The 288,358-nt window shown below is 37.8% G+C and overlaps 1 long non-coding RNA gene across 1 annotated transcript; it reads left to right on the top strand.

Moving 5' to 3' along the window:
* Nucleotides 1-48,089: 48,089 nt before the first annotated feature.
* Nucleotides 48,090-272,565, top strand: LOC113967382. Its single transcript, XR_003534149.1, has 3 exons — nucleotides 48,090-48,140; nucleotides 191,201-191,275; nucleotides 272,494-272,565. It is a non-coding gene; the product is annotated as an uncharacterized LOC113967382 (long non-coding RNA).
* Nucleotides 272,566-288,358: the final 15,793 nt, after the last annotated feature.

Raw genomic sequence — 288,358 nt, 5'->3', positions numbered from 1 at the left:
ATTACTTCATTCGGGACAGCTACATTTTGTCTGATACTTGTTGTCAGCTTTCAGTGGGAGATGAGGAACTAAGAAATAGATTTCATCAAGTTCTGAGATGGGAGGAAATGAAATCTTAGCAAAGAAAACAAGTTATGCCTCCAAAATGGATTGTAGAAGTGAAAAGATCTATCAGGTGAAAACTGAATGTTAAAATAATTTGCCAAAAGATGACTTAGACAGTGCTGGGGAGTTAGAAAAAGGTGGAGGGCCCTAACATTGCCAGTTTATCAAAGGCTCATTGAAGATGTCTAGGCTTGCTACTTGTCAGTTGTTGTTGTTCTGTTATGGTTTTGGTTTGGTTTTAATTCCCTATAGATATTTTCTGATGCTACACTTGTGTAAAACTCAAATGAGTTGCCAGTTCACTTCTCCCATCAATCTATAACATAAATTTAATGACTGTGCAGTAAATACCCAGCTTTGCATGTGGTTTCCCATCTGATGATCTCTTTTTTTTTCCCCAGAAGATCATTTCCTGTGTTACTAAGAAATAGAATTTTCAAATCTTTGTCTTGGCAGACCAATAGTTTGGATGTAGTATTGAGGTGTAGTCTTTTCCCCTGATTAATTTTTGGCTGTGGAAAAACAGAAAAATGGACAGGTCTCTGCTGTTTTGGCCTGAAAAGTATCCAAATAAGTCAGTTTACAAAAGCTTTCTCTTTACCTTCCTGTCACTGTTTTTGCTCCTAGTATTAATTTCCATTATTTCAGCCACAGGACTAGTCAAATATAATGAAACAAAAAACCTAAATGGATTTATTAAGTCTAAAAAATTCTTGCAAGTGCACAGTATGAGGTTAGTTTTCATTTTGCTGTCTCAGTTCACCACTTCTTGATAAAGTATTTTTGGCTCTCCACTGACCTCTGAAAGATGGAGCAAAATGGAGACTGGGACTTGATTCAGAGAATTTGGCAATGAATTATCCCAGTTCAACAAATACCAAATCTGTTAATAAAATGTAGCACTTGTACAATTGAGGCCCTCTTTTTTTTTAAGGGTAGGCTGTGAAGTATATTCTGCAAGGCAAAGGCAGAGTTAAGAACTTCCAAAGAAGTCAATGTTGGTGCATTTGACAAAATGTGTCACTCTAATACTCAGTAAACAATAAATATTTTTCTTTGAATGTTGTAGTTCCTTCTCCCAATCACACTCTGTGAAACAATTGAACACAACTGTTACTGTTGTATGGTTTGTTGGTTTGTTTTTCCACCAGGTGTGAAGTTTGTGCTTTGGGGGGGAAAGGAGGCCTGATAAGAGGTGTAGATTGGAGTTATTCATTCGGTGTGAATTAGAGTTCAGGTTTTGTTTCGTTTCTTGAGTTCTGAAGATAAAGCCCAAACGATAAGAAATACTTATCATTCTGCTGCTTTTAAGATTTTACTTTGTTAAAAGTGGGCTTGGGACCACATGAGTTATTTTCTGCTCAAATGCTATTGCACTTACAGAAAATGCACATACTCAGGAAGTTCATTTTTCTCTCTGCTGAAACAGGATCAGATTCTTTGAGTGACCCTGGTGTTTCCAGTCAGATAGTTACAGAGGGATAAAAGCATGGATAACTTTAGCTGTTGTACTGTTTACTGACTATTCTCTTCCCTGAAGAGAACTGGTACTTCTGGCTGAAATGTCAGAGTGGAAGTGAGTGGTTAAAATCGCTGTTCTGAGTTTTACTTGTAAACAATTTTCAGGTTTTACTGCTCATCAAGACAGAAGTAACTTTGATTTATTTGTAGGCTAAGTAAAGCAAATAAGGCTTGGCATTAAGAATGTCAGGTAGTAAAAAATAAAGTAAAAATAGAAGTTATAGCATATTTTGCATTTCTTAATAAGTTTAACATACCACTGCAGAAAGATATGATTCAAGTCACCATGTAAAATATGGGAAAAAAATATCAGAGAAACTGTCTTGTATTAATTTTGGGTTTTTAAATAATAGAGAGTTAAAGTAAGTCTGAAGAAATGTGGCCTCTGTTTGCTGTTAATATTGTCCAGAGATGACATAGCAAGAAGAAAGTAAGTTTCAAAACTTGTTAATACAAGAAGGAAAGAAAGAAAAATGAAAAAAGGGGGGGAAGTAATAATTGTAGATTGTGGCTGATGAGTACCCTCCAACTTATTCTGTTTGTCAAAATACATAAAGCTTCTTTCTTACCACCACATTAACTGGGATTTACAGTATTGTCCTCTGTTTGCTTATTTTCTCATCTCAAGTTTGTTGAAGTAAAATATTCAGGTGATGATGATATTTAGGAATGTAACATTAGCTTGATTTAGATAGTGCAAACATTTAATAGTGGCTGAACATGGATTATATGTGGTATTTGGGTAAATGTATAATTCTGACATGAAAGAGAAGGCTACAGCAATGGAAGAGTGTGAAGGATTTCTTTTATTTTTCACTAGTTCTTTTAAAATCTGCAACCCTGCTGAGTAGCTCTTTGTTTTCAGTGCTTGACTGTGTTAGTGCCAGATCTTCTCATGCACATTGGAACTCCAGTTTTCCTTTTTCAGTGGTAACATGGTCATTCTTACGGGGTATTATCACAGCAACTTAAGGATTTCAAGCACCTCTTTGAGATGTTTAGAATTATTTCTTAAATGTGCTTTACATATGCAGGTGTTCTTATTAACCATTGTTGAGGCTGCAATATTGATTTTATGATGAGTTACATGTGCTGTATGCAGGAGCATCCCTACCCTCTTACACTGGGTATCCAAACCCTCTGTTGCGCACAGCTTTGCTAGTTCTAAGACTGCAGTCAGGTAATGTTATGAAAATACAGATTTTCAGAAAAGGTAAAAAACACTGCTGAAAAATCCAGCTTGTTTTAGGAAGACCTGCAGAGTATTTGAGGTTATTGGTCATGTTGTAATGAGACATTGATCCTTATTGCATCTGAAAACATTGATCTTCAGAGGAGGCTGGCTGAGTGTAGCCTGTGGAAGAAGCAATTTCTCTTTGTCATAGTTGGCTGTGTCTGCCCATTAGGGCACAAAAAATATCTAAGTGTAAACTGAGAGCCTTGGACTCACTGTCCTGTGATTTCTGTGGTTCATGAAGATTGTTCTGGTTTACTGTGTTGTTTTACATGTTGTTTCTTGGGTAATTCAGGGGTTGAGTGGGTTTTTTGTTATTTCTGTGGTAAGAATTCTGTTGTGCTGACTACATAGGTAGGTACATTGACCTCCTGTCACTTTGTAAGTGTTTCATTATTTAATCTTCACTGTCTTTTCACACTTCCAACACCTGTCAGACACACCTTGTAATATGAAGGAATAGTGTAAAGGCTATGCTTAAATCTGCACTTGTTTGGCCCCCTGCTTGTGCCCTGTCACTGACTCACAATTATACCTGTGCAGCTGCTCCAATATCCCCTGGGCATAAAATCTGAATGAACTGTGGCTTTTCTTACTCTTTATAAATATACCAAATACTCTTACCATAGAAATTTGCACAAGTGGCAGGGTCAATGGAACATGCCAAAGAGCTAAGATTGGGAGGCAGTCAACAGAGAAGGATGTGAACTGGTGGTTCTAGTTCTGCTTCTCTGAACTCTACATACCCCAAACAGAGAATGCAAGACAATGCAAAGAGAAACATTGCTGCTTACTGCAAAAATTGTGATACCTGAGAAACTGCAGAAAGCATTCCTTCATTCAGCCTTGAGAATGTTGGTAATGATGGAGTGGATAAAAAACATTTTCTTTTCAAAGCTACTGTGGAGTACATTGTTGATAAATTTAACCATTAGCAGATGATATCTATAAAATCTGATGGGGCAGTATCCATCCCCAGTTTCCAGATACTCAGGAAAACTGGGCTGAAACCCACCCAACTCAGGAAAACCAAGGGAAAGGGATTCTGATACTTGTCAAGTGAGGTGAATGCCAAGTGAAATTCAGTCAGGGCTGAATGAATTGCAGATTTGGAAACTGAAATGTTGAGTAGCTCAAATGTTTGAAATGAGTCAGAAAACTTGGTGTTTTTATAACACTTATGGAAGAGACCTCCTAATTTATGTAGTTACACTGAACTACTCTTGTAACTCAAGCTAACACACAGATACAGTGTAGAATTTCTGTGTTGCATATGTATCGTTTGTCCATATCACCCATACTACAATTCTGAATGAGAATTGAAGTGTTGCTCTGCATGTCTGTGTAACAAGGCCCTTGCAGGCCCTTGTATTTAAAGGCAGAATTATTATTTTAAGCCAGTCTGTGGAAGATTGAAATCCGTAAAAGCCATTAGACTGATTATCATCCTGTAACACTGTCAAAAATGATGTTAATTGGTGAATGTAAGCCATCCTCTGCTAACAGCTTTTCTCTTTAATTGAATTTTTGCCAAATCGGTGTCATTGAGATTCTATAAAGGACATTTTTGCTCCTAGGGTGCTTTTTGCTTAGATGTGATGCTGGGGGAGTAGGACAGCGTTACATTGTGGCTACTTGAGAAGGACTGAAAGTTCTCAAGTGATTAGCATGGTTGGTGGTAGCAATTGAGAAACTGATACCCAGAAATTTGTTATGAATGGTGTTACCAGTCCAATGGCAATATCTGTTAGTGTCTTGATGTTTTGTGTTGTTTCACCAGCACAGGTTTCTTCCCATTTACTTTATTATTTTTTTTTTTATTTTGTGTTTTGTGGCAGAGATGGGTGAAGAAGGTAATCGGACTCAGAGCTCTGCCTCTCTCCTGATTGCAGCTAAGGAAGGTGCTACTCAGGCAAATACTACAGGGTCTTTAGGCCAAATTTGCTGCCTCTCCAGCTGCTGGGTTTTATTTGCTTGGGGTTTTGTGTGTGATTTTTTTTTTGTTATTTTTTTCTTTGTTTGTGTGGTTTTTGGTTTGGGTGGTTTTTTTGTTGTTGTTCTTTAAGTTGGTTATCCTGCCAGCTGCTTTAATCTGAACCTTTTGCGGACAGGTCTCAAAGGCAAAGCCTTTGGAATAGCTGGAGCTCTTCCTGTTGCAACTTTCAAGTTACCAAGTTCCTATTTTCCCCTGTATTCCAAGGATTTTTGGCCAAACTTTTGAGAACTGATTTACTTTGTGGCCCGTTTGTGCAATGGTCTGGGTGTACAGCATCTCCCTGTCCACAGATTCATACACTTGGATGGAAATACTACTTCTTGCTTCTAAAATGAACCAAATAAGGAAGATCTCTGTGGAATATTTTCTATTTTCCTTCATTTCAGGTAGATTTTCATAAAAGCCCCTTGAAATCATGGCTTTCACTGAATGGATTTAATGTGTAGATCAATCACAATGTCCCAATGGATACAGAAGGTCTGTTTTCACTTGCCAGGTAGCTCTTGCATTTGTTTGTTGGTTCACTCATAAATTCCAGGAGTGGGAATTGGTTACCCCTTCAGGGCAAATTACACATGAATGTGGAGAGACAATTAATGGTTGTAATGGTAAATGTCTGCCGTTTTAACTTCAACACTTGCAAGAAAGCCTCTAATATCTAGACATGTATGATCTGGAGAAGAATATGCTCTCACATGAAGATAGGAAAATTGTTTATGGTGCTATTTTAGTCCCTTGCTTGAAGTAGATACAGAGAAAGAAGTACACAGACTTTCAGGGAATAAAACCTGAAATTTATTTTGCTTTGGTTTTGCAGGATATGTAGCTATCTAATTTTCATAATTGTGAATTAGGATAGAGTTAGATAGTAATTATTTTGTCAAATTCTATAAGTTTTCCTCTTCTGATACATGCCAACACCTTTAACTGTAGACTTTTGAGCTAGAAGTAGTATTATGTGGCTTATTGTAGTACATCCTGCATGTCTCTTAAATTAGGGATCTTTTTAAACATGATCAGGCCAATTTAACTAACATTCATTTTACTATCTGTCACTTGGTTTAATTATAGTGAAACTCAGCTCCATGGTCTTGCTGATTGGCCCTCATCAGAGCCTCTATAAATTAGATTTGGAATTTTTTATATTCTTCTTTTAGTTTTTATATCTGTGATTTATTTTCTTTTACCAACAGAAGCTGTACAGATAGAGGCTTTCTGAAACTAAAAAAAAAATTACAACTTTGGAAAGTTTCTGAAGAAAAAAAGCTTATTTGATTCCTGTTGAAATAAATAAATAACACCATATGGATTTTATTAAAGCACTCTTTGTTCTGTGATGCATTCATCATGCAGGTGTTCTCTCTTGAAAAAGGTGTTGATTCGTCCTCTTTGTTGCTTTTGTTAAGGTGATAACCTGCTAAATGCTACAAACCTTCCTTAGCTGATAACAATGCTTGTCTGCAGGGAGTGTTTAGTAGAATGTAAAATCTGTTTTATTCACTGCTGGTACCATCTTTATGATAACCTGACATTTGTAGGAGGGATGCCCTTTGCACTGCAAATATGAACATGCTTATAAATGTGAAATAAGGTGGTTGGATTCCTTTGGTTGAGGAAATGTGTATGTTTACTGTATATAAAAAATGTGTTGCAATGCAAACATTATAATTTTTTCCTGTTGCTGAGTACTGCAGGATGAAAAAATTACACCTTGTTGTAGTAAACTGTATATTCACTTGGGATATAAAATACTTACATAGAAAACATTTGACTTAATTAAGGGGCTGTGCAGCTGCTGCTTTGAAATGCCTTTTTAGACCCGGTATTTTTTTTCTTAAAGTGTTTTTAAGACTTTAAAAAAGTATCTTCAACTATTCAAGCTTATGTAATACAAACTTTTAGACGTTTTGGGGATTTTATTTTGTGCAAACTAAATGATGAATAACTCCTCAGAAGAATAAAACTAGCTTCTACCCTTTCATTTTTAGTTGAGGCTGAGAGTGAATGGAGTGAACCAGTGGTCTCTATGTCACATAGGAAAACAAACAAAAATAAACTGTTGGTCTATCATGTTACTTTCCAATTTTGTTATAATTATATAGTCAAGCAATGATGTTCCCTATCACGTTGAATAAAATATGAATATTGTAAGTTCTATTAACCGTACTACACATATAATTTTGATGTGTGACAAGCTGGTACTACATAAGGAGGAAAATTTTGTGCTTATTGTAGTACATAACACCTCCAAACAGCGAGTGAGCTGTGCTGTGCTGGTGAAAGTTGCACCATTGTCACTTAAACTATACTGAAGGAACTGTGAACTAGTCTGGATCTTCAGAGTGGCTGCTTCACAAAAGTGCTCCGAGTCACTGCCCTCCTGCCACACACTGTGCTCTCACTCACCGCAGCTGGTGAAATAGGTGTCAAACACAACACTTAAACCGTAGGGGGTACAACTGGTGACAGATCCAAAGAGCACTGATGGAATAGTATCACTTGTTGTCCACAACTGTCTGTTGCTTCAGTTACTTTTACATATGTTAAATATTCTTTTTTTTTTCTTCTTTGTAACTTCTAAATCACTCTTGTCAAACCCCAGATGTGCATTTCTTTGACTGACTGTTGGTGAGGTGTTTGTAGCCGTGGAGCCTCCAGTGCCAGGGTTGTGCCCCATCTTCTGACTCTGTGCCTGTGCTCCTCTGCCACATCCCTTGACTTCACTTCTCTAGACCTCAGCCATCGTGCCAGGCTTGTGTTTCTCACCTTCTAGTTCGAGTATTACAGTCTGGAATGGACACACTTAGGGACTGTGTTTCTTGCAGACTGTAAAGATCCTTTCCAAGGTGTTAGACCTGCTCCTGAGAGATGTTTGCCTGCAGGCAGGTCAGGTCTAAAGACTCTTCCATCTATGCTCTATCACACAGGGAATTCACCCTGGTAGAGGAATTTGTCTGTGTCTTTGAGTATCCATTTGCATAACTTCCAGTTTCTGTGGAAATCAGGTCTGAGATGCTGATGTGTGTGAGGTAAAACCACAGACAATGCTCTGTAATCACAGATACCCTTGTAGAGGCAAAGAAATAAGTTGCTTCCTGTAGTAATGATATTACTAATCATAGAGAAGATATATTTTCATGTCTTAAAGTTGTGTGCTTAGAACTTTTTTACCAGTCTCTTAACCACCATAACACGAATGATGTATTTAAAAACCTGCAGCCAAATTGGGAACTTTCCAAAGTTCTGGGAACTTTCTAGCAGTTCTGAGTGTCCCTCAACTTTTATCAGTACAACAGGTTTGCAAGTCTATTGACAATTTAAAAAAAAAATCTTTTTTGGAATGCACCTACTATTGGCAGGCTTCTGACTGTTTTGCAAAATAAGTGTTTTTTGTGAATGCCTCCATAACCCTTCTATTAAGCAACTAGCTGTGCTCAGTAGGAAAAGAGATTTTAAGTGTTTCACAGCAGGTGAAGTGATTGACCCAGAGCAGAGCAATTGTTTTCCTTAAAAAGGGCACACACCTTTCCTATGGACATTTTGCCAAGTAAAATGATGGCTGTTAAAGTGTAAATGAAGTATTTTCTTTTTTAAACAAAATTACGTTCCTGAAGTATTCACCATACGGAATGAAAAGATTATTTTCAGCCTAATAACTCAAACCCCTGTGTATATGTCATCTGGAGTAAATGGCATCACGCTCAAGAAAAAGGCAAATCTGAATGAATATGGTTGTAGCTTTTTTTTCTTCTGGTCAACCCCATACTGTCGAACATCTGATGAAGTGTTAGTTGTTGGAGTAGGAAGTTCTCCTCCAAGTCCTTTTATATAATAACTGCACTGCCTTGCTTGCTGCTGCTCTCCCTCCATCTACCAGAGCGCCTTGAAGCAATTCCTTGCATGTACCTGAACATTTTCTTCTTGCACGCAAAGCCAAACAAGAAGTAGCACTGAAGTCTGTAAGTATTTATGGGAACATTTGTCAACAGAGCCAACCTGGATGGTGACAAAAGTTTTAACTGCAGCCTGTTGGGAAATTACCCAAGCTGGGCAAAGCCTAACTTGGCCAGGATTTCAGCAAAGTTCAGGAAAAGCATTGTAGACATGCAGTTCTGGACTGTTTGCTTGTGACTGAGTTCAGCTAAAAGCCTTTTTTTTTTTTCCTTCTTCTTGGAATTAGCTTTTCCCAAATTAAATTTCTCTCCTGGCTTTCTTTGACCACTTCTACTGTTCTTGATGCCTGTGCCTGAGACACTGGAGAGAAGTGTCATATGTGCTGGGTTTTTTTTTCTGAAGCTGAACCACCATAACTTAGAAATCAGTAAGTGAAAGGTGAATGAAATAAAAGTATGGACAGTAAAGAATACAGTATATTGGAAGATGTCATACTCACATCTACCAGCTCTCCTTCTGCGACCCTTCAGCTGGTAAATGTCACAAACATAGCATCACTTGCAAGAGGAAGAACACAGATTTCATCTTTTATACATAATTCTGAGTCTAATAATGTAGTTATGAATATCTGAAAAGGGAGATAATTTTCTAGTACTAGTGATTTTTTCAATCAGTATAGGAGAAGGAAAAAAGTCTTGAATGTATTTTTGCATGTTTTTTCATGCTTTGTTGTAAGTCCTGCATTCTGCTCACCTGGATATACCTGCAGACCTATTATTTGTAGTTGTTCCAAAGACTGTGCAGCATCTCATTTGTCAAAATCATACTCACATTTTCCACCTTTTTTTCCACCTGCATGTTTCAAGTGTTTTGGGGTTTGGCATAACTGAGACTGAACAGTTTTTCCCCTCTGATACCTGCCTTTCGAGTCATGGTGCGTTACAGCTTTAAAGGTTAATGTAAAAGTCTGACATGTCTTGATGGAATTTGTGGAATTTTATAACTTTACTGAGCACCTGCCAGCAACTTAAGCTTTAGATGTCTCTTTCAAATGTATTGGATATATATCTGATGACTTTCAAACAATTCAAAAATGATAACAAGAGTTTTCAATGAAATAGTGATAAGCAAGTGGGAGCAGAAAATCCCAAATGCATTTCAAAAAAATCTAAGGAATCTTACTATACCTAGGATACAATACAGACAAGGAGGGGGGAAGTACTTTCACAAAGGATGACTGTAGTTCATGAGTTATCTTCATAATTCAGCAGAACAGTTATCCTCCCAGCATCCAGAAAACTGTCACTTCTGCTGTTTTCCACCTTGCAATATCAAATAAGTGTAGATTCAGAAAGTACAAACGATTCATAGTTGTGCAAATACTTGTAGGGTTTTTTCAGAGTAACATGAAAACTAAAAACATTAAAATTGTGAGGAGTTTTTTAAATGAAATATGAAAATATTAAGGCAATATTTCTTAGGCTAAGAAGCTTCTTTTAACCTGACTTACCTGTCGGAAAGTAACCCCCTCTGTGAGCTGATTTGTTCAGGCAGGTTTTAAAGTGTGCAGAGAGACCAAGCAGGAAAGGTACACTGGAGTACAAAATGGTTATTTAATCTGAGAGGTGGCATAAGAAGGTAATATTGGCAGCTGGTAGGGTGAGGATTGTATGATCACATGTGTGAAAGGATTGTCCTCTGCTGCTCCTTAGAACAGAAGAATGTCAATGTTGTTCAGTTGCTCTTTTCCAGTTCTCTGGTGTTCTTCCCTAAGAGTTTTATACTATTCCTTGTGAACAGTTTTCTTGAGCAGCTAAATGCCATGTTCTTGGTAGCTGCACTTTTCTGGTTGGTTTTAGTGCTCTTATCTTGCCTTTCCTTGTTTGGCAAAACTGCTTAGCTGTCTGGAGTTCTTTTCATACAAAATTTGATCTTTTAAAAATTTACCTTCCTCCATGGCTTCTTTTGACCAGTTTTTATCCTGACCAGCCATCAAAGTGATTGTTTTTTCTAACCTTTATAGCTAACAATAGAAAAATGTTTTCATAGTTGCTGGTTAATAGTTATTGCCCTTGAAATATCATTTCAAATATTTACCAAATCCTAAATAATGAACAGGGGTTTTAGGGTTCTTTTGTTCCTGTAGAAGATTAAAAAAAAATATTTGTGGAATCTGTATGAAAGTCACACCTTTTTAGTCTGGAGATATTTTTCTAGTTAGATTTGCCTGAGTCTCATTTTAATCTGCATGTCTTCAGCTGCATGAATGTGGGTTTTTTGATAATTGCTTTGTTAGTCCTCTGACACTGAGTGACAGTGCTTTTCAGTGCCTGACAGCCAAATCCATTGGCATACGACAGTCCTCATACACACTGAGGTGTTTTCTTTCTGCCTGGTGACAGTAAGAGCTTTCAAGTTGACAGAGGGGGGCTAAGACATCCTTACAAGTGAGAAGAAAGCTGAGAGAGGATGAGGAGGTTCTCTGTCAAAATAAAAGCATTCATTTAGTTCATCCTTCCAGCATAATGAAATAAACAGAAGATCTGATAGCTACATGTTAAAACATAATTTTATTTATGTGTTGCTTATGGAGAAATGTATCACTTAGCTTACTATCAGGGTCCTCATGACTTGAAGATTTTTGCAGTAAATGTAACAAATAGTTTTTTTTTCAGTGAGGTGATGAGCGGTTTGATGTAGCAAGGGAACATTTACATGTGAAGAGTATTTCAGTACCCTCTGAGATTTGATCTGTTCATTATTTTTTCTCAATAAATAATTAGCATAGAATTTATTTATTTATTTAGGAGGTGTTGTATATATTCATTTTGTTTTACAGTTAAATATGAGTTTGAGAGCTTTATATGGTTTACAGTATCTCAAGTGATTTGTTGCTTCCATTTCATGCTTTGGACACTTTCCCACTAGAAAATAATGGTTTCATTTGTCAAAATTTCTGTAACAAATTCAAGACATTCTGAGAAATTGGGTAGACAGAAGCCAGAAGGATGTCTGCCCTTATGCAGTGCTTCTGTATCCATGAGGACAAGAGTATTACCTGGTAATATTAACTTGCTGTCTTTGGGGGAAGAGGGGGAACCAAACAACAAAATCCCAAACAAACCTCTTGCTGAGCTTATTTAATTGGCAGTTAATTAATTATCCATCAGGAATAACTGTTCAGAGTCAGATGAGTGGTTAATGTGATGGAAGGGTGTAGGTTATTGTGGATGACTGTAGTTGATTACTGGCTATTTGTCTGTTCCTGGATGTTCTGCGTGGATATTCATGAGAATGTCTCTACTAATATGTCTTTGTAACTGGATTCCACTACATCAATAGTGAAATTTGTCCCTTTCATTCATGGTAGTTCTCTCTTCCTGCCAAAATGCAAGAATTTAGATGTGTTTGGGAGATTGCAGCTCCAGTTATTGGTGGACTCCAAGACCCAAGAATACTTCTCAAATACTGTGTGTATGTGGTGGTACAAAGCTGCACTTAGCAACGTGCCTTTCATCAAGTAGTTCTGGTACAGGTACCCTTAGAACTACCCCAAATTATATGGCAGTGATCCCTTCTGTCCCAGCATTGACTAAGGAAGTCCTGGTTAGAGAGGACAGGAACAAATTACAAGACCACTTCACCCACAATAGTTGGTGGACAACTTAGTGCCCTTTTACTTCTAATGAAGATGCTCCAGAAAAAAAACCTGTATATTTTTAGCCTGTGTAATAAATCAGTTTTGCAACATTCTGGTATTGCAAATGAACACTTTTCTGGAATTTGTTTCATAATATATCTATGTGTGTTCTTTTGATAAAGCCTGATAACATTGAATTTTTCCTGTCTGACTTGAGTGCTGTTTTTCTCACAGGCACCTAGTCTGCAAAAAATTTCAGTGTTATCAACCTTCCTGGCATTTTGCAGCTCTGAATTTAATCCTGCAGTTCTTAATATACCTACATCAAGTATGTAAGAAATGTGGTTTTTTTGTGGGAAGTTTTAAGTCAGGCTTTTCTTTTTCATCATTTTATGAAACCTGTTTTGGCTTAGTTAATACCAACTCAGTTGGTATTGAGTTAAATTCAAAAACCTGGTCCATTCCAAGAAAGAAACAAGTGATTTGAAAACTGAAATTTAGAAGATACAGTTCTGCGTGTGCTTAGTTCTCTACTGTTTTGAAACAGTTGAAAACTTTGAAGAGTACATGGACTTCAAATAAAAATGTGCTGCTATTTGTTATGCCACATCCAGCTTAAATATTTGTTTTTCACAGTTATCCTCATTTTGTTGCCTCTCAACCCATGGCTTCTGCTTTTTCTTTTGTTTCCCATTTTATTTCAAGTTTAGTTCAAGTGTCACAGGTTTCTTTGTCAGTTATTTTCAATAACAATGTAGTTGAAAAAATAGTGGAAATATTAATTGCTAAATGATATCAGAACATGGACTAGGACTTTAAACGAATCAGATTCCAGAGAACCTAAACCAGCTTGTAGTGATTCAAAAGGTAAAAATAACACATTTTAGAGACTGTCACAGTGATAGCTTCATTAAATGTACAATCTTTCTTCGCTGCTTTAATAAAGAAAATCTTTGTATGCTGTTAGCACACAAGTTTAAAACAGGCTTAATTTTTCGTGGCTCTTAATTATGTAATTAAATCTTCAGATTGAATCATTATAAATAGGCTTTTTTTTTTTTGGTGATTTAATCTTCTGTATCTTTTCTGTTCTCAAGATCTTCGCTTGAAACATAACATCTCAGAAGACTGTGAATGAAAATCCCTTAGAATGGTGTAATCTTTCCAGGGGATGTGCTCAGGGCTTTCTGAAAACACTCACTTAGTTGACTAGTGGGTTTTGAAACTGCTGTTGAGCAAGTTGGTTATTCTTAAAGTTCTTAGGCTTACTCTGGTTACATACAAGAATGAGGGATTCTGTGGAAAATGTGTGATTTTTGTCTGTGCTGCTCAAAAGAAATCAGCTTTTTCTTTTGTTTTCGTTAACCACGTAACACTGACATAAAGATTTGGAGCCTCGAAATGTCCAACATATTCTGTCTTTGACAGTGTGGTTTATTTTTAATTGCATTTTAAGAAAAGTGGCCCTAAAGCATCTTGCATTATGCATTATATCAATTATCTCGGTGAAATAAACACATAAAGTACATTTAATTATAGGTTATAACCCAGCAAATCATAAAAATGCTGTTTCGAAGTAAATTGTTGCCACTAATTAGCTTTCTTGTTTGTCAGTACTAGAATAAATTCAATTCATGTCTTGCTGATATTAGTTATTTTCAGTGAATCCAAAAGGCATAAAATACTGATGTGTCCAGTCACTAAGTAGTTTTCTAATATTAAAGAATATATAAATGGAAATCTACATTCCATGGCTTTAAATACAGTATGCTGAGGTCACTTGTATTGTACTTTAAGTTGAATTAATGTTTAACCTCACTTAAAATCCAGCAAGGAATGTGCTATTTCAAGTTTTGGGTTTGACTTTTTGTTGTTTTTGGGGTTTTTTTGTTTTTGTTTTTTTTTTTCATTAAAAGTATTTCCAAGAAGCTTACATGCTGCTCTGGGAGTTCATGACTAGCAAAACTTAATGTTTAATCAAGGAATGGAAGTGCTAAGGCAGTGTTCATAACTGGGTGCAAGACCTTTGACATATTAAATCACAAGGGTTCAAAGCACAAAAGATTAACTAAATCTGCACTGCATATCGGGGACAGTGGTTTGGCAGTGTGGGGAAAATCCTGACCACTGTCTGTGGTGCTTTGCTTACCTTGAGTCTTTTTTTTTCTGCAGAGCAACTTTTGGAAGTGCTGAACTGGTTTACTACCTAGATACTACCTAATTTACATCAAACTACGAGATTATGTAGGAGTTTATTGCTGTTTTAGTTAGCAAACAAGAGAAGATAGTTTAGAGGAACATTATCATATTAATAATCACTATATAATTAAAAAAAAAAATCACAAATCAGTCCTGCTTTGCTCACCCCTTCCTTTATGTCAAATAATAATCAGAATTTAGGGAGGTATAATTTTTCTGGACTTTCTGATACTATGTTGTTAAGGGTTAGAAACACAAAACAGCATGAAAAGTTGAATCAATTGCTGTTGTGAAGTAAAATACAGCACACAGTCATCCCAAAGGTAAATGTATGCAACATTTCAGGCCAGGCAATAGGTAACATGACTTTCTTTAAATAGAAAAAGCATTTTAAGTAGACCAAATGGGAAATGTGATTTGTCATAGCACAAGACAGGGCTGTGAGCAGAGGCAATGGGACTGAATTAATAGTTATGCAGAAAGTTCTGTCACATCTGTTGAGTCACAGAACACCCTTTTCAAATTCATGTATATCCTTTAAAGAGCACTAGTGTATATCCTGTAGTACACTCTTGATCTCTTCTTTCCCAAGGGCTGTTCGAGCTGTAAGCTCTGTGAATCAGCTCAGCAACTTGTATAACAGAAATAAAGTAGCTCCCGAAATCAGTACATAATAAAATCAAGTCCAGTGTAGCCTGAGGTACAATGATAACGTTATATCAGGTGCAGTTCACAGATATGAGAAAATATCTTTAGCCTATTAAAACATGAAATCATAACTAATCCCTTCCAATATCTGAGTGGCAGTAAATACTTCACATCAGTTTCTCATGATGCACTTTTTAGTTTTCATTGGTGTTGCTGCAGATTCACGTGGATTTATTTCAGATTTTTCTATTTTGGGCCTGCTCTGTAAGTTCAGTAAGATCAGATGAAACCATCTCATGTATTGAGGCCTCTGTGCAGTTAGATGGTGACATGAGAAGAGGCAAAAAGTCCCGTTAGAATTTGTGAATGAAAGTGTGAGAGGACGGGCAAAAAAATAAAAAAATTCCACCTGAAACAAGATCTCATGTAAAATATTTGTAATAAAAATGAATTTTAAATGCAGGTTTACTTCAGCAGTCCATGATTACCATCCAGATTTGCTCCTCAGCAGTGTTGGCTCTCTGTGCAGTTCACAAGGCCACATCTAATGATGGTGTGGAATATTTTATTAAACTGTTTTTAAAAATTACTCAAAGCAGCCCAACTGCAGTCTTCCTGAAGCTGAAAGTTTTATAAAAGATGTGACGTGGCTCAGTTTGCTGGTGCCGAGTGCTTTTATAAGATGACTTGATCATGCTGTAGGCTGGGTTTGGAAGTAATCCCGGTTTTGTTCCTGAACTTTATTTTAGGATTTACCCTCAGGGATAACCTTTGGTTACCAGTCAGTGTGCACTCAGTGTTCTGAACTGTCCTGCAAATCCACACTGGGCTTTTGTCCACAGATAAAACTATTTGAAGACCTGCATTTGAATGTGGTTTGTGTGTGTGTGTACACGCATAGGGGTGGTTTTGGTTTTGTTTGGGTTTTTTTTTTTCTTCCTTTTTTTTTTTTTAATATTTGACCTGAGCATCTCTGACATTTCATACTGTTTTCTTAAAGCTGCAGAATTCACTGTTCTCAAATAAGCTCCAGGTAAGACGTAGTCCTCTTGCTATGACAGAAAGCACAGCAAAGTCCATTGTAGTGTCTTCCAGAGACATTTGGAATACTCAAGGGAAAATCTTCATCTACCAGCACTCTGGAAGGGACAAAGAGAAGCTTTAATGTGGATTAAAAACTGGAGACATGATTAGTCTTCTTCAAGTAACTTTGGGGATTTGATGTCCAGAAATTATTGTCATCTTGAAGAAAATAAATTTGTGGATAAAATAGTTGATCCACAAACTTAATGCAAAATTTCTGAGATTTCCAAAATAACATGAGGGTGGTACTCTATGAAGTCTTTCTCATGTGGTTTTCCTTCCTATAGAAAAGGTAAACAGCCCTTTACCCTGGATACAACCTGCTGGCAACTACAGTAAAATAGTTTCATATTCCCAGGTCTTTGGAGAAAAAGACCAGTCTCCTAAAATGCTGAAGTTATTTGGTGGAGTCTTATGGGGGAAAAGTCACATGTAAATATATCAGTTATTTTATTCACAGTCAAAACAGATAAAACTACTGAAAAAATACTATCATGTGGTGGGTTGGTTTTTTTTTTTCCCTTTCTGAAGTGAATGAAAATGAATTAAGGGTTTATTTAAGATAGGACTTAAAATCTCTCAAAATAAGGAAGGGAACATATATTCAGAGACCATCTCAGTAACATACTCTAGGTGGAAATCAGTAAATTATTTAAGGAAAATATTATTTAAAAGGAAAAGGAGAAAAGTACAGTCTTATTCTATATGAACATTTAGTGCTGATGGTTGAATGTTAGTAATGGTATACTGCCAGACTAAAATTTGCTAGGCCTGAGTAGGTAAGTATTTTAGGATGTTGTGAAAGTAGGAGTGGAGTGTCCTTCAGGGAAGGCAAGTTTTAGAGCAAAAACCAAGTACAACTTGAATCAAAACAGAAAAAGCATTAATGTTTTACAGAAATCTTTGAATGGTTACTTAATGGTGATAACTGAGTTTCCAGCCCATAATCCAGGCTATTTAATGTATTGAAGATTTTCTGAGTTCTCTAAATGTGTTATTTGTTACTATTTATCCTCAGATTGATATCCAGTGTGGGCTGCAGAAAATCAGTCAATTAGTAGTGGTAGGTGGGTAGATGTCTCGGGGATTAAGGCACTCACATATCTATTTGTTAATCACACAAATAAATAAGGAAAGGCAGATGCCAGGATCTGTTGTTACCTGGATACCAGGGACTGTGACTCAGAGGTCTTTGATCTTTTATCACTCCATAGAAGTTTTTCTTGAGTCTGAAAATAACTACTTTTCACTTTTAGTACTTTATTGTGTTTGTTGTTTGTTTTTTTCTGGTAAGAATTAAAGAAAATAGTAGTTTTTAATATTTGTACTTGTATGTGAACACTCTGATCATATTATTAAGGCTGATTTTTTGGTGAATTTCCCAGGCTTTAGATTATTTTTTTAATCCCTGCTTGAAATAGGTTTTTTGCCCAACAAGAATAATCTTTGTGTATATATGCAATATAATATTGTTAATCTTTTGGTTCTCCCCATTAAAATAGCACTGTAACCTATCTAGCAAGAAGCTGTGATCATTGCAGATGAAGAACAAGGACAAAAATTTATGAGGCAAACTTAGAAGGTAGAGCCCTATTTTCTGCTGTAATTTTCTTCTCACTGACTGTAAAGAAGACAAGAAAGATGAAGTACAAAAGGGAGCAAAAATTGCAAAAATATGCTGGAAGATAATAAATACTGAAATTAAAATGATTTATGTACCTTGAGTTAGGTTGTGTTCTAAAAATGGCGTGTACTTTTTCTCTTAAATATTCAAATCAAGTTTTAGCTGCTTGTCCCAAAATGTACACTTATAGCCAGATTTATTTATATACAAGCATTAAGGAGAACAGCATGACTGAGTTACATTGTTTGTTATCAGCTTAGCTGTAGTTGTACATCCTAACAAGACTTTCCTTTTCTGAGCTACCTGGTACCTTGTTTTGACATCCTGTATGGCTGAAACCTTTAGACCCTGTCAGTGCCCTGTTTCGGGTGTTGAATGTCATCAGAGTGCTGTACAATTGCACATCCTAATGGTGCTTCTCATATTTTATAGATTTGTCTCTTTATATAATTGTTCTATTAACATTCTTTGTGCTGCTACTTCCATGCAGGACTCCAGGAGACCACTGACAGTAATAGTTAACCCACTCATAATGGGAATTGTCTCTAACATGAAAGCTATTTCTGGATTGCCAGGCAATAGGAATTTCTTCTTCTATTTATAGTGGCATTTTGTATCAGGTTTACCTCCTCCACAGGGCAAAACAAAAGGGTAGTGCAAAAAAGGAAGTAATTGTAGCATAATTAAACTGATTTATGTATTAGGAAGGAACTGCATTTCAAATGTAAGAATAGCTTTAAAAACAATAGAGTGAAGTTAGCTGGAGAGTCTCTTGAACTAATTGTCTCTGAAAGCTGCAACAATTAAGTACTTTTGGATCAAAATACTGTTTGCAAAATATTACCAAATTACCTACACTTACCAGCATATTCTTCACTTAAGTATTGTGAACTGTGCATATGTTTACTTTAGTAAACACTGTTTGATCATTCAGATTAACTAAGGGCAAATCCAGAAACTTTTTCTCTTCTTTCATTGAGCAGAATTTATAGATAACACTTGTAAGATGGTCAAGCATGGGGTCTTTTTACATTCTGAGAAGGTAAATTTTATGAAAAGGCTGACAAGACTGGTTGGACTTTTCAACCAGCTTGGTTGTGAGTCTTTTATGTTAAATCCCAGAGAAGTATTTTGGAAGTTGCTGATTGTGCGTTTCAGTCAATGTCACAAAATTTCACTTTGAAGACTGTAACCACGTGATTCTTCTGCTGTGGGGAAAAATGCAGAATACTCCAGTGAACCCTCAGCTTGTATGTCTCTTAATTGTTATATATGTCTGTTAATAGTGCCTTGTCAAATTCTACCTGCAGGAGTGTGCCAAACATCATTTAGTTGCTAATTATGGAGCATTCATGTCAAACTGTTTTTCGTATTTCAACCTTTTATTTCTTTTGGCATCCGTGGGCCTTTTTGATTTGACATCTGATTTATTGTCAGTTGTTCTGTGTGGTGTGTGTGTACTTTAATATGGGATGACTGTGTTAAGTTAGACCTCCTGTTAACTTTAGCCCTAAGCACCACTTTGCTATAGTGTGTCATATCTCACAGCCTTTTGTAATGTTTATTTGGAGAACAGAGTATTTATAGAAATCTATGACTGATCTTTCCAATTTCAAAAGTCCATAATCTTCAAGCTACTACTTTCCTTCCAGGCATGTATTTATTGCCTGGAAAGAGAGAGTGGTTTGCAGGAGGAGTGGATAGGAATGGGCCTGGTTGTCTGCAGTGTTCCATGGCCTTATTTACTCCAGTCACCAATCTACTCCACATGTTCAGAATTATCAGGTAAATATAAAAGCACCATACAGTGATATTACACAATAAATGTCTCAGCTATGTGGCTTTTCATACAGAATTAAGGTGGGGAAAAAGGTTTTGTACTTCCTGAATTACATTTCATAAAGAAGTCGTGATCTTGTACTCCCTGCTGGGGGGTACAAGAATTATGCCTGAATTATGAATAAGAAGCCTGGCCTCAATGGGATGCACTGGGAAGTGGTTACAGACATTAAAAATGTCTTACTATGTAGCATAAGCTGAGAAACACTCCATAATTACTGACAGGTGATCTAGAATAGGACACTGAAATTTCCTATGTAATTGTAGATTGATGATATTTTATGTGTATCCAGTTTGATTTTTATATCAAGTCACCACATAATTATATATAAAGAGACTTTGCAAGATACCTGTTATTTCCTGAGGATCCATTACAGTCCATCAGACAAAATATCAGTTTGGGTTTTTAAACTACATATTATAATATAAGAATTTCAAAATAAGGGTTGTTTACCCAATAGACTGTCAGGATATTTTTGGAACCACTGTAAATAGAAATTCTGCTCCTAGTTAGGGAGTTCTGAGGTAGCATAGTGGGAATTGCAATGGGTTGTTTCTATGTAACAAAAATGCAGTGTCTTTGGGGTAGAGGGAAGTTCAGTTTACACAGAATTTACCTAGATTTATATCAATAAATTAAAATACAGAGCACCTGCAGCCATCTGCTTGTGGAGAATTTCACCAAATGCAGGGAAGTGTGAATCACCCTGAAATTTGAGTGACGAAAGACCAGGGTGACAATCAAAATAAATGTCAAGTGAAGAAGTTTTTCAAGTATTTGTGGGAAATCTAAGAATAACTGACCAAAGATTGGTGTTGAAGTCACAGAACATGATATTACCAGATATGGCATCTCCTTTTATATGTGGTAATTTTATTCCTTGAGTGATTTGGGAAAGACTGTGTTTTAACTTTAATGAGTCAGTATGAAGTTGAAATTACTTGCCAACACATTCATGCGTTTCGGTTGTTTTTTACACTGCATTTTACATGAGGGGAAATTGCAAATAGTAAATGTCAAGGATTCACTCGGGGCATTACAATTTCAGAGGCATGAAGCTAATACATATTTGTCTCATTACTGTCACCAGTTTGAAGTTAGTCCATGGATGGCAAAGGCTCATAACTCATAGGTGACATAGTTACAAATGACCTGTGGGAGGTCACAGATATCACAACTTCCTCAGTTCATGTTACAAACGTGGTGTTAATAAGAAATGAGGTACACGTTGTTCATCATCTTTCACAAAGCTGGTTTTCACTGAAAAAGAGGTGAAAGGTTGTTTGTGGGTTTTTTTGTTTTGTTTTTTGTGGGTTTTTTGTTTGTTTATTTGTTTGTTTTTTCATTTCCAGTCTCAATTGATCTTGTCCTTGTAGATTATAGTGTATGGGACTAGGAAGGCAATGCCATCCTTCTGGTTACTTAAGTCATCTGTGATCTTGCTGTATTAATATGACTGACCCACTGTACTATATCATTGACCTGCTGATATTTTGCTAAAGTATCACTAGAACACTGAGGGGCAATGAGCAATGTATGGGGACTTTTAAATATGATGTGCATGCAGAGGGTTTTTACCCTTTTCCTTGATTTCACTCCCATTGAAGCAAAAACCAACATAGAACTCACTGTAGTAGTCCACAGTGGGTGCATCTCAGCAACACAAGGTGTTGCTACTAGGTTATGTTAATCAAGTTAGCACAGAGAGACTGAAAAGCCTTTTTAAGGTGTAGTTGTGTGTCTGGGTATAACTTCAACTGAATTCACCCAGTCTTTCCATAGTTGTTAAATGAAGTTAAATGCTTTGTGTGTTTAGAATAGCCAATCACATGTAGGCTGGTATAACCCAGCCACATTTGCCTGTTCAAACTATGTGAGTTGATTTTTGTTATGGTGGACTTGATTTTTGTTATGGTGGAGTAATCTGTGCTCTGGATTAAACATCCTTGAGCAGGTGATTAAGTTACAATTTAGTGTGTACATCTGCACACCGTAACTGGTTGCCTGCCTATTGAATGGGAAGAGCTGCAGTTAATGTATTAAATCATTTGTCTGACAACTACATTGTCTTTCTCTGTAATTCTGGGTGCAATTGCAGGTGTCAGCTTTGATTCATAAAGCCACACATGGTTTGATTCATAAAGCCATAGAGGAGTGTCTGATAGACTGCTTCTCTCCCTGTTTGTAAGAAAGGGTGACACCGGGTTTTGATTCATCTCTTTGGTCACTTGGCATTCAAAGGCCAATTTGGTGGGAGGGTGTGTAATAAGCATACCTACAAATAAATAAATAGTATTCACTCTCAGGTATCAGGCAGGTATTGTAACTCATTAGTTGAAAATATTCTTTTTATGTGTGTCTGACCAAAGTGAATCTCAGCAGCTCAAGGAAACACAGAGATTACTAAATGACAAACTGTCAAGGACTGAAAAACACTTTCTGCACTCTTTTCACAGAATGTTTTCTCCTCTCTGATAATATAGTCCAAAAGCATGTCTTCAATGTCAGGTGTTTATACAAGCAGTAACAATGATTAGAAAGATTTGGGAGTGAAGTTTATAGTTCTGTAAAGAAGTTGTTAAAAACAAAGCCCTGGAGATATTTCATTGCATACAGAGATTTGCTCCAGACATGGTACTGAAATACTTGAAGTGGCATTTCTGTCTGCTTACCAGGTTTTCAGCAAATGATGAAAAAGGAGAGGGAGCATGGAAAAAAGCATCACTGAAAATTGGCAAGTACAGACTGAATGAAAAATCTTGAGAGAAAACTAAGAATATATGCTTTCTGAGTACTAACTGGTTTCTGAGCTCGTAGGGTGTCAAGTTATGCAAACAGATTAGTTTGCTTAAAATAGGATTTTTAGGTTGTTTTACATATGTTATTTGTTATTATTGTAATTCTTGATGGCAGGAAGCCTTTGGTGTTTGGGGTGGGTTCCTAATAACTGGGGGAAAAAAAAAGAAAACATTTCCCTTTTCAAAAAGACCAAGAGGTATCAGCCACCAGTCTAGCAAGGCCTAATTGTGCCTGATCAACCTGGCAGCTTTCTGAGGTTACTTGTTGTGATATGTTCCTGATTTCATAGGGACTTTTGACCAGGTGTATCCTCCTAGCCAAGGTGTTTGGGTATGGTTTGCATTAAAGACTGTAAGGTATGTGGAAAATTGGCAGGACTTGTGGATAAAAAGTTGGCAGCTCCTTACTAATTACTCTCAGCGTCTTGAAACAGAAGGGCCAGTTCTGGTAAAAATCTTTATTAACAGCTTGAATGATGGGAATGAACAGGGAGTGCTCTCTGCAAGTTTGTGAGTGATACCAAATCCAGGGTAATGGTTTCACTACAAAGCGGTGCTGCTACTCTTAAGCTGGAGACATGGTGTGAAAGAAACCTCATGAAATTCAGAAACAGCCAATGCATCTGTGGTGGAGTAACACCACGCAAGAGCTGGGGCTGGCAGCCAACGGGCTCCAGAGCAGCTTTGCAGGAAAGGACACGCGGGGGTGTCCTGTCGGGACAGGGAGTGGAACATGACTCAACAGTCTGCCTTTGTGGGAAAGGCTGCAACGGTATTCTGGGCTGTATTAACATGGAGTATAAACAACAGGGAAGGGAAAGGGACCTGTGACTACATTTGGGGTACTCTGTCCAGTTTGGGATTCCTCAGAACAATGGATGTTTTTAACTGAGGTGAAATTTAGAGAAATGGATGTGGTGGAGTAAGTCTGGCAGGGGGCCTGGGAACCACTGAAATGTGGGCTGGAGCTCATCATTTGTTAGGAAAGGCTGTGCGCTGAGTCCAATGATTTACACAGAGGGGGACCCCTTTTGTTCAAAAAAAACCCCTGAAACAAACCATGAAAACCAAAACCCTGCAGAAATACAAAAAACACACAACCAACACCCTCACAATGAAGCAAACAAACGAACCCTCCCACAAAACCCAAAACACACTCCACCCTCCCTCCCCAGACACTTCTGATTCCTCGGTCTCATGACTAAAGCTTGGAATACTGACAGAGGAAAGTATGCCCCTTACAAAAGTTCTCAACATAATTTGGATCTTTTTAAACTAGAGCAGTTCCTTCCTTACAGATGGGAAAGAAAACCTTTAAAACAGGCTTTATTGCTATGATACCATATTGTATCTCTTTGAGCTTACATTACAGTCAGGGGATTTTGTAGATTATAACATTCTTTTAGTCACTTCATTTTTATGAATTGGTTAGCTTTTGAAATGAAGCCTGAGCTATATCGGTGGGTAACTCTTCCAGGTTTAAATGTCTTGATGTTTGGGGTTTTTTTTGTTTGGTTGGTGGTTTGGTTTTGGTTGGGTTTTTTTCAGCCAAGGAAATAGGAGCTCTTCACTATGTCTAATGACCTAACCATTTTGTATAAAGAAAAAGTTGAGATTTATGTAAACTGCGAGAATTAATTCCATGTGCCTTAAAAAACCAAACAAACTCACCCCAAGAAGTAGTGAAGTATTCCTGTATGGCAGACACCTGGAACAAGACAACACTATAAAAACTGTATTTCCAGGCCTGTGTTAAATGTATTTGATGGCAAAGTGGGTTGGCTCTTTTAGAGCTTCAGGTTTGGTCTTTTGCAGTAGAAGGAATAAACAGCTTAAAATTCCTTAAATTAGCTGGGGAAAAAATTATTTTATAAAATAACAGATCAAAAGACCCATGTAAATTTGCTACATTTTCCAACCTTGGGGGTGATGATAATCTGTGAAATACTGTGGTAAAGAGATGTGTTCCATGGACAGAAAATTAGTCCAGCACTTTCCCCTTTCCTGTTATCTGTGTGCTGAGAAGGTACCAACACATTGGAGACACGGTGGCCAATTTCCTAATTTGGGTGCACAGCTAAAAACAGTTTTCTTATCTGGTTATTTTGGTAAGTAAAAACCAGTTGTTCATTAATTTGGATATTTTTGAGTGATATGCAAATGATCCCTATGACACTTTTTATGCAATAGTCTTCCTACCTTCCAGACAATTCCTGTCTATCACATGTAGGTATCACACACTGTACTTCTTTTGCCAGTTCTGCATATCACTTGAGAACTCTTGAGTATGTTTATTGCTATTTTATTGACTCTTTTTGTTATAAGAGTAATCTCAGACTGATGAGTCACTATTCATTTCATTTGAAGCTTTGCATGTATGTATTTTTTTACTGTTTTATCTGTCAGGCTGAAAATAACTCTTGCAGAAATGACAGAACAAATTTTATGAGGAAATAATAAAATCTACTGCTGTGAACATGTCACTTGAGGCAAAAACAGTTGCTTATGCTGGCTGGAATGTTACTCTGATGTCTTTAAATAACTTCATTAGTCAATAAGATATGGTTTAATTATTTAAGTGACAAAAAAAAGATGAGCTTTTGGTACTTACATGTACCCACTGTTTACTCTTTTTAGAGTATTCTTTATATAAGAGCTGCAAGCACTTGCAAAACCCCATTTGGCTGGCAAAATGTCGTTTTGTTTACGAAACCAGAAGCTTTTAGCCACTGCACGTTTTTGAACGTTTCCTGCTGGGATCCCAAGCTAACATTTTTTTGCCAGCAGGCAGCACTTTTAGCTCAGGGGAACCTGCTGTCACCAAAAGAGATTTTTCCTCAGGTGTCTTTACTTTTTATTGCAGCATCTGAGGAGACTGATCCTTAGGAGAACCCCACTTTTTTTATCTCTCTGAAAAGCAGTCTGGTATTCACTGTGCACATTTTCTGCTTGAACTGGCATCTCTCAGTCATAGAATCATAGAGTTGTTTAGGTGGGAAAAGACCTTTGAGACCACTGAGTCCAGCTGTTAACCCAGCACTGCCAAGTCACTGCTAAACCCATATCCCCAAGCACCACATCTACACCTTTTTTAAATATCTCCAGGGATGGTGACTCCACCATTTCCCTGGACAGCGTGTTCCAATGTTCTACGATCCTTTTGGTAGTGAAATTTTTCCTAATGTCCAACCTAACCCTCCCCTGGTGCCACTTGAGTCTGGTTCCTCTTGTCCTGTCTTTCGTTGATTTTTTTTTTTTTAATCTGGTTATACTGACCTGTCAATACATGATATTGCTGGTCCAGTCTTCCTGATAGAAGACAGATTCTGGTCCCCTTAGATTCATCCCTTGGCTAGATTCCACTGTCCCAGCTTTCTTTAGACTGAAAAGCAGGAACTTGCACAGTTCCTGAAGATTTAAAAACCATTATGGTAATTCATCCTCTTTGTCGCTGTGAGACGTGGAATCATTACAAGGAAGCTTTTCTTCCATACTGCACATTGAGAAGCTTGAACCAATTCCTTGTAGTTCTATTTCTCTCTTTACAAAGCTGTGGCAAGAGGAATCATGATTTCATCTTCTGATTCTCTGTGGTCATCCCTATGAGATTAAAAGGGCATTGCATACTAAAGTAACTGCAATAGAGCTGTTTCTCTTCTTTTTTTGCTTCTGCTTTGAATAAGCTGGTACTTCAAAGGATACACCATCTGCCTCATTTCAGAGATACTTGCTTCAAAGCTAGGTACATTTAACAAAAAGGCAGGTAGTAAAGACCCTCTAACACCCCTTTCAGTTCTAAAAAGGGAGGAAAAAGCCCAACAACAATCTCTGTTTGAGTAGATTCTTTAGTGGAATCATGAAGTATGTGGTACAGTGATACTTTTTAATAATATATCAGAAAAAAAGATATGCAGTTTCATCTTCTTGTCCAACAGATCATTTCTTTGATCAGTTCTCTAGGCAAATTCTTTGTCTAAAAACAAAGCATTATCAAGGAAAAGGTTTCATCCTAGAGACTACAGAAGGTGTTTAACTGTGTGTTAACTTCAGACTTTCCTTCCCAGTCCACAAACTGCACTTAATAGAACTGTGTGTGGTTTTATGCCAAGCTCAAAAGAGTTGAGGTTCATGATTGCCATTTTCTCACTGATAGAAATCAAACCTGATACTTTGTATGGCACGTGACAAAGGCAAGAGTCACCTCGGCTCAGGAGACTTGTTTTCTGCAGCTGGATTTTAAGTCACTAAACCAAACTACTGATGAATTATCCACAAAGTAAATTGTGTATGGGAGATGCACTGTGCTTTTGTGAAGGTGTCAATACATCTGATTGACATAGTCTTAAATGTATCTTCCCTTACTCATGACAGTGAGTAATCACATATTACAGTGGTTTGTACTTGAAATCTAGATCATGTGCAATGCTGAGAATACAGCTTTATTGTTGGGTTGGGTATTTTTCCTCCCAGCAGATTTGGCATAATGCTATTTACCCAGTGGCTCTAATGTTTAGCTTATTCTTGTCTGGCTTTTTTGTTATTTGTAGTGCATTTTTCCATATTTTCAAGATTTACAGAGGAGAGTTTTCTACTTTCTGTGTAGTCCAAGTGCTGCTATCGAGGATAAATCAGCTTATTTACAGACTTCTCATGCAGTGTAATGTCATGCTATCAACCTGATCCTGCTAGTATAAAATGTTATCACCGCACATGAAGAAAATTTGATAATTGACTGGCACTCCTAAGATTGAGTTTTACTTGGATAAGAGAATTAAGAATTACATCAATTCATGGTAAAGATTCCCAGCATGTTTCCAAGTCTTGTGAGATTACTGTATTTATTAGCATTTAGGATAAACTATGGTGTTTAATTTTGAGGTTCCTTTAATTGATTAATACACCTTGCAAGTGGCAAACACTCTTTACTCTCACTGGGAACTGTGATTTTAGAAAATTGGTCCTTTATGTTTATTTTCATTTTATCATCAGATTTGCACTAACTTGGAAGAGGGACCTGCAATTTGTAACCATTTACAGGATTTAGTTTGCATCTCACTTTAATTTTTTTCAGATTTCCACCAATAGTTTCCACAGATATGAAAAAGGCTTGAGACAGAGTGAAGAAGTTGGACTAGGAGTAAATAATAAAAATGTGTCTTTCAGAAAGTGTTTTCATCACTTCTTCTAAATTTGCTATTTTGGCAATGATGTCAAAAATCCTGAAAAACAAATACTGTCGTTCTTCACATTCTCTGTTGGTGGTGTTTCCTCATGACTTTGCTATGCAATTCAGTATTGTTTCATTATTCCTTTGGCTTGAAAGTTCTTGGTAGTGTTTAACTGGGATCTTTTTGCTATAATTGAAGACAGGTCATAATTACCAGGACATGGATAAATGTGCCTGATGGTTATCCAATTGGTTTTTCCCCAATCCTACAGGGATTTCAAATAACTCGTTTTTTTCAGCTTGTGCAAGACAATCTGGCTAGATAGTGTCAAGGGGTTTACTGAAGTCAGGATATGACATTTCCTACTTTCCTCTTTGCTACCAGGTTTGTGTTAAAGGAATTTAGATTGAGCTGTCAAACAGCTGATTTGCTCTCAAGAAGCCTGTGTTGGTGGCTATTCATCTCATGGTTAATCTCCAAGTGCTTATAAATAGTCAGTTTAATGTATTTGTTCCAGAAGTTTGCCCAGAGCTGAAGCAAAAGTGAGTGGTCTGTAATTGCTCTGTAATTCTAACTTGTCTTTCCTTTCCCAATCTTCCTGCACAAACCCTAATCTCTTTAGAGACAGAAAACGTCTTAAAAACCAAAATGGTTTTTTTTTAGAGAAGGTCCCTAAAAACACATTAGCTATATGATTTCTGCCAGGAATAAAAGCTTAGAGGGTGTCCTCTGAACAAAGATAAATGTCCAGCAGCATTAGTTTCCCAGTTGCATTTGCCACTTCAGAAATGCTTGTGTATTGGCATGGAAAAGTTTTTTTCTGAACACATCATTCAATAAAAAGTGTGTTTTCCTCAAGAGGATGTTAAAGACTGTAGAATGCTGAGGAGAAGTTCTAGAAGGTCAGTGAAGACAGTCCAACCTGCAAGTTTCTGCAGCTATTATGTAACTCCCTAAATGTTCTTATTAATGGGAGTATGCCCATACTGAGAAGAATTACTGTGTACAACTGTTGTGTTCCAGGTAGAGAATTGACTTGTCAATAAAACACTGCAGGTTCTGACATTGTCTTAGCTCAAGCAAACTAAATATCTCCTTCACTTAGTTTCAGTGAAGTTAAAGCAGATAAAAATTCAGGCTACCTTAGTGTACTGATGTGTTCCTATACTTTCATCCTTCAGAGGTTTTTCCATATTGTACAAGACTTAAAATATAGGAGCAAGAAACATAATATACTTAAATGCAATAAATAATACTGTTCTGAATGACTTCTTGTGTAGTTCATCTTCAGCAGTATTATCTAGGCAGAGGGAGGTATGTCCATGTTTTCTCTCTGATGAGTCTGTTTTTGAAATCTAATGTGTGTGTGAAAGAAGGGCCAACTAACACAAATGCTAAGCAAGGGCAGATTGTGCCCAATACCTGTTCTGAGATTACAAAGGATGCTTCAGTTTAACAGGAATATGAAAAATATAAAAACTTAAGAACTTGGGATCTTTCCACTCATCAGTCAAGAATATTGGCCATTTGTGTTTTGCTTTATTGTAGGTGGTTTTGTATATTTGATTTACTTCTGTGTGTTCAAATTCTGTGGTCTCTCCCCTGTGGAACTGATGACATGAAGTTCCTTCCCTTGAGGATGTTCTCTGATTTTCTTAAATGAAATCATATTAAAGCTGAAGTAAAGTCCACACCAAAGAGACTAAAATTGATAGGGGGAAGAAGGCCATAAGGAAGGAAAATGTGACAAACACCTGGAAATTAAATATCTTTGTTATTTTTTGAAAAGTTGCAGTTACGCAGTGAAATGAAAGTTGCTGAATTTTTAGTAATAATAATATTAAGGGAATTTAAACAAGGTTGTCTTTGCACTGATATCCATCTGATACTGAAAGTCCCTTCTGTTTCATCTGAGAATCAATTCTGTGCTTTATCAGTGCAAGCACAGCTTTTCAAAGCAAACCAAGTTTAACAGTTTACATTAGTTGATCACAACACACAGTATTGATTACTAAAAACCTGATATTTCCAAATTCCAGAAAAGCTACAAAGCATATAATTTTCTTGCTTTCAGACTCAGATGTGTGAAAGAGACAGAGCGAGGAGATAAGTGCAGTTGTTTTCAGCTCAGCTGTCCTTTGGCTGTGGAAACTTTGGGAGTTTTGAAGCAGAACTACTCTTTTTATCTAATAAGAGAAGATTCTTCTCTTTGGACATTGATTACTGGTGCTTTTTATATCTAAATAAGGTTAATGGAAACGGTATATCAGTAATGACAACGAACAGGTTATGGGGGGATACTCCCAGTTTATTGCAAGGAATATCCCTGTGGTGTGTTATTTCGAGCAGATACATTGTTTTGAGAGAAAGAAACACTGTTACTGTTTTTGAACAACACCGAGTCTTTCAAACCCTAAAGAGAAATGTGTAATAAAAAATCCAAACTTGGAAGGGAACTGTCCTTTCCTGGGTCAGCAATATCTCCTAGTGAAGGAATGGTTGAAGTGGGATTAATTTGTCCCTTTGGGGTTTATACTTCTGGTCTAGAAATCTTTCGACTAAATCAGGTGGTCACACATCTGTAATACCTGCAAGCCTTGTACAGATGCAGAAGTTGTGTTCAGCTCACTGGACATTCTGGAGTGAATTCTGGAGTTGTTTAACTGGCAGAAAGTAGTAGGGGCCATCTCTTTGTTTTTATACTGTGTTTATCTCCAGGCAATTTAAAGGTGCTGTAGAACGTGAATTCTTCTTTGACATAAGAGACAGGATAAAAGAAACATCCTCCACCTCCATTAAAAGTTTCAGTAACTTCCATATAACTCTTTCTAGTTATATTCATGGAGTGAACTGAAGCCAGTAATGCACCGGATAACTGGATTTTTTTTTATTATTGGTTTTGGTGTTAAACTGGCTGTAGGTGGTTATAAAAAATACCACACCCATGTTATAACTGCACAAGAATTTTAATGGCAGCTGTCTGCTGTGTTATGGGAATTAGTGCAAAGACCCTATACAACTTCAGGGTCTTGAATCTCCCTAATATATTCACAACTCACTTATTGTTATTTTGCCTGTAAAATAGCTCAGGTGGTGTAGTATTTTAGGCAGTGATTTCCCCAAATCTTGGTTCTTTTCCAAATGATGATGCCAACAGGCTATACTGTTTTCCTGTTGTTTTGTCTCCTGTGTAGTACATTTATATGCTGAACCTAAAAATAAGGGCCTCAAACTGTACCTGGTTTGACCTTAAGATGTTAAGATTTGTTTATTATTGCTGCCATTAGGGATACATTTTCAGCAGAAAAACAAAACCTGCTAGTGAAAACTGTTTTATAAAAACAAATTAATATAATTCAGCTGTCCACTTATTAGGATTGGTCTTCAATTTTTTTGGAGTGTTGAGCTGATTTATTCCAGCATATGTGGCCATCCTACCACAGAAATATAAAAGAAAAACCTAAAAGCCATGAATTTCCTCTCTGGGTATCACATAGATTCAGTGTAATACCCTGTGAACTATTTCAGAATGCTCCCTGCAAAATCCTAGTGTGACAAAGTGTCAGTTTTGACAGATCAGTGGTGGAGATTGCACAGACTTGAATTAATAAAGGTCAGAATCGTCAACAGGACAAGATGCCTGGTGGCTTGTCAGCAAGCACTCATACATAGTGTGAAAGAGCTTGGGGAAGGGTTGGGCCTTCTGAAATTTTATAGGTATCTCCAAAACTTGTGAGTTCTAATAGTTTAGATAAAGCAAAAGCAAGGCAGGTGTCTTGACACTTGAAAAAGCTGGGTCTTTTTCTGAGTCAAATGTATTTCTCCTTTCCCCCCATCTGCCATGAAAAAAAACCATGTTCATCTGGTGGGTGAACAAGGATATAGAACTTCATTTTATTTTGGAAATAAGTAAGGTAAACCAGTGATTAAGTGATGGATAAGCTGAACTTCCAGTGAACATTCAGAATGTAACTTTTACAAACTGACAAGTTCAAAAGTGGTTGTCATAAGAATTTTTTTAAGATAACTTTCACAAAATTATTAAGTGAGGAATTATTGTGATAACTTCCAAGCAGTTCCTACAACATTTGCAATATAAAACTTAGCCACTGAACATATCATTGTTTGAACTAATTTCTACACAATTTCCTATAAGGAGGTTTGTGTATCCAGGGGAGTTGGTATGACGTGGGGTCTGCTCTGACTGAATGTGTTGTGGATTCTCGGCAGATTTCGTTCTCTGAATACTCTTTAGTGGGAAGAAAAGTATGTCTTGTAATAGCTGTGAGGAAAGCACGGTTTTCATGTCCAGCTGCTCTCCACACTGATGAGACTTGCCAGAACCAGAGTGTCTTAAGTACTGCAAATGTGTGGTAAAATCTTTGAGACTTTCAAAAATTAATAACGTGGTGCATGCCAAAATTGTTTCTAACCTTTCAGTGTATAACAAACCACAAGGATTTTAAAGTGTTCTCTTTCTTTATCCAATAGGTAAAAATGGCAGATTAAGTGCTTTAATTTAAATGTAGAATAAAGACATAGTAGGTTTTCCTGCTTACGTAGAGGAATTTTATATTGGAAGCAATGTTCTTGAAATAAATAAATGGCAATTTATTTGGAATGGAAGATTATCTCCACTCTGCATTTAACACAGAGTTGTTAGCTACTTAAGCTGAGAAGTGGAAGTGAATATACATAGCAACTACTCTATTATATGATTGGAAATGTTTATGGAATCAGTTTGTCCTACTGTGAGGGAACTACCTCTGTTTGTGTGCAAACCATGTTAATCATGCTGTGTTATTAATCTAGAAACACAGCACTAGGGACACTGATCACATGTTGCTTTGTCTCCAGCTATACACAAAACCCCTGAATACTTGCAATGGCTTGTAACTGTATTCACTATGATCATGGGCCTTCCACCTTCCAAATTATCTTTAAGATGATTTAGAAAGGAAACTGAATTTGAGAATTCAGAGAGCCTGAATTTACTGATTACACGGGGGGGTTGTGTGTGTGGTGTTTGTTGCTTTTGGTTTGTAAATTAAACCTTAACAGAGTTGTGACTGTTTTCGTTCCCCTTGGCTATTCAAGGCTTCTGTGTGCTGGGCACTTGAGCTAATGAAAAAATGTCTCCTTCAGTTGTTATTTTGTCCACCTGGCCTTTCAGCAGAACAGAAAAGTGGTGAAACAGTTTAATTCAGATGTAGACGAGGAGAGTAGCTGAGAGGAGCAGGAGATTGAATGAGGTATGTGCTAAGGGAACTGGGGCAAGGAGTTCAGAAAAGAGGAATGAGGGGTAATTGGAAAGGGGAATACAGATAGAAAAGCACAGACTGATTTTGCTTTTTAGGCTTTGGGGTTCTTACAAGACCAGCTCATTTATTAGGAATGTTTTTTGTGTTTTCTAAACCACTGGTTTCAGCTGAGCAGTGCATTTTGTATTGTATTTCCCTCTTAATTCACACCAAGAGGGAAGAAAGCAGATGGTTGAAATGTTGTTTCTCAGGCTGGTTTGTTCATTCTCTGCTGATGAACTAAGTAATTATCAATATCATTCTGTAGAGAATTATTTTTACTTGGAGATATGCCTGTATTAAATGCTAGGGCAGAGAGTGGTGTATTAAAAAAAGACTGATTTAAAAGAACATAGAGATCATTAAGATTCTAGTGTCAGATATCCAGAGGATTCTTTCTTATAGCTATGCATTAAAAACAGTTTTTTAACATTTTTTGCCCTTATCCTCTTTCATTAGTGGATGACGTGAGTGACAGACTGTATTTCTAATTTATTTTTCCAATATTACCAGATTAAGATCCCAAATCACCTTTAAACTCCTTTTGGTGTTTGATCTTAGAATTTGCATCTTTAAACTGTCTCCTTTATTTTCCCAGTCAGAGAGTGTCAGAACCAGGCAGTGCAGGTGACTGTGCCTTTACCTTTAGATTGTCCTTCTGGTCATTACAAGGAGAGTTGAAGCCTATTCCTTAAGTGCTTCTCAATATGGGAAAGAAGAAAGATTTACAAAATAGTTACATGGATGAACAGTGTGGAACTCGAGTTTTACACAAAAAGGGGACAGAAAAATTGTCTTTTAATGAAAATTAGGTCATTTCCTGGGGGAAATGGAGGTTTCTATTTCTCTAATCAAACTGTTATGCTCTGTTAAAGATGCATTATAAATATAACCATCTTTCAGTCTCCATCAATGTATATTACCAGTGACTAGAGTAATTTATTCTTTCTTACTGACTTTGTGTTACAGCCACAGTTTTGGTGCCAGGTGAATTGCTAAGAAATGCCAGCCTCTCCATATAGAAACTCTCCTTTCTTTCTTTTTTGTATATTCTCCCATTCTTCCTTTAACCAGAGCAAAAAAACTACTTCCAGTCCAGGAGAAAAGTCACGGAATTAATTTCTCCGTCTGTGAACATACTGTTTATACTTTCATCCCAACATTGGAATGATTCCAGTAATTTTACAATGTATTTTAAAGGCATATAATATCACTTTGGTAGCTGTAACAAGTAGATAGAAACTATCCTAGGTGTTCTATTTTATTCTTTCCCTAAATCCTCACCAACCTGAATATAGCCTCTTTAAAGAAATAAAGTTAAAGTAAAAAGAAATTGTATTTAGATAAGATCCATTTTATCTCTTATTTAATTTGTCTTACACATCACAGTAAATGGTAATTTTATGCATTAATACTTCTGAAGAATAACACCAGACTACAGCTTTACTCTCGTTCCTCTGTAGAATTCAGAAGCAAGGAATGCTACAGGCTGGAAACAAAGCAAAACAGTTTCTAAGGATTTCCCTTTTTATAAACATTGCTCAGTGGACAGTCCTCTGCACAGACTAGTTGCAAGGGCAGTAGATATTTTCCAGAATATGTGTTTAACCAGTTCTCAAAAACAAGGTTTTAAAATATTCACTTTTACTGTATAGTTATGCTGCTAAATGAGCAACGCATTCAAGTGTAAGCTGCAGGGGAGGAAAACAGGCAAACACAATTTCCAAAGGGTTTCTACTTCATAGGTCACCATCTCCTTTTCTTTTTAAGATCATTGCTGGCCCTGTGCAGGAACTGACAGTCCTCCCCCAGTTTGGGGATGCTGTTCCATAAGCAGCTTTGGCACAGATTACTGATGCAGCACTGGACAGCAAAGCAGCAGAGGATTTGTGAGAAGCTGCTTTTCCACAACCGTTCAGAGTTTGAGAGAGAGAATCAAGATAGGAGAGAGCCCACAGATTTTAAAAGATACATTGAGCCTTGGAGAGGTGTTTTCAAAGAGGTCAGGTGTATGGATCCAGTAGGATGCTTAAATCCAAGAAGTGTATTATTAGGGAATGAAGGCTTTCAGGTGAGACAGGTTCATGCAGACTAGAAAGTATGTGGGGGTTTTGTCTCTTTTCTTTTCTCCATATTCTGTTTCTAATGGGGAAGGTGATGGTGTGGGCTCAAAAGAGGTGGTGCTCTGAATGTATGTTTTCTGTCTCAGCATTTTAGGAGTGCAGGACTTCATTTGTGTGGATCTGAGGAACACTTATAGATGGCAGTGTTTCCAGCGCAGAGTTCAGATCCAGGGAGAGAATTGCAGAACACTTTCTCCTTTTTCTCTCCTCATTATGGGTTCTAAGACTGGCTTAAGACAGTCTGAAAATTGTGAGGAGCTCTTCCTCATAAGGAAAGGGAGGGCCAGCAACATGGACTATATTTTTTTTATGGTCATCTGTTTACAGAAAGCACATCTCCACTTTTCCTGATACTCATATAGTCGAACTACATGATTTTATACTTTTTTGGACAACTCTAATAATAAAAACAAAAAGAGAGCGAGAGATAAGTAGTATTTCCTTTAGATTCCAGGCTGCAGTAACCAATTCTGTTGAAGAGCCTTTAAACCACTTGAATATATCACTTTTTTTAGTGATAACATTAAAATGTTATTGTAAGAAAATACACTACCAATGCAGATGTAACTCCATTGCTGGGTACATATTTAGATGTACATTGCTGGGTACATATTTAGTATTGGGATATTATTCCATTGTTCAGTTGTACCCAGATATGTGATGGTTGATGGAGTGTCTCTAGCAACATGTCTGTAGCTGGGACACAGAGAAATTATGCAAATATTCAGGAAAATAAAAGAAGGCAGAACTTGCACAAAATAATTTTGACTCTTTTTTTCTAAACACTAACAATCTGTCACATCTCAAAATATTTTTGTTACATTAAATTTGAATTAAGTTTCTGATTATTTTACTTACTACTGTCAGGTTTTATTTTTTTCTTTGACAGTTGTGGTTGTAGGTAAAACTGCATTAGAACAACCTCCATTTTGGGAGACCTGGACAGGGGAAAAGCAAAGAATTCGAATGCTGGGAGGTTAATGGTAGGAGTAGAAGAAATCTGAGCTAATTTAAAGTATGTGTGCGAACTTCGAAGTTGTACAACTGAAGAAGGCACTCCTTGTCGAGGAGGAATGCAGTGATATTTCTGTGTTATATAGTTATGCTATTTGAGAAATAATTTTCATATTTCAGCTGAGGGATTTAGAGTCTTAAACTGTCACTCACTGCCAGTGTGTTGATCTGCTGTCTTATAGCTCTTTCAAGCTCTCGAATTCCTTCTCTTGTTTAAATGATAAAAGGAGTTGGGCAATAATTGAGTTTATTAGAAAGGGAATTGAAATCAAATGTATGATACCTGCCCAAAGTACAACTATAGAGGATGGAGGAAAAATAGCCTGAACATTTTAATGGTTTAAAAGGCTACCAAGGATTAATTCCCAACTAGGTATTCTGATAGCAAAAAAAAATAAAGAGAAATGAGTGGAGTCAGGCAACCCCTGGGGCAATGCTTTTTACTTTTAAAGAGATACTGAGTTAATGTTTTGTCATCTCCTCAGCCCTTGGAACACCTGTGCCTGGTATTACATCATTTAGCCAGCTTGCACAGAAGGCCTTCCCACAAAACTTCCATACTGAATAGGTCATCCTCATTACTCTTGGCTGTCCATTTGCACCAGCTAATGCAGCCATTGTGTTATAATAAAGCAAAATAAAAACCCCCTGCACTCCATCCAAAATGGCAGTGCTATTAAAGCTGTGCCATATGCCATTATTATTTTGAATCACAAATCATAGTCACTGCACAATGTTTAAACAGAAGACTGTAAAATTATCTTGGGATATTGAGCAAGGCTGGCTGGCAAAGCTCTCTGACCCATCTGGAGTGCTGCAGGCTCACACAAGGCTGGAGCCCACTGCTCCAATGAAAAACAGGAAGCGGGGGGTCTGGGAGTGAGGTGTGGGGAACAATGCCTTCCTGAGAATACAAAGGCAAGATATATGAAATATAGCATAAGTTAGTTACACAAGCAAGAAAACTTTCTGAGGGTAAAGCTTTCTGTAGGTTCAGAAACTTCTTTGGACTTCTAAAAGCTTCTTTTAGTTCTTTTTCCCTCTTTGGGATAGATTCTCCTTTAAGGAGGGACTATTTTTATTCTTTAAACAGATGCCTTCTGCTGTTATCTTTAGGCTTGCCACACTTAAGAGTATTGACTGATTTTTATTTTATTGTTTTTTCTCCTAGGCAAGAACTTTGTCTCTAAGCTGGTAAATTGGAAGTATGAGGTATTTTATCTTAAGACAAAAGAAGTTAGAGCTTTTCTTCAGCTCATGGTGCCGTGGGTTAGAAGTAGGCAACATCGAGTCCACCTGGGTGTGGGGTTTTTTTCTTGGTTTCCAGCCAAGTATCATCACAGTATTTTTCAGCTACATCTTATTTCTGTCATGACAGTCCAGGATACACTGGACTGCTTCCTATCTTCAGATAGGTAATCCAAAAACCTCGCTCTTGTGAGAAACAATCTTAATCTACCATAGATTAACTACCATAGGAGTGTTTGGGGAACTCCTCCTTGTCTGGCACTGTCCTGTGTGGGTTACAACATGGCATTTCCTTACTCTGTTGAGATTCCAGAGTGTAGGATGTCCTTCTCAAAGTAGGCACCTAACAGTCTCATCACACCAGCTGGTGTGTTCTGCATTGCATTTCTGCATTTTGTTTTCTGGTTTTATTCTAAAATGTGAACAGGTTGTTCAATCTTTGAAAAGGTCTCTCTTGCGTGTGGTTGGGGGCACAGAGTATGAAACCTTCAGAGAAGCTTCACTGGCACCTCAGAGGTGTTGATACCCACCCTCTTGAAACTTTGAACTTTTAGAAAAAGTTGTCAAGGGCTGAAAGATAATCCTGTACTTTATTTAAGAAGAGATTTGAGAAGGGGAAGATCTAAGATTCCATTCTCAAATGGTGCTAAGTAAACCAACCAGTGAGTTTTGCTCCTTTTTTTATTTTTCTGTTGCACAAGAGGAAGGTGATGTTCATTAACAGTAGGCCTGGATCTGCTAAAGAAAAGGACCTGTGGGAAGAATATACGGATGGGTGTATTCTGGTCTTGTTGGGATGTGTGGAGTTGGACACTGATGCACAGCTTCAGTCCTTCAGTGTTGTAAACTGGCTTTACACATGCAGTCTGTTTGATCTGAGCATTCTGACTGACCCACAGGGCTCTTCCTTGATGTTTATAGATTTTGCACTTGACTTGAGCTATATAGATGGCAAAATCAGTATAATGGTACTCTGTCTACACCTTGTTCCACTTCCCATGTGTTTCATTACTGTTGGAAAAGCTTCCCATTTAGGCTGCTTGTCACACACTTGCTGGCAATGTTTGTCTGATCTTGTACATTAATTAGTACTGGCAGGAATAAGGAGGGTGCAGGAGAGGAGACATGACCCAAAAATATGTTGAAGTCGTGTTCTCTCCTGAGATGCCTGTTTTGCAAAGTATATCTTAATACCATCTGTGTCTAATGCCATGGCTTATCCACAGAGTCAGTGGGTTCAAGCAGGAGGATTAATAATGATTATTTCACCACTGTACTGGGACATTCTGGTTACTTAACAGCTTTTACTTCCTATATTAACTTTCTACTTTAGTATCTTTTTGGTTCATTAGAAATCTCCCTTAAAACCATGAATGCTGTGGCCATAACCATCATTTTGTCAGTGCTTTTGAAAAAGCAGGTTTATTCTGTCTGCTACTCTCTGCTTAAACTCTTGAGTAGTTGATGGCCTGAAAATATGAGCATCACTGATACTGCACCTAAAAGAAACAAAAAAAATTTTAAAAGTATTTTTCTCTGTGTTTATAATTGCTTCTATGCCTGGCCATGGACAAGTGGTCACATACAGATTGGCTGGTCAGTCCAAATAAAAGAAACCCCTTGGAATTTAATCACAAGCCTTAAATTTTTCAGAAGGTACTTTCTTCTCTTGCAGATAGTTTGCATTTCTTGAATCAGAAGCTGAAATAACTAAACACCCCCAATAAAGGCTCAATAGTGAACAGACATTAGCTGTAGAAAGGCATCAGGGATTCCACAGAGCAGTATATTATCATGAGGTGTAAAAAAAAAAGCAATTAAATATAGTACAAAACAGCTTTTTATAAAGCTTTTACTATTGTTTCGATTGTAGTGTAGCTTCTCCAAAACTACACAGAGCAATCCTAACACATGGAAAAGATCAATATTGTGCAAAAGCTATTTCTGTCCTCATCAGAACAAAAATCATTTCCACAGCCTTTGCTGAATGAATATCTAAGGGATTCCATATTAGAAATGATTCTACTCATATGCCATCTCTGTAACAAAACCTCCTGTACTATTGTAAGGTCTCTTAGACAAAGCTGGAGACTATATGGCTTCAGCCTTGGGGGTTTGGTAAGTTAAAAATCATTTGTGGCATTTCACTTTTGAGATGAGAAGCATTTTTATATCTGTTAGTTAGACTTTCAGTCCTGTTTTCCTTTTTTTTTTTCCTAAAATCCTTTTTTTTGTCTTAGCTGTGCTACATGAAAGAATTGATGTAGGTAATAAACCTGACCTAGTTCTAATCTTAAAAACTGCAACTGACAGTAACTTTTTAGGGAGTTTGATCTCCTGTGAACTAATCAAGGCTTAGGTGGTAGCCTCTATGGGAAGTAGGTGGTATCATAAAAATTCCTCAACAGGTAACTTTATAAATTGGAATGAAAAGTCATAAGAAAAATGTCAGCAGAAATGCTTTCTTAGATCGCAGGAAAGTGATGGCTTTCTGACACACACAAAGACACACCGTGGAAATACATCAGAGGCAGAGATATCTTTCTGTTTCTTAGTGAAAAACAGAAATAATTATCAGCTTCAAATTATCACTGATCCAGAAGGGAATGTATAGGTGTTAGTCTTGCAGTTCTGACTGAGCAGGAGAGGGGGAGATTGCAGCACACAACATACTCAATGACTAAAGCTCACATCAAGAATGAAGATAATATAATTGGCAAGTTTCAACACCTGACACATCCTTTCTAAAGCAGGAAGAGCTGCTGCAGTGAAAGCACTTCTGTCATTTATAAGGAGTTCACCTGCTAACTATATTGACCAGTGAACTAAGAAGCTCACTGTCTTGTCTGTTGAGTTATGATTAAAAGTGAAACATAAAACTCCAGAGATAAAAAGCAATATGTAATATTGACATTGGAGATGCACATCAGTTACTTAGTGCTGTACATAGAACTGCAGTCAAACAGTGCAACCCGGAGCAGTTATTAAAGGAATACAGCAAGTATTTGCATGTTTGGGGACTAAGAGAGTTGTGATGTGCTGTACCATGATGCTGACCCTGCTAATGCTGTTATGCACAGATGACTTGCAGTGCTGTAGCAGCCTTACTCAAATAGGCATATCACAGTTTGGGAGGGTGGAGGCATAATGCTGATGGCCATTGGGCTGAGGCCTTGTCTGAAACAGGCTTCTGGAAAAGGCTGCACGTATTCCAAATAGTCAGAAAAGGGCTTGGCTGTGGGGGTACAAAGGAAGTTGTTTCTGCTTCTCTGCCTTCCTGAGCATACAGGGAGTGGAGAGGATACAGTGCCTGTGTTTTGCATGCCTGGGTGGATAAAGATGCATTTCTGTGTCATCTCACATCCACTTTGCCCAGTGAACATGCTGGATATGAGCAAAGCAGCGGTTGCAGGGCTGTGGCAGATTTCTTCCACTATGAAGGAGAAGAACTGTAGAGTCATTATGTCTAATTAAAGAAAAAAATGAAATTAATCTCTGCAGTCTGAGCCTATTCATGCTTTCCCTGGGCTACTGATGAGCAGGGGCCAACTCCAACTTAGCTGCTATCTCACGTTTTATGTATGGTTTAGTTTGAACATCAAGTTCGTATAGTTTTGGCCAAAATTATAATGGTATGAATATCTGAACTTTGAAGTTTATTGGTGGAAAAAGTACATTTAGATGTTTCCCTCCTGAAATTTCTGAATGGTGTAATGAGGATCTATATGTGTACCACACGTGGGCCTTATCTGAAGCTCACTGTACTCACAGAACATATTACCATTGGCTCCAGCACTCTTGAAGCAGGCCTGGTGTGGTCAGTGGGCAATAGCACAGTTTCCACGGTACTGCATTTCTTCTCCTTTTTGGAGAAGTTAGAACTAATGTGTCATAAAGTACTAAACCTTTGCTTAGTTTATATTCCACAAACCAGAAGAAAATAAAGGATAAATAAACCAAATTTTGTAATGAAGACTTTTGTCTTATCGAGACTCGTGACCTTTTTCTGCCCTGAAATACATGCCAGATAAAAAGTTATAGTGAATACATTCATTCTCTCTATGGCATTTATTTATGCAATAATGCAACAAAGCAACCTTTACTATCACTGTATAGGATATCAAGTTATCTTTAATTATCACTACAGAATGGTTGCAAAATCAAATACTGTTGGCAATCAACATTCATTATACAATAGCATGATTGCATCTGTTCATATTACCAGATAAGCAGGGAAAATCAAAACAGTGTCTGATACATCCACTAAAACTGGCTGAGCAAAATATTGTATCTAACTCTCTTAATACCTCTCAGTGACTTTCATCTGATTAAGGTCCAAAGATACATAACCACAGATGTAAATTTTCTAGTGCCTCAAAAATTTAATACTGTTATATTTCAACAGACTGGATGGTTGGAACCATACTCCAGCTGACGTGATTACAGGCACAACATAAACTTATGACAGAGAGCTGTCTAAATCTGAGGCCGCAGGTGCAGGATTACAGTAAAACCCCATTGAAACGCAGAACATTCTGCCTAAATGCACGAGTACGAAATTAATTAAGCAGTTGATCACATAATAAAAGTATGATGGATAATCTAATGGAAACTACCAGCTCAAAGTCAATAACAAACTTTATTCTTTTATTAGATGCAGCTGATTTTCAATTCCCCTATTTACAGGATTTTGTGCTTAATAAAACACTTAAAAACAAGAGGGTTTTTTTTCAAATGAGAACTCTGTATTTATCTCCATTGGAAACTATAACATGTAAGCAATGTAGAATTTATAGATAGACATATCTGCAAGTAAATCTCTAAGATACTTGGCTGAAAAGCACATCAAAGCACAGTGAAATAATGAGACAGGCTCCAGCTGTTGGATTCCAACAGCTTTTGATTTGTGCTCTAGTAGAAGCTCCAGGTTTTGATTCTCTGTTGATTATTTCCATGGTACTGGAGATGATTTGTGCATTATTTAAAAAATAGGCAGTAGATAGCAAACAAGGGTGAGTTTGCAAACTGCACCTGAAAGGACATTTTGCCTCCTGATATGAGTTATTGCTTTCTATTCCTATGCTCTCTATAACCAGCTGCCCTGGTTAAAAAAGACCTTTTAAAATACGTATGTAAAAGATTTTATGAAAATAATAGCTAAGGTTATCAGAAAATGTTGTGAGCAAAAAATCCAGGGATGTCTGTTCAGGCAGCTTTGCTACTTTCTGTGTAGAGAGGCTTTTGTGGAAATTCAGAGCCTTTTCAGGGCATGTCTTACTGAGGCTGATACTGTCAAGGAATTATTACCAGTAAAAAGCAAGTGCCTTTAAAGAACTTTGGAAGCCTTATGGAGGGACATGAGTTTAGAGTCAAATACATTCATCATATTGCTTTATGAATGTACTGATGGCACTGTGCAGATAAACTGCTTGCTCTGGAAGGAATTCCAAAAAATCTGGTTCTGAACCGCAGTCTTCCTGATTTTATGTTAGAATGACAGTAAAAATTAGGAAACTTCAGGGAAAGTGCTGTATCTCAGTTTGTTCCTCAATTAACGTTTACATCTGTTTACACTTCGAATTTTAGAGGTAGTGTATAATTTGGTGATGCATTACAGGAAGATTGTTGCTTGTTACCAGAATGACAAAATTCAACCAGCTATACTGGAAAATGTTTGTGTAATAACTTACCATGTTTTTTTTCAAGTTTTCTCTTTTTCTGGTGCAGATCAGAACGTTAACTGGATAGCTAAAGGTATAAGTACTTAGATATTCCTCTTCAGTTTAGCCAAAGCCTGCAGTCTCAAAAAGGTATTAAAAGAAGAAACAAATCCTTTGTTTTTAATGTAACCTGGTGTTTTTGTTGAAATGGATTTCTTATTAGACCAGGTTTTCTCATAGGTTTTAAACTTTGCTTCCAAGATGATATCACAGCAGGCAAACTACAAATGCTATTTAACGTGGCTATATTTGCCATGCCTGCCTCCAGTGTTCCCCTCAGAACAAGTCCATTATCATTTCAGTAGGAGATGTCAAAGCAGTCCAAGGAGTGGAAGTGAAAGCACATGTCTTACTGAATCTTACATTACCTACAGCAGTCTGGAATGCCTTTCATTTCAAGGGTTGAAGGTGTTCACCATCACCTTTGTGTTCATTCTCTGGGAGCAGTTTGATATCTGGAGTTTGAATCTGCTCGGTCTAAATGAACTATTTAGTCCAGGCATTCCATGCCCTGTGTCTGTGTGCCAGTTGCTCACTGGGCTGGATTATTCTCTGGGTGTTCTCTGGCTGTGCGTTAAAAACAGTTGACTGCTAAAGCATTTGGTGTGGAGCTCTGATTGAAGCCTATGTGGAAGGTAAATATTTCATTGATCCTCCAAGAAGTCTTGGATGGACAAATCCTTCATTTCTGCTGGGTGTAGACCTGCACAAGATTTTGAGACCTGCCCAAAGCTCAAGAATGAGTGACACAAAAGTATGTGCTTAAAACCCTGGGAAAACTTGAAAATAAAAAATGCATGGAGATGAGAGCTAAGGAGGTGTTTTCAAGGCTGGTAGATCAAAGTTGGAACATACATCTGTTACAGATGTCTCTCTGCTTTGAGATGTGTTTAATCAATGTGTTGTAAATATGTTAATCATATTAAAGAGAAGATGAAATTTATACCTTGCAATCTTGATATTCCTTAGTTTCCATGCATGATGATTATTTATTATTACATTTGCTTCTAAATGTCTGACTTAAGTATCCTATAAAGAAGCTTTCATTTACTAGTAGGGCTTGTCTGTTTGCAATTTCGTTTATTTTTCTTTTTATCTTTGTAACATTACCATTTCCCTCTCAAATGTAAATTGTGGTGAGGCTAAGAAGGTGATGAAGTCACATTTTAAGCCATTTACTCAGGTTTAGAAAGTCATCCTGAATTTACCTGATATGATGTGCTGCTCAGTAAGACTGAAGAGTAAACTTTTACTTGCATACTTACGAATTCTTCTGGCAATTTTAAGAAACCGATTTCTAAATATTTAAAAGAACATTCCTATGGCAGTGTGGACAAGTGGGATGACAAGAAATAGAAGGCTTGGGTTAGATTTTACAGATCTTGGGGTTGTTCTGTGACACTGGCATGTCCTGCTTGCTCTGGTGTTTTTCCTTTTTCCCCATTGTAAAACCAAAGTGTTTCCTGGCTACCATTACCGAGTACAAGTACTTGTTTAGTTTAGGTAACAGCCAGTACTTCCCTCTTTCACCTGAGTTAACAGTGTGGATGAGAAGAATCTTGTCATTGCATACAGTTGCATCATTTTGTTACATACAAGTCTGGAAAGAAAGATCCTTCCAAAGAGATGGTCAGCAGTGTTATGAATAAAAACATAGCCACTGAGAAGTATAACAAACTTATCCCCCTGTGTCATTATTTGGTCACTTGAAACCCATAATCCAGGGCACCAGAAGCCATTGACAGCATTCAAATAGTCAGCACAGTCTTCATGCCAACGATGAGGACCTGTCGGAACAACTTAAAGACACAAGTGTTTCTTTAAACTAGCAGTCAAGAAATTGAATTTCAGGTTTAAATTCCCATTTTTAAGGGTTAAAACTGATCTTCTATGCACTTGTAATTCAATTTTGCTTGAAAGAAACGGATCACCTCTAAATTGCACTGACAGCTTGTGCAGGAAGCAGCAAAATACCCTGCATGCTTGTAAATAGTTGTGTGCTAAGCCCATTTTGGCACCAACACTCATCAGAATGGATTTCTGAGCATCATCAAATTGCACTGAATATGAAGATTCAAATAATGAATATGCTATTGGGATATTCTGCTGAACACTTTGAAGGCTAAGCTAGGTATACGTTTTTTGTTTTCCTAAACTAATCTTTGGTTTGATATTTGCAGATGTAGTTTGTCACTCCCACATACTGTGCTAAAATGTAGTACCTATGATAAAAGTAACTAAAACATTAAGGTTCATGATGCCATCTCAGAATACAGTAAATGAAATGTGAAGCAACGAACACATAGTCAAACATCAGTGTAGTAACAGAATGTCATTTTCAAGATCGAGGTATTTATCAGGAGAAATCAAAACAAAACACATGACTGTGCTAGTTAAACAGGAAAACAATAAACTACTGTTTATTAAAAAAGCTGAATTAATCAGATTTATGCTTTCTCTTTAATAATTGAAAGCAACAAGTCTGAGAAGTCTTGTGTTCTCAAAGTGGTTAACTAGTCAGTAACGTGAGCTATAATACTCCCATTTTAAAAATGAACTTTTCAAGATGCTCTATAAAATTAAATTTTAATGAGTGGTAATAAACAATGATACTTTTCATAGGAGCAGATGCAGTACTAGCATGAAGCTTTTGCTGTGTGCCATCAGCTTCAGTACTGTGCTATGTGTTGTCTTTCGTTGTCTTCAGGTATGAAAAGTATGATGATACTACAACACTTTAAAGAAAGGAAAATACATATAATAGTATCCTTAGTATACTAGCTATTTCTTGGCTGGATAATGGTGTTCCTGTTGCTTTCACAATGCTTTTTCTGAGAAGTACTTATGGGTTTTTTTTAAATAGGACATTATGCCCTTTCAAAGTCCTTACATTTCCCTATTCAATTTTTACATTGAATAAGAGTTGGCTAGCTGAAGAATAATTTTGGATGAGCAGTATCAAAACATAGGTATGTACCTTTGAATTGTAGTGGCCTTTCCAAAAGAAAAAACTTATAAGATAGTGACCCTTCAAGGATTTAAACAAAAAAAATTGTTTCCTGAGGGACATGAAGAGAGAAGGGGGAAGCAAAGAGAGGGGAGGAGAAAGGAGTGGCAACTTGCATCATTAAACTGGTAAATGGTACTAGAATATCAGCCTCCCTACTATCAGCAATGATTGGAATGAATCCAGGAATTCAGAATGGGTCTGTAAATGTGTCTTCAATTGTAGCCTTTGGCATAGATTTATATTCTCAGTCCCTTGGGCACTGAATTTCATTTCCCCATTTGCTAAATGAGAACAATTTATCCTAAATCAACGATAATCAGAGTAAACACTATTATTAATTTATTGTTTCCAGACTAGAAAAAAACCAGTAAAATGAAGCTCTCTTCTTTTATCAGAGCTTTCCCTACCCCTTTTGCCCTGAGGATCCTATTAGCAGAAAGCTGAGCAACTCTGTTTCATCAGAAATAAATTATGCCTCACTTTTTTAATGTAACTACTGAAGGGTTGTAAAGATTAGACATACGTTTGAACCCACTATCACTTGATGTTATTTTCCTTGATGTTCTGAGCTTCTTTAGGGGAATGAAACAACATGTTCTTCTGAAAGCCAAGAGTAGAGTTTCTTTAAAAGAACACCACCACAGATTTTGGTTGATGTACAAAATAACTCAGGATCTGTACAGCAATATTTAAAGTAATGTATAGGCAGTCTGAAAGAGAGCTGTCATAATTCCTGGCATGTGCGAGAGGCAGAATGTTTGCAGGGCAAATAGGTGGCAGAACTAGTCACCCTCGTTTTTTAAATGATTAGAAAACTGTAATTCCCCAGAAACAGTAGGCTAATTCTCACTTTCTTCACAAAGGAGCTAAGGATGAAAAAACACCTTTAATTAATAAACACTGCTGGCACTACTTTGGTAACAAGCTGCTGTAAATGAAACTCTTAATTGCCTCAGAACAAAGTATTGTATACAAATTCGTGTTACTCTTTAAGTGCTGTTCTTTGTTGTTGCTGTTTGACATTTCTGTAGGAAATAGAAGTAGCTTTACCAACCTACTTGTCGCTGAAAGCAGTTCTTGTCAGATCTCCATTTGTGGGCATCACTGAGGTTAAAAAGTAACCCAAAACATTCCCTCATCATAGCTAGAATAGACAGCTCTCAGTGCAGTCTATATACAAGATAAATTAAGCTGTGTATGAAGCTTCTGTTAATGAAGTTTAAATTCTGCAATGAAATTGCATGATGAAAAAAAAATTTAAAAATAATAGCTTCTAAAATAAATATACTTTTAAAATGTATATGTATATTTAACATTTTGGCATAAACAATGAAAAAATATTTTGGGCTCCTCTATAAAGCTATGTAAATGCTTTTTCCCCCCCTGTGTTCAGACATTTTATGTTTTTTTTTATTTAATCTTCAAATTGACTTCTTTTAGTTGTAACTGTCAAAGACTCTGAGTTAGGCAGGAGCTGCATCTTCTACATTGGTGAAGAAAACACCAGAGAAAAATAACTGATATAAGAGTATTTTGAACAGCTACAGTCCTGATCCTTTGGTTTTTGAATTCCTTGAACTCTAATTTCCATTATTAGGAGGAGTAAAACCTGCAGATTGCATTAATTTGTGGAGCATTCCCTGCACTTTCCATAAGGAAAGACACAGGTCAATCTGTGCTTACGGACTGGAGAGACAATAAAGGGGATGGGAGAACAATTTTCTCACAGAGACCAGTTCAAATCTATTGCAGTGATTTAGGTTATGGGAAAACTTTTAGCAAGCTGTAGAACATTTTTCAGCATTTTTTCTTTTTACTATACCATCTCTAAATGCTTGTGAAAAGTGCTAAATTTGGGATACTTGCATCAACTTACACCTGACAGTGGCACCTAAAATAAGCATTTCTGCCTTCTTCTTTTTTAGAATTACTGAATGAGTGAATAGTCACCAGTTTTGAAGAGAGCAGAAGACTGGTAAGTAGTAACAGATGTCTTTTTTTAATCTAAAGTGCAGAATTGTGAAGGAAAAGATGTTTGAAATTGTTGTACTTGCTTGGTTTGATGGTCTAAACAGTTCATAAAAATTATTTTTGCTGCTTAGCATAATGCCTTCAGGGTGCACTCAGTGCACACACAGACATGAGGATTCTTGGTGTATTTTGTTGGGGGCTTTTTCAATCTGGAGATTGGTTTTAGGTGCAAAATGGATTATGAAGTTCAGCCTTTGCAGAAAGAGGCATTTACACTTGGTAATAACAGACTGATGCATCATTTTATAAGGGGATCAACAAGTATAAAGATGTAACACTATTGATTTTGTCCTAACTATTGGGTTGAAACTTGATTAAAAAAGAGAATAGAGCTTAAAGACACTTTCAGTTTAAATTTATTGGCTGAGATTATGAATGTTCTTCTGGCAGAGAAGACATCCTTGCCAGCCAAGAGATCCAGTAGCTCCTTGTTTGTGGATGTCACCCATTAACAGTATTTCCCAGTAATAGAACTTGATAGTGGAGATCTGGGATCCCAGGCAAATACCTCCCTTTAGGTGCTGTCTAATTGCTCTGAAGTCAGCACACAGATTCAAGGAGTACTGCTCATTTCTGTTCCAAATGAAGTGCTTTGTACAAAGTAGAGCAGATGTAGCCACTCTGAATTCCCACAACAGATGGAATAAGGAGCTCTATTGCAGAATATTCTGGAATGATTGAGTTATGACAGATTTGGCTTTAAATCCCTACTTTCAGGTAGGCAGAAAGAAGCTTAAAAATTCATTCTCCAATCGTCTAGAAGTAGCTTTCTGACCCTCAGTGTTACAAGGTGAGATGAGTGCACCCTAGTGTTGGATAGATTGCTGTTTGTACAAAATATGTAATATTTTCTAATAAGGAGAAAATAAATGACTGTGACTCTTCACACTCTGATGGTTAGAACACAAACCTTTGGAATATGAGAAAATAGATGAAAAACCATTGAGGTCAGAATATCATGACCTTTCTTTGCCTGTGGAAAACAGCTTGTTTGAAACACCAAGTGTGGGAACGTCCTTTCTTATGTTTATTATTCTATACCCAACCTTTGAAGTTCATATTTTTGTTCTTTTTTTTTTCCTAAAGCTTCTAAAACTTAATATGGTAGCGTGATAGCTCTTGGAAGCATGATCTGTCATATCCAAAAATTAATTAAAAGGAAAAGCCACACAAATGGATATCGAAAAGAACACATGAATATCTTATCAGAGATATCTTGGGTGCAATTTCAAGGTCAGCACAGACCATTGTGAGTCTGTGCTGCAGCCAGAATGGCAGCTTTGATTTCCTCACCTCTGACCCCATATTCCTTCTCCCTCCTTATCCTGGCAATTGCAAGGGAGCAGCAGCACAGTCAGAGGAAGAAAACACCACCAAAACCCCCAAATGGCTCCCCACACCCTTCCCAAGACAACTCTGGCATTCAGAAACCATAGGAACAATTTTTCTTTTCAGAGCAGGTTTGAGTGGGATGTTTCTGTGCAGTTTTGTGGTCAGTGCAGGGGGGAGCAGCAGATCCAACAGGAGTTTTTGGTACTCTGAGAGCAACTGGAGTCCACTGTGGAATTGCTTCTGAAATTGCTCTGAAGGAAAAAAAATCCAGAGAACTTCTCCATGAGTTAGAATAAATTTTGTATTATGGTATGTGTCAGTTCACAGAGTGATTCAGCTTCCTATAAGATACAATTGGAGTTTTCTCTTTAATCAGCAGTACGTACAACTGGTATAAACTGGGATCTCTCTTTGAGTGGCCCTTAGTAAGTACTGCAGATATCATTAGGTGCAATTTCACCCAATCAGTCATCTCTTAAGGTAAATTAATGTCATAAAAGTGGATTGAGGTTTCTAGTAATCCTCACACTGTTTGCAAGCAGAATTTAAAAAGGTACAGTTCAGATACTTTATTGACATTGAATTTGACTTGCACTTTGGACATTTGTTTGTCTGATACTTATGTTTAGGTACATTTACATAAAGTAAATTTAGTATTGTGATATTAATACAAATGCTTTTTCTGAACAAGTCCAGAAGCAGCACAAAACTCCAAGAACTGGGTATTTAAAAATAAATACTCAAGGTGATGATTACAAACTGCACACTGGTGCCTAGCAGGGAAAAGTTTGCAATCCAGAAAATGTGCAGAACCATTTATGTTATTCAAGGTCATCACAGTAAAGATAGCAAGTAAATTTGAGAGTTATCTTTAAGATTATTAGGAGTGCTGGAAAATCAAGCCCTGACATTATCTATATAAGGAATAAATATGGTTAAATGTGAGCCTAGACAGGTCTGTGATAGATAGCTCTTATTTAAGATAGTTTTTCGTTAAATAACTCTTCTGTTGATCCATGAATCAAAGATAAACTGAGAAAAAAAAAAAATATATATGTATATTACAGAATATTTACCATGAAAAGTAGAAATCTAAAAAAGAAGCATTCTGGGAACGATTAAAAGAAACATTCCAGGAATTATCTGCCTTACAAATTACTATGGTCTAAAGAAGTAGTTAAAGAATTCAGTCAAAATTAAAGGAAGAAAAAGGAAATATAATAATTTGTAAAGAAAACCCTTATTTTGTGAACACGTCTCTTATTGTGATATTTTTTTCCCAGTATAGTTACTGCCAGTATGCATATTTACCAACACACTATTTATTTATTTATTTTAATAATTAGTTGGCAAGATCCATTAAACTCCTGAGGAGTTTTGTCATCAAGAATTTTTAAATATAGGAGCCACAGCTGTTTACAGCTGAATCATTCACAATGTATATCAATCAAGTTTCAGTAAAATGGTGCTGATAAAATTGTAAACTGAAAGAATATTTCAGCTTAAAGAATGTGTTGGAGTAACTGAAACAAGGTGTAAAACAGGTAACACCTGTGATGAGTGTAAGTAGAATGGTTTCATTGTGTGCTGTTATGCATGACAGTAATAAATGCATGGAAAATAGTCCTTTTAAAGAACTGTGGCTGATAGTGCTTTTAATAGAGAGCATAAATGAAAAGTGATTAATAAAATATCCTTCAGTACAATTACAAATAAAAATAAGAGATGCGCTAAAAAACACAAAAAGAACATTGTCTGGAAGTCACAGACCGTACAGGAATGTCTTCCCACTCAATTTCTGAAAAGAGGGTTTCCATTAGTTATAGGATGTTAAATATCCAACAGAAGTGGTGCACTGTCCTTCTGCTGAAGAAGTTTCCCTGGAATAGGAAATGGATTTACAGTTTCAAAGAGAGGATGGGGTGTAGTGTGCATTTTTATGAGGTGCAGCCATTTAGATTTCCATAACCTCAGTTTGGAGATGTCACACTTTTTTGGTTCAAGTTGGGCAGCTGTTGGAATGCAAGTGCAAATGCAAGTTGAAGGGAAATCAGTATGTACCAGACAGAACAAATAAAGAATATTGGTAAAAAGAGGATGAAAACATGAGAATATATGGGTTTGGTTTTCAGTCCTTGCTCCTCAAAGTAATTTAAGGGAAATTTTAAGATAACCTGTGAATAAAGAATTCTTATTGTTGCCATGGCACCATTTCAGCAACAGTGTAGGAACTGCTGCTTGCTTCCTGAATGATACAACCAAAGTTATTTAGTGGAATATACGCAGAAAAAAAATTTCTATCCACAAGAATTTAATCTGTGTACAGACTACAGCTTTTATTGTTACCATACTGTGGAAAGTTTTGGAGTTGCATGGCTTATATGTGCCATGAAATGGTCTTAATGTTTTGGATTCTCCATCTTTAAGTAATGATCAAGCTTATATACTTCAGATTTAGAGGCTTTAAATACACAGGAATATTTTATAATGCTAAGGTAATTGAAACAACTTATTATTCACTCTTGATGTTGAAAAAAAAAAATTCTGTCATATCAAGAATTCTTTCCCACTAGCTGTTTTCATGCAAACTGGTTACTTCTAGTAGTTGATTTTTTTTTTTTTCTGTGTAAAAGCCAGAGTGGGGAATGGAGGACAGAAAGGAAAATGGGCTTTAAGGAAAAAGGATTGTATCCTTGCCAACTGCATCATGCATGACAAGGGCATGATAGCTCATCATGACAAGGAGTCAGAGAAAAGTGGAGTAATTTAATGTAATCATATGTTTAGAGAAATATAATAAGTAAAAGGACTAATGAATTCAGGTAACACAGATTTGTCTCCTGTGCTTGTCAGGGCCCTGGAACTGAATAAGCATCATTTTGCTGTGTGATAATAATACATCTTCTCCTTTATGCTTTCTGTCTTAACTATTTTAAACTCCACATTCATCAGGTCAAAAGCTAATGCATATTGTGTGTGTGAACAGTAACCTATTACAATGAGTGTATTTATCTTAGTTGCTTAAATAGCTCCAGTGCCATACACTCCTCATCATTGCTGGTGACTTCTGGCACTTGCAGTGTAACCACTACATAATAACAGCCAGAGAATTTGGTGTATATATAACCTAAATATGTCTTCTGTGTATCTGATAGCTGAGATTAATAGCGTGCTTTCCTTGGAAATAGTTTTGCTGAAACTATGCTATCATTTGAACACCATATTTGCATTCATATTATTTTCCATAATCTAAACATTTTCTACGGAAAGAGGGTGTGGGGAAGCTTTTTGTCAGTAACATTGAGTAGCATTGTTGAGAAATTCTCTTCCTATCCCAACTTCTCAGTAGAAAATAACTTTTTACATTGGGTCTAACGTTTTCAAAAATTCTCATAAAATTCAGTATTAAATATCAGAAAACTCAATCTGCCAGCTAAACAAGCTGTATAGCAGCTTAAAAATGTAAAGGTTACTTTAGAGTTTGGAGTATCAGCACAAGATCCAGATTCTTCAGTTAAGGACACAGTTTCTCTCAAAAGAATTCTCTCAAAACCTGTTTTTCAGAACAGTTCTAATACTTTGTCTGACAAGCAATGTAATGAGCAACCAAGTTGTACTTAAAATTTTCTCCTCTAAACGTGAACAAAACAAAGGAAGTATAGTCAAATGGAACTGAATTTTTTGAGCTTTTTCCTAGTTCTGTTAGTGCAAGCTCAGAATATTTGAGAATACAAACATGTGTCATCTCCAGTTTCATTCAATCTGTTTTCACTTCCTTGACAATTCAATATGGATATTTGAGATTTTTTTTTACTTCAGCTCTTCTTTCCTTTTTAACTCTCCCTTTCTATCCAACTGTGCTCACTTATTTTATATATATATCATTTCACACTCATATTTTTCACCTTCTCTGCTGGGGAAAATAGGCTACTAAGGCTGATGTTCACTTTCTGAAAGTTGTTTTTCTTTCAGCTCTGTTTCCCTAAAGGGGCTAAAAGAAGGGAAATATAGAATGCTGAACTGGAAAATTTAGAATTTTTACTACTACATAACAAAATGCTTGGCTTGGGTAGGGAGAAATCCATGTTCCATTTTTCTGGAAAAGGGAAAGTTGTCTCCAAATCTCTATTTTGGAAAAAAAAATTGTTTGTTTCTTTCTTAGAAGAGAATGTTTAGTAGTCAGAATTGTTTGTCTCCATGATCTCAGGGTGTAAGAAGTGGTTGGAATAATGTTTTGATTGTTTTAGTGTGAAAAATCAGCTCTTAAAACTGAGTTTATACCTCTGCATTTAAACCAAGTCCATTATGATTCTGCACTGCAGCCTTCGAGGTAACAAAGGCCACAGCTACTAGTTCATGTTGGATGGAATTAATCTTCACACTGTTAATGTCTTTTTTTACCTTTATTATGTAAATGTGTTTATATCTCATTGAATAAATTTGGCAATATAAATGCGAAAACTTAAACCAGGATTATTCTTTGCCAAATATATTGGTATATACACAGTAATTGTTGTCACAAATAAATTATTTCTGTGGGTTTTCAAGTTGAAGAAGAAAAAGGGTTTCAGATTAAGGAGAAAACATACTGTACAAGTCCTGCTGTGATATCCTTTGTCCTTTGTGTGAAGTCTTCCCTAGTTTAATCAGAAAAGATCTTACTAAGCATCCTGTGCATACAAAGTACCACCTTCTATGAAAAAAAGAGTGGAAGCAAAACCTCCTCCTTGTTCTACTTCCCATGCCTGTTGCTGTTATCTCTTGACCTTTCCTCAGTGCTTTGTCTCCATATCCTTTCTCTGGTGTTTTCTAGCACTGTAGCCAGCAGCGATTTTGATTTCCATTCCAAATCAGAGGAAAGCAGTAGAGGAAGGCAGAGCAGAGTTATCTTTGTGAAGCTGTTTTAGGGTGAGAGCAGGGACCACCAGCAGTAGCAGTGTCTGTGTGCAGTGTCCTGCTCGCCCATTACCAGCCCCAGAGTCATGAACAGTTTTTTTGGTTGTAGTCAGCACATCTGTCTAACTAAAGTATTAGTTGTTGAAACCAAATGTACTGCAGAACTTCTGCAGCTTCACTGGAGTACAGCACCCAGGTATCATATGGAATTACATAAGCTTAAAAGTGTAGGATTTTGTAGTAGTTTATCAAAGGGAGTCCCTGTCTGTTGCTTGTGATCAATCCACAGGTTTGTTGTACTCCTGCACAGGTACTGATTTGCACTCCTGGACATTATCTATGAAATGCAGATACTTACTGAACGTTACCCAACGTAGTTGATTCAAAATGGTTGTCAGCAGTTCTAAGGGTTTGCTCTGAAAATTAAACCCAGACTGGTACTTAGGGCTTGGTGACTTAAGAGGTGTTGACATGCAGTTGTGTACTGAATGCTTCCAGCAGAGAGGGGATTTGAAACAAACACTTCTACAGCAAACTTCAGGCTGTTTGGTTAATCACTGCTGGTGGTGATTTCAGGATTTACAGCAGGCATGACTAACTCACTGAGATGTTCTCTCAGTGACAAAGACAATAGCACCTGATCCAGTACCTGTGCATTGGCAGATATGTCATTTCAGACACACACGGTAGCAGATGGGATCATGGGGGAATGGCAAACCACCTACCTTTCAGGCAGGCCTGTCTCTGAGGCCATTTCACAATCCCCAAAGTTTTATTTCATATTTATTTAATGCCAGCATACAACTATTTACATGCAGTCCCCCCCACTTTGGTTTATTCCCTCTAATCAGCTTACTCCAGCATACACATAATTTCTCTAGACAATGTATTACCTCCTCTAGGCTGTCTCACATTCTGTCTGATTGCAGCTCTTTCTGGTGCACACGCTGTGTTCCTGGTCCTTACCATCCATAATACATTGTAACCATAGATACCATGCACAGTTCAAACAGGAATCTTCAGGGCTCCACACTTTCTTTTGTAAATATTTTGATGAAAAGAGTGATTATATTTCAGATCAAGGCTTCAACAGAATACTAGTTAAAAACATTGATTAAGAAAATTAACACTATGTGCTCAGCTGTGCGTATCCCTAAGGTGAAGTTGAAACTGAGATTCACAACTACCGCACATCAGCATGAAGTGCTACTGAAAGGTAGTTTATTTTTGTGTTAGTAATCTTTCAAGGCTTGATCCAAAGTCACTTGCAAGGAAGGTAAGACTTTCCATTGATTTTAATTTGCCTTGGAGCATAGATATTTTATAGTTTTAATTGATATCTTCAAAATTGTGCATTATGCACTTTGTAAAGTGGTGAGGATTAATTCAAATGTAAAATATTGTTGTGATATTCCATTCTGGTCTTAGGCAGCATCCACATCAACTACTATGTGGATATTCAACTGTAGAAGTAGTTGAACTGATTTTTTTGAAGGGAAAAAAAAAAAATCCCATGCCTATAATGACAATATTTTTGATTTAATATTGTCCTTAACCTCATTAGGGAAATTTTTTACAAGCTTTTTTTTTTAAAGCCGAAGTTCTGTCTCTGTATATGGCTATTAAAATCATTATACATTTTTAGGAGTAAATAAATTTAGGAGAACAGAAATGCATAATGCAGCACCCTTTTATCAAGGGCATATACCACGCACCAGATGGAAAACAAACTGTGTTTACAACATTACCACTATCGCCACTGACACTACTAGATCTACAATATGTTATAGCAGCAGCTCCATTAACCTTGCTAGTTCTGTTGGAGTTGCCTGGTACTTTGCCCAATCTGTGTTTGTTGTCAGCAAATGGATCAAATTAGGAGATTTTCATTCTGTTTATTGACCTTTTTCCTCCTTCCTCAATTTAGGCCATAGTTCATTCAAAATTGTTCTACTATTGCTCTCTAAAATACTGTGAATAGATGGCTCTGGATCTGTCTGCTACTGCACATGGAAATTATACTGTCTTACCTCAGAGGTGAAACTTCAGGACAACCATTGACAGCAAATGTGCTGTAAAAACACCAGTTTCTCCCTAGTTGGTGGCCGTGGTTGGTGATGTGCTCTCTGAGGCTGTTGACCTTTACCTGCATTAGGACACACTGCTGTTTTTCAAGGCAGATTTGCCCACGAGATCTTTAACTTTTCAAATAAGAGCAATCCTCACCACTCCAATTTATGTTTTTAACATAGCCATATGTATTTGCTTGATGATTTGGGGACCGGGTGAGAATGTTTTATTTTTTTAAATGAGTTAACTAGAGGAGTGATTTTGTGGCCCTTCCTTTGATGCCTTCACTCCAGACTAGTTGAAAGGATGTTTAGTTTCTAACCTGTGACCTGTCTCGACTTCACGCCATCATTCCATTATCAGTTCAGTTCAGCAGGAACCACTGCAGTCCCCCATGTCCCCACCCTGTGTTTATGCCACAGGAATTCACAGGCAGCCATGTGGCAACCCAAGTCTGTGAACTGATCCAGCCCAAACAGAACATTTTGCTGCTGCTGTGATTTTTGGCTGGATACATTTCCCACCTCACTGTGTGACTGTAAGAGCACTTCCACCTCAAGGGAGAACAGAGCCAAGTCCTGTGGGTGAGGAGAAGAGCACAGTCGCTCCCCTCCCTAATGATGCTTACCAGATTAAACTGATTGTGGACAAAGATATGTTAGCCAGACAATTAGAAAGCCTTAGGAAACCATTTTCAATTAAATTATTATTTGGAATGAGGTGGTGTCTTCCATGTACCTACTGGCAGACACCTAAGCCATTTCTTGGCATTCTGTAGTTATTTTTTTTTTCCCTTGCCAGTTCATTCATTAACATTATAAAGGAAACAAAGCTGTAGGGGTAAGAAAATTATTTCAAAGACTGAGACAGAAGTAACCTGATGCTGGCTTTGTGCAACCTCCCTTCCACTTCTTCCTGTTGTGTGAGTAGCGCTGAGCAGGCAACTGTGATTTAGATCAACACTACTTGCCACAGCAAGCTGAATAACCCCCTGACCTTCAGTTCTATTGTGATACACAGGTTTCATTTTCTCTGAGCTGAAAGCAACTTATACTGAAGGGAAAATAAGGCCTGCTTCTCAATTTAGACAGGATTCAAGACATTGCATCAGCAGTCAGGCAGACTGAAACAGTAGGGTTTTTTCTACTGTATAAAATATGGCAAATTTAAAAGTTGAGTGTTTTCTTGGTACCCTTACGTTCACCTACAACTTGCATGGGAAAAACAAAAAAAAAAACCAGTAAGTTTAGGCTGGTGAATGAGAAATAATGAATGTATAATAAAAATTTAGGAATTCAAAATTTTCTGCATTGCATCTTTGCAATATCCTCATTCTGCATAAAGCATGTCTGTGTAAGGACAGCCAGAGCAACTATAATTCCAAACATTTACCCCCAATTAATTCTTTCAAACTTAAATATTGTATAAAACAGTTTGAGTCCAACAGTCTTTATAGCAGTGATAGGTAGGGGTTGCATAGGCTAAAGCCATTTGGTTTATTCCTTCTTAATCTATCATAACTATTTACAGAAATATGGTTTTACCTGAAAATATTGTCATGGGCACAGTGTATGTGCTGTCTATGAGGTTTCTCTTGTGTTTTCTGCTGGAATTGGCTTCTCTGCAGAGCTGTCAAAGTGGATGAAGCCAAACAGTCACGGAACAGTTGTGGAGGCCTCCATGTGATCTGTCATATTGAACAGACTGCAGCATGAGGCTGAAATGTGGGATCTCCTGTCACAACAGAGTTGAAGCAGTGCTTTTCTGGGTACCTGATAATAGAAGAGGTCACTTTTTAGAGCAACTTACCTCATAGTAAGTGGTGTAAGAGAAGCACTGGTGAGCCATCATTCATTCGAGCCTGCTGTAGACAGTTCTTTGTCTCTAATAAGGCAACAGGGAAGCCCAAATTGATAGCTGAGTCCTGCTGATATCACTTGTGTATTCATTCCTTCATGTACTTTGCCTGCAGTGTTTCTGAAAGATAAAATAGTGCTTAGGTTGATGAGAGGGAGCGGATAGGAGGAACTGTTTGGACATAATGAGAAATAAGATATCTTAAAGTAGGATCTATTTGTTTCTCTTTTTCACTAACACTCCTGACACGATATTCTTTTAGAGGCTTCATTATGAGCACAGTTTTATCTATACTGCATGTGGGCAGATACGTAAAGGAGCAACAGAAGGGAAGGAATAAAAAAGGAGAGGGAAACTAACAGCCACAGAGCAGATACCAAGCTTCTGTGAAAGCATCGGTCAGGATAGGAAATGATAATCTTTCCTTAACAATGAAAAAAAAGTCTGAATAGGAGTGCCCATGATCAAATAAAGAGTGACCCTGGTTGCTCCAGTACAGTTTGGTATTTTATCTTTGTAAGCCTCCTGCTCTTTCGGTCATTCATTAGTACAGTAAGTTTCTGTGGACAGTGTTTTACTCGGATGTTGTTGCAGTTCTGCTTGTGGGCATAGATCCAGAATCAAGCAAAAAAGGCAACAGTGTATGGACTTTATAGTTGTCCTCTGATAGACTGCAGCAGGAATAGAAGTTGCAATGTTAAATAAGCAGGGAAATGCATTATGCATGGTACCCTAATATCTGCAGCCATTTTTCTGTACCATGCACTGAGATCTCGCCCTTGTTCTTTATGCTTTTATAACATCTTCATTCCATTGTTGGAATTCTATCTTTAGAGACATGCCATTTTAATCTATTCACTTCTTAGTGGCCTTTGCAATAAAGAATAAGTTCTTCAAAAGATTCCTTGGCCCCCAGTGTTATGTTTACACTATTGCTTTACAGCTCAGGGTGGTTTGGGCCTCAGGGGACACTAATTTCTGCCAGATTTGTTACAACTTGTTATTCAATATCTTCACCAATCATCTGAGTCTTTTAATTGCTAATCAAGGTTGCAGTTAGCAGTAGTGAATAGCAACAGGGGTTAATAAAGACATGGACACAAAACTGCAGTTTTATCCAAATATATAATCCTTAAATTAAAATCTGTATCCTCTTCATTGGAGTACTCACTCATCTCTCACTGAAGCCCCTAGTAATCATGACTCCTCATAAACCATAGATCAAAGGTATTTTAAGAGGTAAATTCTATAGGGCACTCTTAATTCTATTGAATTGTGTTGTTTTGCAGCTGAAAATTTATAGAAATCTGTGCAAGGCATTACCTATCTGAAATACAAAGCTCTGCACAGAGAAATCTAACCTGTCCTTAGTGGTTCTATGCACTTCCTCAAAATAAATAATGAGAATTAATAGATATCTGTATTGTTTCTTAAGTTCAGTCTTAAATTTTATACAGAAAAAAGTATTTAGTCTTACTAAAATACAACTAGAGAGGTACAACTGTACTTACAGGACCTGGCTAATGACAGCAATGGCTTTTTGTGACATCTGTTTGGTAGGCTTCAGACTGACCTTGTCAAAGTTAAAAGCTCATAACATTCATATTTTGTTTTTATAGCATTATGATTCTGCATAACAGTGCTAAACACAAAACCACAGTATAATTATCCTGTCAATCAACCTGCCAGAAAAGGCATTTTCCACCAGCTTTGCACCTACTAAACTGTAAATAATTTATAAAATTAAAAGTCAAAACTAAGTGGAGGCATTTTGGGGCTAGTTAAGCACTTGTCAGAGCTCTGTAGTTTAAGTGACCCCACACACTGAGCTCTGGTTGCTTCTATCCTGGGAGTGTGAAAATGGTCATTTGTCTTTGTATTGCTGTGCTTGCACCTAATAAAAATATCAAGCTGTTAATAGAGCTCTGAACAGGTGTACAGTGTATGTTGTAATGATGTTTTATTCATTTGAATTTCCACCCCATTTAGTCTCATCCAACGAACAACAAAAATATTTTCTTCATTATCTCCAATTAATGTAAATGTCAAATGTTTGAATATGTTATCACACCGATAATTCAGTACGTTCATTGATTTGTGGAGTATTTGCGTTAAAGTGACAATCAAAACAAGGGGAAAAGTAATCCAGATTGCATGTTCTTATCTGTTGTCATGCTTTTACAGAGCTGTTGGACTTGCTTCTGTGAGATCCCCTTTCGACTCTGCTAAACAAGTTGTCTAAAGCCTTTGAGTTTACCATTGTTTCTGGCTGGTCTTTTAAAAATTCAATAGTTGATTTGTATTCATTTTAAAACAAGGTTTATTGGCTGTCCATTGAATGTTCTGTTGCTGTATGTAATATGTTGGCTTGATTTTTGGCTGGGATAGAGTTAATTTTCTTCCTAGTAGCTGGTACAGTGCTGTGTTTTGGATTTAATTATGAGGGTCATGCTGGTAACACAGGGATATTTGAGCTGTTACTGAGCAGGACTTGCACAGTCATGGACTTGGCTTCTCATGCTGCCCTGCCAGCAAGTAGGCTTGGGGTGCCCAGGATGCTGGGGGGGACACAGATAACCTCAAATGACCCAAGGGATATTCCCAGCACATTCCATAGTGTCATGCTGAGCAATAAAACTGGGGGGGAGTTGGCCAAGGGGCTGATGACCCACTGCTCAAGGGCTGGCTGGGCGTTGCTCAGCAGGTGGGGAGAAGTTGCATTGTGCATCACTGGGTTTGTATATTCTTTTATCATCATTATTATTATTTTCCCATCCTTTTCTGTCCTATTAAACTGCCCTATATTTCAACCCCCAAGTTTTACCTTTTTTTCTGATTGTTTGCCCCATCCCACTGATTTGGAGGGAGTGAATAACTGTGGTGCTTAACTGCCTGCCAGGTTAAACCACTACACGTGCTAAAATTGAGTTGACAGATACTAATCTCTCATAACAGACCTGTTCAGAGGGCAGAACACTGTTTTATGGGTATATAAAAACAAGTGGGTTCTGATAGGATAGAGCCAATAAAATAATTCTCAAGGGTTTACCTTTCCTTGTGCTTATTTGTAACTTAGTCTTGTGCCTGACCACTCAATTATAGTGAGGAAATGAGTACTTCTCACCTATTTCTCAGTGCTGTCTTTCCAGCTCAATTAAATAGTTTTAGAGTAAGTGGGACTGAAACTCTTAAGAAGCATAAAGTATTTCAAAGGCCTGAAACACATCATAAAAGTCAATCATACCTAAAATTGGGCTTCTTAATCTCAATTGAAATATTTGAATAGGAATTGCTTCTGTAGATGTCAATATCCTATAGTTGTCACTCAAAGTAATGACCAAACTATTTCTGCTTGTTTGTTTTCTTTTATCATGTGGTATTTTATTCTTTAGCACATGTGGTTTTTGGTCCTGTTGCAGTGTCATGCTGGGGCAGTGGTCTGTGTGTCCCACTGCAGCACTGCCCAAGGAAGGTAATTTCATCATGTTCTCTAGATATCTAGAGAGCACACTTTGGATGTTACAAACAAAAAAAAATTATTACAGTCACATGCTAATTACTTAGCACCTCTAAAACTGCTCTTACTTGGTTCTATTTGTAGATCACTTGGTTAGATCCCTACCAATATTTGACACCTATTTTCTTTATAACTTTTTCAGATTTTTTTTTTTCTGTTTGAGAGTTAAATTTTATATAAACTTTATAAATGCAGATAATAATTTTCAAATGGCCCTTTCTCACATGGAGAAAATATGAAGCAAAACCAACCTGTGAATCCACCGAAACTACATCTCATCATCACGCACTCTACATGGAAGGAGTCATGTGGTGGAGTCATTACACTTTTCCTCCAGGTTTTGTATATGATGAAAATCCACTGTGCTGAGGATATTGGTCATGTTTAGTTTGTTATTATTAACACTTGTGCAAGTTTCCATGGAAAGCCATTTGGTATTGGTGAAGAACTACAGAAATATTCAATTGCATTCCCCATCCATCCTTCCTTCCCTCCACTTGTAAGAACTAAACATTGGTGGTGTTTTACTAAAAAAGGACTTTCCCTCCACACTGCTCAGCTTTGGTTTTAGTAGAATTTTAGTTGAATTTTGGTAGAATCAGTGCCTGTGTGTAAGTATAGCATATCAAAATTGGGGTGTGCAATCCCACCCATTTCTGTTTCATGTAGAGTAGGCCTGTCTAGGAATTTAGTTGTGGGAATGGGAGACAGGAACACAATGGTGGTTGTGGGAAAGGCATGACTTTGCTATTGTGTAGTAATATATTTATGAACATACCACATGCTGAGATTCTGTACCTTTTTAGATTGCTGAAGAATTAAAGAGCTGCAAGTAGGATATGCTGCTTGTGTTTTTCTCCCTTACAAATAAACCAGAATTACTTACTTATCATTTTACAGTGACTGGAATTCCAAATTTTGCAAAAAGTGTCAGCCTCTTACCTGCCTACTCTTGTTTCTGGTGATCCTCCTCTAATGCTGGGCTGCACACTCTCCTCTGAGATTGTCATGTTAGGGTTTTAGAAACAATGAAATTTTACACTTCTCCAGCATCATAGGAGGAAAATAATTAGGGAAGGTGAGAGACTTGCAGGAGAACTGGATGGTCTGGAGTGCAGTGGATTTTGCAAGAGCATCTGGACTGTAGTTAGTTTAGCTCTTAATGAATGAAATGAGAGGGAAATTAGTGGCATAAATTCTATCTGTTGGATTCAGCAGATGGCAAAAGTTGTTTAGTACTTCTGATTTAAAAGATAAAACTGAAATACTAGATATGGGGAAACAGTGATAGAAATGTAGATAGGAAAATATTTAGACTTTTGATGTAGACTTTACATACTTCATGCATGAGTTACCTGAGTGCTGTGAGAGGTTCATGTTGCTCATTTTCTAAAGAAACTCCTCATCTCTGTGATCTGACTTTAAAGCTGCTTTTGTTATGCCTACAGTGGTTCAAATCAAATTCCTGAATTTTTAGATGTTGCTTTGATTTTTTTTTTTTCTCTGTTACCTTTGCAACATCATCAACATTCAGGGAACCAAATAATGATCCAGCAAGGTGTAAAGTAGTTGGCATTATTAATAAAAGTAACAGAGGAGGGACCTGAAGGGGAGCAGAGAGGGAGTATTCCTACGAAGAACTTGCTTAAAGTTATTCCATTTCTGTAGCTGAGGTCGCAGGGGATTGTCTTGTGTGGTAAAGCTTTCATGCTTCATGATCACACAGAAAATTTAATCCCACTCTGGTTAAAAATGCCAGCTTCATGCCACTGCAGAGAAAAACATACAGCTTATGAGTGTGTAGAATAAATACAAGAAGAAAATATTGCAAAATATGTTCATGCAGGCTGAAATGTTTTCAGTATAAGTTCATAATAAAATCTTGATAGGAGCTGAAATGTACTGTGTGAAACTATGCAAATTAAGAAATGGGTACAAGGTGGGAGAAGATGAAGCAACCTATTGTATAACTTATAGACCAGTTCTCATTGAAAGATGGCTTTATACAATCCTACACAGCCCCATTATGGGTGTAATATATGGAAGACAATATACTCTGGTTGACTGGGAAATAAATTTAGATGCAGTAGGCAAAATCAGGGGTAGCATAAACTGGAAATAATAAATGGATCTGTACATGTGAGCAAGGCTTTGTGGGACAAAGTCTTTGAAGTTACAGAGAAGATACTTTCTCTAACAGCTTCCTCTAATTTTATATCATGGTAAATTAAAAGTATAATGAATCTTAATTTTCTATCTGCAGACTTTCCTGAATTACAAAGGAGGGAAGGAAAGCAGAAAAAAACCCACAACCCTTTCTTTAATTCTTCAGGATGTTTTTGTGGGTTTGGGTTTTTTGGATTTTTGGGGGGGGGGGGGGGCTCTTTTTTTTTTTTAACTTGGAAGATTCACTTAATTGCTTCCAGTTTTTGCTGAAGTCTTGGCATTTTATAACTCATAAAGTCCCCCCTGTGTGTGGCACTGCCACAGCCTGTGCAGGCCTTCACTGCTGGGGAGGTGGGGGCAGAAATCCGTGTAAGCCTGCTGCCCTGCTACCCTTTCCTGTCACCATCTCTTGAGGTGCTTTATGAAATAAGAGTTATTTTATGACAGGAAAAGCAAAAATGCTTCCATTTCATGGTTGTTTTGAGTCAGTCTTTTTATGTTCAATCCCTTTTATCCACGCTGTTCTGTGTCACTATCTTGGCAGTTGTTCGGCTTTGGGTCAGGCAAGTGTCTCAGGAGAATACAGTTCAAGTGTGCCCAAAAAGGGAAAGAAAGTGGGTCTTTTTAATATGAGTTAAAACCCTTTTTTTTTTTTTCTTTTTGCCTAACTTAATATAAACTTTAAATCCAGGACATTACATGATTCAATTTTAAGTTTCAGTGGGAGGGTTTTTTTCCCCTCCAGACAAATTAATTGACCTACCCCTAGTTGAAAGTTATTTGTTATTCCCAAATTCTCTATTGGTTCTAAAAGTCCAGATGATTTTCTTAGATTTCTTGGCAGTTAGGGATATGTGTAAATAATTGGTAATAAAAAGGAAAAGATTGCAGTGGGTAAAGGGAATTACATATCTTCCCATTTCATTCAGGGAATATATCATAAAGAATATGTTTAACCAGAGCTTTTAGAGTGCTCTTACATACACCAAACAAGTTAATCTAATTTCCCTGCAGTCATTATAACCAACTTTTATCAATTACTTGAGTGATTAGCCAAGACTACATCATAGCTGACAGAGTCTTTCCATGCACAATAATGTAAACTCTGGGAATTCATGGCTCAGATTTCACTTTGTATAACTCAAATCTGATGAGCAACAAAAACTCAAAACATAGTAATTTGTCGTAATTATGGACTATCATTTAAATCACATTTTTACATCTAATCAATGCATCGGGTCAGTTATTTCTGATCACTTGAAAAACACAGTGATACTGATAAAGGAAAAATGAAGAAAGTACTGGAAAATAATCTAACAAACCGTTACTGTTCAGATTTTAATTTACCAGTGAGTATCCAAAAAATATCCAAACTCTGTACAGGAAAAAGCAAAGATGCTTTACAAATATCTTTCACTTTGTAGTTTCCCTAAAAGAAATAGCAAGGAGTGTTCAACTCCAGTGTATTTTAAGTAATTGATGAAGAACAATTTTCCTGGCAATTACTTTTAATGTCTATATCTCAAAGGATAATAATATTTGAGCCTCGGGCTGTGCAGTCGTATCTTCTGCTGTGTGCATTAGAAATAATGCTTAGATTCATGTGCTTAATTCTATAGTCCTTGCTGTCTTTGTAGCACTCTGCATCATAGCAAAATATATTTGAATAAGTGTGTTCTATTTTTTCTAAAGTTATTTTAGAGTAACTATGCCTTAGTATGTGTAGGGAGATAAACTAATCATAACGTTGTGTGTGGTGCTAAAGGGCACCAGAAGTGAGCCTGAGTGGAGACAGATAAGCTTGTGCAGCTTTGAGAATTTTTAAAGCCACCATGTTTTGGGCTTTTTTAAAAAATGTTAGAAAATTATTTCCGGCCTGCCCCTGAAAATGCTGCATTAATGAGATCACATGCAGCAGGAAGCTCAGATCTGAGTTGAGAAGCAAAAAGATATTGTGATTTGCTCAAAATTCCTTTAACATCTTTTTTCACAGTAATGATTGAATGACTTCTGAGAGAAAGGAGCCTCGATGGTGTATTTCTGCAGCTCTGTGCTCAATAGCAAGGCCAACTAGCAGTGCATTCAGTGATCCCTGTGAATTAGGGCTGCTTTAGGGATGTGACGTGTCCCAGTGGGCACCCCAGCAGATGAGAGCAGTCGGGAAGTAATAAGCCTCTACCATTCAGGATCAGTGATTTATGACCCCAGAAATAATGCCAAGGGTAAGTCAAATCCGCCTTTTTAGATACCATAACTAGAACAAAGTGGACACTTTGCTCCAGTGTCTGATTTCTGCAGTACCTTCCAGGAGATGTAAGCCCAGGTTTACACACAGACAATCATCAGCCTCTCACTTTTTGAGTTTGTGTTTCTGAAGCAGAATTTCCTTTCTCAATTTGCACAGCTGAGGCAGTTGCAGGCACACATGATTATCCACATAGATGTGGGTAATGTTGGTAGGCGTGCACTTCTCTGCTTGGAAAAAGTCTGTAACCAGGGTTGTGTTTACAAAGCTGATAAAACATTGCAAAGTAAAAAAAATGTGTACCATGTACCACTGGTGTGTTGCAGGAGGTTCACCTATAGCACTGTATGTGCACTCACACCAAAAAAAAAACTTCATGCCTTAACAGAGCCAGCAGTGTTTAGGTTCATCTGGGTTTTTTGGTGCTTTGGGAAGATTATAAATGAAGAGTTAATTGAACAACAACAAAATACGTATCAAGACAATCCCACGACCTATTTTTTGATAATTGTTTCTTCTCTTAAGAGAACATTACCTCTCTCACAGATGGTCAGAGTGATGCATTTGGGGAAATCAACCAAACTTGGCTTTTTTCCTGGTCTCTCTGCTTAGTAACTGCAGCATTTAACCCCAGAAGTATTATTTAACTTTGCTCCAGATACCATTTTAATCAACAGTACTACACTTCACAGTTGGAAAACTCCTTTTAAGGTGTCTGAACACAATTTTTTTTTTTTTAGTGTTTTGGACTTAAAGAAACAAATTCTGCCCAAGTAAAGTTTGCTTACTTTCAAATCACTTGAGAAGGGATTCCTATAGTATAACTTGTAAAAAGGTTAATGAATCAGGTATAGGTTGTATTAGTAAGAGTTGATCTTCCAGTAGTGAAATCAGTTGTGTGAAAGAAAATATATTTATTCCCCTCAATTGTAGGAAGATTAAACAGTTGGAATACTCATGTAGGAGCTGGGTGATTTGACTGTTAGGTTGAGTTCCTACTCTGGGACTAAAATCCAGGACTTAGTCTCTCTTTGTTATAGCACCTTATGCTTATAGTAGTATTTTCTAGTGACTTTGGTGTAAATTTGAACATACGAAAATGATGAGGTGCTCAAGCACAGGTAGGGTGGGATTGCATAAGGAGAGCTTAACACTTCATACCTGTCTGTGTGGTTGCCATGGGCAGATGAAGCTGTACATGATGCAGAGAACCTGTTCCTCTCAAGTAGAGGGGGACACAGTCAGAAGCATCCTGGTGGTCAAAGGTGAAGAGAAGGGAGACACCCATCTTGTCCACAGCAAGCTGTGAGTCAGGAAAAAGAAAGGAGTTGGATGTCTCACCTGTGCCTTTTCTTGTCTCTAATATTTGTGAAGGCTCAGAACTTCCACAAAAGTTGTACAAATAGCATTTTTAGAGTAGTATGAAACTGCAACTGAAATGATGATGTTTGGCCGTGACAGCTCATTTGGTACAAGCTGAGCTCTTGTAAGAGGTATGGGAAATCATCCTGTCCTTGCTCTTGGAAAGAGCTTCTATGATATTTCAGATGACCTGTAGTTTTGGTTTTTTACCCCAGTGCTGTTCTGCAGCTTGAAGGCAGAGTTTCTTCACAGAGAAGTTTGATTTTTTTTTTTTTTCTCCAGTTGCTGCTTTTGTGGAGATTATTCCCCTTCTCAGTGTTTCTAGGTGAGCTGGGCTTCCATGCTGCTGCAGGATGCTTTGGGTTTGGCTCCAAGCCCAGAATCTCAGCACATTCCTCTTAATGGACTTGATTTGATTTTTTTTTTTTGTATCTGCCTGCTTTTCTCTTTGCTGTCTGTTGTTTAGTCCAAGCAAAATTTTATTTGAATGATAAGCATGAGCAGGCCAGCCCTCCCGTTGCACGGCCAGAAATTTCATTTATTTCCAACTCTGCATTGCTTCCCCTCCATGGAGCTGAGATGAAGCTGGTTCTGATACTGTTTCACTGCAACATAGGCAGGGGTAGGGAGCCTAGAAAGGCAGAAAACATTTCAGCAATAATTGAGCCAGAAATTATTTTTTATATAATATTTTATTCAGATAAAATGATATTTACTTTTTTTTGGAAACATTTATAAAGATTATTTTTAGGATGCTAAAAAATCAGCTGTTTAAGAAATCTGTTAACTCTTCAAGTACCTTAGAACACACCCATCATTTTTGCAGAAAATGAAAAATTCTCTTTCCTCACAGAACTGTGTTCCTTTCTGAACACTTCAAACTGTGGACAGGTCTCCTTTACCAGAATAGGCTGCAGCAACCTTTCCCACATACCACATGTTATCACTCTCTGACAGTTGACAGCAGAGCTTTTCATGTTTGGTCTCCTTAATCTATTCGAGTAAAAAGATCTGGTTTAGTGCAAGTGAGCTCTTTTTAAACTGCTTAAAATAACCTGTGTGTTACAGATTAAGAGGTTATGGAACACCCAGACGAGCAGTTCCCTGGCAAATGTGAGGGAGTGTTACTCTGATCTGGAGTGGCAAGGCAAGTGTCTGTCCCTCTGGAAAAGCCACGTGCATGGCTGCTCATCTCTTAACACCTCTGCTGGCAATTATCCAGGACTTACTGGGGGAAGAGGCTGTTTGTTTATTTAGTGTTATAACTAAGATCCTAGAAAGGATCTTAGGTATAACTGTCCAGCAGCTGAAGCAATTAAATTCATTTGGATATGCTACAGAGGATGTTTCTGCAGAATGCAAATGTAAATATTGGTAAGGCAACCCAATATTAAAAAGAAAGAACCTGCTTTAATGGATTAAAAATAAATGCCTCATTGTAGAAATGTTCCTTAATGTTGTTTCATAGTTTATTTCAAAGTTGCTGTAATATATTAAAGCAGAATAATTTGTGATTTGTTCATAATGAACAATTCCATTTGCTTCTAATTTTCAGATCTCTAAAAACAAAAAAGAACACAGGAAGAAACAAAACAATTCTATTAAGTAATTGCTTTTATTCCATTCCAATTATTTTAATAATAGTGTTTAATGCCAGCTTCCTAAAGACCAGTATGAGTTAGTCATTACCTATTTAGAGTACTCGCTCAGCTATTTATTGTTTGATATTAAGCACAAATGGTGTCTGTTTGAACAATAAAGATTATTTCTTTCCCTTTACATGTGAACATCACTCTGTAAAGAGCTCTGTATCCCATGGAGATGTTAAGAGTTTGGTCCAAAACAGTGATGTGCTGGAGTGTAAGTACTGTTAATAGGCAAATGTAGCCCTGCCTTAAAATGGGAATTGTGTGTCCCTGTGGCCTGTCATGGGGAGTTAAAGCCCTCAGACTTGGGACAGAGTGTTGTGAATGGCAGTGGGTACCTTGTTCTAAGTAAATGATTGAGTTACTGGGGGTAGCTCCTGTCAGCCTTCTGTGTCCCTGCAGGAAAGGGGATTGTGGAAGTGCTAACCAGGAGCTGGGGGTACCAAACCCATTCCTGAACTTGGAATCAAAATGGTGTGTCCAGTTGGTATTGGCATCCTGCTGTGTTTTAGTGACTATTTAGTGACTAGTGGATAATTTCTTTGAGGAACATCCAGGAATAGGTAGGATGGTGAGTGATCCAGCCCTGTTGATCTGTGCATGGACACAGACCTCCATTCCTCTGTGTTTTCACAGCAGTTTGTTGTGTGGCCTCTCTTACATCTTTCCCAAATGTAACTCTCCCATTTTGCCTCTATATCACTCATAGTCTTTGGACCTTGGGAGTATTTCAGGCTCCTGCCATGAGCAATACCTTCTTCTACTTCCAGTCTCTAGTTCTTCTAAAAGACAAGAAGCAACTCTGATTTTTTTCCTGGTGTAAACTGGAAAAACTTGGACTTCCATAATCAGAAAAAAACTTGTTTGGCTAAAAGCTTTAAAAAAACCCCTCACTGAGTTAACAAAGCTCAAGACAGGCAGCTCTGTAAGAATCCTTTTTTTATTGTGATTTTTTTCCTCTTAGTAGAATGACTGACTCAAATAGTTTTGTCACATCAGATTGACTTGTTGCTTCAATAGGTCTTTAGAAGTTTATTTGTGCCCTTTGATAGCTTTACTGTAGAAAACACATTTGTTTGCCAAAGGAAAAAAAACTAATAAAAAATACTAATTATCAATACTGTGTATACAGTTTTCAGTTAGGAATCATCTTCATTTTCAAATTAGGGACAGGTGAGCTCTCTTACACTGAAACCATAATTTTTCATAGAAACTAAGGAAGCTCTTGTGTTCTCTCAAGGTTGAACATGGAGAATAAAAAAAGCGATTTTTGCAATTCTCATGCCTTTTTGACATATTTTCTTTTTTTAACAAAAATAATAGAAAATTCATAAATAAATCCACTCTCCAGAAGCTGCATAGCAAAGCAATTTGGCCTGAATATAAGAACAAAAGTATGGGGAAATCTCCTTTTTGCAAACACACATTTTTAATAGAAACAAGGTCTGCTTCAGAGCCAGACTATTATTTTCAGGTCTGCACCCGACCAAGAGTTTTAATTGGTCTAGAAAAACCAAGAGCCTGATGTGACTTCTTGGCATTAAAGAGGAGTGGGTGGAAAGGCAGGGGGAATAGTCAGATACATAGAAAGTATTTTTTTGGCAACTAGGGGAATACAATTAATCATTTGTCAGATAGTGTACATACACTGCTCTTCAGGGCATTAACTAGCTGTTCCTACGTTAAAAATATTTTCTCATATAAATTATGAATAAAAGGAACAGGGTTTTTTTCTCCTTTGGTTCTCTTTCTAATTCTCCTACTATCATAGTTTATTCAGTTGTGTTCTTACACGTGTGTGCTGGAGCCTGTTCACTTTGAAAATTTGTACTCTACCTTCATTATGTGTCTTTTGCCATCTACCATAGTTTTATATTTTACTTCTTAATCTTCTTCTGCTTGTCTCCTTTTTACCTCTCTACATCTCTCCCCTTTTGTCTTACTCTCTTTTTTCTACTTTCAATCATTTCATTTAATTCAATTCATATTGTTTGCTAGCAAGTCTGTATGGAGTGGTTCTGACAATATACATGCTCAGCTTTTTGTTTTCCTGTCACAGTTACATCACATCAATTTCACCATAGTCTCAATTTCTTTTAACTGCAGTTGCAAGGGTTTGCAAATTTTCCTAAAGTCACTGGACACTTAATTATTTCAAGACTATTTGAGTGGTTTCCGACACTGATAAAAACTTGCATAGACAATAAGAAAACTGGTGTAATTTCTTAATAGATAACTATGCAACCTGCTCGTGACTCTGCTTTAGCAGGGCACTTGGACTAGGCATCTCCCTTGCAACCCCAACTGCTCTGTGATTCTGTGATCTATTTTGTGGACTGTTTATGCCAGATTTTGGCAGATTGATGTCACTAATAACATTAATTTCCCATGCCATGTAACATACTTTGTTTACTATTTCATGTCTTAGGAAAAAAATTGTTATGTGGTTCTATTTTCTTTAGTAGCTGTCAGAAAATAGTAACTGGAGTGAGTTTGTAAGCAGTCCTCATTGGGAGGCTGTAGCTGAACGCTGGAGTGGTCCGTATGTCTTGGGGATTTTTAGGTTGCAGTTTTCTCCATTAATTGCTGCTCAGCTTTAAAAGCATAGCACAGCTCTAATATAGAATAAAAATTAGTGTGTTGGTGAAGTCATTTTTGCACAGTACTGCTTTTTCTTGTGGGTTTGTTTTGGGTTTTTTAAGTTTGTTTTTAAACATGATGGTTAACATTTTAATTCAGTGTGGGTACAGGATGCCTTTCATTGTGGTGCATATTGAACTTGGAAAGTGGGAGTTGCCTGCTCATTCTTTTAGAAAAGAATAGAAACCTCTGTTTGCAAACATAAGCCTTTTTCTTCTGCATCTGTTCAATATATTCCTTCCCACCAGCATGAGAAAACCTCCCCCCTAATGCCTCTGATTACCAGGCTAATGGAGCTGTTCTCCAGTTCTTTTCAATGCAATGTCAGCCAGGGCAGCTTAAGAGTTTTCCTCATCATTTGAAGCTGAAGTGTCTCATTTGATTGATGAAGATGACTGATGTTGCACTCGCATCTTTGGTTCTGCTGGATAGCAGCAGTAATGTCTGGCAGAAGTGAGATAGCAAGGACAATACCTGCTGCAACACCTTCAGCTTCTCCTGACATTGGAAATGGAATGTTTCTTTCCTGTGCTCCAGTTTATCCAGTGTGTTGAGAGTATTATATCTTTGTCCTGACACCAACAGAGTACAAATTATTGGAGAGGAGAAATCTGCTAAATATAGTTTACAGACCCAAAGTCAGCTAAGTCCTCCCTCATCACCATTGAAAATATAGAAGTTCAACATATGATTTTGTTTTTTTTTTTAGGTAGGAATCAAGGAGCCACACCCTTACATGCTCACGTCCTATAGGATTTCAGAGTTTTATTCTACACCTTTTTACTTTAAAAGGTGCAGAATTCATGTAAAGTCACAGAGTTAGCTAACATCTCTGTAGCTTGCAGTCAGAGGTCAAATAATTGACTTTTCTTAACAAATATCAGTAATTTTAATTACAGACTTCAAAGAGCAAAGCATTCTCCAGAGGGGTTTACCCAGTATAGAGTAGAATGTAGGGTGAAGTGTTGAAAATAGTTAAAATTCTTTGGTTACTGTATGTGTGATGAGAAATGAAGAGAACCAGCCTCCTAATTTGTATATGCAAGGAAAGGCATAAATATATTTGCTCCATGTTTACAACATGGTGGTTTTGAAATAGACCCAGAAATGGCATCTATATGTTTATATAGGACAGATTCAGAATAAAAGAGGAAGTTTTATTTGTCTCTGGAAAAGGATGACTTAAATAATTTATCACATTTTGCTTCTTGGAAGTGCCAATAATTGCATATCTGTTGTCTTAGGTATATGTATGTATGACTGCAATCTGAAATGCTGCAACCTCAAAGAACAAAAGAAGATAAAGAAGAAAAACTGTGCTTATTTTCTATAAATAAGCTAAAACCATTTGTCCTGTTAACCACATACCTTACACTGTTTTTTTTCTGCGAACCTTTTACAATGTATGTTTTATGTGAGAACATTCAAGGGGCAGCTCCTCAGCAAAGCCACATCATTTTACATCTGACCCTGAAAAGTAATGAATTACGACATTAAGGTTGGCACATTTTTGTCCTGTGGACTGACCCAGGGAAGAGGGTTTTAACATGTCACACAAAACCAGCATTTCTCCTTAGCTCTTGCTGCTAAATGAAGTTAGAAATGTAATGCAGGCCAGGTAATCGGTTTGCAGGCCAGAAGAGGTAGGAAGGCTGTAAGTGGCCGCAGTGGTTGACCTTCCTTTTTGCTGATCCAAACCTATGATAGCTGAGAACTTAAAACTTCTCAGAGAAAGCTTTGTGCCACCTCACAGCTCAGTTGCAGAGTGCAGTGCCCTGAGGGGCAGCACTGGGTGTCCCGTTGTACCCAGGGTCTGCTTGGGTGTGCTCACGGGGAGGAGCAGCACGTGCTTTACATTTGCATCTTGGCACTGATGCTACAGCAAAACCTATTCAGTAATTGTATTTTTACTGGAAGCCACTCCATAAATTGTAGTAGACTGCTTGTCTTGTCTCAATTCCTTTGGCAGTATTTTCCTCTCTACACATCTATCTAGTTGTGTTTAAGAACTAGCTGCTACTTTATCTCCATTTGGTCCAGGATGACAAACTATTAATTCACTGGATAAGCTGCTATTTGGTGCAAAGAAATTGCTGCCAGTTCTTCATGTGCATTGTGCCACAGGATTCTCATGCTGTGGAAGGAATCCCAGAGTTTCCTACGTACGAGGGCTCTGGGATTACCAACAATTTCTCCATTATGTCCAAAATTATGTGATGAGATTGCCCAGTTAATTCAGTGTGTGAACAGCTGACTGAGAGAGGCTGTGCTGCTGCACAGAGAGGCTGCAGCTCCCTTCCAGAGGCTCTTTATTCCCTACTGCCCTGCCAGGGAAGGGAGTTTGGGCTTGGGGCAAGTGAGCTGTCAGAGGTGATAGAAGCTTTTGAGATGATGGTGACTGGCGTCCTTACTGGTGGTGAACTTCCAGTGTGTCTGATCTGGTCAGACTGAGGCAGTGAAATGTGTGGAGCCAGTTGGACACAATTATTGTAGGCAGGTTTTAATGTTGATTCTCTCTTGTAGCACCATACTTGAATTACAAATACTTGGTAGGAGCAAGGTGTACAAAGAGACAAGAAATTCTGCCAGCTTTAGGCACCGGAACCAAACTATACTATACAGATGTAGGAACTGTCTGTAAATACCATCAGATACAATTAACTTTCTGTGCAAGGAGCTAATATAGCTGTTATTTAGGTTTAAGCATTCATGAAAGAGGTCTGTGCAGTTCTGAAAATAAGGACTAGCATTTTCAACAAAATATCTGATAGGGTTTTTTGGCAGCTCCCTGTAATCTTTCATTCTAAAGATGAAGTATCAATAACAAAGCTCCCTCACATCACACCAGAGACAGTGTCATTTAAGAAATCTGTAATTTGGAGACACCCTGTCACAAAGATGAAAACATCCTCAACTATGACTTTCATGTTATTTCCCAGTTATATTAAGACTTGTAAAAGTCACGTAGCCCTGACATTGCTACTTAGAACTATCATAAGGTGACTAAACAGTATTTCTCTATTGAGAGAATATTGAAAATACTCTATTGAGAGTATTTCATAACAAAACTTCTGTTTGCCAGATCTTGCCTCAGCCGTGTTAGTATTTTCACCCTGGTTTAGTATATTTTTTTCTTTCTCCCACTGTTCTTTGGTTGATGTGTCTCTCTGCACCTTTAAGTCAGTAAGGTAAAGCACACTGGCATTTAACTGTTCTCCTGTTTGCTGGATATACTCTGCTCTGAAGGGAGAGCACTGATGCCAACTGCCTTGGCAGGCATCTCTCTGCCAGGTGTGATTCCGTGTGGATGTACATTTTCTTTACTTTCTGGAAGAATGTACCTGACCAGTATTAAATTGGTGTAGGAGGTACTAAATCATATGGAAAATTTCAGCCGCTTCTATTTTGAAACATTTGTGTGCAAGATAAGAATAAAATACCTTTGACAGAAACAATAACTACTCTGCTTTAAAATTCAATTACCTTTCCAAATATAAGTAAAAGGGAATATACCTTTGGGAAACAAGCTAGTATGCATGACTATTATACCACTACCTCCTTCCTTTTTTATTATACCTGGCTCCCAAAGTGTAAGATTTTGATTTTTAAATGAACTCACCAGATATACATGCAAGACAGGCAACTCCTATGTAAATTATCATTTCATATGAATCCTTATCCCATCTGCTGCCCGTTTCCTTACAGCTGTTCTTTGTTTCATGCAATTCCTGTCACGGAGTCCTGGAACCCACTGTTCAGACAGTCCTTACTCATCTGAGTAATCCACTTGGGGGCTTAGATATATTTTTGAAGGATTTAGTTTTTAAATCTTGACTGCTGTGGAGAACAGCTTTTGGGGTTTGCTTTTTTTTCAGTTTTGTCTAATGAATATAGTTTGCCAGATATTAAGAGCGGTGCATAAAGGATTGTTCTGGATAAGGCTTTTTTACTTCAAGCATGTTCTCTTTGTGCTCTTTCACATAAGTTATAAGGATTACCTTTGTCTCCTCTCTTTTTGTAGCACATAGTGGGATTAAGGACTCAGTACAAATAAAGAGGTGGTGGCATGTTTTGGAATTTATTGCATTTATTAAAGTATTCCAAACTCAAACTTTTCAATATAGTGATATCAATTTCAGATATTTAAGGGGATAAGTACCTATTGAGGATTTAGGGTAGGGTTGATTGAGGAAGTAAATCTACTTTCCAAACGTCTACAAAGAGAAATCAAACGAGAAATTCAGTATCAAAAACATCAAAGACAATAATGCAATTGCTTTCATCTCCAGTGTGTGCTTGCACTTCAAAGAAAAGCAAAATGTTCACCCTTCCGCCAGTGCCCCCAAAGGAGGATGAGCCTATAGTTGAAGATAAGTCTCCATCACTTTGAGAGAACAGGGGAAATATAAGTAAAATTTTGCACAGGGAAAAGAAAACAAACAACCAAACAGCTTTACGCTGTTTCTTTCACTGTGATGGTTGTGTCATAAGACATTTCCCGTACTCAAGGATCCTCTTGTTTCATTAAGATGTGCAAGGAATGATGTACCCCTCAAACCCTTCTCTTCACTCAAAGATTTTGTTTCCTTTGTTTATCTCTCAAATCTAAGAATAAGGGTATTTTCTGAGGTGATGTTCTCCATCCTAATTATCACTTCTGCCAAATGTGCTGATTGCACACAACCGAACATGTGTATTTGCTCACTTACATCCTCCCATACTTTTTATCTTGGAATTGATATTAGATTTAATTCTGAAAAGTCATTTTATATTAACAATTGTGTGAGGGACATTTTCAGTTACTCTGGCACTGTGAGGAGAGGAAGAGAGGTAATTCAACCTGTAACGCCTGTCTAAACAGTTTGCTGTGAAACCAGCAAATTTTAGGGCTGACCATGCTATAGAAATTCATGCATGTAATGATTCCCTAAATTCAGGTATGTGATTCAGCACTCTTGATTGTCAGTGCAAATGTGGTCCCAAAACAACCCCAGAAATTAACAGGGAAAAAAATCAGGACATTTTCCTTCTGTACTTGCTTTGGAGATTTTTACTTTTTAGGCAAAGGTTATTGCTAAAGATATGCAGTAAACTGAAACTTATTTCTTTGAGTGAGAACAGGTTTAAAATGGTTGTTGAAATGAGACTAAATCCAGTTTTGCTTTTTTCTCCATGCTGCTTTAGCTCAGTTTCAAAGCTATCACTGATCAGGAAGCTTGACAGGCGCAGTGTTTGCAAATCCTCACCAATGAGCAGTAACGAGATTTAAAAGTGAAACCTCTGAAGAGAGCCAGTTTGCTCAGTCAGCTTTATAAATTGAGTTATTTAACCATCTGCAAGCTAGACTTATTTTATATTTGTCTATCAGATATAAATCCTACACAAATAAAAGCATCAGAGCCTAGTGAATATCATCACATAAAATAATTGTCCATACATTTAGAGTTCATTTCATAACATACCAATCAGCTGAAAAGGGATTCATAACACAGTAAACTGAACAGGTTTGCTTTTAAAGGAGGGTCCAGAGGAATAGAAATATTTGGAAATCACTTTGATAGGGAAATGTATCTACTGCCTGTTTTCCTTGTCCTTCTGTGGCAATTAATAGAAATTTTATCGTTATTGATTTGATCAAAATTGATCATTTGATCACTCTTCTTGCAGAAGTACATGGCCTGAACTGAAACCTTGTAGTCTGGTTGCCAAATCAGTGAGTCAAGCCACAAATAAGGTGGCAATTTTCAAGACTTAATTATGGTAATAAACAGGGTTTTAAAGCACAATGGGCCTCCTGTGTTCTATTTGTCACTGTTAGATTTTAGTATTTTTGCCAATTAAGAGGATAAGTGAGGCGGGGTGGGGGGTTCCCCCAGAGATCATTCCTCGGTTAGAGATGGAGGAAACTTTCTACCATTTTCAAGTATCGTTCCCCTCCCTAAATGTGGTGCCATTTGTGGAAAAAGGAAGAGGGGAATACAGAGCAGAACTGATACAAACTCTTATATGGTGCTGCTGTGTTTTTTTGGGCACTCTTGCAGTCGTGTGAATGCACAGATACGTAGATGTATTTAATAATAATCAACATTTCTCACCAACTATCATGGTGGCATCATTTCAGGCAGCAGCTTGAAATGTTATTTATGTGACTGTTTGGAGCTGTTCATTTTGCAGGAGAGAAGGAACCTGTTGATTCCTTTTCTACAAACTTGCTGCTTATGGGCATTTGGGTTGTGAATTTTTCTAGTCTCTACTGCACAGGTGAGATTGTGGAATGGCTTAGTTTGGATACTGTGGCTTTATATTATTGCAATTTAGAATACATTCTGGTTGGGCTGATACAGGGTTATACAGCACCAGTCCATATGGTTATCAGTTGTAATTAGCTGGGGAATTACCATAAGAGTGAGGTATTTGTAAACAGCAAGGTCATCAATAATGACTTTGAATGATGAGCAGAAAGAGAAATTTAATGACACTTGATAAACTGCTGTAACCTGTTCAAATGTGAACTTTTAACAGTAGATTTCTCTGAAGTTGCTATACTGTTGGGTTGTTTGCCTGAGATTTTCTGGTGTCGACTTATGGATTTCTGAGTGTATTAAAAGCAAGAACATTTATGTTCTTACACAATGGTCTGTATTTTTTTCACATCCTATGAACTAGTTCTTTGTAAGATTTATATTGATAGGAACTTAGAATTTCTGTGCTTTAAAAATGACCTTTTAAATCAAGTCTCTGATCTCATTGCTGTTCTCTTATTTATACATATATGTGTGTGTGTAGGAAAATACCTCTCTATATGTATATTAGCTATGTATATATCCAAGTATTCTATACGTGTATAATTAAATATCCTTATAGGTATATGAATATATTGTAGCTTATAACAAGGGTGCTTATATTGCTTAGACTTGGAGCCTGCTGTGAGGGTAAGCAAAATAAATGAGTTTTTCCTTAGAGATCTCTTTCTTCCTCTGTAAAATGAACGTATTTTTTGGATGTGCTTTCAGAAACATAATGACATAGTTATGGCATGCTTCCTTCATGTCTGGAGCAAATTGGTGACAGTCTGTCAAGTCTATCTTCAGTATTTTAAACTTCCCAAAACTGAAGGGGTTTTTTTTGTTTGGTTTTTTCTGGGGTTGTTTTTTTTCCTTTTTTTTTTTTTTTTGGAGACAGAGGAATGCAAAATCAATCTCATCCATCAGAAATCTTTTTTTTTTCAAGAACAGTCATAACGTGATGATTTTCTCTTCAAAAGGAAGACAAGAAATTTTGACACATGTAATCCTGTGTGCTCAGTGACTACATAAGTGTGTTTGTAAAATGTGTGTGTGCCATGCAAAGCTCTGCTCTTTACTAGAAAAGATGAAGTAGCTTATACATTCTGACCAGAAGCAGGGACATCTCAGCCAGTCCAAAACAGATAATAAAGACTTGGTAGAGAAAGACACAAGTGGGTGTAGAATGGGTGTCTGGACCCACTGTCTTCAAAAATCCCAGGTCCCTTGGCAGCTGTTCCAAAACCCTCTGGATCTCTGCAAAGTGTAGGTCCTAAATTCTGTTCAACTCCTTCAGCTGTGTTGAATATCTGGTTAGAGAAGAAAACAGATTAAACAGAGAAACCTTTGGAGAACTGGTGCAGTGATGAAAGAGATGAAACATAAATGCTTGTAATTCTATTTTCTGAAAACACAATTCCACGTAAAATTTATATTTGTTTTAGTTAAAATAAAACTGTCCCTACTACCAACCCATGAAGCATTTTTCTTTCCTGAATATCTCAAGAACTACATCTAGAAAATACGATTAAAGAGGCAATGTTAAAGATGTTAGATTTCCCATTTTTATTTGCTGTTAAAACACTTTTGAGGAACATGATGTTTTGTAGCTTATCTGTGTATCAGTGTGCAAAAGAAACTACTACAGTTCAAATATAAATTTATTGCTTTTCACTGAGCAGTTTGTGAAGGCAGTGAGTAAAAAAAAAATCTAGTAGATATCTTTACAGAATGCACAAATCTTTCCATTGTAGTTTTGAAAGCAAAAGTAGTTTTGAAAGCAAATGTAAAATCTAACTCAGTATCACAATCATCACGTTATTTAAACATTTTATTTTTGTCTGTGAATATAGAGTTGCTCTGGCAATTTAGTAATGCAAAACAGATGAAACCCTTTAAGGGTTGCTGGCTGGCACAAAAGCTTTTATTATTTAAAAAAAAAAGTTAATCTCTTGAAAATGTTATACTATTGACAAAGTTGCTTGCAGTAATTAAGAAATTTAAATGGGTCCCTCACAGAGCTGTAACAATTGGGTATTATGGTTTCACAGGAAATAAGAGTTTCAGATATTAAATGTTCACGTTGTGGCATGAAAAAAATGCTTTGGGTCTTAGGAGTAGCTTATCTTCCAGTGGAATTAGCTCAAAACAAGACTCCGATTCCTGGTTCCTCATTATTATTCAGAGATAGAAGTCACTGGGGCTTTGTGCCCTGGCTGAGACAGAGCCTGTGCCAAATCTTTGAGACAATCAGGTCCCTTGGCCTGATGAGGTATTTCTTTTTGCTCTGCAGCGAATAGAGTCTCCAGACTATTTCAGAAGCATTAGTGACTTTTCTTTGAAATATTGGGCACTAAAAGCCAAGTCCATGTCTAAAATAAATAAAGACAAAAAGGCCTGTTAATTCCATCTATGCTTGATCATTACGTTGCTTCCATTTTAGGGATTTTTCTGTTGCTCTCACAGAAACCAGTGATAGTCTCTCAGCAGTTTTGCCCCATGATTAAGTCAAAAGGTTTAAACTATTACGACTTCATTATGTGTATTTACATAAATGTTTCTGATTACTTGAAATAGGAGGGTAAGTTCAGAAAAAAATTACAGTGGCTTACCTTCTTTGGTTTTGGTGTTTGGGTTTTTTTCTTCAGGAAAATCCATTATCATTGATTAATCTTTTTTTCTGTCTTATCTCCCACTTTTGTTACATGTAGTACCCATGATATGAGCCATGGTGTGTGCTGTAACAAATGGGCCTATGGAGCATGAGATTAAATTGAATTCTTCTTGTGCTTATGTTTTTTGTGAGACTAATCACGTGGGTCATGGTTTTCCTTGGTCAGGGACCTCCAGCTAAGAATGTCTTTCTTCTGAGCCCTTTGAAGTGCCCAATGCACATCCCTTCAGTCTTTATTAATGTTGCCTTGAAGCAATGCCTTGCAATACAGCAGATAGTCAGTCTTGGCCAAGCTCTGTCTCAGAAAATAACTTGTCTTTTTGACAGAAAAGGTTGGTTATTAGTTACAAGGAAAGTTTGAGAATGTTTTTTTTAATATTGGCATAACAGGATTAGGGATTAAGAAAATACATTATGTTCCAATACAGGCAGGTGCAGCACTTTAAGAATTTTACACAGTTGTATCTTGAAAGAGCAAGTATTTTCCAGCTCATGTGCTACAAAATAAGAAGGGAAACTAAACAAATGTAGTTTAGAATTAACTGTATTAGATTTTCTACAAAAATTTGAAAGGTGCTCTGCTATGGGCAGATTAAATTTGCAATGTTAAATTTGAAATTATTTGCCTTCTGGATATACATGTACTATAGCTATAAAACCCAGTATGAAAATGTATTACATATGTACCCTTGATTAAGTCAAGTTGTCCTTTGCAGAGGGACAGCAAATGTTTTATTTGATTGTCTCTAAAACCGTATTCCTTCCTGTTTAAATAATCCCCTGTCTCTGCATGAATGCCTGCACATTAATGTTTAAATGTGTTTAAATGTCAGTTATCTGGCATTAGAAAAAACATCATTAATGCCAGATATTAAGCAATTATCATGGCAGGGGAACTAGGGTTTACAAACACATTTCTGCATTCATTTGTGATTTACTTGCAGTGGAGATTTTGCATGTATTAAAGCATGAATTAAAATAGTTGACAAATACCCTGAATATCAGTGTTAAAGGACAGAGCAAATATACCTACCACTTTTATTTTTAAAATATATAATTAGAGTGACTGACATGATTCTTAGGAAACTGAGAGAGTAATAGTTTGATTCTGATCTAGAGCTGACTTATCCTCTTGGACCTGAGATTTCTTGTCTGCACTGCAGCTCTCCATTGGATATTCTGCCCTCATCCTGTGATCCCAGCAAATGGAGCTAATAGATATGATGTGGATGGACTAAGCAAGAGGTGTATATGCTGTGGCTCAGAGCACTGCTGCACAGAGCTGTTCTCTCTGGTGCTGACAGACCTGGGGAGAGATTTACCATGGTGCCCTGAAAGTACTTTTGTCCTGGACCGTACATCATTTTTGCTGCTCATGTTTCAGGCTTTTGGAGAGTACAGGCTTTGGGCACAGTAAAATAGTGATGTGAATAAACATGGGCTTAGGAGAACGTAAAACTAATCTACATTTTTTACATTAGCTAGAATTTGAAGCTGATTTGCTGTCATATTGGAAGATGGCAAACTAAGAGTTGGATAAAAAGCAGTGATGCCATTAACGTCCCTTTTTACTTTCGGTTACTCAAATGACACAACAGATTTTAACATGCCCGGGAAGGTTTTTCAGTTGCTGGTAGCCAAGGACTTCAGCTCCCACTGAAGCCATTTGTTTTGGTGCCTGAATGAGAACTAAAGACTTTGAGAAATTTGAGCCTTAACTTCTTTGTGTGCCAAGCAGTTGCACTGTGGCTGCATCCCACTGTGGGGCAGGCAGAGGCACAGCCATGCTTTCCATCTCAAGTCCTCAAAGTGCTTTACAAAAGGGATCAAGTCTCAATCCCAAGGGAGCAAGGGGAGTCTCTAATTGTGCAGGCAGCCGAGCCAATCTAATTAATCACTGCTGCCTAACGTGGGAGCTTGTGCTCCCAACCCTCTTCTAGCCCCTGCTTCCTTGTGCCAGGTTTAACAGGAGGAGCAGGAAATTGCCCTTTTGATATTGGAGTGAAGTGAGTTGACTCCAGCCTATGGAACACCAGGGAACACACAGCACTGGGGGCTGGGGAAGGGAGGTGGGAAAAGCTGCAGTATGGAGCCCACAGAGTTTAACATCAGTAAAATGCCTAGAGCTTACATAATAAGACTGAGTAATCTAAAATTTCCAGTAGCCATTTCAAGGTTAAAGTTTGCACACCCATACAATAGCTAAATTTTGTAGTTATTTATCACCTGGGATTATTTTAGTAAGAAACAATCTTATTTAGAAATAATAAATAAGAAATCAATTCTTATTTAGAAATGGTGTATTTCTTTGCAATTTCTGCATGTCTTAGGAGTTAAAATCATTGGTAAAGTTTGTTCATTCTTTATACAGATACAGTAGAAACAAGTCATACAAGAAAACCGCTAAGCACAAAAAGCCTCTATTTCTGATATTCCCAGATACTTTTAGTAAGTTTGCCTTAGCTGAGGTTTTAATTTAACATTAACAAAGGATTTTGTGATGTTTTATATGCTGTAATCTAGTATTCAGCCTGTGATTTCATTCAGAACTACTATACATTTAAATCTCAGTTTGGAAGCTAGAATACCACAGGAGAATAGTCCTGGAAAAATCTAAATTATCGGTTATGAGCTGATCTAAAACTTACAGTATTGAAACATCTTTTGAAATATACATTAGAGAATCTTTAAAGAGATCATACAAAATTCATCAAAACCCACTTTTCAGAAGCAGCTACTTTTTCATCAGGGTTTTACATGTCACTGATTGTAGTTCCAAATTTTTCAGGCATTTACATATAAACAAAATTCTGTATATGCACACACACACAGAGGAGGAGATGAGAGCTCACCTCTTACTAAGTTTTATGTTAGAAAAGAGAAAGCAGCTGTGCTACTCTTCAGGTTTGGGAAACTGGGTAACAGATCTAAACTAGTAATGTCTGGAGTTTGGGGATTGTACAGGAAACAATTTCTGCAATACCTACCCAATGTTTCATTTGCAGATGGGTAAATGCAGCAAAGACCTTTGCTAATGGTCATCCATACTCAATAGGTACAAATGTACCTTCCTGTCTTCTGTGTATTTTTATTTTTTTTTTAATTATTCCCTTGGCTGGGACTCCTGTGCAAGAGCAGGCTGCTTCTTCAGTCAGAGCCTTGAGTATGTAACAGCATCTGACCTTACCCGTGTTGTTTACAATTTTGGAGCATTTGTGCATCTATTTTGCTCATTCTTGTATTTACTTGTGTTGGCTCCATAGCTCTCTGTCTAGCAATAACTGGAGACCTTGCAGAATTCCATCTCTCAGCTGCTCCCATGTCCTCAGTTTGCCTGTGACAGAACTACAGCTTTGCCTCTCTGTGTTCTGTGCTGAATGGTCCTTCCCTCTGCTGTCAATTTTGGAGACTGCACAGAGGAACAGAGACCCAGGCTGACAGACAAGTTGGTAAGGGCTAATCAGGAAGTTTCCTGTGAAACAGGATCTCCTGAAAGCTGTTATTCATACTGGGAATAGGCTACCCACGGATAGAGGGAGAAGCAAAAATGAGTGAAATGTTGCTTTGCTGTCTCCATGTTTCCCTAAATTTCACCAATCGTTTCTTACTTGGGAATTCCCACCTGCTGAGAACAAGTTACTTCTTCATGTTCCCCGCCTGTGTCCCTTCAGCTGTGCATATGGAATAAATCCCACATCTGCTTTAAAAAGAAGACCAGAGAGGGAAGTATGGTAGAAAAGTAAATCCTAAAGTCTCTTGTAAACCTCACTTTGCAAATTATGTGCTAGTTATACATTGCTAACTAACATGAAATATCAAAAGTTTAGCTGCAAAAAACTTGACAGTCGTGTACTTGTCCAGGAGCCAGAGTGACCAGATATATATTAACTTAAGCATCTATCAGGACATAAACACCCCCAACTAATTCATTCTCTCAAAGCAACCTGTGCTGCAGCCACACCAAACAGATGTACCTTGCAGCATACCTTGAAGGGAAATAGGAAAGGAAAAACTTGACCAGCTACTTTCTTCCAAATCATTGTAAAACTGCTTTGACTCTTCTTCCTCCCTAAGGCATTTAAATAACTCTCCAGTTAGTAATTATTCTATTTAATGTAATAAACTCCTCTCTCCATGTAGATTTGGATTTCTTTGCACAGCATGTGATTTCTAGGTGATTCATATCTTTTGAGAGCACCATGTTTAGCTTAGAATTAAAGGAAGAGTTTCATCTAGGGTCATTTCTGTACAGTATCAAGCACAGACAGCTGGTATTCAAAACTAGCAAACCAGGAAGATGCCCAAAAAAAATCCTCAGTCTTGGTTTGATAAAATCTCTGTGGATTCATTTGTGTTGCCCTTTTCCTGAGGCAATAAAGAGAGAGGGTATTTTCAGACAGTGGATCTTAGTTAACACAAACACTCTATGGATGCTGGAGAGAGTTGATTGCCACCTTCCTGACTTTGCCTTAGGAAGGATAAGTGATTATTTTAGCACTGGCATCATTCTGAAGGACTGCAACATATTTTACTTTGTTAACCTTTCTCGTTCCATTGGATTATTTGGTCAGAGTCAAGAGACTTAAACTGGTGGTTTTCACTTCTATGATTTGCCAGCCCTTGTAACTGGTGTAGTGCCAGGTTCACTCTGAGCTGTCACTGGGCAAGACTGTTCCAGCTACATCCACCTGTTTGTGCTCTGGTTGCCAGGAGAGTGATTGGCTGTCAATTTGGCATCTTTGCCAGCACTAAATTCTTTTTTTTTCTTCTTCTTTTGTCCTGTAGGGGGACAGTAATTGGCACTGGTAGCCTCAAACTGTGTATTATGACTTTTCACAGACATTAGGACAGACACACTTAATACAATGGCTTGCTGAATTATCTTTTCCAGCATGTTTTAGTGAACACGTGGGTGTTTTAGGTGGTACCTGTAACTGCAAAGGCAGCATATCACAGCTGAAGACACTGTCTTGTGTTGACTGGCTAAAGCTGTTAAAGGTAATCAATTCCTGTCTTCAGTTTGTTTTAATCTATGCCAGTGCTTAGCTCACCACATAAACATTTGATCACATGCAGAAGTTTTTTGTTGTTTTGTTTTACCCCAACAACCGTGTTAACAGAAAGCAATAAAATCAGTAGCTGATCAAGACAAGTTTGTCTGCCACCCTTGTCATTAATGAATTGATATGAAGTGAGTGAAGTGATGGGTTTTTTCCTTGACTGTGTAAACCTGAGAGAGGATAAACTCAATGGAATAAAAAGCTTCATCTAAGACATATCAGTCTACCCCTGTGTCTGCTTTAGCAATGTGATTTGATGAGAGCTGCCTTAGTACTGGTTCTGCTTGGATTTTCTATTTTAAAAAACTTGATGGCCCTGTCAAGTTACTTTTCAGATAGTTGTGGATTATCTCTATGGCCAGTTCCTGGGGAGTTTCACCTGTCACAAATACACTTAACACTAGAAAGCAAAAAAATTACACTGTCTGCAAGTTGTAGGTCTTGATAATGGGTAACACAATGAATTTCCCTGGCACAGTACACTTATGTGCTCTTCCATCACAAGTGAAGTCAGGAAGCACACAGGGCAGGGGCCTTTTCTTCTATCTTTGTGTTATTAGTGCTGGGAGAGGGAAAAAACAGAAGGGAACAAAGTGTGGGAATCATCTTAAAACAAACTGAATTTTCAGTACATACATGTTCTTCAAATGCACAGCTGTTCTTTAGCATACAGTTCATTAGATCAGATTTTCATGAAATAGGCAGTTAATTTCTTCTTCTAATTATGATTCTGAAGACATTTTCCTTTCTGCAGGCTGCCCTAAACATCCTACTGTAGTCCCTTTCCAAACAAGGAGGATTCAGTAAAGAGCACTGAGACTAAGCAATGGATATGTCCTCATTCTCAGGAGACATATTTCCCCAATGAGCAGCAAAATGTGTGTGTTATTTACTATACTGTATAACCCAAACTATAAATTTAGGCAAGCCTTGTAACTTGAGACTGTTCTGATACAAGGTAACAGATATAACTAAACAAAACAATTTCTATTTCAATCTTTAAGATATTTTTCCTCATAGCTGGTACTCACCAGCTTTGATGCAAAGTGAGAAGTTCTGAACAATTCGTTGACATACTTTTTTTTTTTTCAACTAGTAGATAAACCTCTCAAAAGTTGCAGATTTTTCATAATTAACCAAAACAGAGGGCAAAGTGAAGGGCTGTAGTAAATGTTATCCCATGGCTAAGATGTGGAGTGAAGCAGTGCTGTAAGGCAGTTGAAAGATGTTGCACCTCTCAGCATCTCATTCTAAATAATTATCTTCAAACAAACTCTGGGATTTTACTCATAAATTCTCCATCAGAAAGGAGGAGTTCTAGTTGTTGCTCTCAATACCTGCCAGTGTTTTTAATAGCAAAAGAAGAAATAACTTGTGTCCTTTCCAGCAATACATTGGCTAATTTCAGGGAACGAGTCCTCTGGGACAGCCCTGGAACTTGCTGGGCAACTTAGGTTGGGCCAAAGGAAGAAATAGGGAAAGGGCTTTTATGGGATGTTTTTTCACTAAGACTTTTTTATGTTCATGATCTCCCTCTGCTGCCTTTACATTCTGAATTTGTCATTCCACTCCTTACCAGTGCTGGGTGGGTCTGTGGCACCCGAGGTGTGCTGTGGATGGTGTCTGAGGGCTCCCAGTCAACAGGGAGTGACACAGTTCTGAGCACACCACTCGTTACCTCCTCTCTCTCAAACCATGGAGGTGCAAGGCAAGCTTGCAGCAGAGGGAAAACACTAATGCAGGTGCAGCACTGAGACCCTGTGGTGTTAAACCTGGCCTCTATATTGCCTCTATGTGAATACCTGGAGGGAAATGTGTTGCTGTGATGTGAGGCCAGAAGGCCTAGGCAGTCTCCTAAGGCATTTGACTTGCATGCTTTCAAGTGTAGGCAAGTATTAAATTTTCATTGCAATGATACTGTTTTCAGCTAGAATGCTTTTTGAGCGCTTCAAAAAAAGGACAGGCTGCCATGATTCAAGGCCAGAAGTGGTAGTTGGGCAAGAGAAGGGAGGGCTAGCAATGCTACATCTGCTCAGAGCAACAGCATCCAACTTCTTATCTGAATAAAATAAACATCATGTTCAATTTGTAATATGTTATAATTATTACTACCAAGAAAACAACCTATTGAGCTGGGAGATAAGTGCCAGAAAGAAGCAGTGCCCAGTGACCTTAGAGCAGAAGGAGGGGTATACAAGTCTGCACACGTTGGTTCTAGAGAGATGCAAAGCCCAGTGAGATGGCAGGTAGGGAACTGGGGGAAAACACCACATATTACAGATGTGCCCAAATGGGCATATTAATTTAGTGCACTATTAATTTACTATATTTTGAAATAATAGTATAAAACAAATATAATTTCATCCTGTACTTGAACTCTGAATTATGTTGTGTGGGTCATTCCAAAGGACAGAAGTGATCTTAGTCTGAACTACAACCATTAAATCCTGTAAATATGCCTAAATGTCTGGTGTAATTACCACACTGTTATTTCTCTTCTCTGCTGAAGTCAGATTTGTCCTTAAGGTTTTGCACAGCCAATTATGAAAATAAAATGGGAAGTTGAATAAAGTAACAGTGGAAAACTGCAAATAAAATAATAGTAAGAATCCAGACCAGTCCATATGGGGTCATTGTATGGATAGTGAACAGTGCAGCATGATCTTGCCGCATGAGCACTATTGTCTACATTACACTGCTTGCTCAAATACTTGGAATTCATGGTGGCAACACTTGAAATTAGGAAGGCTAATGACTAACTGATTAACAGCAGACAAGGCATTTGCCACAAGTGAGTTATAGCCATTGTTACAGTAAAGCCTCAGGAAAATGTTTTAAATCATCACAGAATTATTTCCTGAAAAGGTGCCTGGACTGTATCTGAAGGAGATCTGTCATGATGCTTCACCTTAAGGAGCCTTTGAAAATGGATCCAGATGAATGGGCTTGAAAGATGTTGAACTGGTCACTTTATACAAGCATCTGAGCAGCAGTGGCTTTGAGTGAACACTGATGGTGCAATTTGAGTCGTATTTGGCTGCCACCTTTGAAAGCTGAATGATCTGCTGCTTTATTTACTTACTCTTGGACACAAAAATGTAAAGTCAAAGTTTGATCCATTAACTTCCTGCAAACTACATCTTGGCAGCTGTTACTTATGAGCAGGAAATATGAAAATAGGGAAAAATGCTCAGGCTGAGCTGAAAAATACACATTTGTAGATGCGAAATATGTTTTACTAAGGTAAGTTTACCTCTGCCTGGAGGCAGCTAAACCCTTTTTAGTGGTCGTAGTAGGATTTGTTGCTTTTCCATCTGGATGCATTGACCTGCTATATTTTTTAATTTATTCTTAACTGTAATTATTACCTATGAAATGAAGAAAAAAAGAAAAATCTCCAGAATTGTCAGCCTTTGTTTTCTGTCTTCTCAGTTCTTGTATGTGGGATCGCTGTCACAGGTCTCAAAACCTGTTTATTAATTTATCCTTAGATATATTAAAAATCCATTCATCCACATGATTTAGTTAGTTCAAAAAAAAAAGTGAAGACAAATATCTGGCTGTAGATATCAAGTAACATTTAAATTGCTTGTAGCCTATTTGTTCATAATGAGTAAGAAAAGTATTAACAACTGAACTAGTGTTTATTCTCCTATTCCTGATTTATCAGATGCATGGAATTAGGAGCACCACTCTTTCCAAAGGATTTTAAATAATTTGCAAGTTGTAAATTCAACCTCAAATTTAAAAAAATCTTTGGAGCAACAGTGGTTTGGTTGATACTACAGCAGATGTTTTGTGGGATTTTCTAAAATAACACCCATTTGGAGAGAATGTATTGGAAACTTATTTTCAAAAACGTACTTTGGAGAATTGTGGTTTCATATTATTATATTTAATCCATATAACATAACTGTCATTATACAGCTGGAGTCCCTTCACTGTAGAACTGAAGTTCAGTGTAGAAGCAGTTGTTAAAAGAGCAGCCAATTTTATAACCAGGTGTAGAAGCTCTGGAGTGCTCTGCTCCCTCTCCTGGCTCTCCTGTCTCCCCGGATCTGTGCTGCCCAGGCTGTGTCCCGTTGGCTGCACCTCCTCTGCCACATTCTCTACCTTTTTTACTTATTTTTCCTGCCTAGTTCTAGTTGCTGTTTATTTAGCAGAGCACTTGGATAGGAGCTGTCTCTGGTTCTGACTTCATTAGTGTGTTAGTTCAGAACAGTTGCAGGTTTTGGGTGAAACCCTGACTGCTTTCACTTGTGCCGTGTTGGCCCCACTTGCTGCTCCACATCCATAAAGCATTTAGAAGTGTAAAGTAGATTTCTTTCAAAGGAGACAAATTCTGGAACTTCTTTCCGTGGGGCACAAAATGCATTCCAGCCCATGAAAGAAGTGTCCAAGCAAATAACTGGCTCCTTGTGTACTTTTCAGATATTTATTTAGGGATGGTAGCAGGGTACAAGGCTGAATGTATTCCAAAATAAGACATGGGAAGAACATACTGCACACATGTAGGAACCTCAGCTACTAGCTGGTGCAATATTGATTGCACCAAATGACTTGCTAATAGAGATTAAAGCCTTAGTTGCTCACACTGGTGGACATTTAAAAATCCATCATTCCAAATCACATTGATGGCTGAGCACCGTTTGCCTTGCAGAGCTGGGTTAAGGATGTTAACACTCAATTACAGCAGTAGAGAAGGGAAAGTCTGGCTGTCTGCAATGGCTTTTCACTGGTTGGTTGTAGAACAAATAATGGCTTCCTCAGATAAAAGATATTTTCTTCTGCTCTTCTAGATACAATTATTACAATAATTCTAAATTGGAAGTAGAAATAAAGAGATACGTTTTATTATTTATATTATTTTGTAACATAGAGACTTTCCCTCATTCTCAGTCCATCTGTTGTGCACATATATAAGAAGATGAGAGTTTTCCTTCACCAGATATTAAAGACTGTCCCCATTTTCTGATTCCTTGCTCCATCCTTGTGACAACTGGACAAAGTTGTTCTGATTCTTACTACTGTGAGTCTGGAGATGTGCTGGACAACAGTGAAGCTTTGCCAGCATATACAGACCATTAACAAAAACTCCAGAAAAGAGCTCAGTTCAAAGTCTGAGTCTGAGAAATTTCATGTGCATGAATCCAAGTACTATTTTCACATAGAAATACAATGAATATGCATGAGAGAGAGAAAAATTTTACTCACTTCAGAAATCTGGCTAAGATATTATTCCCACCAGGACATATGATCACTGAAAGAAAATGGAAAAGCATGGAAGCACCAGCTGTTTGTGAATGAATCAGATTTGGCCTGGTTAACATCAGAGATGAATCAAATATGGTTTTGTCAGGATGATAAAGGCTGATGAATTGAAAAAGGTTTAGAAACCCTCTAAGGAATTGTCTGAAGACAGTGTCTGGCTTGTAAAAGTACCTATGCTGTTAAATAAATATGAAATGGTTTTTGGGTTATTTACTTGTTCACCTTTCCTTATCAGTTTCCTGCTGGCATCATCCTACAGTATCCTAACAAAATCAAAGACCTTTGAGCCTCCCTGTGTCAGACAGGACAGTGCCAGTCTGTGTGTGAATGTGAGTCCTTGTCTGATGTCTTCATATGACATAGGATGTATTTACTCAAGTAACTTCTCTGCTGGTTTGTTCAACTTAGTTTTCAAGAGAAATTTTAATATTTTAAGTATGTGTTATACAAACTCAAAAAGCATTTTTGTAGGAGAAGGGTGCTTCACTGACATTAGAGCTAGGATTAGAGTGAGATTGTGTAAACTGATTTGTTTGAATTTTCCAAGTAAATATTTATGATTTGTTTTAAAACGGGGAAGAATGTCCAGTTTATAACTATAAATGCTACTGTAACATGCTGTTTGTAGCACTGGATTCACAGAAGCACCTGATTGCTGATGAGAAAAGTAGTTGGGATATTCTGTGTTTGTATGTCAGCTGCAGAATGTTCAAGTAAAGAACAAAGATCCTGTAATGAGTGACTTCTAAAGTTTACAAACAGATGAACAAAAACCCTGTTTTTTAAAACTGAAAAATATTATCAACCGCTAAATGAATGGTTTAAGGTATATTTGGCCCAGATTCTTATTTACATGGGTGCATATTAACAAATACAGGTAAATATCTATGCATATATTTAAGAAAGTCATGGGACTAGGATATGATGTGCTTTGCAGTACCACTGACACTTGACATTTGCTGTTTTCAGCAAAATTGCTCCTTGTGTTCCAAACATTTGAAGGAATTCTGGCAGTGGGGAAATGCTGTCGTTCTCAATGATTTTCATTTCATACATTCAAAAGAGAATTACCCAAAAGCTCAAAAGCAGAATCTTACACTTAACAAAAACCAAACTAATAGGAAACTTTTAAAGAGACTTTCTGAGGGCGTCCACTCCATGTTATACCTGTAGCTCAAAGTAAAATTGCACTTGGATTCACTTTCTGCAAATCAAAGATGCCTTCTATTTAATTTTATTCAAATGTTTAGCTATGTTTCATTGTTACCACATTAGACGGCAAACACAAATCCAATAAAATGTAAACCTTGCTTTCATTAAGCTGAAAGCAACTTGCTTGTTCAAAGTCTTTGAGATTGACTCTTTTAGAAAATAGTTTATTCTCAAAGGTAAGCAACCTTGGTCAACTTGAAGCTCTGCTTAATCCTGTGAGAGTGATTGATTTATTTTTTTTTTGCTTAGTCCACTGTCATGCAAATCATGAATTTACTTCATTCTGGGTTTGTTTATTTCGATAGAGTAAAAAAAATGGTTGCTACTAGCAATTCTCTGTTTTCAAGGATTAAAAAAAATCTACCAGGATATCACCTAATATTGCAACGTTATTCTTTTTATGTTAATTGATGCTTTTAGATAACAGTGATTGATAGATTGTGTTCTTCCATGTATATACTCCCTCTGAAAACTGCCAATGTCATTTGAGAAGCAAGGCAGTGTAGGTGACAACATCTCATACCAGCATGTTTAGGTAAATTTATCTCTTTCAAAATATTAAGGGCAAGGTTGAGAGTGACATTTACTCTAATGCAGGCCTGGAAGAGTCATTTGATCATTGTCAGAATTCTTTCCAGTGACAAAATACCGTGTTTTTATTTAATGAGGGAGGTTGTTAGAGTAGCGGGAGGGGGGTTTCGTCTGTCTGTGGTGATCTAAGCAGCATTTCTCTAGTCCTAAGGCACTCCAAAAATCTGTTGACTTTGACACAATAAACCATTCCAGGAGTGCTTCTGAACTTGGTCAGGTGTCTCAGATCTTTGCTGTGCAGCACTGAAGGGACCAAGGACCAAAGTATGTCGGGTGTGGGGTGGATAAGCCAAGGATTCCTGGTACAGCCGAGTGTTTACAGGCTTTGCCTGTAATCTACTGCTTTTATCTGATCTTTTAGAGATCTGGGCAGGCCAGGATTTTGAGCATCTTGTCTGTTGAGTTTACAGAACTGTGTTTAGCATTTGTCTTAGTGTTACCTTCACATGGTCACAGGGTAGAGAATACAGTGAAGTCTTTCCTCAGTCTGGTCAGAATGGCAGAGCTGTCACTGTCATAACTGATACAGTCTGATGTATTTTAAAGTCTTTTTCCTGGTAACCATAAGAGTTTTATTTCCATGTTCCTCCAAATATTAACACATTTAGCTTTCCTTGTTCAAAGCAAGTTCAATAGTTTTATTTGCATTTAATAGGCAAAATTAAGCAAGAACATAAGCTATGCTCTGTTGGCCTGGGGGAGCCTTGTGAAACCCTAGAGAATTGACAAAAGGTGATTGAGAATGGCAAGTTATTTACATCTCTAACCTCTCTCTCTCTGAGCCTGTATCTATGACGGAAACTTTTAGTATCCATAAAATTGAAAGATTAACTCATCCAGGCCAAAAATGACATATCGGTTACAGGTTGCACATGCACAAAGAATTGATCAGGAGTAAAACCTTTGTGGTATGTTCTGTACATGTGTTTGGAGGAATAGGGAACAGGAAAAAGTTGAAACATATATATATATGAGTGTGTGTATATATATATGCAGCAAAACAAAATGGGCAAAATGTTTTGGTCAAGTGGGCTTTGTCTGATTTTTTTTTTTTTTCAGAATTCTGTTGTGAAGATGGCTAAACTTTGCTTTAGCCTGTAGAGGAAGAAGGTTTTGCCTTCAAGCTTTTCAACTGTCCTCACAGAAAAGGCACTTTTTCCAGGGTTCAGAAATAACTAAAATTAGGAACTAAAATCTTTTACTATCAGGTTAATCATGCCTTTTTGACTGTAACATTAAAAACATGATTTTTGGTCTACCAGTCATTCATAATAATCTTTTATTAGATTCACTAGAAGAGTTCTATCTTTTTTTTGTCTTTCTGAAAAATGGGTATACACTCTGGTATAAATCAAAATCTTTTTGCTACTGCTTTCCAAATGGATTATTTCAAATACTCTTGATGTAATAGAAAGCATTTTAGCAAATGTGACTCATGTAATTTACAATGGTAAGCACAAGAAAATAAAAGGGTAACGTCAACTGATGGAGTTTTTATTACCAATTTTTATTATGTTTTTGAGTTATTAATGGAAAATATGGTTACTGATTAGTGTTTTATAATAAATGCTTACTAGAGTAATTTTAATGAAAGAATACACAGCTCTGTTTAGCAATATGGAAAAAATACACATAGTAATTATTGAATTGAATTGAAAGATTTTTTTTTTTAAGTGAAAGCCCTGAAAGATTATAATTTTTAGGTTGGCTGAAATGTTTTAACTGGTATGAACTGGCTTGAACTGTCTCAAACAATAATAAATGACATTGCTAGAAGGCAACCACGGCAAATTGTTTGCTGCACTGCTGTGCAGGTTACTGTTCTTTCCCCCCCCCCTTGATCTCCATACTAATGACACTAAGGGAATAAATGAAGCAATTTCTCCAGAGTATGTCTAACTATGTTGGATTTTATGTCCAGGAAAATTAAGATATAACAGTACGTCAGCAGAACTGAATCTGATACCCCAAAGACAGTTTTGTTAGTATTGATCTCAGGCTTGTTTGCAGCAAATTGGGGTGAAGGCACAAATTGAATGAGCAAGTCCAGATTAGCACTGCTTAGCACCTTGCATTTATTAGAGTGGGGAACCACTGGAGTTGTAATTACTGCTCTGCATTACAAATCACATCATTTTTACTCCTCGGAACTTGCACGTTTCAGTGAGAAGTCTGGGAAATGATATTTTAATGTGCTTGTTAGCACAGCTGTCTGAATCCTTTGCTTACATTAATGGTGACATCAGTGAGATTGTGCTCCTATACTGTAGTGTTGGGCAGTCTATTTACAACAGGTGAACTCCGTTCTCCTGGTGACTCAGGGGATGCCTTTGAGAACATGTCTGTACTTCACTTGAATCTTCCTTCCTTGCCTCCTGTAATTCTGAGAAAGTTCCAAATTTATTCTTAACCATCCTCGTACTTCCAGGGAACTAGAAGTCAGTGGGATTCACTGTCCTTCATGCACTGATAACTTCTATTTCAAAAGCATTTATGTAAAACCAGTAGAGATAAATTTCAGAACCCAGAATCCAGCAATGCTGCATCAAAAAACAGGATGATAACTGACAGCTTCAGAAACTGTCTAAATTTAGATGTCTGAAAGTTGTAACATAATCTTTTTTTTTTTTCACCTATGACAACCCAGTATTAAAGTGCCCAGTATTAAACTTGCAGCCCCACCTACCAGTCAGTTCTCACCTCCAGGAGGCTTCCTGCAAGCAGGTTCCTCTGACATTCAGAGTTTTGAACCACACTACTGTTTTAAAAGCAGCATTGGCCAGTTTCTTCATGCATTTCTATGTTTTCTCATTTTCTCATTCCTTATGCTACTGCTGTAGAATAATTTTTTTCACAGAGGATTTGTTCGTAGTAAAAAAATAAGATTTCTTGTGACACCAATCATCTTTCAGTGTGTTTCAATTCAGCCTAGGAATAGGGTCATATGGTTATGTTCTGTGGCTCTGAAGAACAGAAGATGCTTACTAAAAGAACATTCTTGTGACGAAGTAGCAGAAACTGTGACTAGCACAATGCTTGGTTGTATTTCTTTAACTATTATTTAGAGACAAGAACAGCACACTCATGCCTGCAGACGTGCACACCTCACCAGCATTCAGGGGTTTGATTCCTTTTATCTGAAGCAGAAGCCCTGCTCCCTTTCCACGTTGTAATGTAAGATGCCTGTTAGTTTCCTGCAGTGTAAGAGCAGTTGACTTCCTTATGTTTGGCTTGTAAGATCTTTGGAACCATATTTTATTTTGTGTGTGAGCATGACAATAAAGTGCTAAGTTTTTCTTATTATACGAGCGGAGCTCAGATAGGGAGAAAAGGGGAATATTGTGTTTCTGTGCACTATTCCCTTAATTAGGGCTTCAACTCAAGTTGAAGTCAGCAGAGGTCATTCTATTAGTTTCACTTTCCCAAGTTTTTTCATACAATTAGATGGGTGAAGAATTACTTCTTAAGGAAGAATGAAATCCAAGATGCTCAAAACTAAGGGGTAGGTTCTGATAGCAGTCAGAAAAGCTACTCCATCCAAATCCTGTCTTAAGCCTTGCCTCCTTCAGAATTCAGGACATTTCAAAATACCTGCAGAAACTTTTAAACAGTCTGTGTAATGTCAACTGCTTCTTAATCAGGACAAAATGACTGAATTTTTAGTAAGTTAAGAAGCAAACCAAAAATTCTTACCTAATGTTTTGTTTTTCAGAGCTATGGAGAAGTTTGAAGTTGTTTTCTCTGATACCAGAACTCATAGAATCTTGGATCCCCTCAGGCTGGAAAGTCCTTGTGGGACCTCTAGTCCAGTGTTCTTCTCAAAGCAATGTCAGTGCTGAATACAGACCAGGTTCTTGGGCCTCTGTCAAGTTTACAATCCCTTCAGGGATGGTGATTCCACAGCCTTGCTGTTAAACCTGTTCCAGTACTTTATTACCCTCCTAGTGAGCACTTTTATTGTGTCCTGTGGGAATCTCCCCTCGTTCAGATTGTAGCTGTTGTCTCACACTGTGCAGCTCCACACAGAGCCTGGCTCAGGCTTCACTGTGACCTCCCTGTGGGGCTGGCAGACTGCTCTCCAGTCTTCCCAAATCCTTCTCTTCTCCTGGGTAAACCAACCCCATTCCCTCAACCTCTAGCCCTAGGTCACGTGGTCCTGCTCTCTCAAAAAAAATCGAGATATTATTTTTGGCCGTGAAAGTTTCTAAATTGCAGAAACTCCCAGCAGCTCTATTTGCAGAAGGTTTGCAATCAGTTACTTCAGAAAGAAACTACACAAAATAAAGATGATCTTTTCCTTGTAAGTCGTTGGAAATCTCCCAGCTGGGTCACCCTGCCAGAGCGGGATGATAAGTTGTGGTGTTAAAACAGAAGTGGAGCAGAAAGCTTAGGCAGTGGTACAGCTGCATCTTCCCTGCCACACTCCCATGGAGGTGCACTGCCAGCTATCCAGGCCTGATGGAGTACTCTGGGTTTTTAAAACTATTTTCCTTTTGCTGTTCAGGACAGAGAATGAAAAAAGGGAACAGAGAACTCTGAAAACACATTTCCAATTCAGTCATTTGCTTGGAAGATTTGGAGCAGGCCCTGGAGCTTGGCATTCCCTATATGCTCTGAGGGTCCTGCTGCTGGTACTCTGTCTGTATCTCTCTCTCTCTATGTACAGAATCAAAACTTCACTTTCATTCAAGTATGAACTAAGGAAGGGGTAAGTGTAGGACAGAAAAAATGTTTAAGGATTATGAAATTCAAAAGAAAATTCTTGGGGAAGAAGAAGTATTTTTAAGACTTTAGGTCTTTATCAAAGAGAGTTCTGTTTCCTCTAAATCTTACTTTACAGTGTATACATAATACAGAACAATTGAATAATGATTGAATCAAAAATAAATAAAAACCTCAATATTTTTTAAGGTAGTGGAAGATTTGTTTGTATTTACCATCCTGTTATGACGAAATTAAATGATCTCACAATATGTCTTTATTTTGATGGAACTAGATTTTTCAGTGGAAATTTTTGTCATTTTTCTGACAGGAGAACAATTCAAATAAAAATCTATTGTTTTCATTGTAATTCATACCGAATTTCTAATAGGTCAGTAATACATTGCAAAATTATTGCCACGTAATCTCTTAGAAATCAGGCAAGCAATATTCCTCCAGGTACAGCACTTCATAGGCAGGTTGTCAACGACTGAAAAATAACGAGTTGACAACAGTTTGGAAAAGAATACCAAGCTAATGGAGCAGTGGCAAAAAATTTGGGTTGTTAAAAGCATGATATATGAGGGAAGGAAAGAATGGCCAGAACAGTGTAACATGAAAAATGAATGGGCATTTCATTATAGAGGACTTCCCTCTTGTTTTCGAACACATTGCTGCTTGCAGAACCCTGTGTGAATACTGCAAGTGCTTTGCTGGCAGCAGACAGCCATATCAGGTGCTTATACCTCTTCTTAGCAAGAAATTTGTATTGATGTGTCTTCGGGAAATTTTCAGATTGCAGAGCCACACTAAATAAAATGTCATTTTCTGAATAAATTAGGATTTTATGCTATCATGTGAATTACTAGTGGCATCCCGTGTAATATATTGTTTATGCTTCTCCTGAGGCAGCCTCTTCAATTTTGCTTACACCTGTGGCTTAATATAGGACAGAAGGTCTTCCAAAGACCGATGCTCCCAGTGGAACACTGCTGATTTTCAAGAAAAGGCTTGAAAATCATTTTAGTGTTTCTAGGTAAACCTCCAGGTCTTGTAGTTTCTAATTTGAACAGGCTTTTTGACGTGCAGGTATCAGTTACCACTGGGAGCAGCTTTTGTTTTATAGCTCATACTCTTCAGCTTGTAACCTCACATAAGACAACTAAAATTGGATTAATTTTCTTTCTTTGACTTGCATGACTGCTCCAGTGTTCACAAGGGGTTTAATGTATAGTTATCTATCCCCTCTGTTGTTAGAATAAGTTCAATATCATATAGTGATCAATGGAATATAGAAATATTATAATGAATGAGTTGATAAAATAGTTGCAAAAGAGCTTTTTAAGGGTTGAAGATGTATTTTACATCCGATGTATTTCATCTCACCAAAGTTAGTATATTTATATGGAACTTGATCAGATCTATTCAGAATTTAGTTTCTTTTTCTTTTTTAAATTATCTGTCTCCACTTTTCCCCTCCACATAAAGTAAATGAATAGATAATGAATATATGGTGTAATGTCATAAGCCAATCTATAGGTGAAACAGCACTAAGGATGTGTAGAGAGAGTAATCCTTCACTGGAGTAGTTTTTTAATTTAAGCCTTATTGGATCCACCATGAATTCTAGCACTTGTGCTGGAGAAATGAGCAATCAGTCTCCATGACACATTCATGGCCAATAACTGTGGGAAGTCTGCAAGGGGCAGCAGAGCCCTTTGCTGGGCATTTCCCAACCTGCTGGTTCCAAAGGTTCACTGCACCTCTTGAGCAGGAGCTCACAGCCTGTCCTGAGGGTATTTTGTGCTGATCGCTTTTTCTTCAACTCTCCCTCTAAAGCAGCTGCTTTCATGGGAATGCTTTGGCTTCCAAAATAGATTCCCAGTGTTGAAAATGGCAGTCTTCCCTCCCCCATGGACAGCTTCAGGAAGGCTGATGAGTCCAGCTGAAGCGCTGGCATCTCCCAGGCATCTTGTGAGAGAAGGGTGTGACTGTTGCCTGAACGTTCAGGCAGTTTCCGTGCACAAATCTGAGCACACATCTGAGAAAACGTTGTCACACCTTTGATACAAGGCTCTCAAGTTAAGAAATCCTTCCCTTCCCCAAATGGGAGCTTTGTGAAATCTCAAATTCTTAATTTCAGCCTGACATAATTAATAATTTCAAAGGATATTTTTAAAGACAGTTGCCTAACAGCTACAGAGAATGGATATTCCCTGGGGTCCTAACTCTCTGTTTATGTCTAAAAATACATGAAATGCAGCAGTCAACTGGTGTGCAAAACAATTAGTTTAAGCAAATGGCTAATAATTATTCATTAAACTTCAGTGCTCAGAATTAAACCTCACTTAAACATCCTGCAGTTCTATTTTAAACCAGGGAAAAGCTGAACAGTGACACAGAAGAATGGAAAACATTGACACACTGATTGTGTGCTTAAAGCTGCAGATTTTCACAGAAACATTAATCTCTCAATAAATTAAGAAATACACTAAATATTAACACAGATTAATCATGCTGGAGATCAAAGCCTTGCATTTCATGGAATGAATTTAAGAGTAGAAGTTTCTCTGAGAAAAGCAGTGAAGGTAAAATTCTGAGGAAGTCTTCATTACCTAAAAAAAAAAATTAATCAAAACTGAGTTGAATTTTCCAAGGTGTATGCTACTTGCCCAAAAGGTAAAGTTATTCAGGTTCTCCATGACAATAGAGGATGGGTTATACATAGTGTATTGCATTTTTTTTTACCTGGAAAATGGAACATAAAACTCTCTGCAAAAGCAAGACTTAATTTGGACATTTTCTAGATTAAAACTTGCAGTTTTTCGTTACCAGACCTTTCTTTTTCTTCCTAAACTATAACATTTAATCTTTTAAAGGATGAAAACTTTGACAATGAAAGCATTTCATCTGGAATTAAGGTAGCCACCCCTTACCAAAGCAAAATACTTTCATGTTCGCTTTGCTGAGCAGAAATGTGGGGGAAAGGATTACAGTTTTATACATGATAAAAAACCCAAGCAAACAAAAAACCCCTCACTTTTTACAGAACCTTGAAAAAGTCCTATTTGCAGAACTCTTGGGGTGATGAGAAGTGTGGGCATTTCGGAGGAAGGCAGGGTAATGCAGTGAAGCTGGGCAGGCAATCACTCTGAGAACAGGTTGGATTTTAAAGCTCACGGAGTTAATGCCTACAGACCAAGGTAAATCCTGTTTATCCTCTCAGGTGACGGAGTTAGATCAGACAGATTGTATATAGAGATCTTCCCTGAGTCCTGCATTTAACTGGCTGGCAAAAATTGCCTTCTTGGAAAGACTCATGGTAATTGTAGGAGTTCTGAAACAAAGCAAAATGAAGTGATTAGAAAAACATTTAAGAATGAGGTGATGATTGAAATTAAGGTCAGGCAGAAAATCTTCACAGTAATGTAGTTGTGTGCTTTGAATTGTTATTTAATCAAATATATTTAATATTGTATATTAGAGCTGATTTCTACTGGTAAGTTGTGTCAGTATTATCAGCTTTTTTGTTTGGGGTTTTTTAATGTGGAAATATTGGCCATATGAATGAGCATTTATAAGCACGTGTGTTCCAAGAAATCCACGTACTGCTTTAAGACCATGAAGAATGCAGGTAGTTTTATTTGATGCTCAGTATTGCACCCAATACAAACTGTGTCATCCTAGTCCTTGCCTAGCAGCCTTTCCTGGGAATGCTGTTGAGTGAATCAGATGCAGTTCAAAGGTGTCTGTGGTTGGTATCATTGGGAACAGGGGCTATTCTGGATAAAATATGGTTGAACATGTAGATCACCTCGTTTTGGTTCCATTACCTGGGCACTCTCTTCACCTGGGTCTCCATGTTCTGAGACAGGAATGCTGATATTTGTTATGTGCTTTGAGATTTAGAGCTAGAAAATGCTACCCCAGAGGAAGGTAGTCTTCAAAGATTGATAAATTTGATGGGTTTTTTTTGTCTCCACTGCATAGTTGGACACTGATAGTGGCATTAGAGAAGTGAAGTCAGAGTAAAAACATTTGTATCAACATTCTGATTAGCTTCATGTTGCATTAAGGAGTTTAGTTGATTTCTAAATTTACGATGTGCTTATTTCTAAAAGATTTTGACAAAATGAAATGTTTATCTACTTGCATCTTTTTTTATCCACATCTCAGGCCAACTCAAATATCTTGCAAAAATGGGGATAAAAATATTATGTGCTGAAGCTTCCATTCACACAATTTTTAGGATTTAAAAAAAATTTACTACAAAGACCAGCTTAAATTAGAAAAGTGGCAGCTGTGAGAGTAAACATTTCCTCACTTTTTTCAGCAAGCTCTAAAAACTTAGATATGCTGATAAGTCTGTTGAAAAAACAGTCATTTGGGAAAGGATCACTGCTTACAGTTGTCATAAGTCACAAGGTTGCTATTTTGATTATATGTGAAAACAGTCTATGTTGTCTTTCTAAGAGTTGTCCCATTCCTTTTGCTTTCACCTGAAGACTTTCTCTTTTTGTTGGCTCTTCACATTTAGTTTCTGCAAGTATTAAAAAAAAAAAAGTTAGTGAGATGTCGCCATATCTTTTAATGAAAGCTGTTAAAGAGTTTTTTACAGAGTTTCATCTCTTGGACAGTTTTGAGAACATCCTTCTCTAAACCTTTCCTCTTGCAAAGGCCTTGAAAACTTACTGGGATTTGGAGTCATTATCAAATGATTGTATATAAATGTCACTGTTCTCAGACACTTGATCCAAGAGAAGAAAACTTTCTCATTACCAAAACGAAGATTTCCTTGTAAACTACACTGAGGGAATAGTTGTGTTACCTTTTTTGTTGTTTGCTTTTTACCATAACTAGACCCTATTCTGCCTCTCACTAAAGGATTGGTCTCAGGAGCTAATATATTAAAAAATGGCATTCACTTACATATTATAAAAAAACTATTCATTTCACAATTGAAATGTAATTTACGCTCTGTTTTTTTCCTCAGAATTATTAGAAGTCTTGATAAAACTCTTAATTACCTAATCATGATGCCCAATTCTGTACATCTTGTTTTCTTTCACAGATCTTTTATTTTTAACAGCATAGCCCTGAGGACTTTTGATTATAAGATCTTCTGACTACAACTTATGAGCTTAATAGCCATCACTCTGTATTTATGATCCTGTATCACACTTCAGGGAAAGCTTCTGTAGCTTGTTTGTTGGCTTTGTTTGCAGCAGTCAAAGCCCTGGAGACGTCAGCATTTAGCTGTGCTTTGGAATTGCTGAAGCGTGTTGTTCCACCAGACTGGGTGGCCTACACAGCAACTCTAATAACAAATGTCTCTGGGTTTTTTGTGGGGAAGGAACTGCACAGGCATTGTGTTAAGGTTGCCTTCTGACTATTAGGCAGTAATTTCTGAAGAAAAGAGCCTGCTGTTCTCTCACTTCTGAAATGAAACATGAGTATAACCTGGAATGAACCCGTGTCTTATGTTTTTATTCATTGTTTGTTGACCCTGTGGTCAACCCTCTGTCACTATGATTAATCATTCAGACTCCAGTTGTCCAAAAAGACAATTCAAGCCTTTTCTGCAAGAGAAAATGGGGAGTGGAAGGAAATAAAACAAAGTATTAATGAAAGAAAATGGGTTAATCTTTGACATGATAATTTATACTTGGCCTAGCAAACCAACAGGAGTGCTCTTGTATGTGAATGATTAATAGCTGCAATGGCTGCATCTGTGACAAGTGATTAATAAAGTTTGTGATTAAAAAAAGTACTTCCTTTTCTTTTCCTTAACTGTGCAAATCTTGGAACTCCACTTCTGTCTTCACAGTGGTTCAATTACAAAGCAGACCTATTTGTAATTCAGATGTCACTCACCATTACTCATGCAAAGGTCTTCAAAATAGAGTTCCCTTGATCTGTTAAGTACTGAAGGACTGGGAAATCCAGTGTGTCCCCAGAAGAATTCCTAGCCTATGGAGAAAAAAATGTCTGAGGTGCAGCAGTTTGTTCGTGTACCCTATAAACATGGAATTTGTTACATATAAAAATAGCATTTTATTACTGTAGAAACTAGTTACTAGATGCAAATTGAAGCTGTTGAATTGACCCTGTACTTCACAGTTAGAGCAATAACTTTCATTAAATTTCACTCCTACCCAGATGCAGCTAATTTTTTTTTTCTATAAGTTAGATCATGCTATGAAGAGGTGTATAAACTGAATGGAAATCATTCCCAGAGCTGTAAACATGACAGTTTCAAACAAGTGCTTCTTATTAAATCCATACTTTCCCTTCTCCAGAAGTTTACGATATTAGATGGAATTTGGCAAAAATTTGTTTACAACACCCCCTGATGTCTTTCAGAGCTCATTTGCAAATACATCACATGCCAGGCCCTAGACTGCTCATATTGTGCTAGAATAATTAAATGGGTGTGTTGGGATGTAATTATGTAGGGAGGTAAGAGTGGCAGCAGTGACTCAGACTAAAGGTGCAGTTTGCTCTGCAGCCACTCTCCCAGCAGTGGGTGGATGGGACCAGATGCCTGGGGAAACAAGAATGAGGAGGGAATGGTACTTTCCACGTTACACTTCACCAATTCCTGGTAATCTGCAGCTTCCAGAGCTGGAATTTGAATTCACACCATCACGCTTGATAGCTATCAATATATCATGAAGTCATGTAAGCACTTCTTTAACCCACTTCTATTTTGTCCTCTCTGACAATCTGTGGCAGTTCCCTTTACAGTTTCAAATATGAATTGCATGTTTTACCATTTTAAACTTGCTGTGTGAGCATTTCTTTGCCTTCCCTTCTAGTTGCTATTTCATAAGGAATGGTGAATAACTTTTCTTTATGTTCTGTTTACTGTGCATGATTTTGTAGACCTGTTTCATATTTCCCTTAGGTCACCTATTTCAAGATGAAAACTTTCAGTCACTTCATCTTTTCTCCCATGAAGTCTGTGGAACAGATTCTAATTACCTTATTTATGGTGGGGGATCAGTATCTGAGATAGATCCATCATGGATTTACACAACAATGTAATGCTGTCTTTAGGGTTCATTCCAAATTAGTTTCTTAATAATTCCAGACATTCTTTTTGGCTGCCCCCAAGCTCAAAAGTGGCATTTTCAAAGCAGCATCTACAATGATTGTAAATCAATTTAGCAGTAATAGCAAGTTACACATAATCTGAGAGATTGCCTTGTTGCTTTTTGTGTGTAATTTTTAATGCTTTGTACTTATTTAAAAATTTCTAGCATTAAATTTCATCTTCTGGTATTTTACACAAATGTCAGTAAAAGGGGTTTAATAATTTTATGCTTCCCTACTTATGGGTAGTATACTGATTTTTCTCCTCTAAAGATATACATTGCTTATCAGAAAAAAAGAACATTTAATCTAAGGCTCCTCACAGTGCCCTCTTTGGCTTGTGTAATCTGCAATTTAGAGCTGCAGATTTACAGGCTTTACAGTTTTCTAGAAGTCTACTAAGGTTGGACTGATGGATTGGCACAGAATCCACATTAAAGGCCCTTTTCTGGAAATACCACCTCAGCTGATCGTAATTTGTTGCAGTGACACGAAGTGAGATTTGTCTTTCGTGCTCTTACAGATTAAAGTGCATAGAGAAAGCAACACTTACTCTAAGTGACAAAGTGTTGTTGAGAAATTTGTATAAAAGCTACCAAATTATTTCTTCCTTTGTAGGCATTAATGTAATATGTGAGAAGAGAGCATTGTCTCCCTGATTTATGGTAATGTAATTACTAGTTTCAGGTAGAAGTTTTTTGAACAAGGTTTGTTTTATTTGTTTGTAAATGTGTTTTTGTTGCCCTGAAACATTTCTTTATTTTTTGACCAGTCAGCAAAAATTACCTTTGGTAAGACAGGACACTTCAGCTGACATGAAAACACAACATTTTGGTTTGTTTTTTGTAATTTCAGAAGTGTGAATTTGGAAATTATTAAACTGAGAAAGTAAACCCTAAGAAGAGGAGGAGGTGGGCATTGTTCTCAGTGTTCCCTGCTGGTTCAGGTCATTGTTTCTCTAGGGAAGTGAATGGCAGTCTGTAATTTGAAATATCTATTAAAAAAAAGGGAAGGATACAAGTTGGAGTCACTATTCCAGTATGTAGCTATTAAATTAAATATGAGCTTCAGTAAAGGCGTCTGAGAGAAGCACATGCTATAATAGTTGAGAGCAGTGTATGCTTACTTGGTATTTCATCAATAAATTAACCTTCTAATATTAGACTCTGTTTTCCTTTTCATCTCCAGACCAGTTTCTCTCCTAAAACAACATGATTTCTGGAACACAACCTCACTTGCTTTGCAGAATGAAGTAGAAGTTTTTGATGCCTTGACCATTAAAATATTATTTAATCTTTCTTCTTCAATGTCCTGCTAAGCTCGGGAGAAAAGGTTCGGTACTCAGCCAGAGAAAATGCAGATTCAAGTGGGCCTTTGATTTGCATGTTGAAAAGTCCACAAATGTTGATCCCATCATGTCTCGTTCAGACTCCACTTCTGCCAGGAGCAGCCTGCCTCATTATTTTTTCAGAAAGGTATCTTCAAACAAGCTGTGAAGTGGTATTAAACCCTGTACGAGTCTGTGTGTCCGTGGGCTCTTTAAGATGTGCAACCACTGACAGTGATTACTGGAGAAACAGAGAAGGGTCCCTTCCTTTCCCCGTAGTAGCTTTGTTTGATTTACAGCATTTCTTTAAAACAGGAAAATGCTGGGAGTATTTCTTTCTAAACAAACTTGTGCCAGTGTGCTTGCAGAGACCGTAGTATTTACATTTAGCTGTTGATATTTTAATTAACAATTTAAACGTGTTGTTTGCCCTGCAAGTTCAGTGGGAAAAACTCCACAAATAAACAGCAGCTCCCTCTTGGACAATCACTCTGTAAATTAGCTTACTTTGTCAATAAAGCGCATGCCTATCAGCCCCTTCACGGCAGCAGGGGGCAAGGATGTTCATTTACTTAAGCAGTAGGTTATACTATTAGTGTGTGTGATTGCTGTTAATTAGAATATGTGTAGATGTCTCAGTGCTGCTCAGTTTGTAATATAAAACCTTTAAGCATTAAGGCTATTAATGAAGTCAATAAATGGTTCTATTAGGAGACCTTTTTTAGGTTGTTTTTATTGCTTCCTCTCTGTTTTGCTGTTATTTATTATAATAACAGTACAGCAGTCAAAATATAACCAAGGGCTGTACAGAAAAAAGTAAAGCAGAATTTTTACCTTGGAAGAGGCTGCAGGGGAAGGGACTGTATGTACCAATGTTTATCCTGGAAGTCTGAAACAGGAATGCATGTCTAGTCCAGCAATGAATTATAAGTGACTTCCATCATTTCCATTTGATATTCAGTTCAGTGTTTAAATATGCTTTTCATGTCCCTGTGACTTGAAAATAATCTAAGCATTTGCTTAGTTTTTTAAATCCATCATAAATGTTCTCACTTGCACTTCCTTCTAAACAAGGTTATGTCAGCATATATATTTCAAAGACCAGGCTGTATGAATATGCATTTCTAATTTTAATTTAAAAACCAAATGTCTGTAGCAAATCCTGAATTAATGTCTGGGCTGTGCTGTGCTATTAGCCACATATAACCTCTCTCTGACATCAGTAGCAGGGTCAATTCAAACCCTTGTCACAGGGAGCATGTTTTTCAAATATGTAATCTAAAAGCATGTTCCTGTTTACATGGAAAAGACCAGTTGAGGGGAAATAATGTTCTACAAAGATAAATATTAGAGTATTATATGAAAATTCACCCACTACCTGAAAATAAAGTTCTCTATGTGCATAGCTTCTGGGAGGATCTGTTCCATGATCTCCCCAGACACAGAGGTGAGGCTGACAGGTCAGTAGTTCCCAGGGTCCTCCTTTCTACCCTTTTTAAAGATGGGTACAATGTTTCCCCTTTTCCAGTCACCTGGGACTTCACCTGGTTTCCATGACTTTTCAAATATCATGGAGATGGCTTGGCAACTACATCAGCCAATTCCCTCAGGACTCCAGGATGCATCTTATCATGTCCCATGGTCGAGCCCTGTGCAGCGGGAGGGATTTTGCTCCACCAGTCTTGTGCTCCAGCCCTTCCAGAGGTGTGGGAAGAGAGGCAGCCAGTGAAGAAAGGAAAAATGTTGATGGCTACCTCAGCCTTCTCCTCATCTGTTGTTACCAGTTGGCCAGCCTTGCTTATCAAAGGGGTTACTCTTTCTTTGACCTTCCTTTTCTGGCTGACATACCCGTAGAGGCCCTTCTTGGTATTTGTGTCCCTTCCCAAGCTCCAGCTGCGCCTCGATCTTCCTCACCCCATCCCTTAGCAACCAAACAGCATCTTTAAACCCTTTCCAAGATACCCGTCCCTGCTCCCACTGCCTGTGCATTTGCTTCTTGCCCTTTAGCTTGACCAGCAGGTCCCTACTCAGCCATGCTGCTCTCTTGCCTTCCTTGCACAATTCCTGGGTACTGAGAGCTCTTGTGCTCTGTGGAAAGTGTCCTTAAAGATCTGCCAGCTCAGTTCTTCTTCCCCCTGAAGGCAGTCTCTGAAGGGGTCCTGGAATTTTGCTTCCCTAAAATTCAGGACCCTGACTTAATTCTTTGCCTGGTCTATAACCCTCAGGATTTCAGACTCTTGCAGTGTGTGATCACTGTGGCTCAGGCCACCTTCAGTGGTGGATCTGGCAGTGCTGGGGTAATAGTTGAATTCAATAATCTTAAAGGTCTTTTCCAACCTAAATGATTTTCTGAAATGTCTCCTAGAAGTTGCCAGGCATCAGTCTTACCAGAGTTCTTTGGAAATGTTCAGCCAGTGCCAGGCGCAGCAGCAGATGTGTTTGTAGAGGAAGTTCTCCAGCCATCAGCAGATTTGATGAGCTTGTACTTTGGCTGAGCTGCTGGAAAAAATGCTGGGCAGAGCTTCAAAGCCATATTGTGGAATTCACAAGACAAACAGGGACGTTTTGAGCTCAGTAAGGACAACTAAATTTAAGAGGACCACAATGATCGTTAAAGATTCCCACAGCTACAGTCAGAACTCCCTCCCTCAGACCTTGTCTTGAGACAGTGCTCAGAAACTGAAACAACATGACCAAAGAAAATGGATAGAAGTACTGTGAGCCATCGGTACCCTGGAAGGACTTTTTTTTTTTATCTATGCTGATGGCCATTTAATTTCAACAAAAACAAAATTATGTGTTTTGAAGCCTGTATTCTGAAACAATATTCACTCATGTTTTGATATACTCTTTTCACACGTAATTTAGTTAAATTAAACTTCACATTTGGAGCTGAATTTTTGCAGAGTGGCAAAAATTAGGTAATTTCTGAAAATACTTTTCATTATACATATTTTGCCTAATAATCTTGTCTTAGGTTGGATAAACAAATGCTGCTGTATTGAGTCAATATGACCTATAAAGAAGGATTTAGATTATGCATGGTAGCTAGTCCAGCTATATCTGTGCACATCATTATAGCATTGATCATGATCTCTTAAGAAGAAATGGGTTTATACTTTCTAGGGTGAGGAGAGAAATGATTTTTGCACGGATCAGTGAAGACCTCAATAACTGCCATAAGGCTCCCTCTGCTTTATGCAGAAGACTGTTCTGACAACATGAGAAAAAAGTGATTATTTGGAACTGTTGTAGCAAACCTTCTAAGAACAAATTTCCTATTACGTTTTCTTTGTCAAGAAATCTGAACACATGGAAAATGATACAGAGACTGCAGAAATTTGGCACAAAAGTCTACTGTAGTCTTACCTGGTAGAACATTTACAGATTACTTGATGACAACAGCAAGTAAAATAGTATTTTGTGTTTTTCAAGGTATTATTGACAGTTAAAAATCATAAAGTCCATAGGAAAAGCAGCTTTGTGTGTTTGCACAATAAATTAATTCTGCTTTAAATTGGAGATGAGAAAGATACTCTCTTCTAAAAGTAATTCTTTTGGTGTGGTTTCTCTGTGAGCATCCGTGCTCCATGAGCAGTGGTTCCATGGAAACAGGGATGTGCATGGAGAAACCATCAAAAAAAAAAGGAGGCTGTGAAATACCCCTCCCAATACTCATACAGCTCTATTAAATGGATGAGAAATGGTCCATTGTCTACTTAATTATTTTCAATCCAGCAATGTAACTCTATTAGAAATGTTTGTACTAAACACAAATTGGTTGAACTTTGACAGTGTACTAGCAGCTTATAATTTTATCTTTGAAAAACTGCCATCTGTATGCAAATATAGGGAAAATGAGAACACTTGCTCCTACCCCTGGTATTGTAACTCAGTTCATACATTTTCCAAGGAAGTATGCTATAGATGAGGGAGCTTTCAAGACCAAATGCTATGTAGCCAAGTTTTCAATCACTTGCTGGCAGAACAGTTTCAGAACTACAGAAGACTCTTGATTTTATCAATCCTGAATGTGTGGAAATGTTGAAGCAAGTCCTCACAGAATGGATATATGTGTATTCTTCAGCTGAAATGTTTTCCTAATGCAGGAAATTACTTTTTTGACAACTGACCTATTGCACATTTAGTATATTTTCATGTGAAGCTTTTTTATTTTCCTCTTTATCCTTTGAGTAATGTGTGCTGCTTTTTCTTCTTGGAAGTCGGACGAAATGTATAGATAGAACTGATGTAAAAGTCTGGAGGAATAAGACTGAGCTGAAGGTTGTTAGAGTTGACTCAGCTGATGTAGACTTGGTAGACAGATGAACACATAGGGAGGTGGATGCAGTTGAATATTCCTGCAGAACTTCAAGGCCACAATTTGTCTTTCATTAAACACTGGGAAATGAGGAACTGTTGACTGTCATGTAAAAAATCACTCAGAAAGGGCAAAAGGAGCTTCTGAATAATTACACAGATGAAAACACAGACTGATTCTGTTTTCTCATGACCAGGAAACAGGAGCAACTTTACAGGTTCCAGGAACCTGTTCTCTATGTTTTGAGCTCCTAAAGGAGTCTAGTTCTGGATTTCTCATCCAAATTGTTGCAGGTGCACCCAAGATACAGAAGCAAACTGTGTTCCTGGAAACACTGACCAAACCCATAACAACTTACTGACAATAATGGAAAAACGTATTATAGGATTCTGTTGGATCACTCAGATCCTACTTCATACACACCCTCCTATGTGGCTCTTATAAAATGTTACAATATTGTAACACTTGTGGCTGTCCCATCCCTGGAAGTGTTCCAGGACAGTTTGGACAGGACCTGGTCTAGTGGAAGGTGTCCCTGCCCATGGCAGGGAGGTTGGAACGAGATGATCTTTAAGGTCCCTTCCAACCCAAACCATTCTGTGATTCTGTAATATTTAAGTTTCTTCCACAGACATCCATGACTTCAGTTTTCAGAGTCATTTTTCCTTTACTATTGCATGCCATCGAAGCAGAGGAAGTTAACTTTACATTATCAAAGAAATATGATTTGCCAAAGCAGATCAAGCCATAAAATCCATTGACTTAGATTTTTTTCTTTAACAGACCAGTGGCTGTTGATTCAGATGCATTTGAACTATGTGTGATGCTTGGTTAGGCTTTAGGTCAGCAAGTTACCTTTGGTCAACATCCAGCCTTAGAAGTCTTTGAGAATTCTGTGCTTTATATGACCTTAGCTAGCTTTTCACTTTCATATTTTGCTCTAAAATTGAGTCATGCTTTAAAGCAATTTTGATTTACTCTTCTGTAATTTGTACTGTAATAATGGTTAATCAGAAAGTTAAGCAAAAGAAATTAAGAAGCCAGAGAAAGAAGTAAACTATTGCTCTGTACATTGATAAAAATATTTTATAGACCTGTTATTACCAAAAGGGATTGCCATTTACTGGCAGCAGAGGTTTGAAGTCAGTAAATGGAAATACTTTATAGCTAACTTCTGAAATATGAGAAGCACCTGCTAATCTTCAAATGAAAAATCACATTTTTCATGTCTCCTCTAGCATTTGTGGTATGGAATTACTGACTTCATTTTCTGACCTTAAATAGGACGGCCTGACACATGGGCATCTTGTGACAGTGATTAATTAGCATTAATGTCCTTGTTCGGTGTTCTGTCAAGAGTGACTGGGTATGGACTGTTAAACTTGTGATCTCCTGCCTTCACACAGCCCAGAGCTCAGGGGGCAAAAAGGAACACAGGGAAAAGGATTTGTAGGTTTGTTTTGCTACACATTAAATGAGGAACTGAGTAAGGGCTGTCAAACTATTTTTAGTTCCATTGGATTTCTGTGTTGGGTCTTCATTGAACATAAATAATACAAATAGTATATAAATCTAATTAGTTCTGCTTTGTCAGTACAGGAACAACATTGTAGGAGTTGAAGATCAGTCCAGAATAGTCAGTAAATCTAAATTACGTTTATTTGTTGCTTTTTACATCAACTCTCCTCCAAAGTTGAGAGTTCTGATTTTTCAGTCCTCTTTCTCTCTCATTTTTTGTGGGGTTTGTTTGGATGGTTGGTTGATTGAGTTTGTTTCTTTGTTGGGGGTTTTTTAGTAGTAACATGGAAGAAAATCAGAGGAATAGGGTTTGGAGTATCTATAGTTAATTTCTAGCTTTTTGATAAACCTGTTGCAAGACTTTACATCAATTATTTTTACCTTATAGTAAAACTGCTGCTTATAAAGGGCTTACAGTCACAGATATTATTATTTATTTTTACATTACCTTTTATCTAAGTTTGTTCAGCGGGCCTATCCGTGTTGTGCCTATGCATTTCTGTGTATGAGCACTAAGTAGGTTGTTATTATTCTGAGGCATGTAAACACACAATACGGATTTACTTTCAAGATATTTTGTAAACAAGGACGTGAAAGTCCTTGAGATATAATATTTCACAAAATCAACAAAAGGGTTTATAATGGTTTTAATCAGTGTAGTATATGGCACTAATGTAACACAATTTTGTATCATATTAAAGCATATTTTTCTCTCCTTTAACTTTGTTATCAAAATCCTCTTGTAATGGTTGTCAGCTTTCTCTATGTTGGTTATTGTGCAATGTTAACTCCAGGGGGATAAAATCAGTTCTGAAAGACCCATTAAGTTTCTCTGATAGTGATCACTGCACTCTTTTCTAATGTAAAATGTTGCTTTGGTTTTGCAATGCTAAAAGTATCCTCAATTCCCTTTTCCTTAAAAGAGCTCAGTGCTGGGGGAGGGCCAACAAAATCTTCCCATCCTATTCCACTACTGTCTGCATCAAAAGTATAATAAAATCCCTGAAGTAGTGATATTGCAGCTAAATTGTAGACTACATAAATAAAGTTTATATTTGTCACAGTCAAGAGAATGTAGAGATTTGGGGTTGGTGATTAAAATGATGTAACAAAGCTGATTTTCATGAAGTACTGAGTACCTTCCCTCTGTAAATCATGCTTATTTAGGCCGGTTCAAGATTGGTACCTGAATTCTAAAGCAATGTCACTGCTTAAATTTCTGTCCATAACACATGAAAATAGCAGTGATATGTTCCAAGCCTGTTTCAGATGGACACAACAACCTTGAGGTAAAGTTATTTGTGATTCTCACTAAGTTTTAATGAGTGAATTAGTCACCAGATAAACTTGCTTCTGTCTGTAGCCTCCAACTTTGAAGCTCACTGCTGTTCCTTTGTGATAGTCACAGGAAAATTCTAGATCAGATATTCTTGTACCTTGTAAGCAACTGCCTTTGGGTGAGATGAGCTAAGTCATACAAATCACAACTGCTGTGGTGTAATACCAGGCCCTCTTTGTTCCTAATGCACCCTGCAGACGTAAACCCCTGTATTACATTTCTCTTAAAAGCACTTACTTTTGGCATCACCAGTTCAGAAAAGGATTAAAAAGAGTACAACATGTAATTCGTAGTTGGTTTTGATAGATTTTTGCATAGAGGAGGTAACAGATACTTCAGAATTGTCAGGCCTATCAAACTAGGGAGAAATTAATTCTGGGGAAAAGGTTTCTTAAAAGCATGGAGCAACTTATCCATGGAGATTGATTTGTAGAGCTTGCAGGCCTGCTTTACTTCAGCTCCATTGAACTATCTCCAGCTATGACATTTTACTGTTCTTGACAGAGAAATAAGTGCTGATGGGAATGTAAATATCTTGGAAGAAATAGAAGTTGTAACAATTAGTTTGACAGAGTAGACTTTAGAGGGGGAATTGTCCTCTGTGTTTAGACAGGAAACTGTGCTGCAGAGGGGAAACACTCCAGGATTGCTGTTTTCCTGGTGCCTCTCATTTCACTAAAGCATGTAAATGGAAATAAGCAAGTAAGACTTAGTGTCAGCATCTCAAAGTTTAGTTATGAGCAGCTACCTCATCATGAAAAATGTCTGTTTGGATTTCAGAAATGGTCTTGATACTGTTTAGCATCTTCTCACACTGCATACAATGTGTCATGCAGGTTTTTAGTGTTCTGATTTCAGCCACGTGGAAGTGCTAAAGTTAAAAACAGAGTACAGCCCCAAAGATTAGTTACTTTTCCATCCCCTAGTAAGAATTATGCTTAATATAATCTCTTTCCAATGTCTGTGTAAAACTAAGTGTCGACATGAATAAAATTCTTAAGAGTAACTGAAGTCTTCTTGAGGGCTGTTAATGAAAAAAAAAAAGATTTCTCATTGGAAATGTCAAGTGGAGAAATTGGATCATTTCTTAAGGTAGATCTGGTAACCAGACACAGACTTATTTCTCACATAGTATAGAAGATTGTTGTGTATCAAAAGAAAAATCATGAAAAAGAGGCGGTGATGGCAGGGGTGACTGTTACAGGAGTTATCATGTTCTGACTTAGAAGGTTGATTTTATTTTTACCATATTGTGCAGTCTCCTCTATCTGGTCTGTAACATCAGAAGAGAAGTTTCTCTCTTCTTCCTCATTGATCATCCCTGATACATGGTTGAACACCTTATTCCTGTAAATCCTTCTGAAGTGTTCCACATTGGCTTCACCCCATTGTTAGGAAGCTGGCGTGGTGCCTTTGAGTTGGGATCTAAAACTTATCAAGAATGTGCTCCCCTTGGATCCTTTAATGCACATTGTGAGGGGCCCTTTTTATGGTATCTAATGAGCTGTCCCATAAATGTGCTGAACGTTGTCATCAATCACTTCAAGGTGCTCCTTATTCACTTTTCCTTTCCCTCTAAGAGGCAGTTAAGTGAGAATATTTGAGTCCAACAAGAAAAGTGCTCCCTGTGTAAGCAGCCTTTTTCAAAGCTGTGAGAAGGATGGGTGTGAATTCTCTGAGACATCAGGAGGTCTTGCTTATGCAAAGCATAGTCTTCATGATCACCCTCCCTTATTGAAGATTTTATTATCTTTGAAAATTTCAGACAGGCACTCTAGCACCAAGACAGAGAGCACAGAATTTCCCTTCTTGTGTCCCCAGATGTTGTATCTATGTTACAGCCTGTCAGGATGATACAGGAATTTCAAAGATGTCTTGGTCTGTAGGAGGTTGAAACCAAAAAATTGTTTTGATTCTTGAAGCTGTGTTGAACACATGACATGTTAAATATTGGCAATACATAAAACATAAAAACTCACCAGTGGGCAGCAGCATTGCTGGAACAATCCCATTTTTCTCCCAAAATTAAAGATAAAAAAGCTAAGTATTTCCAGTTAATGCAGAGAGAGTTAAAAGTTTCAGTGCTAATTCTTCCATCAAGATTTTGTTGTTTGGACCAAAAGATGTCGTTTATTCAGTTTCATCTTTTTCTTTAAAAGGAGGATAATAGCTGCACTGTAGGGTATTAAAGGAATGTTTGCTTCTGTAAAGTTACAAGCTGTAGTAGCAAGAAGAGTAAAGGGACTTCCAGGCATCAGCTGCTGTGTGCATAGTTTCTTCTACCTCTTGGCCAGGGCAGTCAAAAAAGTGATATTTAAGATCAGGTTATGGTAAAGTCTCTAAATTTGTACAATTTTTTGTTCAAATCAAATCTTGTTTGGCAGACTGGGTAGTGACTGAACATGATACAGAACATGATAGTGGCAGCTGTAACAGTGGCACTGCCAGCAGACCCACAGTCCATTAGCAAGGCCAGTTGTTGGGATTTTCCCCAATTATAGGTGAGTTGCAGGTCAGTTCTCTTGCTGGAGCAGCCCCTTTTTCACATCTTTATCATTTAAACACTTTTGAAGTTGCTAATGCAAATTATTTGGATGGGTGATACCACACCTGTGCAATCAAGCACGGGTTAAGTTTGTTACAATTAAAGTGGTGAAAGTACAAAATTTCTTCTAATATAAAAAATAATCTACAGATATTTCCCTAATTCAGATTGCTGAATTTTTTATTATTTTGTCATAGGAGTGATAACAGCTGAATTGAAGTCAGTGAGTTCAAACATTATAAATGTTGTTTCTTTCTAAGTATTAGATAGATAAATGGATCAGCTAACAAAAGATTGAAGTGTGGGTTTGGATGTCAGTCTACATATTGAGGTGTGCAGCTTGGTCAACAACAACAACGACAAAGAAAATAATAAAAGATAAAAAAGGAAGGGCTTTACCCCTTAGGCAAAGGCTAATGTTGATGCTAATTAATTCAGTGGACCTTGGATTAAGCCCATTTTCCTCAGGGAGGTATTTGTCCTCATTCTTCACTCCTGGAGTTTGTATTCAAACTACTGTATCTTTCTGTCACTATGAACAAAGTTACCTTTAAAAAGTCACCTATGAATATCATCATGGTGGCTGACTTTTATCTTAACCCTGTAGGTCAACAGTATAAAAAATAAGACCATTCAGAATCAGGTCTCTTTGACCTTTTCAGACTCCATGAATCTGCTTAATTTTTTTACAGCTGAAAAATCATTTTACAGGAGAAAAATACCCCAATTATTGCAGAATAGGTCTATTAATACAATGTGATTGTTGAAAATGGGAATATCACCCTTTAATTGCCATTGTCAGAAGAAGATTATTTAGCATTATCTACCTGTGCTTTTTTCACAATACTGTTAACACCATTGTGATTTGTTGACAAAATATTACAGGGAAACTAACCTGGCAGGAGATGCTCTGGGGGATTAATGTGTTGCCTACTGCTGGTGGTTCTGACTGTCTACACGCTTCTGCAGTAGATGCTCAGATCTGCCTTTTTTCCTCCCTTCCCTGTTGCACTTGGAATTGTGCTGTAGCTCACAGCCGTTTCCTGTTCATTTGTATTCCACTAGATGATACAATTAGCTGGTTGGTGCACCCTTGTTAGCCAGATAGATTATTTCCATTTGGATTCTATGATCCTACTGAAAACTCATGAAAATGCAGATTGAGAAGCTTAGCAGCTGAAATAAATAAATGGAAGCAAGGATATGTAGCTTATCCATCGGGCACCTCGGACTGGCCTTGCAGCTTCTTCTGAGGCTGCTGTCCCAGCATGAGAAGACTCTCAGTCAGTTTTAGTTACATCTTGTCACAGACACAGCCAATCCTTGGGCAATCCAGTTCTGCTTAGTGTTTCATAGTCTGGAAAAAAGCCCTGGAGTACCAAAGGGAACTGTGTGCATTGTTAGAAGTTGATTTTGTGTCTCTAAATGCTAAAGCTGCTGCACAACAGTGTAATTACCTAGCCAGGTATACTTGATAGTATAATCTAATATTTTCTTAAGGCTCTCATGAAGGATTTTGTTCTGTTAGCTAATTGACTGTGCACATTCATACCATGATTATCACAGAAGTAGCTAGTACACATCTCCCACATTGCATTAGGTTTCAACAGGGACTGGGGGAGGCTCATTTCTTTTCTGAAAAGAACCTCAAAAGAAAAACGTCTGAAACTATTTTAATAAGTGACTTCGGGTCTCCCAAGTATTGTTCCATTCCTTTTGCTGTCCCTTGATTTCTCTGCAGCTCATTCAACATCAAATACGGAGGATTAATAAAATCATATTCATTAAGAACTAGAAGTAGGAAGCTATGAAAAATATTGTGTAGTAAACAGGAGTAAGCAAATATTGCAGAATTTCGTACTTCTGTTTGTTGTTCCCTAACTTCAGCATGTGGGGGAAGAAGCAGAGTCGTGCTGTAAGTGCTTGGACAGGTCTGGGTGGTGATGAGAGATTCTCCAGTGAGAGCTGCTCACTAACCTGAACGCTGCATCCTGTGATTCCACCCAGCTCCTGGGTCTCTGGGCAGCTGGCTCCTAACGTGTACAGCTCACATTCAAAGGGGAGGCAAAATTAAGGAAAAAACGGAGGTAAAATATAGGCATATCTGGGTTGCATTCTCATTTCTGTCTGAGCTGCTGCACGACCCGAGGCCACTCCGGGTGTGTCTGTGCTGCAGCCCCGCAGGCAGCTCTGGCTCAGCAGCGACTGTGTCACAGCACAGAGATGCCAAAACTATCACAGTCTCTTCAGGAGCCGGGGGCCGTGGAGGTATAAAAGCTATTAAAAATCCACACGGGTGCAGATTTGTCCTCTGACTAATCCAGTCGCTTAGATTTGGTCTCTGGAGCTATTCTAGAAATTGAAACTAAAGTCATTAATACATAGTGCTGATAACACTGTAACTAAATTAATTTGTGAATTTATGTTAAGTAAATAAATAAATAGAACAATAATCCTCACCAAAGGAAAAAATGTAATAAAATCAAAGTCTTCCAGTATATGTGGACTCCTGGCTTAGCCACTCTTCTTCATAGTGTTTTTCTCAAGTGTGAAGGAGAAGATCATCAAACTGACTGGATTAATAAGAAATTTCCTCCATGCATTTATGGAAGGGGGAGGTACATACTAGGAGCAGATGGAGAAAAATTTAATACATTAATATTAAATACTTCTAAAGTGTTAATTAATACCTCTAAAGATCAGTTCAGAGATAAGGTGCTAAATAGTTGTTTTATACCTAAGAATACAATCATATTTATTTATGTACTTTAGTAAAATTCTGAATATACAATTCCATATTTACTTTGAACATGTGTTATTGAGACTGGGGCAGGGGATGTCATTGCATTAGTTTGACTGTATTGAGAGAGGCAAAGGTTTTTTGCTAATGAAATATGGGGGTTTTTTCTTTCAAGCACCTTTATCAGAACTTCCAACAAAAATAATATTAGACTCATAAACCTTGCAGACGTGATTTATACTAAAAGCAAACAAAGGAACAAGAAACTTTGCGCTCAATTTCTGAACCTTAAGAAAACAAATTAGAGTGGTGTAGCCATGTAATCTGACTTAGAGGAGCAGGAGTGAAAGCAGCAGTCTCTCACCTGCAGACTGCTTATTCACACTCAGTCCGGACCAGGAGAGTCATAAAGTGATTCCGAGGTGTGGGAGATGGCTCTGTGCCTCCACTGCCTTCCACAGCTGCACCTGCACCTTTGTGAGGCCCCCCACTGACACACCCTCCTCCTCAGTCTTAGTAATCTCAGAAAGAAAAGCCAAAAAGGATTAGTTTTGGTGGTTTGAATCATCACTGCAGTTTTAGAGAAGAGCCTGTCACAGAGGGGAATTGCAAAGAGACTTTCACTCTTATTACATATGTTTTCACTGAACTTACAAAGCTGCCAAACCAACTACTTCACTTAGCCCTGAAACTGTGTGTGAGCATGTGTGCACACAGCTTTTCTCCTTACAGATGCTGTTTTCCTTATGCCAGAAAGACGGTACAGCTGCTGCGTTGTCATTTTTCTATCACATCACTCTATACTTTGATTGAATCTTTTTCAAGTGTCTCCTTCCTTCTGAGCACAGAGGGGGAAAAAAAAAGGCGTTTTTAAATGTATTCAGCTAAGGATTTATTTTTGAATCTAATAGCTATTTATATGTATTCCCAAAAGATACTATTGTATGTAAGGCAAAATACCAGAAGTGATGATGACAGGTATTGATTATCATCCCCAAAAAGACTGGAGGAAAACAGCAGAAACTGTCCGGCTGCAGTCGTGCTGTATCAACTCCTGCAGGGTGTTCTCATTTTCATCACTGCTACTGTTCTTTCCTTCCCTTTTTTTTTCCTTAAATTTGTATCTTGCACAGGATAGAATAATGATGATTGGGATTTAATCTCTGACATATTTTGCAAGCTGTAAACAGTAGCCTCTTCATACTTACAGAGTAACTGTTGTCTGAAAATGAAGGTGGAACTGGAAGAATGAGATTTGAGATCTTAATCACTCTTATTTTGCTCTTATATATAATGTCTTTTTAAAATATACTGTGGTTTAACGTGGTCTGCTCTGCTGCCATAGGATATAAAAAGGGAGCAAGTTAACTTCTAGTAAGGTGGAAGAAAAATACAGTAATGATGTTTAAATAGACGATTACTTTATGCACCCATTTTCATTAAAACTGTTCAGCAGGAACAAATACCTTACCTAGAGTAGAGATTTTTAGTCCTTCTGCACTTTCACATTATCATATTTAGAAAAAGCTGGAATAATTCTCTCTATCTCAGCATTAGAAGACCCACTCCCACAATGGTTGCAGGACAGGCCAAAGGTTTCTTGCTGCAACAAGTTCTGCAGCCCACCTTCTGATTGCCTTTTTGTCTTCTCTTCACTCTTTCCTTCAGTAGAGACATCCTCAGTTCCCTGTGGTCCTCTGGAGGGATAGGTATGGTCCTTGTAGCAAAGTGTCCACACTGGTAGTACAAGTGTGTTAAACACTGTTAGAGTGCATATTAAGATTATTTTGGTGTGAGGAGTAATAAAAGGTAAGTAACATATATTTTCAACTGCAATAGAGGAAATTCAATGTTCTTCTGGAACATGAATGCCAGGGATTTCCACGGGGTGTTATATGGGATAAAATTGCATGTGGATGGATGGCTGGTTGCTGAAGTGGTAAAATAATAGAAGGAAGCTTGTAATAGCCTGAGCATCTGAGAGAAGCTCCTGTGAGACCCAGAGCTGGGGTTTTGTGCAGGGGGTTCTGCTGGGTAACTCCTTGTTAGCCTCTGAGAAAAAAGAAAAAAAACAACCAAAACTAAAAGGGTTTCTACCAGTGTTCTCTTGCTGACTGGTGTACTCAAAAATCTGAGTTCTGTCTAGTTGCTGCTCCAAACATGTCCCTGTAGTGTGGTCACCGGCTGTTTTAGTTACAGCGTTTCCAAAACAAAGCCAGATGAAGCAACAGTAAGTGGAAAAGCCCGTACACTACACTTTACAACCCTGTAAAATCTAGAAACCTGGTATTTTGCACTGTCAGTCCTGATGGAGAGATGGATCAGCAATTGTTATCACTGAATGCCTAGGAAAGTCACTGCCATTGTGATCACATAGCTGTGCTCATCTCCAGCATTGTTTTGGAAATAACCAGCCCTCTGCAAGAGTGATGTGGAAGTCCAGGTGAGTTATTTCCTGTCCTATCAAATATCAGCACAGGATATGCCACCAAGCAGGGCCACAGTCCTCCTGACAATACTGGCAAACCAACTGTTATCACAGTTTCATATATGTTAAAATAAACAGGTTAAAATAACCTGTCCATTCCAGCAATGTGGACTGTGGAGCAGTAATTGAGTTATACTGATGCTGTAGTAGTTGTGTTTCCTTTCTTATTTTTCAGTAATAATTGTTATGATTAACCCCCGACAAAGGTAGGAATTACCTCCAGGGGTTGGTAATTCCAATTCCCTATTTATAGCCTCATCAATTGAATGTGTTTTGATCATGATCTTTGAAACAAAGGGATTAATTTTGTAGTGTGATGGTTTTATTTCTACTTCATCATGTTAGAGCTGCTGAACACAGAAGGTATAGAACAAATCAACAAACAAGAAAGGTTGAACTTAAAATTTTACAGTTGTGTGATTAGGAAAAAAAATGAATATGAGAAAAAATTCTGGGACCTGCTACCAGTGTAAACAGACTCTTGCCTTTTCATGGAAAACCATTAAGCTATTGTCTGTTTACACTGTTGTAACAAAGATCCAAAATATGCTGAGGCCCTTGGGGAAGCCTGGATTTCTCTTTCCCAGTCTTTCCTGTTCTTGCCATTTACAGGTCATGCCAATAGTAAGGCAGTGCTATGTGTGCATACACACACACTCCCCCCATTCACACGCTCCGATATATAGATCAACACAGAGCATTCATTGCCTTTATTGCCCCCCAAAGCAATTATGGGAACATGAACAATGCCCACTCCTGCTCCTCCTCTCCAAATCATTAGGAAGTTGAGTATTCAGGGGGTGTGTGTGCATATACACACATATATATGTTTATAAACTCTCTCTGTCTTGATTCACAGCCCTCCTCATATTTGCAGAGCCCTCAGACCTTGGCTATAAATTGATTCAGAACTGTGGCCCTGATTCCTGGCTTCCCTATCTCCAGCCGTGGGGTTTTTTTCCAGTTTCTGGTTTATTCCTGCTTGCCAGCTACTGCAGCTTGATTGAAGTTCCCACTTCTCGTGTGTCTTAAGCCCTGCACGGGACCATAAGCCCTCACAGAATCCAAACCCAGAACCTAAGCCCTGTTTATCCTGATTTCAGTCTCACAGCTTCTCAGGACTTACTGCTGAGCCCAACCACAAGTTTGGTTGTGTATCACACATAAACACACCAGAGAGCAAAGTCACACAGAAAATAGGTGGATGGAGTTTCATCAGACTGGAGTTATCGGGACAGGGCTTGTCAGACAACTCTGCCGAACAGCAGCTTGTTTGTATGCAACCAGCTTTTTTTTCTCTATTCTTTTTATATTAACCCTCTTCTTCATCTTCCCATCCTTGGTTCTTCCCAGTCCAACTGATATTAAGGATTCCTTTGCATGTTCCCATAAGCTGCTTAAAGCATCCTATAAATTGTGCACAGTCCCACAGCCACCCCTGCACTAAAATCAGTCATTGCCAGGACACTCAGTAAATCACCCCTTCTTATCAGTCCTTCAGGACTTTGAATGGTTTCCTCAATGGCCCATCATTCAGGGACCGGAGAGTTCTCTCTTTGGTATTGTCTTCATTATCTCCTCTTTGTTGGAGTTTGTTTATCTGGCTGTGATTTATTGCTTTTTCTGTCTCATGTCTTTGTTTTTATGCCGAATAGCCTTTAACCGGGTACCCTGTCCAGCCCGACGTCCTTACTTGCCAGGAATTTTTTTTTTTGTTCTAGCAGCAATTTAGTATCAATTCAGATTTAATATGTTCTTTCATAGCCAAAGCAAAGCCAATGAGAAACCATAAATCTGGACGGTGAACCCTGGCTAATATGACAGAATTGTGTCTGCCTGCTTCTGGTACAAATTACTCTTGCATGATAATATGGACTCGGCATTAATTTCACTATGGCACCTTTTTATTTCACCCCTCCGTGCCACCGTCAGCTTGGTGCGTACATGTAGCAGGGAAGGAGTAAAGCAGGTGCAGCAACATAAAATGCTCAGATTTCGTGGTGGGTGTGTGGATACGACTGGACTGAGGTTCAGAGGAGCACCAGGCTCCTGTGTGAGTGTGAGTCACTGCTCTGAGAATTACAGGGCACGGTGACCCCACGGCTGTGAATTGTCTGTAGGATGGAGTCCTCTCTCCTTTAGTTTGGACAGCACAGAATAAGACGCCATTAACAACAGTCGCTAACAGCTACAAGAGTAGCCCTGTATTTTCTGCAGTCTTGTGGCTCCCTTGCCACAAGGACCCAAGTGTAGGATCACGGAGTGATTAAGCCGAAGAGGAAAGGAAACGAGTTTGAATGTAACGAGAGCGGCAGGATGGAAGGAACGGTGCAAGTGGCCGAGGTGCAATAGGAAGCTTTTCAGTTCAAGGTCATAAATATGAATCTTTCCCAAGCTGGCAGTGACCAAAAGCCCAAACTGTCTGAAAGCAACATCACCCAGTAATGACAGAGATTGGAAGCAGGAGCATAGAAAGGCATGAAAAGCTTTTGAAAGTGCCCTTGCGGGCTAATACTGTTACTCCAGTGAATAAGTCTCTTGAAGGCTGTGAGTCTGTGGCCATTTATCTGCTAGGCTTGCTATTCATCTCCTTTGAGTGTAGTGTAAATGCACTGTATTAGGGTCATGATGAGAGCAAACCTAAAACGTTTAAATATTAGAAATGAGTTAGCCAGCTATCCAGCAGGAAAGTACAGACCATTGCAAGCCAAACACAAAGAAAGCGGGGAAACAAAAGATAACATCTGGAAAGAGATGGCTGCACTGGGACTTGTGATCTTACAACCAAGTCTGTTAAGGAGGAGGGACTGTTTGATGGTATATAAGGCAGCTTTTCTCTTGTAAAATAAGGATAAAACGTTGAGTATTCTTTTAAAAAGACTTCTCCCTGCTTCCAAAATATTTTACGGACACAAAAAGCAAGAATGTACAGAAACAAAATAATTTCTAGATTGCTCAAAAGTTTAAAATGTTCATAACAGGAAATTTTCATGGAAGAGTCTTAGGAAAATTCATGGTGCTTTTATTTCTGAAGCCTTAAGAAAGAAATACTGAGAGAATGAAAAGTAGACAAGGGTTGGAATATAACACTTGGACTATATTTTAGTATTGAGACAGATAAAATGATCAAGATTGTCTTGCCTTAATGTCTCTAAAGAAAAAATGAGATAAGGATGAAGAGCTTGCCAGCAGTAGTGGCAAAAACCAGAAAGTCATTCACCATTGAAACATCTCTCATCTCTGCCTGTGTCAAGGGTCTGAAATCTGAGTCCAAACCCAGATATCACTTTGACATTTAGAGTTTGTTTCTTTAGCAGAAATGGGAAGATCAAGTCCACACACATCATTTGGAAGTATGAGATCCATATATAAAATAGGAGATAGACTTCTCTTCCTCCCTTCCTTTTAGGAAAAAGGGAAAAACCCCACCACGTTTAATAACAAACAAAACCCCCTCATTTATAGCCAGTGTTGAACAGGAATATTTTTCAAATCTTGAAAACGATGGGAGAATTTCGTAGAAGTGAAGTTGTAATCATCAAGGATTGGTAAAGCTTAGCTGTAATCTGCCCATATATCACTTGGTTAAACCTCATTTAAATAAGCAATGTATATCACCACTGACTGGAAACAGGATGAGAGATTCTCCTCCCAATTGTGTGTTTCAGTATCTTTCAAAACCTTCAAAACAATTTTGAGAATTTTGCTATGTGGATTCCTTATGTTATTCCTTAGGGTCTGTTTTCTTTGGAGATGCACACAACCTGTATTTGCTATGCTGTTTTCTGGACAGCAGCTATGCTAAGCTTTGAAAAGAGGATGTTAGTGTTTTTAAAGCCTTTTTTCCCCTTTTTATTATATGAATCAGTGTTCTTGAAGGAGTCAAAGTTCAATCCTCCTGCTGCATTACAATGCCTTTCAGTCTAATATTAGAGAGTGAGTCCCATTTTACTTTGTAATACGAAGCTTCACTTCGGCATTAATTTCATTCGGAAAGCAGCTGCACTTATAATAGATTCCTTTAAAGCAAAATGGAAAATATACATTTATCAAATGACTTTGCTCCAGTGATGCTGCAGCAGTCTTTATTGCATCAAAGTTGTCAGCAATCAACCCATCTTTCTGAATAAAGATGTGCCAAATCATAGAAGCAGGCTTTATGTTCAATCAGCAATAAGTGAATTCTGTGGGAGGGGGACAGACAGACACTATCTCAGCCTTTACAATATGATGTATTTATTTATGCCCACATCACATAGCAAATTAGTATTGGGGAATATTTCCTACATGGATGCAGCAAGTTACATTAACCATGTAGAAATCGTGCTTTTCAAATTGTTTTGCCAAAGAGACTAAAAACATGTCAAACATAATGTACATGGACTTGTTGGAGCAAATTCAGAGAAGGCCACGAAGATGATGTGGGCCTGGAGCACCTCTGCTGTGGAGACAGAATGAGAGAGGGGATAGTTCAGGCTGGAGAAGAGAAGGCTCCAGAGAGACCTTAGAGCCCCTTCCAATGCATAAAGGGGCTCCAAGAGAGTTGGAGAGGGACTTGGGACAAGGGATGTAGTGACAGGAAAAGGGGGGATGGCTTTAAACTGAATCTGCAGAGGTTTGACTTAGGTATTGGGAAGAAATTCTTCCCTGTGAGGGTGGTGAGGGCCTGGCACAGGTTGCCCAGAGAAGCTGTGGCTGCCCCATCCCTAAGAGTGTCCAAGGCCAGGTTGGACAGGGCTTGGAGCAACCTGAGATAGTGGAAGGTGTCCCTGCCCAGGCCAGAGGGCTTGGAACAAGATGATCTCTAAGGTCCCTTCCAACCCAAACCATTCTATGGTTCTAGGATCTTCAGGGACATTTCTTCTTGCAGGAGTTGTGACGCAAGATTAGGCAGTGGAGATGGAAAGAAGGGAAGGTATTTTTACTTACTCCTGATATTCAGGTTGTAAGGTTTTAAACCCTGCCTGTTGCACAAGCTCAGAAACCCCACTGATCAGACATATATTTATGACAAAATCAATCTGCAAATGTCAAAGTAAATTTGCAAATGCCTAACTAGGAGAATATATCATATTCCAATTATGATGTAGAATGTCTGCATCACATCTCTCTGTATCAAATCTGTAAATAAATAGCGAGATTCAGTCTCTGGGTGTTAGCAAGATGCTTAGAGACCAAGAAATGGAAATTAATAATCCAATTAATTTGAGTGCCTTCAAAATAAAAGTGAATTAAGAATAGATTTGCCTCCTGCCTGGGAACATGTGGATTTTCCTCTCTTAAAGCTCCCTAGGGCATGTCTATATTAATTTCATATTTCAGATTTCTAAAAGGTACTTCTATCAGCAATGGTGAGAACAACTGAAACTTAAAACAACCCCTGCTCCAAGAAACAACTGATCAAAAAACCCCGGGATAACTTTAGACAAGGAATTAATGACATTTGAGATGTCTGTCAGTTTTTGTCTGTCTTACTTGTCCATCTCCCCATGTTTTAGCTGTGCTTTATTCTGCAACATAACTCAGACTTCTCACACTTCAGTGTTAGACCAGCTTACAAATGTGTCTGCTTTCATTTCCAGTACTGTTAGCAGAAAAGCATAATATCATACCAAGATTTCTAGTCACAGCAGGATTTGTATTCTCTGTTTTAAAGAAGAACTCTGAGGCTTGTTTTACATTCCCGAGAAGTAAAAGTAGCTTTCACATGAAGAAGTAAAAATAAGCAAATAAAGAAATTATAGAAACTTGGAATTCAGCCCTGTAGAGCCTGTGTTTCAGACAACTAATTTTTAGGTGGAATTTTTTGTAACTCTATGCAAGTTTTGAGCTTTGTGTAGAATTGGGAGCACTCTGCTGTCTTAATTGCCAGATCTGTAGGTTGCTAGATGCAGCTGAGTACTATTAATTGTTCTAGAATCGGGCACAGCAAAATTGTGCTTTTTAAGTTGGAAACTAAAAGGAAAAAACCAAGCATTGATTGTGCCAGCTTATTATTGTGTGTTAGAAGTGCAATCTATGTTTATTAAGTGATTATTCCATAACATGATGATAACTGAAAGAAAATATGGATAATCTTATTTATCTGTTTATTTGACTCTCTCTTTTTGAAAAAATTAAATGAGTGTAGAGGTTGAAGGTTCTGAATCAAATTTCTAATAAGCCATGACTGCTACTCACAGTGACATTTTTCCCCTCACTGGGAATCATGTTATGCATCTTTCCTTTTTAGAAGAAAAGAGTAGAAGAGTACAACAACTCCATACAATTTTGTGCAAGTTACTATGCATTTATTATGATTGTGACACTGAAGTCTATACTCTTTTTTGACAGGAGAGGAAAAAATGTAAGTAAAAGGTTCCTTTTATAAGTATTAAAACCAGAATTCCCACAGCATTGCGCAGTTAGATCTTACATTAAGCATATTTGGCAGGTACAAATTCACAGCATGGTTTTTGAGGCACCAAAAAGCCAGAATTAGTCCAACTGACATTTTACAGTCAGAACAAAGGTTTGAAAGCATATGGCTTGTATACAACTACTTATATATTACATATTAGCCCCTTAAAATAGAACTAAACTCAATAACACCCCTTAAAGAGACTTCATGCAGTTAATTATTAGTAAATTAAGTCCTTCAATCATTCTGAAGGTTGAAGAACATTAAATTATATAGTGCTTGCCAAATGATGGCCAAAATCTTATTTAATTTACACTCTGGAGTCAATGATGTTCAAGAGGTTGTGGCAGAGTAAGAAGGCAGAGTCTGGCCCTCTGAATAATTATTAGAGTAGAACAAAAGTAAAGAGTTCATTTGGAATGTCACTGTGAATCTGCAAACCCTTATGATATAGAGCTGTGCAGCTCTGGGAGCACAGTGCTGTGCTGCAGGATGACAGGGAGGAGAGGAAAACTCACTCCACTTCAGGGCCTTTCTTGAATAAAAATGATTTGTATGGATGTTCTGCAGTTTTGCTGTGAGCCTTGGGGAATGCCTTTGATGCACTTGATTAGGGAACAAGATCTCAACCTTGTAGACTCAGTAAGATCTTCACATGTTTAAATACAGATAATTAGTCTCAGTTCTCTTCTCTTTTTTTTCCTTTTTTTTTTTTTTTTTAATCTTATATCATCATGATTTTAGTTTGGTTTTTCTTTTTTTTTTTCCTTTCTTGTACTGCTCATTGATCAGAAGTGTTTATTTAATTGCCAGCACAGTGCCCTGTTCCTATTTTATGCAATATAAATGACCATGTCTAAATTTTATTTTGGGCTATAAGATTATAGATATTTTATAACAGATTTTAATACTGAGTAGGAAATTCCTTCACATCTATCTCTGTAGTATAATGAAGTGAAGTTCAGAGGTTGCTAATTGAGCTCCAAGCCTGCTGACATATGCAGGATTATACACAGGAGAAGCCTGGAGAAGTTGGGAAGTAGGTGTGTACCCACATGACCTGTGCAAAGTTTGAGCATCTGCTGGAGTCTACATTTGCTGCACAGTCTCTGACATGAGCCCTTCAGCAGGATAAATTTGCTGGGATGTCCTCAGTTGCAGTGTCTCAGTTCATGGGTGTGTGCAGAGCTGGGTTGGAGCAGGTACCCTGGGCACAGCCAGCAAGGTGATGTTGTTGTTTAGAATGTCTGACAATGATGTGGTGAGCCCTGGGCTTCAGAACATGGTTCTCCATCATGTGAGTGCTTTGCCCTACACACTTATTTTAGTCCATGACTCTTTGCTCTCTTAAAGATGATGTATTCTGCCAAATACTCACATGAATTCAGCTATGGAGCTGGGTAGATGTGTGTGGTTGAGCCATTTTCTTCTATCATTATGGATGAAAGCTTGACTTTCAGTCTTGTTGAACATAGTTTTTCTCTGGTTACTCAGCTTTAAAGAGGCATTGACCCAAGGCAAATTTTGGTCAAAGTGTATTCCACCATACCTAGAAAATGTTCTGGTGGTTTTAATTCTCTCTCTGTTGGCAGACTCGTTACTGACTGGTTCAAATTATTTAACTATGGATTTACTCATTTGCCATATCTGTAAATAAATTCCCTTTCTCACACAAGTTTTGAAAAGACAATTCACTTGCTTATCTCATGGACTTCAAACCTAATGTGATACAAATGGAGTATATGAGTTTCTTTGCTGTTTTTCAGTATGTGCCTGGAAGGAAGAGGGTCACAGAAGGGTTCAGAAGTCTGGCCTGCTGCTTTTGGAGAGACTTTTTTAAGAAACCATTTCAAAATGATTTTGTAGGCAATGTAGAGTCTGTTTAATTCTGTGTCAAGGCATTATCCAGGGAATGTGATGGGAGTTCACTGTGTGTATTTGTCCATGTGCCTGCGTGTGTTCTAGTGTTGATGTGTCAGATGCACAGATCAGTGTCTTACCTTTAATCACTCTACCTTGGCACAGGTTAAAATAAAACAACACACCCTTCCTCCCCCACAAACCTGCATAAAACTGCTGGTTGCGTTCTGCTCTGATGCACCAGTTCAAAATGGCTTTCTGTCTCACTCCGCTGGTTTCTTGGAGGTGGGGATTGATCTGAGAATCTCTTGCAAGATATGTTTGAAATATTTATCTGAGGTTGAACTGTCAGGTGGTGTCCAAGTCACTCATTACAAGGCAGCAGAGGGAGGCTGTGCTGTCAGGAAGTTATCATTTTCATAAGACACAGCTCTGTGGTGATATTTATGGGCAGCAGGTTCTGTGCTTTATTAAACTTTGCAACAGGAAGAGAGAGTTGTAAGGTATTTGATTTAAATGCTGAAAATTGCAATCTGAAAGTAACAGTAAGTTATACCCAAACAATGTTAGCATTGTCGTTATCTGTAATATTCATGGTCTTTGTTTTCTTATTTTTCTTTGCACGATTATACTTAGATTTTTTTTTCTTTTCCTTTTCTTCATTTTCTCTTGCCTGAAGTTTTTTGTCTCTAAATATGTCAGTGGCTGTCTTGCAACCCAGTGTAATTGGTAGCTGGTAAATGACCTGTGTTTTGTTTCTTGATCTGAATCCTGCCTGATGTACCTGAGCTGAGTGAAACATGCCTTCAGGGTGCTACAAAGTTTGCCATGATCAAAGAACTGAGGACTTCTCTCATGGTGCACCCAGGCATCAATAAACACTTGTCTTACCTCCTACGAAGTGTAAGTTCAGTTTTGCTGCAGATTATTAGTAAGAAATAAACCATCAGATGAAATCAGACGTGTCATTTTTCCTGTTGTGTGCTCTCTCTTGAGCCAACATTATGCCATGATACAATACTATGGTGCTACACATAGCCCAGACTGAAAGGTTTCATTATATTTTGGATTCCGGGAGCGTGACAGACATTTTTACATTATACAAACTACCTAAAATTGTAGTTCTTAAACGTTTTCATTGTCTGAAAGGCACATCTTGTAACTGTGGGAGAGGAATGTTATCTTTAGGTCAAATTACTGTGTGCTGAAGCATGACCCAATTTTCAGTTTAATGTGAATCCTATTTTGGTTGTGCAAAAAAATATAAGAAATGCCCATTGACTGTGAGGTGCTTATTTCAGTTTTATTAAAGAGCTGCTGATTGCAAGTTATGGGATGCTATAAAATTGAAACTGCCTTATTTAAAAACATTCTCACTTGTGCCATGGGATAAAGGTTGATTTTGTTGCTCTGTAGATATTGTGTGAGGTAATTTAGATAGTGGTTCTTCATCTGCAGATATTTTCTGTTCTTTTTCTTAAAAAAAAAGTCCTGATACTTTTACATTTCGACAGTTAATCTTTAATTCTTCACCATACCAATTAACTGTGAACTATTAGAGAAACAATAAGCCATGAATCATCAACTACAAGTAGGCAGAGAGTTTAACAGTCAAGAGATTGAGCGTTTCTTAATCTCATATACATTCAGCATCAAAGTGAATAAATCCAAGGTTAAAAAGAAAGGCTATCACATTCCCCACTGCTTTAGAAAACAACTTATTTCTTTCTCTCTTGTTCATCTGCCAATACAACACAACAAACAGAGGGACCTGATTCTGCAATCCTTGATTTTTTTTCTAGCTCTTCTTTCTATATCAGTCACACTAAGCAGTGTATCATATTAATGGGCAGTATTCACAGTACACAAATAAAATTTGTGAGAATAAACACTCTTCTTCTGTAAACTTTTAGTTCTGTGGAGGGTCCTCTTGAAAATGAATGCTCCCATTTCAAGTGTATTATGGATGGCAGCACAGCTGTTCAATTAAGAGCCTTTGAATCCTTTAAAAGCTTGTACCCTGCCTAACTAGGAGCACATAAATATCCTTGGCTTTCCTAGAGTTAGTCATCTATCAGAAGTTAAGCCGGGGTTCATGTATATGAGAGCCAGACCCTTCTGCATCTTGCAGAACAAAGTTGGGAGATCAAAAGGCTGGAGGCATTTCTGTGGTCAGAACTGCACGAGCAGTGGGCTGCTTCATCTCCAGCCTTTTGAAAATGATTGGTTAGGGCAGCACTTCCTAAATACTGTTAACAACTACAGAAGGTTCTGTAGAAAGAACAGTTCAGATCATATTTAGAATTAAAACAGTTGTCACACTCTAAACAGAATTGGACACTGGGCATTTACAGAAAGCAATGTGTCTTTAGAGCAAGTGGCTGCATTTCACACAGGGCAAATGCAGTTGGAAGAGGTTCACTAATGTGGTGTCTGTGAGGCAGGATTTATGTACAGCCTTGCAGAGGCTTTCACTGTAATAGGGCTCCTGCAATGGAGCTGAATTTCAGATCAGTGGGAATGCTCTACCTGCATTTAACTTTGTTAAAATTCTGAGTGCAGCAGGCTCAGATTTGGGTTTCTGCACCTTCTCACGAGGTTGGTAAGCAGAGGCAGGCTGGTATGTTCTGGAGAACACTTTTCTGTAAGAAAATACCCATCAAAAATGACAGTCTGAAGGAGAAAGGAGTAAATGAAAAAGACTGTTTCAAACCTAAATTTGGAAATGTTTTCAATTGCTAGAAGATGTTGAAGAAGCCTCATGTCTGTCAAAACGACCCGTTTTGTTGGTCTTCAAGCATTTGGTTGGAGGTGGCTTAATTAAGAGTAATTTCTTATTTCATAATCCGTACTTAATTTGTCTTAATTGGCATGTTTTACAGATGTCTGTGCAAACACTAACAAAATATTCAGTCAAATGTTGAAATAGAAGATTGAATTTAACAGTTGGCATAGCCAGGAAATATCACCAAGTATCCATCTAGATACTTTACAGAGAAATGGTAAAACTTCTAATTTTATGTCCTTTAGGTATTTTTAGTTTTGATACTAAGTGTTTCAGACAACTGTAGTGTTAATGCACCTGAGGCCAGTGCTGCTTTCTTACCATTATCTTTCCTTTCTCAGCCATTTTTAGCATAATTCTGGGAAATTCTGGTACTGTTTCCTTGCTCAGGTATTCCAGAAAAAAACCCACATTCTATGCAAAACCTGCACTAATCAATAACACTCTGCTATCATTCTTTTTTTCCAAGCAGTTTGTTGGCAATAAAATTTCCTCAATACCACCAAAGCTTCTAATGTGTTTAAATAAATTAAATAGAAAAATTAATCAAATTCTATTCTGTATCATTAGGAGTAATGAATAGCTAAAACTCCTACTCTGCTGGAAATGCAGAATTGCTTAATTCAAATTTCAGTATCAACAATGCTGATATGGGGGAAATAAGTAAAAACTGTTAAAGGGCTTGTTAAGAATCATCACGTGCTTTATTTCCACTAAAATAAATGTGAATATTGAGATAGAATTTTATCTGCATTAAATTACTAATGCTATCATATTAGTTATGAATCAGAACAGAAACATTTTATTCTGATCAGAATGGCGGCAATCAGTGCACGGGCCTGGAAGGGACCTGAAAAATCTGTGCTCTCAGGGCAGAACATTCCAGTCTGGTACTTCCTTGCAATGGAACTTCTCCCAGTTGATACATTTTCAAGAAGTCTATCAATTTAAAAGAACAATGACTTTTTAAATCAAAAATCCTGACTGAACTATTTCTCCAACAGTCTGTTGGGAGTATTTGTAATAACCAGTCAGTAGTTATTGAGGAGGAGATTCTGTCATGGGAGTCGTGGGAGCTTTGAAAGGAGTTGAAAAGAGAGTGACAAGGTGGTGAGCAGGGTGTGAAGCAAACACTGTATTTACAGGAATTCTTTGCTTTGTGATGCAAATCCAGTGGGGAGGATTGGGTTGTTATTTTCATGTTCAGGGTACACATTCTTCCAGGTCAGTGATTTCTGCAGTGTACAGGGATCCAAGCAGCTCCTACTGTTGTCCATCTATCTGCTACAACTTCTTTAGGGTCAGTATCCTGAGAACTTTGTCTTTGCAGAAGCTCCTGTATTCCATGAGGAGCAGTTTCAAACCCAGCATGAGCACAAAATGCAGTGGGGCACTATTTTATTTTCTTTTACTGTCTGAATGGAAAATAGTAGGCTATGGTTGGTATTATGAGATTTTGAGAAAGGGGCGAGAATAAAACATATAAAGGAACACAGAAGTATTCAGTGTGGCTATCAATGCATACTCTTACATTCCAGAAGGATAATTTGGTGTAAAGGGAGGAGCTGGAGAAATGAGTCCTTCAGGAGATGGTCTGTGCTGTCAGGAGAAGTTGCTGAAGCACCAAATGCCATTTGGAAGGACACAGTGAAACTGGGCTGGGAACCTCCAGGCCTGGAGATGATTCAATTTGTGTCAAAACAGCAAAAAGCTTCTCCCCTTCTCCATCTCACTTTAGGCAGACCTGCCTTCTAAACTACAAGTGATGGTGATAACAGTCTTTTAAGGGCATTTTAAACCAATAGACAGCACGTGAAAAAATATTACGGACTAATTTGGACTTACCAGCAGTTTTTAAAATGTTGATTCCCTCATTTCAGTTCTTTGCCTTTCTGAGCAATGGGCTTATTCTCTGTCGAACTGTGAAACAATTATTTTTAAAAACTCACACTGATGTTTTATTTATCTGTGGTGTTACTTTTATATGGGGAAGTCAGAACAAACTCAAGTGAAATACTTTCCCCCTCCTTAAAATATATAATTATAATAACTTTGTAGTTCTTTTGGAAGTTGAATAGCAATAACACTTGTGTAAAAGAATTTACATTTGAAAGAACAGGTTGAAATTTTGATGCACATTTGATACATCTTTAAGTCTCAAAGAACACTGAATTTTAACTTAAAAGTCAATTTTAATCAGAATCTGTTCCATCATTATTGTTATTTTCCTTTTTATTTTTGAGTATAGTTATATATGTGCATACTGTTCTTTCCTGCACGTATAAAATAATTGAAACCCAGATGTATTCTTTGATGGTTTGGGGGGAGTTTTTTCTGAATCATAGTCCCATTTTTAAAAATTTATACCAGATTTTTCAACTCTCCACTGCCTGTAACGATCTGGACTGTATCTTCAATCTTTATAAGGGCCAGAAAAAGTATTTATCTAGAGGATTACACTGTGGCTTGGCAATGGAGTATCATTTCTTACTTTATTTGCTGACTATTTCTTCTTGTTTGCTATTTATGAAAAAGCTTTTAAAGTTGCATGGATTTTTTGGCTGTTATTTTCTGCATGGAAAGTCCAGCACTTTACAAGAAAATAATTTTCTTACTCATCTTGCAGTTTGGACCTTAAATTCATACCTTTTCCATGTGGTGAGGACCTTCATCTGACTGCCCAACTAAAGCCATTATTGCACTCTTTTTTTGAACAGTTCCTGCATTGTATCGACAGAAAAAGTTCCTCTGATACTGAACTTCTGGCTGTTTGGGGTATTGCTTTGATCACAAAAAGATTTTCTGTTCTTTAATTGTGAGATTCACCATCTTGTAGTAATGCAGTTAGAAATTGTATTTGTGAAATCAGATGCAATTACAATTTTCATCAAGATTGATATCACAGTTTTTAGGAATTTCTGAAGAGTGGTGGTAAGTGGTTGGCCTGAGATGTAGAAATACCCACTTCTATTCAAGGTATAAAGACAAAAAGCTTTTAGCCCATAAGTTTCTGAAATATACTTTTCTGGTTTAGTAGGAAGCTGATACATAGTAATACTCTGTCAGTTGTAAAAAACCTTTCTCCTTCCCTTTCTCCTGGAGTGTTACATTGTGTCATTGCATAAAGCACTGTACACATTACATATCTTACAGACTACCAGAAAAATCAAGTAACATCAGAGTAAGTAAAGAAACTTAGTGCAAGAATTTTCAAGTCATCAAGGCAAATAGGAAATTGGCCTCATGGGATGTTTTTCTGATCCAGTTTGACCGATCTGGACTTTCAACACCTGGAATGTTACATGTGGATAAAACATCAGATGCTTAGGAAAAAAAAAAACCACTCTAAAATCCAAAGAAAACCTCAGCAATCAAATGTAATGAACATGGTTGTATTTTTTGTGGCAGTTACTACAACAACGAGCTGTTTAGTAAGGCCTATAGAACTAGGATTTAGCAATATGGTTTGGCAAACACAGTGTAATGCCATTTAAATCTCTGCCATGTCTCCACGGAAGCATCATGTTATAAAGCAGCCCTGTGAGTGGCATTACAAGGTAAATATCACCACATTCCACCAGCAGCTCACCAAGCTTACACTCTGAGATATTGACAACGCTGAAAAGGAAGGATTTGATTTTTAGTTCTGTTTAAAAAGCTGTGCTGGTTTTGGCTGGGGTACTTGGTTGCTGGCTGGGGTTAAACCACAACAAAATCAAACCAAACAAAAAACCCAAGAGAAGGCAATGTAAATGTGCAGTCAGTAGCAATTGTGCTGTTGTCATCAGCGGGACCAGCTGATTCCCACCGTCTCCTCACATATATAAAGTGTATTCTTCTTGCTTTCATTAACTCCAGTTCAGTACCTTTCTTTCTTCTTCTGTTTTTTTTTTCAGCTTTTTCTATGTTCATTTCATTTATGCTGTTTCTAAAACAGCCCCTCAAATAGCTAAGAATAACAAACTGGCCAAGGCCTGATGAAAAGTTGTTGAAAAGAAGCTGGAAATTTTTCCTGTTGACTTTCCCAAAAGAAATGTTGTATTACTCCTCCCAGCAGGCACCATTGAATCATTACCATGTGAGTTAGCACCTCCTGTTCTCAGTGGGGAATTCACTTCTCCAAACTCCTGTGGGTTCTTTGTAAACACAAACAGGCATTGGTTACACAGGTAACTTTTTACTATTTTGATTATATTCTGTGCAGTCAAAATGTTTAGAAAATTACCTCTGCAACTTCTTCAAAGTAAAGCTGAGATTGAAAAGCAGGGCAAGATCCCAATGTATTCCTCTTGCCACACGGGTAATGGGAACATTTCTTTTTCCTTGGGAAATGCTGCTGAGAGAGGAAACAGGCACCCATTCTAGTGGGTGCTGTTAGTATTTCCTAAACTTTGTTGCTGGCTTACATTTCAAATAGCAAAAGTGGTAAGGGAAAAAGCATTTATTTTAATTTATATATGTGCATAATTCTGAGCTTACAGAGGGGATTTAGAGTGAGAACTCAAGGGCAAAGTCTGCCCTTCAGCTTTTACAGTTGAAAACTCCAAAATGCATTTCAAAATGCTTTGTACTCGTATGTTAAAGCCTGAAAACACAATGAAGCACTCGAATTTTGGTCCTTGGGGAGCACTGCTCTGTCACCTTGGGTCCTGCAACATTTTCCAGTGATTAGCGTGAAACTATTTGCGAGTAGTGATGCACTGTGGAGAGGAAGGAGAGACAGTGGGATGTGAGCACATAATATAAGGATTAGAATACTCTGACATAGGAGATGACACGCTGATATTTTGACCCAGGGCTCAGGCTCAGTCATCCAGTGGATATGGCTATTATCAGCATCAAAAATAAATAATTATTTCCAAAGCTGGATCCTAGGGTCAAACAGAAGTTAAGTAGCTTCCGTGTTGCTTTGCTCACAACACACAGTAATTATATCTTGATCCAGATTGTCAGTCATGTGAATCAGTGGGGACCTACCAAGCTCAGCAGAGGGTCTAGATTCCCATCAGCTTAGCTGTGTGTTATTGGAACTGGACATGTATCTGTAGCTTTGCAGCATTTTTGGAGCAATAGAGTCTGTAGTAGAAAAAAAATAAAACTGACGTATAAGTCATATTAAGTTTTAATCTTGTGCTCTTTCTTCTTTTTAGAAGTGGTTCACTCAGTCTCCTAATCACAGTGTATTATGTTGCTGCTTCACAATCACACTCCAAATGCAAATCACTCTGCTGGTTTCGTGGTTGACAGCAAACCCTGACAGCAGCAGGTACTTGGAATCTGCCAGGAAGATTTTAACTGCTTTGGGATGGTTGCAAGAAACACTGTTTTGGGAGATTACAATCAGGGCATTCCATCAGAGGGCTGCTAAAGTAGCAGTGCTTTATTTCCACCAGTCTATATGCAAGGAGCTAATAAGTGATTACTGTCTTTGTATCTTTATATGTGAGGACTGGGTAGAGCATTTCTTTCAGTGAACAATGATTGTGTCTTCTCAAGGTTTATGCAGTCATTAATATTAATGAAGCTTGCATACATGCATCAAAAAAGGCCTTATATCCTACATAATCAGTATTTATCTTGGCAAATTTTGTTTCATCATTGTCTATTTACTAAAAATAAGTCTTGTGTAGTTGATTTATAACTTCTGCCTGGTTTGTGTTGGGAACAGTTATCATGGTCTCGATCCCTCAGACTCTGTAACCACCTTCTGCTCACTTAACAGAAGGAAGGGAACTGTAACCTTTGAAAAAAAGGATGTCCATTTGGCAGCTGCCCATCTGTCACTTGGAGAATCTGTGGACAAGATTAAGAAATTAACACAGAAGTTCAACACGTTTTACTATTGTTTTCCTGTGATTGTAGCTCTGGATTCAAAGTGCAGTGTAAAATGCCAGGTAGTAGAGATCAGAAACGAACAAATGCTGTTCAGAGCACTTTCCACACTACAAGTGCTTCTGACAAGCCCCTTCCTTTCATTCAAGTTGAACTGCTGGCTCAACAAGCTGAGTTTCTACTTAATCACTTAGAAATTATATTTTTAAAGAAGAAATGAGAAAGGGGAGTCTGCCTTTACAGTTCTGAAATCTCTGCCTTTACAGTTCTGAAATGTCTGCCTTTACAAGTTCTTAATATGTACCTTCACATGCAAAATACTTTTTCTAAGTTCTTTTCACCACTTCAATTAAAAAAATCACATACTTAAAAACTACCTTTTTTAAATGAAGTTGAATGTCAGCCAACTTTCAGAAATACCTGTAGTAAAAAATGAAGTGATAGAAACTTCTGAAACTTGGTCAGATCTGTAGCCCATGGCCCACCTAGTGTAAGCCATCTCATCAAGATAAATGGGTGTATTAGTACAGCAGTATAATATTTGGAAATTGGAGTGAATAATTAACTGAATCTCAGCAGCTGTTGCAATGTCCCAGGAAAAAGGACATATGTAATTCTTGGGTGTGTAAATAAAGGAAAACTAAGTAGCAGAGGGATAAGACATCGGTTCTGTATCTTATTTTTCTGACTCTGAATATGTTTCTTCATTATTCCATGCCTCTGCTGCCAATATATAAAAGGGATCTAATATATTGAAATTAACCTGTCCTGTTTCTTGAAGTTCTGGAGTCTCTGGGAGTACAGCGCTGGGACATTCTACCCTTCCTTAATAAACCCTTTTTAAGCAGGTGTAGTCCCTGAGCTTGAGAGGCTGAAAACAGAATTTCTCTTTCAAATTTAAAAGAAGACCTCTGTGATCATTTGCTATTATTTTATTCTTCAAATGAACTTTTTTTATTCCTCACTTATCTAATCTTTTGTTACCCCATGAATAGAGTCTGATAGAATCTCACAGTCTCTTGGATGAGCTGCTTTGCCTCTGGGTCAGTCAACTTCCAAGACTTTCAGGTTTCCACATCATGGGCTAATTTATACCATTCCTGATTGTCCCAACCTGAGGCCATTCTTTCAGGGACAAAGGCTTTCCCAGCAGCTCAACCAGCATAATTTTAAATGCCTTTTAGCCTTTTGGAGCATTCTGCTTGTTACAGGCCACTTGATTGAATTCCAGATTCTTTTAAGCAAGTCCAGCTACTAGTTTTAGCTGTCTTTCACAGAGAGACTTTTCTCAGTTCATAGTATTCTACCTTTTTGTTTAGGTTTAACACTCCTTTACTATACCAGTCTTTGCTAATGAGCACTTTCCTTCTGGGAGTTTACACCCTTTTAGTTCTGTAAACCAATGTCTCTCATATTTTAGTGGTTTTTTTGATAAACCGTTTCTTATGTTACATGTATAATGAACAGAAATCAAGTCTTACATGCCCCCAAATGTCCTTGGTGTTCAAGTGTTCCCTGCAGTATCCTGCTATGAGAAAGCTTTCTTTTAATACAGCTTGACAGCTGGACACAATTCCCTTTGTCTTAGCCTGTTCTTTAGGATGCTTCTATGGATTTTATTGTCTAATTCTCTGTTAAGCATCTTTAAGAACACTTTTTTGATACTCTGGCAACCAGGCTAGGAACCCCAGCAGCTGGGTGCTTGATGTTGGGATGTCCTGGTGCTCAATGTCTAGATTTGGACCCCGTGAGGGGAGGAACACCTCATTCTTACCTAATCATTTTGGAATCACCCTTGACTCAAGGTAGCTTCAAGTCAAGTGCAAGGAAAACAAGTTTCTCAGAGTATCCAGAACCCCCCAAATGTTTGTGAAGAATGTAAGTGGAAAAAAAAAAAGGGCATAACAATATATCATTTTACTTAAAAACAGACATTTCTTACCCTTTCTCTATCTTTATCTGAGTATTTTCATCACCCTACTATGACAGGGATGCTTCTTTTGACATTATTTGTGTCTTATATTGGGGAAAAGATTAATTTCATTCCTCATTCCCCATCCTGTTGGTGCTTTGTTCTGATCCTGGTGTGTGCATCCCAGTAGGTTAGCCGAGACAAGGAGCCAGTGAAAATGAGAATAACCCTATAAAAAAGCATATCAGAGAGACCAGAGTCCTGTACTTTAGAATTTTTACTCCAGAAACATAATGAACAAAGACTAATAGTCAAATTGGAATTCAGGTTTGTAAAAGCAAAGGACAAAAATAATACTGTTCTTGTGACTCACTGTGGGGTGACACCTGCCATTGAATTTCAACAGACATGGTGCAGAGGAGAAGTCTAACACAGCTTTTGGAGGAGGATATTTCCTAGTGAGATAAGTCTTCTTGTCTTTGGCATTCATTTTACAGTTGTGAAAAGAGAATTCAATCTCTGCCGAATCACTCCAGCAGAAAATCTTGTGTTTTCCTTCGATGGTTTGAACTTGCTTATGGATTTCTTTCTAGATTGTTCCCAGCAGTCACAGACATTGTCTTACTGATATATTTATTTCCTTGTGTTTGTTGTCCTGGTGCAGTCTATCCTCAGGTCTTGGCTAAACCTTCCTGTAGTATTTTTTCTTGACTAAATGTTAAAAGAAATTGATCAAGGATGATTTTTAATTATAAAAGTGCTTTGAAAAGATATTTTTTCTCACCTGTATAATTAGAAGACATTTTAAAAGAAAATTTTCCAGTCAATTAGTCCCTAATGAAGCTCAATTTGTTTTACAAATTAACCTTTTCTTAAAATAACAGGATGATTTAATGCAAGAGTTATTCTGCTTGTTTCAGTCTGTACTACCAGTCCTCTCTTCCACAGATACACATCCCTCCTAAGTCAATAGGAGATACAATTTAAGTTAACAGGGTTTTGTTCCCTAAAGCTTAACTTGAGCTTATATGTTGACTATGCAACACAGGCATACTAAGGCTGTTTCCACAACTTTGGTTTGAGCTCTGGTTTCATTCTTGCTCCAAACCTTGTTGCATTGTGCTCCTGAAATCAATGCATTAACTCTCCATGAAATTAATCCATGGTGCCATATAAAATCCCCTTGCCAGGTTTTCAGGCTCTTAATGCCTGTGTTCTCTGTTATTGGACTCTTTTGCTGGTTCAACCCTGCTGCAACACTTAGTCCTGAGTCTAGTCTCACCTGTGCCTGATTCTTTCCTTTCTCTATTTTAAAAAGGTAAAATTTCCGTGGGGTTAGTGGAGTTAGACAAGTGTAAGAGAAGTTGGCACTGTAGGAAGATAGGACTGGTCTTGAGTGTTGTTTAGACAGGTTTAAGCCTTCAGACCCCACAGCCTTCTCTTGTGTACGCTGCAGTTGAGTCCAGGAGTGTTTGGGGTCCATGCTGCCTGTGTGCTCTGCCCCATCATAGGTGTTCTTTGATCTTGAAACTCACTTCTTAGTGCAGCTCTCTGCATTACTGAAGTGTGGGGAGCGAAATGTTAATTGGGTTAAATGACTTTTTTATTGCATGGATTTAATTTTGAAATAATGATAGTTAGGGTACTACATAAAAATGTTTTGTTTATTATGGCAGTGTTCACATTAATCATTAAGTGAATGAAGTGCTACCTTTAAGTCTGCCTATGTTTGCAACTATGCATTTTTACTGCATTTAGATCAAAGTATATGATATGTGACTAACAAGATAGAAGATCACAAACAGTACTGACAACAACTGTAATATTTGCCATTCTCAGCCAGGTTTCATCACTGAGAAGGGCAGAGGCAGTAAGGGCAGTGAAGCATGCAGTTCCTGTTGAGAGCATGTGGAAGTTCAGTTCCTTAACTTTCCCTTACTTGTGCCTAGGAAAAGGTTCTGATTCATGTTGTTGCTGAGCACTGCCCGTGCATATTGACAGCTGTAACAGCTTTGAGGCCAGACTTCTTTCTTGAAGGTGAACACATAATGCTCCTTCTGTCTCCCACTGTGGTTGTGTGATGATATGCAGGGGGGAGATATGGGGAAGGACAGTGGTGTCTCGCCTCTGCTCTGCCCACATGGAGATGTGGCTCACTTCAGTTGCTTTTGCTGCTGGAATACTGCTGGGAACTGAGTCTTGAAGAAAATCCTGGGAAAAAATGAATTAGTTTTGTATTTTGAGAAAATGTGCCATGTATGAAAAGGTCCTGGGACTCTGACTGGTTTGCACACCTCTCCTGTCCCAAGGAAGGACAGTATCATTTGACTGTAGTTGAACAAACAGGTCTTTCCTAAAGGCGTATTTTGCTGTCTGCTATGAAAAGAGGTGATGGTTGCAGGCAACCTGAATTCAGTTTGAGTTCTGCTACCTGCAGGGAAAATACTGACTGAGCTGGATATTGAAAGCACCTCAGGAAGCTTGGGTAAGAAAGCCGGTCTGCATATCACTCCCAAGTTATTCTGAAGAGAAAACCACAGCTGACTGTTCTGCTTTAAATTATCCCTTTCTGCAGCCACTGATAATTTTGAAGTGGCTTAGAACAGGAGCTGACCTTTTATTCATTTACTTTTTTGATTTGTAATGGTAAGCCAGACTTAGGCATAGCTATGAGCAAGTTCTATTGAAGTGAGAAGTCTGGGGCTGGAGGGTGGTTGAGTGGACTTGCATTTAGAGAGTTGTGGACAGAATTAATGATTGGAGCATTTGTTACTCTTGATCCAGTCTCCTACAGACATTAGCTCCTGCTACAAAAGAAAGAAAATGCAGGTTAATGAGTTCCTTGTTTAAGAGGTAGTCAGGACTGAAGGCAGCAGAAGTATTGCAAAATGGAGTGGTCACAATTTAAAATATTTACCTGATGAATGTAGCAATGCCTGTCATCTCAGAGACATACATTGCCTCTACCCTGCTTTCCCCACCACATTCATCCTGGGTGAGATTTCGTCTGGCACATGTGCCTGTTTATTTAGTGAAACATTCCCATAATGTGCCTGTCTGTTTTAGTATGCAGAGTTTAGTGCTTCCTGGCTCTGTCCCCAACATGTTCACATTAGGAAAACTGCTGTATGTCTCTGCCTGTGCAGGGTTCTGTTCTCAGCTGTGTCACCATGCTCAGCTGAGTATGGATTGCACTTGAACACAGTCTGACACTGTGTGGCCCTTCCAGGCTCGGGGGTCAGGCGTTAGCATCACACTGAGTAAAAGAGGGTGGCAGCACATCAGTGGAAATAGTTGCAAGTATATGCAATATATCTGTTTAATGATCTTATCTCTCCTGTGGGATCTTTTCCAATATGTTTTAAAAACTTAGATAGTTCACAGTCACGGAGGAATAGAGAGGAACAAATACAGTGCTTTTCCCTGTTAAGTCCCCAAGCTTCCCCAGCTTCCAGTTCCTGTGAGAAACACTAGGCCTTTCAGTGCTGTGTACATTTTATCTAGGAATAAGTGCAGATTTTCTGCTCAGGGCCAAATAAGCTCTTCTGCCTAAGAACGGCACTGAGAGTGATCCCCCCTTGTTTCCACCCTTGTGGGCTGAAGGACTCTATCTGCTGCATGCTGAGCTGTGAGAGCTGGGTCACTGCAAGGTTACATAGCTCACCGTGATTACCAACAGTGATTTTTCAAAAACTGAATTTGCCATGGCAGTCAAAAATAAAACAGCATGAAATGTTGTAATTTTTCTCACCAAAACATGCACTGAAGTGGACGAGAAATATGTCATAAATGAAGTATAGTTGATTTAGGTGACAGTGGTAGAAATTTGAGAAAACTTTTATTATGTTCTAATTCTTCTATGCTCATTCTTCAATGCAAGTACTGTACTTGGAACTAATTTTCATCTATTACACATTTCATAATACTATTAGTCTGATTAATTAATGCATAATACGTCCTGGAGACTAATTTGTTTACTCCTAGAAGGCTCATTAGGAGTTGCTATATGAATGTGAGATTAGATTTTAAAGTGAGCCACCTTCTGAAGATTGAATCATATGTCTGCTTTGCAGTAAACTGGCAAATGAAAGTCTGGCAATCTATATCCCTCGATGATATGCAGAAACATGTTAAAAGTTTACTGAAGCTAGATGCATAGCTAAGCATTTCTCGCAACTAAAAAACCCCTATTTCCTTTCCATAGGTATAGCTTTACATATTTTGAACCGAAATACTGATTTATTAGGACAATTTGTCACTCCTGTGAATCTGAACAGAGTAGTACATGCATTTTTATTTTGCATTTAAATGCATGCTGCATTCTCATAGGGTTTCAACTTTATTATTTTACTTTTTAATGATATTGTCTAACCAAAATGAATGGGTAACTCTGCTCTGAAGTTCAGCATTCACCAAATACAGTAAAATTTGGGCCAGTTCCCTTGAGTGCTATTAGTCAGTCTAGATTTTGTTGCCCACTGCTGGATACTAATGTCACATTGTTATAAGGTTTTGCCCACATGACTTAAGAGGAACTTTCATTTCTTAAGTCCTATTTTTTTTGTACTAGCATGAATTCTGAATGTTTTGTTATACTGTGTTAGAGAATTGAATATCATTACAGAGAGACCCAGAGTGGTGGCTCCTTTAGGAGTACATATGCTTATGTAGTTATGGATACGTTCCCATATATATGTGTGTGTGTATTTATATTGTGTATATATATTTATAAAAATGTATTATTCATTGGTACCCTCCTAGTTCTAACCAGTCATTAAAGCTGTTTTCTATTCTTTCTGTTTTCTCTCAGCCCTTTCAAATAGCAAAGGTTGAAGGTCAGTGCTTTTACAAAAGCTTTGACTGGTGTTCTCCACAGACAGGTGATTTACAAATATTCTTAAATTACTTATGGTCAGTAACTGCAGGTTCTGAAATAAATAATTGTCTTTTACTTCCAAAACTTGGATTGGAAAACTTACCAGACCAGACTGTGTGAGTTCCTACTTTCTGTCAACTATACATTTTTTACAGTGAAAATACTCTTCATGATATTGGGAACCTCATGTTTGAGCTCTGCCTTGGTTAGGAAAATGTGAATCCACACCATGAAGAGAATGAGTTAACAGAGTCTTTCTTTCATCCCCCTGCACGAAGAATTCAAGCTGAAATAGCAATAACTTAGAGGGCTTTGAGTTGTGATTTACCTGTCTTTATTCTTCTTTCAGAAAGAATATTTGCATTCTTCTTCATGCTACTGTGAAATCACAGATGGCCTTAAAGTTTTTAGGTGATGTTGCATTCTTTCTTTTCATCTTTTTTCTTCTTCTGGTCGCATAACCTTTTATCTCACTGAACAGAGATGATCTTCAAATCACTCTTTAGACTGAAATCATACTCCTGCTGAAGGAATTAGGAGATTTGTTATGTATTTTAGAGTCTAGATTTTCAGCGTTATCCTTCTGTGATTCATAAAATTTTCTCTGGATTTGTACCTTTTGTTTATTTTGTGGGTGCTTACCAGAAACTTCTATAGTTTATGGCCAATAAAGGAAGTCCATTTTCTGAATCATCCTGTCAAGGTTAGCATGTTGCTTCACACACATTTGTTATATGCTTCAATAAATGTGGTTTTTGGATGTGAAAGAACTTCACCTTGCACTGGGGTAGCTTATGCTTTGACAGGTTCACACACAACACTGTATGTCCATCTTTTGCTAGTTTGTGGTGTTGTGCTAGTTGAATAGACAATAAATCTTTAGCACCAGTACATTGTCATTGTACTTGAAACAAAACAGGTTTTGGGAAAAAAGTGATTTCTGGAATTACAGAAAATGGAATTGCTCACTAATAGCTCTCAGTCCCACTAAAGTGGAGATGAATTTAGAGTCTCCTGTCTCTCAGTGATGACAGCACAAATGCTTTTGTCTTGAATAACTTCTCTTTTTAAGTTTTGGAATAGAAAAAGGTTGACAAACTCAATCTGTCTCTGCAAATTATCTCCATCCTCCTAAAGCACTCTGTGAGGCAGATGTGCTTGTCCCACAGAGGTTCTGGAATAGCCAATAAACAAGCAGTTCTGAATGAAATTGTCACTATTAAATGCACAACCTGTAAATGTGATCTTGTCAACACTATTTTATTTCAATGTTTATACCTAAACTCAATTATTATATAAATTAACTAAAATAATTGTGTATTTTATTAAAAAACCCTATTTTTAAAGTGTATTCACTATTTTAAAAACCCTGAATTACATATTCCTTCTAGAAATATATCACTGAAAACCAGATAGGCAATAACCAATGTTTTTGGAGTGTCACTGCACTCAAATTGATGGTCAGTTAAAAAAAAAAAAAAAGAATTCTTGAGAATTGTCTTGTCTTCTTTCCTTCAACTCTTTTGGGTCATTTTAGGGGCATTCCAAGAAGTACCTGCACTGGAAATAACACTGTTGTGGCAAGGAAATAATCTGATTGCCTAATTATTTAATATGGTTCATAATTTTGTGCTCACAAAACTCCCTTATTTCTCACTGTCTCCAAACTCCAGCGTCAGTGGCAGAGAAATACAAAGCCACCTCTGCTCTGAGATTTGAATTTCTGCTGTGCTGTTGCTGTTAGAGTATACAAATGATCTTGATTTATGCTACAAATTAAGTTTGAGACCAAGTCTGCACTTCTGATGCATTGGCAGCTACCCAGCAAATACATCAAGAGGTGTGTTCTCTCTTTTAGGTGTCAGAGTGGGCGTTGTGCAGTGAAACACATTTCTTGGATGCTTCTCCTTGACAACGCTGTCGGAAACACTTAGAGTTAAACCTTGATCCCTGCAACGCAAGAGAGTTTTAGCTTTTAACTTCCAGTGGGAAGAGATTGTTCCCTGGAAAGCAGTTAGTGGAGTGCCCAGGACAAGCTAATTTGTTTTGCTAACACAGTTCAGCTTTGTTAGAAAACACTTTTCAAAAAGAATTAAACTTTCTCCTGGTATGGACAGGACTAATGAAAGTTCCTTCAGAGCCCATCAGGACCATTCATTTATAATCAACCAGAGACACTGCTGCCTAGTGACAGGAGACACCGTCCAATCCTAATGGAAACCAGTAGCATCTGCTGTGTCAGTGGGTAAGCAAAACAGACAAGTTGAGATGTCTTGAGAGCTCTTTTGCAGCAGCAGGTATTTTGTGTGATTCAAAACAGGGTAGGCAAAGCTTCCCTTGATGAGTTTTCAGCGTCTGTCCTTATCTGCAACTCCATGGTGCTGAGTAAAGTCCTTTACCTCAGCAATACTGCTGCCTGTAAGTGCAAGTAATAACACTGGGAATCTCTCTTGCATGACAGTTCTAAAGAAATGAATTCTTTAATATTAAGTACTTGTTTCCAAAGTGCCTGAAACTATGCAGAGGATAAGCAAAGCATCTAACTGTCTTTCAGCACTGTTGATTAAAGCTTAGATTATTTCGGCTGCTTAGAACAATTTGTCTTGCCATTGATGTTCCTGTGACAGAGACCAGAGCTCATGTGCAGAAAGCAATTCCAGCATCATCCAGAAGGTTACATGTTCAGCACTCAGTACTCTGTGCTGGGATCCCTGCAAACCATCAGGAAGGAAAGGAAAATTCAGTGCTAATCCTTCTATTTTACCAGTTTAAGATCTTTTCCTAAGTTAAATTGTATGCAATTATTGATTAAGGAATGTTTTGCCAAGTGTTTTTGGGAGGCAGATATTTATGGGTCACCTGCAGACTTTATTGCTAGCCTGGGAGTGGGATAGTCAGCACCAGCCAGAGCAAGGAGTGCAGGGAAGCTGGACATCAGGAGTCACTTAGGAATGTAGACTTTGTAGAATAAGTGACCTACAGAATTGAAGAATCCATAAGCAACTTCTGGCAATTCCTAACCCTGTTATATTGCTTAAAGCCATACTGTTTCTGCTTATTTTGTGTTGCTGAGATTTGGAGACATATAGTAATAATAGTAACTAATCATCTGGGTTTATTTCTCTTCTTAATTCTAATTCACATGCAAACACTCAACCACAAATTTTTCAGCTTTTTCCATCATTACAGGTAACAAAAGGGCCTGAGATGTACATAAAGCCCAGCACTGCAGGATTTTTCTTTTTTTTCCCAATTAATATATGTTATATGGTGTTGAAAAGCATCTGTCTCTCATGGAATTGAGGTTCAAAGGCATAAATCAGAGAGAAGGGAGCGTGCATTGCAACATATACAATAGTGACCCATGGGATTAATTTAAGGGCATTGGTGTGTGTTCTTGGACTTCTAAATTATACAATTTACTTAGAAAACCATAAACAATAATCTGGTAAAAATTCCTTTATTTTGAAGTTCACCTGTGCAGCTGATGAAAGCATGTGTTTCCAAAGGAAAATTATTCTTTTTGTTTTCAAATAGAGACCACAGTAAGCTGTAATGAGCATGTGCACAGTAAACTATTTATTAAGCTTCCATAAGCATAATGCAGGATGAATTCAAAGATAGTCATCATGATTTCAGATATGTTGCACAGGATTAAAAAGCAAAGTGTCTTAGGCCACAGATTCAGCACCGCTATGGAAAAATAATAGTGTCTGTCCTCTCTGTTTTCCAAGCTGGCCATTCATTTCAGCCTCTTGCTCTCTGCCACTGCAAGCATTTGTGCATCTGGGACATGAAAGGGATAAGGGAGTTAATCTAGATAAAAAAAAAAAAATCTAGCATAATCTAATTTCAGAAAGCTTTCTTTTATTCAGTTACCTTTTTTAATGATGGTAAGACCTTAAAAAACATTGTCAAATGCAAGAATGTTCCTCTCCTAAGTGTAGACATAAGTGCTGCCTCTTACAGCAAAGACATGGGATTTTGGCTCTTTCTGCATGCCAAGCAGATTCCTTTCTATGTTCCAGGGCACTTGTATGACATTGTATTAGAAAACCTATTGTTTAAATCATCACTTGGCTTCCCATCCTAGTTCACTTCACACCATATTAGTTTGTCAGCAGTTGGCTTTTTCTCCCACCAGATTCTATAAGTTTAAACATATTATGAGAAATAAGTGATCTGCTTTTATTATAAGCAAATGAATTTAGTGAAAAACTGAAGGAGGTGGCGTTTTCTTTTTTTCATTTAGTTCCAAGGGGTTTTTTTTAGGCATATCGTGAAAGCTATGAGGTGGAGGGTCCTGTCTGGGCCTGACGCCAGGGAACCTTCGCGGCCGGGAATAGGGAAAAGTATAAAAATAAAAACGTACCCTCTGCCACATGGTCACCCATTGTGTAAGTCACAAATCAATCAAGAGGGAGGTTAACACCCCCTCCTGAGTGCGAGAAATTACCTTTTAAGGTAAAAAACCTGGCAATCACTGAATATGTAATAGCTCATGTAACCAGGAGAATACAAAAGGCGCGTTTTTCAAACCATTGGGTCCCTCTGGGTCTGTGTGACTTGGGAGTGCACCCAGTGCTGCAGTAAAGAACTTCTTGCTGCATTTTTCCTTGTCCTGCAGGTATTTTTTGCCATTTTCTTAAATTTAAAGCAAGGATTTTTTCCTACAATATCAACACTGCATCCCGCTCCAAGTTGCACCTCGCAGTGCACAACTGGGTTTCCCTCGGTGCCTGTGTGGGATTCCTTCCAGGAGGAATGTGCTGGGGGAGTGTGCCCAGCCCTGGGGGGTGTATGGTTTGTTATGTGTGCTGCACAGCAGTTGGGCTCCAGTTTACTGTTTGCCTGAAATCTGATAATCTCATGAGATTTTCTATGGAATTAGTCTGGTTTTAATTCATATAATAACCTCAATTCTCTCAACCCTTATGGTAATTTCACCCAGAAAACAAGGTAACGATGAGAGTCCATCCAGTGTTGTGGTCACAGGGACAAGTTTGTAGTTGAAAGCAGAGTTACAGAGAGACATTTAAATTCATGTAGGTTTTGTACCAGAGTCCTGATGAGCCTGGGATGGCTCAGACCCTCTGTACTCTCAAGCCTTGTACTTGCTGCTCACACTGTCCCTGTGTGCAGTCCTTGGGAAGTCCCTGCATGTTCCTGCTGGCAGAAAGCAGCATGTCATGGGTCACCTAATGGGGGTGTCAGAAGTGTTGAAAACCGTCACAGCTCTGGGGAACTCTGAGTAGCTGCATTCCCTGAGACTGCAGAACCTGTAACAGGTGAATTGCTATGATAATGAAGGAAAAAATTCAGTGTGATGTTATGTAAATCACTGAAGTGAGGGACAACCCTGGCCAACTAAAGCCACAGCAAACATGGTCATTTACACCAATAAAGACAAGACTTTTTCTCTAATCTTGCTTGTACTAAATTAAGATGAACTCTGAATGGTGTCCTAATGAGAAATATGACTTACGTGCGTCTTTTAATTTAAATAAAATAATTGGTTGGATCTGCATTATTGCTTGATTTATAATGTCTACTATAAATTAAGAACTTTTTTTTTTAAATTTAAATCTATTGAAATCCTTTTTCACTCCCTGTACTTAATATTTTCACCTCTCTCCCAGGCTGCCTTCTCTTTGCCATTGTGTGTGTTGCACAAGGACAGCTTCAGACAAGCAATATTCCCAGATCTAAACAAGACTCTGCTTAAAAATTCTTTGTGGAAAAGAACATACGTAGAACACGATCCATTGCGCAGGCTGGAAAGGTAAAAAGACCTTTCCCCAAATCTTCGTTCACGAAGACTGGCCATTATAGAACACGATCCTTCCTAATCACATTAGTAAGAGACTACAGTAACTTCTTTTTACCTTTGCAAATTAGGATTTCATTAGCAATTTCTTCCAAAGTTTGTCTTGATGAATACACCAATTTCAGTTAGCAGGAGAAAATGGTAGACATGTTGTCAGAATTACACCGCTGATTACACTCAGCAGGAAGTATGTATTTGACAATAATAATTTTTTAAAACAGATAAGTACCAGGTGTTGAGGTCTCAAGGAACAAAACAAAAAAAAATGTGATTCTATAGAGAACGATCTTTTTAAAGATTTTTGCATTTAAGAAATGTGAAGGTAGGCTGTAATTTTGCTTATCAACCAGGTCAATAATCCATTCTTGAAATGATTTCCAATTTCCTTTACTGTGATGTTGATGTGGAGGGAAGGTGGCAGGAGTAGGAGAATGAGAGGGAACAGTAAAAAGTCATTTTTTCTGTCTGCTGATAGTCTAGCAATCCCCGAAACTTCAATAAAATTTCAAAGATAGAAACATAACAGAGAATGTTCACATTTATTCATTTTCTCAAGTACATGATTTATATAAAATTGTTACAATTTTTTTTCATGGCAAAATACAGGGCTGCTTCTTCTCAGTCAGAAAAAAAAAAAAAGAAAGAAAGAAAACACCTTCACCTTAGAGAGAGCAAAACTAGGTTTGGATTTTTCACAGGGGCTGTGATTTTTAGAGAAAACTTCCACCCATTAGGTCATGCTTCCTGTGTGTGCCGGGGAGGCCCTGCTAGGATATATGAACTTAGCTAAGATTTTTCAGAAGTAACTAATGATTTTGTTTTCTTCAATCTTCAGCTGTTGAAAATTATGTGAAAAAATATCTTGATGCCCCAATATGGTTACTTTTAGGTCTTTTTTCCTTCTCCTCCCTCCAATGTGAACATTTCTCAGAAAACCTCCTGCCAGTTTGCATAGCCAGATCTTGTTTCTTATCCGAGGTAAGAAGATTTATCAGCTGACAGATTTACACATTGGTGTCATTCTCCAGAGCAATAGTTTTCTTCGTATATGTGTGGATCAAAGTTGGCAAGACCAGACTGCAACACCACAGGGATGTTTTCCAATTGCTTTATGTGCAGTGAAAGGAGTGAAAATGGAACCTGTGCTGAACATCACCGGGCTTCCCACAAAAGTGCTTTGGGTTAAGCCGTTTTACTGATAAATTCCTGTGTCTGGTGGGATGGTTTAGCAGTGATTTACAGAAGGTGCTTCTTCCCAAATTCCCTGTGTTGCATTGTAGCCTGTGGAGCTGTATGAGGAGAGGATGCTGCTACTCTGTGAATACTTTGGTAGTACTGTTTCCCCAAATACTCCTTAGAAGTGTTTGGGTACCCTGTGCTTAAGGATCACTGCTCATGGAGCAGTAGTAGGTCTCATTTTCTTCTGCTTTGGCTTCTACTGGTAAATCATTCTTACTACAGACTGAGATAAATGTATTTATGTATAAAATTTGAAACTAACTCTTTGAAAGAGCTGCTGGCTAGGAGTTGCAGGACATGCGCTTACACTGTGTTTATTCAAAGACTGAATTTAAGAGGTCTCTTAAATGTCTTGCAGACAAACCCTTAACCCCTATGGTCAGACTCTGTCATGGCACATACATACCTTACACCCCCCAGGGGTGTTCAGGGGAGAAAATTACACATCAGCCAAGCTGTGCTAACCTCCACATCCTCTGCATTGCTTAATGGCTTTGTCACATTTCAGTTTGCTGATAGTTCTTTTCTCCTTTCTCCCATTTTTTAATCCTTCACAGATTTTTCTGAATCTTTCTTTCAGTCAAAAGGATTTGTTCCTTTTTCCTCTGTTTTCCCTCTCCTGAGAGTGCTCTTACCCCAGGAGCAGGTTCAGTTGCAGTGCTGCATCTGTAGCCAGATGTGGAACAGGATCAGTGATTAATTGCTGATGGGCTAATGGCTTTGCAGTGGCTTAGCCAGCTGTGCAGGGGAGTGCCCTCTACACAGGGGTGGGTAGTGCTGAGCTGAGTCAAGTCCTTTTGCACACCATTTGTGACAATAATTTCTTTACCGTGTTTTATATATTAACATTTGGAATTATTAGCAAATTCAGATCTGCTCATACACGTGCCCTGTTAATGCACAGATACATCTGACTGATGTGATGTGCTGGAATGATTGCTGGGAGTGACGTTAGACTGATAAGAGCTTGTCTGGACGCTACAGCTGGTAAAAACACTTAGTTTTTCACAAAGGGAAAATAGAAATCAGAAGTAAATGCTTTCTTACTACGAGTATTTTATTTGGAGCTTACCTCAGAGAAATATGGAAAGTCAAAAAAGAGACACAGTAAAAATAAAAACTTTAAAAAAAAATAAATTAGATGCTATACCAGCCTTTCCAAAAGGCTCCTTTTCCAAACCCCTCCCTTTCCAAAATGGGAGCTTTGCTGAAAACCCAAATACAAGGTGAAGGACAGACTGAAGCATGCAGCCTGCTGATCCAATGCTTCAGTGAGAACAGATGGTATTCTGAAACAGTCCATTTGTGATCATTCCATAATAAAGATTAAAGTTGCATATTCCCCAGCAGAGGTGCTTTGGGCAGCCTGCCAATTCACGAGCAAGTTCTTGGCCCTCCTCTTCCAGCATTTGACTCATTTTTTTTTTCCAACTTATCTGAATCATATAAATTTCCAATGCTAAATCTTTCTATAAAAAGTCAAGATAAAGGAAATTTTTTATACTCCCATTGTTTTTCCCGTTATAATAGTCTATTAAGTACAGTAGGAAATTGTTTTATTGTTCCAGACCATAATCTCACGGTGGTGTTTTCAGTCATACACGTGTTGGAGCTGTGCTCGGTTTCCAAGGTGTGTGAGGTTGATAATTACACAATGAATGCAGGGCATTCTCTCATTGAATTTGTCCTTGTGAGCTAAGATGTGTGGGGGTGTTATAACAAGGCAGCAGCTGTAACTGACATTCTAATCACAGTTGGGAGTCAGATATAATTTTTTTTTCTTTTAAAGTTGGCTGCAATCTGTTATTTTACCGGTTGCAGTGGAGCCAAGCCCTGCCAAGCTGTGTTGTAGCAGACAACCTGGGGTAACCTGGGATAGCAACACTGAAAAACTTGTACACTGCTTATAATTAGTGGGCAATACAGGTATTACATCACACTTATTGGCTTAGTGTGATCTGAATGTTGATGCATTTCGTGTAAAATTGATAAGTACATTTTCAGAGGTCCATTCTTTTAAGTTATTTTTTAATATACTGTGTCAGTTTTAGAATATTGTCCACATACCATCTTACTGGTATTACATTTGAAATATATACCTGTATGTGTGCAAAAAAAAAGTTTCTAAAGGAAGGCTAGAACTATGTATGGACATACCAAGTGTATTACAGTAATGCATAAACACATTCAGAGCTGTTTGGAAGGCATTGAGTTCTTACTGTATTTTCTTCAAAGTAGATGTTCATTAAAATTGAAACAAATGCTTGCTTTCACCTTCCCTCAATTACTTGTTGTTCAGTAACCATTCAGATGAGGAAGCTTTGTTTGAATGCTGTAACTCTTATAACACTTGCTGGAATTAGGCCAGTTTGCAATCTATGAGCTGGAGAATCCTGATCCATACATCAAGGATGCAGTTAAGGTTGCAGAGTGTCTGTATGGGATGTGCACAATACTGTGTGTTTCATTCTCCCCATAAATACTGGGTTTCCTATTATGTTAGATAACAAATGTAAATGTCTTCTTACTGTAAATGCCATATATTATCTCTGATGAGATCTGCCTCCCACTACTATTTTAGAAGCCATTAGAGGAACCTTTTTAACATTTAATACTCGGTTGCATTGCTGTGTCACTTGCAGGGATCCCTCACCCTGAGGCTGGTGGCTGTGATGCCACAAATGTGTGTGGTGGGGCTTTTGTAAATAGCACTGAACGCTTTTTGAGAACGTGGCTCAGCTTAAAACAAAATTCCAAATACATAGATCTGAAACAATCAGTAATTAAGAATGCTGGGTACTGTCTTTACTGAAAGAGATAAAAGGAACAGAAAATGTACTTGACTGCTTCTGTAGATTCTTTACTAGTGTAGCTAAAATGATACTGTTTGGTTATAGTACTCGGGTGGGCAGGGTCAAATGTATTAGTTGTATTATGTTATTGGAGGCAATTTTGTGACTTGAATATACTGTGGTATGTTCATATCATCTCTGGGCAGGCAAAGAAGTAATTCCAAGTAGGCCACAGCCTTAAAAGCAAGGTCACTAAATAAGATTAAAAGATCTTTGAAGACAAGGCTTGAGTGAGAACTGCAATACTTTGTGCTGTTGAAGTAAATTCTGTTCAGAGGAAATTGTGACCATGTTAATGAAAATAGGATACTATAATTTATTAGGTTTCTCTCTACGTGCTGTTATTTTCTCACCTAGAAGAAATAACCATTACTCTGCGTTCAATGTTTGAAACTGCTCACAACGGTCACCAGTCTTTGTTCCTTGACTGTCACGCTCCAGAGTTTCTTCCCAGAATCATGCTATAAACAGTTCTCCATTTAGCCTGACGTCATGCAAAGAGACACAAAAGTGTGTTTTATGAGACCAGATTCACATAAGCAGTGCTGTTATCCAAGACCAGACTTTGATTCCTGATGTCCTGCTGTAAGTGCAGCACCCATCATTACTGCTTCCTTTCCTTTTTCTCAAAGAAAAGGGTCCCTACTAAAATTGCAAGGGGCCAAATTATAATAGGATTTGATACATTCTTGCTAAAAATTGAAAATTTATAAATTTTCCATTTTTCTGAAGTTAATGTGTTTCAACACTGTGGTTGGGAAAGACCTGAACTTCAGTCACTTTGCTGAGCTTACAGCATCACCACAGCACTTGAGTGTACCTTCCTTGGCTTAGTTTGTACAAGCTGCTGACTTGGGCTGGCTTTGCAGTGGCTCAGGTATCAGTAATGATCTTCATGCTGAAGCTAATACCAGCACTGCCCCCCCCTAAATGGAGCACAGTAGGGTGATTGTTTCCTTTCTCCTCTTAACTACCTGGGGAAGTCAAACTTTCACAGACTAGCACTCTTCCCATTCCTTGGGACAGTGATGACAGAGCCCTGCCCAGAGCTGAAGAAAAGTTGGTGGTGTCTGTCCACCATCACAACCTCTTTTGTTCTCTTTCACGATGGTTCCTTGCAGAGTTCCTTCCTAAAATGTTGTTGTCCATAACCCTCTCACATGTGAGCACACACATGCTTTGTTATGTGTCCCTGCAATACATCATGATCATCAACAGGAATGAGAACTTACGTGTTCTCCCATGAGAACTGTGTGCTGACAAAGCTTAGTCTCTCAGGATGTCATGGAATGCTCTGGTCTACAGATTTAAACATTCAAATTCCTTATAGTTATGATCTGGGAGAAACTCTGAAAGTAGCTGACAGCTCTGTTGGTCTCTACTTTTGGAGCAGTCTGTAAAAGTTTCACATGAAGTTAGTATATGATCTGAATTACAGAAATGCTAGGTACATATGTATATGCAACATGTGTACCTGTGTGTACATTCTTTTTTATTGTTAGGTGTGAAATTAGAATTTTTCTAGTGTAAACTTTAGATTTCTTTATCTTTCCTTTTTGCTTTTCTTTCTTGTATTTTTAAACCACTGTTAAATTATAGAAAGGCAGAAAGCAGTGTACTGCAGGATCCTTAGTGTTCTGGTAGTAGATAACAGCATTCCCACTTACTGGATTTGGCATTCTACTTTTTTTCTCTGTATCTCTAGCTGAAAACATTTGCTTTTGGACATAAATGTAGTCACGTTGGTATCACATGAAATTTTAAGTATGACAATATGGTTTCTGTAATTCCCAGAGGTGTGTGCTATGTCTAAAGCCAGCAGTGATCTGAACAACTGAAACCTGGGTAGGAGCATGTCTTTGGAAGTAACGTGTAAAAATAAATAGTTTGACACCAACTCTTTGGTGATTTTTAAATATTTAGTAGAAGCAGGTCTGAAATGGTTGAAATGGTTTATATCTTCTGAGACTTTTAGTCCTGCATGTTTGGTTTGGAGAGGGGGCTAGAGAGGGAGTCACTGACAGCAGCAGGAAAATAAATGCCATCCACATCTACACCTGCTGTTACTCAGGGGGAATGTGATGCTGTGACATCTTCTATACCTTTGCTTTCAAATTCGTCTAAGGTTATTCAGAAAAGAGAGAGACCACCTGAGTATCTGCATCTAAATCTGGGGAGTGGGTGGTTGTCCTTTGGGGGTTTGAGGGGGGAAGGGAAATTACTGTTAGAAATAATTTTTTCGTGATTGTGCAAAGCAATTGCATCTGTTGTCACACTCAGGCAGAGTTAGAGGGAGGATATAAGACCATTAGAAACAAAGTGGCAAGACTAAGGGGGAAGAAAAACATTACAAAAATACTTATCTATATGCTTGGTTTATTCATTTAATCTTCTTTTTACTCCTTTATTTACTACTTCAGTTCTCTCTCTCCATTTTTGACTGACTCATAATTGGTGTAATTTATATCTTGGTTTACTTCACGTTTTGAATTTTTCCTGCTGTATACCTTTCAGTTGCTGAACAGAAGTAGATGTAAAGCTGATACAAATAATGAAAAGAGCTTCTCCTCACTGGATTTAGCAATCACTTAGGCAAACGTTTACATAAAGTGTACCTGTATTCCTTCTGAGGTTCGGATCTCTACATAAAATCAAGGCTGGAATTTCTCTGTGCCTTGAAGTAGACACTGTTTAGTTACATTAAACAAAGTGTTTGCCAGGAGCCCGGCGTGAAGCTTTCCCCTGTGTGCTTCTGTTCTTCATACAGCAGGTGTGTAAGTAACTTGAAAGCAAAGGGATCTCCCTGGGAAGGGCAGAGCCAAGCTGGCAGGGGGAGCTGTCCTTTGGGCAGTCACCGAGAGCACTGAAGAGTAACTACAAATAGAAGGGGTTTGTTGCCTTCCTGTTTTACACTGTTTGAGTGTTAGTTACTGCAAGATGAATGGCAGCAGAGGTAAGACATTTCCCCATTGCCTCTTTCTTGTGAAAGCTATTAAACAGCTTTTTAATGCACCTGCATCATTCTTGGTTTGTTTTCTTTTAACTTGGGCTTGTTTCTCTTATCTCTGTGATTTCATTACTACTGTGAGATCACTCTGTGAAAAGACTGATTTAATACATGGAGGTAGGTCAGCTGGTGTAAATCAGCCTTTAATGTTCTGGGAGTTTGACTGATTTACATCACATTGTGACTCAGTGTTTACCTCCAGGCTTAAAATCCCAAACAATTTATGTTGCACCCATTTCTCACTGGTTCACATAACAAATATTTTAAATCAGTGGTCTCCTTGAATCCTAATTTTGGGGTAAAGTTTTCAGTTACACCCAGGCAAGTGACCACACTGTTATTGATCATGGGCCATTCCAGACAGATTTTAATTCATGAAGTTGCTTCAAACTAGAGAAGCCCCGTGTTTGCTGCTCCCTGCCTTTGGCCACTGCAGCTAATTATCAAGGTTTGTGCCTAAGAAAAAGCATTCGTGTTCTCATCATCCTTTCCTGGCTGTGATTCATTTCAGGTTGCCACAATCAAGTATTTGTAGCATCACAGTTCGCTACTGCATAAGTGAGTTTGATGTCACAGGATCAGTTTTCTTCCTGTGCCTGTAGCTGGGAAGGAATAGACTGTGACCTAGAGGGGGTTGGTTCTGTGGTACTTGTGCACATGTGCAGTCATGGAAATCAGCAGTGACAAAGAAGAGAATACACAGAAAAGAAATAATTTTAAATGGAATTGTTTAAAGTTATGATTTGAGGGTGATGACTGAAAAGATGATTTGAATGTGATGGTGTATGAAAGATAAGAGGCAATTTGTGCACATAGGGTATTTTGTCCTGGAGAGATGAAGTAGGATTAAGAGTATTTGTATCCAACTTGAATTAGCTGACAACTTTACTACAGAATATTTTGTTGACTGATAGAAACATTCAAAGAGATTGAATTCTAGTGCTGATGAAGACAAACTCCAAGAGTTAACACGTAGGAAATCATAACACAGGTCTCAAAACCACGTGGTGTTTTCAGGGGGTCCCTGCTAATCTTCCCCCACCTCCCCTCTGGGTTGGTGCAGGCATTTGCTGAGTTGTATGGTAACCAGAAGGACAGAAAGTATTACAGTTAGAAACAAAATAAGTGTCTTATTAAAGTGGGTAAAGGAACTGGAGGCCTGAAAACCAGTTTTTTCTCATGTCTAATCAAAGTACTGGGTTTTGAACAGCAGTGCTCCACACTCCTGTTTGCTGCTGTCATGATGTTGTGGAGTTCCAGCACCAGTAATACAGTTGGGATATTTTACATTTTTTTCTAAGCACAAAATTCAGGAAATTAAAACCCATCATTTGCATTACTGCAGCATAAAAATTATAATTTTAGCAGTCCAAATTCAGTGCAAAAAATGTGTCATGTGCCAAACAGTATTTAAACAAATTTCTTCATACTATTCCATGCCCAGTTACAATGTGACTGCTAATGCAAATACTGTTTCTTCAGAACATTGAGAGAATGATATTATTCTTATCAGTGTTAGATGTCCAAATATTAACTTTGAAAATGTCAGAAGATACACACAGTGAATATGATTTAATGATACCGAGAAGCCATGACGTATTTTGAAGGTTTAAATTTTAAGTTTGTCTTAATTAACACCAGCTCTTATTGAATATGCACTAGTTGGAGTTTTTTTAACAGCATTGCCTGCAGTTTTTCCAGTATTGTCAAATGACAGTGACATTTCATCTTAGAAAGTTTTTTTACGTGCATTATTTTACTTTTCGTTTCAAGAAAGTTGTTTTCCTTGGAAAACAGAACAAAAAAAAACCCAAGCCAAACCAAGGACATGGAATCACGTTAAACCTTTTTTGACAGTTTGTAGCATGACTACTACTAATAAAGAACATGTGGAAGTTCTCCAGTATTTTGCACAGTAGCTGGAAGTTCAAGCTGTTTTCTTTTGATTCTCCTACAGTAAGGAGATATGTACTGGATTTTACAAACAGTTCATTGGGCTTGTGTTACCACCTTGAAGGCTTATCATGTAGTGCTGTGACTGAGAGCCTTCATTCCTTGCCTTGATTTCCAGTCCTGGCTTTTATGACAGCGATGAGGAGCTGTATCAGAGGTAGTTTGTTCAGGGTAACATCTACTAGACCTAAAATTATGTGTTGAAGCCCCAACAAGTAAGAACTGAGAAAATCTCAATGTCTGGTTGTGTCTATGATACTAGCATATCATATTATACAAAATAACAAAAAAAGTAGTAAAAAAACACATACCCACCACCAATTAGAATGATAATTAGTTTCCCCAGCTGTGCAGGAGAATTGGGCATTTGCTAAGGCATTAGAAAGTGGGGGAACATAGACACAGTCAGTCAAAATATGCTGTTGATCAGTGTCCTTAGGATGTGCATTTTTACTACTGGATTCAGTCCCAGAATTATTTGGCTCTGTTTTGTGTAACATAGAGAACTTCAGCTCTCTGGTCCTTGAAAATAGAGCCTCACAGCATCACAGCTTTAGCTGGGTAACCACTGTAGAAATGTCCAGTGCACATTCCAGCAGTATCCAATGGCAGCAGATCTGGTGCAGAGCACCAAAGTGCTGCCTGGCAATGAAACCATCAGAGCTCTTTCCTGTGCACTGCTGATATTTTATCAGGGTGCCAGAGGGGAGGGGGAAAATGCAGCCCATGTGTAGTTCCCAGCACTTGAATGGAGTTTTTCCAGTAGGTTCTAAACTGTAGTGGATTGTAAGGTGGGAGCCTGCAGAGGGAAAAGGGAGGAAAGGGAAAGTACAGCAGGTATTGAACAGCAATACAGACTGGCATGAATACAAATTAGCTCAAAGTTAGACCTGGCTAGGATCTTGAAAGTGATATAGATGAACCCCATAAAAATTCACTCTCAGTTTCAGTAAGGTTCTTTGAAAATCATTCCAGTGTAGAGGATATATTATTAACACTTCACTGTGAGAGCAAAAGCAGAAATATACAGATTTTTGAATAATTCTTCTGAGGACAAATTAAAAGATTTCTCAGGCTCCTCAACTAATCACACACTTATTTATTAAAAATCTAGTTAAAGCATTCCATTGTTCTCAATAAATATTCATGTTTATTTTAATAAGTGCTTTACAAATTTATTTCAATTCTATCTGAAACCCTCCGGTGGCTAGAAAACTTCATATTCAAGTCCAGGTGTACAGAAAATCCGGAATGTATTTCTAAACTGTGGTAGCATAGTTATTAACAGTATTATTAATGACAGCTATTTTTATTGTTGTTTCTGATTGCCACAAGAGAACACAGAAGCTTGCAGCTGGGATTCTTTGAAGCAACGTTCCATTCCTTAGGGAGCTGTTATTTCAATAAAAACAATGAAATCAGTTAGCATAGGTAATAAAATAATTATAGTAATTTATTTTGGCTATTAAGTGTTGAATCCCCTTAGCTAATCATCCACTTGAAGCTGTTACTCAAACTGCCCTGGTTGGTTTTGCCTTTAGGTTAATCATGAATTCTTATTCACTGATAAATCCATTTTTAATAAATTTCTGCAGTGCTTTTCTGCCAGTGTTAATCTGAACACTATCAATAATGTATTGTTGCCCTAAACTAGTAAAGGATATTTCCCATTGTCCCATCAAGAACAACAGTCATTCCTTGGCTTCTCTGTACTTGGTTACAACTGTACTTTGCTTCCAGTGAGGAAAAGCTGGTTGTTCACAAACATGAGAGGAGAGTTTGTTCCTGAGGTGTTCAGAAAACCCTGTGAGCTGGATTTCCATCCTTCCACAGAAGTGCCCATCTTCCAGTACAGGTGAAGCCCAGCACTTACTGTGCTGAAACCAATGCAAATTGTTCTCTTTGATTAATTTAAACTTTGTTTCATTTTGCTTAGTTGTGGCTCCCAATAAGCCCTTTAAATGACCAAAAGCAAAACAAACAAAGGACAATTTCTGTCTTAACTCAGAAAATGTAGTTAATCTTGCTTAAGAGAAGAACTCTGGGTCTTCCTTTCATTTATAGGGCAAGAGTCCATGGAATCTGTAAAAAGTCTGATTCCAACTCCTCTGTGCAGAATGCCTAATTATTTACAGATTTTGGGATTTGATCCTTCAGAATGTTTGTGCTGAAGTACTGGTGAATAAATTAATCATGATGTAAACTGAAAACATTCAAACTCAGGCATCTCTAGAGAAACCGTAATTTTTTGTGTTTTAACATCCTTTGCCTTGAACTGATTCAACTCCTCATTTCCTCAGTATAAGTTATTGAGTGAAAGCTTTGAGTGACACAGATGAACACACATATCTGTGGGGTATAAGAGTGAGATACTATCAACATGTCTATAAATGTATGATCTAAAATCAATTGAAATCAGTAAAAACTGTTCCAAAGAATCCACGAGACTTCCAGGCAGGTTTCATGGCCCGTGGCCAGCAGGAGGTATAAACATGACTGAATCCAAGTGTGTGAATGGCTCCAGAGAGGTTTGCCCTTGTATCAAGCAGTTGCATTCCTTTTTTCAAAGTCGAAGCCTTACAAACATATGACAAAATGAAAAATCCCTCAGTGAAAAACTGTGTATCTGTAGCAACAATCTATATTGAAGTCGGTACTGCAATGGTAATTTTAGCTCCTTTACTAGTGTATTTTATCTGTCAGGCCACAAAAAGCAACAGCTTCTAAAGCAGTAAATCCCCTCGAGGAAGAAAGTTGAATTTTGATATAAGTGGAAAAGAGATTCCAGGATTTGAGCAATCCAGAATGTGGTTTCTTAGGTGTGTGGGCTTCATGATGATTGTAAGGGTTTGGAAAGGTTGGCAACTTGCAGGAAAGGTGTTTGGGATGGCAGTTATTGGGTTTTTCTGTTTGTTTGTATTTTGCTTCATAATGCTTAATAGTAGTGCCTAGAACTCCTGGAAAGTGCAGGGACAATCTTTCCTTCAAGAGTACTCTGAATCTAAGAATAAACCATTGGCTCAGCTTGAATATTTTAAGGGAAAAATAATCCTCTTGTTAGGTGTGTCAACATTTGCATTCCAATTAAATTTTAAATAATCCTCAAAAGTTGAGCAAAATCTGTGGTAGATTCTGGCAGAATTGATCTGTCATTGGAACCATCCTCTAGATCTTAAATACTGATTTAAAACTCAGGATTTGGAGAAGACTATTAGTAAGGGATTTTGATATCCACATTTCTTTTTTAAGGGTTTTTGTTTTGTTTTGTTTTTGGAGGTATTTAAATTAACCTCCTTCGGGAGTTTCAGTCAGGGAGTGCAAAGAATGTAAACTCTGCATTGCATCATTTTATTCCTTTAGGAGTCACGTTTTACTCACAGTGAAGTGCCAAAAACTGCCATCTTTGATGAAAAGAATTAAAATATGCTATATAAGATACTTTGACAATTCCTATAGACTATAATGATTTGATAAAAATGTTCTCTTTAAGGAAAGCCTTTAAAATATATTTGTTCTGTTTCTGCAAGGCTTTAAGGGATGAAATAGATTTGTGGGGGTTTGTTTGGGGTTTGGGGTTTTTTTTGCATTTCTGACAGCTAATACCTACTGTGGAGGTTTATTTTTCTTTATCATACCTCTAAATCTATTTTTCTCTTAGTAGAGGCAATGTCAAGGTCTCCTTTAACATGCAAGTGAGGGAGCAGTGAGATTACATGGCTATTGCCCCCCATGAATGAAATCTGCAATGCACAGTTTGAGATCACCTATAACATAAAAAGCAAACCAAATATATTTTTCTGCTCAGCTTTATAACCCTCATAAAGAAAATGGGGCATCATTCTTCCAGTCAAAGTTACTGTAAATGGTCTACTAATTGTGCTTTTTTCTTAATTAAATGTAAATAATGAAGACCTAAAATTTCTTGGAAATGTAAAAAGCTCTTCCAGTATTAATTCAAAAAATGGAAATTTAAAGTCTAACGTGATAAACACAGGTATGATTAAATTAAATTACAGTAATGTTAGTAATTTATTTGCCTTCATTGGGAATAATAAAAATTTAAATACATGTACCATTGTCTGTTACTTTAAAATATAATCTGGTTACTTCAATAGTTTACAGAATGCCTTTCACATTGTGTTATTTATTTTTTAATTTTGTTGGATAGAAAAGTGCAGGGTTTTATTTACTCTGCAGTAGCAATACAAGTGGCAAAAGAAAAGTTAATCCTACATTATGCCATGGTTTTCTTGAAGCCTCTGCTCTGGAGATCATTTGATTATTGAGCATCACAGCTTTCACACGTATAAATTAAAAAAGGCTTGAAAATATACTCAAAAATATCATATGGAGGGGAAATAAATAAGATTGCAAAAAGTGCTGGTTTAGAGGTTGAACTTTGTAAAGACAGTTTCATGTTGTGAAACAGCTTGTTAATGGCTTTGACTGCTTTTGTTCATCAGTGTATAATTCAAGGTTACCTTTAAACCTTAGGCCTTGTTTATTTTCTATTTTGATAAATGTTGGAAAGGCAGTAGCAGGAGAAATACAAGTTTGCAGGCCAGAGAGTGTGTTACTGTGGTGGTCAGTTTAGGGATATCACTGTATAAAATGTCTCATTAAATAAAATTAGAACAAAGGATGGTCAGACAGTACAGTACCCACAGACTTTTTCAGTCACCATGAAGCTTTTCCTCTCTTAAAATGCAGCAAAATCTGTTCACTTAGAAGCAAGAAAAAATTTCTGTAAGTGATGGATTTAACACACTGGATAACCTTTTCATTAGACAATTATGTGTTTCAGTCCATGGGATATGAAGTGTATATTTTTTGTAGTACGTTTTCAGATGTCAATGACCCTATTTCATGGAATATAAGTCACACTGTGAATTTAAAGATCTGAGGAAAATCAATAGATGAGACATTGAAGACTCTTATATCAACTGAAAATATTTTTTGTGGTTTTTTTCCTCTCTCTTTTTTAATCTTCTTGCTGAAAGCTCAACCCAAACATCAAAAAACATTGAAAGACTTGGATAATAATTACTAGAGTCTTGGATTTTACTGTAAAGAGCTTTTGTATCCCAGCAGTATTTGAAGTCCTAATCCACTAGGTACAATACTTTTGGGTAAGACACCAGTAATGTGAGAGAGAGTTAATCCATGGAGCAATAAAAAGTATTGCTCTACATCAATATTGAAAACCTTCTCTTACCTTCACCATCAATAAAATCCAAACTGTACAGACATAGCTCACATTGAACTAAGTAATTAACAGAATTACATTTTTAATTACGTGTGAGCATTTGGTGTTAATAGTAGGGGAGATATTTTTCCAAACATTCCTTTTGTTAGTCTGTTAATCAGAATTGACTGGACTATCCTTTAGTATGTTCTCCCCATAAATCCCAAATAGTCACTTTGTTCCTGCCTGTCTCTCAGCTTTCCCACAGACTTGAAAGTTCAGTGTTAGATAGCTGAAATTTTCAGAGCAAGCCCCATTCTCAGAAGTGCATGATTGGGCATAAAAACACACGTTTCTCAGAAAAAAAAGCCTGGCTCACCATATGCACTGATTATGCGTAATCCAACAGGTTTAATCCTAAAAAAAGATGCCATTTATGAATACTTTAGTGATTGTAGGGATACAATTTTATATTCCCTTATTAAAGCTGTTTAGGATTTGTAAACAGCCAGAGCTTTGGAGTTCTCTGCTTAATTCTCTCCTGTGCATGGATATAAAATATGGAAGTCGCTTTGATAGTGAAACATGAGAGGAAATGAAGAATACAACAAAGTGGAACAACAGCCCCAATCAAACCATCACACATTTCAAGGACACTTACCCTGCTACTTAGTCAGAGTTAATAATCATTTAACCTTTTTGAATGAACAAAACATTAGAAAAAATGGCAATTCTTAATGCAATATAAATTTAAACAGAAAATTAAGACAATCAGCGCAGGTATGCAGAGTAAATATTTATCAAATATTATTCATTCAGTTTGTTTCTACTCAAGTAGAATTGTGCACAAGAATTGGTAAGAATTCATCTTAAGGCTATATTCAGCTTAATGATACATGTGAGAATGACTATTCATCTCCAAAATTGCTGACAAGGTGGTTAAAAAGTTAAAACCTTCTGAAAAATCAACCTTAAGTCTCAGACTCACTTGGCAAAGCATTTTGAGTCAAAAGTTTGCCTAGGCTTTTCTTCTGGTTTGAAGAAACTCCTCCTATTTAACTTTCAGCTTTAATAAAGTTCTGTAACAATTGTGTTCAGTTCATAATGTGCCATCCTGCTCTCAGGTACTTCAGACAGTCAGGGGCTGTGGTTTTCTGAAAGGCCATTAGAGTTACAGGCAGGTGCTGATGCTGCCTAACAGGTCATGCTGGGAACTCTGGAGAACATGGATTGCCATAAAACAGTTGCAAGATACACATAGTTTAGTGCTGCACATTCTTCCAGCTGAGAATTTATAATGCAAAATTCCATGTTGGGACTCAAGCTGTATAACGTAATAAAAAGATGCCCTGGATTTGCAAGTGCCATGAAGAACAGCCTGAGCATCAGACAGAAGTGGATGATATTAAGGAATAACATCTCAGACATCTCTGTGAATGAGAAAACTGTGACCAAGGAAGATGAAGTAACTTGGTCAGAGTAGGACTCTTCTCCCTGTGCATCATCTCTATGTTATACTCCTCACACAACATTTCCTAAATTTTTATATGCCCAAATTAACCACTTTTGCTTATTCAGTTGACCTAATAACATCTAGATACTTTTCAGTATTGATTGGTGTAAATGTGGCTCGGTGGCAAAATCATTACTTTTTTAATCTTGGAACTGCCAGCCCTTACTAATCTAAGCTGAAATTCAGTTGCTTCGATTAAGGGCTGCCATTACTAATTGCTTTTAAATGTTGCTTGGATGGTTCTAGTTCAAAAAGTTTAGTTCTTCAGCAATATTTTATAGTTCTACACTCTTAGTAATTAATTAAAACTCTATGTTCTGAGACATGGCCACAGTGAGAAAAGGGAAATGATGGAAAATCCTGGAACAAAACTGGAACTGGAATGATAACTTTCAGAAAATAGTGGCTTAATGGCTTTCTGTGCTGCACAGGAGTTGCATCTTTATGTCTATTCATTTTGTGCATTAAACTGGTGGCAAGCAGAACTGAGTTTGCCTGCCTACCTCACATCTATTCATGCAGCTCTGGAGGAAAGGTCACATAAGGATAATATGTCAAAAGGGTATAATTAAGATTCAGAAAGATTAATACCTGTGGTATTTAGTGAAATTGCCTTCTAGTGGAATGCTCATCTATTACTTTGATATTTAACATTTCTGCTGTTAAAATGTTAGTGCTTGTAAAAGTACAAAATTGGCAGCAGACGTTTGGTTTATATACTCTTTTTATACCAAAAAAGAACCTCACAGGAGAAGCAATCAGATTGGGGGTTTTTTTCCACAGGTATTCTTCTGTGTGAGTTTTTCAGTATTTCCACTATAAATTTGTATCTGGTAAGGTTATTTGAGTTATGTCAATCAGTTTGACAAGTGGTGTCAGTTTGGGAGGGTGGAGGAGAACATACCAGTAACTGTATCTGAGATATGTGGAACTGTCTCCGGTGAAATGAAAATGATACATCTGTAGGATGAAGAGGAATAAATGTTATTTAATTCAACATGAAGAGAAAGATCTTTTTAACATGATTCAGCACATACTTAATACATAATTGAAAGCAGATGAGTAGCCTCACTGGAGTTTGTGGTATGAGCTGCAGTTCCTCCAACTATTCCAGTTACTGTACAAACACATAAAAGATGGCACACTTCCCAAAAAGTTCAGTTAAGGTGAGAAGACTGGGGCAAACTGACACCACAAAGCAGGTGAAGTTAAAATAGTAACTAGGCAGGTATTAACAGAATGAAGGCATAACTTTTTTTCCCATACTCATTATGAACATTACAAATAGGGATTTTTTTATGCATTTCCTTCACGTCCAAAAATATATGCACAGTACACTGCTGAAAATTATAGCACAACAAAACGGAATGAAAATGGGTATTTTTTTCCCCAGAATTCTTGTCCATTTTTCAATCTTGAGCTTCAAAAATAAATGGAAATTTTGCTTTATTGCGAAACAGATCCTGCAAGACATTTACATGAATCATCCTTCTACAGATGGAGCTGATAATTAAGTGAGTCATAGGTAGAGAACTTTTAGATTTAGTCAGTTAAACTTCTACATGACTTTGCTACAAGTTTAACAAGTCAAAGTTTAGAGTACTGGCAGTACTAAATATGCTCTATGACTTGTTGTGTGACACAACATGTGTGGCCATTAAATTAAAAAATTCCCATTACTGTAACAATAGGATCTTAATTTGCATTCCAAGCAGGGAAATTCAGAACTGTCACTGACATCACCACTAAAGTCATGTAAGAGTTTACAAGATGACAGCCCAGAATTTCTGCACTTCTGAAAAGAGTATAATTACTGTGAGTGTCATATTACTACTTCATGCATTTATTTGTGGGCTCACTTTATTTACAAAATTACAAGTATGTTCAGTTAGTGTAATTAACTTCAGTTAGTGTGTGTCTGTCCATCTTGGCCTGGGCCTGATTGTGCTTCAGCTGAGCACAGATGGAAGTTCAAAAGTTTCAGAATACTTCTGTTTTAAAGGAACTTTCCTTAGATATATTCCAAAGCTTTGGAAAGGCCTTTGTACTCAGCTGTCATGTAAGAAAATAATTTATCTGTTGGTAGAGTTTTAATTTTTTCTCGTACTGGGAAGAAGTGTTCAGATTTCTAAAACTGAAATACAACTTCTGGTTTCTCTTGTGATTCTGAAAGCTGGATAATTACTTCACATACATCATAAGCCTTGACAATACATTTAGTAAACAGCTGAGATGGATACAGGCTAGACAAAGTGCTGTAGGAATTCAGAAGACAGTATCTTAAGCATTTTCAAAAAAGTGCATTATTCAACTTACTGGAGGTTTCATTGTGTAACCCTTATGGTTGAATATTGTGTGGTAATAAGTTCTTTTTCTGATCATTGAAAACAGATGTGAAATCAGCAACCAAAACAATTACTTTAATGTCTCCTAAGACTCTGACAAAGCTAATAACTTTGTATTCACCTAAAATACAAGGTTATCCCTCCAGCTATTTTGTGCTGTTTGTTCACAATTGTGCTGTAAAGACTCAGGGACCAGAAATATGGTGTTGTTTGGGTTCCTTGTTTGTTGGGGTTTCATATTTGAGTATATTGTCCTACTGAGTCTATTAAAATTACTGACAGAGCAGTTTGTGGGATCACACCCAAAGGTGTGATGTTACTGTGTTGCTGTGGATGTTACATTCTAGACTCACTTTATTCTTCTATATCTTCAGATGAATCTTGCTGTAATCTGCAGGTCTCCTCTACATGTTAAGAATTGCAGTGTAATGCAATTCACTGAACTTACCACTACTATGAGTCTGCCCTTTAGCAAGTGGAATATACTTAGGGTTGCCTTCAGAGCCACAGCTGCTGCTTCCACAGGAATTTCCTGAGACCACAGATTTCTTGGCATGGCTCATGAGAAGTTTCTTGTTAAGCAGCAGAATGTTGTTTTGTAACTACAAGGCATTGCTTGCTTTAAAATGCGTGGAAGTTACTTATGTATCTCTTATAGTTTACTGGAAGAAAGTAACAAAAAGGGAATGAGTATTAAGGACTAAGAGAAGCGTGAAAGGAGAAAGTAGCTGAGAAATGGGAGGGATGGAAGTTTGTTTGGAATAAATGCAGGTGTGCTGTTCAGGATTCTTGCAGCTGGGTGTAATGGAGTGTTGTGACTGTTGAGGCTTCAATGGAGATCACGGCTGAATGGGCAGAAAAGGTGGGAAAATACTGGGGGTGGGGTGAGATGAGGGATCAGCTCTAGCTGGAAAAGGCCAAGGCAATCATTAGAGCTCAAAGTTAATTATGAGTGATGGGTGCTGAAGATACAGAGAGGCTTAAAGGTTTTGCAGCCCTTCTTGCTGCTGTTAATGTCAGTAATTTTGGAACAGAAAGGACATACAAGTATGGGGCTGTTGCCTGGAAGCTGTTCTGGACTCTGTGTTACCCCAAGAGTATAAAAGGCCAGACGTGCCTTTTCCTTTCTGCTACTGGACAGAAATGTTGGAGCTGACTCAACACTGTACCACTCTGGAACTGCCAAATGCATACAGTAGAGCAAGTGATCAAAAAACTTGTTGAATTTTACTTTAATTTGTCAGCATCTGATGGGAAAATAATAAAATCTACTGGACAAAACTGAAAAAAAAAGCTTAAGTTTCATCAAGTCTTTACTTGAGCAGAATTTCCATTGAGAGAGCAGTAAAAAACATCTTTATTTTAGCAAATTTGATCTCTCTGAGAAGTAGCTAAAATAGAAACTCAAGCTGAGTTTTTAATTGCCAGATATTTTCAGAACAATAATAAGTTCTGTAAGTACACCTGCTGGGGTAATGGATTTTTTTACCCTTCCTTTTTAAGCAGAAACAAGAAACACTATCCCAGGCATCTTAGCCATTTAGAATCACATATGTTTACCTGCACATATCTAGGTTTTCCATGTATGGAGCAACTACTCTTTGAATTACTTGAGTCCTGGCTGGTTTCTCATTGCCTCTCTTACCTACTTAATTAACTAGTTGAGTCACTTAGCTCGTTATAAACCTTTTTATTTTTTTTTTGTGGCAACAAAGGCAATTACATTGAAGACTTAAGAAGCATGCAGAGCATTTTTGTCACTCATGAAGGCATGATTTGCCTTTGTAAACTGCAGGTATCAAAGCAGCTTTTCTATTCTGTTTGGACACACAGCGTAGTAACAGGGGGATAAGAGGCAGCTGTGCTTCAGACCACATGAGGTAATTTGCAGACACATTTTAATTGCCTTTTAGAGAGCATGAAGGAGTTCCAAATAGTCTAATGAGTTCCAGCAAACACCTGTGAAATGCTTTTAGCCCACCATGTAAAAGAGAAATTTAGAAAGAAATAAAGCACAAGTGCGGCATGTATATCCTAATGGAGGTTAGAGAGGAAAAAATATGTTTTCTTAAGTATTCACCACATTCTCTGAGACAGAAATGAAGACAATAAACCATTTTATATTTTCATACCAACAGTTAAAGAGACAAATTTCAGGAAATGGTCTTTGTAGAACAGTTACTGTAGGAGCCTTAGGAGCAGAGGCTTGTTTGAGGTTGAATGATAAATAGTTTCAGTGTATAAGTCTATTTTTAATCATTATGTTGTAACTCAGCAAAGCAATTATGGTCCATCTTAACCTCAAGTGTATGGGACTGTAGCCACTTCAATCAGAGGTGTTCTGGAGTGCTTTTGCTCCCTTGGGACTTAAAAATGAGTGGAATCTCACTGTAAAGATCCTGCAAATGAGTTAACATTGACTGTATGTATGCCTGTGTAGTGTCTGTATGCGGGTATTTTGTTGAATGATAATGAATTTGATGTTTATGTTCAATATTTTAGCAGTTTAATGGAAATAGTACGTGAAATGCCCAATCCTTGAACTGAATATGTTGGTGACACGAGTTATTTACTCCTGTTACACTTCAGCTCTTTGAAATACAACTAATCACCACTATCAAGACTGCCTTGAAATTTTGAATGTGCAAAGTCAAGAGATTTTTTTCAAGTTGATTGTTCAGAGAAAACATCCAGAAATTTAGAAAAGTTATTGCAAACCCAATACATTTGTAAGCCCAGGGAAGGGAGACATTGTGGACATTGTCATGTGGTGGCTTGTTTTTCAAAACTGATATTAGGAGGATTTGCAGAGGGAAATATTTCTGAAATTTCTTTCCATGGCATTTAAAAAAGGCTTAACAGTAACTGCCTTTTTGCCTTCAAGAAATTCAGCAAGTTGATGGAAGCTATATAAGTTGTACATTAAACATACAGTAGAAGAATATCAATTTGACAAGAAAAAGTATATGTTTGACACTTTGCATTTCATCATTTGAACTTGCAAGAGTGATTTGTGGCATGCAATAATGTTGTCTTAGGCCTCTTTGGAAATGTTACGGTTCTCAAATGATGAGAACGCTGAATGTTTGGCTTTACAGAGAAAGGAAGGAAAGTTTACTGTTTGAATGACATGAATGAAATGACAGTTCATCTCTAGAATAAGACATTGTGCTGTGAGGCTGCTGTATCATTACTTCCTTAGCAATGAAAAATTCCATTAAAAATAATCTCTGTTGCACATTTTGCCATAACATATATTCTTCCTCACTGGCAAGGACAAAACTGTTCAGGGTGTAGGAGTTGAAGGAAAGACTTTATATGTACAGTGCACAGTGTTGCTTAGCAGAGATACCAAACTGAGGGAGAAAGTGTAGAATATCCATTCCTCTCTTCTGATTAATCCCTGAGGATTAGGAATTCCCTCTGTTTTTCAGATGAAGTTCAGACATGAGCAGGAGATAAAATAATCCATTTTTCATTTCTGATGCAGTAGAGGTAGACTTGAGAAAAAAAGCATTTCCCTATCATGTACAAATTATAAAGTGCCTTAGATCTGGAATTTTTTTGTGGAATTACCTAAACTTTCTCTGGTTGTCTAAAAGAGGTTAAATAGATGTCATCAAGGAAGCACCAATGTAGCATTGAAGTGGTAACAGTCAGCATGTCTGACTCTGGCAGCACAGAGTCAACAGCTGCCTAATACAGTCACAGGATAATCCAAAAGTCTTGGGATGTGTGACACGAGGGCTGAATTAAGGACATTAAGTACTAACTACTGAGCAGGAATTATCATTAAAGTTCCTGCTGAACAGCAACAAACTGCAGTATTGGGGATAAACCACAGAAACTGAAGGTGGGCCTCCACATATCAGGTGTCAGTACTTCCAGTAAAAGGTAGAAGAGCCTGGTAAAAGTATGCATTTCTTCCAGAAGTAAAATACTGCATCCCCTTTTGCATATAGAAAAGTCTTTAAATTTAAGAATGAATAATGCTTCATAATTTTGTGGAAAGAGAACAAGATCTACATTGACCATTGCAGATGATTAAAAGTGCAGAAGCCCTGTGCTCATACAAAGGAATTGAAGAACAAGAAGTTTTTTTATTATAATCAACTCAAAGAATCTTCATGGGAAAAAACCCCAAACTTTTAAAATGCTATTTTCTAGAAAACTCTATGTATTATACTGAGTAACTTTTTGCTGACATTTTAAAAGGAAACAATTAATCTGATTCAGTTAAATTCTGTTTAATTTCCATATGAAACATCTTTCACTTGCAATATTTTGATATATTTTGTTTCATTGTTAGTATAATTGTTTATTTAATATTACTTATCCTATTTATAATACTTCCAAGTTGTTCCTGCTCAACATTACAGTCATTTGATAAAGCTGATTTAGACCTGATTTCCTAAGGTGTTTGCAAAAATACTGTCAATGATTTAGTCATAAAATCCACACTGAGAATATGGAAGTTGCAAATAATAAAGTAACATGCAAATAATAAAGATCTGCCTGAGAACATTGCACATCATTTAAGTTAAGGCTTTGCAAGGTCTATTCCAGGTACTTTAAAAATAATAAACTTCACTAGAAATAATAACAGCCGGGTTAACATTTTTATATTCATTCTGTCCACACCCACCTCAGTTTCATTTTCCTTTCATATTTATCTACTCAGTGTATTTTTTTTTCCTCTCCTCCTTCCTTCTCTGTGCTTTAAACAGATTCTTGCATATGAGGACTGTTCTCTCTGTTCTTGCTTAAGAATTGTGGAACTGCTATGAAAGATTCCTCTCTTTCATCCATGAATTTCTTTTGTTTACCCTCTCCTCCTTTTCTGGCATGTTTGAACATCTTTCACTGCTTTTCTCTAGATTTTGTAAAGCATCAAAGCACATTTTGCTCCAGCCATAGCTCTTTATATCTCCAAGAATTTTCATGCTCTTTTATACTTCTAAGAGGGCTAAACACTTCATGACCATTAAACAAAAATTATTCAAAATTTCATTATAACATTATTCTAATTGCAAGGATAAAGAAAGCCTAGTGTCTCACATAAGGAGACTGAAGCAGGGTGAGATTAAGCTTCAGTTTTAAAATTATCGCTTTGACATAGCCCATACGAGCCATTTTTAGTATGGCTTTTAAAAATCCTTAAAACTTACTCATAGTATCGATTGGTGTTAGAGCTGTGCCTGATCATCAGCTCTGGGAGTTGTGCTTTCACTTGTCATTCACAGTCAAAACAATGTTTTGAAGAGCTGCTCTGAAATAGCTTAACCTTTGTGAATAAAAACTATTCCCTGTGTGTCAAAGTAAACATCTTCTGATAGGTTTTATTTGCATTATGCACTTTGGGATGATTCCTGAGGAGAGGAATGTGTCTTGCTTGCACAGGACTTCCTCACCATCTCATGGAGGTCTGGCTCCAGAGCAATCCTGAGATTCTGCAGAAATTCAGATGGGCCACAGGATTCGTGGGGGGGGGGGAAATTCTTAAGGATAAGGTGGTTAACTTTTGATTTCAACTACCCTTACTGCTTGTAAAGTACTTGAAATAGGCAGGTTGGTGAGGCAGTTAGACTCTGCTTGTTTTAATTACTTTAATGAATATGCATTTTTATTTCCTATTGTCTTTTAGAAATGAGTGCTTTATCTCATTAGCATCATAATTATAGTGCAGTATATATACCAAACAGTATTCAAAGAAAATTACCTCCTCTTGATAATGGCATTACCACTTTTGAGGATAGCCTGAGGAGTTCTCTGCAGCTGGAATGTGCTGGAATACTAAGGAAAGCTTTATTTTGATCTGTGTTTGCCATCAAAACCTCCTAGTATATGGTGACTTATGAATTTAGGTTTTTTTTTAGGCAGTCCATGCTCAATACTCAGATAGTCCTAAAGAGATTTAAGGGCTTTTTAAACAAAAAATGGTTGATATCTCCTAGTCATGTTTGTGAATAAATATAGGTTTGAAACTTTAACTTGTGATGGATACACAAGGCCAGGGGTGGGGAGAGAGGAAGGAGATGTTAAACCATGTAATAGTTAGTGAAGTTTAGGTTGATCTGGGCACAGTATGTTCTATATATACATCCTTAAACAGAATAGAAATACTTGGTACATAACAGTGGATAATTCCAAATAGCTGTAGCACTGTCCAGAGGTTTGTATACCTCCAAAGAGAGGACAAGAAAAACTCGTTATAGAATCAAAATTATATCCTTCTTCATGAAATTTCTTATTGTGGTAAACTGAGAAAAATCTGTGTTACTTGTTATGAAAATGCTTCTCTTTTCCATTTGCCTCTTTATTGTGCCATATGTACTATGTGTATTTTCCCCAAAAGAAATCTTAAAGGAAAATTGTAGAGAAGAGTTAAAAAAAGGATTTGTCCTGCTTTATTAGGGCATGTTCTCTCTTTGGCTTCCCTCTGACTAGAATGGATTGTTCTTTCCAGGGTTAAAGCCTGGCATCAAAGAAGATCCCATGTCCATAGTAAAGATGGGGGAAACGAGTGAACTGAGTAACTGTGACTGCCCAGGGTGACAGTGGAAGCCTGACAGTTTGGCAAAGGCTTATAGAGGGAGAAAGGCAAAAAAGGAAGCAGAAACCATCTGCTTCTCTTTGCCATGGCTGAAACAAACTGGTGTAAGTGACAACCATGTTTGCTGGCCTTTGCTCATAACATAATTATCTTATATTGTTGAGTAATGAGTAAATGATGCTTTTCCCTGGAGATCCCATCACTGCAAACTCCTCACAGGCTCCTGGGAGGAAATCCTGATGGTTGCCAAACCCTGACTGGAACTTGTCACAGATACTGTAGGGAAGTTCCTATGGATGCCAAGACTCCAACTGAGACACTGTCACTAACGTGACTGGAAAGCAGGCAGGTGTATTCCCACATCCCAGAGTGCTTGGATTACAGAGCTCTGCTGAGGGAGGGATGTGAAGCCAAGTATCAGTCTTACACCAACATGGAACCAGGGAGAGAGGGGCAGTTTAGAGAGAAGCTGCCATTCTAAATTAGGAAAAGGGCATAATATGAATTAGTAATCATTCATCATCCTTACTTTCAGATGGTTCAACCATGTGACTTTTGAAAAAGTAGCATATTTTTCTATTAAAAGCCACTTCTATCACAAATGTACATAGTGTTTATAACAATAATTTAGGATGTGGACCTTCTCCCTCTACATTTTTTTTTTTAAATATACTGTCACTCAGAAGAACAAAGTAAATATTACTAAATGCTTTTAGTGAGAGCAGAGTAATGTAGAGCAAATGCTTGGAGAGGTTTCATGTTTTTATCACAACTGTTTTTTACCTCTGCAGGAAATGTCAAAAGTTGTAGTACAAGTACAGCTGTAACACAAACCAAGGTGAATTTCATTTTAATCAAGGCAGAAAATTTGAGCTTTCTAAATTACATGGGTAATATTGTAAAAACTTTGTGAAAATATGTCACTGTAGTGTTTGAACTGGACTTCCACCATCAGACTTTTGGAATGTATCACCAAGAATTTACAGATAATTAAGCCAAACCAAAATATCGTCTTACATTGGCCAGAATATGAGCCTCCTACTTGTATGGTCTTTATTTGTATCAAATTAGCTGTCCACATATAGTCCTCTACCCACCATTGATTACCTAATTACACAATCACTCCATCAGTAAATCAGCACAACATCTGTGACCCTCCATGTCAGTGCAGCAGCCCCCTGTGATTCCCCAGGAGCTTTGCCGAGGCGGTTCTGCTGACATAATATATTCATTATCCATTAGATCTGGCACACGCTCTGCAGTGCTCAATTACAACACAATCGAGCGCAGGGCCCGGTGTCAGCCCATGTAATGACTTTCTGATTATCTGTCTTTAAATGATGAATGAAATGAAAATGTACTATTCAAACCAAATGTAAGATTGCTAAAGATGCTAAATGGAAATTTTACATACCCACTTTGTGGAAAGAGGGATGAGGTCAGAGGGCAAGGGTTTGCCTCACATTCAGAAATAAAAAGGTAGAAATCTTTTCTTAAACCACTTTAAAACTGTCTGGTGGAATGATGCTGCTTTCAAAGATTTGGTCTCGTGCCCATGCATTTTCTGATCATCTCCGATGTTTTCAGTCTCAGAATAATTCATTGGAAGCTTGCAAATTTTAGTGATTTTTTTGCAATTTTTTATTTTCCTTTTTTGTCGGAGAGACTTAAGTGCTAGAGTTAGCTCTGTGTGTAAGAACATTTCTTTAGACTAAAGTTGATTATAACGAAGAGCTGTAATAATGAGTCACTTCCAATGTAATATATTTCCTATTTTACGAATTATGGGGGGAAAATGCTCTACATTGTTGCACTTTAAAATACATTTCTATGTGGAACTCACAATTTTACAGCTTATTCTTAGAGACTTATTTGGCAGCAAAAGTCCTGGCATCCATTTTATCTTCAGATAAGAAGATAAAATATGTTCATCTTTTATGATGAGCATCTGTATTGCTGTGCAATACCAATCTGCAAAACCTTAGATAACCAGTGACGTAGATCACTGCCAGATGTGGTTTGTTACATAATTTCTTGAAATCACAACTTTAAACAGTGTGTAACCAAGTCTCAAAGAGGAGGCTGTTACCTCAGAAACACCACATATCAGTATGGAAAATAGTATTACAACTGAAAAATAATTTCTAAGTAGTCTAAGTAGTCTAAAACAAAATGAATGATATCAGTATATGCCAGGATCATTCTACTGTTCAAATAATGATGAGCAGATGTTTGATGGTACAGTCATTTCTGTTTCTGTTTACATCTTCAGTTATTTTACTTAAAATTGAAAATCCCATAAAGCCACGTGTTGGAGTGCTCTTTGACTCTTACTTAAATTATAGCTTCCTTTTTTACACTCTTAAGTTGAATATTTCAAGTTTTAAGTGGTGTGCAGCTTCTCTGGGAAACATAACTCTGGCTTTTCAACCACAGTATGATCAGTTACAGGGTTCATTTTTTGCCAGAATACCACCATGGAACTTATTTAAGACTTTAAGAGTGCATCCAGATATGTTTAGCAGCATCCTGATATCTCCCTTCTAGTATTACTTTTAATACAGAATTATTTTCACCTGACACACACTGTGGACAAATGAATTTTTTTGCTTGTAAATCTTGTGTGCACATTCTAAGTGTACATTGCATGAGTAATAAATACAACTGCAATACAGAAGTTTATGCAGTATAAAAACAAAGAAAGGCAGTGGCAACCCTCTGGAGTTGATAACAATGTCCAGTTCAGTTATAAAATTTGATGCTATACAGCAGCTGAAATAAATTTGATTTTACAAATATTCTCCCGTTTGGGGAGCTTGAGGGAAGAATCAAAAGAAATGGTGTTTACCTTACTGGTACTTCATGATTTTTGACAAATTTATGATTAAATTTTAGGTGGAAATGAATTTGGGTTGAAAGTGGCATCACTAATTGAAAATCTACCTGAAGATTTCCCAGCACTCAGATGTGTATTTGGGGTTGAGTCGGCCCTTTCTAGAAGCAGAAACATTGAAATGATTTGTAGTCCCTTAAGAACTTGGAACCTTCTATTTTCCCCAGGCCCCAGGGTCTCATTTTGTGTAGATGTTCAGTAATAAGCTTTCTGATAAAATTCAGAGAAATATGCCAGAATAACATGAGGTAGAAAGATGCTGTCAACAAAGAGAGGGACAGTCATCCCTTACAAATCCATTACTTTAATCTAAACCAAGGGGCAGAGTTGCTCTGAGCTTGTCTCAGGAATCCAGATGGATCACACAACCTCGTGAAAGGAAATTGTGGAATCTATTAAATAGAAAGAGGAGACCTGCTGGTGAAATAACTTTAACTGTTTTTTGTGAAATAACTTTAACTGTTTTTCATAGTGTTCATACTACTTTAGTCATCATCATCAGACCCATCTTATGCCCCTTTTGCTTTACCTTTTAAAAAGTCAAGGGCTTATTTTTTTAGAAGTCAGTAAATTCTTTCAGTTGAATTACTTTTTCAGGTGGCAAAAGAATTGTCTGGGTGCAAACTTTTATTTTGAATGATGAAGATGTTTCTATCAATTTTAGTTATAGTACAGTTCCTACTAAAAAAAAAATTAAAAAAAAAAAGTAAAATTCCCATAATTTAATATTTTTACTTGGTTCTAGAACCCAAAACATAGGAAAAGCAGAAATGTCTGACAAGTAATTCTTGTTTTCTTTATTTAATTTTCTCCACTCTTCCCTCATTGAATATAATCCTCAGCAGCTCTGGAGATTTGTAGTATCAGGTAACAAAGCTGGGATAATGCAGCAAAGCACAAACCCTGGGCTGTTCCTTAAAAAGAGAAGAGAGATGACCTCTGGAAGAATAATGCAATTTAGTGCTGCTTCACTGGATTTACTCCTGTTTGTGCTTGTTAACGTTAGAAGGCAAAAAGCCAGACAGCAAGGAGAAAGAAAAAAGTGTGAGGAAAGTCAAATAAAGGTAAATGCTCAGGAAGATTGCAGTAAATTTAGGACTCGCATATTAGGTTATAAAATTTCCAAGTTTACAAATTAATTGGCATAAATACACATACTAAACCAATTATAAATTATAATTATATTGAAGGCTAAATATAGTATCTTTTTCTTCTGTAGGTCAGGTGCTGATCTTCTGTGAAATAACTCTGGAGAATCTCATTAACAACATACAGTTAGTATTTGTTTATATTTTAATGTTAGAGAATTAGAAAGAATACAGATCAGAATTTTGTCATTCCTAATAAATTTTTTTCCTCACTTTTTGTCTGTTCTCTCCTTTTCCATTTCTCACTAGAGCTTTTCCTCACTGGGCCAAGGTGCTGTCCCAGGATACCATCCCCTCTGATTGCTGTGCCAGAGCACAGCCAGTGATACGTTTGATAGATAAATTCCATGGAGCAAAATGATGAAACTTCGTGTACATTCTAATTTCACTGTAAACCCCAAGGGGTCTGGAATGGTGGGGAATGATGAAGTACAGCCTGAAGCAGGACTTTTCTGCCTGCCAGGTCCTGACTCTATACCCACAAAAGAGCTCAAGATGTCGCCTTTGTTTTAAAGGAAGGCATCTAATGCGTGGATTTATCCTGGCCTGGGATACAACTCCCCTTGGGGTTTGAATTACCTCAAGTGATTTACAGCTCACACTGAAAGGCTCCATTATATTCCCAGGCTTTGTTAGTGGCGTAGGCTGGATGATTTAAGATGGTGGTTATCAGAGGTTATTGTGTTGTCTGGATACCGTGAGGAGCTTCCTGCTTGTGTTTCCCACTCATGTAGTTTTCTCAACCTTTTATCTGCAGGGCATGTTGGCTGAGCTTTCTGGGAAGAAAGAAAAAAGAAATCCATTGTTGCAACCCAGTAGAAACGAGAGTAATCTTTCTGTGGCCAGTTGTTACTTCTCTTCATTTTGTTTAATCAGATATATGTAGAAATGTACTGCATATATATATATATATAAATCACCTCATGACCATCTTCTGGCATGGGATGCTGTGCGGACAGTGAGGCTGAGAAGCACAGCCCCCAAGGACAATCTGGAAAGCTTAAGACACCTGCTTTCCATGATATCAGCTAAAGCTGCTCAAAGGTGCTGGGGTCTAAAAAGTGTTTTTAATCTCCCATGAGTAGCTGGAACACATGTTTAAGCCTTTCAGTGATGTTGGACGTCATCTGCTGTTATTCTGCTTGCTAGTGATACACAAATGTTTATGCAAGTAAAAGCTACAAGTCCCAGGCCTCTCCCTGGTCTCCCTGATAGAATAGTGATGTGCACATTACTACTCTGTGTGTGTGGGCACATTTCAGATACCCAGAGAAATGCAGAGGTGCTTACCAAAGGAGGTGTAAGTTTCTACTAAAACATATATTGAAAATAATGGGGTGCACGCAGGCTTTTCATTAGAAAACTTGCATTGCTGCTAATTGGAAATAGAGTTTCAAGTCTCTTAATAAAAATAACATTTTAATCTCAAGCCTCTTACAGTACTAATCAGTAATTTAAATACTCAGCAACTGGAAGGCCAATGTTTTTGCAATCTACGTGGGGGTTTGTGTGAGTGTGTGTTAGGCGTTAATAGCTGTTGTCAGCAACAGCACATTTCAAAGCCAGGTTTAAAGTACTGAGGTAGTGAGTCTAACCTTTCCTCTCATTTTCATACTTGATCACTGTTTTCTCAGAGATAAATGACAAAGACAAGTGGACCAAATGGAGCCTTTTTGTTTTAGTTGTGATCCTTTACTAACAATGCTTATAACTTGACAAACACAGAAAGCATAACATGCTTCAGAAGCTTACAAAATCAAGCTGGGTCTCTGTTTTCAAAGTAGCAGAGATTCCAGCCTCTCTCACTTGGTTGTCAGGTTTTGATTGACAATGATTTTCCTCCAGTTATCCCCTGCTTCAAAATGCCATGGGAAGGATATTATGCATTCCCAACCTGTCAGCTTTGGCTGCCTTACAGAGTGTTCAATTATGCTCTAATCGAATAGCTGCCCAGTGTAGGCCACATAATGACTTCCTGATTATCTGACTTTAAATGATAAATGAAATGAATATGTAACATTCTTTTCAAATACAGGATAGTCACTGAGCCAAATGAAAACTGATTTTGTGCCCTTTTGTCTGAAAAAAAAAGTTATATTTTATTGTAATTCCATTCAACAGTTGTTCTGCTGCTTGTTTTGCCTTCATTAAGATAAACATGGAATGGGTTATCTAGGAAAATGCTAGTCTTTTTGTTTTCAGACAGATGCTGAAGGTGTTAAACACTGTTTAGATTGTTCTCCTTCTTCTCTTTACATTGACTTGGTAAGGTCAGATTGATATTATCAGTTCCTATTGGGAATATTTCAATACTTGCTGGCACTGCAACAAGTCTGCTTTGAGTAATGTCTTATAAAGACAACATTAAGGTCTGCATAAATTATTTAGTGGTGAAAGTGCTAGATGTTTTTCATTTCCAGTCTGTGGTATTAGTACTAAGCAACCAATACAGCTTTGACATCAAATAAACCTCTACCACCTCATTGGGATAGCACACGTTTACTATGCTGAAGTCAAAGGCTTGCTGGGGAGGTTCTCCAGTCTCTTTGGCCAACAGCTTATGAGAGGCAGTTTTCTGAAGCACTTCACCTTAATTTTAGACATGATTGATTACGCCAAAATGATTTGTGAAAAGTTGCCTTCATACGAAGACTTAATGTAAAGCAGCCTCTGATTTTTGGACATGTTAGTCTGATAGTTGGGGCTTTTATACATCTAGGAATGTCATGGGATGTAATAGATAAAAAGAACATTTGTGTTGCATTTCAGCTCATTTTGAACTTTGTTAATTGGCTAAAGCACTGGCAGTCCAGGCCCAGCTCCTCAATGAAAGACGCACTTTGACCCCATTCTGAGCAATCCATCCCTGAACTCAATGAGCTCCTAAACTTGCATTCTTTCTGATTTTCAGCCTAATGTGAAGATACAATAGCCATGTAAAATTCTCCAACTTAGCTGCAGCAGAACTGTCTTTCCAGTTTACTAATTTTGCCATTATTGTTCTTATTAAGCAGATCATGGCTGGGAGCAGGATCTCAATAACATAGTTCTTGCAGAGTTGAATCTTTATGTGATTCGGGGAGGAATGCACTCTGAGAGGGAAGAGGTGGGGCACCATTTCCATAGTGCTCTTGAGAGCTGGTAAGAGGAGAGTGAGCCAGAAAAATCTGGTCAGCAGACACACTAGCACTAAGGAAACATTTCAGAAAGCAGGCAGAGTGTCTGGGTATTGGCAACAACTTCATCAAATCACCATTAAGAGGTAATAGTCCAGCTCCTCTTAATTTGAGGTAGCAAAAACACCTTTCCATGTTATAGAGCCCCGTCAGAGCACGCTGAAAGTTAATGCAGCCTTAGACTCAGCTGTATTCCTGTAATTTTTACCCAGTTATTCTCTGTATTTGGCCTCTAGGGGCTGGTAATATGCTTTACCAAATTTGAGAATTGAATTACCTGAAGAAAACCATTTAAGTTTTCGGAAACAAACCTTGTGGCTTAGTAGATTGTGATTCAGGAAATCAGAACTCTTGTAATATTTTCTTCTATGTCACAAACAGAGTGACTTGAAAGGAACTAAAGTGATTTTTTTTTTTAGGTACAAAATAACATCTGTTTTAAAATAAAATAAGTAATTCCTGGATTCCTGGAAATACATGGGGTTTCTAATTAAACTTCTTGGGTTTACATTGTAACATCCTTTCCAACTACTATCTCACAGTTGGAACACACAACACAGGTGAAACTGAGGGGCACCTGAGCTCTTGCACAGTTAAAGTACTTTCAGTTGCTCAAGTTCACTTGATTTTGTACTGCTGTGCTTGTGATTCTTTAAATTAGCTACAGCTGAGCTGACTGCAGCTAATGGAGAGTTGTTGTTGTTATTTCCGTAGTAGACCCAAAGTGAGATGGAGGGTATTTCTCGTTTTTTGATCAGGTAAGGTAGTATGTGTGCATAGAACAAACAAAATTTAATTAATTGAAAGTGTTTTCTTTCTTCTTATTTACCTTTTTTTTTTTTTTTTTACTTCACTAATTGTTATTATGCCAAACTGAGGTAATTATGGTGTGTGTCTATACTGTTGGTGACAATTCTTACAGTTGACTAGTTCACTCTTCCTAACCCCTTGTGCTCCAGCACAATCAACTACCTGAGTATTTGCCCTGGTTGTTTGGTTTTTTGTTGTTCTTGTTTTATTTTTAACAGGTAAAGCACTTTTCTGTGTAGCTGCTGTGTTAATTTTAGCAGTGCTTGAGCTACTTACTTAAAAGTGATGCCTGTATGCCCCAGTAATACAGACATGCTCTCTGGAATTCAGTAAAGAAGAAAGAAATATATGTGTTTTAAAAGGTATTTTGCAAAACTAAACAGTGCAAAATAAAGAAGGGAGAAAGTGATTTCACTTGTTTCTTAGTTCATCTCTTGTAAACACTTCTTCACTGGGAGCATTCTCAAAACAAGAAAGACTGTAAGTATAGTTCTGAGAATTTTGTTTATTAAACAGATGAGGGGAAGAGGAAATCAATCCAAAATGCTTTCTGGCTCTCTTCACGGGCTGCTGTGGGAAGGATGTGCCAATATATTTTGCCATGCTTTATGATGCATCCCTTTCCCTCTCTTTTAATTTCTTTCCTCCCCATTTCTCTATACTGCCCATAAAGAGAAATTATGAGGGGCTGAGGGGCACTCTTAGAAGGGTGTGAGCACTGAGGAGAGCTTAGTGAGGACTGATCACTGCATGTTCATGGGGAACTCTGCAAAGAAGGGCAATAGGCAAGCAGAAGGGCAGGAAAAAGAAAAGGTATGGACTCTTCCTAGAGTTCAGACAGAAAAAAGGTATCTTACCTGCTTTCTTCCTTGTCACAGCTTTGCTAAGACCTAACAGTTAATCTAGTCATAGGACTTTGCTATTTCTCTAATCTAGATAACAAAATATAAACTGATTTAGGAAAAGCACTGTATTTAGCCAGGTAGCCACATGCACAGGTGTTGCTGGATATCTCTTAAAGAAGCAACCCCAGCTAAATTAAGTCTTTCTGATGAACTCAAGCAATATGATATGTGTTATAAAATGTCTAGTTTTAAAGCTAAAGAAGATAAAGGAAAATAGTACTAAAACCTAAAGAAGGAAAAGGGGGAAAAAACATGGCAGACAAAATCTTTGTTAAGAAATACCTGTAACAGTCTCTCTTCCCAGCCTTCTGTTACACTTCTGCAGTATGGAAACCTGGGATAGCCCAGGAGGGTATTATCTTGCTTAGTTGTGTAACATTTTATTGTGCCCCAGAAAGAGTAAGTGAAGATGGCATGCAAACTGTTCATGAAGGCCAGTGTGAACACAGAAACACAAAGAAATTTTTCTGAACCTGTACTTAGATTATGGTGAGCTCTGATGATGTTCATCAGCTTGGCAAGCTGAGATGCGTTTTTGAATTTCTATTGCACAAGATGCATAGTTGGTGCAGCCAGAACAGAATGGGAACTTCTACAGAGGGAAAGATGACCTGTTGTTAATTCCTGAGAACGAAGGCGTGTTGCTCCTTAATTATCAAGAGGACAAGATCCAGAGGGGACGGTTCTTTTAAGAAGGATATTTGCCCTTTTATTGACTCTTTCTGAATTGGGATGAGGTAGATTAAATATATAACTTCTTGTTATCAGTGTGTAGGACTCAGGAGTGTGGGGGTATGTGGCATAATGACTGATAGAGCTGTGTTGGCAAGTTGTGCATTTCTAATCGTATCAAGATTGTTTCCTGTCAGACTCAATTACTCAGGCAGGAGCAGGAGCACTGTGAGCTCACAGCAGCGCTCCTTGAAGGCCAGGTGCTGGCCTGCAGCAGCTTTCCCAGCAATTAGCACTTGTTTAATTTTTCATATTTTCTTCTGGTATTGGTTGCTATGTAGGAACATTAAATTAATGGTTACTGCTTGTGTGGTTGGTACACCAAGTCCTGTGCATTCTGAGGCATCTAAATTGTCTTTGGCAGGTTTTGTTTGCTTGTCGGGAATCCTGCATTGGTAAGTGAGAGGCAGTGCAGAATATGGAACAGTGGTACTGGATCCTCTTTAAGAAGTTTTTGAGGAATTTATTCCTGTGAAAGGGGGGGAAAAAAAGTCATGGGTGTCACTGAGTCTTGGTGCACATGGTAGATCTAAGTTGTTTGGTTGGTTTTACAAATATTTGGTTGTTTTTAGAAGATTGCTGCTGTAGGTTTGAAGCTGCTCCCCACCACGCCAACCTGGCCAGGGTGTGCAGCTGGCAGAGTGTTTGCTGTACCCAGGGAAGTGTTAAAATGACCTTGCAATGGAGTAGTGTTTAAAATCTGCTCTTTTATTTTAAATAAATGGGGATGGGGGGGAGGATGGGTCAAATGCTGTACAATGACAATTAGGATAATGGGTAACCTGTCATGCAAATGAGTTTAAAAGGCCTTTAATCATTGGGCCTGCAGGAGAAAGGATCTGAATTTATAACTACTTGTTATAAAAGCATTAGGAATAAATACTGGGAAAGGGAAAAGAACTATTTAATCTGAAGGAAAATGTGAATAAAAAACCTGAAAGGGACCATCTGGCCATGATCAAAGTGGATCTGTCCTGCCTACTGGGGGATCAAGAGTTGCCTTTAAATAGTTTCATGGGGTCAGCAGAACTGACTTATTTTAAGGCAGAGTGATGGAAATTTACAAAGACTGTGAGAATGAGGGTAATTACAACAGCAAAAGATTGTCCAGTTATCCAGAATTTCTTTTCCAGACTGTTTCTTCTTTTCCCCAAGAAAAGGATGCACCTAAGTCAAGACATTCCCCTCCTTTCACAAAACAGAAATGTAGCCTTGAACTATTAAATGTGGTGGGAGATTATTGGGTGGCATCACTAGGAGCAGAGAGGGACCATAAATAATCATTACTGCCAGGTGAAGCACAAAGGACTTAAGAAAGAAGAATGAGCTGAAATATTTGCTTTTTTTTCCTTCAACCCTGTCAATGTTGACATTTGCATAAGGCAGGAGAAGGGCTGTGAGCAAAATATAATGATCAGAAGCAACAGCAAAATATACTTCATCGCCCAGCAAAGTTGAATATGAATTGTCTCATCATGTGTTAATGGTACTCTAACTGCTGAGAATTAGTAGGACAACCACTGGACATTGTTTTTTAAAGAGGAAAATGTGGCTTAGTGAAGCTTGGTATTTGATTGTTGCAAAAATTTTATGTGAAGCAGTCAGCATTGCATTCACCTTGGAATAAAGCACAGGTATATATATATCTATATATCTGTCACCTTTGCACTCTAATACATCAGTTATCTGTACTGGTCTTGCTGTCTTGTATTTAGAGAGCATCTTTCAGATTAAATAATTTTTTTTTCTCTTTCTGATGGTTATTTGAAAAATGTGTATTCAGGAATATGTTCTTAATCAAAATGCTGTACATAATTACAATATTTGGAAGCAGTTTATCCAGGAAAACACACAAGCTGTGAAGCAGTTCCATGTATACAGGTTGACATTCTTTTATTGGTCTGTGCTGAAAATAATTTGTGGAAACTGTTCTACTTAAAAATGGAACAGGAGATACAGCTGTTCTTATGTGGGGTATGAAAATATCTGAGTAAGGTAGAGTTAGTACAGACATTTTTATTTTTTTTTTAAATTCTGAAATTTTTCAACCATTTATGATTCTGTATCCTGGCTGACTTAGCAAAGTTTAAGAAAAGTCTATTTCATTACAGTCCTCCATTTTGATTATTGTGAATGAAAATCAGTTAAGGCAGGAAATGCAGTGGGGATGTACATATTGAAGACTTTCTAGGCAATCAAAAATAAGTCTTCCAAAGCAAAATATATGTATATTCTACCTTAAACACATTTCTTCAGAGTTACCTCATAGTCCTTTATAATATACATACCGAGAAAAAGCCAAAGTATACAGGTACACAGAAAAGAATCCTAAAAGTCACCATGGTTTCAAAATTTCAAATCAAGAAGAAGGGAAGAGTTAAATCAACAAAGACATTTGGTGTTTTTTTCCTTAAGAAAGTGGTAGCAATGCACAGGTAGATTGTACCAAGGAAGTTTGAGCTTTGTGCTGTTTCTCTGCAGATTTTAGAACAGGATACGTGATTTAACACTGAAACATTTGCACACCTGCTCCTTCCAACCCCCACCCCCTCCCTTCTTCTGGATGTACGTGATAAATGACAGATCCTCTCAGATGATATTCATGTGGTACTCCAAAATAATTCTGCAGACATGGTAAAAGCTTTTAGAGACTGTAAAACTGATTATCTCTTCTGTAGCTCTTTTCATCTTCAAAGCACTTACCAACATTAACTAATTAATCCTCACAGCATCCCTCTGAATTAGATATCATTGCCATTATACAGATGAAGGAATTGAAGCAAACACTTTGTGACTCGCTCATGATCACCAAGATGGTGACAGAGATGGAATTAGAATGCACAGACCTGTGCATCCAGGTTCTCTGCTCCAGCCATCACACCATTCCTCTCTTGAGAAATGTACTTTATAGGCATTGGTACCCTCATTGAGGCTGAGGGCTCAGCTTCTGCTAATGAAATCCTGTTAGGAATTGCTTTGATGGGAAATTTGTTTGTAGTCAGACAGGCTATTATCTTTTTAAACCCTCCTTCAGCCGTGTTTTCCTGACTGGTCCAAGTTTGTTGAAAGATCAATCTCTCTTGTAGGATGACTGTCTGCTGACTGCAAACTTCAAAATTAAAGAGCAAGCAATTTTGATGTTTAGGTAGGAAGCAAAAACTGAAAAATAACCCTTATTCCTCTGACCTGAATGCACTGGTGTGTTTATCCAACTACTTAATATCATACATTTGAACCTAAAAACACGCAAATTTACCATATTACTGTAATGAAATAAACCACATGCTGGAAGTCCAGAGGACAGAAGTTTCATGTGTGATTGAAGACTCTCCCACCTCCTTTAGGGATGTTTTTTAACCATCTCGGTGGCTGATGAGGAGTTGTGATTCTGAGGGAGTACTTTCCATTTGCAGGACCATTTGCCATGAGAACAGCTATTTAGCAGTGTGTGCAGAGCAGATGTTGGAGTTGTTGGTGCCATGGCTTTATTGCTCTCTGGTTGGCAGCTGTTGGGTGCCATGGCTGGGGCTGTGGGTGGTTCTCACCAGGGTCAGTGGGATCACTCTGCTCTTGTGTGAGTACAGAGAGCTGCTCTGAGGGGGCAGGGTGGGGGCTCAGGTGCTGTCAGTAAATACTGCTCAAAGTTCAGCAGACAGGCTCTCAAAAAAATTAGGAAGTATAAAATTAATATTTAACCAGATTACTACATTTTGTCTGCTTCATTAATTTTTTATTAATTTATGAAAATGCTGTTGATGGAAGTAATATTGACAGGGTGTATTGTTTTGGTTTGGTTGCTGGGGTTTTTTTTTAATATCTTCTGGTAAATGGAAACTTATCTTCCTTATGAGCACAAACCATCTAACAAGGCATATGGGGCAAATGCTCTAATAAGACAACAATTATTAGGACATGATGCATTAATGTTTTATGTTGTTCATAACTCAGCTTTAAGAGATTAATAATGGAGATGTGAGGGGAATGCTGTCTTAAGTGTTTATGATTATGTTAATATTAAGACATAGTGTAGGAAAGGAAATTGCTGCCAGGTAGTTACCCTTATTGTTTGTAGAGAGAGCATTGTGAAGGAAATGTTCTTTCTATTTTCTTCCAATAATTCTTAAGCAGTTCCGCTCAACCAAAGTGATGGGAACAATTCTCCATGACTACAGACTCATAAGAACCTATTATAACTGTTCTTAAAAAATAATTCCAAAGTAGCCTGGGTTGCAACTCTTTGGTCCCAAATTACTGGGAGTAAGATTTCCAGAACTTTAATTAATTTTAGAAATTTCACTGTTGTTCCTTCTATGTCTGAAACAAATCCTAATGGCTCAGAACTTTGATGTTATCTGACCTGTGCACTCAGATTGGCAAAGACACTCATAAATAAAAGGTTGTCCTTCCAAAAGGCTTGGAAAGATTGGGGGTAGTATTTAGTCACAGGGCCAGAGTGAACAATTGTAAGGAGAAAGAAAGAGTGGAGCGTACAGCATGCTGGAGTTTTGTAAAGCTGTTTAGTTTTGGGCATAGCAAAACCATTCTGAATGCAGGTGTTTTTTCTACCTCTTTTTTTTAAATCTTAAGCAATTGCTGAGTATTCTCCTTTCTTCAAAAAGTCACTGAAACAAAAGTGCCTTTTGTAGGAGAGGAGAATTCTTTGGTGTGTATTAGAAACGAAAACTCTTCAAAGTGGGTTGTGTAATATCGATGCTGTAGGTAGAATGAAAATGTGGTATTAATGTTTTAGGGAGTATTTCTATCCAGCCCTCTTCTGTCACAGAGTAAATGGATCTATGTGGCCTTCACTTGGCTCCACTCTCCTGTGCTGAATTTTTGCTTTCTGCCTCTTCTCTTCAAATCTTTATCATATTTTCTAATCAGAACTCAAGCCCAGTAACAGTTGAGTTGAGCTTATAAGATCCTGAAGTGAGATAGGAGTTGAGCAGTACAAGTTCACCTGGGCAGGATTGCTCCTACTTCCAGCACACCACAGACTTGTCTGTGTCTTCCTCCTGCTTCCAAGTGCCTGCACGGGGACTGTTAATGCTCCCACCTAATGTGTGAAACACACGACTGTTTATCACAGCCCAGCAGGCAGGATACAGATATTTTCAAACAGCACTACTGTAGCCTTATCTCCAGAGTGCTAATATTATCCCCTGCCAAAACAGACATGAGATATTGAAGTATCTGTAACCATTACAGGATCTCTGCATATTCCTTGAATTTAGCCTGCAGCAAGTCTGTCATCCACTGTGATCCTGATGCTGCTAGAAGCAGCTTAAAAGTGTCGTCAGGGCAGTGGTGCTGACTTAAAAGCGGTGTGGGCACTTCTGACCTGTGAATTGAGATGTGTCCATTAAACCAGGCTGACTGCTTTTCCAACTTCCCTTCTGCTTCCTTATTTCCTGGTAGTAGTCCACTCTCCTGTCAGATAGAGGAGAGGTTCAGGTCATAGCCACAAACGAGCTGGAATCAGAGCTAGAGTTCAAAGCTGTCGAATTTTAACACTAAACAAAAGTAAACAAAATAGGTTCTAATCCATCAAAATCTGTTTAAGTTTTAGGAAAACTTTCCTTTCTTTATTTCTTCTGTCTGGATTGAACCTAACACTGTAATGCAGGAAAAGAACAAGTCCAATACTGCAAACCTTTTTATGTGTTATTATCTACAATATTTGTGTACAGCAGAGCTCAATTACACCATGATTGTGCAGAGATCCAATCTTCACAGTGTAATGACTTCCTGATGGTCTGTCTATAAATGATAAATGAATAGAATATGCCACCTTCCAGCTGCATAACCCACAAAGTTTATCGCTACCTGAAAGTGCTTTTTATTCCTTGGGTGGGGGGGGAGGTGTAGGAGGAAGGTTCGAAACCTTTGTGTTATACTTTTTTCCAACCTGTCCTCAGGTTATGTTATTTGGATATATATATATTTCCAATGTTGTGCAACCTCCCTGAAATACATCTTCCTGAAATTCAAAGGGGGAAAATGGCTGTATGGGGTTAATCTCAGGATTTTACAAAAGAGTTTAGATCAAATCAAAACCCTTGGCTATTGGTGAACCACAGGTTCTTCTTGATCATGTAAGTCCCTCCATCACCCACTCCAGCGTGGCACTTCTGAAATGCAGAAATCTGTCACTTCTGAGATAAAGCCACTAATCCACCTCTCTCCTTGACACATTCTCTGTTCAGTGGGCAGATTTCTTATACGGATATTTTCTGTCACTTTTGCCAGTACTACCTCTGTGTCATAAGCTGATGGCTTTAACTAGTGATTTTCTGTTTTTCAGATTCAACAGAGAAGTCCAAACACCTCTCTGTGAAGTGTTTTCAGAGTTCATCCCCTGCTGAAAGTCTCCTCTAAGGTAATGGTTACAAATGACAGCAGGTGTATTGTAAACAAAGTTTCTGAAAAATGTTTTTTGCTCATCCAAAGACCTTGTGAATTCTATAGTCTGCATTATTTCTCTCAGCACCAGCAGCATTTTCTGTTAATTTTGCTAGTTAAATATCCATAATTGTCTTTGTTCTGGTTATTTTTCATGGATTTTTCTGTTTGTCCTCTCTGAGAAGTCAACTTGACTAGTGCCTTTAGCTGTTCTTACTTTTTTTGCTACATCTTCTCAAGTATTTAGTTTACTTCTCCGTTAAAAATATATTTGGTGTTTGTTTTCAGGTGCTCGTGCACTTTATTTCTGAAATAATTTCCATCTAGTTTGGCTGTGGTTTGTATATACACTCATTGACTGTGTGAATTTCAAAAGGGTTTCCAGTGTAATGGTTGCTTTGGGGTTCTTTGGTGGAATGTTATTATGTCCAAAGCCTTAAGACTGTATCTGTGTGTATATATATATATATATATATATATATATAAATGCACACTTCTGTATGCATAGTTGTATATATACACCTGTAACTTCTCTTACTACATTGAAAACAAAACTTATGCCTAAAGCACTAAGGGAGATTGTTTTTGAGAAGAGAGGACATTGTGATGACAGTGAGGTTCCTTCTAATCTATTGATCTGCCTCCTGAGCCGTGGTGATAATTCTGTGCCTTGCAGAATAAACAATATCTGTTGTATTACAGCCCAGGCTGTAGTCCTGGGTTTTTGAGATTCCTACTGACACTTGCAGCTGTCTGCTTCCATCTTGGGCTTCTTTTGCCAGGAAGCCTTATTATTTGGGAAAATAAAAACGTATATGTTATTCACAATGCTTTTGGCTCCTTGTTGAAAATTAGAGACATAGGATGTAATCAGGAATCTTTTCAAGTACTTGCACTGATTGCTGTTACTGTATTGCTGAGGTGGTAAATTCCTGACCATGTCTCACTGGTTTGCAGTCGGCTGTTGTAAGGTATGACTGAGGAGAAGTTTTCTCTCTTCCTGTGGATGCGCTAGCACTTCTAATTTATTTATTTCCCTAGGTGTTTAGTGGTGTGTTTTACAATATGGTTCTTTTTCACAGCAAAAAGTGGTCTTGTCAGCTGAAGATCACGGCACATATAAACTGGTGACATGAGGAGTTGTGTGTGTCTGTAGCTTCCCTTTCCACTTGCAAGTCAGAGATGCACCGAGAGACGTATTTCTGAGTTTTGAGGTTTGACATAGTAACACCCAAGGATGTTACTTCCGTGATTTCACTGTTTGGTTTTGGGGAGACAAGTGTGATAGTTACAGGTGATCACAGGGTTGCTCACACATGCAGGTTATGTAGAACTGCCAGAGGAAAAATCTGCAGCCCGTACATGGCACAGCCAGGCAAAATGTTGTGTTGGAAGGCTGAAATATTTAAACTGATTATACTGGAAAAAGCAGTTGTCAAATTGGAGAAAATTAACCAGGGGAAAATACAGTCAGAAAGCTAGAGAAACATAGTTACACAGACTGAAATCATAATCCTGTCACCTGACTTTTTAATTTTGTCACTGTATGTTGCCCCATCATCTTATCCCAATGAGTGCCAGCCCCCGTGATCCCAAAGGCTCTGGAATTTGTAATGCTAATGCATCATAACCTGTGAGCAAGTTGTTGGATCTGATCTCTCACTTTCTCACCTGAAAGGTCACCAGTCTCTAAGCAGGTTTCAAATATTCAAGTGCACTTTTCAGCTATGGAGTCAGGTTTTGTGCATGCCTTAATTATTCAGCACTGATAACAAGGGGAGAAAAACAACTTGAAATGTGATGTTTGTAGCATAGGCCATCCCTTAAATTGTATTCATTATTCTTGTTCCTTTAGATCCCTAAATGAATTGGTCTGATTGCTCAAGAGGACAACAACTGGGAATAAAAAGCTATACTACTAGGGTTTTTTAATAATAAATGTATTAAAAAGAAGTAGATGCAATCCAGAAGATATGCCCCAAACAACTGGATTTGAATATACTGCAGTGATCCACAGGGATTTTTTTGCATACTGCACATTGACAGGGTGTGTTAGTACAGCTTCTCATGAGATGGAAATTACACTTAAGGAAAATTTAACACAAATTTCAGCAATGCAAAACCACATTCTCTAGGGGGGTTTTTGTTGAGATTCAGGTAATTGAAGAGCTCATGGTTTATGCAGAATTGTTATTTCATACCTTTCTTCTGCATGGGAATTCTTAGTTTGTATCTTTAGTATCCCTAAGTAGGATCAATTCAGTTTGAACTGATGCCTTAGTTTCAATCCCAGAGTTATTTAGGCTCTTTAGGTCCACAAACCACCTTGGAGGTCAGTTGAGGAAAGGACTGGTCAGCCAGTTTCTTTTGTCTCTAGAAGTTTCCACTGCTTCTGTCTTGCTTTGCTGCCTCATATAATGCATAAAAGAACACTTCCAAAATGGCATATTTGTGGAACTGCTTTAAAAACTTGAAGTAGATTGGTTTTGGAACTATTGAAAAATAGAAGAAAATAATTTAAATATAAATGCAAATATTGAAGTAGGTACCTAGAGGAATTATAAACCAGGATTTTTGCCAATCATGAATAAAAAACAAAGCTGCTGTAATTGCTTCTGTCCTGTGAAAACACTGGATAGAAAGAATAAAGAATAACTCAAGTATTTTGGACTTCTCAATGGCAATCAATATTTGCTCATTAGTGATGTTGGGGTTGGTTTTCTGGTGAGGATTTTTTTTTTTCAGATACATTAAATGTCCCATTTTATAATAATTTTCAGCTAACAGCACTTAGATCCTGTGGCAAAGCATTTTTTTTCTTCCACAATTCTTTTTTCCCTGTCTATAAGTCTTTCAGAAAATATCTTATTGCAGTTTGGTTCCTTCCAGTGCACTACCCTTGTAGCAGGGCATCCACTTCCAAGAAATTTTGATGAGAATACTTCACAGCCAGCTACAACTATTTATAACCTTGAGGCTGTCTTTGATCCTAAATCAGCTTTGAATTACCATTTTAGTTACACTGGAGGGAAAAAAAGAGATTTTATCATATCCAGAATACAGGAAAATTGGGAGGATGCAGTTATTTTGAGGCTTGTATTACTAATTATAGTAACTTATTACAAAACATTGTTGCTGGCATTCCACAATACTTGTTTGAATGGAACTTGTTTTGCCATTTAACATGTTGCAGCACTAGTTCTTTCTTTAGCAATATATGATTTGATAGATTATTTGTGTTATGCTTTTTAATAATTGCTGAGATTTGGCTACTGAACACTCTCAGATTTTCCTTTTTGTAAATGTTAATTGAAGGGAGTGGGGGGCAAGTTGGGTTTTTTATTCAGCTGCCTGGTGTTCCTGTTGATCAGTGAGTAAACAACAAAAAATATCCAACTTGATATTTCAACTTTATGATTAACCTTTTCATCAGGGTAGGGAAATTAAATGGAATAGTTGTTTTCCTCTCCAGTATTGCATCCTGTATTTAGTGCCAAATCCATCCTTGTACCAATGTCTTTAACAAAACAGATAGAGGGGCTGCCCAGGTAGCTGCATATTGAGAACTGATATTATTTTTTTGCAGTTTTGCCAAGGGACATCTGAAAAAGAAGTTGTTGAGGAATAGAATCTCCTTGTGACTCCTGTACCAAAGCCTGCAGTGATTATAGTAGCAGATAGTCCATTAAGAGACACTGTTCTCACATTAATGTGGAGTCTCCAAACTGTTTACTTTTCTCCCTCTAGATTTCTTGTGCAATAGTGAGGTATTTTTCATGTCAGTAGTGTGGGAACTTTATAATCAAAGGTTGCATTCACTTAATACTAGTCTCTGTTTTAAGTATAAAGAGAAGAGACCTAAAGTAGAATATGAAAGCACTGTGGTGGTACTGTAATCTCCAAAGGTGTTAATCAGAAAATGCCAGCAGAAATCTTGAAAGAGCAAAATGCAAATAAAGAAAATAAGGAGACAGGCAGTTGTGTAGAAGTGCCAGAGGACTGTGGCATATTTTATTTTTATACTTTAAGTTCAAAGTAGATTTTTGAGGAAAGGTCTTGGAGCAACATGGTTTTGCTTGTTAAGTTGGATTAGTAGCTCTACATGTGCATTTTGACTCGAAATTACTGAAGGTACCCATTCTTCACCTACTGTTCCAGCAGAGATCTGTGATAGGCAAAAGCAGGAATAAAAATGATGCTTAGTTGCACAGCAACTTCAGTGTAAGAATTTTTGCATACAGTCTGTGCATCTGCAGGTGTAACAGAGAGGCTGGGACTTATTTATTTCTAAATCCAGCCAGCAGCTTTTGTGTACTTTGAAAGGATGTGTGTGTTAAATAGGAAGGGAAAACAATATACTCTTAATGTAATATTTGAGATCCAAAATCTCCTATGCATAATTTGGCTGCAAGGTTGGTCATACCCTGTGTTCTTTAGGGAGTGTTTACACAAATAGTTTGCTCACTCATCTATTTATAAATATTATTTGTGCAAATGATGAAACAAATATTAGTTCCCCTTACAGTACTACTATTTCTATTTGAATTAGTAAAAGAATAATTAATGTGTAGATATCCTTCAGCTAATACAGAATAAATTTCTACCTGCAAAATTCTAGTTTCAGATTAATCCCCTTCATTCAGTACAGTTTATTTTAGATGTCTAAAAACTATAGATTGCTGCTGTATGGTTACACCTTGGCCAAAAATGAACAAAAGAGTGACACATGACTGATGCTCCCACGTGCAATTATATTCCCGTCAGTGAAAGAAACTATTAGAAACAAGGAAATACACCCTAGAGCTGTAGCAAAGTCCCTGTTTTTGGGTGAGGAGCTTGTGATTTATCCAAGAGATGTTGTATTGCAGCACAGTGGGGCTTTGAGAGACAGCTCATCATAATCTCTGGGGCCATGACCTGACAGATTAAATAGAACGATGAGTTTGTATTGTCAGAGCAATTCTGTCTAGAGGACAAAACATTTTATTTAGAGGGTAGATTGATGGGATTAAAGCTTTGCACTTATTTACTTTACACACTCAAATTTACTGTAAGATGTTTTTTATTAAACCAGCCACTGGATTGCTAAAGGAATTATTTTAGGACAGATGATTTCATTTAAATGAAAAGTGAAGGATCAAAACCCTCAGAATTTATTAGTAAACTCAGTCCCTGCCATTCCTTTCTTCAAAAGCAACTTAATCTTTCCTTATTTCATGTTTATTTTAACTTGCAGACTATTTGGAAGAACTGGAGGCATGTAATTCTGTCTCTACATTCATTTTCAGCACTAAATAAACTTGGAATGCCACAAGGTATCTGAATAATGAGAAATTCAAATAATTCTTAGGGTGGAGAGAGATGCTGTCTGTTTTCTTTAAATGCTTTTGACAAATGGCACAAATAAATAGTATTTATTATTTGTTGTCCCTTGTTGTAGCTACACAGCTCTGCAGAATAAGCAGATAAATGTACCATGAAAGCATATATCCTTTTCACAAATTTAATTCCTTGCTGTAAAAAAATTACCTAAATGTTTAAATAAAGAGTTTACACAGAGATCCTTTTCATTTCTTTCCCTTTCCCTGTAATTCTCAGCAGGTGTTCAAATTTTTTTTCCACTTCAGACTATCAGTGTAAAGGAATACCAAGAAATGTGTTAGTTTTAGATAATCCAAAATTCCCTTTGCTCAGCTTCTTAGTTTATAGTTATCTGTGTGAATTAGAAATCTATTACCGTGTGTTCATCTTTCACCCAAATCTATTCACCAAGCATCAAAACTCATCAGTGAGATGGAGTAATGCCATTTAATTAGTCTTTGATATACAGTTAAATTAGGTCTTAATAAGGGGTAGTGCATCCTAAAATCAATTATCTCGCTCTTCTTAATAAGAGCAACTAATTAGTAGGTAAATCGCCACAGTTCTCCTTTTATCCTACAGTTTTTACAATCTTGTGGAGGAGATTAGGCTGAGGAAATTACTCCCTGATAGCTCAGAGAAATTTTAGGGCATACCTTTGAAAATGTTTTTCCAAGCAAACTGCAGTATAGAAAAGAAACAAAAAAGAAATAGGAAAAAAGCCACTTAATCTCTTCACAATTTTTACCCAATTCCTTGTCAGAACCAAAGTAAGCAGAAAGAAGGAGTAGCCCTGCCTGCTGCACCCTATTAATGTACCATGAGTGTCTGTCCTGGTGTTCCTTTCAATGCAGTCATCAGTTAACCAAAATATCTGTTTTCTTCATGGAAAATTGTGCAACTGCAAAAAAAACCAAACAACAGGAGACCTTGTGGGGTCTAAGCACAATCTTTACAAAATATGATTTTATGTGGGGAATGGCTTTTATTTTAGATGAAGAATCAGAATCCCAAAGCAGAAAAAATTGCCACACCATACAAAAGTGGCACAGTGGTCATGGAAAAAGTCAGGTTTTATCCATCGTTACCAAAATCATTACATTTTAAGCATAGAACTGTTGGGTTTGAGATCCCATTTTTTTTTAGTTAAGATTTCCAGCTTCCTCAAATGAAAGTTTTTTCCATTTTTTAAATCTGTATTCCCAATTACAACAACTGAACAGCTGGAAAAACCTCATGGATGAAGGTTGTGAAGGATGTGAAGTATTGTGAAGGATGCTGAGGTTTTCCTCACAAGTTCCATCTGTCTCAAAATGCTGCTGGATATCTACTGACTGTGACAGACCCTAACCTCATCCAGTCACGTAGGCCAGTATACAGTGTATTGCCTTAGATTTGTCAGATTTGATGGCACCTTACTGAGGTTTTGCTTTCAAAAGATGGTGTAATTCACTTTCACTGGATATTTCTTTTTTTTTTTGTCATGGTCAAAAGTTTGAAGGGAACTCAAGGACACGCTTGTGATTAATCAACAAATGCAGAGGCTTTTTTTCATTCTTTTTCTGCTGCTACTACATCCTGCATATACTAGTCCCCTTCGCACTAAACTTCCTTGCCAAGCATGTCAGAGAGATTTTATAACTGTGAAAGTGTGATGTTATTGCTTCAGTTTCCCTTATGCTTATTGTTGCAGCTTTTCTAGACACTTTCTGGTGTTAGTCATTAATGACAACACAGTGCCCCCGTTTAGAGAGTCTGAGGTTGCCGTCTGTTCTTTGTTTTTCCTCCCTGCTGAATTACTCATGCTTTCTGGGGAAGGAAACGTTCTGGAGGCAGCCATTCCTCCCCGGGAGACTTCAGGGAGTGATAACTATTCCCGACTCAAGTGCTTAGCCCAGTATTTCAGCTCATCATCTTAAGAGTACCAGAAGTTGGGAGAACCAGTCCAGCTGTTTGACTTTTAACTGATCTGGGACAGGTGATTACAGTGTGAGTGTCTGAGTCTCCAGACAGTAACATTTGAATTGGAATCTCTGATGTTGTGTCAGTGATCTGCTTGTTGGTGATCGGCTTAAGCAGTAGAGAGGAAAACTAGATGTGCTGCCTAATTTCCTTCCCTGCTCTCTGTGTGTGACCAGCACAGAATCTGCACATGAAACGTTACTGAGCCCCGATATAGTGCAGGTACCAAAATCTGTGCTCTCTACACATGATAATAAAGTGAGTCACAAACTGGCTGAGCACTTACAGCAAATAGCTTTGCTACTGAGGGAGGTGGAGGTGAGGATGACACACAACTAAAACCCTGGTGAACACTATTTTAGGCTTGCCTTTGGTACCTCAGGTGACTTCTCAAGCCTTTTTAGCTTTTCTGACCCTCTCCTCAGCAGTGGAAAATTAAGATGGGGTGGAGATTTTAGTAATCTACAATCCAAACCAGATGCATTTTAAGCATCTATGTTAAACCTGCTTCTGCTGATGGCCTCATGTTTGAGGATTGAAGGAAATAAAATGAACTTAGATTATGGTTTCATGACCACGTTTTCTATACATGTGGGTGTCAAGTTTCTGGATGGACACTAGTTGGAAACTTTAATCTATTTTAAAAGCATATACTTGAGTTTTGGGTTTTTTTTAAACTGAAGTTGAAATGGTGAATTAGAATCATAAAATCTTAGAATGGTTTGGGTCAGAAAAGACCTCAAAGATCATTTAGTTCCAACCCCTCTGCCATGGGCAGGACACCCTCCACTAGAATTAGACTAACTTTTAATTAGTAATGAAACACTGTGGGTAGTTGGGGAAAAAGCCATTAAGCATGTTCTTAGCATTCTTGTTTGTATTTTAAATTTTGCACATATGCAAATTATCTTTAAAAGTAGAGAAAGTCAACAAGCTTTGAAACACAGCTGGAGAATGTAAAATACCAGAAATCCTTCTACTGATCTCTGCAGCTTAGATCTGGTTCAAAATGGGGACTAAAAGGTCATCATCTCCCACTCCTCCTTTTCCCCAGCTGTACAACCTCTGTGAAGGCCAAGTTGGAACCCAAAGGGGTCACTGGAGTTTAGCAGGGTTTCTGAAGCAGCTGTGCCCCCAGGCCTCAGAAGCAACTTTATATTACAGCGTTTTTTGATTTGCAACAATAGGTTTGGATCAAATTGTTGGCATAATAAGTATTAACAAGCTGTTTCAGTGGTAACAGGAGGTCATTTTACGGAGTGAAAATGAATGTTAATTGTTTGCGGTTTTTTTTCAATTTTACCGTGTAGTCCTGACAAAATTATTGGACCAGTTTTATGTTCTCTTCCACATCTCTCTCTCCTTTTCCTGTTTTGCAGTGGACCTGGTTCAGGTAGGAATCTTTGTTCTTACAAAATTTTTAAGGGTTCATATCATGCAAGTTTGAGAAAGTACCTAAGTCAGTATGTTTGCAGTTAAAAAAAATTCATTATTCCTTAATGAAGAATAGCTGAAGAGAAAAAAGAGCTATCTTTGTGTTCTTTTCTACTCCCTAGTATAATAACAATGCATCTTTTCCCTGCCAAAGGGCACGGTGGACTCAGATGAAATCACCAATGTCATCTCCAAATGCCCTCTTTGTGTCTCCTTTGACAGCTTTTGTTGTGTGACCCACAGCTCTGTGAAGTGAGGTGGGTTCTCCTCATCCATTACATTTATGGATCAGTGCTGCATGTTTGATGTAAAACTGAAAAAATTATTGGCTAAAATTGGCAACCTCTGTTTGGTGTCAGGAATCATCAATGGAGCAGGTCTGTTCTGCTCCCTGTCATCTCATCTCCTCAGAGGAGCTCGGACATTGTGCTGCTGTCACATAACTGTGGTTATATCGTGATTTACATCTGCAGCTTGGAAACAGGAGCACTGGGAGCTGTTTGACAAGTGGCAGATTCACTGGGAAACAAGTCAGGGATGCACTTAGAGTGACTAACAGGGATTGCCAGAGTTGGAAATGGGGTTGGTGCCTGAACAGTTTTCCCTAAGCAGAGGATCAGGGGGTTCTGGATTGTTTTTATAGGAAGAAGTCTCACTTCAAAAGTTGTTTCTCTTTCCCAGCTCGTGGTGGTCTCTTTGGGATGCCTCCATCAGTGGAAGAACAAACAAACAAAAAACTACCTCATTGCGGGTGTAATACCTGTGTAAGGTTCATGCTTTAATCAGTAGTTTATATGAAACTTCTGGTGGTGTTCGATCCACTTGCATTCTGTGGGTATTATTCCAAAGACTGATTCCAAAATCTAAGACCAGGTGTCTCTATTTAAAAAGATTTTTCTGAGGCATTTAGTTGTTCTGTTGGGTAAGTAAAGGAAAGAAGGTGTCAACATGAGAATAAAGCCTTTACTGCAGTTACAGCTCTGACTTGGTGCAGAAGAAGAACAGGCAACTTTGACATTGGGTGACAAACTTGCCCATGTGTACTTATTTTTATCCTGTCTTTGATTATTTGTCATGTGGATTTTTTCACACATTCTCAAGGTAACACTTGAGGCTTGTGTGCATGTTGTCTGCTGTTGTCTTGAGGTAACCTTTTAGAGCCTCACCCCAGGTGTCAGAGGCCTGTTTTAGAGCAATGGTTTGCCTTAAAGAAACATACAGGTGCTAAAGCAAAAAATGAAATTTGAATCATTAGAACAAAATCTCCCTGACCTTAAGATCAAATGATCACGGCTGCAATGGCCTATGGAGTTGCTTATCATGAACTTTTCAGAATCCCACTCTTAACCTTATTATGATTCAAATTAAAACGTTATTTAAAACCACCAGACCTCGTTGTGGGCAGAGACCAATGACTTTCCTGTCCTTTCCCCTATATGACTTGTTGAATCATGCATCAGTGCAAAGGGTGTATAAAACACTGCCAAGGAAGAAACACTCTTCAAGTATTTAAAATGAACTTTGTGTTGATATAAAGGACTACCCAGAGTAACTGGTGATAAAAATGAACTGTAGGGTGGCTGCATCCTGGTGTTTAATATTAACAAAGGATTGGTTGTTCATCTAGGAATGTACTCATGGCTGTGTGATTTGTCTTCCTGTTTTATATCTTCTTCTCACTGACAATGAGCTGTGCTGATTTAAAGGCTACGATTGTGATCAGAACCATGAGATATCACAGGTTGAATGATTTTACATATTCATCTTTTCAGGAGGAATTTGATTCCTGTCCTCCCTCTCTTCTTTGAGATAAAGCCTTCTAGCCTCTCTGGGAGTCTGGGGAAAACCAAAAATGTCAGCAGCTGTACAACAAATTATAAGTTTCACCTGCATTTAAAATTTAATTTAAAATAATCTAACCTTGACTTTTTAAATGCCAGCAAGTTTGATGTTTCTTTTTACATGAACTTGAATTTACTTCCCTCATTGATAGATGGCTATAAATATTCTTTACTCCATTAGCTGTTAATCATTTTATGTTTCATCTCTGTGCCTTGGGTAAACAGAACCGTATAAAACAGTAACTGAAGAGTAACTTTCTTATCTTGTTGTTTCCTTGCTGCTTCAAGTATTTCATTCCCTGGAGTTTTTTCCTATTGCTTCTCACTTAGATCTACAGTTTGTCTTCTTCTTTCCCTCTTAATTTTCTCCTTTTACCTCTCAATTTCTCTTTAATTTTACAGTGCTCTCCTCAAAACACACCACAGTGCTAGGATGAAAATGGAGCAACGTCCTTCTCTCTTCCTTTCCCACTTTTCTGCCCCAGGCTTGAGGATTTGCCCCTCTCCAGGGGGAAAGCTTATTACAACCCAAGCTGGGGGCAGCATGTAGCAGTTACAGTAAATTCAAAACTCTTCTAAGCCTCTGTGGCTCTATGTCAGGGGAGGGTGAGCTCAGCAATACACTCCTTTCCTCAGTGCACTAATGACACTGCCAAGCTGCTCAAACTCCTTTGCACTGAGGAGGAGACTGGGGGACCAGGAAGAAGGATGGTACAGGGCAAAGCTGTGAATGGGGATGGCTGTGGCAATTATCAGGTTAGTTTTCCACCCTCAGCAGCCTTTTTCCCTTACACAAACTTGTGCTCTACCTATGGCTACAGCTGTCTGACAGCTGGGTAAATGTGTAAATAGTAATTGACTTATCTTGACCCATTGTTGCATTTCAGAAACGGGTTATTTAACAAATGAATGTCAAATGCTTTCCCCTGATTTGTGAATGGTGCTGCTACTGCATGGGTAGTGTTATGACTTTCAAGTTAGAGTTTAATAACAAAGTCGTTGTGTGTATGTTACCATCTACCATGGCCATAATTATTCCTGGCTGAATACTACACATTTACACTGGAATCTTGGATTATCAGATGGATTTTTTTTTCTTTGGGATGCACATTGTCCAGTCCTCTTTGATGTCACCAGGGTGGTGAGAACACTCTGTACAGTTGCCATTCTTTTTTTATCTTCAGTGTTACCCTTAGCATCGTGATGCCTGTAGACTTTTATTTACACAGAAACACTTATCAGGATAAGTGCTTTATTCAGTATTTTTCACTTCACATTACAATTATGCTATCTGAAGATGGGATTACATAGTGCACTTTCAGATATGAATATGGATTGTTTTGCTGCAAAGTGGTGAATCACGTGTGTACTTTCTGCCATCAGATATGGGAAATGCAAAAACAAACGTAGAAGGGCAAATATATCAGATGTGCAGCTTTTATCTTGCTAAGGAATTCAGTAAAAAATTATTGTAATTCATGTTCTTATTTTGCTATATTTCCATTTTGGCCAGTAGCCAGTTTTCTCACCACAGTGAGCGTGTGCACACTTTTCTAAATGATATGTATTTAAAGCTTGGTACTAATTTTTCCTTTCTTGAAGACCCCCACGATGTTAGAGAGGATCAGGGGGTTCTGGATTGTTTTCATAGGAAGAAGTCTCACTTCAAAAGTTGTTTCTCTTTCCCAGCTTGTGGTGGTCTCTTCCTCAGCTGGGCTCCTGTCTCCCTGGAAGCTCTAATAGGTATTTGCTGCTACGGATTCTGCATTAGCTGCATGACAGTAATGCTTTAAGCTTTTAGGCTTCTACTTTTTTTATCTTTGGAGTACAGATGAAGATTACACACCTTTCCCTTCTCTTGTGCTTATGGCCTGCTGCCATAAGCACACACCTCAACTAGTCATGGGCTAAAAGCTTCTGCCACAGCAAAGAACATTACACTTCTCTGTATATATCGAAACTCAGAAAAGAAATACTTTGACCTTCTAATTCTTTTAATCTTTTGTTTACTGAAGCTCTTTCTACCTGTGTGTCCTGCATGGCCTACCTGGTTTTGAAGGCATTCTGGAAACAAGGAATCCATCAGCCCTATGAGCTGTCTGCAGTCTGGGTCCTCTGTGTGACCAAGTGGTGGTGTTTATTCCTGCTCCAGTAATCTTTAGGCTATCATTGTGTTTAAAGAGGTTTTTACCCAAAGGGGAATTACATTTTCATATTATAAGGCTCATTTGGGTCCTGATCCAAGGGAAATTATTATTCAGAGGCTCTAAAGAACTGACAGATGTGACAGTATTGCTGTCCTCACTTATACAAAGTAATTTTCATATATTTGCCCCCTGACCTTTGTCTTTATCATTGATGTTGGATTTATCCTTGCCAGCTGCCTTGTCTGGAGTTCTCAGCTTCCTTTAAATGTTGCTGGATATTTTGTCCATTCCTTAACCAAGTCTGAAAGGTCAGGGACTACTAAAACATTGAGGGTAATATTCTCCATGTTTATAGGTCAGAATCTTTCCTCTGTTGTTAGTACAGGGTTTCGTAAGACAAAATCAGATACTGCCTTAGCACAGATAATCCTGTGTACTCAAATAGGAAACAAACCTCTGTAAACTATAGCAGGTATGAAGCTACGATTTGAATAATATTGGTTTATTTCCTTTTAATTGTTTGACACAACAGGTGTTCACAGTTCCAAGTTTGCTCTCATAACCATGAAAAAAAACCTCTTTTGGTATTCATATATATATATAATTTATATGTAGAGGGAAGCAGGTTCTGTCCTGCACTAGGTTGTGGATTTTGTTTTACAAAATCAACAACATAAATAGGCAGATCTGTGTCTTGAGTAAATTTTTACATCCTTTCTAAACTTACCTCTCATTTAGGTCAACACCTCATGACAGTCTTATGATTTTTAGCACAAGAATACTTATTTTAGTACCTATTTATGTTTTTATATTCAGTTCAGAAATACAAATGTAATCATGAACGAAATGAAGAGCAATTAAGTTTACAATAAAGTCTAAAACTCAACACTCTTCTTGTGATTTACGAAACACATTTATGCAAAACCTGAATATTTAAAATAATTTAGCCATATTTCTTCTGTTTATTGGTCTAGAAAAAATAATCTGTAACTAATTAAGATACTTAATTTAAATACATCACCTTTAGAAATCAATTTAAAGTCAGTTAACAGTGTTTGCTTTTTGGCTTTGGATTTTTGTTGGGTTTTTTAATGATTATTTGGATTTCAGCACCCTTGATAACTATTCAAAAGAAGTCTGCTCATTTTAAGCTGCTTCATTTTATGCACAGGACTACATATGACGCTGGTTTTTGTGTATTCTGTTGTGGAGTATAGCAACAAACCATGGAAAGAGAAGCTGCTTTTCTCCAATAATTTTAACTACATGGTATGTTTCTTCCACAGTTTTCCTGAAAACAGTAATAATAATTAAATTTTACAAATTGTACTTCCTAGATGGTGCCATTTTTTGAAGAACTTACTGCCCTAAAATGGTCCCTTCCTATACAAGCCTTGCAGTTTCAGATTATAGACTATCAAAGCAAGGATATGAGGGACTAAGTGATCATTGCCCTTGAGATGTTGGAAGATTCCTTCATTCATTAGTCAGTAAATAATTTGTAGGAAATAGGTGAATTAATGTTCATTAGCAATTAACTGATTATAAATAAATATCGTATAAATATGATGCTTGATTAAGAGACTGAGCATATATTAGATATCTTGTCAATTGACAGTCTTTGTGAATGTGTATATATAAACACATATAAAATAATACACTAATTATGATGTAAAACAAGATACTGTTTATCTCAATAAGGATCCACCCCAAAAAAGTCGGATTACCAATATTATCCAAAATAACTTCATATTTGAGTAACTTTGCCATATTGAGATGTAGTTAGCTTCATTTCTGTGGTGATTTTGAATCCTTAGATATCTGCATCAGATACATGTATCTTCTTCATTAGTATTGGAAAGAAACAGGTGCGTGGTATCATAAAATCAGCAGTAATCATCTTGACAATTAGTTTAAGTTTTTTTTAATACTTTTTCAATAGATTAGTTTAAGGTTTTCTTATAGAGTAGGAAGATTCTACAGTGTAAAGCTAAATCTAGAGACAACATTATGTTGAACAATGATGAACAGTATCTCTCATGTCACTGTAATAAAAAACAACAACAAATTCTACTTGCATCTCCCAACTGGCCGCAATTACTGCATTGGCTGAAATTCATTTGAAGAAAACTGTTTTTCAGGTGTTTTACCAGTATAATTATAAAAAAAAAAATTATGAAATTACTTAGGCAGCTTGGCAAAAATGAGCCTCCCCTGATAAAGAAGTGTTGTTACAGAGAAGTTCGTGTGATGATTTTTAGGATCTTCCTTATCAGCATCATTGTTCAGGAATTTAAAAAAAAAGATTATTTGTTGCTTTGTATGTAAAAGATTATCATAGTAAAATTTCATAATGAACATCGGAAAGTTCATCAGGAGAAAATGAAAACTCATACAACTGAGAGGAAATGACTGTGAAGGAATAGCGTTGAGAGACCTTGAGGTGTGATACTGGGAGAACAAATTAGATGTTAATCTGCACTGTGAGAGAGCAGCTGAAGTGGTCAGCGCTACCACAAGCAGCAGATATAAAGTCTTCTCAGTTTTGGACAGGGGAAGACACCCTTTCAGCAGAGCTCCTGAAATAATAAACTCAAGATACCACAGTGCTGATAAGTGTGATCAATTATAAGCTGCTTAAAGAAAAGCAAGGTAGATAAGGAAACTGGAGTCAGGTTTAAGGAACAACAATGCTTGAGAAACGTTGGGAAATCACAGTTTCATTTGACATCTTAAGGGATGTATTGTTCACCTACTCAACTACACTGCAATAACACTGCAAGCTTTGTTATTACATCAAGAAGATGCTGAAGGCCACATTTTTATAGCTTTACAGGCAGACAATGAGTTTCTTAGACATGTATAAGATGAGGTGCATGATATATTCTCTTTTCACACAGTACATTTCCATGCACAAGTATCTTCACAGTTTTCCTTTCATGTTTTAAAAGGGAAAAAAGTACATTTGATGTTGACTATCTGGGCCACCTACCTAGTTTTGTTCAGAAGAAAGGAAGTGAAATCTGTAGTGAAGTCAACTTAGATTACACACACACACATATAAATACATATATTTTACCTACCTATATATAAATTAAACTAGCGATCACTCTTCCTTGTGCCCTTGTTGGAGATCAAACTCTTCAGAGTGCATGGGAATGGACACAAACAAACTCTTTAACTTGAATCCATAAAACCCCAAAAAATTACAGTAAGTATGTCACCAAGAGTATTTTGAATCTCCTAATAAAGAGCTTAAAAGATAAGGGCAACAGGCATAGTTGTTACCTATAAAAGACAAAATATTTCTATAATCTTTTATCAGCAATCTCTTGAAGGTAACATTGATTTTTCTATGCTATTAGTGAGAAGATTTAATCTCTTGGCACCATCTCTGGTGACTTGTTAGGCATTTCATCATCCCTTCAATAGAAATAAAAATGGATCTATTTGACTCAGTGTGTTGTACCCCGTGTTAGACACACAGTGTTGGAGTTGCCTTAGTGCTGTGTTATTAATTAAGTTCATTGTAATCTAGTAGTAGTACACAGAAAGCATATTCACAGGGAATTCAGCTTCAGTTGGAGTACCATAAGCTGTTAGGTAAATGAAAACTCCGGATTTCTGAAAACATTAAAAATGTCGCTGTCACTTGAAGTTCTGTTCATCACAGGAAAATGCAGACTAATGAAACAGAGAAACGATGACGAATGCGACCACATCCATTTCAGTAGTCATCCAAAAAAGCTCCCACTCAATAATTTCAGGAGTGATTGAAAAAAGCATGTACACTTCAGCAGAACTGAAGGTAGAGTTAGCATTGTTTGGCTAATTGGTTATGCCAGAGACGAGGGGGCCATATACATAAGATGTTGCAAACAAGAGCTAGACCTTTGACTTTTCTCAATCAGTGCTTCTGAAAAGTAAAAAGAAACTAAAATCTTAAGCAAAAGAATAAAAAGCCCCATTCTATGACATGAAAATATATTCTTGTATGAAAACTTGTCATACTAGAAGCAAAGGGGTGCAGGTTTCCCTTCTCTGTTTGCTGAGGTGACGTGTAAAGCTGTTGGATTAACCAGAAAGCAGAACATTTTATAGAAATCATTACAGACAGAGATGTTTCTTACAAAAATACTTGTTCAAAACAAGCTTGTTATATAAAACAGACTTGTAAAGAACAGAGGCACTGTTTGTCAGGCTTTGTCAGAAAAGGACCAAGATAGAAACAAGCTTTTTATTCATACCCTTCTTATATAAATATGCTTTGTCTAGACTTTACTTTTTTTTTTTTTAAATTTGGAATCTGATAGTATAGAAGAAAAGGTGGTAGAAAATGCTGGAATTAAAACTGTAAGGTACTATTTGGAACTTATGTTGTATCTTTCCTATTTAAATGTATTGGAGAAATTGTAAAATTAACACTCCCATTCAGACATTTGCTCTTTCACCTTGTGTTTTCCTGTCTCTGGCATTTTCACTGACATTTTTTTGCAATAATGATCTTAGCCAAAACAAATGATGCATTTAATCTCTCAGAACTCTTCTCCCTTCTTCCTTACCCCTTTCAAAAAGACAGTTCTTGTCCAGATTTTTGAGCTAGCAGCTGTTTGGGACTTCTCCTTTTGCCATTATGTCAAAATCTCACAGTACCTCCCTCAACAAAAGGTCTGCCTGACTTGCTTCATCTACGTTTATATCAGCTTTACTGATACAGCTCTTTGCTTTGGCTTCTCTTCAGTCCCTAATAAATGCAACAAATTACTTGTCTGACCTGGCAATTTGTCCACATGATCTCAGTGGTTCAGATGTTCAGCTGTGTGGTAGCAAACAGCCTTCTCAACCCTCATGTCAATTTTTTTCCTTTGAACCTGCCCCATATTCCCTCATGGCACTTTCTTACTGTTAGTTTTGTTTGTTCATGAAGTTTTGTCCATTATCTTCTCTTTTTGAGCCCCTCAGTACAAAGGACCACTTATTTTTGAATCTTTGGACAATATCACCCAGATTTTACATAGACAAACAGTCAAGTATCAACAACCTGAGTCTCAACAGCTCTTGTGCCTTTGCCAGTTGAGGATTGAAAAGTGAAGAAGGATGTTATCTGCTTGTAGAAAGGTTCTATAATCATGACCTGAGCATCAACTTTTCATATCTCATTTCTATGTCAATGCAATGAAATTACACTTTTTTCAGTATGGCCATTAAGCCCCTGAAAAAAAAAAAAGGGAAGAAAATAGATCAACCCAAATTTATTATTTGCACATTAATCAAAATGAAAGACCTAAAAATGCTGCAGATTGGAATTGGATAAATTTCAGAATTTCCAATGAAAGCAAAGGAATGGAAGCAGACAGCATCTAAGTCACTCAGAAACCCTGCTTTTATCCAGCAGTTTGAGGGATTATGAATCCTGGAGTCTCAAATCCAACACCTTTCTGTCCCTTTCCATTCATCCAGCGTTACTCTAGTTAGTTTTAAACTAACTAAACTTCCTTACAATTTTAAAATACTGTGTCCATTTTGATTACTTTTTAAAAGAGATGAGGATAAGATGGGTTGGGCTAAAACAGGTAAGGTTTGGGTTATAGCTGTGAAGGAAGCACAATGTGTGATCAACAATCCTTTTCCACCTTAGTTTCTTTGAGTTGTTGAACCGCATGTGTACGAACTCCTGTCATCTTCCACATCAAGCCCAAGGGGTCTTAAACAATATTTTAGGTAACACACTAAGCATTTAATTTTCTTTAGAAGAACCCAATTATGCTAGAAATTAATAATTAAAAATTATAAATAGAATAAAGAAGAAAACATGAATATTATATCCTACGGCTACGTTTTTCAGCGTGATGTGCAGGGAATTAGGTGCAAAAATCCCATTTATGTTAATGGATCTTGCGTGTCTAATTCCTCATATAGTACAGTGCAAATTTACCCCCTGGTGTCTTTGATGGTACAGAGGACCAGCACAGAGGGGGAGAAGAGTGATTTATTTGATGATCTGTCAATCATAATGGCAACCAGAGAAAATTGCAAAGCTGATTTTAACCTCTGTAGAAACAGCTAGTTAGACCATATGCTTTTTTTCTCTTGCCAGATGTCATCATTCATCAATTTCTCATTAAGAAAATGGCACTCGAAGAAAAAATAAAAAGGGTAAAGGTTTTTCTCTTTCTTAAAAAAAAAAAAAGTCCAGAAAATCAAACTATAAGAAACAGGATGAGGTAACCCTTTTCATAAAGGCAAGCACTGTATGTCCTCTAACAACTACAGCTCACACTGAAGTGTTTAAAACTGTCTCTATCTAGTTTTCTTTAAAAGGATTTTACATATTTACAATATCTCCAAAATTAAATACAATAAAAAACATATCCATTTATTCTGATGATCCCTAATCCTACACAGTAATCGAGATATTCACATTTTGTCTCTTTGAGCTGGAGGTCACAAATATCCACTTAAGCTCATTCAACCTATATGGGTAACAGGGGTCTCCTGTCAGCTGTTATGGGTTTAGTATTTAAAAATGAAGCAACAAACAAACAAAAATCACTGACAGGTAACAAAGATGTTAACATCTGAATAAGACATTATTTGTTCTCAGTTTCTTGAAGGTTGTCAAGAGTCAGTGTACAAAGAAAGCTTTATAGCTAAGTAAGTTGTCATTTTTGCTACTACACTGGTTAAATTTAAATATAGTTAAATAGCTTTTTTTCAATATGTGCTTAAAGCATCCAGGAGAACCATAGGACATCATTTTCCAAATATGACATACCCTCTCCTGTATAAATAACACCAACATGTTGTAAGTGTTTGGTAGGCTGCCGTTAAACAGCTGTTTTGTTATTAATATTTTATTGCCCTCCGCTTTCCAAGATATTTTGACACTTACTATTATTTCAAATGCAGCTTTTCTTGGAGTTTTTAATGGTTTGTGTATATCTCTAGACAGTTTCAAGATCTTGAAGCTGTCACAACATGTTAAGTAGGCAAATCAACTAACACAGTAGTTTCAAGAAAGATAATTTTCTTTGCATAACTTCAATCTGCATCATTTTGCATGACTTATTAACAGGAGCTGACTCATTGACAAACAAGGCATATAGCTTATGGAATAGAGGATGTTTCAGAGCAAATGTCTTCAAAAAACTAAGCACTGATCAAAATTCTGAATTTCCTGTTGCTGACAGATCAAAATGTGCAGGCTGCTTGTGGTTAAGATTTCATTGGAAAGCTTTCCACGAGTATATTGCAATTTTGATATATATAAATGTTTATCTTTACAACTGTCAGGCCTTCATGCACGTAACCTCACTCAGCAGTTCAAATCTAAATTTCCAAAGGTCGTATATGGGACTGTAATTGTTTTAACATTTTAATTTTCTTTTTTTTTTCATTTACTTCTTCCATTCCTGGAGTGAGTGGGACAGTGAAGGTCAGAGTGATGGTGAAAATGGAGAGTTCTGACTTTTTATTCCTCTAACCAGATCCTGTGCATCTGGTCAAAGCTGTATGCTGTCATTACACTGCCTTGCTATTAACCTGTGCCCTCCTCTCCCGCTTAAAACCCTTCCCAGGCTCAGAGATGATTCACAGCCTGTCATAGCTCGGGTCTGAGTCTCTCTGCCAAAGCCTGCTGACTGCTCTGAATCGTGTGTGCTGATTGGGTTTTTGATATGAGCTGCTATCACAAAGCAGAACTCCAAATTCTGTTTGTTTAGGAACTCGTGTTAGACAAAACATCTGTCCTGGAGGTGAAAGGATGAATGTTTTATCTACCGAAACAGGCCTCGCTTCCACCTTTTTCTAAAATGAATCACAAAGCCAGCAAAGACTGAAGAGTGTTTTCACTTCTTGTGCTTTATAGCAAAACAAAAGTGAGAAAGAACTATTGCTGTTCTTTTCTGTCTGGGTTGTTTGTCAGGTGCTGTAATAGCGACTTCAGAAGAGTAACTGACTCTTCTCTCCACTTCAGCAGATGGTGGTTGTTTTGAACACTTGTAGAAGCTTTAGGAGTATCTATCCAAAGTCTGTGTTTGAGAGTTTTCATGAAAAGCAAAGAAAAGGCTGCTTGCATCCTTTAAATGCAATTAAGAAGGTAGAAGTTGATGCTAAATCTTTGTCCTTTTTCAGGTAAAGTTTGGTAGTAATTTCAAAGACATTGTGCAGAAGTAAAGTCTTTAAGGTTGAATTTTTAGCAAATGAAGATTTTGATATTTAAATCTCTTTCTGTAGCTGTTATTTTGCTTAGTAGAAAGGAGGCAGCTCTTCCCACTAAATAAGATTTATCAGGTGGACTGAAGTTTAAAAAACACAAATTAACACATTTGACTTTTTAAATATTTGACCAGCTAACATGACTTAAATTGCCCAAGTGATGACACTGACTGAAGAGAGGTTATCTTTTGCATATGTGTGCATTATAAAAACACTCATAGAGTCCAGTTTTTCCCTGCTGGGTACAATGTGCTGCCTCAGTGACACAAAAGCCAGCCCTTTGGATGTTGAGCAACTGAAGGGGTTTTTGTCTTATAAAACTTCTCTGCAAGCCCTAGAGCAAAAAACATTCTTCAAGCAGAAGAAGAGTGATCAAGGTACTGCACCCTTCATCAATCCCCAGTGCCAGAGTGGTCCCTTGCAGCTGTCAGTCGTTGCACACCAGATGTGCTGGTGTGGGCTGGATTCATTTTGAGCCTCCCAGTTCCCTCTGCCTTCCCTGATTTCTGACCCAGAGCCCAGCAAAGCTGAGGACTGGGCTGTATGCTCATGAAGGTGGGAAATGGGCATTATAATACTCAGAAAACAGTGATGTGAAAGAGTAGCCCACAAAAGTTGGTGGGATGTTTCTTTACATCAAGTTCTTTCCTGGCATTAGTAACAAATTTTTATATACACTAGTATAGACAGGCTTTGCAATCTACTTAGTCAGAAGATTTCAGAAAACTTCAATCACTGCTGGGGACCCAAAATCATCCTAATTTGAGAGTGGAGCCCTGCCTTACCACATTTTATGCCCGGGAATGTGGCCTCTGGCAAATAAGTGTTCCTCAGTAATATTTGTGCTTATTCATCATTAACTTTTCAGAGTTTTCATTCTTTCTTTTATGTTTATGTGATCAACAAGGATTTCCATGTATTATTGTGGGCAATAGTATTATTTTTCCTGCATAATGTAAGAGGACTACTTAAGTGGAGTCCTATGTCTGACATCATCCCTGTTCCATGTGCTTGTTATCTCTCATCAAGTGGAACCATTCCTGCAAAGACTCCTGTTTGCTCCAGCCCAGGCAGTTGAATTTTAGGCCAGATCCCTGTTTATAAATGCAGATTGGAATAGGCAGAAACTGTCATCCTTAAAAATGCATGCTTAGCTCTGGATTTCACAGATGAGAAGACTGGGATAGCCCAAGGGAGAAGAAGGTGAACAGCTTCTGTCTGTGCTTAGCTCTCTAATTCTAGAGGGATGGAGGAACAAAGACTTTCCAGAACGTGGTGAGGAACAGAATGGTGTGAGCAGGGAGTGTGTGTGTACTGCAAAGTAGCTGGGGCTGGACACGGGTCCTGGTGGTTTCAGTGCCTGGCAAAGATCAAGCCCACAGTTCTTCTAGTCCAAACCCAGCAAGCCATGGTAAACAGTGATTCCTTACCTTCAGGCTCTATTCACAGAATTTAATTCTGTTCATTATGAGTACAAATATTTACTCAAAAGCACTGTTTGTGATGAAAATGCTACTGCAAATAATATGAGCTTTTTTTTGAAATTTCCCTTACATTTTGGTAGAATTCCGTCAGTCAGGTCTTGAATCTGTGCTGTAAAATGTTTACTGAGAAATCCATTTTGTTACCGTAAAATCAGGTCTGTTACTTTTGAAGAATTTTGATAGTGGTTTGAACAGCAATAAAAGGTATTGTGAAAACATTTTTCAAAACTAGAAATCCAGCTAAATCATATAAACTGGAAGAAAACATTAATATATTTTACAGAACTGTTTTTCTGTTTCCTAACTAGTTAGAGTAATTTCTTATCATGGTTCCAGTTTATCCTGGCTTTAAAGGACAGGTTTATTAAAGGGTCCTGCCCAGCAAGGTGATGAGTTCTCTGTCTTCAACTGAAAAAAACCCCAAACTACTTTAACAAGTTCATAGCTGACTAAATAATCTTGTTGACATGAGCGTAAAAATGTGCTTAAAGCTGAACACATATTTTCTGGATGAACACTGATACAATACGGTAAAATGGAGTCTTAAGTATGTAAGATGGAAGAAGAAAATATGAGGGAAAATTTTGTTCCATTAAATCTAAAAATATAAATGGTTTTTAAGCCTCTTAAAGTCATTTCCCTATCAATGGCTGCCTTTCCCAGGTGAGATTTTTATTGCAAAAAGGTGATGGCAGAGAAGGGCTCACTTCTTCCTGTTGGTCCTTGGATTCTCTTGTGAACATGCCATGTAACAAAACACTTAGATATGTATCTTTTAAATATAAATACTAACACAGTCATCAAAAGAGAAATATGTGACAGTGAAGACAGGAGAGTTTAAACAAATAAAACCACACTTGAGGTTCTGAATGTCCATAGGAGTTTACTCAATGGCAAGCTCATTACAAGGTTCTTGGTGGGGGCATTGGGTTGTTCCTGCTGTCCAGGCAGAGCTGCAGCAGGGATGGGATCCTGATGGACTATGCAGTGACCAGGGATGGGATCCTGATGGACTGTGCAGTGACCAGGGATGGGATCCTGATGGACTGTGCAGTGACCAGGGATGGGATCCTGATGGACTGTGCAGTGCCCAGGAACCTGGTTTTATCTGTTGACTCACTGAGGCTTTTCACTGAAGATATGACGTCTTATCTTCCATAGTGCAATGTTGCTGTGCTGTTTTCTGGGGATATCTGCAGTTTGTCTGCCTTAAAATAACTGTCTGGCTTTTGTTTCCTGCCCCTGCATTTTTACAGTATGTATTATATGCAAGTAAGATATCTGTTGTCTTTTTGATCCTTGAACGTTTTATGAATCAAATCATTATTAATCGGAGCAGGCAAGAACAGAGAAAAGGAGAAGAAACACAGTTTGCTTAAAAGTAATGGATCAGGCTCATAGAAACATTTATCAGGCTTTTAGAGTCCATTTATGGGCAGAACATGTTGGCTCATTTGGAGTGGAGTGGAGTAACTGTACAGCCTGTTAGCCCCCCTGTTCCTAAGGAGCTCAGTCCAGCATCGATGTTCAGGTCATTTCTTCATTTTGGTGTTGAGAGGTAAGCATTTGAATTTTGCTTTTAGTTCTCTTTTCTTCTTGAGGGAAAACCCCCTCAAGTTTCCAGTGACTTTCAGGAAAACTCAGAAAACCAAGTTATGTAACTTGCTGCCTGAATTCGGGGACAGAGAGGACTCCAGTTAATCAAGTTTGTTCTCTGTTAGATATTTATATTAATAGAAGATTAATCTGAATTAGATTTTGTGAAATGTATTGAAACTTACAACTCAACTGCTTCATTAAAACAATTTCCAAAGATTGGAAGGAAATAAAAAAGGGTAACAGCAGCAGTGTGCTCTTTGCTTTTCCTGGAATCAGGTGTGCAGAGCAGATGAGCATCTCACAGATATATTCAGCAGTTTGTATAACAAAGAACAGTAGACTTTAAGTATTGCTACATAATTTTCATGTCCCATTCATTCCACTTACTTGTCATGTCTCACACCTAGAAAAATCTAGTCTTTACACAGAGGTTAAAGCAGAATCAATACAAAGCAAACAGAATGGCCATTTTTATCTTTTATCCCAACTTTTTTTTCTGTTCTACACCGATTTCCATGAATCACTTCTGAAATTATGTTCTTGAAAGCAAGAGGGTTTTTTCTTCTCATATTATATTCTGAAGTTCATTGTTCTGGGGAGGTGGAAGATTCAGAATGGTATAAAGAAAACTATCACATCACAAGTTGTACATAGGGGTAATAACCTTGATTGATTATTTTTTCTTTTAATGCATTTTGACCAGAGATACTGGGACCTGGAGCATAAAGATGATTTGATTTTCCATCATCAGTGACTTTTGAGCAGCTTTGGACAAATGTGTCTGTTCTTGCTATCCATTTAGACTGGTTTGTGATATGAATGATTTTTGACTGGAGTTTTGAGCTTTAAAAAGTCATTTGAGGTGAGAAACCCTGATGCCAAGGGTGATGAAGAATTCTATTCTAGTAAATAATAAAGACACTATTGTGGCTTGTTTATGGAGTAGTAGATGCTCATTCACACTGGGCATTTTCTCTCAAACTGTGGGTCATGATCACCAGAAGAGTTCCAAGAGGTTATGAAGTGTTAGCTGCAGTCAAGAGCAATTTATTTCCTCCTGTGTCAGCAGTGGTTTAATTCCTTTAAGGAGGAAAAAGAAAAGACACTGGAAATGTTTATTTGTTTTAATTGCACTCTGCAGTTGAATTTCTTCTAGATGGAAAAGTGTAAATACTACTTGAAAGACTTAGAGCAGTGTTTTGTTGCCTGACACTGGAGGATTTGGGTTTACATAAGAACAGACAAACCAAAATGAGTAATGCTGCTACAAAGAAATGCTGGATACAAGTTGCTTTCAACAGGATTTATCACTGGACCATAATTTGGGACACTTTCTGAGTACATCAGTATTAGACTGCTTTGGGTATAACCAAAAAATTACTGGGGAGAGAGGCTGGGTGCTGAGGATGAGCCGGATCACTGCATGTTTGTAAAAGCACAGAATTAGCCCAAGGGAAGGGCACAAATATTCAGGCAGGGTGGTCTGGTGGAATCTTCGCTTAAATTGACCAAAACCACTGTGCAATCTCCTGCTCAGCATGTCAGTCCTCATATGCATCAGCTCAATTCTTTCTTGGAGACTCAAGGGTAAGGCAAGGACAGAACTGAGGTTTGCTGCTTAAGGAGAGGAATATCGTTTCACACTATCCCATGTATAATTACCACCTACAGAATAACATTTCCCAATGAAGAGCCCGGGAATGAGCTGCAATCCCAGTCTTGTACACAGTCAGTGCATTGCTTAAAGAAGCAAAGCTGTTATGGACAGAGAACACGAATCCCCTGAGAAAATGAATCTCCAGCTAAACTGTAAGCTACAAGAATAAACCAGCAAAGCTGATTTGGATGAATGTTATAAATAAATAAATAAATCTTCATTTCTAATTTGCATGAGGGATTAATAAAAAAAAAAAAAGAAAACAACCAAACCAAACAACTTTAAAAAGATGAGGCATAGATGCGATTTTATATCTTGGGATTATAAAATAAAATACACAATGAAAATTCATCTAAAATTTTGCTTACATAAGGGAATTCTGTGCTGTGTAATCCCCCTTCCAACCCACATAATTGTAACTTTGGAAATATCACACTCGCAGGGCTAAGATATTCCAGTTAGTATTCAGATCTCCTATATATGTTCCAATAATGTGTTTCATTGAGAATACGGTTAAGTCCTCTTTTATTTTTCTTCTTTTCTTTTCTTTTTTTTTTTTTAACAAAGCCAGCTAACAGTTCTTGCAGGACTCGAGGGATGTGGATACAAATAAAAGTGGAGATTCAAACAAACCAGCACAGAAACAGACACACTGTTCTTTTCAAGTCTCTGTTTGGATTGATCTTTGAAGGACAATACGAAAACTCTTATTTTTAAATGCTTTATTTTCATCCTAAATTAACTTTTTCTTCTCTAACTCCTCTTGACTATTTAATGAACCCAAGGGTAAAATGCAGATTCTGTTTTAATCGTATTTTGCATAATACATTTGCACATTGTGAGTCACGGTACCCAGAAGGAAAGAAGCAGTGCTTAATTATATAATTCTAGAATTCTTTCTGTTACCTTTCATATTTTGATTCTATTCATTTGTAGCATGTTAACAACAAAGCCATGTTTTGAGATGTATGTGGGCTAATAACCACTTTCACTTTGAAGATTACTAGTGTTAAGTGTTTGTGGTCTTTCAAAAATGCTGTGCAATTTTTGTTTATTGTCCTTGCAGGCAGACAGCACAAATGAGTACAAATATACATGTGTATACCTTAAAAAAATTGTGCATGCATATACATATTTGTTATGCATGACATTTCTGTGGCAGGCAAGGTTTCCTGATACAGCTGCAGTAGATCTTTGGGTCGTTCAATCAGATTTTGAATGAGCACAAGGAAGTGTGAGGCTGTATAAATGCTTCCCTTCAAGGCTTTCCATGTTTCAGGATAGTCAGTGCTGGTGATGTGCCTTTACTGGAATATTTGAGTGCAGGAGGTGCAGGATGCTGTCTCAGCCTGTGCTGGGAGCTGAGGGTGTCTGGCACTTCACACGCTCCTTCTCTGGGAGCGTAAATGCACAGACTGACGTGATCCAAGACTGCTGAGACTGGTGGGACTTCAGTGCCATAAACACTGCATCTTTAAAAGCTGACTCAGTAAAAGGGTAAGAATTTGCCTAGTATGATCAGGGTTATTTGTGCATGTATGTGCCTAAATTTAAATGTGTTTCTTACAAGCACTGAAACTGGAAATATCTAAGTTTTGTTCTGTTTCTTTGTGACTCTGGTGAGTGCTCTATATATATTTTAAGGCTACACACAATTTTGAACAGTTTTAACTACTGCAAGCTCTGAAACAGTTTGCTGGGTAGAAGCCCTTGTGTCTGGGGTTATAAAAGTAAAAAGATAAAAACATATTATTCTTTATTTCAATTTAGGAAGGATCTAAAGGGTTACTGTAGTCTGATTTATTGTAGAAGCTCTGAAAAACAAAGTTTATATTGTCTTGAACTATTTCAGTGGTGTTGCTGGCATGACACTAGAATCCAAAGGACAGAATATCAATCAAGCCAGGATGTACAGGAATGTAAACAAGCTTTAGAAAAAGTGTCCAACAGTTTGTTAAATAGACCACAACAAAACAAGTCCATTATCATTGCAAAAATAGCTCTGAACTTAGTATGTTAATTATCTGAATAGCTTGGAAAAAAAACATAATTAATCCATCAGCAGTATTTTGTATTCTAATTCTGATACTGGATGGTGAGTTTTATGATTATTCATATTTCTGCCAATATATTGACATCTCCTGAAGATGAATAAATAGAAGATTTTTTTTTTTCCTCCTCATAGGATTCTTATTCTGGCAGAATATATGACTGCAGTTCAAATCCCAATTTTTTTTTCATATCAAATATTCTTTTTATTTACTATAAAAGAAAGGGAATTTTTTTTGCATTAATCTGATATTGTTACCAATTCAAGGAAGCCTTCTCAGCCTGTGCTTTGCTGCCTCACCAGACACACCTTTGTGTTGGGTGCTTCAAAGTAATATACTTTATTTACATTTCAATCATGCTCATCTAATGTGATCCCACAGATGCTCCAATGACTTGTGCAGGGCTGCCCAGTGCACTGCTGGTTTCTGTGAAATGTGGGTCGTGTCCTAAGGAGTTGATTCAGTGAGTGGCAACAGCAGGGCTTGCTAACATTGTGCTCCTTTGCAAAATCGGGGTCTTCTCATCCAAAACTCTTTGCTCTTTTAAGCAGTGTTGGCACATGACAGGGGGAAGAAATGGGAAAGTATCTTTTCTGAGAGTATATATTGTTTCCAGGACCAGAAATTGTTCACTAGATTTATATGTACCCATTAAGCCTCTTTGTAAGTCCTTTTAAATCTGGTTTGTATTCCAGGTGGTATGTTTTTTACCGTTTGCTCCTTCTGTTTGCTGTCTTTTCATACAGATAGTATTGAAATACACTGATCCCTTAAAACACAAACAAATGTCTTTGGGGTTTGCGAATCAAATAATATTTGGGAAGAAATCAATATTTATGTTTCTCCGAGTTACAAAAAATGTCAGTCAAACCAATGCTGAGAAGCAGTTTTAGGTGCTTCCTCCTATTTTCATTTTATATTTTACCCCTTACTTTGCTTCTACTACACATGTTCTTGAATCTCATCGTTCTGATGACACTAAAGAAGCACAAGTGAAAGTAATACAGAAGTTTATGCAGAAGTTTGTGTAAATAGATTATCATTCACATCACATTTGGCATTCCTTACTTCAATTTGGCTCACCACCTCTTTAGACTTCCACCTTCTGATATGATTTGCTGTGCTCTGTTTTCCCTGAGCTGTGCAGATTTCGGAGCCCTCAGTGCTGTAATGGATAGACAGTTCAGAAGAGCAGCAGCTCAACGAGATTCAGCCTCTCCAAAATCAGCCAGCCATGGAGCTGTGTGTGGTGATGACACTTCATCTTAGCAAAGTGTTTTCCTGGTGGTTTACAACTCTCCTATCAGTAGGAGACTTATCTAATTGCTCTGCTCGGAGTATCTGCACGTGTATCTATTTCTTTCCCCAAATATCTTTGCTAATGGCCAGTCCCTCTGTTTTCTCAGGAGTGGAGGCAACCACACACTTTTGCCCTTTGCTGCTTGTCTGATTTGTTTCCCTGTGAGCTTCCTGGCTGTTGTGTTTATGATATCTTCAAATCACAAACCTCTCCGAGGACTGTGACTTTGTTGAAGGCATCAACATTAAAACAAGCTTTTGCAGTTCATATCAGGATCTTTCTCTCTTTTGTTTTTTCTTTCCCTTTTTTCTCTTCCTTTTTTTCATTTTCCTCTTTAACTATTCCATTTTACTTCCTCTCCCTCCCTTTTTTCTTTTTCCTTTTCCTATACTGTTTTTGCCATTCCAGAAACAGTGTCTTTCATTGAATTTCTCCACGTCTCCTTTTTTTTGTCATTGTCAGTATGACAGGGGTGATCACAGAACAGGAATCTGTACCATTAACTAATTAGAAAAGTTATTCTTTATAATGAAGTAAATCTTGGCATTTTCTTAATCTTCAGGACTTTGTTAATAGCTGACTTGAAGTTAGCCTGAATTTTGGAATAGAAAGCCATGTATTTCACTGAATATATTCCTGAGGGATTTAAGTCTCTTCTCCATTGCTAATATTCTCAGTGCATTATCTGACTCTTGTTTCAACCTGTGGGTGACTTCCTGGCCCCAAAGCAATTAATTCAGGCACACAGCATTTTGATTTTTGCTTCATGAAATACATGTTTTTCTCTTCATTCTCTGTCAAGCTCCTTTCAAATGCTAAAATCTTTATTTCATCCTGCATGGATATCTCAGTAACAAGTAAGATCTCTCTTGCTGCATTTCCAGTGTTGGTTTCCCACAAGCCTAAAGAACTTAGCAATGTTTTGGGTGTTTGTTTTTAGCTTTGGATTTGCCAGCTGTAGGCTTCATGTTTTTCAAAGTACATATCACAGGTTATTGTTCTCATTTCTTACTTAACTCTCATTGAGATGGTGACATCTCATCTAAGACAAGTACCATAAATACAAATTGCATGTGTCAAATTGTTACACTGTGATGACAAACAGGAGCTTCGTGTGGCAAAAATGACAGGGCTTTGTGATTTCTTTAATGTCAGCGTGGTTTATTTGCTCCTGTCTTAAATACAGGATGACTTTGAATCAACTCAGTCTGCTTGTTACAAATTTTATCGTTTGTAAACATTGTTCCATGTCAGCTGCCCTGCTTTGCCAGCCCCCTCGTTTATAGTCCTCTTTTTAATCCACAGAAATCACGTGTGCTTTGCACCAGTCCCCTCGTTCATGATCATAAATTTGGAATAGCTTACCCATTTTTCCCTTTTTAGGAGCCGTGCATTTTTATTACCACAAGTTTAAACAGTATCTCATTAATTTCACCCTGTTGATCATCTGTTCAGCCTCTGGTTTAGTTTTGTGGAATTGCCTCCCTGGTCTCAGGCAGCACCTGGGCAGAGTCAGCTCCAGGCCCTGCTCACTTGTGTTGAGGTCCTGCTCTGATTCTCAGACTCTCTCACAAGAAATTAGTAGCAATAACTGTGTGTATAAAACCCACAGATATAAAATGTTGACCTGTAAAAATGTTAAAAAAGCACCTCTTTTCCTCTGAATGACTGTTGTGCTGTATAACTTGTGCCCAGATAGGTGACAAAGCTTAAAATGGATAAAAGCCTTTGGCAAACTTAAAAATAACAGTCTGCACTGTTTATAAGTGTGTTTCCCAGGAACATGCTCCCTGGCAGCAGTTTAAGATTGTGGAAGTGAATCTTTTAATCTAGATGGTGGATGAATGATGAAAATTTGATTTGATTTGATTACACTTCATTTAAAAGAATGAGTCAGTGGGCCAACTCTAAAAGCTCCTCAGAAATTGTTATGAAACATGATGAAAATAATTTGTTAATATAGAATTTTTATCTGGCAGCTGAACTTGAGAAATATATATATACTAAAATTTAACATTTAAAGGCCCACAGATACTGTGCAGGAAGTCTACAGGAGTGTTCTCAGATGGGGTTTGCACTCTTCATTTCCTACTCAGAGAAGTTCCTTTATTGTGTGTCTGGCAAGGAACCGAACACAAATTTCATGTGAGAAGACAGCAAAGTAAGTTGTATTTTTACCCACTTGAAATAGATTTGATGGTAAGTTATTCCTGCCTTTTGTGTGGACCTGGTTTGACAGGTCTTTTGTATTTCACATACTGTAAAATTAGTGGAAAACAAACATTCCAGGCTTTGGAGAGGTTTATTCCCTGAATGACAGGGACAGGATTTCAGCTTGTAGTAAAACGAGAAAGTAATGACTAGGGGAATATTTATACTTCCAGATGTTTTAGAAGAAGTCTGAAATTCTGCAAGATCTTTTTAAAGCATGAAGTCCTAGAGCATGTTTCCTAAATAACTGCCCACATGTTAATTTTATGTAGTAACAGGACGAGTTATTTACAGTCTTCTCCCATGTTGCCTGATTAAGTGTTCACGTAACCATTTGCACAAAAGGAAGAGGGTTGGAATTTTCCAGTACTTTTTCTTCACAGTAAAGCTTGAAAGCACACCTACAATTAGAAGAAGATTGTAAAACAATAAGTTATTATCCCACATATCACGTATTCTCCTTTCTGCTGAACCTTGAATACAAACATTTAAGGATTATACCTGTTTGGTAAGAGTACATTGAAATCATTGGCAGCAAGATACTTGGGGTTACACTTCCTAGAGTTGCTCACAGACACTTGTTGCTTTACTGTTGTGCAAAGAGAAATCACATGAGTGTGGTGTTGTGGTATTTTTTTTCACAAAAGCATATTTTGCTATTCAGTGTAGGTTTTCCGTACCCAATAATTATGTACAAACCATTCATTCGGTGTTATCCTGATTTTCAGAGCTGCTGAACACAGTCATTTTTTTCAGTTAAATGGAAGAGAATGCTCTGTTTTCCTTATCTTCAAAAGTATGGCCATATAAGCACAGTGGAATGATCCTGCTGTACAGTAGTGCACTTTTTACTCAGATTTTGCTTTTGGCAGTTCATAAGTGGCTCCTGCTGGCTTATGTCAGTTGTCCTGCAGGAAGATTTGGGCAGTGATCTGTTTCCTAATTGCCATTCTACCCTCAGTCGTTTGCATCTGGGTTGAAAAAATCCTCCTTCTCTCTAAATATTCTGTAGGATGTGGTTTAAGATCAGATATTGTCAGAGTTGTTAAAGTTTGAATACCCACAGGTGAAAAAGAGCATCAATTCACTCTCCACTTCATGTCCAATCACATAACATTTACTTAGCAAAAAGAAACAAGCTCAAAGCCCCAAATTAAAAAAAAAAAAGAGTATCCACCAGAAAACAAAGGAACTATCTGCATTATCCCTAATTACACACAGTGTACTTTGAAAACCACCCAGAAAAATATCACACTAGAATTACAGAGAAACCAGTCCTCATTATCTCTCTTATGGAATTAAAGAAATAGCAGTTTGCACAAAAACCTACGAATTTAAGTGGCATTTTAAATGGATCAAATAGGGAAAAGCCAACCAACAGTTGTGATATTTAGAAAATGAAGAAAATGAAAAAATACTTCTTTCCTTTTATGACAATGTGTTTCTTTTTCAAAAGCAACTTTGTGTAAAAAATATCTCTGGTGTGCACAGGATTGGTTGGTGAACTCTCTTAACTGCCTTTGAAACCAATGTAGCCTGGAACTTGTGGACATCATTGTCATTGCCTGTCTGTTCTTCAGAACTAGCTTTAAAAAGAACTGGTTTGTGCATATTTAGAAAACCACTGCTTCTGTTTTACACTCAGAGACTTGATGTTTGCCTGCCCTGGGACTCACGTTTAGCCAAGGGAATTAATGAAATAAAACCTCAGAAAAGAAAATCACATAAGACTGAAAATTTAATAATTTAAAGTAGAAGGACTGTTTACTTAGGACATATTTATTATTGGTTTTTTGGCAACTCTTCTGTAATTATGATTCCTGAAGAACACTTTAGACTGATCTTTAATCAACAAATATCCCTAAGAAACAAAGAAATGCAGGAAGTTCTTCAGCAGAACTTAAAAAATATTGTGGTCCAAGGAAACAAAATTATCACACCCCCACCCCCAAATATTAGTCAGAAAAAGATAGAACAGCCTTATATACCTTCTTTATCAAACATAGGAAAAGGGGAGATAAATATTAATTTTACTCTATTACTTTATAGAATGTTATTTAAAGACAATTTAATGATGAAATTTCTCTCATTTTCTCTGAAGCCTTCCCCCATTACAGTTTTCAAGTATTTGTGATTTTCTTTACCATGATCTAATTCCCAAAAGGGAATGATTGGAAACTCTGCTTTCTTTTTTGTTGTTTTTTTTTCTTACTTGCTGAATTTTGGCTCTTTATATTAAATACCGTGAGGTTTTCAGATTTTAAAGCAACAAGCTTATTTGAAATTTGAGCAAATACTCCTCCAGTGTAATAAAGGATGTGCAAATAATGCAAGGGTAATTCAATATACATTTGTCTCTGACAGAGATGCTGAGGAGTCTCTGCTCAGCATGGCTTCAAACATTTACATCTGTGATTTTTAAGTTTTCATCTTCTTCCTTTGAATTTTTATCCACTTCTTTCCCCCCCCTTCTTTCTTTCTTTCCATTAACAAATAAGATCATTTAGAGAAGTCACCTTTCCTGGGGGTTCTTGGGGTTATTTGGTTATAACAAGTAAGATTGTAATTTCTATTGAGGCTTTTTAGAACTAATGAAAATTATCAACATGTCACACAGCTGCATTTCAGTTTTGTTTGTCAGAGCCCAGAACAGAATTGATTTTATAAATAGATCCTAAATGTGAGCACAGAATATGCATACTGATGAGTTCACGATAAAACTTTGTTTAGAGATACTTTTACAATTTACCCATGAAGAGGAAAAAGAATTATATGTCAAACAGAAAAATATAAAGCAATCTTTTCGAAAGTCATTTATGCAACTCCACATCCCTCGTAATGTATCTTCCATAAGTGGTTTTTGCTTTATGCTCATTGATGAGATAGAAGAAGGTTTCATGTGCAGTAGAAAGGAATCACTTGCTTGGAAAATGGAACATCTTGTTTTACTGTAGCACAGATTCAGTGAGTCTGACAGGAGGTTTTTTAGATAAAGTTAGTTAAAATCAAATTGATCTGGGCTCCTTTTCCCTACTTTAAGCTTTTTACAATCATATTAGTGATGGTGAAGGAGAAAAGAGGGAAAGAGGAATAGCTCTAGCAGATCAGAGCTTTCCTGTGCTGAGGAATCCATTCAATGCAAGAAGCTGTTCTTCCAAAGCCTGGGTGATGCTGGTTCCCAACACACTCTTCACAAGTCTTCATAGACCTGTTGATGTCTTTGGTATAACTTTCAGGGGTGTCTTTAGGATTATCCAAATTCAGCTGCTGCAGTGACCTGGAAATATTTTCTTTCTAATGTCATTATAATAATCAGACTATTTAATCATTAAAATATGAAAGCTGGTTGGATCATGATAATTTGGTAATGGCTATCAAACCCATTTGTATTGTGTGGAAAGAAGCAAAAATCAGATATATAGCACACTTTCCATCAAAGCTGAAATGTGTTTGGCTGTTTTGAATTATAGAACAGGTGTATGCCCACAATGTGTCATCCAATTGCCAAGGTATGACCTCACTGAGTACATAAAATATGGGTTTGGACAAACTGTGCACATGATCAGCCTGTAAAATGGCATGGTAGTGTGGCTGGAATCTGGGGAATGGGATGGTAGCATAGCTGGAATCTAGGAAATGGCAGGGTGGAGTGGTTGGAATGAGTGGTACCGTTCTGGAGAGCACGGACATTCCAGCTAATGCTGGGTGGCCTCTAAAGCCTGGCTGACATTAAATATGTTATTCACTAAAGCAGTGATTGTAAATAACCATTCTGGTTTGTGGTGTTTGGAAAATAATATGTGTGCCATAGAGGAGTTGAGGAATAGCTCTGGAAAATCAACAGCTGATCACTGGTGGCAAAGGAAAATGAGCTGCTCAGATTCCCAGATACTCCCAGGTAATGGTTATTTGTACTGTGCATAACCAGTGTGGCTGATGTTACTAATAACATTAGAAGCAAAAATTGAGCTGGTAAAACATCAGATCAGAGCTGAAATAATGTTTGCAGCATGCCTAAGTGTGGCAATAAAGTGAAGCTGATTTTGCTGGGATTTTGTTTTGTGTTAAAAATTCATGCTGCTTGTTTTATTTGCCCATTAGTTTCCACATTATACTAGCAAGAACAGTCAATCATTCATTTTTCTTTGTTATAGTTTGTCAACTGTATTTCTCTACTAGGTTATTTTGCCACTGTTGTGCTACATACCCTTCTTAAAGTGATTTACCATTTTAGTAAACACTCAAAAAAAATCCATGCATGGCTGAAAAATTTTGATTCAGCCACTCTGAAGAAGTGAGCATCGTCCATGGCTTTGATTTTGACAGATTAATACTTCTGCCCTCATGTCTCTAAATATAGTGTTGACAACATGGCTGATAGATTAGCCCTTTTCTTAATTCTATTCCTAAAACCTCATTGCTAGCTATGAATTTATGTGTTGTACAAAATTAATATATAGAACAAATGCTGTCAGACCATGAGTATGGTCAAGGACTTAAACAGGTCCTTTTACTTTAGTTTCTTTGGAGAGATAAAAAGCATCTTTTATTTTTGAAGGAAAAATATTTTTAAGTCTTTATCTACATCCTCATATTTCGAACATCTCATTCTCAGTAGTTTAGGCCTGGGAGAGTTAGGGTAAATAGATGTAATGATGCAAATCCATGGTTTGATTTCAACTTGGATTGGACCTTGTAATTCTGTGCCACAAATTTAACAGAAGGTGCCTTATACAAATTACAGCTTGTTCAAAATGTAGCTGCCAGAATATTAATTTGAACAAAATATTCACAACCCACATTTTTTCCAACTTCTGGATCTTCTGCTGAGTTTTCCAATCTGTTGATTCTGTGCTCCTGTGTATCTCCTGATAACTGGCAAGTTTTTGAAAAAAAAAGCCATCTTAGGGATTCCTTGTGTTCCTCTGAACCTGGGCTGATTTCTGGCTCTTTTGTCATGCTCTTTTGAATGTCTGCTCGTTAGTCCAGCACATACAAATGAGTGGCTGGTGTGACTGTGTTTATTTGTGAGTTATTTCATTTTGATACAGACTGAATTGATTCATTCTGGCTGATATACAAGAGATTTTTCCAGTCTCACTTAACTAGACCTGAGGGCCTGACATAGATTTTCTGTAGGATTGAAGTGCTTTTAAGTGACAGATGATGGAAGCAGATGTGATTTTCACACCTGAGCTGGACAGGCCCCCTCTTTTATGTTCTCACAAATACATTCTCCTGCAGAATAGCTCAGAGTACGGACCAGGAGCTGCATCCTGCCTTCCTCTCTATCCAGGCTTTTGGATGAGACTCCTGACTTGTGGAGGGCTCACACAAAGCCTGTTTGAGAACAAACTGAAGGAAAAAAGAGGAGGTTAGAGCTAAAGAATAATGTGTAAGCATCTGTTATAGGATGGCAGAGATATCCCTGCTTTCCATGGCAAAGAAACTGGAGGTGCAACAGAGCTGCCCCAGCGTGGTCTCTGAGATGTGATGTGATGTGTGGCTTCTACCTCATGTTTCTTACAGTCTCTCACAAAACAGAGTTCTAAACCAGTTATAAAGTTGAAGATCATCTTAACAGATATTAATATACTGGTTTGATTGTATTTGGATTGCTTCCTAAGGAGAAAATGTTATTTATATTATAACTGTCAGAAGAATGGAAGAAGAATTGCCTTAACAAACACATTACATCCATGTGTTTATAGATCCAGACTCCCCTAGGGAATGCTGCCAAAGATTATATACTTCACATTTGGTTTGTAAGTTGCATCTTAGAGTAGAAAAATACATGCTGTAAAGGCATTATTATCCTTGTAAATGAGGCCTTGATTAAATAGAAAATTTAAACATGTCCTTAAATCTCACTGAGGCCAAGGGGGCATAAAAATAAGCTGAAAATTAAGTATATGTTCAGCATCTTTAATGACTTGACTATATTTTATTGTTGGGCCCAGAATTTTAGGAAATGTCGTTTGAAATTATTCTGATGTGGTGCAGTGCACTTATAAAGTAAACATCCTTTTTCTTTTTTTTCCCTTTTTTTGTTTTTCCCAGTGTACTAATTTCACAGGATAAATTTAGCAGTATGAAAGACTGTCTTTTGCTGTGGTTTTATGGGGGAGCAAAATCTTGTGTATACATTAGGAAAATATTGTGTCCTTGCAGAGTTTTACCTACTGTACCATAGAAACATGGGCTACTCCATTGCTTATCTCAAGACAGGGCTCATAGCTCTTAGTGCTGATGTGGAGGTCAGTGCCCAGGTCCTTGTGTTTAGTTTTCCTTTTCTTATGGTCACCCTTTTAAAATTAATGTCTCTGAAGGACATTTCCATAAAAGACAAGTGGGGAATGCCAGTGGCTGCTAAAATTGAAGCTTCATGTTGATAAACTGATACTTAGCCTTACCAAATCTTGATGCTGTTTTCTGAGGTGCTCTAAAATCCAATATCCAAGTGAAGTCATTTTCCATTGTGAGGTGAATACTAGCTCAAGGAAACACACATAAATAAACCTTTTTATAGCATATAATTCAGAAATATTTCTTACATAATTGATCTTTCCACGTTGTTTAAATATGGTTTCCCCCTACACTTAATTAAATAAAATCAAGTTTGGAATTTTTTTTTTTAAATGTGAGTTTTTAGAAAATGAAAATTAAAAAAATGTAAGTTCAACACTAGCTTGGGTGAGAGCAAACTATATTTAAACTAGAAATATAAACCCACTGTGACATAAACTTATATTCTACCAGAAATTAAATTTTCTGCATAGAAATTGTGGAAGCCTTGCTGCTGAAAGTCAGCCATTCAGAACCTGTGCAGTAATTTAAAAGAATTAAGTGTTAATCTGTGTACTGAATAATGGTATATAAATAATTGTTTCAATCGCTGTCAGGTGCTGCATATCTTCATGGTTCTAAAAAAGAGTCCTGATCACCAAGAGCAGTGAAAGAGGATTACATTTGAAGCCTCAGATTTAGTCAAATTTGATTGAGGAAACATATTAGAGATTTTTGAGGAGGAGCAAAGGAGCTTGGCAGGTTTCTGCAGCTTGGTGTCCATGCATTGTTGCTTCAGCTCTTGAGACTCCAGGAGCACTTTCCACCCTCTAATTAGGAAGTTATTAACTATTGCTGCTTAAAAAGGGAGCAGCTCTAAAACTGGAGGGGCATTGTCTCCATTCATCTTCCCAAGTGCACTTTTCTTTATTTCATCAAGGGTATCATCATGAATGTCAGTACCAGTTACATGATGGTGTCTGTAGGAATGCAGTCAACAGGTGAATTATCACACAGTGATGGGTAGTTTAATGTGGAAGGAAACTTGCTGTGAAGTCCTGCAAGAAAAAAATATAGATGCTTAAGGCAACTCTTACATTTGGGAGATGAAGGTGTCGTTGTGAGCTCTAGTCTGTAACAACAAGGCAGATGTCTTTTCAGTTTGTGCTATGAAGTGTGTTTCAAATCATTTGGAAAGTGTTAACTGATGAATAAACAGCTTTTACTGGAAGCTTTTAATGTGAATTTTTGGATTGTGTATTACAAGCAATGAAAATCTCGTAACACTGGAATGCAAAAAGCAATGTACCTTATCAGCTTTTGTGAAAAATAAACCATATTACGTGTATTTACACTAATTGTATAATTAGACATTCAAATTACAGTATGTAAATACTTAGTAATCAGCTGAAATTTGCTTTGAAAAACAAGATAATTCCCTCAACACAGGCTACCTTAAAAGAATGTTAAGTTAGGAGAAACCCCACGAAAGTACAATGAGAAAATTAGCCTGCAGTAATCAAAACCTCAATAACTGGGGAGCAATGTGTAATTCCATCATTTGCTTTTGAAGGCAGCTATATTTAACAATTCGAAGCCTAATCAGGTGATGTGCTGAGCACAGTGAAATAAATAGGAGTTCTCAAGAGTCTGTAATGCTACAGCCTAAGTTACTCCAAGGATTTGCCTTATTCCCCTAAAAAGGAAGAAATCTCTCTTTTCTCTTACTCTTTAAAAGATCTCTTGGAAGATACACGGAGTGAGGAGTTGGATATGGCAATGAGCCACACAGTGAAACTACAACCAAACGTACTTTAAAAGGCAGGACTAGGCCTGAGGAATTTTGCTGAGTTAACAAAACCTGTAGTATTTGTTATGGTTATTCCATTTCAGCCTAAACCTGTTCTAGATACAGCGTGTAAACAAAAACACTTCTCCCCGTGCAACCTTACTCTTTCAGTGTTAAATAATCGAGCATCATTTTTGTAAATTGCTGGTTGTTTTTGAGTGACATGTTTACTCAGATAATGTAGCAGTTTTTCTCAAAGAAATCTACTTAGTGTCTAGATGGCATAAACATGTGGGGGGATTTTTTGTGGAAGAAAGAATTCCCAAGTGTTCTTTACAGTTCTGCCTAATTCTCTTTCAGGTTTTACAGCCTTATTTAGTGGTTTTCTTTCCTTAGCAGTGGTTGTATTACAGTCTTTATTTGCCTGTATCTAGAAAAAGTGGATTCGATGAGGGGGAATGGTGTCTGCTTAGGCAACACCTTCCTCCTGTGTAGATTGAACCTCATGAATCAATTATGGCCTGTGCTGCTGCTGGTTTTGCTGGCTGGCAGGAGTGATGTGAGAAGCCACACTCTTTGCCTGACGCTGATCTTTGCTAACACCAACTTGCCTTACTTTTCTGAATGTAGCCCTTGCGGTGGTGAAATGAGAGGTGAGGGATTGCAGTTGTGTGACACACACAACATCAGCATGGCTTTCATAGAGGAAAGTGTTCTTCAGGGCTGGTGACTCAGAAAAAAAAAAGATGGTTAAATCCTGACCTGTTTGCTGACACTTCCTCACTTCTGTGGTATGACAGTAAATGCAAGGAGGGAAGGGCTGGAAGAATTCGGAGATGTTGAGGATTTTGGGAAAGAGAGAAGGAGGAGAGAGTGTCGTGAGATGTACCCCCATGACAGGTTTTCATAGCAGATGGAAGGCTTTTAAAATTTAGTTCAGTGTTTTACAATTAAATCTGAAGCAGCAATAAAACTGAGCTAGTACAGTAAGAGAGAGCACTAATGCTTTCCTAAAATGATGAAATGGTTGTATAACCAGTATTATTAATTTATACTAACATAAAATAGTGTATAAAATAATACAGTAACTGCTGATACTTAAAACCTTTATCTTATTGGTCCCCAATACCTAAATGGAGAGATTTTGCTCTTTGTGACAAAACTGGTTGATCTCAGACTATTTAACAGACAGGGAAACAGCTCTATGTCCTTCCTGGCTGTCCACAGTAGGCAGGAGAGCCAGTAAACAGGGTCTTCAAGTCTGTCATCTCATTGCCTGGATCCCTGAGGAATCCCTGGCAGGTGCTGCAGCCAAGTGAGGATTCAGCCACCAAAGGGTGCCAGAGCATGGCTTGCTTTCCCAAACATGAAGTGTGCTGGTAAGGACATTAGGCAGGGGTTGAGAAAGGCTGCTTTACCCCGAAGTAGGGTGTTAAGTGTACCAGCATCGTGCCCTGGCTCAGCTGGGTCTGGGCTACAGTGGGAGCCTGGAGCAGCTGCTCAGCTCCAGCCCCTCCAGAAGCCTCGGCTGTGCCTTTGCCCTGGCACCTGTGTTTCAGGTTGCTGAGCATCTGGTTGTGAAAAAGCATAAGATTATGTGCAATAACAACTTGGAAGTGTTGAATAATGATCATCTTGACCAGCTACAGGCAGCCTGCTCTTGCAGGCTACAATACATTCCAAAACTTGAGTTGGGTAAATTCACTGGTAAATTGAAGTAATCCAAGCATGGCAAGGGAACATCCTTTGTAATCCAAATATGTGGTCAGGATAACCATGAATGTGCTTTGCACTGAATACATAATGCAGCAGCTTAGAACATAGACTCGCTGCAATTTTTGGACTGCAGCTGCTGGACGCTCAGACTTCAATGGTTACTGAGAGGGTAGCAAAACCATTGTATTGTGTTGCAAAGTTATTTTGATTTGCTACTTGAGTGAAGATAACCTTGATGAAAACCAACAAGTGACCTCTGTAGCCACAAAGCTGATCCAGGTTTCCTAATTGATTCACATGAAGACATTTTTGAGAAAGCAATTGCTGGTGTTGAAGAGGTGACAAGGATAGAGATGATAGAGACAGCAAGGACTCTGGGCATTCCTGTGATCTCAAAATAACATGCAGAGGCTGACAAGACTGAGTCATTCCACTTAAAAACAGTCTAGTCACTACTATTGATAAAGACACTAAAAAGATTTCTCTGTCATTTCTGATGTTTGGATATTCCTATCCATTAGCTCTTAAAGAAGATTCCCGACTTTATAAAACCATAGGCTTTTTTGTGCAATACATTCATAGCAGTATCTGTGGAGTCTTGGGCAGTTTCCCAGACCTACTAGGCAAAAAATGGGTTGTCACTCTCTAAAAGAAAGAACTACAGTTAAGAATTATAATAACCAAACAAATCTGTAGGGTTTTCCAGGAAAGAACAATTGAACCCAACAGTCAAGATGGCAGTGGCTTAAAAAAACTGTGTCCTTCATTCCAAGATGGGCACAATTCCCAGGATGACAGCAACAGTTTCTCCAGTAACTCAGTTGAAGACAATTTAGATCATTCAATCTGAGACAAAAGAGCATATTTGAACATACCATAGTCACAGATCCAGGTACAAAGCAAAAATACGGGTACAAAGCAGTAAAAACCAGTGTGGTGCTTCAAGGTTTTGCTCTTATAGGGTCTCTTGCACACAATATTTTTCTTTTTATGCCACCAGCCACCACGTATCTGAACTGCAGGCTCCTTAGTTCATCACATACTGGAAATACACACAGCAAAATACTGCAATGGTTGTCAAGGATTTATTTAAAATTATTAGGAATTCAACACTACAACAGCCAAAACTTGCTATAATGTTTTATTTCTCTTTATAAAACAGGACTTCTGGAAGTGTTCATTTTTGACCAGTACATATTATCTTATCATGTCAATGAAGATAATGGTTCTGTGTAGCTTTCCCTTATCCGAGGGGATATATTTGATCAAAAAACCTCTTTAAGCATTCTTATGTTAACACCCTCTGTCTGAAGGGAAACTGATAGCTTAGTTTTTCTGTGAGAGCTTGTTATTGACCTCAATACGAGGACATTTAGTAATGGGTTTCCCTTGAGCTTTGCTTATTTTTAACAGAACCAGATGCTTCAAATGATAGCAATTTGAAAAATCTGATTCTCCTTCTTGTAATTTAAGGTGTCGTCTTGTCATACGTGTGTTTGGAAAATGCTGTTCATGGTTTGTATTCAGAGCAGTTCTGTGAAAAGCAGTGTCTTTAATATTTCTCCCACCACTGCTGCTCCATTACCCCTTGTTTGTTCATGTACTTAGCTGTCAGTGTTGCTGCTGACATGCCTCTTCGGGGAGACTTGATTAAATCAATAAGTTATTGGGAAGTGCTCAATTAGGAATGTTTCACTTCTGGTGGAGGTGCCTGCTAAGCCTCCTGTGCTTTAAGCACAATATTTCTGCAAAGCTTTTCAGATCAGATGTACATGAGTTAGATACAGAGTGTAAGAAGCCCTGGCTGTACTGGTGTGTCTGGTTGGGACTCCTGGCTGGGTGGTGGTTGGCACAGAGTGACAGGCACAGGTCCATGGAAGTGGCAGGATGAAGGACCAGGAATATACCAGTCACTGCAGAGGATCAGGGAGACAATAACTAGATGCCCACAGTTAAATTAAAGGGAGCCAACTGCTTTTATCCTTTGCTTTCGGTTCATTCTTTTGCATCTCCCCTTTTGTCTTCTGTCCTTGCCCTGATGATACCAAAAGATCATGGTGCAGATTTAAATCTTTTTTTTTTTCCTTCTGCTAGGGTCAAGTCCACTGTGAAATCCAGGTTATTTTTCTGTGAGGTGAAATTTCAGGATTTCAGTTTCTTGGACACAGCTATAAAGTGCTGCCACTAAGAATTCATATCACTTATTTGTACTAATTAATAACCCCTTTCTGTGTCACTCTGTGCCCATATTCCAAAAGAAATTATTCTTTTCCAATTTCCCTTTATTAACCACACCCTAAACCTCATTCTAACTAAACAAAAAGGGTGAATTACTCAGGAATGCAGTCTCTGTCAGACTGTCGAGCAGTTACAAGAAGACAGTAATTAAGCCAAGCTGGAAGCAGTTTAAAGGCAGTTGCAGATTGATAGGCAAAGGAGCAATCAGCTTTCACAGACCTTTGGCTGGCCATGAAATGATGACACTGTGCAAGCAAGTGCCTGCTTCATGTTTTTGAGTATGCACTTTCTTTCCGTGCATCTTGGAGATGTTCATCACCTGGTATCTGGTCCCCTATCTCATGAGATGCTTGGTTGATAAATAGTTATTTTTTCCAAATTCTAGATTATATAATATATGTATATAGCTTGTCATACTTGGATGGGAAAAAAAGAGTATTTGGCACGAGTTATTCCTAGTTCCAGGTGTTTTTCAAAGCGCTGGGTAGATTTTTGTTTTGTAAGTAACTCTTTTTACCACAGAGAGCCACTGACTTCTTTATCTGTGTGGCACAGACTCACTTCAGTAGCATTTGATAACAGAAAGTACATGGAACATAAAAATCACGTCTTGGAAGCATCAGGAGTATCCCACAGGTTTTCTCATGGTTTAGGTGAAGGGAAGGTAAATCACAGTGGTTTCCATGATGAACTACATTTGCACCTCTCCTCTAACTGAAAAATGTGAGATTATATATAGAAAGAAATCTTCTAAGACTTTATGCTCAGTGGAAGTCAAAGGTGTGTGATTTTAATTTGGATTAGGTACCACTAATTTCTGTTGGCCACTCCATATTTCATTTCCCTCTTTCTTACTCATGTGTTGAACTTCCCTCATTAAAATTTTAGGATTCATTCTCTGTTCTAAAATGATCCCCACTCCAATAATCTGTTATTTTCCAAATTGACTTTTTTTTTCTTCTTTCTTTCATTGCAACACCGTTTCTTTGTTGACCTTATCTTTAGTTTCTCACCATCCTTTTTTCCCTTCACTTGCCATGTCCATGTCCAATGTTCTTTAACACACTCGTGCTCAAACCCACTCTCTCCTCTTGTTTAACTGCTATTTCCTCTGAACTCTTCCAATTCTCACCTCCCTGTTCCGAGTCCCATATTTCATCTGTGCCAGTTTTTATTACTTCCACTTTTATCTGTGTCCCCCTCAAGCTCCCATCACCTTTTGCGTTATGACAAACTAATGATCAAGTGGGAAGTGTATGTGCTCCTTCATTCTTTCTTCTTTCAACACCAGTGTGATTAATCCTGGTCCTTCTGATTGGCCCCTGCCCTGCTGATTGAGCTGTCGCTCCCCCTGTCTCACCACTGGGATGAAACAACCTCAAACCAGGAGAGCACTCGGCACGTGAGGCAGTAATTTACAAAGTGGCTCTGCATTTCATGCACTTCCCCAAGTTATGAATGCAGAAAATACTCTGTAGGACTTACTAATGAATCAGGATACAGCAGTGCCACTGCATTACGTAATCTCTCATCCCCCGAGATGAATGAATTATGGATACAAAACCATTATCGCTTCCTCCTGGCAACATTTTCACTCTCTGTCAAGCTCTATACCTGTGACTTGTTGGCAGTGCTTTATTTCCTTCCTCCCACAGTATATTGCAAAGCTCCTGGAAGCTTTGTATTTGTATTATTTTTGTAGAACTGCTTTCATTATTTTTCCTCTGAATTCCCTTTGCTATTATGTCATTAACCTCTTCAAGATTGCACTTATTGCTTTATTCATTTTAATAATTTTAGTTTCATGAATGAGAAGCATCATATAATACCAAGTGTTTTCAAAATCACTGAGAAGTAAAATTGATAACATTAAGGTTCTTCTGTATGTATATTTGTCTTTCTAATGTGGAAAACTCAGAAGTTCAGAGAGACCACAAAGAAAACTGCCTTTGTCAAAAGTGTGGATACCTAATCTGAAATATGAGCACATGGTCCAGGCCCCTTTTAAAATTCTGCTCATGATACTGGAAGAAGGACCTTAAGAAAATTAAACTTCTCTTATTAATAAGTGAACTAAATTTTTTTACATCTCCAACTAAGATTTGAGAGTTTTTTATTTCAATGCAAATGTCCTTTCTTTCTGATCAAAAAGCCCATATGCCCTTCCCATGTGTGAAGTTCCTTTAATGGCATCTTTTCAAATATATCATAGTGCATATTCAGTATAATTTATAAATAATGTGGTGTGTTAGGTCAAAGCATCTTATAACATTACATCAAGGAATGGGGATGTGGCAATCTTCAAGGCAGAGCTCCTGTAGAGGCAGACACTGTATTAATCTCTTCAGTTTTCATTTTCACTCTTCCCTTTCCAGCTTTATAATCCACTTTCACAAATGGAGTAACTAAAATGAACAGAGAATGGGAATATGCCTTTAAAAAGTCCAGTGAATTGGTTTCTATTCAAGCTCACTGTCTAGGGATGGGTCAGTAAAACTGGCACAAAGTCAGATAAGAGAGAGAGAGATTAATTCATTTTCTGTCACTTCTGAGAGCAGAGTTCAAACCAATCCATGGACACAAAAAAGACTTTTTGCATGTTTACAGTTGTCAGCTGTGAGGACCTTCAAACTGCTCTGTCCCAGTGTCCAGTTAATAGAAGCACCCCTGCATCAAGTGCAAGGTTTTGGAAGCAGCCCAGGAGCTGAACTCAACAAGCTGGTTCTTCATTAGCAGCACAGGGGTAATTACGGTGCTGCTGGAAGGGCCTGATTACACCTGCTACACCAGCAGACGAGCTTATTCTTTTAAAGGCTCTGAAATGGTTGTTTAGCAGAGCAGTTTGGGTGTTGTGTGTGTTGGGAGGATGTTTTAAAGAAAGAAAGCTCAGAATAAAAAAATCCTGGAAGTCATGTCAGATGTTTGACAACTATCTACCTGTTGGCCACCCTGATGCAACCAGTAACATAGAATTAGATCTGACCATGAACCATTTGCCATTTGTGCACAAGATGATCTGAGCTGTGACTGACTGGCACTGGGGGAGGTTAAGCAGAGGCTCAGTGAGCCCAGAGGGATCTCCCATGGCACAGGGACCTGAAGCAGCTTCAGTGGCCCTCACTGTGGAGCACTGGAGTGTTTTTTTGTGGCTCTCCACCTTTTGAACGTGCACAGCTTCTGTTTCTGTGCATGTGGGAGCAGAGTGGAGAGGTCAGTGCTGTTATCAGTGCAAGGCTTGTGCACAGAGATCATTCCCATGCCCTGAAAAAGTACTTGAATTTGTGTATTTATAGGAAAGGTTACACGTGTCCTCCAGCTTCCCTGTCTGCCAGGCAGCACCAGGTACTGTCAGCACAGGAATTGCCTCAGTTTTCCTGAAATTTGGGTTATTACACATTCTGATAGAAATTAATGCTTCTTAATCAAATAGCATTTGATAAAATACCTATGATAGTTTATCACCGTTTTCTGGAAATGTTTCTAACACCTGTAGAAAGCAGTAGAAACATTTTTAACTTTTTAAGCCACAAGACATATTTCTGTAATGTTATTAAAGCAATTTGTTAAAGTTTAAAAAATAATTCATAGAGGTTTAATATTTTACCTTTTTCCATTGTCTTCTGTAGAATATTCAAATAAAGGCAGAGGGCAAGTTGTACACTATTTAACAGCAGTAAAATGGCAATTTAGAAGAAAAATAAAGTGAGGATATGTCAGTAGGATTTAACTGGATGCCACAAGTAGCAGGTTGGTTTTTGTGCAGCAAAACAAAGGAAATGAGGCTGAGGTTTTTTAATTATGAGAATGTTAGCATTACCACCTTTTACAACACCTACACAAGGTGTAATTTTAATGACAAATACCTCTAATAAGACATTAGTTCAGTGTTATTTCCAGAAAGATGCTATTCACTGAATTTCTGTAGCAACTTCCAAGAACAGTTATTTTGGTTAAAGCCAAAAATCGAGGCAAGAAAAATCTGATTTTTCTGGTGAGACAGAGCAGCAACTGGTTCTCTCCAGCAAAGGAGCTGGACTGACGAAACACACCGGCCCAGCTTTCATCAATGGTCTGTAGGAAGACTGAATGACTGGTCTCCATATTTTAATCCCAAAGATTCCAGTTCTTTAGCAACCCTGTAAGCATAATCAGTATCTTTCCTTCTAGTTTTACGTGTTGCAGGCATGAAAGCACAAAAAATTTCAAATCTTGCATTTTTATTAATGCAAAAATGTGCAGGTTTTTATATGCTAACTTGTTTATGGACAATTTTAATTCTCCTTCAGCTTGGCTAAGGAGGCTGTGACTGGGTTAAAAACTCTCATGACTTAGTCATAAAGTATCACTTGAACCCATTCTTGCTTTATTCTAAATACATCTACTTATCTGTTCTTTTCCTCTTTTTGGTGTATTCTTGTGTGATTACTTTGCCTGCATTCATGGAAGATTCCTCACCAAGTCTTTCTGGAACTTGTTCTTTTACCAAGAAATGTCATATTGTGTCAAACAAGTGCAGCAGTGAGTCTGTGTATGTGTTTCTGCCCAGTGTTTGCCTGTAAGTTTTCATCTCTCCATCTGTTAATTGTATGTAGTGACTCATGAAGGATTACATGAAAGCATTTAAAATAATTGGCGTGATGGGGATACTCTTAGTTACCATTAGCACTGTCAGGTGATAATTTTCTGCTTTGTCCCTTCTGTTTGGGGAGAATGCAGGGTAAGTCTGCTAATAGGGGAAAGAAAAGCTGTCTAGATTAAAGAAATGTTGGACTTGATTCATTTCTCACACACTCTATCTCCAATGATTTCACAGAATTGCCCCTGATTTATATCAGTGTAATGTAGGGGAAAATCAATCTCTCAAACTATGCTACTCTATGTGATTCATCTTGTGTTTTATCATCCTATAATGTATATTTTGTATTTTTAAAATTAATCTACATATCTTTCAAATCATAATCACATTATATGTAAGCTAACTAGAATATTACCTATCATAACACAGTGGTGGTTTTTTATATTATAGGCTTCTGTATGATATGATTTGGTCTTCATCTTTTCTGTTTTCTGTAGGAGTTGGGATTTTAAATATATATAATATACATATACATGCATATATATATATGTATACTTAATATTCCTTGAGCAAAGAATTTCATTCTCAGTATGCATCGGACATTCTGACTGATGAGTGTGGGGTTGGGGAATTTAAAAGGTGTGGTCTAATACAGCAGACAATATAGAATGTAATACAAATATAGTTAAATAGATGTAGAACTGCACTTTTCTGAAACAACAAGTTTTCTAAGCAAGAACAAATTATAAAGGGAATTCTGTGCAATTTTCCTAAGATTCTGTGATTGGTTCAAAATGTAAAAATTATAGTTGTGGATAATTACTTGAAAACTCCTGCACACTTTTCTTTAAAAAGAAGCAAAAATGTTTATAATTGGAGGAGTGGGTTTGATCTTCAGCTATTGCAGAAAGGCTGAGAAACAGCAGGTACATGGAAAGAGTGTTTTAAAATTGTCCTTCTGCAGACAAGATATGTTGTCCTGGAAAGAAACCCTAAAGAGCCTGTGTATGCATTAATAGCTGTCCAACTCATCAAAGAGCTGAAGGAGTGGGAGCAGGTCAGTAATGTGTTACACATCAGCAGTTAGTCTTTTTTCAGCAGCGTAGCAGGTTTTACATAAATGCTTCATTCACACAATGACCTTGAAGTCCTGAAGGATCAGGTTACCTTGTGTTGAACTTGAATTTACCCTTGAGCTCACCCCTGCTTTCACTGAGGGTCTCGACCACATGATTTCCAGAGGTTCTTTCTAGTCTGAATTATTCTATATGATAATATGATGCAGAGGCTTGTTAATCAGCCTCTGTTGCCCAATTCTACAGGCAACATAATTATTAAGGTGCAATGTCCCACTGAAGAGCTGAGTGCATAATGAAAAACTAATGATTAACTCACAAATTCTGTCTGAGATACAAATTGCAATATCACTGTGTGGATGGTAATGTACAGATGTTCCCAAACACTTCTCATGTTTGATGAAAAACGTCTCCTGATCCTAAAAGCACCCTAAATTTTAGCATGGTTACTAAACTGAAAGTATACAGCAGCCTTGACCTTAGGCTATTTATTATTTAATTACATGCTTAAAAATAAAATCATATAACTGCAGTGACTGGCAGAAAGCATCTGTAGTTTGGAAAATCATAAGCAGTTTATGAGAGCAACAAACAAAGGATGCATTTGTAATTAATGCTTTTCACAACAAAGAGCTTCAATAGCAACAGTGAAGAAAAGGAAAGAAACTCTGTTTAGGATAAGGGTTGCACAGAATCAGTATCCTGGACTTGAATCCTCTTAATCTGCCTTCCTTATTCTTCTCTCCACCAAAAAAAAAAAACCCAAAACAAAACAAACCCAAACCAACCAAACAAAAAACTCACCCAAAAACCCAGACCCCACAAAAAGAAAACAAAAACCCCAAGAAAATTCTTCAGCATCTTTGGAATAATAAAGCTGTAGCTGCACTAGAAGAGAGTAAAATTGCAGGAGAGAGGACTGGGTGGAGGGGATGAATCTGAAGAAAGGTTCGGAAAGGTAAAGGCTCCAAATGAGGTGCCATTAGCAAACTATGTAAAAGGCAGGAAAATCATGCTTTTAAAATGCATAAGAATCCAGGGAATAACCAAAGGAACTGTCGGTCCTCTGCTTAAGAGGGATGTAAGAAGAAAAAAAAAATATATAGAAAGCTGAAAAGCTTAATAGCTACTTTGTGTTAGTCCTTCACTAAAATGATAGTAGTTAAAGGCTTGATGTGCTATTAGTAATAACAGTAAGGTGAGATGGAATCAGGAAGGAACAGGTTAAAAAGTGCCTACCAATTTAACATGGAACACATTAAAATAATCTCTGGGGAGCCAGACAAAATTCTCCCTGGGGTGAGGTAACATCAGTTTCAAAGCCTCTGGCAATTTAATTAGTGACTTCATGGAGGGGTGGGAATTTCACTGGGGCTGGAATCAAATGCCAGAGAATGAAATCAGGCAGGTGTAAGATTGTCATACTCAAATTTCACTTTTTCAATTCAGATCTGTAGGCCCAAGGGAATACTCTGTGCTCTGAAAATCCATTGTTCTATGTGGTCTCTGGCCCTGACAGAGCAGCCTGTGAACACGCCTTGCTGTTCAGTCCTTATTTTGGCAGTGGTTGTTACGTGGCCAACAGCCAGTCTTAGAGGCTGTGGGGACACATTCTGCAGAGCCGTGGGCTTGGAGTGGCAAATGTGACATGATATCATTTCCTACAGCACTAAGTCAACCTCCCAGTCAGGAGCAGTACCATCTGATTGATAACACACATTATTTTTTAAAGTTGAGGGACTCAACAATATTGTGCTAAACACACATGAAGAGGAAGCATGAAATCACTGTGGTTGCTGTCCAATCTTTTCTTTATAATTATTTCATAAGCTGCCATCTGTAATTAAGTTTAAACTGTCAGTGGTTCCATAGCATAGTGGTGTCATTGATAATAACATGTACACAATTATATAATCCTTTCTACTGGGGAACATCAAAAAATCATGGCCAGGAATACATAACGGTTTTTTCAAAGGAGAGCAGATAAAACAGAAATTTCAATGGACTTCTATAACTCCACATTCTTGTTGCTGTTCTCCTTTCTTTTTTTTTCTTTTTAATCTCTGCAAACAGGAATTTTTTTAATCTAGAATATTTCTGCATTTTCATTGTTAAACAGTCATCCTCAGATAGTTCAGGTTCCAATTTTAGACTGAAAAACAAACAGGAGCAGAGTGAAGATAGGATTTTCCTCTCAGAATAATACATGGGTCTTTTCCTCTGTGAAAATTCCTTCAGACAGTTAAGTCACCTATTTACACCCTTTCCAGTTTTCCTGATGTGGAGGAAAATTAAAATCTGTCCCTCCTTTGGGGAAAGCTTATGCAACTGAGCACATGATGCTTCTGACCCTTTAGGCTGTCGCAGCTAAAATGTTCCATCAAAGCCTGAAGCAGCTGCGTATCAAGCAATGGCAGGAGCACAGCAGCAGCTCAGAAATGTTACTGGCCCTCCTCAGAATAAAAGAGCATGTTCAATAAGAGGAGAATGACAAATTTCTCCAGGCTCCCCTCTGCCCTGGGGCCCTTGTGGGAAGTCTACCATGCAGGAGTGGTTCCCACTCTGTGGACAGATCACCCCCTTGATCAGCAGAGCACAACAGGAATTAAGTGCAATTTGCTTCACCTTATTTCAAGAAAAGATGATGTGGGTTTTATAGCATATACATAACATACATAATTACCATATATATATATGGTATGTATAGGTATGTATTACCCATGTACTTGTGCAGTGTCAGTGGCTGCAGTCCTTTTTTACAGCTTTAGTTGAGACACCTTTGTCACACATGGCTCTTCCTTCTCACCTCCAAACTCGCTGGCCAAGGTTATTTGTTTACATCTCACCCACCTTTAGAGGCCACATATTGTCATATCCCCTAGTTATGATTCTGCTTATAGGTAGGAGAGTTGATGTTCCCTGTCCAAATAACAGAGGAGGCAAAAACCCGTCTTCCAGACTGTCTCTTGTGACTTCTCAGTCTTGTGTCCTCTTCTCAGCAATCACTTCTGAGTGCCTCTCATTCTGTTTGTGAACCCACCTGGGATCAAGTGTTATGTTAACACAACACACAGTTATATGTGTGCCAAGTCCTTTGCAATTTCCCTGTAAGAGACACCACAGATCTTCAGCTGTACAGCAGCAGCTTGGGATTGGATGGGGTGCAGTCATGGTATGAAGTCCCATCTCATTGTGAGGCTGCCCTTTGCTGTCCTTAAAAGTTTGTGGCAAATGTAGAAAGTTCTTCATTGCAGGAAAAAGCAAATGTTACACCCAGCTTGGTAAAAGGCAGGGAGGAGGGACCCCCCCGGGAGGAGCAGGGGGTCCTAGTGGGAAAGAAGTTTAGTATGACAACTTAACCCTTCTTTTAGAAGGAGAACTTGGTAGATTATGTCAATGTGACCTTCAAACCTTAACTTCTGTATGAGTTTTTGCATGTCTCTGACTGGGTTCCATGGAGATGGTGTCAGGAAGCTGCCTGTGGTCTGGCTTCTTTGTATGGTTCTGCTGAAGGTGCTGAAAAAGTCAGTGGCATTTTTCTGTCACCTGTGCTTGTAGAAACTGCCCCTCCTGCCAATGGGCTCTGATATACGGAGCAGGGCAGTGTTCACGCAGTTGTTGCTATGGTTGGATTTGTAGACATTTGGCTCCTCCAGTGCTCCTTGGATGGGCACTTGTGACATGGAAGGGGAGTTGGATTCCAGAACAGGAGGTGTTTGAGTTCAGTCTGGTTTATGTTTATTGATTTTTCTGCCAGCAAGATACCATTTTTGACTAATAGTATTGAATATTTGGGAGTGACTGTAGCAGTGCTTACTGGTTTTTTAAGGAGGTAAAAGCAACAGGGCTCATACATCTGCGGTATATATGTGATATTAGATATGTGAGTTACATGCTGTAGTTTAGATAAGAATTTCCCTGGGGACACAGGGGGTGACTGTGAGGGCAGGGTGGCCTGAAGATAAGGGCTATCTGCTATCTTGGCATGAAATGTTAGTAGCCAGCATTCAAGGTGGGTTTGCTTTCTCACTTTGTTTCAAAAGCAGAATTAAATGGATTTTGTTGCATTAAAACAAAACCTTTTACAAAGGAATAACCCTGTGAAGTGCTTGCATTCCATATAACTTTTCTAGTCTGACAGTGAACCACATCAGTGAGGGCAGATCATCTTAGGAAGTTACCTTAGAGAAAAAGGAGAAAAAGAAACCTTTGTAATTATAAACCCTGAATATATAAAGTAGTCAGATATAAGCTTTTTTGCTTGGGTTGTTGTTTCTCTTTTAGGATGACTTATTTAGGAGTCCAAGTGTTAAAATGCAGGATTTTATTTAGCATTTAGAATTAACTCTCTGATTCCTTTTTGTGTAGCTCTCTGCTTGCAGTCTTTAGACTTAACTTGTTTAGCTGTACAGCAGCATTCTTGTTTGCTGTTTGGGTCTTTGAACCTCATTGCTCCCTCTCCTCATGTTATTATCATAAAATTCAAAATACTTGACAAGGGAAAGGGCTTCAGAGGCTACAGCACAGTCATACTTCCCCAACATCAAAGTGAGGAAAGACTGAGATGAGCCCTCTTGCCCAACATGAAACAGGACTTTGACATTGTAATGCATTGACATCACTCTTGTTTAATCTTATTTTCTCTTTTTTCTCTCTGTTTTTTATTTTTTTAATTTAGAACAGTAAAAACAGGATATCCTAAGGACACTTATGTAATACACAACCTATAGGTGGGCAGAGATATAAAAAGCATCTGTATCCACGCTCTTTTTTTGAAAAGGGAATCAAATCTATCAAACAATATAGGTAGGGATTACCTGGCTGAATGTCACATACAGTGCTCAATGATCTGAAGTTTCCTTGCTGGCCACTAAAATATAAAATAAGAAATTGATTTATTGTAGCAGTTTGCAACAAATAAGTAACACTTGATGCTGGTAATACACTGGAACCTAAAAACACACAAGCCTTAGGGGATGCCAAATAAATGCCACTCTTGTTTAAAAATTATCATTAATAATGATAAGAAATGAAAATCCTAATCTTTGTTATTCTAAATTCCACTTCAGTAAGCTAATGCCATTATTACTGAAAAATATAGTTCCTTAAATATAAGTTGTAAAATAGTTATGAGAATTATATTATCAGTATACGAAAATGTAGTTATTTAGAACCTGGGAAGTATCTGTGTTTGAACTGGAGTTCATGGAAGGCAGGATTTACACAGACAGAAAAACAGAGCAGTGTTTTGTGCAGTACATCTCCTAATGTGTACATCTCAGCTCCTGCAAGATTGTCACAAGTTTTATATTAGCCTGCCTGAGGACAAGAGCTCTTTGCTAAATTCTAAATTATTTGACTTACTGTGCTTAAATACATTTTGTTTTGATTATTCAACAGACAAATATGCAAAATTCTTTCTCTTCAGTATGACACTGACAAACAAACAGTCTGTGCTACATTTTGAAAGTGTCAAATTATTAAAAGACTGAAAGAAAAAGAAAAAAATTAATTTTAAAAGCATGAGAAAAGAAAACCAAAGGCACGTTGGGGTATTTTCAAATGTTGTCTGCAGCATGGCAGGATCTAGTGCTGTTTATGCTGGGTAGAATGTGAGCAGAGCTGTAAACAAAAAGGAAGGAAGTGTATCTGAGGAAAAACATCATAATATTCAAATTATTGTAGTTTTAGAGGCTTGAGTTTTTAACATTTAAGAAATATACTTAATGAAAATATATCTCACTGACAGTACCTCTTCAAGCTCAATTATGCTATTTATGGACATAACTGTATTTAGTAAACATTGGACAGAATGTAATAATGTTATTATTAGATGATTATATTTGATTTCTGTAGGCTCCTCATGTTTTTTATTAAACAAGTATTTATTGATGACTTAGAAGTATCTTTTAAATACAATATGGTTTGCTGTGTATTGAATATGAAGTCAAAAATTCACAGGAAAATGTTGATCCTTTAAATATTGTCAATAGCCTATATAAGTCAGCTTTGAGTCAGCTTGAACATAAGTCAGCACAACTCATGTCAATAACTGAGAGGTTTTTTCTTGACTGCTTTGTCTCTGGATGCATGAGGGCATCTCTCTAGCACTGTTGTGATAAGTAAGTATCTGTTGAATCATTTAGAGCTATGCAGTGAAAGTGGCACACAGTGCCCATCCCTGGCTGAACTAACAGGGAATGCTGTATGGAAGTAAGGCATTGCACAAGAGTAATAATATTTATGCTCTATTTTCTTATGACAAGCAGCTGTCTCTATCTCACCACCTCATCATCAGAACATTTATTTTCTATTATTCTGTGCTGTAAATTAGGCACAATGCTGTGCATTAGGATAGGATAGGATGAAAAAAATACATTAAAAGGGTACAAAATTAAGGCAACAAAATGTTTGAATTGTTAGTGATTGCAGAAAAGGATATTGCACCTCTTGCTCTCTGTGATGTAGCCACAAGTAAGCAAGTCCTGCTGTATTTTTCAAGTGTGCTGACAGTGTGCATGGAGAGAGAATGAGAATGCTGGTGTATAGGCAAGTGGTCACTGATTTTGCTTTAAGAAGGACTCGGAGAAAGCAAAGGATGCAAGTCTTTTCCTGCAGTAATGCAGTGAAATCTGTTGTTGCTATGGTCTCAATTGGGTGCCTGGAAGCACTGATGTACATGTGAAATGTTTTCATATCGCAAACATATTAGCAACTTACTTGATACCAAGCACGGAAAAAGAAACCCATACTGCATATCCTTGTTTTCCTCTTCTTTGTACGACAGTATAAAGTGAGGGTGTTGTTGGCAGCCAATTTGATGTCAGGTCTTTCTGTGATTCTTTCTTAGTGCTCATCAGGGTGCCCATAGACTAAAGCCATCCAGCATGAAGAGATTCTTCACATCACAGTTGCAGAAGCAAACTACTTCTTGCCAAGCACAGAAAATACCAATAAACATTACATATTCACATTTCCCTTTTGTTGTTTAATAAGGGAAAGGTGTCCTGGTGATTGCTCAGCCATCAAGCAGGAAAAATCACAACTCCCTTTCTTCTGCTTTTGCTCTTTTGTCAACACAGAGACTCCTTCCCTCAGCCTTCTGCTGTAAATATAGAGAGCATATAGAGAGTTCTCAATAGGAGACATAATGGGAAAATACAAAATTGCCCAGCCCGTTTGCCAGTCACAAATGAAGGTGCCTCTGCTCTCAGCTGTATGTGGGTTCCTTTGTCAGCCAGAATAGTTTCTCTGATGTCCAGAGGCATGTTTATATATTTGGGATATATCTGCTTTCTTCAAACACTCTGCTGTAGGATTTATTTATGACTTGTATGTGTGCAACCTGGATGTCCCCCTTTGTCTTTTTGTGTAGGGTTGTTTTTGCTGCACCAGCTCCCACTTCCACAGTGTGAGGAGCGCAGGGCACTGCTCTGCAGTGTGGTCTGAGGGGCTGCCTTTGGAACAACCAACTAATAAAGAGTGTGTGTAAATAAAATTCCTTGCTTTAAAGCCCTATTTGCTTAATTTTAGTGCCACCACTCAGAGCTGTCATCCTCCCCTTCTCACTACTTACCCTATAAGTTTCTGCTCAATGTGAGAAAGAAAACTTGCCCAAGATTTTTTCTTTTGTTTTTATTTCTCCTCCCCTTTTTTTTTTATCCTTTTGAAGATGACAGAATCCAGATCTTTGCAAAATAGCTATGGAAATTCCTCCTTCTTTAGGCTTGAAATATCTTTACTAATCTTTAAGTCTACTAATTTACTCTGTCTGCCAACATGAATTTGGCTCATGTCCTTACATGGCACTAAACCACCACTAAACTACTGTTACTATCATTCTTTTTTTGTATACCAGTAGTCACAATAAGCCAGCAATAGAAATACCATCAGTAGACATAAATATTAATGATTTTCTTTTTTTTTTTTTAGTTTTGTGGGGTCCTTTATTATCTTTCTTTTTTTTTCATTCATAATAACAAAGAATGAAAATTGAAATAAATTTGAAACCTCATTATTTTGGACAGTTCCACTCTTTGTGGTCACTCAGTAATCTCTGAGGTAGGTGTACACTTTTACTGCTTACACACGGGAAGTGTAATGTGCAGCAAATATATATATATATTTTGTCTTTCATTTAAAGGGTGACTCCAGCTTCAAAGGATCTGGTCCTTTCAGGCACTTGATTTCTTTCCTAGTACTTTGAGGTTAATTTATTTCTTACAGATAGAAAATTGTAGATTTAGAAAATAAGACAATGTTCCAGCAATGCTGTTCATGGGCAGTATTCCAGCATTTTACTGAATATCCACTTCCGTGTCTCCTTAAATGTACAAGTTGGGCACAGCCTTCATTGCTAGCAGACCCTTTGGAAATTATTAAATCTTACTGCTTGTCAAAATACATACTTTTACTTCTGTAGCAAATGTAATATATTGTATATAGTATAGATAAAATTTAACATTTTTTTGGTAACACCTGTAACAAAAGTATGAAGGAAAAATGTAAGAAACATATAGTTGAGCTCTCAGGGAGTCGTCCAACCTTGCTGTATTTTTCCTCAAGCTCCAGTTATTTTCCTGGTAAATTCTGATAGTAATTTTTGTTTAGTATGTTAATTTAGAAAGTAATCATACAAAGCTTATATATATTGGTTTATATTTAGAATACTGGGAACAATCCTTGTGTAGCTCCATATTAGACTACATTCTGATTTCTCTTTTCATTATGAGATATGAATTTATATGACTGGCTGCTCTGGGAAGTTCTCGTAAGAGTTTTCTACTATATTGCTTGGCAAAATAATCATAGTGTATTGAATGAATTCATACATTAGCATGACTCACATACAAGGCTGAGCAGTAGCACAGTTAAGCCAGCCACTTCCAGTAAATAGAATTCAAAATCTCATGTTTATTTTAATTTTATTTACTGTGTTGCATATGCATATTTTCATGTTTTTCTTAGAAAACATTATTACTCTCCCTGCCTGCATCACTCTAATTGGAAGATAGGAGTGGCACCTTCTCAGATGCCTAAAAAAAAAAAAATCATCTTTCTCTTGTGGAGTTGTATTTTTCAGAAACTACAGATCTGTTAGAAAACAGGTCCCTGTATGTAAATGAGTATGGAAAGACAATGCTGAAAACCTGCCTGTTAGAAAACATTTATAGCTGTTTGACCAGAAGGTCTTGTCAGAATACAATTGTTCTGTACAGGTTTTTACATAAAAAAAAATAAATTAAAAAGTAACTGAAAAAAAGGGAATTTAAACATGTGACACATTTAGGGTCCCTGAAACTGTCCTATTCTCTTCAGGAAATAATGTAAGTCTTGTTAAAAGAAGTGCTTTTCACATCATTGTATGCAAGGAGGATTTTGATTTCAGATACAGGATTACACTGAATCTCTTTAAACTCTTATCTTAAAATTTCTGGTTTAGAAAATGATTTTAGAATTTGGCTTAACCGTTGGATATTTCTCTTTCCATTGAATTGGGCAAACAGGGTTCTCATTCATCTTCAAATATCCATTTTTTTTCAGTCCACTCTTGTACAAGGTGGGATATTTACCTTGTCATCACTCACTCTTACCATCTGCCCTGCTTGAAGGAGAGTTATGGGGCAATATCTGGCAAATCACCAGATACAGACTTGGATTGTAAAATTATATTCTGTGAAGGTGAGTGTAGCCAACGTGAGGGTGATTTAGGCTGAGATATGTCACCAGACAGCAGAGCAGCTTTACTTCTCTGAGATTACAGCCCTGCAGATTTATGTTTAGTTTTTTGGTTTTGGTAGCTAAAGCAAAGAGCAGTAACCAGGTGATTGCTCTACCTTCTGTAAAGTCTCTCATTAGCCTTTGGTGGGATTCTTCCATATCATTCTTCTAATGGACTTTTCCTGCTGTGCTGAATAGCAAGCTTGTGAAATAAGATCATACAGAAATACAGGACAAGTGGAAATCATTCTGTAATTTCTTTAATTGCTGGGTTGGGAGAATATTTCACTATAATGTATGTTAAAACAACATTCTGGAGTTGATGACACAAGTTTTAACTGACAGGGAGGTGCAAAACAAGACTGCAGCAAGGGATTCTGGAACTCCCAGGGAAGGGAAGGTCCCCTGGCGTAAATGTGTCATTGCTGGGAATTAGAAACTTGCATTTTGGTCTCTATCAGAGCCTTGTTTTCAGTTCAGCTGCAGGTAAAGGTTATTTGGGGCAGTAAGTGACACAAAAACATGGATTTCTTAAACCTGCTTCTTTTTCATTTACCTTTGGCCATGATATCTGGCATCTTGTAGGGCTTTTTTTTTTGTCCATCCTCATATCAGATAATAGAATCATATGATATTTTACACTGGCAGGGACCTCAGGAGGCTGCAAGTCCAAACTGCCTGGTTACAACAGGGGCAGCTCTAAGGTCAGCCCAGGTCACTCAGGGCTTGTTCCAGCCTGGTCTTGAAAATCTCCAAGGACAAGGACTGCACAGCCTTGTTCAGTGCCTGGACATCCTGTGACCCCACAAGGTTCTGCTTATCCCAATGGCCTAAGTGGGAACAGAAGAGAGTCTGAGATGTCTTTGCTGGAGGTAACTCTGCAAGCACAAAACTTTTAAGAGTTAGTACTTGGAAATAGAAGAGAGGTGAAAGTCCAGAGTCCAGTAATAACACGCCAAATAGCAATGAAATCAATTTGTGTAGGGGATTAGTGTGGTTGTTTCACTTGAACTTAACTCTACTAGAGTTATTCAAATCACCTCTGTAATGAGGCTGTAGCCCAGATCACTAGTCCTGGATGATCAAAAAAAAACAGTAGAGAAGGGAAAACACATTCTCTGCTTATGAATCTGAGTTAAGCATCTTAACCAGTGAATTGGTGTATTCCTTCATAGCAGGAACTCTGATGGGGTTTCTTGGTGGGTTTTGGCTGGCTGACAACTTTCAAGCCTTATCTTCTCAGCAAAATTAAGAAAGGTTTGGTAGTCCCTAAAGGAATTTGTACTAAGAACTGAGAACTGTTGTAAAGCCTTAGAACAACAGAGGAAAGAGGAAGAAGAATAACAAGTAGTCTAAGAACTATTCAAACAAAATATATATATGAGAAGTTATTTCCATGCTAAATATATTTAAATTATTTAGGATATGATTATAACCTCATCCTAACAAATTTGTGAGTGTTATCCTATTATTTTTCCATGCAAGAAACTCAAAATGGATGCACCACTTTCTTACAGCAAAGCCCACATCACTGTGTGCATTGGAAATGGTTTGGACTAGTTGAAGGTATCAGTCCTTAACTCCCAAGTCCCAAAATTCACCCAAGGTGATTTATGAGTGGCCAGCTGGTGCACACCCTTCCTGTGGCACTAGTGCCAAGGCATTAGTCCACACTTCACCTGTCAGCAGCCAATGCTATTTCTTTCATTTTTCAGACGTATTAAAAATTTATCACAAACATTTAAAGAAGAAAAATGCACTGACTTTTCTGAAAGCAATTTGTTAATTAACATCAAAGGGATGAAATTTGCCTTGCATTGCCTGGTGAGTGGCATTCTTCCATCGTCCTGGTTGCTATGGGGATGAAGGAAACTCTTGTTCCGGGTCACTCCTAAATTTGCACATGAAAGCATTAGAGATTACTGCTGTCTAATCAAGTTATATGGAAAAGTTTAAAGGGAGGTACAATGTTTTACAGCCAGCAACCTTCAACAGAATAAAACACAATAGCTGCAAAAAAGGATTATCTCCTGCTTTTAAAAACATACTAGGAAAGTTCAAATTGGTATGAAAGCTTTTTCAGCCAAACAACTTGATTTTTTTTTTAAAGCTATTTTACAAATGAGGAATGTAGAATAACATTTCTAATAGAGAATTAGTGTATGCATTGCCCAACTCCAGGGCTGGATTCAGCATAATGAATAAGGCATGTGCTATGCATTCATTAAATGATTTTATTCTTGAACTCCAGATTCTTCTGTGTCAAAGTCCTTGATATTGTCACATCAGCATTGAAGTACAAAAAGAAATTGTTACTCTGAGCATGAATTAAATTCTCAAAAGCGTAGAAGTCAGGACTTGACACCAACTTCCAACAGGAAACCTCAGGAGAAGCCCAGATTTTGAGGCAGATACTGGCAGCAGGGTCTGCAAGTGGCACATGCAGACTGTGTTGTGTCTGCGTGTTGGAAGGTGTTCTGGAATGCTTTAGGAGGTGTCAGGTGTATTCCATGCTACAGACTGCTTTTTTTTGAATGAACTTGTATTTTCATGTCTGCATTAGGTTTAGTTTGGTTTGGTTTTCATTATTTTATTTATTTTTGTTTCTTTTTAAATTGTCATTACTTGCAGTTTCCAAATGTCATGGTTTAGGAATGGTATCCCCCAGTTTTGTGTTCCCACTGAAACCACTCCAAATCAAGTGCTGCTCACTCACTCCCCCCTCTCCACCCCTCCCCTGCAGGGGGCTGGGGAGGACAACGGGAGGCACAAATAACCCTGTCCTGGCTGGACCCAGGACACCAAATAATGTGTCAGTCATGTTAAATGCTGTTTAAATGGAAAGTTCTAGAGCTTTAACAGCAGTTGTATAAACAGCTCCATTACAGAGCAGAACATTGTTACCTTAATTTTGAATATTTGTGATTTAAGAGTACTGTTCAGAGACTACAACTGAAGAAACATAATGAGTTCTTCAAGTTATCTTTTAAATTCAATACAAACAAGAACATAGCATCCTTAATTATATATAAGGATACTCTTGTTATAAAATAGCATTGTTGTCATGGAAGCAATCAAGACTCGGCAATAAGGAAACTGTGTTTGATTGACCAAAGCTGGTTTTAACAATACAGTGAAAAAATATCCATTTTAAAGTAGCTGCTGAAGAAATGCATCTGTTTAAATGTTAGCTTATTTTTCAGCACTAAACTGGCATTTTTCACTGCTGAAGCAAAGTATAAGATATGTTTTGTGATGGTACAAATAAGTACCACAAAAATATAGAAGGAGACAGTGCCTACACATGTCTTTATTAAAGAGGGCTGGACTCTAGTAGCAGAACACTGAGTTATACATCCATGTTTGCCTAGATATGAGGAAGGGTCAATTAAGAACAATGTAATACTTACATACATTCAGTAATCTGTATCTTTTATCATCCCATACTGGTAGGAGACTCACACCTAGAACTCTTGATTCTCCTTCTGATGTTTGCTTCTCAATTTGAGATTTTCATGTGTGATTCTCCCCTTCCTATGGAGCAGAAATATACTCAAGTCATAGACTAGTCTGTCTGATCTATTTGTCTGTTCTCTGACCTAGGTCCAAAAATTCATTGAATTTAGAGGGCTTTTCTGTTCTTTGCCTTATTGGCTATTTTCAAGCTGAGTTTGTGGGTGAAATGACTGTTCTTTTATAAAAGTGCCCCTCACCACTTAAAAGCAAAGATATTCTGACGTGAGTAGGCATATTTTCTGTTCTTCAGTTCCAAAGTGTTTTGTCTACAGCAGGAACAAAAGTGATACTGTGATTTTAGCTGACCAATTGCACATCATGAATAATGCAGAGTAAAATGAATAACTCATCAGCAACTCTGATGTTGAGATTTATTCTCACCCAGGGTCCACTAATTGCGATCTGATTCATATAAAGCAGTCTGCTTATAAATGTGTTGTGAGCAGAGAAAGGAATACATTTTTAAGGAGTATATTCAATAATTTTACCAGCCTGAGTTACAACTTTTCATTTAAATTCAAAATCCTGTTCTTATGCTGTGCCCTGTTTTGATCTGAAATGATAGAATTAATTTTTTTCCTTATTCAGCATTTAAGAACCATCCATTTCCCAGTTCAGCTTTACAGCAAATCCCACTGTTGGTTACTTTTTAAGCACACAGACAAAACAGTACTTTATGAAATGTATCAGAAGGACTAGATATTTACTGTGATTGTGCTCCCTCTCTCTGACTTACTGAAGGGAGGAAAAGAGAAAAACATGTCATGTTGCCTTTAGCCCTTTTCACATTCTTGAAATATACAATTTTATATCATAAGCAATTGGCAATTCTGAGGCTATGAATGATGAATAACCATTGCATCATGTTGCATTTTTCATTTTTATTTTGAAATTGTGATTCTACGCTCAGAATTGAGTATAGAATGGATATATTGATAATTTAATAGGAGATGAAAATAGTATTTTTTCTCTTAAATCACTGCAAGTAAGAATTGTTACTTAATGAATGACTTTTAGAACATGCATTGTGAAAGAATGGAACCTGAGCAGCTTCCTAAAGAAATAGAGAGCACAAGAGATGAAAAAGTTCTCATGTTTGAGAAGAAAGATGGGGTTTAAAATGTAAGGGATAGAAAGCTGACAGCTGAGGGTCCAGGTTTTCCTTCAAGGGGCCTTCATCACGTGGCTTCTTGGACACTCCTGTGGGAGAATGAGTGTGGCCTGAACACCATCTTCCTTCTTTCCTCCTGTGAGCTCCCATAGCAGCAGGATATGGGGAGATTTTTGAGAGGTGGGAGTGGCCTTTTGGGGTTATTCACAGCACCCAGCAGTGAGGGACTTGGCTGGTGAGTCTTCAGAGGCTGCTCAAGAATCAGTGGAATGAAGTATTTTCCTCCAGAGGTCACTGGGAGTATCAGCACCTGGTTCCTCTTGCACTGACGTTGTGATCAATATATATATATATCTTTTCACAGAAATTATTTAAAACATTTTAAACTCCTTTCATCCCTCTCTGTTCATATTCAGAGCAATTTTCACAGTGTCAGGGTGGCTATATAAAAAAAAAAAAAGACAGAGAGAACGTGGAGACGTTGTTTCTGTGCTGAGCAGCACCAGCCTCGTCCCGTCTTTGCAGCCCCTCAGTGATTCATCTCATCCTCCCCAGAGGCACAGCAATGCTCCCCAGCTTATCCTGATGAAGTCAGAATAGCAATGTTTAGGGACCTTGGTGACAAGTGACGGGTAGAAATGTGAGGATTTCTACTTCTTCATTATTGTTTTAAAGCTGGCACAGGTTTGCAGCAATGTGAAAGTTCATTCCTAATAGGCAAGTGCTCACATCCCAAGCCTCAGGCTACAGTCAGACATAATTAACACTCTTTGACAGTCTCAGAAGGGAGTACAAAGACCATCTGAGCTGGGAAGGTTGAGAAACCCAGCTCCTATTGCAGCTGAGACCTTCAAGGCTTTGCTTTTGAGGGACTTTGCTGAGAGAAGTGTGGAGAAGTCAGTACTGCTGCTGTCTGAGCTTTAGCTCTTCTGCTGGTAATCTGGGTGTTGGGAACTGTGACTGTGGAATCCTTCAGCAGCCTAAGGAACACCCTCCCCCTAATGTTAAGTGAATTATTAAAAGAATGAAAACGTGGCATATAAGTATCAAATGCATGAGAGCCTTCACAGTTCTTATTTAAATTAGTTTTGATTCTCATAAAAGAAAAAAAAAAGGCGGAAAAAAATTGAAACAGCACTGTGTTACAGCATGAAATTTTTCTGGCATTGGTGAGCAGTCTGTGTTGCACCTCTCCCAGTCCTCATTGTTTTTTCCAGATTCGTTACAGTAATATTGCTTTTTCCAGCACTGTATTGTTGTGATAAATTCATGCGTATTTTCGTCAGCCCCGAGTTTTGGCTTCAAGGAATCGATTCACACTGGTATTTTTCACAAATAAGCCATTCTAAGAACTTCAGAGAGAGAAAATAATTTTAGCTTTCAGAATGAATTGGCTGCTGAGATCAGGAGCTGGAAATGTCAGGTGTGGCACCTGCAGTTACCCTGGACTTTCAGGGTCAGGTGCAGGCATGGAAGTGCGAAAGAGCCTGACTTCCAAAGGTGCTGGAATTCCTGAGGGTTGTTAGCATTTCTGATAATTGCTCTTGTTTTGTTTCTGGTGACTATCTTAGGGCTGAATTTTTAGCTCCTGAAAATATTTTATATTCCATTCAATTACTGAAAATAGTATATAAATTAGTTGTTTGTTTGAGTTCCTCTAAATGTTAATGAATTTTTTGAGACATCAACTTTCAAAATGCTCAGAAAAATGCAACAGTCTCTAGTAGCTGCTTATCTTCTGAAACTCTTGCAAAAATCAGGTGGACTGTCCAGTTTCCTAAAGATTTAATGGAATATAATCGTTAATGATTTGTTAATTTTTCTTTTCAGTGTTTGGTTATGTGTCAGGCTTTGAGAACTAAATGGAAACAGAAATATAAGGGAGTGCTGTGAAGTGACAACTGTTGCTATACTGTGCTATGCACACGGCATGTGTTGAGTTTACTCTGTAAATTTCCTGACAGGTTACATATTTCAGTTATTTTGCTTTCCTTAGTTCATTGGTCTGAGAAGCAGAGGTAAAACATCCAGCTTTACATGGTGGGAACAAGAATCGTAAGTTTCGAAGTACTGCACTAACTTTTGAGTTACCTCTTGCTGTCACATATACATCATTTCAGAGGCAGCCTTCAGGTTTGTGCTCTGAACTCTTCTCAACTCATTCCTAGTGAAAGAGACTGGAAGTACACTTGTGAATATTAATAAAATGAAATATAGTATTAAGAGCTAATCCAGTTAAATCTCCATTGGATTCTATAATTCTACCTATTTGTCATTCACACAAAAGCAGATTTTACAGGCATAGCTTTTAAAATGCCTCAGGTTTGTTTTACACTCTTCTTTAGCCTCAGAATAAAGCAGGCAAAGTGCTGGTAATGTAGACTGAAATGAAACGTGTTTGTTTCTCTCAGCTTTTTTTCTGTCCTGCGTGGCTCTCAAACTGCTATGTGCTTGGCACTAAATCCACATGAGAAAGTGGAGTTATATTGTGAAATGGCAGCAGTTACCGCAGCGTGGTTTCAGGACAAACTCACAGCTGTCAGCTTTTGGATCAGTCAAGTGTGGAGTTAGTGCAGGGAAAATGTTTAGCCTCAAGAGGGAGAAAGCCAGCTGCCATGTCCATTAGCACCCTTTGTTGACCATCCAAGAACACCGGCAGCTTCCAAGGCAGCTTTGTCCCAGCTCTCTTTGCTGGAGGAAATTATTGGAAGATGCCCAGTAAATGGGCAGAGAATGGCATGGGGAAAAATAAGGCAGAGGTAGAAATGCATTTAGATTTTGAGGTATAGGTTGTTTGATTCTTTGGGCATCCTCAAGTGAGACTTAATTTGCACCTGTCCTTTCACAGAGAAAGGGATTATTGAAGCACTACAGAAGAAAAGACAGTTACCCCCTTTGCCTTGCATGGTGAATGCAGAAAGAACAGGCCCCTCAAAATGTGCTAATATTTGAGCCAGCACTTTCAAAATCCTCAATTAATTTTGGGGCTGAGGATATTGGGTGCTCAATCTGAGCACTCCAGCTGCACTTGAATTATCTGAGAGCGTAGATGCTTGGGATCTCCTAAAATGAGATCCCAGCTGTTTCTGGTTGATAAGTCTAAAATTAGCAATCACTTTTGACAATTTGATTTTAAATTAAAAATTAAGTGCTTCCATTCATTATTTGTGTTACATCATAGCACTTGGGAGCCCAGTCACAAATTAGGACATTACATTATTCAGTACATACAGGCAAAGAACAAAAGATTGCCCATGTCCCCGAGATCTGACAGGTTAACTGCAAAACCATGTATGGGAAACAGAGTGAAGGATACAAGGATATATGAGATATGGACCATCAGGATTGTCTCAGCATAACCAGCAGCATAAGCAGTGGCAACTTCTTGGTTTATTTGTAAATGGTTTTTGTTTGGTTGGCTGGTTTGTTTTATTTTTTAAAAGGGTAAAAGTTTAGGGAAAGACTGAAAAGAAACATGACAGTAGCTCTTTTACCTATCAAGCTATTCACCTCTCATCCCCTGCATACAGTGCTGCAGTTGGGATGGACATTTAAACTTATCCCTGCAATGGATGGATGTGGCTGTGTTAGTTTCAATACACTACCAGTTGTTCTTTTTCTAAAATTTTAACAGTTTCCTCTTTTTTTTTTTTTGGTGATTCTTCCTGGGACTATAATCAACAGAGGAAGCATTATTTCTGTCTAGATTACAGTTGTTGAGTTGAATAGTAACATATCATAAGGCAAGACAGAGAAATTGCTATTGATGTCCAGATAAATATCACCCAATGAGAAATTTCGACTTTAAAAGTTAAGAGAAGTCAAGTACTAAGTAGAAAAACATACAGTTGACAGTGATCAAAACTCATATAATAAAGCAGTGCATTTGTATTCTATATTAATTTGCTTTTATGAGCTCTAGAGAGTGTTTGTGTGTGTGTACATACAGTTGTGTGTTTTCCTGTATTGTGTGGATGGATGATAACAAAACATACAGGGGGAAATATCTGAGTGCTTTGTTCTCCTTTTGTGTGTGCACTGCTATTATTCCCTAACTAATTCTTATTATAAGATTGAAGCATTGTATTTCAATCTGTGAAAAAAGAAAAGCCATTGTTTAAAAAACAATGTAGAGGGAGGAATTTGAATCATGACAGAACGTTGTACACACAAAGAACAAAATCCTTAACAGGTAGTTTGAGTGTGGTTATGTCAAGTCTCCCCAGCACAGATGGTGCATCCACACTGCTAAAAGCACACACTAGATGAAGAGTATTTATATGTGTACTTATGGCAAAAGAAGAAATCACACTGACAATGAAGACAAAGAATTTTTGAAGAGCTGTTTACAGTTTGCTGGCGCAAAGAAATATTACAAAACTTACTCTAGTATAATAAATGTGAACACTCACCATTTCTTCAGCATTTTTAATTTTTAATTAATTTTTATTGATGAGACTGAGCCAGAATTCTGAATCTGATCATGATGTCTGGATGAGAGTAGGAAACAGATGTGAATTTTAGCCTTCAGATATATCCCAGCTATCTGACTAGTCTGCTGGCTAGTTTTTATGGTTTTAATCACTTCCTAAAGTATGTTACATACTTTTGATCTGGGCCACCAACATTTTTCCAACTTGGTATTAAGCAATAAGGAATTATTCCTCTGTGGAGGTGCAGGTGCAATGAGGAATTATCCTGAGTGCTCATGGCTTTCTAAATCAAATAAGACAATCCCAGAATGTTGCACAAATCCACTAACAGCTGAGAACACCCCTGAAAATATCCATGTGAACATCTTACAAGAAGTGTTCTCACATGGACCCCAAAAGAGAATTTTTTAAGTCTGGAAGTTTCTTGTAAAGCTCCATTTAAAACATTATCTTTACTTCAGACTTTCTTGTCTTCTGCAGGACCCTCTAGCCCTGAAAACCTTTCTTCTCCACCTACACTCCATATTCAGCTTGCTCTTGATTACAGTTATTTTACCACTGTAAGAATTCTACTTCCAAAAATACATATGAAAGCTTTTATTTCTGTGCTATTCAGCAGAAAATAACCACAGCATGGAGGCCACAGAAAATTGTGGATCTTGTTTCCTGCCTACTTGCATTAAACTGTAAAGAACTAAGGCCACCAAACCATTTCCAGCCACTTCTCTGTGCATCTCCTCTGGAGATTTGACATGGAGCTTTCTGTCTCTAACCAGCCCTTCCACTTGACTTACAAAAGCTGGTCATCTCCACACACCAAAACAACATTTTCTCTAATTAGTTAAGCAACTCCAAACTGAATGTCTTTCACAATCACCTCCAGTGAGGGCCTGGCCCTGTTAGGAGGAAAGAAAAAAAAAAGGAAAAATGCAGTTCTGGCTTCAAATCCCTTGCTTTCATAAGCAGGATGGCATAATAATTTAAAAATATTTCTTTTCTAGATTATCAAGGCTTTGCTTGTAGTGGTGAGTGGTGAACCTTGACCCAGTCTTAAAAAAACATTTTCAGGAGCATTTCCCAAAACTGCCTGGTTTGGTCAGTTCCCTGAATTTCCAGAGGAGATACTAACCCTGATCATTCTTCATTCTTGGAGAAGGGGACAATGACTAGCTATAGTAAACTGCCAAAAGACCAGGTTTATTTGTTTGAACTTTTTTTCTTTTCCCTTCAGGAATTAATATTTCTGGATTAGCTGGTTGAGCAAGAAAGGAGACATTCCATATTCTTGATTTCCAGGGAGTGGTTGTTAATAGCTCAAAATAAAACAAGTGTTAATATCAGGACAATGTGTCAATAATTATATATAACTTTAGTGATCTTGATTTTCCATTAGGTGATTTGGGTACACTTTAATAGAATTAAACTTACATATATATTGTGAAGGTACTGTTAATATAACAAATGTAGGGAGAATAAAACTGCATGAAAATGTTGCCATGCTTGTAATGATTAAAGTTTTTATTAAGTAGAGACCTAGTCAGTGGTTATACAGGAGGGTTTTTTGGCTATTCAACCAGCCCTGACAGCAAACCTACCTCTTTTGAAATTTTCAAGGTATTGACATTTTGCAGCAGGAAAATGAAAGGGGTATTTTCCTCTATGGAGTTTAATTTTCAGCATTTTCATACTAATGGTGAAAATTTTCCCTCAACAATGATCCTGAGCATCATTGTAGCTCAGTTTTGAGTGCAGGCTTGATTGGTGAAATAAAGATAAGTTGTGTAATATCATTTGTATTTTTCTACTTGAGTAATTTTCAAATGTTCTCCATTGTCCACCTTTGCAACATGTTAAAGAGTTTCCCTTGTTCCCCAGCTGATGAGCAGCTTTTCCAGACAGTTCATTTACTCACCAGCCTCACTCCAGCCCAGCAACTCTTCCCCAGCCCTCTGAGCCCTTTCAGTGCCCATTCACTGCTCTGTGTGGCACAAATTAACCCAAAGCAGAGGCTGTGATGGATGAGGCTTTCCCTGGACTCCACTTTCCTGGATGCTTTGTTCATCATTTTGATGGAGTTAGAGATGTGAATTTATGTCAGAAAGGTCGTGTAATCTGATTTCTATAACTGTGCACAGAGATAGGTCTTTACCTAATTACTCCTGTGTAAGAGGAATGACTTTTCTTTATGAATAGTGTATTTTGGAAATCCACTCAGTCTGGGTTTAAAGATTTTAGGAAATGAGAATGTACAAATTCACTTGATCGTTCTTTCCAGTGATTAATTGATGTTAATGTAACATGTCATTGGATTAGAAAAGGAAAAAAATATTCTGACATGACTATAATAGGAAAATTCTCAGCTTCAGAAATGATAGATATTTCATTGTGTTTAATTTTCCTTTCATTTATGAGTTACTGGAAATTTTCTGATAAACTGAATTGGAATTGGATGGGTTCTAGTAGCTCAAGTATTTAAAGAATGATAAATTCTGTTAACTCTTCTGTTTACTATCTAAATAACATCAGAACAAGAAGGCTGTTGATTTTTTATATATATATATTATTTTTGTTTGGGCTTTATTTTCATTTTTGTTCCCTGTAATGGGAGTAATAGAAATAAGTGATAGCTGTGGGGAGTTTTTTTGCAATTTTTTACAATCTTGTAGATATATTTTCAATAGAAGGATGCACATAAACACCAACACAAGATGTATATTTAGGAAACAGCAGTTTCTGCAGAGGAGAGCCCTCTGAGATTTCAAAATCTAACTGGGGTGTTTCAAGTAATGTTTAGGTTTTGAACTAAGACTTTGGACAGGATAAATTTCTCTGCTGGAGATGTGGAACTCTGGTGAACATCTGCGAGTGTTTAACAAATAAAATTACAAAATAAATCTTTATTGTGTCACAATTTGAAGAAAAAAAAACCAAAACCAACCCACCGTGTCAGAAGAGTGTATTGCTCTAAATTTGATGGTGTCTTCCTCACAAACTGTTATTTTTTTTCATTTGAATGAAAAAATATCATGTATTCCCCCAATTCAAAACTTGTGAGACTAAGCAATTTTGTGGATTTTCTTCATCTTTTCATCTTTTAATAATTTTCTTGCTGCTGTAGAGAAGATAGTAATATAATGGGCAAAACATTCTGAGGAAAGCATCTAAAATTTCAGATGGTGATAGAAAACCCCTGAGGAAAAAATATTTCCATCACAAAGTGTTCCCTTTTCAAGGAATCTTTGAAGTCTGTCATAGGACTCGACATTCAAAAATCTTCCTGCTTTGTTTCTTCTTTAAATTAATCATTTGAACATTTTTTGGGGGCTTCAAATGTTTACTGGGTGATTAAGACACTGAAGTACTGAAGCAGACTCATGAGGCTACATATTTACCCTCATAGCCTTTTTATATTTTATTTTGACAAACCATCAATTGGAATTTTTAATTCAAACTATTCTCAAATGTTACAGCATTTTTACACAGTATATTATCAAAGTATCAAGTCCTTTGATAAGGGTAATTAAACATGCCAAGTTTGTTTCCACAGCCCTAAGTCTGCAATTGCTTAGTCTTTCGTTCTGGTCCATGGCTGACTTCAGCTCAGTCTATTTATTTACAGCAAAGGCAATGGCAATGCTCCATCCCCTCCGAAATGGTGGCATATTTATCATCAGAATGTATGATAAACAGTTATTTTGAAATAGGTAATAAACCAGGGGACACTAGAAAGTGTAATCACAGGTTAAAAAAAGGTCATTTTTCATTGATTTTTGATGCGAGTTGGCCGGTTGGAACAGGAGTTTTATGTCTCCTTCATTTGGGATGAGAGAAGAAGAAGAAATAAAAGGGGCATCCCTATTTATTAGAAAATAATATTTGAATAAGTTACACAAAAAGATTTTTTTAAAAAACTTAAAAAGTAGTATAAATTTTGTGCATTTTACTGTCATTTAAATGTAGTTTAAATGTTTGTGAGGTTTTACAAACTCATACCTGCCACGTAGTAAGTGGTTTTTTTGAAAGGAATTATACTTTGAATTAGATCCCAAATGTTGTGATTGTGGGATCATTTTCCCTGTCCTTATGGTTGGCATTGAGTAAGGTGGTTTTTTCTTTTTCCAGCCAGGGAATGATAAGAAAGTCTCTTAACAGTCTATAATTGTCTTGGTTTCACAACAGAAGATCTGTTTTGTGACACACACATGGGCTGATCCTTTTTATTTTTTTTCTCCCTGTCTGTTTTTTTCTCCCTTTTTCTGTTTTTTTGTGCCCTTGATTTTGTCATTGGATCCATTCCTAGCAGAAATTTCAATTCACGGAGCATGGATTTGTGTAGAAGTTAACAAATTACAAGTGTTTTAATAAAGGCAGTAGTGATAGCTCAGGAATAAGGTTTAGACTTAATGTCTGTGCCAGGAAGTACATTAACTCTGGTAAAAAATAAAAGCATGTGAAATGGCATACTACTGACATGAGCTGATTATGATAATGCCTTAGTACAAATTTTTGAAAATCAGATACTATAAAAATATACCATTAACTTTATGTTAATAAAATATTTTGCTTGATGCCTTTTAAATTATTCATTTGAAGTAGTCTAAAAATATAAAAGAACTCTTATTATCATTCAATTTACATGATTACTCTAAGTTCACTTTTTTGGTTTAACATAAACAGAGTATAAAATCCACATCAAGATTTTAGATATTTAAAATGTATCATTTTTATGCAAAAATTGGAGCCTGTTATGATGTTAAGGTTGTCATTAGTATAAATATAACTCCAATTTCTGATTTGAAACTGTTTTACACATAGAAATTACTGCGTTTGCTGATTTGACTCATTATTTCTGCTTTGATTATTCATGTCCTCTTTTGAAAAACAAAGTTTTACAAAATAAAAACAAAAAACTCTGTCAATTGACTTAATATTATTATGAGCTTTTCTTGTAAGTAGTGCAGGAATCGAGGTAGACATGGAAGGAGACATTTGGAGACGTACAAGCTGAGCTTGTATGATCAGTGGCATCAAGCCAAGTATGGGTAAGGCACAGTAGGACTCCTCAAAGGAATTAAAGTGGTGCAGGGATGTTCTGAGATGGAAACCCCCATCAGCCAGAGCAGGGAGGCTGAGTGACCTCTCTGCATTATTTCCTGGTGGCTGAAATTTGGAGAAGGTGTTACCTGATCCTCTGCTGCCTCTGCCTGTGTGAGCTCACAGATTCATACAGCTTTCTGACCTTTATCATCACTGTCATTTCCTAGAACTGATGACAACTTCTAGAGGCTTAGATGATTTTTTTTGTTTTCCCTTCATCTATTTCTATTTGACTGTAAAGTCCATTTCCTTTGACTGCAAAGACAATTTTAACAGCTCAGACTTGTCAGACTTTTGAGTCTGATTCAGTCATTTCCGTGAACTCTCAGTCACTCAAATACCATTGTCCCCCTCAAGGGTCCCCCTCAGTGAGTCCCCCCCCCGACTCAGCAAGCAGTGGGGAAAGGGTGGTGGTTGCAAAATTCAAGTCTCAGCATTTAGTTTTGTGGGGCTGAAGGGCATTTCATCTGGGACTTCCTAGGGAGAGCCATGTGCACAGAGGATTGGGAGACTGGGGAGATAAACCTTGGCAACTGGAATGAGGCCACACACTGGCTAAGCCAGCTTTGCAGTCATTCACAAGGGATACGGCCTGAAATCAACCCAGCCCTGCATTGCCATCAGCCAGCATATGCAGGGGATTCTCACAGCTGCTGTGCTCAAGCCTTGTTTATTGTGGGAGGTCACAGAAAATAGATGGTTTCATTTCTTATTTCTAAGAGTCATCTCGGTTCTCTGTGCTACAGACTTAATCCCCTCCAAAGCCACTCTGGCTGAAAAACACTAGACAATGTTATTTCCCTCTGATTAGCACTTTTTCCCAAATGGTTGTTTAATCTCCATATCTGGGTTAATTTGAAATAGCAACTGAGAACACAGAGACTTCCAAGAAGGAAGGAAATGTATTGTACCGCTTCGCTAAAAATTGAGCTTCACAAAGTAAAGGCAGTTGGATGAGGGGTTTGTTATTAAAAAGCACTTTCTGTGGCTGACACCATTCACTACACGCACAGGAATTTACAGACAGAGAAAATGTGCTAATTTCCAGTGGGAGGGTCAGAAGCAAGTTTGTGTAGTATGTGAGTCACTGAAACTGTTAAAGCCTGTTGGGGATCTTTCTTTCTTTAAACTGGTAAGTCATCTTAAGATGCATCATAGCAGGTCATGTCAGATAAACAGGGATATGGTTTAGTGATGGGCTTGACAATGCTGTGTTAACATTTTGACTTGATGATCTTAAAGGTCTTTTCCAACCTAAAGGATTCTGTTATTATTTCCCGTGATACCAGTTTGGATCCATCAATGATTTTTTTTAAAAATTGCCATCATAAGAAAAATGAAAAACCTTCAGTGAAGGAATTTAAGACCTATTTCCACATTCTATTTTCATCTTTCATTTTGTCTTAGGTAAAAGTAAAAAATGCTAAATTTGGCTCTTATTCATTTAGTGCACTCTCTTGTACAGTACATAACCCCACTAGCTGGAGAGAAAGCAGGATGTTATGCAACAAAGAGTGTTTTTACTTTGTGCATTAGTTTCTAGCTCCAGGGTTTTTTTAAAGTTTAATTTAGTTTCTTTTTTAGCTCTATTTTCTTAGTTCTTTTATTCTCCTTTTCTTTTGGTCTGCTCTCACAAGGCTCTCGCCAAGGTGTGAAACGTTCTGCATTGTTTTGCAGCCGCATTTGCCTCCCTGGGAGGAATCGGAGTTTGTTTCACTGGCAACTCTGAAATCACCACTGGGTCTGTCATGTGGTTAAGCTGCAGATGGTTTGCATGAGTTGCCTGTTTGAACTGCATGAAATGTCCCTCTGGACTCTGCTGTGATTCTGAGGAATATATGCACTATCAGTCACATGAAAACCAATTCATGTTTTACTTTTCTGTGACATTAATCCTCACTAGCCATAGGTTTAGTTGTACAGTTCAGCTGCTTCTTCAGGTGAGGGAAGGGAGATGCACCAGTGGGATGCAATACTAAGCTATAACGAACCTTTCACAGGCATCCAGCAGCCTGGTTTAACCTCAGGAGATACCACTTCAGATAGTCAGGGATGGATGGGAAAGAAAATCCTCACACACAGGTTGATCTCAAGTATCATATCAGAAAGGAAAATTGTTTCTCCCTCAATGGACTGCCAATACAAAAAGGTTTCAAATAAATACAACAAACAGTTTTCTCCTTCATAGTAATTTTTAAAAGATACATTCTCTTTTTCAGAGGTGGATAAGTAAAACATGCTGTGGCGGTCAAGCTACTTTTCTTCAGCAATGTAACATTTTCAAATGCAGCCATGCTTGATGTGAAAGCCACAGGCAAAGCTGCAGCTTGTTGTTGATGGTTTGTCACTCATCGAGTTTCCCTGGCACAATTTATGTATATGCAAATACAACTTCTTGTCATGCCTCTAGATATTTTAAATGTCAAAAAACTCTGGTTACCCTGTACAAGAGCAGAGGCTTCCAATCCCTGCATGGCATCATGGCTCAGAAAGAGATTACAGAGCAGCTGAAACTGTAGTAATATTTCACATCAAAAATACTGAATACATTGAGGAGGTTATTGTTTTATGAATTTAGGGATCATGAAAGGTTTCCAGTTATCACATCAAGCATTTCATCTCTAATTATTGTTAACCTAAGACACCAGGACATTGTGGTTAGAGACAGCAGGGCAATGTTTTCAGAAAGTTTGTTTATTATTAAATACTGAAAGGAGTGGCCACACTTTCAAATATTCTCATTATGTGAGATATTGACCACTTTTGAATGTCTGGATAGAAAAGCCAGAAGGGGAAACCACGAGTGCTGAATCCTTCTGAAAATCCCCTGTATACCCTTATCAAACTTTAGAAATCTGAAAATATACAATTTTGTTACTCAGATTCATTATTGAGCTGGCTCACAGATTTTTAAATTTAATATATTATATGCTATTTTAAAAATGCTGAATAATATTTTAGATTCCAGAGGCTGACACTCTAATTGAATATTTGGATCCCATTAAAATGTGTTGTTTAGTTTGACATAAGATGAGTGGATGGTCTGAACAGGGGACAGAAAGCCAGACTGGTCAACGTCTAGGTAAATAAGACAGTAAAGGAACTACAAACATATCTGAGGTTAATAGGACTTTGATATGTCAACCTCAAATTGTAGATGAGATGTAGAAGTGTATTCCTAATGAGTTGGTTTAATGAAGAAGCAACAGCTTTGGGGTGAAAACCTGGAAGCCAACCTTGTTGTAACAGCTGGCTTTCCTACCTTGAGAAAAGTTTACTTTTATCTTGTGGCACAACACTCAAATTGTAATGCTGAGAGTCACATTTGCTCCTCAGATTCTCATGCAAGACCTAACCTGATGCATCAGTTGTCTGTATCAGAAGGCAAGCTGTGCTCAGTTGTCAGACCTCTGTGATGTTCTGGGGAGAGAACGTGAAACCACAGGCTCTAGCAAATCACAAGATATGAATGTTGCATCTTCCCTGTTTGCTCTTCTGGAAAGAGGAAGTTGCAAACTAAGGAGAAAAAAGAGCCTCTGCATTGTCTTGTGAAGTGGAAGTTCCTAAGTTGAGCTCTTTAGTTTGTGAGAGGGGTGTGGGGTGTGGAAGTCACTTTGAAGTGTTAAGCTTTGCCTTCCCGGGGAGTAGCTGTGTAAGGGCAGAGCTGTGATATTGCCTTGCCGAGTGTCGCGGCACCTGCTCCCGTGTGAGTGACCCTGGGATTGCAGCGCAGGCACTCAGCAGCAGTCTGACACCTCCAGTCTGAAACTGTTTGCCCATGGCAGCTTTATTTTATTTGTGTGGAAATTGCTCAGCTCTGACATTTACAGTATGATTGTTGCTCTGCTCAGATCCTTCTCTGATCTATCGATCTGTGCTTTCTGCTCCACTGACAAAGTATTTCATCCTCGTGTATGAATCCTTGAAATTAGTGAAAGGTATCACCATAATTTTTTGATGTAAATTTTTTGATGTAATTTTTTGTGAATTGGAGTTTCTCAAAGTGAAAGGCTGTGATTCCTGTAGGAAAAAAATGTGACCCAGCCCCCAATCCTGGCATCATTCATCCAAAAGCAGAAGCACCTCGTGTACAAGCTTTAAGTGCCCGCTCATGTTCTGAATTTGTTTTCTCCTCTCATTAGCAGGGTTGGAAAAATAGTCAGATTTGAGAAAGAGCTGTCTTGCATAGTGCTGGCGAATGCAGCTTTTGATGCCATCCCACACTCTTTGGGTGTGAAATACCAGAGGCTGGGAAATTATCCCACACTACCTGTGTTCAGCTGGTAGGAGTCTCCTGTGCTGTGCTACCACTAAGCTCAGCATAGGCAGGTCTGAACTGAGGGTACTTCCCTCCTCTGCACCACTATAGGAATGTAGAAATGCAGACTGTAAGTCTAAAATATGTTAAATGTGATATTTTTATATAATACTAAATAATATAAAATATAACAGTAAATCCCAGTAAATTAGTTTTCAATTGATAAAGGAATTGATAAATGATTTCTGCAGAAATTGCACAGATGCAGGTCATGGTGGCAGCAGCTAAATTTTTTTAATTTCAGCACTTGAAATACTTAGTGACAACTTGAAATTATTTTGGAAGCTATAGTCCATCTCTCGGATGAAACATGTCTATATTATTAAACATAATGACAGATGTATTTTTTCGTATTTACCACGAATAGAACCAGAGAAGCACTCAACAGTGAGGGAACAACTTCTATGCTGATTCCCATACATTCTCTTTTCCCTTCATTTAGAGAAGTGGAATTTCTCACTCGTAGGAGACCAGGCTGTTGGGACTTACAAAATCTGTGCTGATCATGACGATAACAGACTGTGCAATACATGGAAAAAATGTTTTGCCAAAAGCTTCCCTAGCAAAAGGAGATTTGCTCCATTTATAAAGTTTCAGACCTAAGACACTACTAATGTTCTCTTAAGAAAAGAGGTCCTGATTGAAATATAACATGGATTTCTTAAAAAATCATGGAGGGTTAAGATGGTAGGAGAAAAAAGCAGTTTTACAGGAACTGTTTATTTATTAACCAAGGCACACATCCGCACTCATGTACTATGGAAAGGGATCAGATGTGCTGGCAGAAGATCAAGGATCACAGAGAAGCTTAATATGATTTGCCATTTTTATATAGGATTCTGTCTCATAACTATTAAGAAGAAGTCATTGATAGCTGCCATAAAGGAAGAGGACAGCCATTCCCCAGGAAACCCAAATTAACAGTAATATGCATAAAATACTGGAATTCATATTGGATGCCAACAAGAATAACAAAAAAAGGAAGAATTCATGAATAAGAACTTCTTACTGCTCTTTAAAAAAAACCCTCTTTTAGAGCAATTTGGAACTGAATTAAGTGTGCTGACAAATGCTGCCTGAAAACAGCCAAAATTATGAATGTTTTTGTGTTGCTGTTTAAACACATCTGAATTTTAAAGATAGAACATATATATGAAGAGAAAAATGAAAAATGGAAAAAAAATCTTAGGAAACTAGTTCTAAAGAGAGGGAAAACTCATGAGAATTAGATTGAAAATGATTGTTAGCATTTACCATTTTTCCTAGGAACTTAAAATTATTTTCAACTGGTATTTTTATTAAAGACTCTGCACAATGCAAAACATTAGGAAATCTGCAATGTATTTTCCCTGCTTTTTCAGTCATAAAAAGGAAAGCATGCCTAACATTTCCTCATCCTTTAGATATAAGGAAAAATTGACGATTGGAAAAATTCTCAGGGAATTTCTATCTTCCACCTTTATTTCCAGAGGATCAATCAAACTAAGGAAGAAGAGGGTCCAGTGGCACTATAATTGGTAATATAAAGACTTTTTTGAGTCTCAGTGACTTATTAATTGCATCAGTGAGTGTGAGGGGTCAGGAGCACAGCAGTTCCTCTTTTTCTCAGACTAATATATCCACAATCAACAGCTGGTGTTTGTAGGAGGATTATACAGTTTACAGATCATGTGAGACATCAGTTTAGACATTCCTAACCTGGCTCAAGTGATGATATTTTATCTTAAAAAGTCAAGTTCGGGTGAGCTTCCCCTGATGTACCTTGGTCTGTTGTCTGCATTCAGTCATAGCAGAGGCTTCTCCTCTGTTCCATGTCCATGTTGTGCTTTTCTACGTAACTGGTCACCAATGAGAAGGATGAATTTTTCAGGAGTGATGGATATTATCCATCCCACTGGATAATCCAAGTTATCCTGACACCTTTATTGTCTTAGATACTTGAGCATTAGTTGGAATCCCACTGTGCCTGCAGCCCACCCTGCTGCCACTGGAATAGATGTGCTGTTTGGAAGCCATTTTCATCACCTTGGAGTGAACGTGGGGTCTCTGTCCCATGCTGAAGAAGCAAGGCCTTTATAAATAACAATAGAAGGTGTATCTGAATAAATTTTTAGATAAAAACATCCAAAATTACACTTTTTGTTAACTACAAAATACTTCCCCATCTCTTACCGTCCGGCTGCCTGTGACATTGTCATTTTTTCAGAGATGATTCTCGTTCTTCCAGAAAGAATGTGTATTAATTTTTAAAGTCATATTTACAAGTAATCTACATAAGACCTGCTGATATCTTGAATTTTCATAAGGCATTCTTTTATGAATTACAGATTCATAAAATGTCTCATTAATTGTAGGTTGGGTAATTGAATGTATTGTTTCTTGGGTGTTTCCCCCAAGAAACTGCAGTAAAGAAGCTTTTGTCTTCATTTGAAAGACATTCAGCTAAAAAAAGATGGATGATAGAGGCCTGCCTACTTTTCAGGGTTTTTTCCTTTTCTTTCTTTCTTTTTTAAACTGTGACTGAATTTCTTATAGTTTATTCTTCATCCACCTATAATACACTTTAATATCTTAATTTATTTAAGGCTACTAAAATTAGTGACTTTCACAATATTCAGAATTTTTAGCTGTACAGAGTGAGGAAAAGTGTCTGCATGAATATATAACTGAATATATACTGCTAAACCAGCAGCACTCAGATGAGTGTAATAGCCAAAAATGACTTGTGCTGTTACAGTTCATAAAGTCCTGCTCATCTGATGAGGAAACCTTTACCATGAACTTAATACAAGTGGAATCTGAGCTGTTTAACATTCCTAGTCCCTTAAATGCACTTTAAAGCAGCATCTGATTCTTCAGCTGTCCTATAACCTGTACCAGACCTGAACAGCCACACTCACCTGTGTTCAGTTTCTGCTTAATATTTTCACTTGATATATTTGAATGCGGCTTATATAAATAGCAAATAAACTGTTTATCACTTATGGTCCTTTTGATACTTTTTTTGTTCAATTTTAAGCTCTTAATGTGAACAGAGTCACCTCAATTACACCTGCTGTTGTCATCTAGTTGTGTGCAAGTCAGTTTGAACAAAGAGTAGTTTAACTGATAACTGAACTTTTTTAAACAGCTGTACATGTGCTGTGTGTATGTGGGGAAAAAAATCAAAGTTGTCATCCCAGTTCTTGGAGAACTCAATGTGGAAACCTTCATCTGATTCAGATGGCCAAATTTTTCACATGCAAAGATTCATCAGAAACCTCAGGAAATCTTTAAGTTCCTCTGTAAAAGGTCAAAATGAATTTTCCGACTGGAAAAATTGCTGATCCAAATCAGTGTCTCAGCTATTTATCCCTAATAAAGGGACACTAAAAATTTCATGTTATTAAAATATTATGACTTGGCGGGGGGAGAGGGTGAATATCTTAATGAGGAAAAGCAGAACAACTATCCCCTGCTTCCACGTTTATTTTCCAGACTCTCTTTTTTTTAGATAAAGTATTCCGCTCAGTTAAAAAAAAGATCACTTTTCTAAAAAATTGTAGGAAAGAAAGAGAACGTCAGAACACCAACTATTATTATATGGGTAGCTAGAGAGAGGGATCACATTTCTATGAGTCCCAGAGTTTTTGTTAAACTACTGATGTCTTTTCTATTTAGATGCATATAAAATAAACAACACAAATTTAATATACATATATAATTAATATATTAATATATATGTAATCGATTATCTGATACAAACTGTAGCCTTTATTCCAAATTTATTAGCATTATTCTCATTTATAATTATACTGATATTCTCCATTGTGACACAAACACAATAGGAATTCTCATATTATTGAAAAAAAAAGATATCAAATCTGGAGAACAATTATTCACTGTAGTTGCCTGTAATCTTCCAGAATCTTTTCCCTTTTTGTGCAGATATTTTCTTATAAGTACATTAATAAAGAGCAAATCTAAACAAGATAAGAAGAATAAACTGGAAGCCTTCTCAATACATTTTCTTCCTCACAGCAGGAGTTACAAAATAATTTTGTTTCTTTTTTCCAGTTCTTTGCTGTTGCCCAGCCAACACCTGAGGGATCACAAACAAACCTGGGAGTAAGTAATTAAAATTCAAAGCTTCGGCATTCAGATACTTTTTATACTTTCTTTTGCTTCCAACTAGCAAAGAATTTTCCAGACAAGCTTTTAATTAACAGGTGAGTTTAATTGATATGTGAATTTTCTGCAAATGCGAAGGATATCAGTGAGTAGTAGGGGAGGACTCTTTCATACTCACAGTTTAAGACCATCAGTTTACTTTCACGTGGATGAATCTGTTTTCTTTAGTGAGTAAATAAAACAGAAAATACAAGTATTGTGAAGAGCTGAGGTGGAGTTAACTAGAATGATGCTGTATTTCATAGCACCTCCTCACAGGAAACTCTGCCTCAGCTCTACCTGACAGAGGTTAGCCTCTGGTCTCGGAAGAAAAACAAGTGATGGAAATTCATAGGCACCATCAGCAGTATGTTGTGCTTAAATAAACTGCATTGATTTTATTAGGTTGGTACTAATTTCACCTAAGTCCACCTAAGAAATACAGGTGTCCATTTGATTTGTATTCCAGCCAGTGGAGAGTCAGAAGTGTTGTTGAATCCTACTTAAAATGAGAATAGTCACCTTCTGTAGGTGGCTAAAAGTCTGGGTGTCAAAATGCCCTAATTTGGACCACTCCAATTAATTTGCTAACGTTTAACATGAATCTTCCTTGCTGCAATTTCAGGCTGTTGGGTTGTTTGTGGGTTTTTATTGGTTGGTTTTTTTGGCTTACCAGGCTTGTGGAATTGTAAGTGTGGTTTGGGGGTTTGGGGGCTTTTTAAATGGTTGATTTTTGAAAGCAGACCAAAATGTTGTGCAATTTGATCATGCACTCTTTGTTGGGAAATCAGCTGTTTCAAGACACTTAAGCCATGCAGTGCACTGGAGGCATTTTATGAGTTAGAGAATCAACCAGCCAAAGAGCTTCTTGTGATTTAAGGCAGTATTAGGACAGCACACCCAGTTGTTCAAGGAAAGGTTTATTTCCTCCTCCACCATTACTGCTCCAGCTCCATGAGTCTGCTGGGAGAGTTGGGGAGGAAACAACAGTGCAGTGTAGTTAACATGCTCTGACGTGGAGTTCCTTTTTTTCGTCTTCCCGACGCTCTTTTTGAGTGTTTGTTGCTGTATTTATTTGACTCAGTATACTTATGTGTGTAAGAAAGGGATTTCCTTGAGCAAGAGTGACTTAATTGGGTATTTAATATAAAATTGTCTTGCAATTGGATTGTGCAAGCTCCCACATGTGTATTTATGAATTCTTTTATTCTTGTGAAGACAGCCTAGCTTTTCTCTGAGAGTATTTAGTCTGTCTGTGTGAAATGCAATCTTTCAAGAAAAAAAACCATAGAGATTAGTATTAAAAAATGTATTTTTCAGTGAGGCACATTTCTTGTAATAAACATTAAAATTACTCCAGCCTTTCAAATAACTTTCAGAATTTCCCACTATATAGTTCTTTTCAGGTAAAACTAAGGATATGGTTAAATAGGACGTGATATTGGATTTGTAAGGAAAGACCAAGTAGTTTGCTGCTGCAGTAAATATCAGGTATACATTTTAGGAAAAATGTCAAGCTGTCTTTCCAAAGTTATTGTTGTCCCTTAGAAACTTCATCCCTCCTTCCTTACAGGCAGTGAAAAGGAATAGTCTTTCCTGAGGGCTTTTTGGTGGTATAGAAACAAGAGACAACTTTTGTCTGTGTGTTAATCAGTAGAGGGACAGTGTCATATGCAGCACTTGGCCTCTCCTGGGATCATAATATTCTGGCTGTAGGGTGGCCTCTGGCTTGGTTGCAGTCAGCATGTTGTAACTTTGCTGGTTATATTTGACAGTGAAGTGGGGGGGTTGTTTCTTTTAGTTTTTTGGGGGGTTGTTTGTTTTTGTTTGGCATGCAGTTGAACCTATGGATTACGTGGAGTAAGCAAAGTAGAGATTTTTGTTATTTTCCATGTCAGACCTCTGAAATTCAGGTTTAGGATGTTGCCTTTCTGTCTTGATGGTTTATTTTTTTTGGTATCAGTTACATTTATTTTTTTTTCCTGCTCAATATATTAAAAAAAAACAAAAAAGGCAAAGCAGTAGGAAAGGGCTGTGCAATGTAATCTGCTGATGCTACTTAACTCCATCTCTCAGCATATGAAAACCTGCCTGCTTCATGAAAAGCACAGCTCATTTAATTAGCCCCTCATTTCCACGAATCCCATAGTCCAAATGTATCCTCCTGTCAAATGGGCTTGCCTTTATAAGCTGCAATCCATCACAGCCATGATAGAGGAAGGAAAATTCTAGCTAGAGATGCATTTTGTTCTCCAATTCCTAGTGCTTACCAAACCAGCTTCCATATTTTTCATTTGCTCTGTGTATTTATTTGTTTAGAATTAAACATGAGCAATGATGGCTACAACAGAGATATACCTGTATAATTAGGGTTGTATTTGAGTACATAAACTTAAATTTTGAGGTTCAGATGAGAACTTGAGAATTCAACCACCCATCTAATTACCAAACGCTCGTCCCCGTGCACTGACCAGCCAGGGAACGCGTCTCTCTTTCCTTCTAAAACAGATGGAGCTTTCAGTGTGCTGTAAGGTCACCAAATTCAAGCTGTTACAAACCAAAACCCAATTCCAAAGTTTTTCAGCTCTCACAGAGATGGCTTTGCCAAGCAACCCACTCTGCTGTAATGTGGAGGAAGGGGTGTAGCAGACACAGTGGTGGCAGAATGTCACCGGGCGTCCGGGAGGCTGATCTAAGTCACTGCTTGGGACCAATCCAAGGATCGGAGAGCAAAGGCTTAAAGCCACCTTTAACTTCCCAGGAGTTGAATTTGGCATCATAACACTAACCCAAAGAGCTGGCTCAAAGCTTTATGAAATTGTAGAATATGTGAGAGCAAGCTGTGAAGATTTAATCCAGATAATATCACAGTGGTATAACGATGGGCTGGGGTAGCAACTGGGAGATTTGGCAAGGGCTGTGTTGTAAGATGGCCAGCATTTCCTTCTCCAGGGTTATTATTTCTTTGTTAAAATAAAAGATAGGTTGTTAAAACAAATATTTTCCAAGTATTTCACCATATACTGAACAGTGAGCACCGCTGTACACTGAGAAACAAATTAATGAATCAAACATTGCAGCACTATCCACAGGGGCTCGTTTAAAAGCAAATGCATGACAGAGCTGGAAACCAGCTTAAATGCAAATGAGCCAATGTGATGAAATCTGTAATGTTTGATTCATTAATTTGTCTCTCGTCGTACAGCAGTGATCATTGTTTAGTGTGTGCTACTAATGAAAGACTTTTGTAGACAAGGATTTCCAACTTCCTAGATGAGCTTTAATTTAGTAAAGTTCTGTCATGAAACCTTTCATGACCATGAGATTCTTGCATCTGTACTAATTATTTTCATTAAAAAGTAATATTTAACATATATAGTAGTTTTCTTGCTATGTAGGCTAGCAGATGGAAAGAAGGAGAGCCAGCATCATCTGATCCTCTAGTTTTCCAAAGGCCACCAGCAGCTAATATGTTATAGTTAAAAGAAGAAAAACACCAGAAAAAATAAAATCTTGGCTATGTGATGAAATAGAAAAGCCCCCCTCCCAATCTTTAGAAAGAGTTACATTCCAGATTTTAATCTACAGTAGAATCACGACTGAATGCCCAAAAGGGGTGGAGGAGAATGGTCAGTGTTGTTGTTCCCCTTTTGTAGAAGTTAAACTGTGAAATGTCAGTTTGATGGATATTCTGGTAATGTATATTCAGTTCTGCATAGCAGTGACATCAGCCTCTATTTTTCTGCTCCTTAACTCTCAGCCTGGAGTTGTGACTCTGTTCTCAGTCGTTCCCATGACTGTAAGATTGGGGAAGACAGAACAGAAAGGGATTGTCAAATTAAATAGCCACTGTAAAGCATATAATAAAATTTATCAATTTGGGCTCTAATGGCAAACAAAATTCTACTTCAGTCCTAGCATTTACAGCCTTAACTACAGAAATTTTTACAGGGTGGAGGTTTTTGTTGCTTTTTTTGGTTTGGTTTGGTTTTTTGATGATTTTTTTTGCTGGGATTCATCAATATGATGATGGCTTTGATTAGGAAGTATCTCCAAGTGACATTTTAGAGAGATGAGTGGCATTAACCTCACAGCACACCAGAAAAAAAGAAAGAGAAGTCTTTTGTAGCATATCAGCAGCACATAATAAAAAACTGGCTTGGTTAGGAATCACATTTCTGAGATTCTTGTTCCAAATCCAAACATGCACCAGGCCAATCTGTCTATTTATTTCCATTCTGTATTTACAGTGGGGTGACATTTAGGCAAGTACAGTGCTAATTGCCTTGCAGGTACCTCTCAGTATTGACATCTACAATTAATCACAAAGCAGGCACACTCTTGATTCCAACATACCCATTTTTATCCCATCACCATAGAAATGTGAAATATTTACCAGCTTCTGAAGCCATTTTTTTCTGACAGGACAGTTGCTGCTCTCTTGGCTTTTTCTGAGATTGCAAACTAAGATGTCAAATATTGTCTGCTACAAAGCAGCCAGGTCTTGAGGGCAACTAGAGAAGGTTGTAAAGTCATTGGTAATGACATATAAAGGGTTTTTCTGTGAAAATTACTGTCTAAAATAATAGAAAATCTGGTCCTGCTGTAAACAGAATTTGGTTTTCATGGTTCACTGTATGCTGAAGCAAAACAATGCACACTTTTTTCAATGGCTACCAAAATTACTTGAAAATGAGGATTGAAATAGGTGTTTAGAAATGTGTGAATCATGTTTAAGATTTCCTCAGTGAAAAGTTTCTGGAGTCTTCTGTCCTTAAACGTGGAGTAAGCTGTCAGGATGAAATTTTGGAAAACCAACGAACGAAAGAAGAAAAACCCATGTGCAAAGATATTAGAAAGTAAATTCCATGAATATTTCATTTCTGTTTTCATCCAGCATTGAACATGTGTTAGACTTCAATTTTTTTGCTTAAATCTCTTTTTCTATATATAGCTTTTTCTGTGCTAGCCACTTAGTTTTTAGCTTCCCCAGCACCATTTAAACTCCATTTCTGCCTACCATCCTATCTTAGTGTATCTCAATGGTGCTATTTATTCTCTCGGGATTCAAAATTATTTTGAAATTTCTAGGAAGAAAATAGCTAATTTTTTAGTCCATTAATAGCTAGTTCTGTTCTGCTAAAGCCAGTGGCAAAAATCCTCCTTGTGTCAGTGATTCACAGCCAAGACCCAAGAATGTTGCAGTGTATTTTGCATCAAACCATAGCTTTACGTGCCTGTTTTCCTTCAAATAAAATAAAAATAATTTTTGTAGCTGTTTTTGAACTTAGCAAACCAGTATTTTGTGTATTAGATGCATATTCTACCCTAGAACCAGTAGGACATTTAATTACCTATTCTGTATCCCTCTTTTTGAATGCATTGCCTCCTATTCTCTGTGATTAGAAATACAATATCGAGTGAGTTTTCCACCCAGGGCATGATGATTTGTGTGGCTTCTCTCTGTCAAGACAATTGTGCATTTTCTGGGTAGGCATGGGAGCAGTGTGATAAAGAGCTGGGCAGGGGAGGTGTTGTGCCTTCCAGCCCAGAGGTAAAGTGCAGGTGTGCTGCTGGAGATACATCTGGGGGGAGCACAGCATGAGGGTTGGAGAGGCAGGCTCAGGAGCTGGCTGGAGGCAGCCAGTGGTCTTGAAATATTCATTTGCTTTAGTCACTCAACTGTTTGCACAGTTTTGGCACCAAAGGGTTAACGCAGGAACAGCAGGGACAGAGAGTAAGTTAATTTTGTGCATAGAGGGATTTTTTTTTTGGTCTCTCTTCTTTTGTGTTTTTTGTATTATTCATTTCTGTCTATTGTAGTAGAGTCTTTGAAGTCCTACCTAGCATGCTGGTTTTTTCTTCAAAAACAGTTTTGGCTTATTTTGAGATTCACAGCTTCGTTGTGGCTCTTATGTTGATGAAGCATTTTCTCATGGTCATGTTTATTTCCATTTGTGGATCTATTGCTTCTCTCCTGAATGTTGTTCTATTTCTTAGCAGCCTCTTTTCACCATCTCTTTTAGCATGTCCAATCCTTTACATCAGTCTTTTGGAGGGTTTAATTCCTCAATTCTTCAGCTGATGGTATCAGACCTGTTTATGTTACTCAGCACAGCCAAAGAATTATAACTTGTATGCACCGTTCCGCTTCATGCACATGTTTATTAGTAAGCCAGTAATGTTGTAAGAAGTTGCACCAGTCATTGCCTGATGTAGTGTGCAAAAATTACAGGAGAGTAATTCAAAAATGTGTTATCTCAAGAGAACTCTCTCTTCAAGCTATGGCAGGTGGTTTTAGCTAGTTAAAGAAAACTTTTTAAACTCTCCCCTTTTTAGGTTATTTTAAGGTGTTGTAGAAGTTTCACAAAATCAAAAGGTGTTATTGCGAAACAACTGAACTAACTACACCAACCACTAGAGATTTTATTTCAGCATTTTCCAAAGTGTTTCTGTTGAACAACAAAATGTTGCACTTCACTCACATTCTGGTTTAATGTTATGTAAAGTAGCTTTCAAAAGGGACAGTCACTGCTTGTTGTCCACAGTTTATATCCGAGGACATTTTTAGTTTTTTCCATTAAGTGTTTAGGAAATGGCTTTGTAGTTTATGTATAGACACGAGAAAACAAAGAAACTCAAAACTAATACAAAAGTTGCTGTTGTGTAAAAGTATTTCCAAGGTAACTGACCTGTGTGTTTAAGATCTTGGAAGAGCAAGCATTGGGATGGTTTGAAGGCTCCAACAAGGTGTGAACAGTTCCCTGGTTACTACACCAGACTGCTCTGTCTGAGGAGTGCAAAGATCTCTGAGCTCAGGAGCTGGGAGCATTCCTGGCAGGATTCCTGGCAGGGCTGCAGCTGCCTGTGTGCAGCACTGTCTGAGTGCCACTGTGCCCTGGCTGATGTACAACAGATTCTCTAGACTAGTGCTGTTCCACAGAGTTCCAAAAGGCAGAGAGGTTTATTAGTTTTATTCTTGTCATCTTTTTTATGGATTCTGCTCTAAACAGACTGCAGTATATGACAGAAAGGTTGAATGAGTAATTTTCTTGAAGTAAAACTAGAACAAATTTTAATTTAAAAAGATTTTTTAATTGGAGCTGAGCTGGGAAAGATGATGAGTAACATCTACACTCTACTGAGAAATTCTGCTGTCATGGCCACGTTCTCCCTAGCCATGGAGCCTTGACACAAAGAAAACAATCTTTGCTCTAAGGGCAGTCCAGCATTGGAGCAGGCTGCTCAGAGAGGTTGTGGAGTGTCCATCCTTGCATTCTTTCAAGTCTGTGTTGAACTCAGGGTTGGAACAGACAACTTCCCAAGGTCCCATCCAGGGTCAGTTGTTGTCCTCTCTTCTGTTTGTAACCCCACACATTGCCTGTGCTGCCTTTTCCAGCAGGGAACTGTTTGGGAATAACAGCACTGCTTAACTCGCAGTCAGCACCTTCCCGAGAATGAATCTCACAGTATCTCTGAAAGGAGATATGAGTGATTTGGGGGGTAACTGGGACAGAGTGAACCGAAGGAACTTGTTAAAGGTTACCCAGCTGGGCAGTTGAAGAGTTGGTGACAGCCAACAAATCTCCTGCTTCCCAGTGCTGTTCCCTTTACACATGGTGTATAATTGTAGAGGTGCATGGGCTGGCTGCAGGTGTGTTCCTGAGCCACATGGCATCATCCTAAAGACCCAGGAGAAGAGCAGCTGCTGCAGCATGGTCCTGTGTCTGTGGACTCCTCAGCAGGGCTGATTGGTTTGGAGGCAGGATTAGGTTGCCCCAGGCAGACTGGTTCTGGTTCTCCCTACCTTGTTCTGGGCAACACAAGTCCACTGCATCATCCTCAGTTCTATGTCCTGGACTTGCCTGCTGCTATTCCATGAGAAGGGCAATTTAGTTTTGTGCTCATGTCATAAAGAGGTTACTAGATATTATTATTGTTACTGTACTTTATAGAAAGACCTCTGAGAAAACATGGAAACCCAATGAGTATTAAAATCTCCTGTCTGTCAGAGAAAGCAAAGGAGCCAGAACTGGCCTCTGAACCAGTCATCTGAGAAGCTTAAAGTGTGTAAAAACCCCACAAAGTGAAGTCCATAAAACTAGATGAGCTGTAGCACCTTATCACAGCATTCTTAGTGCCTTCTAGATATTTCAGAAGAATGCACAGGAGCTACCCTGCAACTGTTTCCAAACCAAGTAAGTGCTCACAGCACACGTTATGATGAGTTATGTGTGGTGTGTAGTTCTTCTTAGAGGCTGGTTCAACCCTTTGTGTAAGTTATGAGTGTTATTAGCAATAGAAATTGATCCCATGAAAGTAGAATAACATAAATAGATCAGTTCTGAAGACTCATTACCAGGATAAGCGAATACAATGTATTATGTTGTGTAATGGATTCTTTTATTTAATTTTTAAGTACCACATAGCTGATCAATCAAAAAGCACTAGTACTGTCCATTTTCCTCTTGTGCAAAATTTAATTTAATTCCCGTGAAGGATCTTTAAGAAATAATATCAGGAATTGCAGTAAATGTTGAAAGACATTGTACATAAAAACCTCACAGACTTTCTAGTTAGTTAACTGGTCTTTCTTTAGATCTGAGTTTACCTTCTTTGTGTTGTAAAACACATGACTAAACCAATTTGGTGTTTAATCCCCAGAATATGCTGTGAACCTCGCCTGTCTGTTTTTGTGTCAGTGCTTACTTGACTATGACTCCAGATGTGAAAAAAATGGAATAGTAATAAGTCTCTTGCTTATATTTGATATGCGATTTTTAGATGGTTTATGCTATTTCCATATATACATTTGCTGAGAACTAGTCTTTAAAATTACTTTTTACTTATCTTCATGACTCTAGACTTTGAAGTAATACTTCAATGACAGCTGAACTGAGACATTTTAACAGGGGCTGAACAGACCTCTCGGTATTCTGTACCATGCTAAAGAACTCCTTCCCTCTTGAAAGTTTTATCATGTAGGAGGCTATTAAAGTTACGAGTTTAGGCTGAGGCATGAATAAATCCTGAGTCGTCCTGATGATGTCATTATAGTGGTCAATAAAATACATGGAAGCAAAGGCTTTCCATGTTACGAAGATCAGCTAACCAAATCAGGATACACGAGCAATTAACTCTTTAATTAAGATGAATGGGTGACATTAACCCTCCTTAAACCCTGCTCGTCAGCATTTACAAATAGAAAAAGACGGATGTCTCCTTCCCAGGAAATCCAGCTTTTATTTTTCATTCTTTGACAGCGTCTCATTCTTTCCACTTTGTAAACAAATTCTCTGATGAGCACTGCCAACCACGGAGATTTAAACAGCCCAGTTCAATCAGTGCTATTGCTCAGAGGTAATGTATATGGATTTAATTTATTTTCTCGGCAAGTTACATTGAATCTATGTTTCTAATTAAGAAAAAATAAAGGGCTTTTGATGCCCAAATATATAAGATCATATGAATTCAATCAGCATGACATGTCAGAGGCCACATAATTAAGTACTATGAAACTTCTTGCCTTTGAAGTGGGTTATTAGTTCTGACAAAGGTGTGTTTGAAGGAAAAAAGTCTCAGTTCTCTGTCCTTGCAAATCAGAATAATCTGTCTGGAAGCAGATAGATTCTCTCTTCCTCCTTTTAATACATATATTGCAGTATATTTTCAGAAACAATCAAATTTTGCAATGATTGAGATGCTATTGCCCTTTTGTAATCCTAAAAAATTGGAGTTTCCCCACTAATACAGTCAATTTATTGTTACTTTCTATTTGTAATGATATATACAAATTCTGGAAAGGAGTAGTCTGTTTTCCTACTACCTGTATTCAAAGAGCATATCCCACATGTGCAGGGCACAGGTTAGAATCAACATAACTGCTGAAAACAGGAATTTAGTACAGTTTGCACTAATAATCCTTCATGTGTACAATGTTTCAGGTACAACTTTTATCTGTATTGATGTTACTGTTGGTGATTTTTGAGAAGCAGAATTTTGCAAGGCAATATTAGGATATAGCTTTTTACTTCAGTAACAAGTTCTTTGTTTAGAGTCAAAAATGCTGAGCATGTATTTAGACCCAGCCTCTCTGAAGAACAGAAAGGCTGTATCAACTTTCCTCTCATAGCTGAATTGTCAACTGGGAAAAAAACCAAGTTCCCTCCATCTCTTGTTTCAGGTGCAGCAAAGAAAGATAAAAGTTTCTCTTTGAATGTAAATTTTGGTATTGTTGTTGGTTTAACAGCAGTTAAGAATAATGATGGTTTCAGCTTTCCTGTAAACTCACTCACATTAAAAGTAGTAGTCCAATTGTTTTCTTGAAATATCATCTCCCTGTCCTGACCCTAATGCCTCTAAATCCTGCTGCTGGTGTCAGGTACATGGAATTATGCAGATACATTTCTTGTCCCTGTTGTGCAAAGTTCTGTTAATTACAAGCCCCATCCACCAGGTGATTCTTATGAGATGCTTTGCCAAGACTATTTTAGTTTCTTTTCATTAAAAAAAAATATTTTGAGAATTGTGGAGATATAGATAGATAGATAGATGGATGGATGGATAGATAGATAGATAGATAGATAGATAGGAATGAAGAGGGAAATAGAAGGGTTAAAACTAAATATGTGACTTCACAACATGTGAAGGGTTAGGGTTAGGACCCTGTATTAGGATGTGGAGAAGCTGGTGGAAGTCAGTGTCCTGGTGGCTTTATCCCAGAGATGTAGCAGAGGGACTTTCCAGTCAGGAAGTCCTTAATGGTCCGGACACATCCAGAACTGGCTTTAACTTTGCTCAGCTGCATCCAGAGAAGGAGAATTGAAATTTTGCCCTGATTTAAATAGCAGAAACAGAATAGCATGGCAGCAGAAGAGTATTCATGACTCCCTTTTCTGGGTTGAAAAACTGTGGAGACTTTTATGAAATCATGTGATTTTTTGATCCCTTGACATGGTTACATGTAGCGAGGCTGGGTGGGATGTGGGGGAAGGACAAGGCCAGGGGAGAAATGGTGTTATTTGTGATGTGTAAACAGAAGTTCCCATCTCTTTCGGGGTTATGATTTCCCTCCTCTGCTTAGGCAAGTTCTGGCTCCAGTGTTTTTCCCGCTGTGTGGCTGCTGCCATGCAAGACTGGAACGTGAGGACATAATCCCTGCAAGCTATTTTTGCCCTGCTGTACTCATGGCAGAAGGCCTGGGAGTACCTATGATATATATATGACACTGTTGCTTGCAGTACCCACAGCCTGAGGCGTGTTACCCAGCAGTGCAGTCTGCAGCAGGACATTCATAGAGACAATTAAAACATCCTCACTTAGCAGCTTGTAGCTCTGTTCCCTGAAAAAAAGAAGGTCCAAAAGCTTCCCTATTTGGGAATACTGTTACAGAGAATGTGGATGAAACGGTGGGGAGATCAGCTGAGGAGGTGGATGATGACAGGGAAATAGCCATCTGTGTTTCAAGCAGATTTTTTGGATTCCTGACAGAAAATGGAATAATGTGGCTGTTTGATCTGCCCCACAATTGTCTTACCCACAAGTCCAGTCAAGTGAGATATTCTTTCAAAAGCTTCACATGGTACAAACCTACATGTACAGAGAAAGACGCAAGGATGCAATTAGAAAAAGGGCAAAAGCCCAAACTACACAGATTTCATAAGTGAACTCTTGGAGTTATTAAAATGTTTTGGCTTTGTAACAGAACACAAATCTGCAGTTTTGCCAAAACCTGGATGCGAGGCCTCAGGGGAGGGGACAGTGTCACTGTTGGAGCCTGGGGAGCAGTTGGGCAGGGGGGTGCTGCTGCCTGGGCCCAGCTGATGTGGGCAGAGACGTCTGTCTGTCTGCAGTGGGGGGTATGGGGGGGGCAGGCACCATCCACACTCCTCTGTGTTTCCTTTTCTTGTGCCACTGGAATACAGGCTGATGGATTCTCTAGCAAAATTTTAAAATGAGGAATGAAAACAATGTTTTATGAGCATGAGTAGCTTTACAGCATGTCAGTACAATGGCTTTTCATACTTCTAACCCTTATTTATAGTTAAACTTGTCACCAAGTTCCCATGTTTTGATTATAATTTTCATCACTTTGGGTTTAGAAGGCTCAAGAGGGTTGCACTGGGGTGTGAGGGTGCTTTTAACCTCCAAGTCAGCCTTCCATGATGGCTCTCAACCTTCAGATTTCTCATGGGTTGGGCAGGGGTATCCATGTAGGTGGGTACGTGTTCAGCATCGCTGAGTTGATAAGCTGACCACTGCCATGGAGCTGTGGTTATCTGTGCTCATATATTAGTTTTATCACTGATAGCTGAGATATAAATACAGTGAAGGCACAGCAGCACAGGCTGGTGCAGAGCAACAACAACTCCCAGCAAGGAGCCCAGCTGCGCTGGCATCAGCCGGGGGACTCCCGCCAGCACCGGGGGGCTCCGGGTGCTCCAGTGCTGCTGCCACCCACTTGTGCCATGAACATGGACAAAGGACTGATTGAGCAAAATAAATCTCTGTAGTTGTAACTTTGCTTTGAATATTAAGTGCCAGTCACTGTGTCCAATAAGGAGCACACCTTCAAGATGAGTTTGAAACGTTTGGCCTCCGTATCCACGTAGTTGTGTACCCAGAGCGATCAGGGCGGTCACTTTTAGCGGTCAGGCTTGCAATCGGGTTCTATATAACAATTTAATTCTTTGCTATCTCAATTTGAAGTCATTCTGCTCCTTGAAATCTTAATAGGAAAACCATTGCAAATTTCATATGGAAACCTTCTTTAACAGAATATCATTGCTGACAATTAAAGATGGGCATGGGACTGTGAAGGCCCAAGCAACTCAGATAGTAAACCTGTTCAGAAATGAATGTAATTTATGCATCTGTATCCTAACAATTTTTGGCAATTCCATTGCATTTTAAAGCAGGAGTATATTTATATATACCTAAGCATATGTTTCCATATAGAGATGTAGATATAAAAAATATTTTCAAATTCATATATATATATGTAGTTATAGAGAAAAGAAACTGAACTGTTCAAATTTTGCATCCAGCTGGTTGGGAAATCAGTGCTTATAAAAAGGCAGCACTCACCACCTACATATTTGTAAAAAGGTACAGTTTAAACAGGTAAGAGGACATTAGGATGGAAGATATGAAATAAATAAAAAGTTCATATAATGGAAATGGAGAATAAGCAGAAAGAAAGTTGATTACTTCATTTTACAACTGACAGTTCAGTGAAGTTTCTGTTTTAATATTATGTGCAAGCCAAACTGCCAGGTTTTATTTATCATCTGATATAACTCTAGCTCTGGTCCAGGGTACTGGAAAACCTCTCTTGTAGAGTTTTACCTCTTTAACCTCAAATGAAAACTGGCATTCCATCTGGAGAGTGTCCAATGTGTCACATTTTGGTAGTCATCAACCAGCTCGCCTTATAAATCAAGAGCACTGATTAAATAATCAAGATTTTTGAAATGCCTTGAGGGAGCTGTACGTTTTTTGCATCAGTGATTAGTATTCAGTGGCAATACTGAAATCTATTTGAGCTGCAGATATAAAACTGCATTTTGCATACTAGGCATAATCAGAGAGATTATATTCAGAAAGTGTGCTTCCCTTAAGACAGCAGAAGGTTATGACTTTTGCCATGGCTCCATTGTTAGTTTAAGTGAGCTTTGTCCTTGCTGTTGTACAGCCCTCCATTCACCAGAATAAAATCTTTTCTGCAGCTGTGTACTGGGAAAATGAAAACTCTAGGTAATAACTTTCATAGGGCAGCTGGTTAAAGAAAACTGTAGCCCTTGAATGGAAAGCAATTTTAATTAAAGATCTTTTTAGTTATTAAAACTTAGTTTATATTGTGTCATTTCTTTTGTTGTTGCAAGTAAGCATTTTGTCATTTAAATCATTCCCCCAAATCACATATTACTGGCAGCAAGGGGGACTGCAGTTTACAAAAGAGACAATAGTTATTGGCTGCAAGAGAGACTGGCTAAGAAATAAGTTATTGTTCATATCAAAAAATAGAATCTAAGCCTTAAACTCAGTAATGAACTTATAAGAATTATAGTAATATAAATCAAAAAAAATGCTTTCCTGAAAACCCATGTGCAAAACTTTGCAGGTTGTGTCAGTTGGTTTTACCTCTCTCCTCTTTTCTAATGGGTGGGTTCTGCACCTCTGGATCCCCCCAAGGACCTGAGGGATGAGAGCAAACTGCACCAAAAGTAGCAGTGAGTGGGTGCTCAGCTGCCCAGAGCCTGTGAGCTCAGGTGTGTTCTCCACAGCCCTGAGCCAGCTGTGGAGTTTTCCTGGGAAACACCAAGCAGTGTGGTACCCTCCCTCCTTCCAGACTCACCTTCCCAGCCAAATGAAAGTGTATCTTGTTACCCTCATGATGGGCTGGAGAAAATACCTTGGGGAGTGCTGTGTTTCCCCAGGCTTGTTGGGATAGCATGCCCCGGTATTAAGCAATTATAATTAAATTGCCCTAACCTCAAAAATTTAAAAAGTAAAAAATAATCCTTGCAACTGTCAAAAGCATGTTTGTGCCTTGATGTGCAGCGTTGCCATACATCAATCCATATATTCCACGTAAGCTTGCAGTGTAATGTGTAATCACACTTAATACACTCTGCATAAGTGGGCTTAATGCATGTTCATCACTGGCCTGCAGGTGATTAGAGATGATGATGTATAATCATTTGGAAGGGGGAAAGGAGTGATGATCTGAGGCTGATCTGTCTCACTTCCCAGCACTGTCCTTGGTGGATACTCTGACAGCCCTCGGTATTCATTCGTAGCCCACTGGAAGGCAATGGCAGTAGTACCAATGCTCCCCCTGCCTACTAACAAACCTCCAGACCTGGAAAATCTGGGTTTTTTTGGTCTCATTGCTTCAGTTAGCCTCAGAAAGATGATAACTTCTTCTGAAAACTTTGCTTGTACCCTAATTTATCATGACTACAACACCACTATTGCTTCATCTGCTAAAAAAGAGAGGTTTCTCCCAGGAAACAGAGTGCATGAGTTCATGGTCTTTTGTTCATGTTATTCTCGCACTCCACATGAAGTTCTGCTGTGATGCAGAAGGGAATTCAAGCCTTATTCCACAGGTGAGAAAGGGCACAAGAAGTAGCACGGACTCTGGCACAGGAAGCCCTTCCTTGCAGCTTTCATATCTCTGCACTGGGTTTGTGTTTTATGTTAAATGGTTACTGGGTCAAAGTGCATTATGTGAGGAGAGGGTTCTGTACTGTAAAGGAAATGGGATGAACCTGGCATAGCACCATTCCCATGCATCCAGCTGGATTTCCTTGGAGCCCAAACAGGCAGGGTGGGATGAGGCTTTACCCAGGGCTGTCCCCTCACCTTTGTGCAGGGGCTGGCAGGGGGTTGCTGACTTGAGCCAAAGACACACTGAGGGTCATGTAAAACATGCTCAGGCCCATGCCTGGCCCAAGTGTAACCTCTCCCCTCCTGTCCAGCAAAATCCTTAAAAATCAAGTGTGTAATTACTTCCCTGAATGAAGCCTTCAGGCAGAAAGCACTGTGGCACACCCTGCTCTAGATGGGAGGCTCAAAGTATATGAAATGTTTGCAGATTCCTGGATGAAAGGTGGTGTTACTGCATTGTTTTGATAGATATAAACACATCAAAACATCGTTATAGACACACACTAAATACTGGCTAAATGCAGAAAAAGGCTTGAGAGAAAAGTTTGGCTCTCCCACGCCAGGGGTGGCATTGCCTAATGATCTCAGTTGTGGTCAA

Source organism: Neopelma chrysocephalum, unplaced genomic scaffold, assembly GCF_003984885.1.
Source record: "Neopelma chrysocephalum unplaced genomic scaffold, ASM398488v2 Primary Assembly neopelma1_63, whole genome shotgun sequence".
NCBI lineage: Eukaryota > Metazoa > Chordata > Aves > Passeriformes > Pipridae > Neopelma > Neopelma chrysocephalum.
Note: the sequence above shows the minus strand (reverse complement) of the source record. Positions and strands in the feature narration are given on the sequence as shown.